This window comes from Cryptomeria japonica, chromosome 1, assembly GCF_030272615.1.
Source record: "Cryptomeria japonica chromosome 1, Sugi_1.0, whole genome shotgun sequence".
Taxonomy (NCBI): Eukaryota; Viridiplantae; Streptophyta; class Pinopsida; order Cupressales; family Cupressaceae; genus Cryptomeria; species Cryptomeria japonica.
Genome location: NC_081405.1, coordinates 467,581,776 through 467,870,133, shown reverse-complemented (window position 1 = coordinate 467,870,133; position 288,358 = coordinate 467,581,776). Strand labels below are relative to the sequence as shown.

Sequence of the window (288,358 nt, the reverse complement as noted above, 5' to 3'; positions counted from 1 at the left end):
CTAGAATCACACAAAGGAGAAGATGAAAACAAAATTTGGGATCCTAGTGCATCTTTAATCGGGAAAGCATTGAGGCCCATTTGGAATAGTATGACAAACCCTAACAATACCATCAATAAATATTCTCCTTTCAATCTACAAAGGGACGAAGTTCAACAAAGGATTCCTTCCTTGGAGCAAAGATCAAGAAAAGAATGTTTGAGTTTTACAGTAAGGAGAAGCTCCCCTTCCACATATATCTTATGCAAAATAGTTATGTCTACCAGTGTGTTCTAATTAAGGTTACAACAATGAAAGGACAATAAAAAACTGTAACATCTCTAAGTTCAAAGTGGTTAATGATTCAAATCACTACTACCATCACAAGGAATAATCATTCATATCATCCTTTCAAGAGGTTATTATACAATTCCACATACCATATCAAGATGAAGGTGACAGATTGGAAGATTTGGTTTTCTTCTTTTAACATCCTGAGAAAAAATACAAGGTCCTTGACCCTATGTTTGATCCTTGTTCCTTTATCATCAATAAGGGATGAAATAAAAGTAGCGCAGAAAAATGTGATTGTGCACAAATAGGGATGATTTTAATGAAGTTTGAAAGGTTAAAAGGCACCCACATAAAGAAAGTAATAAGAGTTGGATCATTCTATATATTCATTTGAAATCTAGGAATCATTATATTAAGAATTCTTGTAGGTAAGCATTTTCAAGAAGGGTAGGTTGTGATGTCCCCATCCTCGACAAAACATTACTAGTATCTCACACTCTCCATCAATTCTGTGAAGTCTCTAAGAAGAGATTAAATTGTAGAAGAGATAGATGATGTAAGTTGATAGTAGCCAAGGTGAATGGGATATTAGACGCATCTTACATAAGGGGCTTGAAACACGGAATAAATAAAAAGACAAAGCACGTTATTAATGAGTATAATTGATCAAGGAAGACAAAAACATTATTGATCTACATGATAAGGATTAAGAGATCAATAAAGAAATCTGAACTAGCATTGACTAATGTTAACAGGAAGACAACGAACTTGTATAATGCTAATCAAGATTGATTTAAGAGAAGAGATGACAATTTAGTTGATAAAGATCATTAAGAAACATGGCAAAAATTACGATATTAACTAATCATTGATTAATCAAGGAAGATTATTATAATCAATTAAGGTGGCAATACTTGACTAATTGATTAATCATAAAGGATTAATAAACAAAGAATGGTTATACCAGCAATCAAATGCTTGCATTAAGAAGACAAAAATGATATTGAGGTGTTGAGGAGATACGATTAAAATTGGTAATGACATCGATTCAGATAAGGAGAGTGATAGTGATTATGTGAGCAATACCAATGGGATTATGTTATGAAGAGGCACAAATTAGAAGACTAATCAATACAAACCGATTGTTATGAATATATAAGGACGTGCCCCTTGATGGCATCACACGCAGTAGCCTTATAGCTTTATAGATATCTTTATGAGGAGGACCATTGCACAATTAACATCAGCGTATCAAGAAGAGCAAGGACCACTTAGCATGTGTAAAGTCATAAGGAGCAGCAGAATCCTGTACATATTTGTATATATTTAAAGTATTAAATCAGACACAACAGTATCTATTTATTACAGATTCATTTGCATATTTACTCATCTTCAAATTTGAGATAGCAATTAATCTTATTGTGCACTTATATATATCACTATATTAGTTATATTTCATAATTTAGATCATTTACAAGGTAACTTCAACATATGGTCAAGATCGTTAACGAAAGATATCAAATGAATTTGATAATTGATATATAATTGTCTTTATTTCTCTAGTAATTAGATAAGGGGACATTACAGTGAGTAGCAAGAGGTTGATCAGTCAACCATTTTTCCTCCTAGAACTGAATTTCTACCATTCCCTATCTACCATTTAAGGCCCATAGGTATTCATTCTACAATAATTAAGAATATTATTCTAGATCCTAGAACCACCTGGATAGCTAGCCTCAGATAAAACCTTGTAAAAAAAATTATGGTTTAGCTACTTAGCACCCATGATAGTATCCCAATAGTTTTTTTCCAAACTAAGATTCTGACCAACCTTAGCCATGAGTGCTTTGTTGAAGTGGATTGTTTTCATTATAAAACCCCTAGAGGAATTTGAGAGATAAATTCTATCCCAGCTAATCAATGCAAGTATTTCTTCTCCTTAGTCCCAATACATAGAAAGTTCCTTTGTATTCTCTCAAAAAAATTTGCCATGTTCAAACAGATTTTGAATAAGGAGAGGAAGTAAACAAGTATGCCTTGAACAAAAGCAACAAGGAGTTGTAACTTATCAACATTACTAAGAAGTTTACCTTTCCAACCAGCTAATTTCTTTTGCAACTTCTCCAGGATAGAGTTACAAAAAGAAAGGGTGACTTCCTTAACAATAAGGGGGAGCCCCAAATAGACTCCTTCTAGGACAACACTTTGGCAGCCCAAGATGTTTTGGATTTTCTTTTTCAAATATTCAGCAGTGTTGAAGAAATAGATGTTTTTCTCATGGTTAATTGATTTTCCATAGACCATAGCATAGTGATGTAAAAATTGCTACCATTTTATTTCCTCCACCATCGAGTCAAAACCAAACAAGATGGTATCATACACAAACTATTGAAGAACCAATGAAGGAATGGTGGAAGCAACTTTGATACCTTTGAGGTTACCATTAGCAACAACACTCAAAAAGTTTCTACCTAACACCTTCCATTATAATAAAAAGGTAAGGGGAGAGTAGATCTCCCTATATAATTCCCCTTTCACTTCTAAAGAAGCCCTAAGGGACTCCATTGATAAGAATATAATATCTAACACTAGTAATACATCTTCCTACTAGCTTGATCAAATGATCTTGCAATCATAATTTCTTGAACACTTTAAACAAAACGTCCCATCTAACCCTATTGTATGCCTTGTTGTTTTCATGCGTAAGGATCATACCTAGAAGGTGGCTCCTATCCATAGAGTGCATGATTTCATGTGTAGTGATTTCCACATCCAAGATTTTTCACCTAGGGACAAAGCTTTCCAGTTGAAAATGATAAGGTTACTAAGCATAGGTTTGATTTTGTTGATAAGGACCTTAGAAAATATCTTGTAGACTATACTGCATAAACTAATAGGCCTGAAGTTAGACATTGTGACAGGGTCAAGAATCCTAGGAATAAGGGATAGAAAAGAAGCATTGATTCTCTTCAAGATTTTACCAGTACAAAAGAAATCTATGGTAGTGTAGTGTAGTGTCCCTCCTATATTTACATTTTGATTCATGATTCGATAGACTTATCTAGACTTATGATAATATTTTGATGGTGATTATGGCTTTATTCCTATGCAATAGACATTTATGATGCTATACGGACATATGATATATTGAGGACTTTTGACATGTTATGATTATTTGATGGATGGAATTTCTTGATGGACTTATATGTATTCAAGATTCTTATGTGATTTATATGATTTCATGATATATTATGATGATAATAACACTACTTCATGATGATGATGATTTTATGAGATGTGTTTGTATTGGGTGACTATCTTTGTGGAAGGGATGATGCCTTATCACTCATCGCGAGAATGATAAGGTGTTGCAATTCTCTTTCACTTGCCTGCTACTATGATGTTGTAAATATATATGTTCTTTTATGTTTATCGATTGATGCAGGATTGCAGGTATCAAGCATCAACTCCACCTGGTCTCACGGGTCTAAGCATGTCCTAATCCCAATGGCAGTTGATGGAGATGACTTGGTTTTCCCTCACCTACTCGTGATCTAGTATGTTCACCTTGTCAGTCTTGTGGGGTGTAAGTGTTGACCATTCTTGAGTCAGTATCTCATTCTATCTTTGTGTGGTTGGTTATGTGTGTGTGTGTGATTTATCATGGATTGGATTAATTATCCTATGGTTGGATAATGTTTATTTATTTAATTAATTAATTAATTAATGGATATTTGATTTATTATTATTGAATTTATTAATGTTTGATTTATTAATTAATTGTTTTATTTTGGATTTAATTGATTTATTGGCTATTGTTTTATTTAATTATTTTTATCCTTTTGATTTATTGTTGATTGATTAATCTTAATTTATTTTAGATATAGTTATAAAGTTGATTTTGATTAATTAATAATTATAAAAGTATAAAGCCTATTTCTATTCTTACACTCCTAAAAAGTAATATTTTTATTATATTGCTTTTACTATGCATCGGAGGCATAAAAATAAATAAAGTTAATTTTACCTACCCTACTAATTGTTTGGACGAATTTAGATTTGTTGGTAGAAAATATAATAAATGGTTTTACCTTGGAACTATACACGGTAGGTAAGAAATATTATTTTTTATGGATTTATTTGATTGGTCGAGAGTTTTTGCTGGAAATCTTTTTATTTGGCTTCCTGTAGTTGCTTGGGGGTTACCAACGGTTACTATTTTGGATTCATGTTTTATGGTTTGGATTGAAGATTTTGGAATGGTTTTGGATTCAACATTCTTCTTCTTTGATTCAACTCTTTTGGATTGCGATTTGAAGGTCAGTGAATTTTTAATTTTTACATTCATGTTTTTAGAGATTGCTTCCTTCCTGAGAAAATATGTTTTTCATGTCTGCAACTCAAATATTGATTAGGGATTAGTCTATTTTGAGTTGATAAGGGAATGGTTAGCTTTGTAGGGAAATATTGATTCTCTTCTGTGAATTGTCATTGCAAATGTTCTCTGTAAAATTCTCTTGAGTGTGTTTTTCGGAAATGTTACATCTCTGAAATATTGTTAAAATGTATAATGGACCTCATGCATATGTATTTTGATGTCTCTTGTATGTTTTAAGTGTATTTCTTGGAGGCATTGGATATATGTTTGTGTATTGTTCTCTTGTGAACTCCTTATTGAGATAGGAGCTATTTTTTTTTTTTGTTTGAATGTGTCGGTAGCATTGTAAGAGCTCCTAAAGCTCACAATGTGTATCCATGTCATGTTCAGACATTTGTAATCTTTTTTGTGGAGAATTGGAGTGTTTGGAAATGTTTTGGTTCAGTTCTTTTAGCCTATGCAGAGATTGGGTTCTCTCCTTTGCTCTTTGAATCTAAAATGTAGTTTTAGCCTTGATGCTTATCCATTGAGTTGCAAACTAATTCGTGTGAGTTTAATTTGATGCATAAACCATATGTACACCCCTTATGATGCTTATCCAACCTCCTGGTCATGCCCATGAGGTCATTTTTGTCTTCTGAGTCAATCTGAGCAGTTACCTTACCTTTAGGACCCTTCAAACTTGAGATATTGCACACTTTACCAAAAACACCACCCAAATTACTAGAAATGCCAGCCTATCTACTAGGAATGCTGCTATGCACACCAAGAATGCCATATTTTAGACCCAGAGAACTAACAAACTGACCAGGAGAGCTAACCTACATAATGAGGAAGTTGACCTATGGACCCAAAACACTAACCAATGGACAATAAAATTTTTGCAATGAACCAGAAGTACTAGGAAATATCCCAAAAATGCCACCCTACAAACTAGGAATGCCATTGTGCATACCAAGAGAGTTGAACTAGTCCGGAATGCCCAAAAAGGTCAATTTTAGTGTTGTAAAGTCCTAGTATGGATTGTCTGATGTTCCCAGAGGCATGTGAAGTCTATTTTGAGAAATTTTAATTGGTTCATGATTTTATATGATGTTTCATGATGTATTGTGTGCTCTATTAAGTGGAATCATGCCCTACCATTGAGGAGTTTCCTTATGCAAAAGTTTGCTCCCGCAAGAGGTTCTTGCCTCGTTGTTTGAGGGTTGTTTCTATGACTTCATTGGGATGTTTTGTACCTCGCTATTCAGGATTTTCAGTAGTTTATGATGTGCTTATGCTTCATGTTCTTTCTTTGGTATTATGTCTTTGAGGCATTTATGAAGCCCCTATGCTTTTAATGGTTCATATGTATGCTATATGTGCAGTATGTGCTCACTGATGTTATGTGTTTTGGAAGGCCTCTTGTGAGCATTTTTTCATGTGTTGTGATGTCATTTTATGTGTTACCCTATGGATTATCATATTATTAGGGGGAGTAGGCTTCCTTGTGATGACTAGGGTCCCATGAGTTAGGTTGTTTGGCACCTAGACCGTTAGGGCACAATAAGAGTTTTCCTTTTTGTAATTCAATGATAACATTTAATAATTGATTGGGTTTGGGTTTCACCTAATAAGATAATTCTATCTGGTTGGGCCTTATGAGATGTCAAGCCAATCTCCCTTGTATTCATATAGGTTGAGATGACTCCACATCTGTTAAGGGATTTTTTTCACCCTTCTTCTGTGAGGGTAGCTTGTATGACTATTAGGAGTATGGATTTCTCTTCTTTGTGAGGATAGAATACATGTCTACTATGGGTCCATACTTACCTTCTTTGTGAGGTTGGCACGTAGGATCATGACTAGTAAGGATGGCTATATTCCCTTCTATATGAGGATAGCATGTGATGACACTCCATTCCTACATGTGACCATGTCCATATGTCATGATTTTATTGTACGCCTCTGGAAGAGACTATTGTTGATTTTAGCCTTGTGTTTTCATGTCATTATTTTTTGTTGAGTTCATTATGTGCTATGTTGAGTCCCATGGTTGTTAGGTGTCATCCTAGGTCTTAAGTGAGTGTTGGAACCCCATGTCATCTCCTAGCAGGGGGGGTGGTTCCTATTTAGTTCCACATGGTCAGGTGGTTTGATGCATTCTCCCATTGGGATATTCTTCATTGGAGTTATGTGCGTGGATGTGGATTCTATTGCTCTTCATTATGTGAGAAGAATTGTAGCTGATTCTATGTATTGTATTACTCATGTATTCATGATGGCATTGTATTAAGGAAAGGATCATGTACCTTGTAAAAGTGAATCTATGTAATGTGACATTGTAAGACTAGAAATCGTATGTAATAAAATGATATTCTTGAATGTGACACGAGTTGTCCTATTGTATGTTTAAAGAAGTTGATGTATGATTCTTAGATGGAATATGTACTCTGTTAGATATCATGGATGTATGTTAATGTAACAATACATGAAAGTAATCCTAAGGTTATGCATAAAATTCCTAGATCTAAGGTAGTCTTAATGGAAGTAATGATTGATTATGGAATTAGTATCATGATGTTAGGAAGGATGTGTGTCAGCTTAATGATGATATAATGGATGCATTATGTGGAATTAGGAACATTTGGTATTGGTGCTTAAATGAACTTAGACCATAGGATGTTACTCTTAAGTAGTGACGTTGAGATACCTTAGAGGAAAAGATGATATAATATGTTATTCCACTTGCGTAAATTATGTTATGATGTGTTATGTAATGTGGTAATTAAGATTAAGATGTAATTTGTAATGATGAATTTAGTAGATGAAGTATTTGATATGCATTAGATGGATGATATAGATGTATATGTTGTTTAGTAGATGCTTTAAAAAAAAATTTATCTCTATTTGTAGTTAGTTTAGGTGTATTTCTCTAGGGTATTTTGGCGGGCATTACATCTGGCATCAGAGCCCATGTTCACACATTGGGTAGTTTTATTTCACATGAGCCCATTGTGCATGTTGGAACTTACCATGGGGTAGCCCAGCGGTTTATCCCTGCTTGTTATGTTATTATTATTTGTTTCTTTAGCATTAGCTTATGGTTCTTTTGTGTCTTGCTTAGACGAGATGCCTGCTAGAGGTAGAGGTCATGGACGTGGTCGTGGAGGTTGCATGGGTACTCGTAGGAACCCTCATCTTGATGTTTCTGAGGAGTCGCACCACAAGGATCATTAGCAGCATGAGGAACTTGGAGGTGATGCGGTTCCATAGTTGGTCACAACATTGCATAATTTTCTTGATTGATTAGGACTAGGTCAGGAGGGGAACCATCAGGAGGAATCTCATAATTCTCATTATTGAGAGAGAGAGCGTTCACATTCACCACCTAAGAGAGTGGAGATGGATCCAGATGCTAATGCAGCTAGCCACATGAGAGATCTCTTGCGAGCTCGTCCTCGTACCTTCGATGGTATTAGCAGTGGCATGGAGGTAGAGAAATGGTTACTAGATTTGAATAAGTGTTTTTCTATGTACCCATATAGTAGTAACACCAAGGCAAGATGTGAAATAATGCATCTTCATAATTTTGCATTGACATGGTGGCAAACAATGGAGCATAAGCTGTGTATTGATATTGCTACTATTTCATGGGAGATATTTTTGGAGCGCTTTTCGTGCTTGTTTTCTATCAAATCATTGGAGGTAGAGGAAGGGAGATGAATTTCATGACTTGAGGTAGCAGGATTTTTCACTTGAGCATTACGAGCAGAGGTTCTTTGAGCTTAAGCAGTATGTCAAGATAGATGATGATGAGCCGATGTTGATTCGGCACTTTGTTAGAGGTCTCAGTGACTTCATCAGTGGTGAGGTTCAGATGCACGAGCCTAAGTCATTGGAGGTAGTTGTAGAGAAGGCATGGTTAGTAGAGGAGAACCTGACTTTAGCATCAGGACATGCATCAAGTGTGCATTCAATTAGTACTCCATTCTTAGTTGCGAGGAGTGCATAGCCGCAATCATCGATCATTGCTAGCGGTCATCCCTCTTCTTTTCGTAGCGATCCACGCTATCAGAAAAAAGTTTCCTCAGAATCAAAATTTTGCACGTGGTTCAAGATATCAGTAGGCTAGAGACTTTGGTAGCAAGCATGATAGATTATCAACTCCTCATCCAACTCATAGTTTTCAACAGTCGAGTAGAGGCAGTGCTCAGTAGTCTAGTGCACCTCCAGAGACTTGGGGATTCACTAGAGGGAGTTGCTTCACTTGTGGACAACTTGGTCATTATGCATCTCATTGTCCTCAGAGATCCACACAGATGTTAGGATAGAGACCAGCAACTTCTTAGCCTACAATAGGTGATGCAAGGAGACCCCATCATGTGTTTGCGGCGGTTGATAATTGGCAGGCCAAGCACCAGGCTATAGTTGTTGAGACTATAGGTGAGATAGGTGGTATCTCTTGCTCTGTGCTATTTGATTTAGGTGCTTATGATTCTTTCATTTATTCTTCAGTAGTAGAGAAATGCGGGCTTGCTATGGCAAAGCAAGGTGATAGGTGGCAAGTTGAGCTTGCTACGAGGTCCAAGGTGGCAATTGATTCCATGGTGCATGGTTGTGAGTTGGATTTGGCAGTTTGTACCACCTTAGTAGATCTTCGTGTTCTTTCTTTGGTTTCTTATGGAGTTGTGTTTGGTATGGATTGGCTTGAGTTGCATCAGGCTAGTATTGATTGTTGTGGCAAGAGAGTGCAGTGTTTGGATGATAGTGGGAACAGTGTGGAGATAGTAGGAGTTCAGAGACCTATTTCCCTTCGCATGATTTCCACCATGTAGCTAAAGAAGTGTGCCCGATGAGGATGTCAGTTGTTTGTAGTTAGAGTGAATAAGTTGGATGAGGAAGTAAATCATGATGATATCCTTCATCAGCATCCCATTCTTTAGGAGTTTTCAGATGTCTTTCCTAGTGATATTCCAGGTTTGTCGCTGAAGCGCGACATCAATTTTCGGATAGACTTGGTTCCAGGTGCAGAGCCCATATCAAAGGCTCCTTATCGGATGACTACTCAAGAGTTGAGTGAGTTGAGGTTGCATCTTGAGGAGTTATTAGCTAAGGGATTCATTCACCCCAATGTCTCACCATGGGGTGTGTCTATATTGTTTGTGATGAAGAAGGATGGATCTCTTAGGCTATGCATTGATTACAGGAAGCTTAATAAGGTGACGGTGAAGAACCGATATCTCTTGCCCAAGATTGATCATTTGTTTGATCAGATTAAGGATGCAAAGGTCTTATCCAAGATAGACCTTAAGTCAGGGTATCACCAGCTGAGGATTCATGAGGAATATATTCATCGCACTTTTTACACTAGATTTGGTCACTATGAGTTCACAGTGGTACCTTTTCATCTCACTAATGCTCCATCAGTTTTTATGAGCTTGATGAATGGGGTTTTTAGGACATATCTTGACATATTTGTGCTTGTATTCTTTAATGACATATTGATTTTCTCAAGGTCGGTAGAGGAACATGAGCAACACATGACACAAGTGTTACAGTGTTTGCGAGATAATCAGTTGTATGCCAATGTGGTGAAGTGTGAGTTCTTCCAGTCAGAAGTGGGATATCTCAGACATGTCATTTCAGGAGAGGGCATTGCAGTGGATCCTTCTAAGATACATGCTATTATGGATTGGCCAGCACCCACTAATATTGGAGAGGTCCACATTTTCATGGGTCTAGCAGTATATTATCACAGATTTGTGTAGGATTTTTTGAGGATTCCTCATCCCATCACTTCTCTTTAGAGGAAAGGGAATAAACTTGTATGGTCAGATCAGTGTGAGACAACTTTCAGGATCCTTAAGGAGAGTCTAACTAGTGCACCTATTCTTGTAGTACCAGATCCTTTAGGTGATTTTGTGGTGTGCACAAATGCATCCTTGGAGGGTCTTAAAGCAGTCCTTATGTAGGACGGCAGAGTGATAGCATATGAGTCACGCAAGCTTAAAGATCATGAGTGTAATTAATCTACTCATGATTTAGACCTTGCGATTTTGGTTCATGCTTTGGTTCATTGGAGGCACTTTCTCCTTGGGCATCTATTCGAGCTACACAGTGATCACCATAGCTTGTAGTACATTTTCACGCAGCCGAATTTGAATGCTAGGCAGTGGTGCTGGATGGAGTTCTTATGTGAGTATGATTTTGAGGTGAAGTACATCTAGGGTAAGGAGAATGTGGTGGCAGATACCTTGAGTCGCAGGAGGCATGAGGTTTCAGTGGTGTTGATTAGTGTTGATTAGAAGAGCAGGATTCTTAGTCCTCTACCTTTAGACAGTTGGTATCAGGAGGTCAGTGCAGAGATTGCATCAGGGAGAGCTTTGGATGGCAGATAGGCAGGTTATTCCTTGGAGTCAGATGGTCTTCTTCGACATTTGGGATGCATATATGTTCCATCTTCAGATGGTCTTAGAGCCTTGATCTTATCTAAGGCCCATTATGCACCTTACTTGGCACATCCAGGTGTCAAGAAGACACACGCAGATTTGTGATAGTTATATCATTGGGCAGGTATGAGGAGAGACGTAGCTGATTATGTGGCATATTTCCTAGAGTGTCAGTGCATGAAGGCAGAGCACCAACATCCAGTAGGTTTGTTGTAGTTGAGCCTAGTTTCAGGGTGGAAATGGGACATTATATCCATAGATTTAATTGCTAGTTTTCTTATGTCTTTGCATTGGCATGATGCTATTATGGTCATTGTTGATAGGTTGACCAAGGTGGCACATTTCTTACCGATCAGATCTTCGTATGCAGTAGTGTGAGTGTCTCATATCTTCATGGAGAGGATTGTGAGGTTGCATGGTATTCCTTGATGGATCATTTCAGATCATGATCTAGTATTAACCTTGGCATTGGGGATGGCTCTTCAGCATGATTTGGGAGCACAACTGAACTTTAGTTCAACACATCATCCAGAGACAGATGGTCAAATAGAGACAGTGAATCAAGCATTGGAGGATATGTTGAGGATGTATGTCATGGATCAACAGTCTAGATGGGAGGAGTATATTCATTTAGTAGAGTTTTCCTATAATAATGGGTATCATAGTTCGATTGGCATGTCTCCTTTCAAGGAATTATATGGTAGGTCTTGCCATACACCCTTGAGTTGGGACAGATTAGAGGATAGAGTACTACTTGGTTCAGAGATGTGTAGGACATGGAGTAACAGGTGATGCATATCAGAGAGCATTTGGCAGTGACACAGGCTAGACAAAAGAAATATGCAGATGCTCACCATGTGTAGAGGTAGTTTATGGTTGGGGATAAAGTATTTTTTATAGTGTGTCTATGAAAGATTCCAATCCCTTATGGTAAAGGCTCTAAGTTGGCACCTCAATTTGTAGGACCTTTTGAGATTTTGGAGAAGATTGGTCCTGTAGCATATCACCTTGCCTTACTGCCCAACTTGTCTTGTATCCATGATGTATTTCATGTATCTTTTTGGAAGCTTTATCATCCTGATATATTGCATGTTTTGGATTGGCATGCATTGCAGGTCGAGGACAAGCAACTTTCTCTGGAGTTCGTGCACATTCTTCAGCATCGAGGTCTGACCCTCAAGCATCTGCTCATGGAGTAGGTAAGGGTCCAATGGGACCCAAGTGATGATTCTTCAGTGACATGGGAGGATGCAGCACGAATGAGAGAGTTGTACTCCTATTTGTTGTCAGGCTTCGAGTAGTAAGCCTAGGCAAAGGGGGGGAGCATGTAGTGTCCCTCCTAGATTTAAATTTTGATTCACGATTCGATAGAATTATCTAGACTTATGATGATATTTTGATGATGATTATGTCTTTATTCCTATGCAGTAGACATTTATGATGCTATATGGACATATGATATATTGAGGACTTTTGATGATTTATGTGATGGATGACATGTTATGATTATTCGATGGATGGTATTACTTGATGGACTTAAATGTATTCGAGATTCTTATGTGATTTATATGATTTCATGATATATGATGATGATACTAACCCTACTTCATGATGATGATTTTATGAGATGTATTTGTATTGGATGATTGTCTTCGTGGAAGGGATGATGCCTTATTACTCATTGTGAGCATGATAACGTGTTGCGATTCTTTTTCACTTGCATGCTACTATGATATTGTGTATATATATATATATATATATATATATATATATATATATATATATATATATATATATATTCTTTTGTGTTTATCGGTGGATGCTGGATTGCAGGTACCAGACATCGACTCCACCTGGTCTCACAGGTCTGAGTGTATCCTAATCCCAATGATAGTTGATGGAGATGACTTGGTTTTCCCTCACCTACTCATGGTCTAGTATGTTCACCTTGTCAATCTTGTCGAGTGTAAGTGTTGACTAGTCTTGAGTCGGTATCTCGTTCTAGCTTTGTCAAGTTGGTTATGTGTGTGTGTGATTTATCATAGATTGAATTAATTATCCTATAGTTGGATGATGTTTATTTAATTAATTAATTAATGTTGAGTAATAGTTAATAAAGTTATAATTAATTAATTAATTAATGGATGTTTGATTGATTATTATTAAATTTATTAATGTTTGATTTATTAATTAATTATTTTATTTTAGATTAATTGATTGTTATTTATTTAATTGATTTATTGGCTATTATTTTATTTTATTATTTTTATCCTTTTGATTTATTATTGATTGATTAATCTTAATTTATTTTAGATATAGTCATAGAGTTAATTTTGATTAATTAATAATTATAAAAGAGTAAAGCCTATTTCTATTCTTACACTCCTAAAAAGTAATAATATTATTATATTGCTTTTACTATGCATGGGAGGTGTAAAAATAAATAAAGTTAATTTTACCTACCCTCCTAATTGATTGGGTGAATTAAAATTTTTTGGTAGAAAATATAATAAATATTTTTACCTTGGAACTATACATGATAGGTAAGAAATATTGTTTTTATGGATTTATTTGATTGGTCGAGAGTTTTTGCTGGAAATCTTTTTATTTGGCTTCCTGTAGTTGTTTGAGGGTTACCAGCGGGCACTATTTTGGATTTTGGATTCATGTTTTTTGGTTTGGATTGAATATTTTGGAGTGGTTTTGGATTCAACATTTCTTCTTCTTCGATTCGACTCTTATGGGTTGCGATTTGAAGGTCGGTGGATTTTTAATTTTTACATTCATATTTTTAGAGAATGCTTCCTTCCTAAGAAAATATGTTTTCCATGTCTACAACTCAAAGATTGATTGGGGACTATTCTATTTTGGGTTGATAAGGGAACGGTTAGCTTTGTAGGGAAAGATTGATTCTCTTTTTTGAAATGTCATTGAGAATGTTCTCTGTGAAATTATCTTAAGTGCATTTTTTGGAAATGTTACATCTCTAAAATATTGTTAAAAATTATAATGGATCCTGTACATATGTCTGTTCATGTCTCTTGTATGTTTTAAGTGCATTTCTTGGAGGCATTGGATATATGTTTGAGTAATGTTCTCTTGTGAACTCCTTGTTGAGATAGGAGTTGTTTTATTGGTTTGAATGTGTCAGTAGCATTGTAAGAGCTCCTGAAGCTTACAATGAGTGTCCATGTCATGTTCAAAACTTTGTAATCATGTTTTTGGAGTATTGGAGTGTTTGAAAATGTTTTGGTTCAGGTCTTTTGGCCTATGCAGAGATTGGGTTCTATCCTTTGCTCTTTGAATCTAAAATGCAGTTTTAGCCTTAATGCTTATCCATTGAGTTGTAAACTCATTATTGTGAGTTTCATTTGATGCATAAACCATATGTACACCCCTTCGTATGTTTATCCAACCTCCTGGTCATGCCCTTGAAGTCATTTTTGTCTTCTGAGTCAATTTGGGCAGTTACCTTACCTTCAGGATCCTTCAAACTTGAGATATTGTACACTTTACCAAAAATGCCACCAAAACTACCATAAATGCCACCCTATCTACCAATAATTTTGCTATGCACATAAGGAATGCCATAGTTCAGACCCAGAGAGGTGACAAACTAACTAGGAGAGCTAACCTACAGATTGAGGAAGCTGACCTGTGGACCCAAAGTGTTGACCAATGGACCATAAATGTTGTGCAATGAACCAAGAACAATAGGAAATGTCCCATAAATGCCACCCTACAAACCAGGAACACCATTGTGCATACCAAGAGAGCTGAACTAGTCTGGAATGCCCAGAAAGGTCAATTTTAGTGTTGTAAAGTCCTTGTATGGATTGTGTGATGTTCCCAAAGGCATGTGAAGTCTATGTTGAGAAATTTTAATTGGTTCATGATGTTAGATGATGTTTCATGATGTATTTTGTGCTCTGATAAGTGGAATCATGCCCTACCATTGAGGAGTTTCCTTATGCAAAAGTTTACTCCAGCAAGAGGTTCTTACCTTGTTGTTTGAGGATTGTTTCTATGAGTCAGGTGGGATGTTTTGTACCTCGGTGTTGAGTATTTGAAGTAGTTTATTATGCACTTATGTTTCATTTTCTTTCTTTGGTATTATGCCTATGAGGCATTTGTGAAGGCCATATGCTTGTAATGGTTCATTTGTATGCTCTATGTACAGTATGTGCTCAGTGATGTTATGTGTTCTTGATGGCCTTTTGTGAGAATTATTTCATGTGTTGTGATGTCATTTCATGTGTTATCCTATGGATTATCATATGATTAGGGGGAGTTGGATTCCTTGTGATGAACGAGGTCACACGAGTTAGGTTGTTTGGCACCTAGACCGCCAGGGCACAATGGGAGTTTTCCTTTTTATAATTTAATGATAACATTTAATAATTGATTGGGTTTGGGTTTCACCTAATAATATAATTATATTTGGCTGCGCCATATGAGATGGAAACCCAATCTCCCTTGTACTCACATAGGTTGAGATGGCTCCACATGTTTGTTAAGGGATTGTTTTCACCCTTCTTTTGTGAGGGTAGCTTGTATGACTATTAGGAGTATGTATTGCTCTTCTTTGTGAGGATAGCATACATGTCTACTATGGGTGCATACTTACCTTCTTTGTGAGGCTATCACATAGGAGCATGACTAGTAAGGATGGCTATATTCCCTTCTATATGAGAACATCATGTGATGACACTCCATTCCTACATGTGACCATGTCCATATGCCATGATTTTATTATATGCCTCTAGAAGAGTCTATTATTTATTTTAGCCTTGTGTTGTCATGTGATTATTGTTTGTTGAGTTCATTATGTTCTATATTGAGTCTCATGGTTGTTAGGTGTCATCCTAGGTCTTGATTTAGTGTTGGAACCCCACATCATCTCCTAGCAGGGGGGGTGGTTCCTATTTGGTTCTACATGGTCGGGTGGTTTGATGCCTTCTCCCATTGGGATATTCTTCATTGGAGTTGTGTGCGTGGATGTGGATTATATTGCTCTTCATTATGTGAGAATAATTGCAACTAATTATATGTATTGTATTACTCATGTTTTCATGATGGCATTGTATTAAGGAAACGATCATGTACCTTGTAAAAGTGAATCTATGTAATGTGACATTGTAAGACTAGAAATTGTATGTAATAAAATGATATTCTTGAATGTGACACAAGTTGTCCTATTGTATGTTTAAAGAAGTTGATGTATGATTCTTAGATGGAATATGTACTTTGATTAGATATCATGGATGTATGTTAATGTAACTGTACATGAAAGTAATCCTAAGGTTATCCATAAGATTCCTAGATATAAGGTAGTTTTAATGGAAGTAATGATTGATTATGGAATTAGTATCATGATGTGAGGAAGGATATGTGTTAGCTTTATGATGATAGAATAGATGCATTATATGGAATTAGGAACATTTGGTATTGGTGCTTAAAATGAACCTAGACCATAGGATGTTACTCTTAAGTAGTGACGTTCAGATACCCTAGGGGAAACTATGATATGATATGTTATTTTGCTTGCGTAAATTATATTATGATGTGTTATGTAATGTGGTAATTAAGATTAAGATGTAATTTGTAATGATGCATTTAGTAGATGAAATATTTGATATGCATTAGATGGATGATATAGATGTATATGTTGTTTAGTAGATGAGCTTTTTTAAAAAAAATTATCTCTATTTGTAGTTAATTTAGGTGTATTTCACTAGGGTATTTTGACAGGCATTATATGTAGCATCGTAAATCATATCTGTATACAATTTCATCCTCTTATACCTCACCTTCGTGCTTCAGCTTCTGATGCCCAATGCCTATTCTGATTCTTCTCATACCACCTAGAATCCTACATTGTCGCCTTCTTCCTTTCCTTTCTTCCAAGCTTGAGTCTTGATTGGCAGGACTGGGGCACTGGGTATCCTAGTCCTTACTCAGTACCAAGGCACCCAACACCTTGGTCCTCTCAATTAGTGCCTATTTTAGGTCCCCACAATGGATATCTCAAACAAGCAAGAAATTTGATCCTGTGTCAACCTACTCCAAAAATTTAACCAATTTTTGGGTAGTCAAGTATAAAAGGAGGTCTACCCCTCTCATATAAAACCTAATTTTTTCAAGAGGAAAAATTATGATCCTAATTCAATTCAAGTGAGCAAGCAATTACTCATTCATCAAGCATTGGAGTAGAAGTGAACTCAAATTATTAATTCGAGATGGCATCCTATCAACCTTCTTTGAAGATATTCTACATGAAACCATAAAACCTTTGCATAGGGATCAAACACAACTTCATCAAGGTTTAGGAGTTGTACTCGGGAATTCCAACAGAATCAACAATGATGAACATCTTTATCTTTTGACAAAGAAAATTTTGGAGGATTAGGGTGAAACTATGCTACCTGATCTTGAAAAATAAGGCCAAACTTCTAGAAATAGGTCTAAACATATTATTTTACCCAAATTTCAGTTTGTGGTTCCATGGGATATTTATAGCAATTCATTTTCAATGTTTTCCTTCAATTATTCATGCTTTTATCTAGAATTCACAATTACCTTCCAAATTCAACTAAGAAAGAGGATAACTATCAACAACCAATGAATCTAATAAGAATTTCAGCTCTTTCCCTATTTGGATTGTGGCTAGATCTATAAGATTCACTCCTGTAATGGGGTGGAAAATGAATGATGGAGAGATCAAGAGGAAAGTTTTTCTTCCCTCTGAGGAGAGATGAAAGTTTCACTACAGATTTCCCTTCAAACACTTTATCCACATTACATTTAAAAGAGGGGGGTAAATTCACTAGATCCAATCTCTTAGGAAAGAGATTGAATACTAAATAAATTTATAATGGTGTGTAGATGACAAGCTAACCCCTCTTTTAGAATAGAAAATGGTTGAATTATATGTTTTGAGAATAAGTGTAAAAGTAGAAAAGAACTAGTTATAACTTGAAATAGAAGAATGGGATGAAGTTGTGCACCTGGATCTAGCTATAATATGTCGAGATGAAGCTACCCTATCAATTTAAGAAAAAGTTGTCAGGACCATGTTGAAAGTGCACACGGTCCTTCGAAAAATCCACGAAATGAAAAGGGTTTTTCTACCTCTATGAATGGAGTCCAAATCTACAAATACAGTTGTGCGCCTGCAACCTACACATAGAAAAGAGAGGAAAAGGGGTTGGGATTAGGGGTTTGCCTCCAGGTCAAACCCCGGTTTTGGAATTAACCAAATGATGAAAGAAATTACTTGCAAGTAAATGTAAATGAAAGACTGAAATGTAATTCGCCTCAAGGGAGGTTGGAGATAGAATTGCTTGTGTGAAATTGAATGTTGAAAGGGATCTCCTCTTCAATTGTTGAATCCTTGACTTGAATGCAACACCTAGCCTTGAAGGGAGACTTGAGAATGCTCAATGCTTGAAAGGAATGCTTGAATTTTCTTGAATGCTTGAATGCGTGATCTCATGTATACGAACTTATGCCAATTTTTACCTTTTCTCCACTTATGCAAATGGGAGGGGAAATACGACATATATCTTCCTTAATTAGGGTTAATAGGTTGATTTTTCATCATAGGCTGACATAGGGAAAGTTTCCCCGCTGAAAATGCAAAGAACAATGCACATTTTGAATGAAGGGGCCCAAAAATAGGACAAGGATAGGGGCACCATGCCTCTATCCTAGGGGGGATAGGGGCGCCACGCCCCTGTCCTACCCTTATCTTAGGACAAGAAGTAGATTCATGTAGTGCGGGGTCAAAAAAAGTGCATTTTTTGAGGATTGAGCAAGTCTCAGGTTTCCGATCAGGTTTGAGGATTCAATTCGCCAACGTGAAGACCCTAACATGGTAGAAAATTGCAAGGATCACAATTTTATGATACTACATTTATCCCCACTTTAGCGGGAATATAAGCATACGCCCATACTACTAGTAAAGTAAAAGGAAACAAGATTGAAAGGCTTCTACCACATCAAGGAGGCAAGATACACCAAGCCCCCAGTGGACTAAGGATCTTACGAATTCGATTGACAAAGTAAATGGGAAGATCAAGAAGAGAAAACCATGACTGCAAGTAGCAAGGTTCCCCTTACTATGAGTCATGAAAAGCAAGGATACCAAAATCACAAAGTGAAGCCAAGTTCACCAAGTACACATTGATTGGTTGAGGGATAATAGGAATACTTATTGAAGACATAGGTAAAGATGGAAGATTAAATGAAGAAGAGAAATTTCCCCCATGACCCATTGTTGTAGGAATGACATTTTGAGTTGAATTAGACATGATGTTTGAGGTAAAAGTAGGAACACTAGTCATAGGAGTAGTCAAAGGAATAGAAGAATTGATTTGTGTCGAAGGTTGTGAATAACGTAGGGTTTCGGCATAACTCTTTATAGGCATGACATTGGAATCAACAGTATGAGTAATGCCACACAATATATCAATTTCATTCTTATCATTTTGAATCATGTGTTTAAGCCCTTCAATTAATGGAAGAGTTTCACTATTAGGGTACTCTTGGGACACCCATTGTTGAAATTTATCAAATTGATTGTCCAATTTTGAAAGTGGATCTATGGAAACTCTAGTCAAAGCTTCTTCTTGTTCATCTTGGGATTCATCAATTGGATAGATAGTGACATGATTAGGATGGGAAGAATTACCATTATCCTCTATGTGTGTGTGTGTGTGTGTATAGAAGTCACCCAAATTATGCTCCATCTCCTCGGTAATTAAACCTTGGGAAGCCTTAATTCTAATACTTCGTCTAATGAGGATAATATAGGTAGGACTAATAGTGGTAAAACTCATGCACTAGAGGTAAAATTTGAAATTTTGGATTTGAATTTTGAATTATAGGAACATAGTTTACAAAAATAGAATAATGCAAAATCTCGGAAAATAATGATTAAACAATTTGAACTTTGTTGAAAGAAGAAAATGACACAATTTCCAACAATAATTTTATGATAAATGACAGAAAATTGGAATTTAAAATTAGGACCAATGGGATACCACTTAATTTTAAAACTAACAAAATCAGAATTTTTTTAAATCAAGGCAGATTATAATTAACCCCTTAATTTCTAAAAAAAATCTTGAAATTTGAAATGTTGAATTTTGAAGGTATTTTTAATTTTAGAAAAATCAAAAGTCGACAAAATCAGTCAATCTTCTGGATTTAAGCTATTAAATATAGTCATAACAGTCTCCCAAAATTTCAGAAAAAAAGTCGGGGACCGTGTTGAAAGTGCACACAGTCCGACCAACTTTTTTCAAAATTTTCAGGGAGGAAAGTTACGATGATTTTAAAGCTAACCCCAAAATATTGGTGGATTTGATGATCTCTAGATAGGTGAAAATAAGGTTTGAATGTGAAAATAGGATCCTATTAGGGTTTTGAAAAAAATGAGGAATTGAATGGCAAATTTCAAAAGGGTCAAACCTAATGGATAGGGACACCTTGAAAAATATTTAGAAAACTGAAATTGATGTAAATTTGCACAAAATCCAATTAAATTTGAAAATTAGGGTTTTAGGACCTAACCACTTAATTTTTAAAATTTTGAATTTTGAAAAAGGAGGGAAATTGAAATTTTAATTTTTAGGAAAGATGGTAAGTCTAAAAATAGTCACAAATCTGAAAATCAAATGGAAATTCAATTTTTGCACAATTTCAAGATGATTTTTGAAAATTAGGGTTTTGACAATTAACCTTTTAATTTTGTGAATTTGATTTGCAAATTGAACAAGATAATGAAGAAATTGAATTTGACAAACAAAGCAATTTTTAGATCTAAGACAATAGCAAGCAATTTTTACAAGACACAAGTTCATTTTCAATTTTAAAAACCGGGGTTTTGAATTAATTAACCACTAATTTTGCAGAAAAATTAAACTTGTAAACTAAAAATATGCAATTATTTGAAATGTCAAGCATGTAAGATGTTGGGCTCACAAAAATGTAATGAGGTGGAATGTGAATGATGCAGAGATCAAGAGGAAAGCTTTTCTTCCCTCTGAGGAGAGATGAAAGTTTCACTGCAGATTTCTCTTCAAACACTTTATCCACATTATATTTAAAAGGGGGGAAATTCACTAGATCCAATCTCTTAGGAAAGAGATTGAATACTAAATGAATTGATAATGGTGTGAAGATGACAAGCTAACCCCTCTTTTAGAATGGAAAATGGTTGAATTGTGTGTTTTGAGACTAAGTGTAAAAGTAGAAAAGAATTGGTTATAACTTTAAATAGAAGCGTGGGATGAAGTTGTGCACCTGGATCTGGCTATAATATGTTGAGATGAAGCTGCCCTACAAATTTGAGGAAAAATTGTCGAGACCGTGTTGAAAGTGCACATAGTCCTCCGAAAAATCTGCAAAATTAAAATGGTTTATTCGCCTCTATGAATGGAGTCTGAATTTGCAAATACAGTTGTGCACCTGCAACCTACACACAGAAAAGAGAGGGAAAGGGGTTAGGATTGGGGGTTTGCCTTCAGGTCAAACCCCAGTTTTGGAATTAACCAAATGATGAAAGAAATTACTTCCAAGTAAATGTAAATGAAAGACTGAAATTTAATTCACCTCAAGGGAGGTTGTAGATAGAATTGCTTGTGTGAAATCTAATGTTGAAAGGGATCTCCTCTTCAATGGTTGAATCCTTGACTTGAATGCAACACCTAGCCTTGAAGGGAGACTTGAGAATGCTCAATGCTTGAAAGGAATCCTTGAATGCTCTTGAATGCTTGAATGAACGATCTCATGTATCCGAACTTATGCCAATTTTCACCTTTTTTGCCACTTATGCAAATGGGAGGGCAAATATGACATATATATTCATCAATTAGGGTTAATAGGCTGATTTTTTGTCATAGGCCGACACAGGGAAAATTTTCCCGCTAAAAATGCAAAGACCAATGCACATTTTGAATGAAGGGACCTGACAATAAGGCAAGGACAGGGGCATGATGCCCCTACCCTGCTCTTATCTCAGGACAAGAAGTAGGTTCAAGTAGTGTGGGGGTAGGAAAAGTGCAGTTTTTAGGGATTGAGCAAGTCTCGGGTCTCTAATCAGGCTTGGGGATTCAATTTGCCGACGTGAAGACCCTAACGTGGTCAAAAAATGCAAGAGTCACAATTTTAGGACACTACATTTAGCCCCCACTTTAGTGGGAGTATAAGCGTACACCCATACAGTCGGTAAAGTACAAGGAAACAAGATTGAAAGACTTCTACCACGTCAAGGAGGCAAGATACACCAAGCCCCCAGTGGAGTAAGGATCTTACAACTTTGATTGACAAAGTAAAAAGGAAGACCAACAAGAGAAAACCATGACTGCAAGTAGCGAGGTTCCCCTAACTACGAATCATGAAAAACAAGGATACCAAAATCACAAAGCAAAGCCAAGTTCACCAAGTACACATTGATTTGTTGAGGGATAATAGGAATAATTATTGAAGACATAGGTAAAGATGGAAGATTAAATGAAGAAGAAAGATTGCCCCCATGACCCATTGTTGTAGGAATGACATTTTGAGTTGAAGTAGCCATGATGTTTGAGGTACAAGTAGGAACACTAGTCATAGGAGTAGTCAAAGGAATAGAAGAATTGATTTGTGTTGAAGGTTGTGAATAACCTAGCATTTAGGTACAACTCTTTATAGGCATGACATTGAAATTTACAATATGAGCAATGACATGCAATATATCAATTCCATTCTTATCATTTTGAATCATGCGTTTAAGATCTTCAATTAATGGAAGAGATTCACTATTAGGGTATTGTTGGGACATCCATTGTTGAAAGTTAACAAATTGATTGTCCAATTTTGAAAGTTGATTTATGGAAACTCTAGTCAAAGCTTCTTCTTGTTCATCATGGGATTCATCAATTGGATAGATAGGGACATAATTAGGATGGGAAGAATTATCATTATCCTCATTAAAGAAGTCACCCAAATTATGCTCCATCTCCTCGGTAATTAAACCTTGGGAAACCTTAATTCTAATACTTCATCTAATGGGGATAGTATAGGTAGGACTAATAGTGGTAAAACTCATGCACTAGAGAGAAAATTTGAAATTTTGGATTTGAATTTTGAATTATTGGAACAAAGTTTACAAAAATAGAATAATGCAGAATTTGGGAAAATAATGATTAAATAATTTGAACTTTGTTGAAAGAAGAAAATGACACAATTTCCAACAATAATTTTATGATAAATGAAAGGAAATTGGAATTTAAAATAAGGGCCAATGGGATACCACTTAATTTTAAAATTGACAAAATCAGAGTTTTTTAAAATCAGGGCAGATTATAATTAACCCCTTAATTTCTAAAAAAAATTCTTGAAATTTGAATTGTTGAATTTTGAAGGTATTTTTTATTTTAGAGAAATCAAAAGTCGACAAAATCAGCCAATCTTCTGGATTTAAGCTATTAAATACAGTCATAACAGTCTCCCAAAATTTTAGAAAAAAATCGGGGACCGTGTTGAAAGTGCACATGTTTCAACCAACTTTTTTTGAAATTTTTCAGGATGGAAAGTTACGATGATTTTAAGGCTAACCCCTAAAAATTGGTGGATTTTATGATCTCTATATAGGTGAAAATAAGGTTTGAATGTGAAAATAGGACCTTATTAGGGTTTTGAAAAAAGAGAGGAATTGAATGGCAAATTTGAAAAAGGGTCAAACCTAATGGATAAGGACACCTTGAAAAATGTTTAGAAAACTGAAATTGATTGAAATTTTCACAAAATCCAATTAAATTTGAAAATTAGGGTTTTAGGACCTAACCACTTAATTTTTGAAATTTTGAATTTTGAAAAAGGAGGGAAATTGAAATTTTGATTTTTAGGAAAGAGGATAAGTCTGAAAACAGTCACAAATCTGAAAATCAAATGGAAATTCCATTTTTCCACAATTTCAAGATGATTTTTGAAAATTAGGGTTTTGACAATTAACCTCTTAATTTTGTGAATTTGATTGGCAAATTGAACAAGATAATGAAGAAATTGAATTTGACAAACAAAACAATTTTTAGATCTAATACAATAGCAAGCAATTTTTACAAGACACAAGCTCAATTTCAATTTTAAAAATTAGGTTTGAATTAATTAACCACTAATTTTGCAAAAAAATTAAACTGGTAAATGAAAAATATGCAATTATTTAAAATGGCAAGCATGTAAGACGTCAGGCTCACCAAAATATAATGGGGTGGAAAGTGAATGATGGAGAGATCAAGAGGAAAGCTTTTCTTCCCTCCGAGGAGAGATGAAAGTTTCACTACGGATTTCCCTTCAAACACTTTATCCACATTAAATTAAAAGAGGGGGGGGGGATTCACTACATCCAATCTCTTAGGAAAGAGATTGAATACTAAATGAATTGATAATGGTGTGAAGATGACAAGCTAACCCCTCTTTTAGAATGGAAAATGGTTGAATTATGTGTTTTAAGACTAAGTGTAAAAGTAGAAAAGAAATGGTTATAACTTGAAATAGAAGCGTGGGATGAAGTTGTGCACCAGGATCTGGCTATAATATGTTGAGACAAAGCTACCCTGCAAATTTGAGAAAAAGTTGTCGAGACCGTGTTGAAAGTGCACACGGTCCTCCAAAAAATCTATGAAATGAAAATGGTTTCTTCGCATATGTGAATGGAGTCCACATATGCAAATACAGCTATGCACCTACAACGTACACACAGAAAAGAGAGGGAAAGGGGTTGGGATTGGGATTGGGGTTTTCCTTTAGGTCAAACCCCAGTTTTAAAAGTAATCAAATGATGAAAGAAAGTACTTGTAAGTAAATGTAAATGAAAGACTGAAATGTAATTCACCTCAAGGGAGGTTGTAGATAGAATTGCTTGTGTGAAATTGAATGTTGAAAGGGATCTCCTCTTCAATGGTTGAATCCTTGACTTGAATGCAACACCTAACATTGAAGGTAGACTTGAGAATGCTCAATGCTTGAAAGGAATGCTTGAATTCTCTTGAATGCTTAAATGTGCGATCTCATGTGTACGAACTTATGCCAATTTTCACCCTTTTTGTGACTTGTGCAAGTGGGAGGGCAAATACGACATATATATTCATCAATTAGGGTTAATAGGCTGATTTTTTGTCATAGGCTGACATAGGGAAAGTTTTCCCGCTGAAAATGAAAAGACCAATGCACATTTTGAATGAAGGGGCCCAGAAATAGGGCAAGGACAAGGGCGCCACACCCCTATCCTACCCTTATCTCAAGACAGGAAGCAAGTTCAAGTAGTGTGGGGGGCAGAAAAAGTGCAGTTTTTGAGGATTGAGAAAGTCTCAAGTCTCTGATCAAGCTTGGGGATTCAATTTGCCAACGTGAAGACCCTAACATGGTCAAAAATTGCAAGGGTCACAATTTTATGACACTATGACTCCTTTTTCAATGTGTTGGTAAATTTGGCTTGTTAGTGGTTTTATTATCTTAATTGAAACCCCAATTCCTAATTTTTGCATGACATGTTTTTGGTACTCAAGTTACTTTGCAAATTGATCCTTTTTCTTTGTAATTTGGTATTTTTTCTTTTTTCACGACTCATAGTAAGTAAATCTTACTAGGTTGGTTCAGTCATGCTCTTTGTTTCTCTTTCATTTGTTGTCCCTTTTATCTTGGTATTAGAGTAGTAAGATCCTAAAGTCCCTGTGGGCTTGGTGTGTCTTGTTTCTTTTATATCTTGGTGAAATTCTATCAATGTGATTTTGTACTTTACCATGAGTATGCTTAGTCTTAGACCTCATAGTGGGGATTCAACTTTCAATGTTTGATGCATGTTTTGATTCTACTCACTCCACTTGGAATCCTTCTTTTTTACCTTATTCCTTGCCTTTCTTCCAAGATTAAGTCATGATTGATAGGACCAGGGCTCCCAATGCCTTGGTCCTCTCAGTTAGGGCCCATTTTGGGTCCCCACAATGATCATCTCAAATGATCAAGAAATTCGATCCCATGTCAGCCTAATCCAAAAATTTAATTAATTTTTCGGGAATTAAAGTATAAAAGGAGGTCTACCCCTCTAATTTGAAACCTCACTTTTTTAAGAGGAAAAAATATAATCCTAATTCAATTCAAGTGAGCAAGCAATCAATCATTCATCAAAGCATTGGAGCAGAAGTGAAATCAAGTTCATGCATTCAAGATGGAATCCATGATCAACCTTCTTTGAAGACATTCTACATGAAACCCTAAAACCTTTGCATGAGGATCAAACACAACTTCATCAAGGTATATTTCATTTACAATAATTTTTACTTCAAATATAGCCTATCCTTCAAAAGGAAAGCATTTAGGAGTAATTTTTATTTCAATTTCAAGGTTAATTCCTAAATCAAGGTTTGACCTAAGGAAAACCCCTATCCCCAACACCCTTCCCTCTCTTTCTATGTGTAGGAAACATGTTCAAGAGTTGTACTCAGAAATTTCAACATATTCAACAATGGTGAACAAGTTTAGATTTCAACAAAGAAAAATTTAGAGGAATGGGGCAAATTTGTACTACTCAATCTTGAAAAATCATGTCGAACTTTTTGGAATAGGTTCTAAACATATTCTTTTACCTAGATCTCAATTTTTGGCTCCATGGGATATCTGTAGCAATCTTTTTTTGACAATTTCCTTCAATTATTCATGGTTTTACCCTAATTTCATTATAATATTCCAAATTCAACTAAGAAAGAGGATAACTATCAACAACCAATGAATCTAATTTAAATTTAGCCCTTCCCTATTTGGATTGTGGCTAGATCTATTAGATTCACTCTTATTTCAATGTATTGGTAAATTTGGCTTGTTAGTGGATTTATTATCTTAATTGAAACCCTAATTCCTAATTTTCACCAATACATTTTCATGTTAGGTTCACCAAAATATATTACGGGGGAACAACTAGGTTTTCACCAATAAGGATAGTAAAACCACTAATCTTTCCTTGGGGACCACTACATTGAAAGAGGGGTGAACCTAATAGATCTAGCCACAATCCAAATATGGAAAGTGCTAAAATTTTAATTAGATTCATTATTTATGTATTTCCCCCTCTTTCTAGTTGAAGATTTGATGATAACTGTGAAATTAAGGTAAAACAAGGAATGATTCAAATAAAATGTCAAAAACAGACTGCTACAAATATCCTACAGAGCCACAAATTGAGATCTAGGTAAATAAGATACTTAGAATATATTCCCAGAAGTTTGTCCTAATTTTTTGGGGCCATGCAGTACAGATTCACCCCGGTCCTCTAAATTTTACTCCATCAAAAGTTGAACTTGTTCATCGTTGTCAACTCTATCAGAATTTCAAAGTACAACTCCCACACTTGTTGACACTAATATTATGCCAATCAAAAGTTGTGTTGAAGACCTTGGTTACTCTCAACCCACTATTCAAGTTAACCAGTCCATTCTTATGCCTACATCCTTACCTAGTGTGTCTATATTTATATCTTCTATTATAGCTACCTCCAAACAAAATGTTAATCTTACACATGTTATTATTGGAGACAGTCCTATTAATCAATATTCTTGCATATCTCCTTATGTGAGTCTTCCATTTGTTTCACAACCATCTCCCATACCAACATACTACAATTTTGTCCCTCCTTATTCTCAAATTCCACCTACATGCAACAATGTTACTCCTCCATAACAATCCAATATGTCCAATTTGAATCCATCCACCAAAACAACCATCAATAACTTAGGCCCAAACTATTACATCCTTACAACATCAATTGGCTTTCATAACTCAATCTAAGTTCAATGTTCCCACATTTGATGTAGTGATCCCACTATCATATGATATTGTTCATGTGGTTCCTCCTAAACATATGGAAGTCCCTCAATTGGATTTGTATAATGGAAAAAGTGACCCCTTGACTCAGATGAAGACATTTCAAACTTTGTGTAGTGATCTTTCTAATGACCAAATACTTATGGCTAAATTGTTTACTATAATCCTTAGAGATAAAGCTTTGCAATGGTATTGTTCTTTGTCTCCTTATTCTATTACTTCATTTCAATAATTGTTTAATTCTTTCATTTAACAATTTCAAAATAACATTGGTCCTAATATTACTTTGACTGATTTGATTCATTGTAAGAACGGAGTTAAAGATAAAGTGACTAATTTTACTGGTAGATACAAACATTTTCAATCTCAAATTGCTTATCAAGTGCCTGATCATGATGTTCAAATAATTTTCATTGCTAATTTATAAAAAATAAATTAGAGATAAGCTTCTATTTTTAGATTTTACTTCCATTACGCAATTGTGTGTAGTGCTTCATAATTATCAGTTTCAAGTGAATCAATTTGAATCATCCTCTTCAATGTCTCTAAATGATAAGAATTAGAGTCCTCAACAATCGTTTATGAAGTTCTAACCCAACAAAGGATTCATTAAGATAAATGACAATATCAACACTCAAGTGGCTGCCACAACATCAGGTGTGGCCCCTTTATCCAAATACTTTAGAAAATAATTAACTCCTCTTTCTGAGTCTTTGCATAGTATAATGTTGAGGTTGATGAATGCTAATGTGTTGCAACTTTCTCCCATCAAGCCAATTGACACTTCCAAACCATTTCCACCTTACCACGATCCTAAAGCTTTTTGTTAATATCACTATCAACCAGACCATGCTACTGAGAAGTGTTAAAAGTTGAGAAATAAAATCCAAGACTTCATTTTATTTTAATATTATATTAATAGTTGGTGTCAATGGCAAAGGTAATAAATCCATAGCTCATCCTAATAAAACCCTTTAAATCTTTACCAGTTCATTGCCTTATCATTCTACCAATGTTGTTGAGTCTAAGTCTCTTGATTTTTCTCCTAATAATCTTGGTATGGAATCTAATATTGTTGTGAACCTTGTTAACAAACCTACACCTCCAAAAGACTAATGTATTACTTTTGATCCTAGTGAAACTATTGTTGCACCTAATGGCCAAATTTATATCACTGCAAAGACCAAAGGCAAACTCTCATGAGGCATTCATCCAATATGTATGGTGAATGTGATTACTAAAGAATATATTTATATTTTACAATTGCATCAAGTTACATATGATAAATCTTATGTTGTGGTCAAGGTGTATGATGGTTTCTCTTGCCCTAAAATTGGTTCTTTTACTCTTATTGTTGAGTTTGGTACTAAGTACTTAGATGTCACCTTTTCTATTACCCTACATCGGATCACTTTCATGTGAAGTTGGGACATCCATGTCTCTCTTCCATGAAAGTTGTCCCTTCTACAATCCATTAATATTTAAAATTCCCTTATAATGGTATATAGTAATTAATCATAGCCTTTACCAACCCACTACAAAGCATGTAAACTTCACACTTGATTACTTTTGGCCAAAACAACCTGAGGCTCTTAAGCCTCAAAATGACATCCTTTTCATATCTTATCAGAAATGGAAAAATTAGATGATCATGTCCTTGAGTAAACCTGAAGACCCTACACCTATAGACATTCCTTCTCCTCACAATAGACTTGGTATTCTTCCTACACCTTCTATTCCTCCTATATATGTCTTAATTACACCTCCTAATTCCTATAAAGGAAAGCACTTGGCATCAAGTCTCTGTCAATCCATTGCGGTTTCATTTGTTTCTCCTCCTATAAGGGAAGAAAAGAATCCTATGTCCACTAATAATCAACCTTCACATTTCTCAACTAAAACTAAATGGAATCATTGTGTGAGAGAAAATCGATGAAGACATCATGCTAAGGGTTGCGAGATTTCTTCCCAAACCATTTCATCCCCGAAGACACCAAAAGTTGACTTGGTCCCATTTGTCCAACCTTTACCTAACCCTAAGGAGGAAGTTCACATCAAATCTCCTAAATTAAAAATGTTAAGAAAAATGATTGTCCAACTTATTTTCATGTTAGAGATCCTATTTTTATTAATCTAGATGAAGATATGGATGATAATAATTTTGTTCATGCGAACAATGTTGATTCTAATGATTTTGATGATATATATGAACTTGTTGAGATAAATCATGAATTATCTTCATGTTTTTCAAAAGCATTAACCCTAGCTCCTAGTGTCAAACAAAGTGACTCATCTTTAGAGCATGGTCCTTGTTTGGAACTTGTAGTAGCTCCATCTGATGTGCTCAAAGTGGCTCCTCTTGCATCTTGTCCACCATCACTAAATTATTTTTAGCAAGATTGGGAGGCATGATTTGTTTGACTAGATTCATTCGTGTTGTAGATTCTGTTTTGTGTGTTTGCTTCTTTGTAATGTGTTTCCCCCATGTTGTGATGCTTGATATGTTTTTTGTGTTATGATAGGTTCTCTTTGTATGCACCTTGTTACTCCATTGGTACAAGGTAATAAAGAGACCGATTCCGTTGTGACATTCCCTATTTGTATCTCATTTTTTCTATATGTTGTGCCTTATGTTGTCTACTTGAGGACGATGCAAAATGTTGAGATCTCTTTTTGGTATCTTCCATGTTGAGATCTCTTTTTGGGGGATGATATAAATTCAATACAAATATTCTTGACATACATTATTTATCATAAGAGCATACTGACCCCAAAGTTAGTGGATCCTTTATGTGCTTTTTCTTTATATTTTGTGACCATTATCCTTTGATTTTTCCTTTCTTGGGGGCATCTCATTGTGGTAATGTGATTGTATTTTGGATGCATACTACCTTAAAGAAATTGCTCCTAATAAGGTGTATAAAATCACTTTAACATGGGAGCATACACTCCCCTCAATGTTACAATTTATGCACAAACCATGGCATGTTTTTAATGATCAAGTTACATTGAAAATTGAGCCTTTTGCTTTGTAATTTGGTATTTTTTATTTTTTCATGACTCATAGTAAATAAATATTACTAGGCCAGTTCATTCATGCTCTCTCTTTCCCTTTCATGTGTTGTCTCTTTTATCTTGGTATTAGAGTAGTAGGATCCTAAAGTCCCTGGGGGCTTGGTGTGTCTTGTCTCTTTGATATCTTGGTGAAGGTTTTGCAATGTGACTTTGTACTTTACCGTGAGTATGCTTAATCTCATGCTTCCACTAAAATGGGGGCTAAATGTAGCATTGTAAATTGTATCTGTATTCAATTTTATGCACACTTAGATCTCGCCTTGGCACTTCAACATCTGATGCCTGATGCATGTTCTAATTTTGATCACACCACCTGGAATATTGTATGTTTACTTTCTTCCTTGTCTTTCTTCCAATCTTGAGTCCTAATTGATAGGACAAGAGCATTAGGCACCCTAGTCATAACTCAGAACCATAGCACCCAGTGCCCTAGTTCTCTGAATTAGGGCCCATTTTGGGTCCCCACAATGATCATCTCAAATGAGCGAGAAATTTGATATCATGTCAGCCAAATCTAAAAATTTAATTAATTTTCAGGTAGTCAATTATAAAAGGAGGTCTATCCCTCTCATTTGAAACCTAACTTTTTCAAGAGGCAAAATTATGATCCTAATTCAATTCAAGTGAGAGAGCAATCAATCATTCATCAAGCATTGGAGCAGAAGTGAAGTCAAATTTATTCATTCAAGATGGAATCGGTGTTCAATATTATTTAAATATATTATGCATGAAACCCTAAAACCCTTACATGAGGATCAAACCAAAGTTCATCAAGGTATATTTCAATTACAAGCATTTTTACTTCAAATTTGGCCTTTCTCTCAAAAGGAGAGCATTTAGTAGTAATTCTATTTCAATTCATATTTCAATTTCAAGGTTAATTCCTAAACCAATGTTTGACCTAAGGAAAACCCTTATCCCCAATATCTTTCCCTCTCTTTTTGTGTGCAGGGATAGGTTCAGGAGTTGTACTAAGGAATTCTAATAGAATCGACAATGACGAACAGGTATAGATTTTGATGGACCAAAATTCGGAGGACCAGGGTGAATCTATACTACTTGGTCTAAAAAAATTAAGTAAAAATTTTGGGAACAAGTTCTAAACAAATTATTTTACCTAGATCTCAGTTTATGGCTCAGTGGGATATTTGTAGCAATCTATTTTTGACAATTTGCTTCAATTATTCATGGTTTTACCCTAATTTCACAATTACCTTCAAAATTCAACTAAGAAAGAGGATAACTATCAATAAATAGTGAATCTAAAAAAAAATTCAACCCTTTCCCTATTTGGATTGTGGCTAGATCTATTAGGTTCACTCCTCTTTCAATGTATTGGTAAATTTGGCTTGTTAGTGGTTTTATTATCTTAATTGAAACCCTAATTCCTGATTTTCACTAAATACATTTTACTATCCCCAACATCTTTCCCTCTCTTTCTATGTACAAGAAATAGGTTTAGGAGTTGTACTCTGGAATTCTGACATAGTCAATAAAAACAAACAGATTTAGCTTTTGACAAAGCAAAATTTGGAGGACTGGGTTGAATCTGTACTACATGGTCCTAAAAAATTAGGTTGAACTTCTAGGAATAGGTTCTCAACGTATTCTTTTACCCAATCTCAATTTGTGGCTTTGTGGGATATCTATAGCAGTTTGCTTTCAACAATTTACTTCAGTTATTCATGGTTTTACCCTAATTTCACAATTACCTTCCAAATTCAACTAAGAAAGAGGATAACTATCAACAACCAATTAATATAATCATAATTTTAGCCCTTTCATTATTTAGATTGTGGCTAGATCTACTAGGTTCACTCCTCTTTGAATGTATTGGTAAATTTGGCTTGTTAGTGGTTTTGTTATCTTAATTGAAACCCTAATTCCTAATTTTCACAAATATCCCAGTATTCTTGGAAGAATGCTATGGGGAAGCCATCTAGTGTTGGGGATTTGTAGGCCCCCATAGAGAAGACAAAACACTTAACTTTATCTTCAGTATTATGTGATAACTTAATGAGGAACAAATAGTACCAAACTGGTACTGAGAGGGGGGGGTGAATCAATACAGGAAAAAATACAGTCCAAAACCGGTTTGACAACAGACACTTCAAATGATTGGCAGACAATGACACCGGTTTGAAACAGAGTGCAACCGGTAAAGCTAAGAATGTCTGAGACAAGCATTAACCGGTTACTCACTTAGCTTTTCACTCAACTCGAGACTAAACTACCATTTCACCCTTATGCATGAATAGGTAATCTATCATCAGATCATAATAACAGCTAGCTCAACATGTTTTATTGACAGGCATAAAACACAGAACCATCATATGCTTGACACATGATAGCAAAGCATCATAGGATAAAAGCATCACACATGACACACATATTTTTCATGTGGAAACCCAACTAGGAAAAACCACAGTGGGGATGAATACCCACAAGCTGTTTTTGAACTCTTTAGAAGTCTACTCTGTTAGAAGCCTTGTCCAGTTAGAGACATTACATAAGGTTCTGCTAGAAACCGATCCTGTTAGAGATCACCCAGTTAAGGGATGGCTACAATACCCGGTTAAGGGTTAAACCATGTTAAAGGTTACCTTGTTAGAGGATTTCAAGAACTCAATAGCTAAAGGATTCCGAACTCAGTAGCTCTGAGTTACCTTGTTAAGAGATTTCCAGCAAGCCAGTTAAGGCTACCCTGTTAAGGGATTTTCCAACTGTTGAGGTGGTTAGAGATCAATAGGTATTACAATGATCTAGTAACAACACTCAATGCTAATGCAGATCCACTTAGGCTCCTCTTTTCATTTTGTACTTACACTCTGCAGGTATCACTTCTCTCCTTTTGGTCTGGCAAGAATCACGTATCCCTTCTCTTGGATACACACACACAACTTTTTCCAACAACCTCAAAAAGAGACACAACATCGACCTTATAGAAAAAATAGTTAGGTCGGTATCATAAACCCTAAACCCTAAACCTGTTAGGTTAAGGAATTCAAACGGTTCAATCTTGATTATTGTGCACACTACATTAAATGCAACAGATCTTGATCCAAACTCAAGACATTCTCCATCATCCATTTCCACCGATTTTATGGCAGATGATAACCCATCACATGTTATCACCATTTTACAGACTTTGCACATTCCCGAGGTAGATAGGAACAATCTCCCTCATGCAAAATCCTTCACGCACACTGGCTTGTGTGGCAACATGATATGTTCTTCTTTACAATGCTAACTCATCACACAATATCATCGGTTGAGCCACACAGGATTGAAGCACATCAACCGGAAACCCTAAAGTTGAGACTACCAACCAATAGTCATACAATGCTTCCATATGCCGGTTCTCATAACGGTATGTCGGTTCATCATGAATCAAGCACACCGCTTCACTTTGGCACAAATACCGGTTCACGGTGTTATACCGGTTCTCACATATGTTGGTTCACACCTCTTCATCATATTGACATCAATGACAACATACAATTTCATTATGTCCTCATATCGGTTCACATAATGCCAACAATCTCCCCCTTTGGCATTGATGGCAATATACAAAGATATCTCTCCGCTTCACATCTTCTCCCCCAATTTCTGCAGATATCTTCTCCGCTTCACATCTTCTCCCCCTTTGTCAACAATGCCAAAGTGGAGGCACAAGCTACCTTGTTCCATTATGCTACTCCCCCTGAAGAGTAGCATCCTTCAACACATCAATCCAAAAGAAATTTGACTATGCAATACCTGACTGATGTGTAGCATATGCTTTTAGTTCACCTCCTGAAGGGGCAGTACCCCTAATTCACCTCTTAAGTATATGAATGTAGTCTTTGGGAGAGGCTTGGTGAATATGTCTACTAACTGATCCTTACTGGAAACATGCTCCAATGCAATCTCTTTGTTCTAAACCTTTTCCCTCAAGAAATGATACTTAAGCTCAAAGTGCTTGGTTCTAGAATGTAAAACCGGATTCTTGGAGACATTAATTGCACTAGTGTTGTCACAAAATATATTTATCAGTTCAGATACAGGAACTTTGAAGCCATTCAATACATGCTTCATCCAAATTGTCTGAGTGCAGTTCATGAAAGCTGCAACATACTCCACTTCTGTTGTAGACTGAGAGATACAACTCTGCTTTTTACTCATCCATGAGACCAATCTACCACCAAGGAAGAATGAACCACCAGTTGTGCTCTTTCGGTCATCTATATTACCAGCCCAATCAGCATCTGTGAACACTTTCAGGTTAAAATCATTATTGTATGGATACCATAACCCATAGTCAATAGTTCCTTTCAGATACCTAAGAATCCACTTGACTGCAACCAAGTGGGATTCTCTTGGACTTTTCTGGAATCTTGCAGTAATACCAACTACATGTGCAATATCTGGTCTGCTATGCACTACATAATATAGTTTACCAATTATTGATCGGTATTCCTTCTCATCAACCAATGCTGAGTTATCCTCTTTGGATAGTTTACAACCGGTAACCATCAGTGTACCAACCAGTTTGCTATCTTCCATGCCAAAGGTCTTCAACACCTTTTTGACATACTTGGACTGATTGATAAAGATTCCCTCTCTCATCTATTGGATCTGCAGTCCAATGAAGAACTTAATCTCCCCTATGAGTGACATCTCAAACTCTTTCTTCATCTCATCTACAAACTCATGACTCATCTTGTCATCTCCACCAAAGATAATGTCATCAACAAATACCTCACAGATCAGGATCTGATCTCCTTCAGACTTTAAGTAGATATTGCTATCTTCACTTGTTCTCTCAAATCCAATCTTCACAAGATGGGAATGCAGGTGTTCATACCGTGCTCTAGGTGCCTATTTTAGACCATATAAGGCTTTATGTAGCCTACACACCATGTCATTGTCTTCAGATAGGGCAAACCTATCTGGTTGCTCTATATACACCTCCTCTTCAAGTACACCACTTAGGAATGCAGATTTTACATCCATTTGATATACTTTGAAGCCTTTAAAAGCTACATATGCAAGAAGCATACGAACTCCTTCCAATCTGGCTACAGGAGCAAAGGTTTCTCCATAGTCTTCTCCTTCTTCTTGGGCATATCCTTTGCACACCAGTCTGGCTTTGTTTCTAATCACTGTGCCATCCTCATTCAACTTATTTCTGAAGACCCATTTGGTACCAATGACATTTTTATGCTCTGGTCTGGGTACGAAAGACCATGTACCATTTTTCTCTATCTGGTCAAGTTCTTCTTCCATTGCCTTGATCCAGTCTTCATCTTTATGTGCCTCTTTAAATGATTTAGGCTCAAATTCAGAGATCATACATGAGTTTTCTCTGACCTTTCTTCTTGTAAGGATTCCTACATCCTTATCTCCTATGATCTGATTAGGATCATGATTCAGCTTGACATATCAAGGAATGGTCTTGATAGATTCCTCTTGCTTTTCTTCTTCATTCTCATCTCCATCAGTATCAACATCTACATCAGCCAATGTAGGAACACAGTTACTGGTACTCGGTTGACTGACAACTGGTTCCTAGAAGGTTGCAACCGGTTCATTTACTGCTTGCTCACTGTTGGTTTCCTCAGTTTTCTCAGAGGTTTCATCAACTCTTACATTGATGCTTTCCATAATTCTCTGAGTCCTATTGTTGAAACACTTGAGAGCTTTGCTCTTGGTGGAATATCCAAGGAATATTCCCTCATCACATCTCGCATCAAATTTGCTCTGGTGTTCACTCCTCTTGATGTAATATTTGCTACCAAACACTCTAAAGTAGCTAACCATAGGTGTCTTACCGGTCCAATACTCATAAGGAGTTTTCTCCTTACCTTTCTTGATGAGTACCTGGTTCATTGTGTAGACTGCAGTGCTCACCGCTTCTCTCCAGAAGGTGTGAGCTACCTTTCCTTGAATCAACATGGTTCTAGCTGCTTCAACCACAGTCCGGTTATTCCTCTCTGCTAGGCCATTCTGCTGTGGAGCCCGAGGGGCAGACAATTGCCTCTTGATGCCATGTTCTTCACAGTACTTGTTGAATTCACCGGAAGTGAATTCCCCTCCTTGATTAGTTCTCAAGCACTTGATCCTTTTACTGGTTTCCTTCTCCACTAATACTCTGAAAGATTTAAACTTTACAAAGGCTTCAGACTTGTCTTTCAAGAATGTGACCCACATCATTCTTGAGCAGTCATCAGTGAGAATCATGAAGTACCTATCAACCTGCACACTCCTAGTTTTCATAGGACCACACAAATCAGTATGCACAAGATCAAGCAAGTTGTCAGCAGTGAAAGATTTACCTTTAAAGGTTGAGGAAGACATTTTCCCCAGTTGACACTCTTTGCACAAGGTGTTATCTGGTTTGCTTAGTACCAGCAACCCTCTAATTGCCTTGATCTTACTGGCTTTCACAATATTATCAAAGTTTACATGGTAGAGTCTCCTATGCCATATCTAGCTATCATCAAACTTTGCCATAAGACATGTACTTATATTTGCATTTAGATGAAATAGGTTACCTTTGGTCTGCACGACGGTGGCCACCAATTCACCATTCTTTCCTTTAATTCTACAAATTCCATTCTTGAATTTTAGAGTGAGGCCACTGTCATTCAGCTGGGCAACACTCAGAAGGTTGTGTCTAAGACCATCAACCCAGTACACATTGTCAGCACTACTCTTTCCATTCAGAGAGATGGACCCTCTGCCTTTGACCATGCATGTTGCATCATTGCCAAAGCAAACCACACCACCATCATACTCCTCCAAGGATAGAAACTTGCACCGGTCACCAGTCATATGGTAAGAACAACCACTATCAATGATCCACTCATTGGAATTATCAAACCGGGAGACAAGAGCCTTCTTGTCTAACACATCTTCCTTGACAACAACAAACGCAATATCTTCATTTTCTTCATCCTTTGATTCTTCATTTGTGACACCTTCATCAACTGCCACAAGATAGTTTCTCTGGTTTCCTCCTTTGAATTTCTTGAACCTTTTCGGTTTGTCCTTGTTGTCACCATTAGGATAGTTTATAGAAATATGTCCTATCCGATTGCAAGAAAAGCATTTCAAAGGTAGCTTACCTTTGTATTTGCTAGTTCCTTTAGGAAGTTTCTTGAAAAGGAGAGCTTAAAATGCCATCAAAATCTCCTCATTATCCATTTCTCTGCTTTGTCTTGGTTCACCACTAGTGCTAGCTTCTTTTCCTCTTCTGGATGGTATAGCAGAAGCTTTAAAAGCTAATTCAGTCTTTTGAACACTACCATCAAAACTATTTAGCTCATAGGCTGTCAACTTTGCTATGATGGAGTCTAAGGATACCTTAGTCTTGTCTATTGATCTTAGCTCCTGAATAACAGCAACCCTTATTGCATAGACCGACAATAGGGATCTTAGGACTTTGCTTACTATAGTGGCATCTTCTATTTTACCACCTGCACTCTTGATATCTCCAACAATGGTTTTAATCCTTATTCCATACTGTTGAATGGTCTCACCTTCAACCGTTCGCATATCTTCAAACTTCCCTCTAAGGCTTTCTTCCTTAGCCTGTTTTACATGCTCATCACTGCCATAGATATTTTCAAGAGTATACCATACCTCTTTGGGATTTACCTTATCCTAAACATCAATAAACTCAATGTCAAATAAACTACTTATTAGGGCTTCCATGACTTGCCCATTCTCCTACATCTCTCTCTTTTGGTCATCGGTAAGGGTACCAGTAGGAGCAACATAGACAGTCTTAGCATAGCTCCAGTGTTGAGCACCCATGCTTTTGATGAATATTTTCATTCTGTCTTTCCATATACTAGTAGTTTCTTTGTTAAACTTTGGACCTTCCCTCTTCATCATTAGACTGGGATCTTTACCTCAAGCGGTTAAGCTTATAGCACAGAGGACCTGGAGAATGCTCTCATACCAATTGATAACTTAATGAGGAATGAATATTACCAAACCGGTACTGAGAGGGGGGTGAATCAGTACAGGCAAAAATACAGTCCAAAACCGGTTTGACAGCAGACACTTCAAATGACTAGCAAACAGTGACACCGGTTTGAAACAGAGTGCAACCGGTAAAGCTAAGAATGTCTGAGACAAGCATTAACCAGTTACTCACTTAGCTTTTCACTCAACTCGAAACTATACTACCATTTCACCCTTATACATGAATAGGTAATCTATCATCATATCATAATAACAACTAGCTCAACATGTTTTATTGACAGGCATAAAACACAGAACCATCATATGCTTTACACACAATAGCAAAGCATCACAGGATAAAAGCATCACACTTGACATGCATATTTTTCACATGGAAACCCAACTGGAAAAAACCACGGTGGGGATGAATACCCACAAGCTATTTTTGAACTCTTTAGAAGTCCACTCTGTTAGGAGCCTTGTCCGGTTAGAGACATTACATAAGGTTCTGCTAGGAACTGATCCTGTTAGAGATCACCTGGTTAAGGGATGGCTACAATACCCAGTTAAGGGTTAAACCCTGTTAAAGGTTACCTTTTTAGAGGATTTCAAGAACTCAATAGCTAAAGGATTCTGAACTCAGTAGCTCTGAGTTACCTTGTTAAAGGATTTTCAGCAAGTCGGTTAAGGCTACCCTGTTAAGGGATTTTCCAACTGTTGAGGTGGTTAGAGATCAACAGGTATTACAATGATTTGGTAACATCACTCAATGCCAATGCAAATCTACTTAGGCTCCTCTTTTCATTTTGTACTTACACTCTGCAGGTATTACTTCTCTCCTTTTGGTTTGGCAAGAATCACGTATCCCTTCTCTTGGATACACACACACAAATTTTGCCAACAACCTTAGAAAGAGACACAACATCGACCTTATAGAAAAAATAGATAGGTTAGTATCATAAACCCTAAACCCTAAACCTGTTAGGTTAAGGAATTCAAACAGTTCAATCCTGACCGTTGAGCACACTGCATTAAATTCAGCAGATCTTGATCTAAACTCAAGACATTCTCCATCGTCCATTTCCACTGATTTTATGGCGGCTGATAACCCATCACATGTTATCACTGTTTTACAGAATTTGCACATTCCCAAGGTAGATAGGAACAATCTCCCTCATGCAAAATCCTTCACACACACAGGCTTGTGTGGCAACATGATTTGTTCTTCTTTACAATGGTAACTCATCACACAATATCATCGATTGAGCCACACAGGCTTGAAGCACATCAACCGGAAACCCTAAAGTTGAGACTACCAACCAGTAGTCATACAATGCTTCCATATGCCAGTTCTCATAACTGTATGTCGGTTCATCATGAATCAAGCACACCGCTTCACTTTGGCACAAATATCGATTCACAGTGTTATACTAGTTCTCACATATGCCGGTTCACACCTCTTCATCATATTGACATCAATGACAACATATAATGTCATTATGTCCTCATACCGGTTCACATAATGCCAACATTATGTACCATGAGTTGGGTATTATCCTCCATTATCAAAGCTGTAGGTAAGTAGTTTAACAATATTTCTTCTAAACCTCAGTCACTAGTTGTGCCATTCTCCAAGTAGGTTCATTGGAAGTAATTAGAGGCCATGGAGATCAATTGGGTATCATCCATGATCAAATTCCCATTTTCATCATTGAGTGATTGGATGGTGTTTCTTTTTTTTTAATGTTGGAGTGCAAATTTATGGAAGAAAGTAGAGTTCTTGTCTCCTTCCTTTAGCCACTAGATTTGTGACTATTGCTTCTAATTAATTTCTTCTTTCTCTAAATCTTATTTCTATTCCCCTCCCAAATTTTCCTCCATATGGGTCACCTCTAACAGGTCTCCATTAGTAATTTGTACCTAGATGTTGGTTAGCTTAGTATTGGGCTCTTTCTTCCTTAACACAATGTCACCAAAGGTTAATTTGTTCCGTCATTTAGCTTTTTCCTTTATAAGGTTCAATTTCTGAGATACCCTGAACATAATAGTTCTTGGAAAGAAGTGTTCCACCTATCCAAAACATAACTGCTGAAGTTAGGGTGAGTGGGCCACATGATTCAATATTATAAAGGAATAGACCCCTACTTAAGTCTATTAGTCCAACAAGAAATAGGGGGTTATGGTCTGAGATAGTCCTTGGCAATGCATGGAGAGTGGAGTTGCAACAAATGTCGCAATTGGAAGAGACCAAAAAATGATCCAACTTAACTTGAAACAAACTAGCACCTTTCTTGTGGTTAGACTGGGTGAAGGGTTGGCCAAGCAAATCAATATCCATTAGGCCTACCTTATTTATGAAGTCTACTAGATCAACCATACTGTTAGTGTAATCAATCAAACCTCTTGATTTTTCAGAAGGAAAGAGAAGAGTGTTAGTCACCAACAATCATCCAATAGGAATCTTCATCAACCAAAATCTACATAGTAATATCCTTCTAGACAACAATGGGGGCACTTCGAGAGTTGGAAGCATAAATATTGACCAAGTTCTAGGAGCATAATGGGTTAGAAAACTTAACAAACAAGTTGGTTGTGAAAACAGAAAGGAGGGTTCCCCAAAAAAATTTAGGGTCCTGCATAGTAGCAATGCCACTTGAGGTGCCATTAGCATCACTGATAAGGAAGCAAGAACCTAACCATAAGTAGTGAGTAATAAACTTAAAAGAATCTTTAATCAATTTGAGTTCTTGCAGTAGTTGTATATCAATCTTCTTCTCAAGGAGAGTATTTTTTAGAGCATGTTGTTTTAGAGGGCTCTTCAGACCTCTCATAATCCAAGAGAGGATCTTCATTTATGAATCTTAGAGAGGATTCCAAGGTTTTTTATTTTCCATTTGCAATGTCTCTAGCAACTTCCTTTTTTCTTATGAGGCATTGTGATGGACATCCAACATTTGTTTCCACTCCCACATCAATTTTATTACCTCTGGTCTTTTCTTCTGAGTTGTCCATCCATCTCCATTGTGATGACTAGTCGAGTTAGGACTAGGGGAAAGAATAGAGCACATAGGGGACTGCAATAGAGGATATGAGCAACTGTACACACCAATATCAATGTGCTATAGAATCCACATCTGTTAGGGTGCTCTTAGGTCTAGGGATTTGGATCGGATTAGTAAGGTAGGGATTTCTCTCTCCTCTAGGGGATCGAGTTGAGTAGTGGGTTTAGCAGTAGCTGTCTACCCCAACTATAATGATAATAATTACTCTAATTGAAATCTCAATCCGAAGTTTACACATTCATATGGTAGAGTTTACTATTTTCATGGCTGGTGTTCATTTAGTTATCAATCCAGGAACGTAAAACTTGAAATGGGTCTGCAATATATATGCACTAAGCTCCTTAAATGGTTATTTTGCATTGCTACAGTAACTAACATTACACAGAAAGGAAAGGCAAGAATAGAAATCATAAAAGGCTACATGAAAGCTTTATAAAACAATGCTAGAATGATCTAATATAAATAACAGAAATAACACTATTCTGTCTTGGCTGCAAGAACAGTCAGTGGATCTATTTCCAGTGGCTGCAGGAACAATCCAGTCATGAACTTCTACTGTAACTAGGTAAAAATGAACTTCAATGAACATAAACACAGGATCACTCACCAAGTGGGCCCCCTTGGATGAGTGATATCAAACTTCCAGCAAAATACTTTTAACAGATTAGAACAACATATCTTTGATTTATTTCATTCTGAAATCGATTACATGTTCTAAAAGAAAACTCTAAAATGCTTTTAAAAACTCTTTGCTCAATTCCTTTCTATCTTGTCTAACATCTAAGAAAAAGGAAGAGCTTATTATAAAGAAAAGATAAACTGCAATGGACAACTCAAATCACGCCCAGAAGAAGAGGCGGATGAATGTCAGATGAAGGAGATAACTACAGCTTGGCTGTAAGAACAGTCAATGGATCTAAACCAAACCACAGTCTTTGCATGCCATAGCGATATTTTGTGAATTCAATACACACTAGAGTTAAACTCCCATAGTGAAGTATAACTACTCTGATTATGCCATATGTTGTGCTTGCTCGGATCCCCTTCAGTTTGATCTCTAGTTATCTATTCACGATTCTCTAGTCCTTAGGCGTGAAAGGAAATCATCCAACGCAGCATCATTTATTATCTGTACTAAAACAAAAACAACATACAAGGACATGCATATGTATCTTACTTAATTAATACATTCATTAACTCACATATGACATTATCCTAAATAATCTGCATATCAACAGGGACAAATCACTTGGCTGCAGGAATAAATTGGTATGGCTGCAGGAATTAACCGACAAAGTTCAAACATGATTTCATAAGTTAAGGTTTAACACATGGATTACATATAGTCAATTCACAATTCTTTACTATCAAAATGCAATCCAAAAGATGCCAATAACCTAAGAGTTTCAATAAAAAACATGTCAAAGTATCAACTTATCATGCCCCCCAACTTTAAGGGTTTGCTACTCCTGCAGCAAAAGGAAATTTTTTTTATTTTTGTTAAAACTCTGAAATCACCAACAGTGTCCTGTCTTGTTCCCTTGGAAGCCAAATTTCAATAAAATCCTTTCATTTTTTTCAACCTAGACCATCTAGTTGTTTCCTCTGCAACTGCATCATAATTCTATTATGTTGGTTGGCATGCCAAAAGTGGCCACATAAGGATCGGAGGTTGAAAGATCAATGGAAGCCAGTTGTTGGCTTTCTCCTTGCCTAACTACATGTATCTGGGGGCTCTTTGTATGGCTGCATGAAAATTCTGAAGTGAGTAAGGTTCTCCCTATTTTAAATGTTCTGGTAGATTATTCTAGCGTTGAGCTAACCCTTTCATTGCAGTTATCCTGTCAGTTTGAACCAAATGCTCATACGCTTGATAGACTTCCTCTCTCATTGGAATTACTATCTTACTAACATAATCTCTTATCAGTAACTTTTGCCAATCATAATAGAGAACCCTTGGTTCTTCTAATTCTCTTCTCAATGGTAATGGACAGTCAAGCTCTAATTTTTCATACTCCCTGGCTTGTGGCCCTATGATAATCTCATTTTGGATCCATGACATTAAAGCTCTGATATGGATGTCCCCAATATACAATAAAGGACTCCATTCAGTGTCTTGGGGTACAACATAGTTATGTAGGTATAATTCACATAACAAATTCTTCACAACAGGAGGAGAGGTTTGATAAGCATAATAGAATTCCTCAAGTGTTTCCAAGGATGGATTAAGGTCCCTAACAATGCGGTTTAGTCTGAGTTTCAGATACCGCTCTTTCAAATGTACTGCATAAACTCTTGGGGGTGCCCTACACTGCATCAACTCAGGAACCATACCATAAATCACTTCTACCTTAGCTTCTAATTCCTCAATTCTATTATCTCTCTTTTCAACCTCTTTTTGTTGCATATTAATTATCCCCTGCAACCTATCCTTCTCTATTTCCCATTGCTTATAAAATGTTAAAGCAATACATAAACTACTTAGGGATGAAGGATGTCTAATAGTTCCTACCTTAGATCATGGGATTTCTTCAATAAACTCCTCATTCTGAGCTGGCATATCTCCCACATTTTCTTCAGGTTGCCGTAGAACATCCTCAATAATCTCTTCACATTTCAATGCCACAAAAGCAAGATTTGCTAGCTTATCCATAACAACTTCTTCTTGGATTTCTTCTTCTGTAGGGTTTTCTTGAATTGCTTCTTCTACTGGGTGTTCTTCTTGAATCTCCTTCTCTGCAGCCTCTTCTTCCTCCACAAGGTTTTCTTGAATCTCTTTTTCTGCAACATCTTCTTCTTCTGAAGTTTCTACTACAATAACCTTTGCAGGATTGCTCACAAGTTGAGTCTTCTGTGTCCTCCTTCTTGTTCTCCTTACATACACTTTTGGAATGACTGCAAGAGTTTTTGTTTTTGTCCTACACCTCTTGGCTGCAGGAGGAATTTGAGTTACCTATGGCTAGACAACAAGTTCTTCATCTGATTCATCCTTTTCTAACTCCTTTCCTTCCCTTTGCAGAACAAGTGAATCTTTTTGAAGAGAAGTAGAGGGTTTCTCTTCAATTGACTCCGCTTCAATATTTTCTTCTATCATAACTACGGCTCCTTCAGCAACAAGCAAACCCTCATCTTCATCAGAAGGATCTTCTACAACATTCTCTTCTTCAACCGGTGGGTTATCTGCAACAGGGGCATCCTCAATTTGAAATTGCAGTATATCCTCAAATACACCCCATTCCATTTGCTAAACATCTCTCAGGGACCGTTGTACAAGTAGCTTAACCAGTCCATGATGGCTAACGGAACGATTTCCATTTTTTCACATCTCCTTAGCACTTGTAGAGATGAGATGATATAAAAAATTAGGTACATTAACTCACCGACCATGCCGCAGATGACTAAGTAACCTAAAATGAGGTGAATGTAGGTTTGAATACCATCCTTCACATGTAATATACTTCATGATATACAAAGCTACCTGAGGCCAATGTTCTGGTAAAGAAACCCTTCTAGTTCCTTGTCTATCCACCATTAAGGGTCCATCTGTAGGAATTGTGAACTCTGCCCTAGCACTCCTTGCGTCTTTTGATTCTGGAAAGAGTTCTCCTTCCTGCAGCAACCCTATTACTTTTGCAATTCACTGTTCTATAGCAACTACCCTCAAACCTTTAATCGTAGCTTCCCCTTCATGAAAGGAATGCATGAATTCTGCAGCAATTTCTTCATTGTAATCCCTAATTTTCAAGAAGTAATCCAACCAGCCACAGTTTCAGAAATACTACTCACAAAGACCATCCTGCAGCAACCCTTCATGGACCGTTGGCTCATGATGAATTAGATCACCGTCCATCTTTTACTCTGATATTTTTCTCTCTGCAGCTAAACTAGAATATTTGACAGTATTGCTAAAAATGAAATCTCTTTACATATCTTAGTTCTGGTGGCAAACTTTATTATTCACTTGCGTGAAATAATAACATAATCAACAATGATGGGAAGCATATCAATTTGGGGTACCAAAAAGGACTGATAATTAATCATATTGGAAAATGAACCATAAAGTACCCCCCCCCAACTTAACCTAGCACGTGTCCACACAAGCTGACAAGATTTCGGGTAGTGGAGTGGATTTAAACAGGATATAATCATAATAAACTAATAAATGCATAATTAAAATAAAATACAATATACACGTACCTGCAATTGCACAAAAATGAAGGCGAAATGAAATGAACTGACAGGTAAGAACGTGGGATGGAATGACGTGGATGGGATTATATGTACGGAGAAGAATATTCCCATATAAAATGGAAATATTTTATTATGAACTAGTAAATATGTCCACTACAGAGGCTGTAGGAACATTACCTTTATTAGCCTGCTTAATTGCAATAGGAAGCTCATGAGTTGTTGCAGAATCTACATCAGTTGCTGCAGGAACCTTTTCAGTGGCTGCAGGAACCTTTATGTCACTTTGTGGAACAAACTGCTGCAGGAACTCCTCTCTAGTAGTTGGCTTGTGATATAGTCGTAGGCGGTGTCCATTCACTAAGAGTTTAAATCGAATAGGATCTATTGTAGACAAATGAACTGCTCCATTCTGAAAAACTTCTTCTATCTCATAAGGACCTAACCACCTTGTTTGAAGTTTTCCCATAGCATCTTTATATCTGGAATCATACAAGAGTGCCCAATCACCAGCTTTGAATTTCTTTTCTCTAATATATTTATCATGCCATTTTGCTCTTTGATTTTGAATCAATTTTGTATGTTGAACAGCTATCTTCCTCCATTCATCAAGAGCATTTAACTGTTGAATGTGTTCTTTATGTGCTTTAGACAATGTCATATTTAGTTGTAAAGGTATTCTCAAGGTTTTATGCTCAAATTCAATAGGCATCATTGTTGTTTTGCCATAAACCATCCCAAAAGGTGTGAAACCAATTGGTGTTTTCCAAGTTGTTCTATATGCCCAAATTGCTTCTAAAAGCCAATGAGACCAATCTTTCCTATGAACAGACACTGTTTTTGTAAGAATAGCCTCAAGCTCTCTATTTGTAACTTCTACTTGTCCATTAGACTGTGGATGATATGGAGTACATTTCATGTGTCTTATATTGTATTCATTGACCAAAGCTTTTATCAAGGTTGGTGTAAATTGAGGTCCCTGATCTGAGACAATCTCCCTTAGTACTCCATATCTTGTAAATATCTCTTCATAGAGAAACTCAGCCACCTTATTATCTCTTGCATGTGTCATGGCTCTAGGTTCTACCCATTTTGTTACATAGTCTGTACATACCAAGATATAAGATTTTCCATTAGAAGGTGGATCAATAGGGCCAACAAAATCTAATCCCACTTGTCAAATGGTGTAACAGATATTTGAGGATATAGTGGCATCTCATCAGATTTTGTAGGTTTTCCCATTCGTTGACATATGTCACATTTCCTTGTATACTGAGTTGCATCCTTGTGTAATGTGGGCCAATAGTATCCTGTATTAAGTATTTTCAGTGATGTTCTTTTGGCAACAAAATGACCTCCACATGGTTCATCATGGCATGCATGCAGGATGTCATATGTTTCATCTTCTCTGACACATCTTTGCATTACTTGGTTAGGTCCAGTATAAAATAGACAATCAACAATCTATGAAAAGTTAAAACTTTTCTCAACCAACAACCTTCTTTCCTTAGGAGAAAAAGAAATTGGCATCTTAGCTACAGCTAAATAGTTGGCAATATCAGCATACCATGGAGTGTGAGCCTGTATGAGAAACAAATGCTCATCTAGACAAGTGTCATCTATCATTGTAGAATCTTCCAGCAATTGAAGACGTGAAAGATAATCTGCAACCACATTAGACTTTATTGGCTTATCAACAACTATGATATCAAAAACTTGCATCAACAATAACCAGCGAGCTAATCTACTGGTGATTGATGGCTTATTCATGAGATATCTAATTGTAGTATGATTTGTATGCACAAATATGGGATACCCTATAATATAGTGTCTAAATTTGTTAAGGGCATATATGACAGCTAGTATTTCCTTTTTCAGTAACTGTATAATTCAATTCAGGTCCCTACAAATTCTTGCTGATATAATATATTGCATTTTCCAACTTGTCAACTTTTTGTCCCAGCACTGCTCCTATTGCATAATCAGATGCATCTGTATAGATTTGGAATGGTACAGACCAATTTGGCCCCTTAAGAACTAGTGCTTGAGTCAAAGCATGCTTAAGCTTTGAGAAAGCTTCATTGCATACTGGGGTCCATTTAAATTCTGTATCTTTGGTAAGTAGTGAATATAAGGGACTTGCAATTTTACTGAAATCTTTGATAAACCTTCTGTAGTATCCAACATGGCCAAGAAAACTTCTCACATCTTTTTGCTTTATAGGGTCATTAATATGCTAAATGACCTCTATCTTTGTTGGATCCACCTTTATACCTTGTACAGATATATGATGACCAAGGACTCTTCCTTCTTCCATCATAATGAAACACTTCTCACTGTTCAAAGACAAATTGTAGTCTTCACATCGCTGCAACACTTTCTTCAAATTATCTAATGCATGATCAAATTCAGAACCATAAGTTGTGAAGTCATCCATGTAAATTTCCATAATATCTTGAGAAATATCAGAAAAAATACTAATCACTGCTCTTTGAAAAGTGGCATTACACAACCCAAAAGGAAGAACAGAATATGCATACGTGCCCCATGGGCAAGTAAATGTTGTCTTCTCTTGATCCTCTTGGGCTATCTGTATCTGATTGTAACCACTAAATCCATCAAGGAATGAAAAATATCTCTTACCAACAAGAGAATCTAATATCTGATCCACAAATAGTAATGGGAAATGATCTTTTCTTGTTGCCAAATTCAGAGCTCTATAATCAACACATACTCTCCATTTGCCTCCCTTTTTAGGCACTATCACTAAAGGTGATACCCATTGACTGTCAAAGATAGGATAGATAAACCCTGCTTTTAACAATTTCTGTAATTCCTCTTTAACTATCTCCTTCAAGGCAGGATTGACTCTTCTTTGAGGTTGTCTAAGTGGGCAACAATCATCCTTTATGTAAATACAGTGAGTAAAAACTGCTGGATCAATCCCACTCATGTCCTTGTAATCCCATGCAAAAGCATTTTTATGGAGTTTCAGCAAGTCTACAAGGCCCTCATTTTGAGTATCTGATAGATCTCTATTGATATTTAAATATTTATTCAATTCCACCTCTATCTTAATAGTAAGATCAATCTGGTTTATATCAAAAAAATGAGAAAAAGATAATTCCTGCGGCAACAGAGTATGCAAAATATCAGTGGCTGCAGGAAAGTCCAGACCTGCAATATTTGGAACCAATTCTTGCAATTCTTGATCTTATATTAATTCATTTATCAAGACCTTATAAAGAATTGATTCCTCATCATATAACTGTTGGAGTGGTCCTCGATTAATCATCATAAGGTGATTAATAGAGTCAATTTCATCAGATTCCTCTCCCAAGATAGGCCAAACAACTTGTTGTTGCTCAAGCTGTGGTTGTGCTGGAGAATACAAGGCTAATGTTTTTGTAGAACTCCCATCTGAAATAGTCATGTCTCTTGATCTACACCCTATATATGCATCAGTTGTGGCAAGCCAAGGTCTACCCAAAATGACCGGATATCCTCCCAATGTTGCTTTTGGAGATAGAATCATAAAGTTTGCAGGATATTCCCAGGAATCTAGAATAACTATGACATCCTCTATGATACCATCAAGTCTCACTGTAGAGCCATCAGCAAGTTGTAGAACTATGGGTGTAGTCCTTAAATTATTGATCTCTAGATGTTTCATTACTTCCCTTGTCATTACATTAATGGCTGCTCCTAAATCAATCAAAACATTCCTTATTTGACTATCATTAATGACTATACTCACAACAAGACTACCTGGATCAACATACTTTAGAATTGCAATTTTACCTAACATGATATCAGCCAATTGACCCATAACATGAACTATTTGTGGATACTTTTTCTTCTTGTCAGGTTTCTTTAGGCATGCCTCTCTTAATGCCTTACCATATATAGGGACATCCTTTATTGCTTGCAATAATGGAATTTTAACACAAATGTGCTTCGGTTGATCAAGAATATCAAAGCTTAGTTGTTGTTCAGTAGAAACTTCTTTTTCTTGCAATCTATGGGGAAATGGTGGTAATATTTGATTCTGAGGTATTGTATCTTTCGAGTCAGAGATTGGCTGCTCTTCCTGTACCTCAGTAATAACTGCATGAGAGGGATTAGGTAGAGTTGTCCCAGATCGAAGGTGAATATCATCTAGTGATAAAGAATAGGGTGGGTATTGATTAGCATCAGCTGAATAAGCTTGTTGTTGTTACTAAGATTTGATATTTGGATTAGGCACTGGTTGAGTAGGTAACTATGTTGGCTTAGGTGGTGCAGTTGTAGCTGCAGGAGGAGGCATTAAAGCAGGAGGTTGTGGCTGTTGAACAGGAGGTTGATATCCAGTAGATTGGGCTGGCCATGATTGGTTTCCCCTCCATTGAGAGCTACGTTTCCAATTCCCTTGAAACTGGTTCCCTTGACCCTGAGATAGATACTAGTTCCCCTGTGGCTGCTGCCACTGTGGAACTTGATTAACAAATTGCTGCCCTTGGCCTTGTGACCCATACAAATGTGGATAGTTACCAAAATTTTGAGAATACTATGGTTGCCATTGGTTGTTTGGTGCATAAGAATTACCACTATAACTAGAAAAAGAAAGTGGATCGAGTGGCATACCTTATCTTTGAAAATTTGGTCTTCTTTGAGCAACATAGAAGACTTGCTCGTCCTCACCTTGAACTGGTTTGAAGTCAGGTACTTCCACATTTGCAACCATCTTACATCTGCAATCTTTCTTTCGTTGTTTACAATGAGGACAGAATTTTGAAAGGAATGCATCAGCTTCCTCATGCTTCTTCTTAGCTGCCAATGTATCCAACTGGGTAGCCATATTGTTTATTATGTCCTCCTTGAAGTCTTTTAACAGATGACTAAGTTCCAATCTAGAAACTCCAGTTCTAGTTGTTGATAATGGTGCCCCTGGTTTAAATCTCATGTTCTTCTTAGATGTAGATCTGGAATACTTTTTGCAAATTTGCCCTATTTCAGCCCAAGTAGATTGTGTAATGTCACCTCCTCCCATCAGATCCAAGGAATCGGTGCATTCATCACTGATACCCCTCAAAAATATCAATTTGAGGGAATCTTCATTCAGAGTACTATGCTTGGACTTCTTGACACTAAACAAAAACCTTTCCAGATAATCCTCAAGACTCTCATCTTCAGTTTGTGTCATTCGAAAGATATCATCCCCATGACGATCAGTGCCTCTACAATAGTCTTTGTATTTTGCAAGAAACAACCATTTCATCTCATCCCATGTATTGATTGTGCTACTACCCAAGCTCATAAACCATCTCAAAGATGACTCCTTCAAATTGGCAGGAAAATTTTTGAGTCTATGGGCATCTGTAGCATAGTCAAAACTCCTACAAAGAACATCAAACTCAAACAGAAATGTATCTCTATCACCAACCCATAGAATTTAGGAAGTGAAGATGCTGGAATGTTCTTGAGGTTAGCATTATCATGCTGGTCAGAGATGGGAAACTCAAACATTGGACCTGGTGGTGGTGGTGGATTATTCCCAACAAGAGGAGGGTTCCCTTGCATTGGACTTGTGGGGGTTGTTACTATAGGAAATTATTCTTCTTGTGGACCAAAAAGGAACTGAAGACTACCTTCTGGAAATTCAGATTCAGGGTGATTCAGATTCTGTGGGACTTGATAAAGTTCAGCAAAAGGATTTATATCTGGGAAATTATCTTTTGCATGATTAGGATGAGTGGGCAGAAATCTACCTCTGGCATCTCTTCTTTTGCTATGCATGCAGATTCATGAAATTTCAAACAATTAACTAGAAACTATAATAACCATAAAAGGTTCTCAATTTGACACCATCCCCGGCAACGGTGCCAAAAATGTCTACCCCAACTATAATGATAATAATTACTCTAATTGAAATCTCAATCTAAAGTTTGGACATTCATATGGTAGAGTTTACTATTTTCATGGCTGGTGTTCATTTAGTTATCAATCCAGGAACATAAAACTTGAAATGGGTCTACAATATATATGCACTAAGCTCCTTAAATGGTTATTCTACATTGCTGCAGTAACTAACATTACGCAGAAAGGAAAGGCAAGAATAGAAATCATAAAAGGCTACATGAAAGCTTTATAAAACAATGCTGGAATGATCTAATATAAATAACAAAAATAACACCGTTCTGTCTTGGCTGTAGGAACAGTCAGTGGATCTATTTCCAGTGGTTGCAGGAACAATCCAGCCATGAACTTCTATTGCAACTAGGTAAAAACAAACTTCAATGAACATAAACATAGGATCACTCACCAAGTGGGCCCCCTTGGATGAGTGATATCAAACTTCCAACAAAATACTTTTAACAGATCAGAACAACATATCTTTGCTTTATTTCATTCTAAAATTGATTACATGTTCTAAAAGAAAACTCTAAAATGCTTTTACAAACTCTTTGCTCAATTCCTTTCTATCTTATCTAACATCTAAGAAAAAGGAAGAGTTTATTATAAAGAAAAGATAAACTACAATAGACAACTCAAATCATGCCCAGAAGAAGAGGCAGATGAATGTCAGATGAAGGAGATAACTAGAGCTTGGCTGCAGGAACAGTCAGTGGATCTCAACCGAACCACAGTCTTTGCACGCCATAGCGATATTTTGTGAATTCAATATGCACTAGAGTTAAACTCCCATAGTGAAGTATGACTACTCCAATTATGCCATACGTTGTGCTTGCTCGGATCCCCTTCAGTTTGATCTCCAGTTATCTGTTCACGATTCTCCAGTCCTTAGGCGTGAAAGGAAATCATCCACCACAATATCATTTATTATCTCCACTAGAACAAAAACAACATACAAGGACATGCATATGTATCTTACTCAATTAATACATTCATTAACTCACATATGACATTATCCTAAATAATCTGCATATCAACAGGGACAAATCACTTGGCTGCAGGAATAAATTGGTATGGCTGCAGGAATTAACCGACATAGTTCAAACATGATTTCATAAGTTCAGGTTTAACACATGGATTACATATAGTCAATTCACAATTCTTTACTATCAAAATGCAACCCAAAAGATGTCAATAACCTAAGAGTTTCAATAAAAAAACATGTCAAAGTATCAACTTATCAGTAGCCATCAGTGAAATAATTGGTTCAACCAAGGAATTAACAACAGTCTATTTGGTTGGGGTTTCCATTATTTTAAGCATCTTCTTAGTGAAAGGATAGTCACTCCCAACCTCCATTTGCTAATGAAATGGGTCTTTTAACCTAGGGCTCTCCTTGTCCATTTGGGTAGATTAATTAAGATTTAGGGGATTTTTTTTTTGGAACTTACAATCAAAGATAAGATGACAAAAATTTTGAGAAAAAATCATATCATTTTCATACAAGATGAATTGTGTCCACTTTCTTAATTTAGACTAGAGAGAGATAAAATTAGGAAGAGTTTTTTTAATATCAACTTTCACATAGAAGTGAGAAAACACTAACTTGGGGTTTAGCCTTGGTCACTCCATCACAAAGTGGCCAAACGAGTTGCCAGTCCACTTAAAAATTTCCTCATCCCAGAACTCAAGTGACAAACCAAGCAAATGAATCCAAACTGGAGCAGTTTTGTTTACATCTACAATTGGATCAAATCCTAGTTTCCAATGACAAAGAGATAAGTGGTGCTTTCCGTAAGACTAGGGTCCGATAGTAAGGACTGCAATGAGGTCTTCCTCAACATTAAACTTAAAAAGGAAGAAGCCACATGACATGGCACTAGTAGTGACGCTTCCTTTGAGTTTCCATATATTAAAAATCCAATTGCAATCCATGTCAATGGTTGGACAAAAGGCAAAAATTTACCAACTAGAGCACTGTTCATGGATGAAAGGATTTGACCCACAACTGAATCAAGCAACTTAATGGAAGTACCTCCCTTAGTATCAAAATATTTTAGGTTAGGGTGAGGAATAATAGGACCTGACCCTCCTAACAAGAGTATTCTTTTAGCCCTTGGAATTCACATTATTCTCTAGACCACCTAAAAGTGTGGTCTTCAAATGCTCTATTGCAATAGAGGATTCAACCTTATCCTCCATAATAAACTCTTCACCCAAAGGGGTATTGACAACACAAATTGCATTGGGAGATATCGTCAAAGAAGCATTGACAAGGGGGACCAATAGGTACTGCAGTGTCCTCAAAACTAAGTCCCTCATGTACAGAAGGAGACAAGGAAGTTTTAATGGGAGTCTTAGGTGGCGCATGAGACAGTGGAACAACTCCCCAAAAAAAACACCATGCAAAGAGTAGATTCAAACTTGAAAGGAGCGGGAACGTTGTAGAGCAATGTTTGATTTTTTTTGGGATCTATTTCACCCAAAATGATTTTTGTTGTCTTCTATGCATGGGAGGAGTTTCAATAAGGGTGATAATGTTATGTTGCCATTGTATACAGTGAAAAATGATGATGATAAGCTATTGTAAAACCACAAAGATCCAACCACAACAAACTCTAGTCCTACAATAAAACATTCACCATACACCAATGAAGATACCTAAGGACATGCAAATCAACAAATGAAGCAATATTACCATTCACATGCCAAGTAGGGTTTCAATCTCCATTGTCTCCTATCTCCATTGATCTTGTTTGATATATTTTCTCTCAGATTTTGTATGTGCACAAGAGCTCAACAAAGAACATATTGTGGTTGTGAAGATGCTTGATCGCAAGAAGGCTTGATAGTCACATTAGGTACTGATTAGGGTTGATAATGATGAGAAAATCCTCTTATATAGAAGATGCTTTAGAAAATGGAGGGATGAGATTAAGAGGTGAAAGAAATAAATGGTCAACTAGGATTAACGGGTAGGTAGAAAAAATAATAAAATAATGAAGGGGGTAAGTAGAGGAGGATTAAGAGATAAATGACATGTGTCATAGAGGAAAAAGCTAATTAATTAATTAAATAAATAAAGATTTATATAATTAATAGAGGAAGTGGGACCAATTAAATAAATAAAATATTTATTTAATTTAGGGAAAGATAATTTAAATAAATAAAAATATTTATTTAAATGAGAAAAGGGCTAGAAAATGTTAAATTAATTAATCAAATAAATAAGAATTTATTTAATTAATAGAAGACTTAGGATTAAATAATTAAATAAATAAAAGTATTTATTTAATTAAATAGGACAATTTTAGGTGTCTACAACCATTATTGTCATAGTAATAGTATATGTAAAAACATCTTAGTAAAATTAATGTTAATACTAAAAGTAGCAATAATAACACTAATATTGTCATTGTATTCCTGTTAAAAGGAGACATATACGCTATACATAATCTTTGCTAAGTATCCCCATTTAAGATCAATCATAAAGATAAATTAGTATTTTAAGTGTGGTATTAATAATTGAAATAATTTTAAGAAAAACAATCTTTTAACATTAATATTATAATAACATATTATTAATATTAGTGTTAAAAGGGTTAATTAGAAGTAGAAGAAATTTTAGAAAAATGGTAATGTTAAAGTAGACTTTAAAATTAGTAGATATTATTGTTATAATTTTTTGTTCTTAGATCCCTTACCAAGGGAGGAGATATTTGTTGTTCAATTGGCATGAATCTTGTTTCAAGGAACCTAGTTCATAAGAGCCACTTATATTGATACAAGGTGTGTGTAATGGATTTTGCATAACCATCTAGGTTTAGTTTCCTCACCCCACTCTTAGGCATTGTGTCGTTAATAACGTTTCATGGGCAACGCTATCCAAGGCATATAAAATTGTACCATGTCAAGCATGGTAGAGTATTGAAGGTAGTTATACACTATTATTCTAAAAAAAATAGTTGTGCTTTTTCCCTTTAATCAAAATTTGGGCTTGACATACCTTCATCCTAGGTTCAATATGACTTGCCAATATTGAGCATGGCAAGAAAAATAAGGCATGCAAATTTGTATCACAAAATTTATCAACATATCTTAAAATTAATCTATAAAAAAATTAAAAAATCAGTAGTGCTTTTTCCCTTTAATCAAAATTTGGACATGACATACCTTCATCCTAGGTTCAATATGACTTGCCATAGTTGAGTGGCAAGAAAAACAAGGCACACAAATTTGTCTCATAAAATTTATCAACATGATATTAAAATGATCTATACAAAAAAAAAAAAAATTAGTTGTGTTTTTTCACTTTAATCAAATTTGGGCATGACATATCTTCATCCTAGGTTCAATATGACTTGCTATAATTGAGTGTGGCAAGAAAAACGAGGCACACAAATTTGTCTCACAAAATTTCTCAACATGATCCTAAAATGATCTATACAAAAATCCATGAGAGAATCAATTTCACCAGAACAAGGCATCTTATTTCACCTTTAAAAATTATAAATTTTGATTTAATTTTTAATGTAAAAACAAAAAAATTAGATGCAAACTTTATAATTAGAGCTTCAATTTTTTACTATTTTTAAAATTCGTAATTTTTTAAAACAAAAAGTGCCCTTTTACATCAAATATGAACAACTCATTCATGTAGTAAAATTCAAATTGCATGCATTTTAAATTTTTTTGGCATTATGAGGGGACAAAATTGCTTTTTTCCAAGAATTGAAATAAATTTAAAAACTAATCTAAAAATCTAGATTGAATCTTACAAGGGAAGTCCTATGCTCTCTTAAGGGTGAGCATGGCATCCAAAACAAGAAAGAGTTCAAGAAAATGTATAGGGAAAGAAAATTACCTTGAAATTAGAAGCACATTAAACACATCAAAACTTGCAACATTTCCAATTTAGAGAGGGGAAGATCACAGACGTAACATCGCTATCCTTTTCCTACCCCAATTGATCCATCTCTCTAGCCCCCATTCAAACTCATCCAATTTCTACGCCCCCCCCCCGCCAAAAAAAAAAAAAAAATTCTCAAAAGAGGATTTTAGAGCATTTTTGTCCACAAAATAATGAATAATGCAAATAAGACTTCTATTTTTCTTTTAACCCTTTTTTGTATTTTCAATTTTCTTAATTTGTAATTTTCTTTATTTTTGAGTTCTCAAATTTTCCACTTGAATAAAATAAACGCACAACACTAATTCCTTTTAAATATTTTTAATCCAACAATTAAATCAAATATACATAAGTATTCCCAACCCAAGGTGTTTCTAAAATTTAAAGATTAACTTTATTTTTATTTTTCCTCCTTTCTTCTTCTTCAAAAAATACATAATTATTTCACTAGACAACATTTGAAATCATTTTAATTCTTAACATTCCATTTATGAAAAAATGAGGAAATTAAACCATTCAATTAAATTGGATATTTACTTGTAATTCACAACATAGATAGACTCTAGAATCACCTTTGATTCAGATCTAGGTTAAATTGGGTCAGACATATAGTGACTTGATTTGAGTATGATCAGTAACACAGTATGGAGACCTAGTATGACATCTCCAAAATTGGGAATAACTTAGAATTGTGTAGCTAGGTGGAGAAATAATCGTGCACTTGTAACCACTCAACTCTCATGTCATACAGACCTACCTAATACATAAAATAGACAAAGAATAACATAGTCATTCAACATGGTACAACATCATATAAAATATAAATCAATGCATGTATATGTCATAAAATCATGATAACATTTAATTACAACATAAATATTATTACACATATCCATGAACTAAAACATAATGATAAACCAAGCATAAGAGCATGACACATGCATCTCAAGAAAAAAGGCAACCACAAAATACATCATTATCACAAGGAATTTGACATGATTGCAAACAAACATCTCAATGAAAACAACACCAACAATCAACATGTTGAGGAATCTCATCTTGAAACATGTAAGTGATCCAAACACACCTTGTATAGAAATAATTGAAGCCATGGCCAAAACTATCAAATAAGAAAATGAAGCTAAACCACTAATAAACACCCAAAGCAACAAGTGCAAGAATGACATGCATCATTTGATACATACTTACAAAACAATGTCAAGATCTAGACACCTCAAGGATGCAAACAAGAAGACCATTACATATTATTTATAAATAATTTGGGGAAATTATTGAATTACAAAGGTTCAAAATTTTCTCAATCAACCTTGTTGAAGTAATCAACTTTATGACCTCGTGCAAGTTTTGTTAGACAATAATCAAACATGCCAATGATTTAAATGTGAATTTTGGTGCAAGTAATATTCTTTTTAGTACTCCAAGTCCACATGTTTATATGAAGGGTCTTTTTTTTTTTTGGTTGATCGGTTAATAAGTTTGTATATTGAAAAAAAAAGTTACATCCAGAGTTCTTCCTCATTCTCAAAACTTAGAAATATACTAAACATTCTTAAGCTACCTATAGGTCGAATCCTAAACATGTAGTAGCTATCTTCTACATTCAACATTTCTATGATCATCAACAAAACAAAACATGACAAAATGGCATCGCTCCTCCTAACTTGCCTCCATTAACGCCTTTCCTTTTCCTTCGATCACCTCAACCTGTACAACTTCCCTCATCATGGTCTTTGGTTCATTCCTCGCCCCAGATGACTCACCTCGTAGGAAATGACTTACCCTTTTTCTCTTCCTTGATCCCACTGGACAACCTCTCTTGCGTTTTGGGGGAGATTCGACCACATTTATAGCTAGGTACTTGAAGAGGGGAAAAAGACCTATGAGTTGGATTAGTTAATAAGCATGCAAGTCAAACATATAATCATATGAAATCAAAGACATAACTCCAAAACACATGAAAACATGAATAAGATGTATATACCTCACAAAACCTTATACCTCTCCCTTGGATTGAGCTTGATGAAGTGAAGGCACCCCTTGGTGATGCTCCACTTGATGTGCTCCTCTTTCTTGCTTGCTTGCTTGATGTGGATGGCTCTCCAATGTTGTGCACAAATGGAATGGATTTGGAAGATGATAAGGATGAGATGATCAAGTGTGGATGAGATATGATTTGAACATGATAAGGTTGCCAAGATGATTTCCTGGGCTCAAAAGGACAGCACAAAATTACTAAACTTGGAGATGAACAATGGAGGGATGGAGTCCTCAATCTATAGGAAGAGGGGATGAAGAATGGATGGCTAGGATGGATTCAAGATGAAGGGCTAGGATTGCTTGTGAGCTCACACAAGGCCCAAGAGAGGGTGTGGAGACCAAGAGATATGCCTTAAAGGCATTTCTTGTCTCCACACTCCTCAAGATACATTGGGAAGACTTCCCAAGGTACCTTGAGAAGAGCAAAGTGCATTGGGAAGACTTCCCAATGTGCCTTAAGAGGAGCAAGGGATGTGACATTCCTTGAAGAATGGGGAGGAGGAATTTAAAATTCTCCAAAAGGGATAATCATGGGGATTGGAGGAATAAGAAGGAATTAAAAATTCCTTGGGAGAGGAGATGTCTAGAGGATTGTGAGATTTTGAAGATCTCACATTCACCTAGGAAAAGAGCATTAAAAGCTACTGGTTGGATGGAAGGGACAAGGAGTTGACTTCATGGCTAATCATGATGATTAGCCATTAGCAACTCATTAGGAGGAGGATTAGAGGAAATGTTAGGTGGGATTAGGATTTGTAGGAGGATTTGACTAGGAGAGAGAATGAGTGGAGGGAATTAAAAATTAGAAGAATAAGGTTAACTGAGTTTAGGGAGTTTCTAGATGACTTTATTAGGTTAATGATGAATTAAGAAGATGGTTTGTAGGAATCATGTGGGTTAACTAATTAATTAAAATTAATTAGCCAAGAGGAAGATTTATGAGGATTTAATTTTTTAGAAGAATAAAGAAAGGGATTGATTTATTAAATAAATCAGTCACATACTATAGTGACAATATCAATTATATTTAATTAATATTGAGGAGAATTTGAATTAACATAATTAATTAATTATGTGAGGAATTAAAAATAATTATTTTTAAGTGTCTACTTTTTGCCCCTCTTTGAAGCGAGGTGTGATGACACATTGATTCAAAGAATAATCTTGTTTTTTGATGATGATATTGATTTGATTGATAAGATCTAGATTCAGTCTAGTTTTAGGAAGGATTCATCCCGTATAAGACAAAGATGATCAAAGCGTCTAGTTTCAGGAAGGATTCATCTTGTATAAGAGATGATTGATCACAATGTCTGGTTTCAGGAAGGATTCATCCTGTATAAGACATGATTGATCACAACGTCTAGTTTCAGGAAGGATTCATCCTGTATAAGACATGATCAGAGCATCTGGTTTCAGGAAGGATTCATCCTGTATAAGACATGATTGATCACAACGTCTGGTTTCAGGAAGGATTCATCCTATATAAGACATGATCAGAGCGTAATGTCTGGTTTCAGGAAAGATTCATCCTATATAAGACATGACTGATCACAACATCTAGTTTTAGGAAGGATTCATCCTGTATAAGACATGATCAAAGTGCAACATCTGGTTTCCGGAAGGATTCATCCTGTATAAGACATGACAGATCACAACGTCTGGTTTCAGGAAGGATTCATCCTGTATAAGACATGATCAGAATCAGAATTAATTATGTGAGGTGTATGGTGATGTGTAGAAGATAGAAGAAGAAAAGGATGCCCCAGCGAAAAAGAATGGGAGGTGTATGCCCCCTCGAGAATTTTTTTGAAAAAAAAAAAAGGACGAAAAATTCTCGAAAAAAAAAGAGAGGAAGAAGAATCAAGGTGGAAGGATAAATGAGGAAGAAATATGAAGCAGTCACGAAGAATTTGGAAGGAAGAATAGGAGAGGCGAGACCGTGGGGGAAGATGGGCCCTCACGGGGGCCCATATATGCCACAACGGACCCAATGAGGGGTCATTGTATCATGACGGACATATTTTCCTCTATATATATATATGTATACATGATTCGATTGGTGACAGATGATGTGTAGCATTTATTGTGATGGATTATTTTGTTTGTCTTATGATGTCATCTATGGATGCAATCATGGATGTGCTATGCTGACCTATTTTGTGATGCAGAGTGGATGCTTATGTATGTATGTTTATGATGTGTTGCTGACATAGTTTTTTTTGGATGCAGGATGAGTGTTTTTTATGCTTTATGTATAAATACACATGTGTGAATGATTTATGATGCAGTCTAAATGTAATGCTATATGGATGAGTGTATCTTTTATTTATGTGATGCAATCTTATATGGTAAATGTTTTATGGAAAAAAATGACTGTCTAAGAAATGCACTCTACATGATGTGAATGAATTAATAAAAAGAGGGAATATGCCAATAATAACACAATGATCTTAGATAGAAGAATATGGAATAGATGGCAAGTGGGGGAAATTGAGAACTCCATGGGATTATTGAGTTTAGGATTTGATGGAATGATGGTGAGATTTTGTGCACAACAAATATGGAGAGCCAACCTAGTTTGATGTTGCCCTGAGTGGCTTGCACCACTGATTATAGAAATCAGGATGCCATGAGAAACCCAGGGCGTGGACTGACTCTATAGACAAACGAAAATTTCTTGCACACAACAATGCAAGTGTTAAGAAACACTAATACAAAGTTGTGGGTTTGTGCAAGGAAACCCTCAAACACGCCGATACCTCTTGTACACGAGAAGGTAAGTGTTGATAAACACTAGTACCAGGTAGCCGGTTTATACAAGAGGGATCCAAAACATGCCATACTATGAAATATGCCCCAGTGTGCGCCTATCATAACGTACCTGGATATGGAAGAACCCAGGCAGTCGTAAATAGTGGCAATCGTAGGGCAAAATGTGCAAGTCTATATGAAAAGATCTAACAAAATCTAACAAGTCACTTCCTTGCGACCAAATGATACCTCTTGCCAAGAGTAAAACTAGGATGAAGGATTAGGTTGCCAGGTGAGGGAAGGGGTCATCCCTAGGGCAAAGTGGGCTTTTGGATTAGGCAAGTGAGTCTATGGTTTTGGAGAGTGACTAGTGGATTTGGGATTGTTTCTCAAGACTTCTTCAAGCTTACACAGAGGCATAAAAGCTCAGTTTTAATGGGACATTCCTTGTTCATGACTCAGGCAAAGACTCATCATCATACGCATGTTTTATTGGGAGGCGGAAAAGAAGGAATGTTGCGCATGGGTGGGCTAGATGGCAGATGATTTGTAGTATCGACATGCTAGACAGTGGATCCAGTTATTTACCTTGGCACTTGCACAAAGGTTTTCACCAAGGTACTTGTCCATAGCACCACAAAGTGATTTTCACTAGTGGACAAATTGTTTTTCTTTCTTTTTCTGATTTTTTTAATTTTTTTGTGTCATAAGGCGCCTGTTTGTCAGGTTTTCACCAAAGTGACGATTTTTTCAGGATCTTTTTCTCATTTTTTTTTTTTTTAAAAAATTTTTCTTGATTTTTTTGATAATTTAAGACTAAGCATAAAATCTTTTGAGGTGCATGATATTCATTGGATCATCTAAAGGATCGCCTTCAGGAGTAGCCAACTGATAAGCTCCCGATCCATATTTTGCTATGATTACATATGGTCCAAGCCAATTAGGCTCGAACTTGCCTTTATTTTCTCTTTCTTGTAGATTTTTTTGGTTCTCCATGAGGACAAGATCACCAACTTGGAATTCTCGGGTTTTGACTCTTTTGTGATAACCCATCCGCAAGCGGTTTTGATATACCCGGAGATGGTTCAAGGCCTTGAGGCGCCTTTCATCTAACAATTCTAGCTCTTGTAAGCAAACAATTCTGTATTCTTCCTCTAGTAGGATGTCTTGCAGCAATACCCTTAGAGAGGGGATCTCGATCTCAAGGGGAAGGATGGATTCGGAGCCAAAGACCAGGGAATAAGGGGTGGCGCTTGTGGGGGTGTGGATGGAGGTGCGATAGGCCCACAAAGCGGGATGGAGTTGGAGGTGCCAATCACAACCAGCTTCATTGACTGTCTTTTTTGAGGATTTTGATTAAGGTTTTATTAGAAGCCTCAGCTTGGTCATTGCCTTGGGGATAATATGGGGTGGAGAAGCGATGTTGGATGTTGAATTTTTGGCAGAGTTCTTTGACATCCTGGTTTTTAAATTGTTTTCCATTATCTGTGATAATAACTTTTGGGATGCCATACTGACAGATTAGATAGTTCAGGATGAATTTGGATATTTGCTTGTCGGTGGTGAAAGTAAGAGGGATAGCCTCTACCCACTTGGTGAAGTATTCGGTGGTGGTGATAATGAATTTATGTCCATTGGAAGATGAAGGGTGGATTTTCCCAATGAGATCGATCCTCCACTGTGAGAAGGGCCATGGTGTTATAAATGGCTGCAATTCTTGTGACGGTGCATGAATTTTGTCGCCATGTTGTTGGCAAGGGATGCATTTCTTCACATAATTATATGCATCTACCTCCATTTTAGGCCAATAGTATCTAGTTCTCAAAAGCTTTTTAGCCAATGTGAGCCCACTTGAGTGTGCCTCACAGATACCCTTGTGTACTTCGCGTAATTCCCAATCCGCCTCTTGTTTATCTAAACACCTTAGGAGGGAACCATCGAAATGCCTTCTGAATAGGGTGTCTCCAAGGATGGTGTAACGAGCACATCGGTGGATGAAGGTTTGTTGTTGGGTTTTTGTGAGATGTGGGGGAATGGTGTTGTCTTTCAGGAAAGCGAAGGTTTCTTGGTACCAAGGGGACTCAGGACCAACGAGAACACACACCATTTCAGACTCTTGTAGGTCATATGCTGGTATAAATAATTGCTTGACCAAGAACTTGCACTTCTGACTGTGTGTTGGCATTTGAAGGAGGAAGCCAATGGTGGCCATTGCATCTGTAGCCCTGTTGTTTGTTCGTGGGATTTGATTAAATGTGATTGTTGTGAAATGTTTCTTAAGATCTTCAACCATGGTACGGTAAGGAAGGAGTTTATCATCTTTTGTCTGGTACTCATCATTTACTTGTTTTATAACGAGCTGAGAATCACCATAAAATTGTAACTCTTTTATTTTCCAGTGGATAGCTAGACGCAAACCTGTGATGAGTGCCTCGTATTCTGCTATGTTAGTGGTACATGCAAAGGCTATCTTGTATGATTTGGGGATGCCATCTCCTTGAGGTGTGACCAATAATATTCCCGCCCCCGATCCATTTTGGGTGCAAGAGCCAACTGATCTACAATGACTTGTCCCTTGATTGCCTTTCTATCCACATATTCGATGTCAAACTCACTTAGGAGCATGACCCATTTGGCGGTTCTACCAGTGAGAGCAGCTTTTGACAAGAGATATTTAAGTGGATCAATTTTAGCAATTAATTTTGTCTTGTTGTTTAGCATATAGTGTCATAGTTTCTGTGTGCTAAATACTAATGCCAAACATGCTCTTTCAATGGGGGTGTAATTGAGTTCATATCCTACCAATGTCCGACTGATGTAGTAAATGGTGTGTTCCTTCCCTTGATCATCTGTTTGTGCCAGTAATGCCCCCAATGCCACTGTAGTAGCATATATGTACAAAATGAGGGGTTTTCCAGGGGTAGGTGGCATCAAAACTAGAGGTGATGCTAGATATTCTTTTAATTTCTCAAAGGCCTTTTGACATAAGCAGTCCCATTTGAATTTTGTGTCCTTGCGCAAGAGGTGTGCAAATGGATGACACTTATCTGCTAGTTGTGAAATAAAACGTATAACAGATTGGAGTTTTCCCTGATGACTGTGCAGTTGTCTGAGAGTTTTTGGTGGAGGCATTTCCATGATAGCTTTTACTTTTGCAGGATCGACCTCGATGCCTCTGCGGGAAACAATGAATCCTAATAATTTTCTCGATGTGACTCCAAACACACACTTTTTGGGATTCAGGCATAGTTTATATTTTTCTAATCTTTCAAAGATCTACTTTAGAATGGGAATGTGTTCTTGTCTTGTCTTAGATTTGCCTAGCAGATCATCCACATAGTTCTCCATAATTTTGTGTATGAGGTCATGAAAAATTATTGGCATGGCACGTTGGTATGTAGCTCCAGCATTTTTGAGACCAAAAGGCATGACCCGATGACATAAAGTACCCCATGGTGTTGTGAATGTGGTTTTATGCTGATCCTCATCTGCTATCCTGATTTGGTTGTATCCGGAAAACCCATCCATTAGCGATCGCATTTCATGTCCTGCTGTAAGGTCCACAATCATGTCTATATTGGGGAGCGAGAAATCATCTTTAGGACAAGCTCTATTTAGATCTCGAAAATCTGTGCAGATGCGGATGCCACCGGCAGGTTTGTCGACAGGTACAATGTTAGAGACCCATTCAGTGTAGTCTACTAGTTTGATAAATTCTGCGTCTAACATCTTTTGGAGTTCTGCCTTGACCAAGAGTGCAATATGTGGGTGCATTTTGCACAATTTTTGTTTTACAGGTTTTGCGTCTGGGCGGAGGGCGAGATTGTGAACCACCAAGGCAGGATCCAACCCTGGCATATCGGAATAAGACCATGCAAAATTGATTTTTACCTCTATAAGGAAGTTGATGAAGTCTTGTTTCTCTATTTTTGTGAGGGATTTGGCAATGAGCACATTTTTCGGAATGACTTCGGTGCCCATGTTGATGAAGTCTGTTTCTTCTATCAACAAATTTGATTTGTCCTATGGAAGGTAACCAATGGTAGGGAGGTCAAGTCCTTCATCGTCAAGTGCCTTTTCCAAGTTTTCACTTTCGGATACGCCCTTTATTTTTATTTTTTGTTCATCCAAAGGTGCCTCAGGGAGGTTTTCACCTAGGGAATCATGTCTTTTCCTTTTATTATCTTTTTTGTGGCTAAGGGCATTGACCTGACTACCAGAGTATCCATTTTTGTGTAGTTGAATACCCTCGATTTTGTTACAATCTTCCAAGTTTCACGCCATCAGGAGAGCAATGAGAGCATTATCGTCGGCGCAAATATCTAAAGTGGGTTTGTCTCATTGGCCACAGTCAATGAGTTCGGGATGGACAAGATGTAGCTCGTGTGAAGTGGGAGGGGTTACGGGGGTGATGGTATTGATGTAAGTGTCAAGGAAGATATCTTTCTCGTATTCATAGGGCATTTCATGGAATTCCTCTTTGTCAGCGCTTTCGATATCCGAAGAAGGACTAGAAGGGGCACCAGCGATAGTAATCTTAGGCACCGGGGTGTACCCCAAGCCTCTGTTGTATCTGTAGGAGATAGGATTTATGGGTGCTTTTCTTCCTTTCTCCTCTAGTCCCAGGCTGTGTCCTTTGTAACCCATTCTTTCAACTATGGCAGATGCTTTTGGGTACATTTTATTGGGTACTTTCACTGGCTCATCATCCTCTTCTCAGTACAACTAGGAAGAGACATCTGCTTCTTCAAGACTCTCCTCATTAAGTGGGCCCCATTGCTGGAAGGTGGTATTTTGGCATTGTATGACTGGTTTCGGGTCCTTTTTGAGCTCCTTTGGTTTGCCAAATGACTTACGAGAGAGAGGGAGGTTGCCTATTAATAAGACGTCCTCCAATTTGTATTCTCCACAACCACTGTCCAAGATCTTGATTTGATTATCTGGTTGGGATGATATGGAGGCAACATTTGATGTGTCAGATGGAGGCGTTGGCAAGGGTCTATTTAATGGGAAATGATATGAATGGTTTTCCTCTAGGAGTTTGCAATATTGGAAGGGTTGTGGATCACTTTTGATAGTTATCTCTCTTCCATTGAAGGGGAATTTGATGCATTGGTGATAGGTGGAGGGTACAACCTTCAAGGAGTGAATCCATGGCTGACCAAGGAGAATGTTGTAGGGGAGATCAAGATCTAGTACTTGGTAAGGGGTTTCAATTGTAATGGGGCCCACTTGAAGAGGTAAGGTGATCATGCCCTTTGAAACTCTTTCCACATCATCATATGCCTTTATTGTGATCCTTCCTGTTGTGTCTATCAGATTCTCAGAAAGTCTCAATTGTTTTATTAATTTGTATGTACACAGATTAAGCCTGGATCCATCATCTATCAGGATACGTTTGACCTTATGCTTGTGGATAAGAGCTTCGATGTGCAAAGTTTTGTTATGGTCTTCATCTACGGGAGCATCTTTGGAGGTAAATACAAGGTGTTGTTGGGCAGCAAGGTTTCCAATGAGGGCTTGGAATTGGGTGGCATTGATGTTATCAGGAACACGTGATTCAAGAAGGGCTTGTTCCAAAATTTCTTTATGGATCGAGGAAGTCTTGAGAAGTTCCAAAATAGAGATCTGCGTGGGTGTCTTCCCAAGTTGGTCAAGGAGGTCATATCGACGGGTGGAAGACATGGGTGGGGGGTTTGGTGGGCGAGGGACTCCTTGGATGGTGACTTTACCTCAGCGTGTAGTTACATTGCAGTCATTCTAGAAATGGGAGGTGGAAGGTGTGGTGCCTTGAATGACTATCCTAGCAGGATTTAGTTTGGTTTGGGAAGGAGTATTAACTCCTTGGATGGTTATGACATTGTCATGAGTGTCTGCAGGATCAATGCGACCTACTAAAAAATCAAAGCAGGTTATGTGATTAGCATAGTCATAACCCATTGCGTTAGATGATGAGCCTTTTTCCTTTATCATGCTTCGGGAAGGGTTCTTGGTACATTTTGAGTTTTTCATTGTTATTACCAGGTTTTGCATTTTTTACTTCAATCTCACCTCTATCAATGAGATCTTGTATGTAGATCTTCAGTTTCATACACTTTCATGTATCATATCCCTTGATACAATGGTATTCACAATACTCATTTTCATTATACCATCTTGGTTTAGGTTGATTGGGGTCAAACGGGCGAGTGATTGGAAAAACCACTACACCTGCTTGGACAAGTTTTTGAAATACCATTTCAATAGGCTCAGCCAGAGGAGTGAAGTCTCTTGGAGTCCGGTTATTCGATCGAGGTGGTCATCCCTAGATTGAGACATTGTTGTGAGGTTTTTGGGATTGATTTTGATTGTTTTGATTATTGAATTAATGATTATTGGTGGTGGATTTTGGGGGAGCGGCCACGGTTTGGACCCGCTTTGCATCAGTTACACCATCATTGACCACGTTTTTGTTCTTAGACTAGAATTTTGGCTTGTTGTTATGATAAGAGGAAGAACTTTGTGTCGATTTCTGGTAATGTTTCAAGGTTCCTTCCTCCAACAAGACATGTTCGAGGGCGAGGTCCTTATCGGTCAATTTTTGGAAGGATTTGATACATTGGGATATTAAGGGTCTCGAAAGTTCAGGCACCAAGTTCTTTTGAAATAGCTCAATTTGATGTTGTTCTAGTATGTCCCACTGGAATTTTTTGATAAGATGTTGCCATCTTTGTAGGAAATTGGCAAAGGTTTCTCCGGGCATTTGTTTTGTATTGCATAGGTCCATCATAGAAACATCATTAACCATGTTGTAAGCATAGTGGGCCACAAATTTTTTTGCCAAGTCTTGAAAGGAGACAATGGAACCTCGTGGTAGAGATGAGAACCATGTGAGGGCGTCTCTCGTGAGACTCTTGGGAAAGAGTCTGCGAAGATAAAGGTCACTATAGGAGACTTCTTGGCATAAGATGTGGAATTCTCAGACATGGTCGCGGGGGTCTCCTTTGCCTTCATACTTGGTGAATTTGGGGATCTCAAATCCTGGGGGATAGGGTGCAACTGACATAGATGGGTCGTAAGGACAAGGGAAAAACTCTTTGAATGAGTAAGTTTTCCTTTTATTAGTCCTTTGTTTCATGTCCTTGATGATATTTTTCATGTCTTGAATTTCCTTGATGAGGTCTTGTTGTGGACTTTGATAATGATGAATTATATTTGCCCCAAGAATTGGGTGAGCCAAAGAAGGTGCACCGCCACCAATGTATTGATATGATGAGGAGGCAGGAACATGGGATGTGAGGACCGATGTCGCAAGGATTTGTGTGATAGTTGGTCGTGGTCCGCAAACTGTTGTGACGAGATTGAGTACGGCCTAGAATGAAATTTGCAACATTGTTGGCAGGGAGGGAAGTTTGTGGAATAGAAATATGTAGTTGAATGGAAGGAGGTGGTATAGAAGTGTGTTGGAGAATATATGAGATTAGATTTGATAGTGGTATAGATGGTAAGGAGGAAGAAGGTGGGATGGAGACCACAGTGGGATGTGCCGCGAGTGGTATTGATTGAGCTTGGATGATTGTTGGGGCTGCAATTGATTGAGTCTGAATAATAGGTGCAACACTTTGTGTGGGAGTGAGGTCTCCTTGTGGTTGTTGGGCGAGAGTGGATCTATTAAATTCAGGTGGAAGTTGAGCTCCATTTTCAAGGAGAGTTTTTAGAAGTGCAGTAGGATTGTGTTGAATAAAATTTTCCATCATCTCTTGGTTATAAGAATCCGCTAGGAAAGTTTGCACTTCCAGAGAAAGTTCATCATGGCTAACCATGTTAGGATTTTGGCTTTGATCTTGATTGCTAGGTTGCCCACTTTGTGTAGGATCTTGCGTGGGATCTTCATATAGGGCACTAATGTCTAGCATTGCCATATTGTTGTTCAACCATCTTTCTCTTTTGGGATCGAGTTGTAACCATACACGAATAACCTTGGAAAAGTTTGGAGGGGGAAATTTGTGATGAAAGGACTTAGTAAGATATTTGTAGAATTTTGGATTTTGTCTTTTATGACAAGGGATTTTGTTGATTGGTATGGTTCTTGGATTAGAGCCCAGATTTGATTAGGATTTGACACCTTAGTCCTTGGATGAGGATTTTAGGTGGTGGATGCAACCACAAGTAAGGTGATGGCCAAGTTGTGTAGAATTTAGACCTTGGATTGATGATTAAAAAGCCTCTCTTATACCAAGGGTTGATTAATGACCCTAAGCAAAGTAAAGACGTGAGTTAAGAGTCTTGATCGACTCAAAAGGATTAGGCAAAAGGTACTTGGAGAGGATTCCCCTTCAAGCACGAGAGCCAATTGATTAATGATGAGGTCTAAATGGAATTTCACAAGGCATGTAACCTTAACGCAAGGTTAAATTGGATTAGAGGATGATTGGATTTGAATTTTGATAATTGATTTGATAACGGTGGGAGATTGATTTAATGTGCTAAGTCCTTAGGAAATTTGAGGATGATTGATGGAGGAGGTATGATAGTGATGACTTAGAAGAAACTTGATGACTAGGTTGTTCTTGGCATGAACATGACTCAATGGAGGATAGATTCGAATGGCAAGTTATATGAAGGGACACGACCACCCTGATTTGGATGATAGTTAGTGTTTCAAAGGACAATCTTGAATGTTGATGGAGAGGATGGACTCTTAGCTTCTCTCTTGGGCTTATGAAACATGGGACGGACGAATTTTTGACACAATTTTGGACTTTGTGTGGGTAATGAATTGGACAATTGTTTGTGTCTTGACAAGTGTTTTTGCAAAGTGTTTGGGGATAGTGATATGTTTTTAGTCTTCTCTTGGAAAGTATGTATCAAACAAAGCAAACACAATGATCAAATGCATATTATCTCAAAGACACTCATGCTCATATACAACATTCTTAAGGCTGGCAAGGACAATAGTCATTGGATCCCAATCGATTTCCCAGCTACGCTTACCCCGAGCGGACACTTAGATGCTTGACCCCACTGGCTCCCCTCCACGACACTCACTTCTTGTGGTAGCCAAGCATCAATTCCCATGAAAACTCCTCATGGTGAACTTTGTGTCTCTACTAAGGGTCATAAAAATATGGGTGGCTTCAGAGATTCGACCTCTTGCACCAATGACTAGAAGGTTTTTGGCCACTATGAACAAGGTGTTTAGTAAGTCTTCCCGTTAGGAGCTACCCTTCGAAGTTGCGCAAGAGCAATTGAGGCCTATAGCCCAACGAAGCACCAAGAACTTAGTAGTCATGCAAGCATGATTGAGATCTCTAGGATCCTACTAAGCACCCAATGTGAGAGTGAACTCTCATATAGCCCCAACCATTGACCCTTTCGTAGTCAATGTACTCACTTGGGTCGTTCCCCTTTTACCTTCTCAAAGAGAAAGTTGGGAGGGCAGGCCTGCTAGAGGTAAACATGCAATCAAACAAGAAAAGGTTGGAGGGTCTAGATTTCTAATCATCTAGCTAGACGAGAGCATACTTTCCTACCTTTACGCTTTTCTTAAAGACACATAAGACAATGATTCATTCCATTTTAATTAATATCTAGGTGCCTAACTTAAATAAATGCACAATGTTTGCTCGGATTTCTTAGGCAACCTGCAAAACAACTTGATTAGTAGTTTGAAAAATGGAGTCTTCAACAAGCGTCTTGCAAAAGACAACAAAATGACAAAAATATTAATTTTTTTGAATTTTTGGGAATAAGTAGAAAAACATGAATAAAAACTTTTTACTAATGACAAATGTGGATTTGGAGGAAAATTTGATGGGTAAATGGTGTTTGACTAGGTTTTTGCTACTTTCCAAGGGATAAACAAGCAAAAATAGGCATTTTGGAGGAGAGATGAAGGAATGGAAAAATTTGTCCAAGAGGGACAAAGAAGAAAAAGTTGGAGATGGACATTATGGGAAAATTTGGAGGTGATTGGATAAAAGGGGAAGGAGTTATGACAAACCCTAAAAATAGAGGAATGTGGGATTTTGGGCTTCAAAAAGTGGATTTTGGGATAAGGCCCCCAAGGAAGGAAATATGCAAAATGGCAATGCGGGGATCTAGTGAAGTTTGGAGGGAAATGGAGTGAAGATAAAGCAGATATGGCAAAAAAACAGAATAAATTTTACTCGATTGTCTAGATAGACGAGCATACTCTCCTACTTTCACACTTTCCTGCGGTCAGACAGATTATAATTAAACATAGCAGATTTCAAATTTGAATTTTTACAAAAAAAATGAGGATCGCGCAGGAACAGAAAAGAAACAGAAATGAGGATCACGCAGAAACATAATTTTTAATTAATTCCTGCTGTCAGACAGATTATTAAAATTAAACAGAAACAGAAAAGAAATAGAAGATAGAAGAAGAAGAATGAGGAGGAGATGGGAGAATGCGCAGAGCGCTCGCTCTGAAATACAGAGCTGCCAAAGATTTTTTTTGTTTTTCTGCAGTCGCGCTATTCCGAAACCTGCGTCTCACAACTCACAAAAACTCATAAAAAAAATTTAGTTCTTAGGGACGTGGGTCCCACCGGACGTGCCAAAATGAAGAGGTGAAAAAGACCTGTGAGTTGGATTAGTTAATAAGCATGCAAGTCAAACATATAATCATATGAAATCAAAGACATAACTCCAAAACACATGAAAACATGAATAAGATGCATATACCTCACAAAACCTTATACCTCTCCCTCGGATTGAGCTTGATGAAGTGAAGGCGCCCCTTGGTGATGCTCCACTTGATGTGCTCCTCTTGCTTGCTTGCTTGATGTGGATGGCTCTCCAATGTTGTGCACAAATGGAATGGATTTGGAAGATGATAAGGATGAGATGATCAAGTGTGGATGAGATATGTTTTGAACATGATAAGGTTACCAAGATGATTTCCTAGGCTCAAAAGGACAACATAAGATTACTAAACTTGGAGATGAAGAATGGAGGGATGGAGTCCTCAATTTATAAGAAGAGGGGATGAAGAATGGATGGCTAGGATGGATTCAAGATGAAAGGCTAGGATTGCTTGTGAGCTCACACAAAGCCCAAGAGAGGGTGTGGAGACCAAGAGATATGCCTTAAAGGCATTTCTTGTCTCCACACTCCTCAAGATACATTGGGAAGACTTCCCAAGGTACCTTGAGAAGAGCAAAGTGCATTGGGAAGACTTCCCAATGTGCCTTGAGAGGAGCAAGGGATGTGACATTCCTTGAAGAATGGGGAGGAGAAATTTAAAATTCTCCAAAAAAGGATAATCATGGGGATTGGAGGAATAAGAAGGAATTAAAAATTCTTTGGGAGAGGAGATGTCTAGAGGATTGTGAGATTTTGAAGATCTCACATTCACCTAGGAAAAGAGCATTAAAAGCTAGTGGTTGGATGGAAGGAACAAGGAGTTGACTTCGTGGCTAATCATGATGATTGGCCATTATCAACTCATTAGGAGGGGGATTAGAAGAAATTTTAGGTGGGATTAGGATTTGTAGGAGGATTTGACTAGGAGAGAGAATGAGTGGAGGGAATTAAAAATTAGAAGAATAAGGTTAAGTGAGTTTAGGGAGTTTCTAGAAGACTTTATTAGGTTAATGATGAATTAAGAAGATAGTTTGTAGGAATCATGTGGGTTAACTAATTAATTGAAATTAATTAGCTAAGAGGAAGATTTGTGAGGATTTAATTTTTTAGAAGAATAAAGAAAGGGATTGATTTATTAAATAAATCAGTCACATACTATAGTGACAATATCAATTATATTTAATTAATATTGAGGAGAATTTGAATTAACATAATTAATTAATTAATTATGTGAGGAATTAAAATAATTATTTTTAAGTGTCTACAGTACTCACTGCATGGTCCCCATTTAACAAGTTTCTCTCAATTTTTTTGAGCCTCTAGAGATTTGATAAAAGTCTTCACCCTGTTCACACCAATCTACGTAAAAGCCTTGTATACTTCCTTATTGCAACTTGCACTCCATAGGAGAAATGACCTCAAAGGTGGGAAAATTCGCTCACATGTATCCAATCTCTACCTAGACAGATGAATCCTTCCCCATCTCATGCCATTCCTAAGAATCTATCTAGGACATGCAACCACTCCTTCCTTACACAACTCTACATTGTCCATTTTATGGTGTCCCTCGACTCCAACTTAAGGAACCAAGTGAGGAACATGGAGACGACATCTGCATTTGTGCGGTATCTAAATTGGGTTGTTATATACTCATTCCCCAAAACTATTTTGGTCTGTGTAAGGAAATCTTAATCGTCAAAGATGAAAATGTTTAACAACCTTCATCAATTATTTGGCCCCAAAAAGCCACCATCGACTTCACATATTATAGAGAAAGATTAGCCTCCATGTCTATCACCTTTAAGGGAGCCCTCATAGCATACCAATTATTTTGGTGAAAAATTAGGTTTTCCACCATAAGAAAGATAAAAACCTCTAATTTTTACTTAGGAACCAATACATTATGGAAAGATAGGAATTAGATAGATCTAATTCTAATAGATCTAGATTTTGATCTAATTCCAAGGGTTTAAAATGTGCATCTTCTTTCCCTTGAGTTGAATTGATTTGTTGAAGATGCTGAAGTTAGGGCAAATGAGATGAAATTGAAGTAATTATGTGTGAACAATGAGCTATAGTTATCAGATTGAGCCACAAACCTGGATCTGAAGATTATAAGAGTATTCAGACCTATTCCCAGAAGGAGCTCCTCCTGATTTGTCAGGACTAAGATGGGGGTCTCTCTGGTCCTCCACACTTTTCACACTCCAAAGGGGGATTGATTTGTCACTGTAAATAAAGCCAATTTTGAAGATCGCAGCTCCGTACCTATTCCTGCACACACTAGAGAAGGGAAATAGGCTGGGAATAGGGGTTTGCCTAAGTCAAACTTCGGTTTAGGAATTAACCTTGAATGAAATATTGCAAATACTAAAATAAATAATGGAAAGATATACCTCATATTTGTAATGATTGATAATGATGCTTTCCTTCATGAATGTAATCACATGTGTTGTATGAGATGGCATGAACATGACAAAACCCTAATCACACACACATGCTTACATATGAATGATGTAATTTGCTCCACAATAGTTGAATGAAGGAAATGTAGCCTTGAAGATCTCTGGAAATGCTTGATGATGGACACTTCAATGCCGGAATGATTGATTGCTTGAATGAAATTGCTAGTTATGAAATTAAGTAGATCAAATACCTTTATATATGATATACTAGGTCAATTTACTGATTAGGCCGACCTCCAATGGTCAAATAGAGCCACCAAATTCATTTCTCGTCAGAGAGATAGGTCACACCAACCTCATAAAAAATGGGTCCCATTAAGGTGGACTAGGGCACTAGCACCATGGTCCTCCTTAATCAAGGACCTTAAATTGGCCCCAAGGAGAAGGGCATATCCCTAGAGAATCACTTGGTAGGTGTATGCGTCATAAAAGTTGGAGTTAAGGCATTGAATGGACCCCAATATGAGATGAGGGAGAGACATGCTAAAGTAGGGGCACAAACATGAGGTGTAAATTGGCCTAGTGACAATTTATGATGGTACATCAATCTTCTCCAAGATGTCAATGACACAAACATGCTTCAGATTGCCTTAAATACAAATTCATTCCAAACAATCTTTCAAGCATCTAATTAATGGCGCACCATAACAATCCACCCTAGCCACACCAACTTGGAGGAATTTTAGAGTTTCGTGTTCAAAATTCAAAGTTAATTGCCTGACATAATTAGTAATTTGGAATGTTGACCCTCTCAACCACTCGTTATACATGCAGAGTGTACCTCTGATCTCCATCGCCGTTTACGCCATTAATGTAGTTTACATTCAATGTGTTGCAGTCGTACATCCTTCCTTCTTCTTGTTGTGATCCGCATGAGCTCCTTTTCATCTCCCATTCTCTCAATCCTTGAAACAATCCTCTCAGATTGCATACCAATAGTTTCCAAGTTCTGAACTTCACCATTCTCTATATGATAATTATTAATTGCTTGTATGATCAACTCAAATGACTTGTCTACCACACCTCTATTTTGGAACAATCTCTTCATCAATACCATTTGATCTCTCCTGGTGGGATATCAACTGCATCTTTGGCTTGAGCATCTACCTCTTGGTTACCCTCTCTTCTTATGTGTGAGACTTTGAATTTCTGAAACACACTTAGCTGACTATTGATGATCTGAATGATCTTGTCTATTTTCCACTGTATTGCTTTCCCTTTCATTATAGCTTGGATTGTAATATTTGAGTCTCCTTCTAAATGCAGGTTCACCACTCCCAACCTTTTTGCCAGTTGGATTGCTAGAAGTGCTGCATTAGCTTCAACATCATTGTTTGTACTCACCCCTAAGCCTTGATTGCATCTAGCCAGAACCACACCTTCATGATTTCTTGCCACACACCCAAAATTAGATTGTCCAGGATTTCCACGTGCTGCCCTATCAAAATGTACCTTAACCCAGTCTCTATCTGGAGGTGTCCACATCAATTTACTCACCAAATCTTCAGAAGGATTAACCCTCTTAGGCCCATTAACAGGCTCCTATGAAAGGTCTTTGATTCTTAAGATATTTGAATGATTATTGGATGATCCTTTGATTGCCTTTTAATGCTCAATGAATGCCACCAATAACTAGGACATAGCAAATTTTCATACAAATACATATCAATTTTCGAGGAACAAGAGGAAGGTTAAGAGTTGAAAATTTAAAGTTTGGGTCAGATTTACAATGCATTGACCCACAATACAGAATGCCCCTTGAGATCATGAATTGGGTGTACATATATATAGACTAAACTAAGTGAGTATATTATAATACAAATAAATTAAATTAAAAATAAATTAAATAAAAATAAAAATCAAGTATATAAAAAAATATGTAAGTAAAAATAAATAAAGACGAATAAAGATTAAAAAAAAACCAGACTTAACCAAACAATATACGCATATCACTATCTCAAAATAAATTTAAAACTAAATAAAAATTAATATAAATATGCTAATTTCACCATGACACCTCTGTACTACAGAAATTTGAAACCAAGATTTTGACATATGGACAAACAAATATCGCAACTACCCACTTCTCTTCCCTTCAACTTCGAAGAAAACTCCTAAAGGTTTTAAGAGCCAATAGGAATGGCAAATAGAAGTTGGTATCTTTGACTCGCTGAATATTTAAATCGTCTTGGAAAGTCTCTAATATATCCAACGGTCGTAATAAACGAGGGTAACGTGTGGAGACTGATAAAAGATTTCCCATTAAATCTTTGACAACTTTTGACAACTTTTGGCAACCCAATACTCGTGTCACCTCTACATTTCATAGGATGGTATTCGAGTCTCCGGTTCCTTGTAGTATAATTTGAATGGATCATGTTGAGGAGTTTTTTCAGATTCTAGTTAGGTGTGGGGTCTTTTCAATTCTTTGTTGGCCATTCACACCCATTACTGATTTAGAAAGCTATATCAACTTCTTTGATTCGTAGGTTTCCTGCACGAGAGAGTCAGGAATGGTAAATTTGTATAAACCATTTGTTTTAGTACTGTAGAATGTGAGGATTGTACAGGCAAACTTTGTGTTCACAAGGTAGTGAGATATGATGGAAAGATGGAGAGCCTTTGCAGATTGGAGTGGCGAGGAGAACAAGATGTTTGAGACTGCATTGGCTATCTATGATAAGGACACTCCTGATCGCTGGCAGAATGTGGCTTCTATGGTAGGAGGAGGGAAGAGCCCCGATGAAGTCAAAAAACATTATGAGATTTTGTTGGAGGATTTGAACTGTATAGAGAATGGGAAAGTGCCCTTGCCAGACTATGCATTTGATGACAAAGTAAAGGGTGTAATTCAAGTTGATGGGGAACGTGAGGAAGGAAAGGGAAAGGCCTCTCCTTGCCAAGACATCCATTGGACAGATGACGAACAGAGGTAATTATTATTTGGCCTTTCTATCTCTGGTTTTGTGTGTTACACAGCATGTCGTTTTGAATTGGAGAGGTTTAAGCGAGAGGAAAAATTATAAATTTTGCCTTCACATCTAATTATTTGAACACGGTCAAGCCCAAATATGATTGCCCTTTAAGGTTGAATGGAACTTTTATTGTGGGGCAATGATTTCATGGGAATTTCGAGCCAACTAGTGATTAATATCCAAGGCTTGTACTCACTGCACACAGAGGCATGTTTACAATTTCGAATGCCCAAATACTTTCTACTTGAGTCGAGTCTCTGGGAAAATGGATGAAGTGCACACTTTCAGAATCATTTCCAAGTTTGACAATGTATGCAATATACATAGCAAACTACTCGTAAGATTTCATAATGGTCCAAGTTTAGTTGTTTGGGTGCCATATATAACTCTCCACCGAGTTATTGGCAAGCTCTTCACCAATTTTCACTTCACTCTTCAATTTGCAGGGCTTTTCCTGCATTGAAACTGTGCAACTTTGCCAACAACATAGGCTCTTTTTGCCAATTGCCGATGTGCTAGGAGACATGCACTCTGGACTTTCATTCTTTTGGTTATAGTCAAGCCGGATGTAAAGACAGTCTTTATACCATACAAATCTATGATATTCTAAGCAAATTGTATAGTTGTTACAGTCCAAACAAAATTGATACGGAGCCTAACCTGTCATTTACTTTTACCCGTATTTCACACAACTAACAAAAAATTGCAAACAAATTCAAACTTGGGCTTTCGAGATCTTGGAGCATGTTTGAAACATACTTTTAAAGAATACATAGCAACTGAGAAATAGCAGACGAAAATAGCAATTCAATGTATTGTAGAATGATCCCTTAATCGTAGAATAAGCTAAAATGCGACCAAAAAATGAATTAGAACCATAAAGACAATAGATCCATATCTTTTCTTCTAGCCATTTTTTTCTCTCCATTTAAGTGCAATATACTGTGGACCTTAAAATAAGCTTTATTTTTTACATGATTGGAAAGATCTATGTAATCAACATGATTGTCATTTCCATTGGCAACAGGAAACTCATGTGAGAAGTGGATCAATTTAGGAGAGAATTTGGGCTAAAAAACCATACGTAACGTATACTAAAAAGCTTTGGTAGTTTACCGATACCAGTACACAAGTTATATGTGTGTCTGTGTTTTCTTTTTTGAAAGTTTGCTCTATCTTGGGACCAAGCCTTGAAGTTCATGGCACCCTGACTTAAATAGCTGGAGAATAGAAGGACAATTGGGAAACCCATTCAAAGCTATATGGTCAAATATAGATCAGGCTCAGATGATCTTAATGATAAATATGATGGTAGATGGTCATTGGTTCCACCTACTTTTGAGTATGTACTCTGATTTTGACAACAAACATATCAATAGAAAAGAATGCTGGAGCTTGATATCAGAGATGAATTGCCACAATTCATTTTGAAAAAAAATCAAATCAAACCTGGAAGACAAAACTAAAATCAATTAGTCATTCCCACGGAAGGAATGAATGCTATGAGTGTTTGCTTTGCTCTGTTTGTAGCCTCTTAGCCCTTCCTAATTACATCCTGTGCATTTTCCTTCCCGAATCTTAGTTTATTCTTCATTGTCATTATAGTCTTCTTTCTTTTATGTTGATTCAAAGTGTTTGAGATACAGGTTTAAAGTTTTTTAAAACACAATTACTTGTCTTTGCAGAGTTCTTCATACAGTTACACTCACATACACCTTCTGGTTTTATTATCTTCTTACTTTTGTATCTTAACTCTTAAATTTTTCATCTTATAATTTTATTCTGTTCTTAGTTTCATTCCCTAAACTTTTCTCGTCTACCATCTCAACATGTTTTTCTCCCTTGAAACTTCACTGCCCCAAAAGTGTAATATAGCAGAAAGGCATTACAGGGTTGTTCTATAACAATTGAAGAGAAAATTCCTGTGAAATGCAAAAATTATTCTTTGTTCAAAGGAAAGAAAAGGCAGTATACTGTATTAAGTTTGGATATATAAATGCCTTGGAACCTGCCAAAAGATCAGACCTTTTTCTGGGCTATTTGCTAAGACTGATTAAAAAGTATGCCCAAGGTTTAAGAGAACAAAAATTATTAATAAAGTTCATTTTATAACTTAATTGCCAAAGGTTGCATCATCCTTTAGATTCTGGCTGATCAATAAGATATTAAAATTCATATGCTGTTTTGTATTTAAGAAAATATAAGACACAACTACTCTGTGTCAAACATTCTCTTTGATTGAGTTGGAGTGTTATTTTTTATTTGATTTGCTATCTAGCTTTCAATAAAATGTTTCTACTATGCATGAACTGGGATTCTCAAATACTATGATTGGATTCTCGTTTACAAGACAAGCTTTATTTGTTGAGAATCCCAAAAGAATAGATAAAAATCTCTTTACTCTCTGCTTTTCTAATTTACAATGGTGACAAATGGCAGATTTAATGAAAATGTCTTAGAAAGTCATCTAGCTCTACACACTATTCATGCATCCAATATATACACAATTAAGCTGCATGCCCAGTCCTATCCATGCATCCAACAAATACACACATATGCACATTCCAAAGCCTAAACACAAAGAGTCACCCACAAGTAAACGAGCATTAACTAGGGTGATGAACCAAAATCACACACTTGTGTAGAAAGGCACTCCACACACATTTAAAGGGTAATAATGTAAATATCTCTTATTCCTTTAATAACAAAATAAAGATTTTACTTTCATTTACAGTTGCTTGGTTAGTTACAAAACATAGGGGTTTACACTTCCTCTATTCCAGGTGCTAGTTCTCCTTGGCTTGCTTAGCTAAGACCACTGCTAAATTCATGGCAGTCCTTGAGAAACTCCAACCTTCGTGCAAGCCTTGTAACATCATCTTTCTTTGGGTGATCACCCTCTTATTGGCTATTCACTTGCATGAACTCCCATGAAGGGACTCTTGGTCCTTTCTACGTCACCATGGCAGATTTCCCTTATATTTGGAATGGTGGGTGGTTTTCCCACCCTCTATTACTTGTCATTCCACACTCATTCACTCATCGTCACTAACACAGCTCTAGAATTTAATTTCTCTCTCTCTCTCTCTCTCTCTCTCTCTCTCTCTCTCTTTGTGTGTGTGTGTGTAAGAACCCTGCTAGTTCTAACTCCCCTGTAATACTATTGCTGTTGTGTTTTTGGATTTTCATGGTTTTTGAACAATTTTAAAGCATAAAATAACACATGTGCTAGGCAAGAATTGCACATAAAATCAAATAGAAATAAAATTGAGAGCAACTGCAACTATATTACGAATAAGATACCTGCTACAATAAATCCTATTTCTAATTGCATACCCGTGGGTCCTTAGCTTATTTTAAATGAAGAAATTTGGTGTTTGCAAGCCAAAACCGGGAAACTGACCAAAATGGTCGTACAATTCCAAAAAGTGATTTCTCTAAGCCAAAAAGTGGATGGAATAGCTTGAAAGGACTAGGCATTGGGAAATGTGCATTCAAAATGCACTTTGGGTAGGCCTTCTAGCCTCCTAGGCAAAACGCCCCTTCTCTAGAGCCCACGTGCCAAGCTGATTGGTACGGCTAGCTAAAAATACTGGTACGACTGCTTATTGAATTGATCTAATGCTGCTAGAAATACTAGAAATACTAGAAATACTAGTACGGTTGCTTATTGAATTGATCTAATGTTGCTAATGAGGCGTCTAACCTATATTGCCTCCTTATTCAAAATCTGCAAATAACTAACATAAATAACCTCTGATGAAGCACATGAATACTTCCGTGTGAAGCCCTCTCAGTTTGCAATAATTCAGCTGATCTTTCACAGCCTCAGAATCACAGATCCATGTAGAATGAACGTTCTTCAATAGCAAGCCCTCTGAAACCCTTGTCTCAGACAATCCACAGAGAAAATATCAAGCAATGTGTAATGTCCCCTTCTTAGTGATGATGCATTTAGTGGTCCATTGGCCTATTCCGGAGACCCGTAGGCTATGTGGAAAGGAGAATTAGGGTTTCCATCTTCTATGGAGTTCTGCTCAAGCTTGTCAGGGTTAGTCAGGAGGGAATTCTTCAGTCCTGCTTGTGGTTTCCTTCTAGGTTTTCCATGAACTCTAGTATGGCATAACATGCAGTTGACTCTTTGATGAAATGTGAACTTACTATTTTTAGTAAGTTAGGGTTTGGCTGTCTGGTTGGTGCAGTCTTACTGAGCTTTCCAAGATCTTTCTCTGGGTGCGAAGATCATGATTTTTGGAGCAGTATTTCATGACTTACTATTTTTAGTAAGTGACAGTTTAGGGCATTTCTATTTTTGGTAGTCTTGGATATGGTCTTGATCCAGCTCAGTCCTGTGGTCTTCATTGCTCAGCTTCATCCTGGATTTTGTTGATAATCAGTATTGGAGTTATCCTAAGTTTGCTAGGCGAATTATTTGTGCCATGAAGGGGGACACCAAAATGAATAAGGAGACTTTATTTTATGTGACAAAGTATATTTTATGCCAAAAATCGTGGTCTCCTTTGCTAGGATTGGGTTTGACTTAGGGGGGGACGCCATACTTGGGTCCACAATTGGAAATGAAATGCAAATTGGAGAGGTGGATTTGGTGGGAATTGAATTTGAATTTCAGACTTGAAAATCTATATATACAGGTGTTTGGCTCCTCATTTGGTTATCCAGAGAAAATATAATGTTATGTTGTTGGATTGATTTCAGAGTTCTTCGAGGGTGAAAACCTCCTAGACTTTTCAATTGCAGTTTTGAGTGTGAGACATCACTCCTAGCTGAGGCTCTTTTGTGTGAATTTTGTGGTGTTCTTGTGGATTGCGTGTGTGGTTTTGAGAGAGTTGGTTTGCTGCTGTAATTTTTCTGTGTTGCTAGTTCTTGTGTGGCTGAAGCGAAGTTTCAATTCTACCTCCCTGCCTATGCGACCTATCATTCTGGGTATTGGCTCGAACAACTTCTATGCTGTAGGCGATGTGATTTGCAAGTTTGCAGCCTTTAATTTGGAGTATTCGAATTTATATTGCAAATCGTACTTTTCAGCTTTGGCGTGGGTTTTTGGGAGTGCATTGGGATGTGTGCTTGGTAATTAGGGATGTTTAGAAGCTCTATTTTAGTTTGTTCTTAGTCGCTTGGTTCTTAGTGTCAGTTTGGGTGAGTTTGGGGGTGTGTTGAGTGAGTTTGGCGAGAGTTGGGAGCATTTTAGTGTGATTTAGTGCTGCTGGTTATGCATTTCCAGCCTGTTGTTATTTATATCAGATTTAAGGAAGTTGGTGTTGAGCTGGTTTGGTAATAATATCTTCTGTGATCAGCATTCTCTTCTATTCTATCTTTCCTATATTTTGTAAGGTTGAATAGTAGTACTATCAACCAATTCTGGACTGTAAGCATACCCGCTGAACAAGTGGAAGAGGCAGGCTTGCCGCCTATTTTTTGGTATTTGTAACTCAGTCCTCTCACTGAATAAGTGGTCGAGTGATAAGTTTTATGTATTGTCCTCCCACTGAAATATGCGGTAGAGTGATAGCTTTATGTAACGTCCTCCCGCTGAAATACGCAATAGAGTGATTGAGTTTAAGTTTCTTGTTGTTTTCCTTGGCTGGTTTACTGCCAAGAAGTTTAGTTTCTATCCTGCTAGATAAGCAGCGGGGGCTGACTTGCTGCCCATGCATTGTAATTTTTCAGTTTGGTTTACGGTGCTAACAATCCTCGGAACATTGTATGCTCTCACCCTCCTAGATTGGGCTCTCGGTGAACAAAAGGTGGAAGGGTTCCCTTTTAGTTGTTTGGATTATTTCTCTAACCTTAACGGGTTATGGTGTTTGCTTTGTAATTCTTATTGCTAAAAACAAAAAAAATTTAAGGGGAATATTACACAATGTCAAATAATCAATATGAGTTTGAATTGCCTTTAATTCCCTTATAACCCCCAAATGACACGATTTTCCACAAGTACACCTAAATGCATTTAAATACATTTAAAATGTATTTAATTACTTTTGCATAGTTTCAATAGTCACTTGGGCGCCATATTTCACTTAAGTGATTTAATTAAAATCACTTTATAATATTAAGTGGCCTTCTAATATAATAAAGTCACTTTATGACTTTATAATAATCATGTAAGTTAAATAAATAACTTAACCACTAGAATATTCATATCTTCTTCATTATTCAGTCTTTTGATGTGCCGTTAGAAGCTGGAGTCAACGTTGAATAACCCCCATGTGTCTAGGTACCCTGACTAAACATAGCACAACTGCCATATTGACTTTCTAAAAATATTGTCCCGCAACTAAGCCCACACACCAACTGCTAAGGCCTTGGAACTGAACCCAAGACTGAACTAAAGAAGTGGTACTGTAACTGAGACTCTCTATCCAGAATGTTAGCCTACGAGAGTCCAAAAATAATAAGCTAACCCATCAGTCACAGAGACTGACTAGGGTGGGGACATCACACCCTTTTACCAGCTTGGTTCATCAAAACTCCAAATGCTATGGGTTGTGGCTTTCTTCCATAGACCCTCTTATTCCAGGGCCTATTGTGTTGTGACATATTTACACATCGCCCTATTGCAAATGGGGACCCCTGCTTTTTGCTTTGTAGGGTTGGTTTTCTTGGCTCTGTCATTTGGGTTTTGTCTATTAATCTTTGCATTGGAGAGTTTCTAGAGAGCTCATTAGGGCAGGATGGTTTGCTTGAGTTGAAATGGGTCAGTAGGTGGTCCAGGTCAGGGTCTTTGTTGAAATTTTCCTCTTAGTTAGGCCTGGGTCTTGCTTCTAGGGTTGAGTCTTGATTGAGTTTGAGGGAGTCTTTGTATCATGCTAGGAGTCTTGCCTTTTGAGACCTATGCCATTGAGTCAAGTCAAGGATGCCTTGGACATTAAATTGAGCAAATTTTTGATCATGGACAATGAGGAATTTGAGTGAGAACCTCTCAATTTCGCTCCTGACCCTCTCAAAGGGACAGGAGCGAAATCTTCCTTAGCTCTCTTTGCCCTCCTATTTTAGATAAAAACTTCACTTTAAGGCATGGATTGGGAGGAAATTAGCTTGAATTCACCCTTGGAGACGTCTTGGACAAACTTAGACTTGGAAATTTGGAGAAAAGGTCAAGAATTTGAGCATTATTGCAAAATTTGCTCCTGACCCTTCCAAAGGGTCCAGAGCGAATTTCCTTAGACTCTTCTCTTGCTGCTAGTTTAGACCTCAAAGCTTGCTCCTACACCTTGACTGAGTGAGGAGTGACCTATCTATGCCTTGTGAGCAAGTTGGAACGAGATGGGATGAGGAAATTGAGCCTTAAACATCAATTTCGCTCCCAACCCTTTCAAAGGGTCCAGAGCGAATTTCTCTAAAAACCTCTCCTGCTTCTAACATGGGTTAAAATCCTTGATTCCACGCCTTGAGTGAATGAAAAATGATCTATCCATGCCTTTGGAAGTGAGTTGCAAGCAAGTGAGATGAAGAAAATTGGAGAATTTGAGCTAAGAAGCAAATTACGCTCCTGACCCTTCCAAAGGGTCCAGAGCGAAATTCCTCTTTGGGTCATGTCCTTCCAAAGGTACCTAAGCTAAATTGTCAGGATGTTCTTTTGATCCAACATTTTGAACTAGGCGCCACCTTAAGGTGATTTGTTAGCATGTCCTAAGGTGAGAACAATGTGAATGAGGGTGAAGTTTGAGTGTTTGGATGATATCTAAGACTAATTCCTCAAATTCGCTCCCGACCCTTCCAAAGGGTCTAGAGCGAATTTCCTTATATCTCCCTTCTTGGTCCTAATTTGCATCACAAACCTTGCTCCCATGGCGTCTTTGAAGAAGATAAATATACTTGGAACATGAAGAAATGGAGAATTTGGGCAAAAACACCAAATTCGCTCCTGACCCTTCCAAAGGGATAGGAGCGAATTTTCTTAAAACACCTATTTGCTCCTTGTTTGGGTTGAACCCTTTGTTCCTATGGTGTGATTAAGGCAATATTAATGACTTAAAGTGATTTGGGACCTAGAAGAATGCTCTTGGATCTTGAGAATGTGAGGGATTTGAGCATAATTGTAAATTTCGCTCCTGACTCTTCCAAAAGGGTCCAGAGCGAATTTCTTCTAAGCTCCTGACCCTTCCAAAGGGTCCAGAGCGAAATTCTCCAAATGACCTAATTCCTCACTAGAAGCATTGGATGGTGGTCATGCATGGCAAGAAAAGGATTCAAAAGTCAAGTCTAAGGTAAAGATGAGTGAAAAGAAGGAAGAAATGGGCCTAGAGGAACAATTTCGCTCCTGACCCTTCCAAATGTACATGAGCGAATTTCTCAAAAACATGTATTTTCCTCCCAATTTTAAAGCAAATTGCCGTCAGGGTCTTTTCCTAAGATGGTTTGAAGCTAAAATAGCATGAACAAGCAAGCTAAGAGGAAATTTTATCAATGCCTAAGCCCTATTTACCAAATTTTGCTCTTGTACCTCTCAGAGGGTCCAGAGCGAATTCTCTTGAAACCTCCTTTTGCTCTCAATTTTGTATCAAGCCTAATGTTGATTGAGGTTGATTGAACTCAGAGGCATCCTTAGGCATGCATTTGAGTGAGTTGTGGTCACAAAGTGTGAAGAATTTGTCCAAAAATGCCAATTTCGCTCCTGTGCCTCTCAGAGGGTCCAGAGCGAAATTCCTAGGAGGTCTTTTGTTTTGCCTAGGCTCTTGAGTGAAACCTATTCTTAAGCATTTTTGGAGGCAAATGATTTGATCTTGGTAAGGTAAGGTTGAAAATGAAGTCTATGTAAGGTAAATTGAGCAACTTTGTCAAATTTCACTCCTGACCCTTTCAGAGGGTCCAGAGCGAATTTCATTATAGGTCACGTCCTTCTAGAGCGAATTTCATTATAGGGCCTGTCCTTCCAGAGGGTCCAGAGCAAATTGATTCTAATGCCTTCTTGTTAATGGTTTGAAGTGAGAAATTCCATGTTAGGATGAATATATCATAAGTGCTTGACACCATCTTTTGTTTGTTTTGTAGATCAATAAAATCAAGTTGGAGGGAGATCAGGCCAAGACAAGGGCGACCTCTTCAAGTTTTATCATCATCAAGGACACTTCAAATGCATGAGAGAGGACTCAAAGTGCTTCCAAGTTGAAGGACTTCGAGTGTTCAAAGAGTTGCAAGCAATGGAGTTAACCATCCTCAAAGACCTCATTCTACCACATGGAGAAATCGCAAGATGGCAGAGAAGAAATATCTTATAAATACTTCAAGCCGTGGTGAGCTACCAGATGAGGAGTGACTTGACCGTGAAGAGGCTTCATCAAACACAAGAGAGCCAAGGAAGGGTACATCGTTCCTCAAGCACATCGAGGACGAAGGAGGATCAACCAAGGTTAGTGCAAGGGTACGTTGAAGAAGCAAATAGTTTCAGAAGAGTTAATCAAAGTTAGCTTCTCATCATCACCACATTGAGTATCAAAAAAGATACGACGTTCCTTGACTAGGCAAGTGTAGGACAAGGTGGCATCCCAGTCACTGTTCCTCCAGTCAGATAGGTCCACATCAGCATGTCCAGATTCAATGTACCTGACTCACTAGTGATGACACAAACTTTGAGGCACCTACCCCAGTTTCCTATTGGTTCACAAGCATTGAATGTAATTTTATCATTGGCTAGAGGAGTTTGTTGTAACAAACCCTAATTAGGGTTTCCATTTTGTAATCCTAGCCATTGATTGTAAATCAATCAGAGCCATTGAATTGTAAAGAGCTCTCTATATAAAGCTCTGGCTCTTCATTTGTAAAGGTTAATAGTTAGTTAATAGTGAATAATAAGAAAATAGCTAATAGTCAAGAGTTAGTAGCTAGAATAGAAGCTTAGATAGCAATTAGAGTAGATTAGGAAGAGAAGGCAAGAAATTGTTGCCTTGATTGTAAATGAACTCCATTTTCATTGAAGTTATGGTGAAGTGTGTTGTTTCTTTGCAATATGCATGGTTTCTTTGTTGAGTCTTCATATTAGATGGTAGATAATTAGATTGAATGAAGGAAGTTACTGAATGCACTCGCGTGGAATCCGCCTAGTCCAAACCACTAGCCTCTTGCTGATTGTAAGGGCACCCTGCATGGTCAACTGGCATTGAATGAGGTTAATCTCGAATTGTTATGCGTCTATTGTTCATGCATTAACTTGAATGGTGATCAGTGCTTGACGGTGATGATTTGAACATCTTCAAAACTACCCTAGAAGATCGCATTGAGCTGGTGTTGAATTGTTCAGTTTGATGGTGAGACCTAGCCCAATAGGACTCCACCTAGTCGTTCATTTATCTTCTTGCATTCTAGGTCTTAGAGTAGACTTTCTGAGCCTTGCACCTTTTGCTATTTCTTTATTCTCCTTGGTGAGTAGATAGGACTTGAGTTCCAGCAAATCAAACGCTCAGGCATTCGAATGTAAGTCCCCTTGTGATTCCAGCATAATCACATCAGACCAAATTGAGCTTATCCACACGTAGAGACCCTACATATAAGAACCTTGGAGTTATTTTGATTGATCCTTAGGCAAATCTTCAGCTTTCGGATAACTTTGTTTAAGAGAGGATAAGATACCTTGGTATTTTATTGTGTTCGCATGTGCATAAAAAACACATCAACATGTTGGTCGCTTTTTAATCTCTTCTTCTTATGGACAACACCTCTCCCTATTCTTCCTCTTCTTTTGCCGTTGCTCACAACCCCTTTCAATTCTCATGCCACATTCTTCTAGAAATTTCACCAAAAATGGGTTTAAAATCCTACCCAAAATTGGTTAAGCGCCCAAATACCTGCACTTAATGCTCGCTCTGTCCTCCATTAGACTCTAAATCATCCTCAAATTTTACAAATCTCCCTTAGGATTGAGTAAATCACCTTCCCATGCATTTGAGCATCATAAATGTGGTAAAAAATGACTTGAACAACTCATTCAGCACCAATTTCCTCCTATCATCTTTGCCAAAATAAATGCATTTTACTTTTAAAATTGATGGTCTTTTTGTCTTGAACGCCAATATTAGCAATTGCTAGCTAAATGTACCAATCTCCTTCCAAATCTGTTTGGGCTCTCAGGAAATCCTTTATACATGCCAATAATTCATTGTTGACAGTAGTTGGCTGGATGGCTCTTTGATTTGGCAGCAGCTTTTAAAATTTAAAATCAAGGCTAGAAAATAGCACCACTCACACCATGCACAGAATGCCCCTGCATCAAACTCCTAAGGTTACAAAATTTCTGAACCCCTGTTCACATGCCAAAATTGACATTGCTGTGCTCATGGATTGTGTTTATTTTTTTAATCGTTAAATATTATATTGTATTAGTAATAGTAAAATATAGAATGTACATAGTATGAAATCTTGGCTAGAGCTTTTGACCCATAAACAGTACCGGACCCCCCTCGCCCTCTCGAAAAAAAAACAAAAAAAAAACTTACATTGTTTGATCTGCAATTGACATCATGCACCATTGATTTACAAAATTTACAACTGCGACCAAAAGAACAACCCTTCACACCCATATTGATAGATTCAACTTTAGCCCATACAAAATTTACAGTGAATTTACACAGTCCACCCAATACCAAAAAATTGATTAGAACGGACAAAATTCATATACACTTTCAAACTAAAACTAAGATGTATCCTGCCACCACACTCAAAAATAAAAAGTGACTACCCCCCGGCTACCCATGGTTGGAAGTTGCCCTAGACTCTACAACTTCCTTCTATTTCTCATGACTTGATGTTGCAATGCACTCCTCCTCACCTTGGTTTTCTTCGATCCACGAGGATGTTCCTGTTTGCGTTTTGGTGCTACTTCCGTCTGCCTCATTCGTTCTAGAATTGGTTCCACTTTACCACAACGAGCCCATGCCTCCTGTGCCCTAAGATAGTCCTTTATGCCACTCATCCCGATTTGGGCAGCTGCTCACCTCACTTCCTTGTCCTCGGAGGCACTGCACAGGAAAAATGGTCTCAAAGGGGGAATGAATTCCTCAACATGAAGTCAATCACCACTCAGGGCGACAAAGCCCTCCCTTGGCCTAGCGATGGCAATAAGGGAAGCAAGGCCCCAACACCATTCTTCATGGATGCATTGGTTCATGATCCAATGAGTGTCCTCCTTTGTTCCTAGCTCTAGGCACCATGCTAGGAACAAGGATGCTATGTCTACGTTTGTCCTGTACCTATACTTCACCTTTATAAATTCATCCCCAAGCACCACTGTCACTTTGTGGAGAAATTCAGTGTCTTTGAATTTGAAGACATACTTGAGGCATTCCTATGAAATTTTGGCCAAAACGCGACCATGGGCTTCAAAGTTTGTAATGAAAAGTTTGCTTGCATCTTCTTCTCCACCCAATTCCAACTTGCCTTGGTGCGGATGCGGAGAAAAGTTTAACGTGGCGTTCAAATAGCCCAAACCCAAATTGCACTATGAGAGATATATGTCTTCTCGAGGATGCTATATTCATCTCCGCACACTTACCACCACCCTACAAGGACACTATTCAATGGAGGGTAATTACTCCTCTCCTTGTCGGCTCAATGTAGTGTCCTCCCCAGCCGCCACTTCATCATCCTTTCTTCCTCGAAGATCTTCCCAAATATAATCATCATTACCCTGCATTAAATCCACTAGCAGCTTGGAGTATATGTCCGCTAGCTCATTAACCTCCCTTTTAATTTGTGTAATTTTGAAATTTTTGAAGGTTGCTAGCCAGCTTCTAATTACCTTCACCAATTTATCTAATTTCCAGCTTTTAGCTTCACCTTTGATCAAAGCGTTGGTGATTATTTGTGAATCACCCTATAGAATAGTTTCCTCGCCATTTTCACCACTAGGAGTGTTGCTTTGGCTTCTGAATCACCCTCTAGATGAAGCATCAGAATAGATAGTTTCCTCGCCATTTTCACCGCTAGGAGTGTTGCTTTGGCTTCTGAATCACCCTCTAGATGAAGCATCAGAATAGATAGTTTCCTCGCCATTTTCACCGCTAGGAGTGTCGCTTTGGCATCTGCTTTATTGTTAGTGACCAATTCGAGTTTTTGCATACCCCATGCCCACATACTTCCTTTCCAATCTTGGACAACACAACTAGCTCTCGATGGCCCAGGGTTTCTTTTAGATGCTCCATCAAAGTTAATTTTGATCCAACCTTCATTTGATGGTGACCACTCTACCACTGTATCTCTATTGTTTATTGGATTAGCCCAATTCAGTCCATTACTAGGCCTGAATTTAATGAGGGGCCAATTAGTCTGGATGAAACTATCCAACATGCTATAAGGATTTTTGCTGAGATTTATTTGCGATGCAACTGTACTTACTAATTCAGAGATGGAGCTTTCAATCCTATTGAAAATTTGTGCCAGGCTTTCCTCCTTTTCCTGAAAGATCCACTGGTTTCTCTCTTTCCAAGTTTCCCAAATTATTGCTGATGGTGCAATCTGCCAAATGGCAGAGAATAAAGATTGCCTCTTAATCTCCCTCTAGCCCTGAAACATTTCCTTGAGCATGGTAGGAAAGGGGATCCGCTAATTCAGTTTGTTGACCACGGAAGACCAACACTCAAGTCACAATGGAGCAAAAGATGGTCGACCGTATCTACATTGCTTCTGCACATCATACATTTGAAAGGGCCTGCAAACCCAATCTTGTTTAAATGCTCTCCTGTTAGGATTCTGCCTCTCAAAACCAATCATGCAAAGGTCCGACCTTATGTAAACAATGCTTACCCTAGCACAAATGATACGGACCAAGTGCTCTATCCCCCACCATAGAGAAGAGAGCTTTCTTCACCTCGTCTATTGTAATCGGACCCAACAACGTTTGATTATGGTGTTTGGAGATGCATTTTAGAATAACCTCTAGAACCTCTGAGTCTTCATTCTCCACTTTCACTCTATCAAAAGCTAATAATTTTTTGAAGAAGCAACTGCTTCTTCATTAATCTCCTCCCTGCTTGATAGGACCTGTTGTGACCATTTCACACATCGCCCCATTTAAAATGGGGACCCCCTCTTTTTGCTCGTTTTTGCTCGCCTTTCGCTTTTTTTTTTAGGGTTTTGGTAGTTTGTCAGTTGTCTGGATTAGGGTCAAGCCTTAGGGTTTCCGTTACTGTCTTTTCAGGCCAGAGTCCAGTCAGTCTTGAGAGCTTTTTAAGCTTCCTTTTGTAGGATGCAATTTTGAATGAAATGAATTTGCCAGAATGGTCTATTTTCAATTGGAATTTTGAGTGCAGAGTCTTAATTTGTCTAAGTATGAATGATGAAATTGCGAATTTTGTCCAATTGAGTGATTTTGACCCAAATTTTGAGTTTTTTTTTTCTGATCCTGGGCATGGGGAATGATTTGTTTTTGCCTTGTGAAGTGATTAAACTTGTGAAATCATGATATTTTGGCCTGTAGGAGCAAAATCGCTCCTGTCCCTCAGTGAAGGACCGGAGCTCGTTTTCAAAAATCTTACTATCTCTGCAGGATCAAGATGATTTTTCGAATGGAAGTGGTAAAGAAAGGCGTGATCTTTCCGTTGAATATAAATTGAAGAATTTCACGAACACAGAAATGCCTCAGGAAGCAAAATCGCTCCTGTCCCTCAGTGAAGGACCGGAGCTCAAAATCAAATATTGCTTTGTCCTTGCAGGATTTTAACAACTTGACGATTTGGAGAGATCCAAGGGAGTGCATTTTACCAGATGAATATAATTTGAAGGTACAAACATGAAGAAAAGTGGACCAAATTGCAAAAATCGCTCCTGTCCCTCAGTCAGGGACCAGGGCGAAATCCATTGTAGCTCCCGTCCCTCTCCCAGGCACCAGAGCGAAATTCTTCATAAGGCATGTTTTAAACAAACATCAAGCAAGTTTTAAGTTTGATGGCAAGAAAGGAGGTGAATTGAACCCGTTGAAGACAAATTGAAGATTACAAAACATCTACAAGGGACCCAAATGCCTAAGTTCGCTCCTGTCCCTCAGTCAGGGACCAGAGCGATTTTTACCTTAGCCAAATTTCTTGCCAAGTAAGAGCAAATTCCAAGGCATGGATGAGTGAAGCGGAGCATAACAAGATCATTGAAGATAATTCTTGAAGTTAGTAAAGTGAGATGAAGCCTACAAGAGCAAGATCGCTCCTGTCCCTCAGTCAGGGACTAGGGCGATATGATGGTTATATTGCCTTTCCTCCAAGTTCAAGACACTCCAAGACGAAGTACAAGGTGGTGAGGACGTTTTAAGGCATCTCAATGAAGAACGAAGTATCCAAGGTCGCCAATGTTGAAGGAATTACACCAAGACACCCAGTTCGCTCCTGTCCCTCAGGCAGGGACCAGAGCGAAAGTATTCAAATGAGGCTAAATTTGGGTTGCTATTCACATTTTGAATATTTGAAAGAGAGTAAAGGATATTGTTTTGCACTTTGAAGATAATTGCAAGTTAGTATGATGAAGATTTTGCACTAATTACCCTAGTTCGCTCCTGTCCCTCAGGCAGGGACCAGAGTGAAATTTTCATGAGGGCTTAGATTTTGAAAGTTGATCGCGTATCAAGTGGCCAAGAAGGACCAAAGGACTTCATTTTACACGATGAAAGCAATAGCAAGTTGATGAAAGCAAGCATGAGCTTAAGACATTGAGGTTCGCTCCTGTCCCTCAGTCAGGGACCAGAGCGATATTTACCATATTGGCCAAATCTCTCAAAAATCACGTTAAGTCAAGGTTGTGCGAGGTGGTAAAAGGTCTAAGGTATCTTAAGAAGGTGATATACAAAGGTTTCAAATGTCAAACGACTATCAATTGAGCCAAGGAAGCTATATCGCTCCTGTCCTTCAGGCAAGGACCAGAGCGATTTTCATTAAATCATTCATTTTCCTTCAAAAGCATGTCGAAGCAAGGTCGCACAAGATCAAAATCGTCGTTTGGAAGGCAATGAACGAGAAGTTAAAGGTTAAGTACGAAGAATGTTGGCTAGAGCACTAAGATCGCTCCTGTCCCTCACCAAGGGACCAGGGCGATAATTTTCTAAACATCGAATATGCCTTGTAGAAGTCAAGCGAAACAAGCGTAGAATGAAGAAGTGATGTTATTTTTCGCCTTATAAGAGGATTGGTGATTAAAGAAGCGAGATCAAGGAGAGAAACACTAGGATCGCTCCTGTCCCTCACCAAGGGACCAGGGCGATATTTGCTAAAACACTTGTTATCCTTCGAAGATCATGTCAAAACAAAGTTGCAAAGGGTTTAAAACGTCGTTTGAAAGGTAATGAACGAGGAGTTAAAATCAAGAACGAAGAATTTCAAGTAAGAACATAGGGATCGCTCCTGTCCCTCTCCAAGGGACCAGAGCGATATCACCTCAAGAGGCACTCATTTGCAAGGTCAAGTCACTCAAGTTCGAAATCCCTTACAAAAATGCCAATTTCAACGTGAAGGTAGAGATGTTGAACGACAAAAGTGCAAGAATCCAGGCTAAATTGAGATTTCGCTCCTGTCCCTCAGTCAGGGACCAGAGCGTGAGGTTTGAATCTTCCCACTTCTTCAAATTTTGGCGCCAAAGCAAACAAGCATTTTTTGAATTTATTTAAATGCTAAAAATCGATAAAGTTTGAAAATTCAATTAAATTAGCATTTAAAATATAGCGCAAAATATTAATTAATTATTTTGGCCTTGTAAAAAATCGAATTTGTTAAATTAAAAAACAAAGGCATTTAATTAATTAATTAAAAATAGAGCGCTTGGATTGAAAGGTCGGCCTTTATTATTTATTTAAAAATCGTTTTAATTACCTTATTTTTACCAAGTCGGCCTAAGGTAATTGTGAGAGGTGAGCGCTTATAAAAAGGTGGTGAAGATTTTCATTTTCACATTATCATTTTATCATCCACATTCAAGTGCGATTTGGAGTATCCAAAGGTGGTGCGAAATTATCATTCAAGAGGAGGTGCGAGTGGTGTTCAAGGTGCAAATTTCATCAAAGGAAGGCGTAAACATCATCTAAGGAGTGCGAACGTGAAGTTTGAATTAAGGCGAAAGACATTGAAGAATACGTCAAAGACATCTCCAAGGGTGGCGAATTTGATAAGAAAGACGTTCACTTGAAGATCACGTGGAAAGGACTATCTAACATTAATTTTGCCTAGGCGAATTCCTCTATTTTGCATTCTAGAGTTAGCTCTCTAGTAAGGTATGGCGATATTGATTTATTGTTTTGATTTGAATTATTGATCGTCATTGCTTCAAGTTTTGAATTTTGAAGTTTTGAATTCCACTAGCTCAATCGTTTTTTAGGAAATGATAACTCAAAGACTTATCATGAGGTTTCCTAAAATTAATCTAATCTATGTTATGCATTGCAAATATCCAGTTACTTATTGTGAAATGTTGTGTAGGTATGGCGACCCCTAAGGCGGGAGCATCCACCAGTCGTCCAGCTCTCATGAAGGAAGATCAAAGGACCGAAGAAGTGGAGACCAAGATCGTGTCGAAGTGGAGCAACATTGGAGATACTAACTTGGGCAACTTCAGCACGAAGAAGTTTCGAGATGTCCCTTACATTGGCAAGCCATCACCTGTCGCCTGGAGGATAATTGAAAGTGGCATCATTAAGGCGGCCGGCTTCCCTCCAGCAGTGCAGTGTCATGAGTTGATGATCGAGTGTGCTCGTCATTATGATCCTCAATCCAGAACGATCGTGTCCAAGGAAGGAAACACTTTAGCTTATCTTTCAGAGGAAGCTATAAGTGAGGCTTTCCATCTTCCAGAGCATAGAGATATGGTCTACAAGAGCATAGAAGGAGCCAGACCAATGTATGAAGATGATCCAGATGCTTGCCTAAGCATCATTAACAAGAACTGGTTACTCAAGAGTCGTCCTCGCCTGAGCAGGGTACCGAACACACCACACAGGATTGATTTCCAGGAGGAGTACAGAGATTTGATTACAATGCTCAACCGAGTCACAGGAGCCCCTCAAGCTTTTTATTTTGAAAAGTGGATGTTCTACTTCATCCAGGTGATAGTTCAGGGTAAAGGAACAATTCATTGGGCTAGAATGATTAGCCATTGCTTGGACGTACAGTTGAGGAGACTCAAGGCTACCAAGTCCTTCCACATGAGTTCATACGTCATCTATGCCTTGATTAGGAGTTTTGAGTACGCAGGACTACCTCACAGAGGAGTGATTGGAGGAGGACCCGACGAGGTCAGGGTTTGTGATTCCTATGTCCACTTGCATCATCCGCCAGGAAGCAACTACAAATTAGTTAATGATACCTTCACTATGAACATCACAAGGACGTTGCAAGGCGGGATTCACAACAGATTATCTCAGGATGCATAGGAACTAGTAAAGAGGTACGGTGCTTGGTTTATCCAATTTCCGAAGTTTACTTATATCAGAGTTCATGGATGTCCTTCACCTCCATACATGTTGCCAAGATATCCGACAGACAGAATTGTGTTACTTGAGGTAACAAGACAGTTGGCAGCTTATGCGAAGGCATTCAGACACAGACATGGAAATGGAGTTCCGGTACCTATCATATTGGGCAATTCAGTTGAGGTATGTCCTAATGCTTTAGCCATGGATGACGCAGAGAAGGAGTTAGCTTTGTATTCTTTTTCATTCTTTGCTTTTAGGGAGAGCTTTGATCCACATGGATATATAGAGGAGACAGTCGGTAGGAAGTTTAAGCATGAGTTTCAGATTGAAGATTTTATGATGAATCTCTTAGACGATCTTGAAGTAAAAAGAAAGATGCATTCTAGATTGCCTTTGGATTTCATCAGGAAATGCAAGATTTACAGAGTGGCCGACCAAGCACAGGACAGTGGCAGACATCTCCAGTCATCCTATGATCGAGAAAGCAAATCAGTAAGGTTAGATTGGAATGAGCCCGAGGTCGTGGATCTAGATGCTTTGATGGCTCCAGTCTTGTCTTGTACTCGCAGATGGGTTGATGTGCAGCATCAGAAGTTGAGAGAGCAGGGCATAGCTATGACTTTCACTTTGGAAGAGAAACCAGCTGAAGGAGGAGCAAGTGTAAGCGAAGGTAATCCTAATCCCATAAATGCAAATGAAGGCAACCTTCGAAGTGCAAGTGAAGGCGATCTCCATCCAAGAGGTTCGAAGAGGAAAGAGAGACCTGGAAAGAGAGAATCTTCCAAGAAGAAACAAGAGACCAGCCGAGATCGTTCATCCGGTACATCTTCTCGACAAGAGAAAAGGACACTTGAAGTGGAAGAGTCTATGGAATCGATGGTTCAGAATGATAAAGAAGGACAGGTACCTCAAGGGTCGCCAAGTGGATCTCTCCAAGATTATGAGCTACATGAAGACAAGAACAATGACGAGGTAACATCTCCTCACAGAGAAGAAGAAATATTGCATAAGGAGATACAGGTCAAAGAGACAAGATCAACCATCCCAGATTGGTTGAAGGAAAGATTAACGAGGGTGATTGTGATCGAGGACGAGGACAATGTGATTGATTTAGAGAGCCTTGTTGGACATTCCCAGGAAGTGACAGAGAAGAGAAAGGCTACCAAGATGTCTAAGATGATTAGAGATGAGACTGGATCCAGAATTTTACAGATAGCTACACCGGCAGTAGACAAGTATGAAGGTGAGATCTTAGCAGAGGAATATGATATAGAGACATTTGAGCTAGGTCCATCCACAGCTGAGCAAACACTAGATGATGCCACAGATTCCTTTGAGGCATTGAAGGACAAGCTTAGAGAAGAAATGGAGAAGAGTAGAAAGCTTGAGAGGGAGGTCGGTGCATGGAGAACATATTTCAGCCATCTCAATCAGCCTTTAGGACGTCAGGATCCAGCAAGATCACCCATACAGGCACTTCCCCTTCAATCAATTGGTGAGGCAGAGAGATTCAGGAGTATGGTCCAGCGTATGAGTACTTGGATGGATAAATCTCATATAGTTGCCGTAGAATTTGCAACAAGGATGATGAAGACTATTCATAGGGCTATTCAGGTTCTTGAGATCATCCACAATTTGATGATAACGGTAGCTGCTTTTGCTCATACCAAGGATGTTATCATTCCTGTCTTGAAAGTAATTAGACAAACATCGAGGAAGGTCTTAACGCAGGAAAAGATTATGGATGGAGGACCTCACAGTTTACTTCAGTGGTCAACCTTACTCCAGATGAAGGAAGTTCTCTTTGAGGACATCAGTACTAGGTGCAGTCATGTTGAGGAGGTGATCAACCCGATCCAGGACAGAGTATTTGAGGTACTACGTACCATTCTTGGCAGGAGGATCGAAGTTGAGACAGATGTGGATTTGCAAGAATTGGAAGATAGAATCAAGGTCATCTTTTGCAAGGACGTCAATATCACAGATGAGCAACAGGACCAGATGTTTGCTACCATGCTCCTGATCGAAAAGACTAAGGAACTTGAACTTACATGGGACGCAGCTCTTCTAGATGCATTTGATCAGGTCATCCACTTGGAAGAAAGAATGAAGAATCTTCCCGAGATTCCAATTGCTGAAATCGAGGGAATCGTATCAAGATTCATTGCATATGCTAAAAAGGAGCATTGGAAAGGGAATAAGATTCTAGATGAGAGGTTGTTATAGATGACATGGCACCTTAATTGTCATTGGTCTATGTCTCCTAGATTTTCGTGCCAAATTTATCATTGGCTATGCATTTAATGTTGTGCAATAAAAGGGGAACTTTTGTAACAAACCCTAATTAGGGTTTAGGTGTCATGATCTTGACCGTTAATCTGCTTTCAATCTGGACCATTCATTGTAATTGAGGATGCTATTTATACCCTCATTTTCATTTCATTTGTAATAGAGATAGTTAAGAGATTAGAGAGAGAGTTTGATGTATTAGAGAGATTAGAGTTAGAAGCAATTTTACTTTTGTAGCAAGATTGAGTTTGAGGAATGGAATTCAAACAATTGTTGTATATGATGACTTTGAAATCAATGAAATATTGAAGTTATGGTGTTTTGTTGCAACTTTCTTGGTTATCTTCATGGTTATTCAATTTACTTGAATCATGCTCAATCAAAGCAGTGTGTTAATTCGAAGGACATAGTGTGAGACTTGATCTTTGGTAGGATTCGTAATCCAAACCACTAGCTTCTTGCTGATTGTAGGAACGCCTTGCGTGGTCGACTGGAGATATTTGAATCACTTAACCTTCAATCATTATTGTATCTTGGATATGTACCTTCGTGGTAGTGTCTTTGATCTTTGATGCATTGAAAATCATTTCGTTACCTTAGAAGATCGCACCAATTTCAATTAAGTTGTTATTTTATGGCGAAATTGAAGTTGGTAGAATCTTGCCAAGTCTTGTCTACATGAAGTCATTCTTAGGGTTAGATTAGATTAGACCTCTTGCAAACCCTATCCTTTTGTTATTTTTTTTGAAAAGCTTCTTTAGTTTAGTAAGACTTTCGGAGTGTAAGGCCCCTTAAGAACACAGCAAATCACATCATACCGCTGGAGCTTATCCACACGTAGAGACCCTACTTACCAGAACATTGGAGTCATCCTAACTAATCCTTCATGCGAATCTTCAGCAGTTAGAGACTTTATTCAAGAGAGGATAAGATGCCTTTAGGTATTTTATTCTGTGTATGATGGTGTACAAAATACACGTCAACAGGACCCTAGCCAAGTTTTGATTTCGAATATTATGTTGCTAGATCTTCTTGCCTTTACTAAACTGTGAAAAAAATTGGTGTTTCGGTCTCCCTCTTGAAGCTGACATTCTCGCGATATCTATCACCAAAATATCTCTTCCCTAGAAAGAATCTTTGAGAGAATGTTTCAATTCTTTTTCCTTAAGATATTCCTATTCTGTCATACCCCTAACAGCTATGTTTGAATTCAACTCTTCAAGCTCCTACTCTATTCTGAGCCATTACTATTTTTAGTAAGTGTCACCCTGTCCCGGTTTGCCCTAATTTGATGTTTAGAATTACTTACTATTTTTAGTAAGTTTATTTTTGACAGGTCTATCTCAGGCAGTTGACAGGACACTAATGACAGAGCATTCCTGAAGATCTAGTTCCAAATCCGAAAAGTTGAAAAAGCAAGTAGATGATCAAAAAAATGGCTAAGTATGGAATTTTTTCCTGAAAAGGAAAAAGCACAAAAAAGTATTCTACGGCATGAGAAATCCACTTCAATCCAAAAATGGCATCCAAATCTAGGTGATGAGCAAAAAATGCATAAGGCAATGAAGAATTTCTAAGTTTGTCAAAATTCCTTCATCATGCCCAAGTGGCGCTCAAGGAGGAAGTAGGGCGCTAAAACCATGAAGAGGAGGAATTTCCTCCCACTTGCAAGATTCCTTCCCTTAGAAATCCGCTCAACAAGAAGTCAAGGTGCCAAAATGGGGTAAGTGAGGAAAATTGTCCCAAGGAAAGAATTCCTTCTTCCTAGTGAAAATCCGCCCAAGGCATGAAGGGGGCACTAAAATGACCTCAAGGAGGAATTTCTCCTTAGACAAAAAATCCTCCTACATATGAAATTTCCGCCCAAGACTATGATAGGGCGCCAAATAGAGGTCATGGTGGAATTTCCAATTCAATTTTGCCGAAAATCCTTTACCATGGCCAAATGGTGACCAAGCAGGAGGTAGAGTGCTAAAGTGGCACTAAGGAGGAATTTCAAAAAGAAGTTTCTTGCTCCACATTGAAATGGCGCTTGTGGAAGGACTTGGGTGCTAAAACGAGGAAGAGGAGGAATTTCCTCCCTCAACGATTTATTGAATTCCTTTATTGCAAATCTAAGGTTATTTATGTTATTTTACAGGAATGGCGGAATCCAGCAAAACTACGAACACATCGCGATAGGCGCAAATAAAAAATGAGCAAAGAGGATTCCTTCCAAAGTCAATGATCATTTCAAAGTGGAAGGAAGTCAACAACACTAACTTGGGAATGCTTAGACTAGGAGAATTCCGAAAGAGAGTTTATGGAACAGTGGGACGTGGTTCGTCAGCCATTGCCACCAGAATTGTCAAGAGCAGGATCGTTGCAACTGTTGGTTTCCCTCTAGCCATCCAATGCCCGGAGCTGATCATAGAGAGTGCAAAACACTACAATCCAGAAAGAGAGGCAATTTTGGCACTGAATGGCAGACTCCTAGCCAACCTTTCAGCTGTAGCAATTGGAGAAACATTTGGAATTCTAGCATACTAGTCCATGACCTATAGGAGCAAGGCAAGCACAACAATGATATATGATGTTGGCTTCGAGAGATGTGCTGGAATAATTAACAAAGTTTGGATGTAGAGGCCAAAGCCACACATTTCCAAGATGCCCAAGCAAATCATCAACATGGACTTTAAGCAAGAGTATGCCGAACTTGTGCTAATGCTGAGCAGAATCATAGGATGTCCACAAGCCTTCATATTTGAACCTTGGATGTTTTTCTTCCTTAGTGAAGTAATGGAAGGTGATGGAATGAAGGATTGGGCAAAGATGATTAGCCACAACTTGGACCAGCAGTTGAAGAATTTAAAGCAATCCCAATCCTTCTATAGGAGTTTATACGTCATCTACTTGCTAGCCAAAATGGGCAAATATGATGGTTTGCCAAGAAAGGGACCCATGGGATGTGGACTAGTACAATTGAAAGTTCATGAGTGCTATCCGTAGTTGCACTTTTACGAAACCACTTTCAAGATGGTAAGCGACACTTTCGCAATGCATATAACTAGATTGTTACAAGGTGGACTTCACACAAGGTTGTTGCAGGAGGCTAGAAAGCTGATAAAGAAGTATGGGGCCTGGTATATCCAATTTCCCAAATTCACTTACATTTGGGTCTAAGGGTTCTCAGATCAGCCGTATAAGTTGCCAAGATATCCAACAGACAAGATGGTGTTGCTGGAGCTTACCAGGCAGTTGATTGCCTATGACTAAATCCAAAAGAAGAAGTTGTCGATTGAATTTCTAGTTGTCGTAGGAGATTATGTGAAAATGTGTCCAACATTGGCAACGGCTGAAAAGTCTGTAGATGAACTGCTATTTTATCATTTGACATTCCATACGACAAGGTCGTTCTTTGATCCATTACAACAAGATCAAGATGGTTGTTGGAGTGAAGAACAAGCACAAGATCCAGCTGGAAGATTACTGGGCCAATGCCAGGGATGACTTCGAAGTTAGGAAGAGGATGTTTTCTAGATTGCCTCTTAATTTGATAAGACTTTTTAAAGTAATACAAGTGCCAGATCAATTTGAGGAAGATGAAAATATGGCTCAACTAGAGTACGAAAATTTGAAGGATAGGCCTATTTAGGTCCAGATTGGCTAGAGCCAAAAGTTGATGATTGAAGTGTCCTAAGTCGGTCAGTCTTGAAATCCACTAGGCATTGGGTTGATCTACATGTCGCAAATGTAAAAGCAAAGAACACTCGCTTGACTTACCAGTTGATGGGAGATCTGGACTCCCATAGTGAAGCAATGGAAGGATCATCATGAGCTTGGGCTAGGGAAGAAGAAATTCCACAGGATAGACTAGAGCGAAGGAAAGAGAAGAACATTCCTCGAAATTCGCAAGCAAGGAAAAGAAAGGAGGTCCAGCAAGAGGAGCTGCAGCAAAAGAGGCCAAGAGTAGAAGAAGCACAATCAAAGGCTAGTTCTTCGAGCATGCACGAGGTTGAGATGTTCACATGAGAAGTTGCAGGGAGCCAATCGCAGGAAAATGATCTTGACATGACACATCCACAAGAAATTCTCAGCATAAGTGCTTCCCATCAACCTGTTCAACAGAGGAGTCAGGAACAAGAACTTCATCCTAATCCCGGACAACAGGATCAAGATTGTTTCATTGAAATGATGAAATGTCCCCCTCAATTTTTTTTCAATTTTTTAACACAAGATCACTACCCATTAGCATTAGCATTAGCAGTAAGAAATATCATGATCAATACAATTGGTGATTAAACCAACCACTTCCACTTTTCAGCGGGTGAAGTAAGAACAGTAGAAAATAACAATTCCTTAGCGGTAAGACCAGCCAATTTACAAGCCAAATAGAGATAGAACAAGATAATCACTCGACCACTTTCCAGCGGGAGGACTATGTATAAAAAAAATCTATCACTCGACCACTTATGCAGCCGAAGGACAGAGAACATCAAATAATCACTTGACCACTTATTCAGCGGGAGGACCAGAGTACAGTAAAATAGAGAAATAGGTGGCTAAGCCAACCTCTTCCACTTATGCAGTGGGTGATACAAGTATATTGCAGAGAGATGGATTGTTCAGTACTATTGAATCAATCTTACAATATTTTATCTTGCAAATACTGTCACTACACTATGATTTCAATCTCTAAATAGAAATGAAAGTACTCCAAGGAATTACAATAAGATATCTCCGAAATAACTAGCCAAATACACACTTAACCAAATCTGAAATGAATTACTAGCAATACCAAAAACGAACCAGCAACACAGAAATGCTCTTAACTCTCTCAAAACTCCACCAAACAACTCCAAATCAGCGGCTAAAGAAGGCTATGGGGATGGTGATCAAACCCCAACCCAAAAAACACATCAAACCTCACTAAAAAATCTGCTTGCGGCCCTAGGGCAAGGCTGAAATGGTACGGCCAGCAATGAAAAATTACACACTCCACCTCATAATACGAGCCTCTAGATGAAAAACCGCTCAGCAGAGGGGCTTCCAACGAGCTATTACCTAGAATGAACGGATACACAGACAGAGAGTTATGAATTAAAATAAGCTACAACCACACCCAAAACCAGCAAGCTGGAAACACACCAAAACACTCAAAATCCTGAAAATAGGCTCACAATCCATTCTATTAGCTCACTCTATCTCTCTGGATGAAAGATAGTCTCATTAGACCAGCTAGGTGCTATCTCTCAAGCACGAAACTGATGGTTGCTAGGAAGCTCTTAACTTCGAAGCTCAACTGGCAATAATCCGACAACATAACAATATCAATAATCAAGCATCCCCAAGATAAGAACCCAACACTCTTATTTATAGCCCCTCTTGAGTCTCCAAATTCAAATTCAAGTTCACTCCAAATGGCACCCAAACCAAATGCAATTTCATTTCATATTAATTTGGCATTGGCATTTCATTTCCCCATTCACTCCAAGTCGACCAACATAGGGGAGCATTAGAACTTAATTAAAATGCCAATAATATTGACATAAATTATAAAATTGAACTTTGGCGTCCAAATGAGGAAGTAAAATATAATGCCAAATTGACTTAAGACTTAAAATATTATTTCATTCCCTTAAGTCGTCCAAGTCAATAATAAAGATATATATATAAATCTCACACCAAGGCATTAAAATATATTAAAAAATACTTTTCCTCAAGTATTGAACAACTGCCATATTGAGCTTGCGGGCCAAAGTGTTGAAATTGCATTGCTAGAAATAAGCAACTGAACTGGACCACATGAACCTGCCAAAATTAGAACTGCTAAAAATAGTATTTACTAAAAATAGCATACTGCTAAAAATAGTAAGTTATTCCAAAGTGATTTTTACCACATTCTGAGCAGCCGTTGCAACTTACTAAAAATAGCAAGTCCAAAAAAAGTCTTCAGATTCATTTGCATGTTACACTATCGCGAAGCTCTCTGAAAACGCAAAAAAACCTAGAGAAATAAGCTGCCCTTGTCTGCACTTACTAAAAATAGTAAGTTTGCCAAACTTTGTTGCTTGCTATGCATGTATCATCATTGCGAAGCTTTCCGAAAACCCAGAAGGAATCCAGAACCAAAACTGACAAACTCCAACATGCAAGCCATCAAAAACACTGAAACATCCTCCCAGAGGTAGGGAACCCTATTTTCTCCTCCCAACTAGGCTAAGGGTCGTTGAGATAGGCTAACGGCCAACTGAACTGATATCTGTTGAGAAGGGGACATTACAAATGAATCTTGGAGACTTAGGAACTTTTGAGGAAGTTTCCCAGGAACATGCACAATTGGAAGTTCAACATCAACTAGTAGCCGCTCCAGATTGGCTAAAGGAAAGGATGAGGAAAGAGCCAGAAGAAGAGATGGATCCAACACAGGAATTAGAAGAACTTCTAAGTAGAATAGACAAGTAGTGGAGAAGAAGGAAGCTAGGAAGTTTTCCAAGATCACAAGAGATGAGTTTGAATCCAGGACATTGCACTTAGCTATGCCAAGAGTGGACAAGGATAGAAGTGAAATCACGCCCAATGAATATGAAATCAGAGAGGTCAACTTGGGGCGTGCTTCCAAGGCACAATTGGTGGAAGACTTTGATGAATCTTCCTTAGCACTAAAAGAACAGATGAAAAGAATGGAAGAAAAGAATAGGAAGCTGAAGAGTGAAAATAGGGCCTCCTGTGAATATCTACGACGCTTGAAGCATCCACTCAGAGAATAAGATCCATCCTTTGTTCCTCCTTCTCTTCCTAGGGAATCTATTGATGGCATTGAAGAAATGAGGAGAAGATCTCAGTGTTCCAAGGAATGGGTGGAGGATGTCTTTGCTTTAGCTAGAAAATTCATTGAAGGCTTGGCTCACTTCCGTTGGAGAATTCTTGCTATCCTAAACATACTTGAAACTGCAGACAGTTCATGGGAAGATGTGCATATCTATCAAGACTTGACGATTCCGCGCCTGAGAGCATTAATGAGAATTCCTAGGCGAACTTTGATTGATTGAAAGGTTGTCCAGGAGAATGAAATTTTTGACTTTCCTCGGTGGTTTTATGTTGTTTGCACTGGGAAGGAACTCTTTGAAAGATTCAGCAAGGAGTCAACATCATTAAAAGAGTCAGTTAGGAAGATAGAGGAACAAGTCCTCAATGCAGTTGAGGCATTGCTTGCAAGAAGGTTGACTGAGGAGGAGCTAACTGTTGACTTCCTAAAGGACAAGTTGCACGAGTTCTTCTTTGTGGAATCCTTCTCCAAGGAACATTTGGAGAATGTTTCCTTGTTTTCCAGCACGATGCGAAGAACTCAAGAGGCGACAACAAGTTGGGAGAAGTTTTTCTCAAAGTATGAAGAGGATATTTTGTTGTTGGAATTCAAAATGGAAATTGTGCCAAGTGTCTCCATAGGAGAGCTGGAGGCCGTCATCGCTAGATTCATTGCATTCGCCATAAATGAACGAGATAATGGTCACCCATTTTTGGACGAGAATCTATTAATTACATGAAGGCATGGTGGCACGGTGCATTTAATGCATAATGGATGCCATTTTTAAGAGCAGGAAGCAATGAGTACATAGTTGGTGTGATTCCTCATTAATGTTGATTCCCACTACTTGGCGTCATACTTGGAATCTTTGGTCAAACCCTATTTAGGGTTTTGCATGTTCAATCTCAGCCATTGATTTGATTGTAATCTGGGTCACCCATTTTTTTCCTCGAGGCCTTTAAAAGGGGGTCACCCCTTCATTTGTAAAGGGAGAGAGTTTTGTATGAGATTGTTGCGATAAGTTTATGAAATAATAATAGTGAAGCATTGGCTTTTGGTGTTCACTTGTGTTGTTTCAAAACTTGCATGGTTTCACCTTCCTCACTTAGTTTAGATTCGTTTCAAGCATTTAGATGAACGAAGTTGATTGTATTGTTTTACGGTGAGATTGCTCTCTGATACCTTTTGTTGATAGATGATTTCTATCCACAGTGCAAGGTTGGACTGAGCTCTTATATGTGTGTGCTTAACTTAAATTGTTGGATGAACATTGTTCTTTGATGGTGTTCATTAATGGTTTAAAATCTTACAAACACAATCTTTGAAGATTGTACCCTCTTTATGTAGTTATCTGCTAGTGGCGAAGTGAAGTGTGGTTGATCTCATCTGAATCATTGTTATCTATTGAGTTCTTAGATTAGAATAGCTTTCCTAAACCCTTTCTCATTTTATTTTCCACATTATTTCATTGAAAAATCCTAAAAAGAGAGCTACATATGGCCAAATGATTCGTGAGAATCTCCTTGAAGTCACAAATCTGTCTAAGTTTTCTTCAAGTGTGCGTAAGTCCCCTTGGATTACTAGCAACATCAACTAAACCAGTCTATATCCACAGTAAAGTTGCTAGTATGCAGTTGGAACCTTGGAGTCAATGTATGATCTTCCTGCAATCTTAGCATACGTCTGGTTTTAATCAAGAGAGGATAAAGTGGCTGTTGGAAAACTTTATTCTATGTTGGTGTGGTCGCAAAACACTTGTCAATAGGTCGGCCAGAAATAGGGACAAGTAGTAGCCCCAACAAGTCAACCACAAAAAAAACATACAGTCCAATCCAAGAGATAGAAAGGATCGAAAGACATCTCGAGAAGTAGTGGGCGGATCCCAAAGCAACCAATCTTTTCAAAACATATTTTCCTACATCTTCACACTTCACCAACCTACAATGATCAAAACATCCTTGTAACATCATTTGTTCACTCAAGAGCACCAAGAGGATGATCCAACATCTTGTAGCATACACAAGATCATCACCATGCTTCTAATCCTCATCTTAATATGATATCATTATGATACCATCTTTGCTGATAACCAACAAGATATGAGATCACCATCATCGTTCTTCAACATACACATCATCATAAGCACCATTGCAACATACCATGTAGACATCAAGCACGAAGAAGGTGGACATCCACAACAAATAACATCTTTATATTTCAGCAACATCTCTACTCATTTGCATATGGAACATCAATGACAACACACATCTGATAGGACAACCATCAGCCATCTGCACTATCTCCAAAGCACTCATCTGCACTCTACATTAATGACAACACACTACTACACAATAGACACTAATGACAACAATCTCTACACTATATCAGCAACATATACTTCCATCATCAGCAACAATCTCCAACAATCATAACACATCAGTAACATATACTTCCATAAAAGCTCATAATCAATGACAACACTCAAATTGAGGTTTGACATCAATGACAACTGCCAATAGAAGGACCCATGAAGTTGGTTGTTGAGTTTGTGAAGTTTGAGGGTTTTGAGAGCCTTCTAGAGGAGGTGATTGTGAAGATGTCCCATTCTTGAGTTCCTCTTGACTTGCTTCCATATTTCTCTTATGTTGTGATATTGTGGTTGCAATGCAAAATAGTGATATCTTGAATAGGATTGGATATTTGGATTAGATAAAAGATACTTGTTGCTTCAAAGCTAAAATTGATCAAAGTCAAACTGAATCTCCAAAATTATAAAGATAAAGATAAAGGTTTACTTGACTAGACTTGTGAGTCCAAGCAAACAGATAAAAAGTGAAATACACCAACTCAAGAGTAGAGAAAGACTCAAAAGCCAATAGATTCACCAATGACAAAAGATGATCAAGCTTTTCAACTTGGAATAGACTTGTGAGATCAAGCAAAAAAAATAAAATGATAATGACAACAAAAAGAGAGGAGATCCAACTTAGACTTTAATGAATTTGAGCAATGATTTGGCAAGCTTCTTAAATCATTATCTCGCTCTCCAAATCTTATCAAGATGTTGAGTTTAAGTTTCAAGTTTTAAGTGTAATTGTATTGGAAGTTTGGTGTTTGAAAGTTTTGGGTTTTGGTAGTTGTTTTGGTTGGATGATTTCTTTTGGCAAGAGATGTAAACAACAAGATAGATAATGATACTTTCAAAGCATGGAAAGACATTGAGCACATTAACACATCTAGATTCACAAAGATAAAAGACTTGCTTGTTTTGAAATTTGTTATTTGATTTGATACAATATGCAAGTACACACAAAATATGAATGAAAAAGATAATTTCCTTATGGCTCAATTTGGATAAGTGTTCCCTTTTGGTTTCAAGCAGGGAGGCTAATCTAAACATTCAAACATGCAAGACACATAAATAAGTCTACTCAAGTGGGTTTATCAATCCTTGTATGAACAAGCCACCAAAAGAAAAAAGATGGCCAAAAAGTTTCAAATAGGCTTCATAAGCTCAACTAAGGGATCCTTTATATACCACAAGGGTACATTGAGGCATAAATCCGTAGATGAAAGAGAATAATACCAAATAGCTGGGAGGAGAGGGTAACCTATTCTTCACTTTCACTTCTTGAAGGTATAAAGTTATTAGAGGCTTAGCCTAGATTGACAAGATTTCTTTTTGAAGAGGCATGTTTTCAATTTACCCCCTGCTCTTTATACTTCGCCGGAACACGAGAGCTGAGGTTGTCCCTAGAGTGATCACTTCTCTAGGCAGGCCTCCTAAAAAAAGAAAGCCAGATCACTTATTTTTGATCCTCAAGTTTGCCCCAGGATACGAGAGGAGAACATATGTAAGTAGACCCTGGGGACTAAAACATCTATAATGCTCTAAGTGTAGACAAAAGCATCTGCATTTGATTAATTTCTCAATCAACAACAGTCATAATAAATATCTTAGGCTTTCTCTGTGTTCTTGTTTTTGATTTCATGCTTTTGGGATAACCAATGGATATTAAAGCCTCTCACACCATTGTCACACAAGCATGAAATATAAAAATGGCTGTAATAATTCAGACCTCAAGACATAAAAAGTTATCCAGGAAGTATCTTGCATATCCAATAATTATATGGAAGAGGAAAGTGCCCCTGCTTACCAATAATAACAAATAATACATGGGAATGCCCATTTACGTATGATAACAAATGACAAGCAGGAGCGCATTGCTTTGCTATAAAAACAAATGAGAAGTGGGAGCTTCCGGCTACCCAATTATAACAACTGACAATCGAGCTAACCTTGCGACCTCTAGACCACCTTCAAACAATGGGAAATGTAGACACTTATTGTTGTTTAGAAATGCAATTTATCTATTGATTGTGACTTAAGTCATGCCTAACTTGTGTATTGTAGACAATCTGTAACAAGAAGTAGATTCATCCTTTGTTCAACATGCAATTTTGTGCTTGGGGCACAACACAATGTACACAGTTATGCAGTTAGACATAATGTAAAATTTTTCCTCTTCTTGATGATGTATCACAAAGTGTGGTCCAGAATGTGAATTCAAAAAACATTTACACAATTATTATCAGAAGCTTTTACATTTGCTCATTTGGATTGTGGAAATATTATGTCTTTAACATAATGTGGTTGGAAAATTCAGCAATGACAATGATGTCAATCCAACTTTAAGGTAGATTTGTGATTAAGTATGTACTTTTCTTAGTAATTTAAAGAAAATAACAAGAACCCTGCCTGCCATAATAACAAATGACGAGTGGGGGAATCTTACCAATAATGAATACAACTTGCGGCACCTTTCTACCCAAGAGAGAAAGTACAAAGTTACAATGCACCCTAGGATTTCAGTTCTCTCGCTCGGTCTCTGCCTCTCTCTCCCCCCTGTGCCCTCCCTTCCTCCAACTGCCCCTCCCCCTTCACCCTCTGCACCCTGCCCCTGTCCTCCTCTCTCTCCCCCTCTCCCTTCCTGCCCTATCCTTTTCTCCAGCCTCTCTTTCTCCCTCCCCACTATTTTCCTCTCTCTATAGAAAGTCGATCGTGTAGGTTCACTTGTGGTGTTTACTCTGGATTCAAACAGAATCAGCTTGATGCATAGATTATGATGCATTACAGTTTGCAATATTCTGAAGGTTGAAAATGTTTGGAATGGCAGGTGAAGCAAAGTCATAAGTGATTCCAGGAGAAAATTTCTGTGATGAATAGGGAAGCAGTGCACTATAAGAAGTGCAAATGGTGAAGCAGAAAGAAGAATACACTAAGGACATAAATGAATGGAAGCAGAAGTCCTTGATTTTGGTGCTCAGCCTAGCAAAACAACACACTAAACTGTAGGAGTGACATTGGAAGTTGGAGAAATTTTCAGGAATGGAAAAGGAAAAGTCATCCTAGGAAACTCAAGTGCTATAGATCCAAAGAGATTATGAATTTGAGTCGGATGTATAAAAGGGGTTACTAGGAAAGCTCTAGAGGTATCATGGTCAGTAACATAAGTGTATCAGATATTGGAATCAGACAATGCAGTTCTTCAGCCCTAAGTGAGGTGTGATGTTGATGAATACTGTATTCTGGCCATGTTGTGCAGTAGTTATTGCATAGTCTGGGTCATTTCTCTGACAAGTCCACACATATTGTTTATGTTGTCAACCAAAGTATTGAAATATTTACCCATTCCATGTTTGAAATCATTAACAACCAGCTTAATTTTTTCCAAATTTTCTTTGAACTGCAATAATGATGGAAAAAATTCAACAGTTCAAATAATTTCAGCTGGTTGTTAATTTATATTGTAAATTTACGATACAATTATTTTCCAACTTCTGTATCATGGTTATACTGTAAATGTTCTTCTATTATCCTTTTGAACTATTTAATAACTAGCTGAATATTTTCCACGTTAAGAGACTGTATTTCTAACTTCAGTATCATGCTTCTATTGTATCTTTGTATATCTGGAGATGTGCATCTCTACATTTGCATCATATCATGAAATTTATCACATTTGCTTATACTTGAAATAATTCTGGTGGTAACATGGTCTTGATGTTGTAGACATTACGCCAATCGTTTTTGGTTGAAAATATGTTCAATTTACTTGAAGATGACTGCTGATGACCTCAACTGCTCTGGTTTATCTTCAATTATTGCTTTGAAATGGGAAAAGTTTTGATTTCACTGGAGGATTTGGTGCCCTCACCATTGATTGAATATAAGGCAGTCCCAGATGCCATAACATCATCTCTTTTGTATTCCATGGTGAAATGCTGTTCACCTCTAGACTCACCTCGTTCGTCTATATTGGCTTCACTGGATTCTTTGTAGGATGCATTCAACATGTTTTCTTGATCATGTCTTATTTGTTCAGCTCTTAACTCATCCCCATTCATATTTTTTAAATTTATCATAGCTTCTGTGGAGGCTTCAAGTCCTATGTCGTCCAAGATGCTCTAAAGCTGTCCACACTAGATTTGAGTACTTTTTGTATGTAGCATCTCAATTTTCAATGCTTTTCAAAAGCATTATAGCCATTTCTTGAATTAGTTGCCTCATATTTAGGCTGCCAATCCTGGTAGGGGATTTGGGGTTAGTATATATATTGTTTTTTATATTTTTTTATAGATTTTTAAATAATTTTTTATAATTTAATATATTAAAATTATTAAAAAACAACGATAGTCATTATTGCCAATAAACAAAATGCTTAAATACTTCATAATTTGCAAAAAAGAGAATACTCAAATTCATAATTTAGTGATTTGTCAAATGTCAATACACAATGAAAGTTACAATCAATATTCAATAATCTTCATATTGCTCTTCATTAAGGGCATCTAGGTTAATTTTTGGATCAATTTCATTTGAACCACAATAAACTACAATGCCACTTCTACTAGCCATGTCATATGTAGAAGCTGGCTCATCTATAGAGATTTCAGCGAAGTGTGGAACAATAGTGTCTAAGTTGGCACACTCAAGAGTTAGATCCCAAATCCTTATCACCACCTTGTTATTCAGGTCTCTTATGTGACAATAGATGCAAGTTGGAGTTCACAAAGACCAAATCCTTAGCTTCTTTTGCATCCAATTGGCTGCACTTAACTGAGTGGGTAAAGGAGTATTTGCTCCAATTCCTCGTAGTTGAACAAGAACTCACAACCTATAGAAATTTTTAAACTTCTGGAAAAATAAGCTATATTCCATTGAGTCTTAGAATGAAGGGATGGGGGAATGTGGGGTTAGGTCTCAAGAATGGGGAGACGAAGGGCCTAGATTTGGGGATGGCAATTAGCAGGGGTCTAGAAGTGGAGACTCCAATGGGGCTGAGGGGTAGTGCCCTTGGGTTGAAGAGAAGAATTCCCACCACAAAGCCCGAATTAAGGCGTTTGAAACCAAACAAACCATCATGGTGCATGCCACTTTCACAATTTTTCACTAAGGGTAAATTAGGTATTTTTGTAATATCCCCAATTAGGGATACTGTATATCTAATTGATTAACTCCACAAGATACTGATTATTAAACCTTATTTCAAATCAGATTTAGTGCAACAGATAATATACTTAACAACATATGCATAAATTAATGATAATCCCTTTCAAAATGAATAATTATCACAACAATTCGCAATAATTGAATAATCATCTTATTAGGACAGCAAATTACACTCACAGTAAATTCAGTTTGCCATATCTTTCAAGAACAACAGCAGCAATATTATAATCAGAAATATAACAATCTTTAACAATAGAATTACAATTCATAGGTGCTATAAGAGCCACTTGAATAACAAATTAGTGAAGATGAAACACAATCCTTGTGTGAGACTGTCAAGACTGCTTAAGGGCTTTCGTTCACTAACCATCTATGGAAATCAAGTGGTTTTCATCCTCCAATCTCTCTTGATGGACGAATAAGATGTCCAATCTATTTCAGTGAAGCCAAATGGATAAACAAGCATGCCTTCTCTTGATCCCTGCCTTGATTAAAAATGTAGTTTTCAAATACACCTGCACACAATCCTTGGCCAACACCATTTAAAAAGTGATCAGCTTATTACATAACACCCACACACAATTCTTGGCCAACATCATTTTTAAAATGATTAGCTTTTTGCATAACACCCACAACCCTATAATTCAAGTGCCCAATTTAAACACTCACATTTACCTTTGTTACTTTCCATAAACCCACAAGAAATGAAAAATGGGCTTACCTGTTGTCGTGCTCTGTGAAGTGTACCTGTACCTGCAAACACAATGCACTCAATAAATCATTACAAGCAATGGTTAGTATATTAAATCAAAGAAAGACAAAACCATAGCTAAGCGATCTATCGCCTCCTAGTAAATGTGAGTATGAATTTTGCTCTCAGATCTTGGTATGCAAACTCCAGTGACTTGACTACACTTAAATGGAGGATTTAAATGATGAAAATGCATGATCTAGCAATGATAGCATGATTAAGCTACATGATTCTATGATATTGCTATGAAATAAGCTAAGATTTAAGCTAAAATTGAACATGATCACATTGCTAAAATGATAAACTAGAAGCTAGATGCCTATAGTAACAATGCTTGAATGCAAATGATATGAATCAATCGGGATGCAAAATGATATGAATTTTGGGACCCTTTGTGCTCCAAAATGAGGTCTATTTATAGGATTTCCCAAGGCTAGGGGTGATGTGGTAGGAATCAATGGTCAAGATTGATCTGAAGATATCAATGGTTAAATTGGAGGAGGTTGGCAAAGGGGTTGGACTAAAGGGAACATCTGTCATCTCTATGGTGACAAGTGTCAAGAGGCTTCTAGAAGGGTTTGGATGAAAGGGAACACTTAGTGACAAGTGTCACAAAGCTTCTAGAAGAGGTTGGATGAAAGGGAACATGTGGGTAGGTAGAATGGGTTAGGTTAGGTGGTTAAAAGTTAGGAGAATTTTAATTTAAAAATTCAAATAATGGGAAAAGGCTAATTAATCTCAACAACTCGTGAATTTGATTTGTTTTAATTAATTAGGGGATCTAGAAGAAATGATTTTGATGGAGGGAATTTAATTAATTTGAATTAATTAATCAAAGGGTTGAAACGAACCTATTAAATAAATGCTTAGATTTATTAATAAGTAGATGAAAGGGGAAATTTAATCAAATTGCTTAGTGAATTCAATTAAATTGGGAAGGGGGATTAATTAAATAATTGCTTATTCAATTAATTATCTTCAGACCATTTTTAGGTGTATACATTTTGCCCCTCTTGGAAGCGAGGTGTGATGACGCATTGATTCAAAGAATAATCTCATTTTGATGCTGATATTGATTTGATAGGATGCCCCGACTCTTGATTGCTAAATTCCAGTATGATGATGCCCCCTCGGGAGATTAATTGAGATAATTGATCTTCGGAGTTTTGCGAAATTGATATCCTGATAGATTTGATTTGATCTCTGCAACTGTGTTTGATGAAAATGCGAGTTCTTCTATTAGCTTGATTGCTTAGATTGATAAGATTGAAAAATCTTGATTGATTAGATTGATAAGATCGAAATTCACTCTAGTTTCAGGAAGGATTCATCCTGTATAAGACAACAATGATCAAAGCGTCTAGTTTCAGGAAGGATTCATCCTGTATAAGACATGATCAGAATGTCTGGTTTCAGGAAGGATACATCTTGTATAAGACATGATTCAGAATCGATTAGGTTTGATGGATTGATTTGATTTGATAAGGTTGATAGATAAAGAACTGACAGTTTGTTGATATCAAGTTGCTGAAATATTTGGATATGTTGATTGTTGATTCTGTTGAGGCAGATGGCATAAGATTTTCGCTGGGTCGACAATATCTGGAGAGATATGAGTCATTCGTCTGATTGTGTATACACTTGTGATGATGCTTTGATGATTCCTGTGATAGATTTAACCTTGGATAAAAGGAGCTTGTAGGATCCCATGCAAGAATGAAATGCAAGCTAAAATGCAATGGAATGACTGGACCCAATCACTGGATTATTGCGTTTTTGTCATCATTGAGCTTTTTGAAATGTGGGAAGTGAGTGCAAACATTGATGATATAATTAAACCATGATGACCCAAGCACTTCTTTCTAGGATTTTGATATAGCAAGTTAGCACAAGCATCGAGGTATAATTGAATTGAGATGACTTGAGTGTTGCTTGCGTAAAACAAACAGTGTTAATCATTTCAATATGCAAATCGGAAATGTCTTCAATGATACTCCGATGATCATGTCCCGAGACAAATTTGCACATATTAATGATTAATTTTCAGACAACAGACAAGAAAATATCATGTTCCTTCCTTGTTCCTCTAGTCAATGACATCCTGGAGTCACTCAAAAATCATGATAGCGAAAATCAATATAGAAAAGTTGAACAATCATGTTAAAATCATTATCCAAAAATATATCATCCACTGAAAAGTATGTGATGTGCTTAGATTGACTTCGTGATAGCTTGATAGTTGATAGTTTGATCTCGTGTTCAATGTTGGATGTGTCTCAGTTTTCGCTTGATAAGAGTTGTTTAACTGTTTGTTCTACCTATTTGATTAAGTTCAAAATGATCAAGAGTTTTGCCCCCAGCTAAGTGCAGGATTTTGCCCCAAGCCCAGAAACAAAGTTGTTATGATATATCCAATAATCCAAACCATGGTGAGAGAGCAGCTGCAATGCCTACGTATGTACAAATGCTTATGATGGATATGGACAGTGCTGATGGAAAATGAATGCAAGCGGAAAGATAAATGAACTAATAGATGGAAGAGCTAGCGGACAGATAGCGCCTGTTTGCCAGGTTTTCACCATTTGTTTTTATTGCACTTTTTCTCATATTTGATTGATTTTCTGCTTTTTTCACTTTTTTGTTTTTGTTTTTGGATTTTTCATTGTTTTTGATTTTTTCTGGTTTTTCACTGTTTTCAATTTTTTTGATTTTTCAGACATAGAGTTTCTTCAGGTGCATGCTATTGATGGGTTGTTCAAGTTGATCTCCGTCCTGTTTGATAGTTGATATGCTCCTGATCCAAATACTGTTGTGACCACAAATGGACCTAACCAGTTTGGTTCAAACTTTCCTTTCTTTTCTCGATCTGCCTGGTTGCTTGGATTTTCTTTTAGCACTAGTTGTCCCACTTGAAAGACTCGTGGTTTAACCTTGTGATTATAGTTCCGGCACATTCTTTGCTGATATACCTTTAAATGATCAAAGGCATTTTGTCTTCGTTCCTGGATAAGTTCTAACTCTTGTAGTCTAGGTACTCGTTCTTCTTCATCTGGGATGAGACCTTTTAGTGATACACGTAGAGAGGGTATCTCTACTTCGATTGGCAATATAACTTCTGATCCATATACAAGAGAGAAAGGTGTGGCACCTATCGGTGTGCGGATACTGGTACGGTAAGCCCATAGAGCAGGATTCAGTTGAATATGCCAATCTCTTCTAGCATCGTTCACTGTCTTTTTGAGGATTTTTAGAATAGTTTTGTTAGATGCTTCTGCCTGCCCATTTCCCTGTGGATAGTATGGTGTGGAGAATCTGTGCTGGATTTTGAACTTCTCGCATAACTCTTGTACGTCTTGATTCTTGAATGGTCGCCCATTATCAGTGACAATGGTCATTGGTATTCCATAGCGACAAATGATGTAATTCAAGATAAATGCAACAATTTGTTTTCCTGTGATGTTGATGAGAGGTACAGCCTCAATCCATTTTGTAAAATATTCTATAGCTACAAGGATGAATTTGTGACCATTAGATGAAGAAGGGTTTATCTTTCCTACCAGATCTAGACCCCATTGGCAAAAAGGCCAAGATGTTGCTAAAGCATGAAGTTCTTGTGCTGGTGCATGGATCAAATTCCCATGGATCTGACATTGTTTGCATGTTCGAGCTATCTGAAAAGAATCTCGTTCCATAGTCGGCCAATAATAGCCCAAGCGTATGAGTTTTTTCGAAAGGGTAAGACCACTTGAATGAGTGCTACAAATGTTGTTATGGACTTCACGTAAGGCCTTTTCAGATTCTTCTTGTTCAAGACATCTTAAGAGAGTACCGTCTAGACCTCGTTTAAACAGGGTATCTGCGATGAGAGTAAAATGGGAGGATTGGCAAATAAAGTTTCTCTTTTGATTCTTTGATAAGTCTGGAGGTAAGATGTTATATTCCAGGTATGTGTAAGTTTGTCCATAGCGGGAGGAATCATGTCCAATAAGTTGACAAATGGTTTAGGAATCAGGACAATTAAAGGCGGGATGAAACAACTCTTCTACAGGAATTCATAACGCTGTTGATTTTCCTGTGTCTGTAAGAGAGAAGCAAGTGTAGCCATGGTGTATGCTACTTTGTTGTCATTTCTTGGAATCTGTTCAAAAGTTATTTCTACAAAGTGTTTCTTGATATCATCAACCATCTTTTTGTAAGGCATGAATTTGTCATCTTTTGTTTGATAGTCATCATTGATTTGATTAATGACAAGCTGAGAGTCTCCAAAGACTTGAAGTTGTGTTATATTCCATTCTACAACCATTTTGATACCTGTAACCAATGCTTCATACTCTGCTATATTGTTTGTGCACAGAAAGCTTAATTTGTATGCTTTTGGGATTGTATGACCTTGTGGTGTGATGAATAGAATGCCTGCTCCTGATCCGTGCTACGTATATGAACCATCAAAGTATAGTTGCCATGCTTTTGTTGTAACTGTTAGGATATTAGCATCAGGAAATTCAATCTGTAAAGGATGGTCATCTTGAAGTGGTGCCTCTGCTAGTTGATCTGCAATGACTTGTCCTTTGATAGCTTTTCTGTCAATATATTCGATATCAAACTCGCTCAGAATCATGATCCATTTTGCTAGCCGTGCTGTCAATGTTGCTTTATTGAGTAAATATTTTAGAGGATCAGTTTTAACTATCAACTTGATGGAGTGAGATAGTAGATAGTGTCGTAGTTTTTGAGAAGCAAAAACTACTGCCAAGCATGCTTTTTTTGTTGATGAATAGTTAACCTCGTATCCCACTAGTGTTCTGCTGATGTAGTAGATGGCTCGTTCTTTTCCTTCCTTATCCTCTTGTGCGAGCAAAACTCCCAATGATGTTTCGGTAGTTGATACATAGAGTAATAATGGTTTTCCTGGAATTGGTGACATTAGAACAGGTGGTTGCATGAGATATGCCTTGATCTTATTGAATGCTTCTTCACATTGATGGTCCCATTTGAAATGAACATGTTTGTGTAATAGATGTGTGAATGGTTGACATTTATCTGCTAGTTGAGCAACAAATCTTCTGATTGACTGGAGTCTTCCTTGTAGTGATCTTAATTGACTAATATTCTTGGGAGATGCCATTTCCATGATTGTTTTAACCTTAGCTAGATCCACTTCGATACCTCTAGCTGAAACAATGTATCCCAATAGCTTTCCTGAAGTTACACCAAAAGCACATTTCTTAGGGTTTAGCCTTAGCTTGTATTGTTCTAACCTGTCAAAGATCTTTTCCAATATCGCTATATGTTCTTCTCTGTTGTATGATTTAGCCAAGATGTCATCTACATGTCTTCCATGAATGTATGCATCATGTCATGAAATATAGTTGTCATAGCTCTTTGATATGTAGCACCTGTGTTCTTTAATCCAAAAAGCATGACGTTTCAGCAGAAAGTACCCCATGGGCATGTGAAAGCTGTCTTTTCTTTATCTTCGGGTGCTATTTTGATCTGATTGTATCCGGAGAAACCATCCATTAGAGAAAACATGGAGTGTCCAGCAGTTAAATCTACAATGATGTCGATGTTAGGCAAAGGAAAGTCATCCTTTGGACATGAGTTATTAAGATCTCTGAAGTCCGTGCATATTCTGATGCTTTTATCTGGTTTTGAAACAGGAACGATGTTGGATACCCATTGAGGACATGCTACAGGTCTGATGAATCCTACATCCAATAATTTCTTTAGTTCTGCCTTGACTTGAAGAGCAATATGTAGATGCATTTTCCTTAACTTTTGTTTGACTGGTTTGGCTCCTGGACTAACATTCAGGTGATGCATAATAAGCTCTCGATCTAACCTTGGCATGGCTGCATATGACCAGGCAAAATTGATTTGCCGTCGTTTGAAGAATTCCACATATTGTTGCATTTCTACCTCTGATGGAGAAGTCGCTGTATGAAGAATCTTTGGTTGCTTTGTTGTGCCAATGTTAACAGCCTCTACTGGTTCGATCAAAATGGATGACCTTTGTTGATAGTGCTTAGGTAAAGTGTCAAATCTCCCATCTTCCGGCGCCTCAAGGAGGTTTTCACCATTAGTTTCGTCCTTTTTTTTTACTTTTTCTTGGTCTAATGTTGCCAAGAAATGGTTTTCAGCATTAGACCTGATACTGTTTTCTTTATTTTCACTTTTGCGACTAGGAGATTTGGCACCCACTTGATTGGAAGATGCGTTGCTGAAATCCCTGGTGAGAGTTGTTACGGGTTCGATTGCGTTAAGATATATAGATATGGCATGGTCATTTTGAAAGGTATCGATGGCGGTATGTCCTTCATTTTCCCAATTAATAAGCTCGGGGTGGATTAGAGGTAAGGGATCTTCAGGTTGGGATGTTTCAAGGGTTTCAAGGGTCATGATGGAGGTATCAAAGTTTTCAATATGTGTGTCGATGTCTAGAATAGTACTCTCATCAGAATGACCTCGCATAAGAAATTCCTGATCGTCCTCGGTTAAGTCCAAGTTAGTCGAATGTGATTCTAATTCAAGTGAACTAGTTCCTAACGTTTTTCCTGCATACGTGTGAACTACATCGACTCCTACATCTTCTTCAAAGCAATTTTCTTCAGCTGATTCTTCAGAGTGATAGGAATCCCATTCTCGTTCATTAGAATCTGTATCACTTGCAGCCTGCAGTCTACAGATTTGGTCATATAACATTTCTTCCGCTTTTCTGGCTATACTTTTTCTTCTTTCATATTCAACCTCTTGAGGATTGAGATTGAGTTTTGTCAACTTTTCTATGAGTTCTCCTGGACTTATATTAGCTTCTTTCTTGTTTTGATTGAGATTTAATGCTGCTTGAGAGATGTTTTTAGTTTGTTTTTCGTGTTGATTTGAAGCTTGCTTCTTTTGCCATTTCGTGTTTGCTTGTGCTTGTTGCTTAGCTGATTTTTCTTCCCTTTCAATTGCCAGTTGTTCTTGTCTGTTTTCATATTTCTCTTGTTGTTGATTAAAAGATGTGTCTTCTGGTAAAGTGACTTGTCCATACCCTAAGCCTGTTTTGTCATTGGTCTGTTGAGTGTAAGGTTGAATAGGTTCTGAGATACCTTCTTTTCTTTTTCCTATACGACCTGTTCCGGTATATCCCATTCTTCTAAGAATGTTAAATCCTTTTCCATACTTTTTTGTAGGTATTCTGACATTGTTGACCTTTTGTTGAACTTCTTCATCCTTGTATAACCATTGTAGCACATCTTTATCTTCTGTTTCCTCTCATAAGGTTCCAACACTAATGAATGCTCCATCAAATATTGGAAGATGTTCTACAATTGGTTGTTGTTTAGAGTTTGATGGTTTTCCCAAGGATTTAGGAGAAAGTGGTAATTGTGATATTGAATATTCTCCGTTCCCTCGATCTCTTAGCTGCATTTTTTTTCCATACTTGATAGAATAGAAGCAAATGATTGTTCCTTGGTTTGTGTGTTTGAAGATGATACCTCCCTGTTATGTGGAACAATGACTTCTTGGGCCATTTTTAGATTGCTACAGTATTGAAATGGATTTGAATCTACAGATATTGTGATTTATTGCCCATTGTAGGGAAATTTTACACTGGTGATATGTTGATAGGACAACTTGTAAGTCATGTATCCATGGTCTCCCCAGGAGTATATTATATGATAAATCCAAGTCTAGAACTTGGCAGGTTGTGTCCTTCTACAAAGGTCCCACTCTGATGGGTAGTATCACAATTCCCTTGGAGGAATGTTCTTCTTCATCATAGGCTTTTATGTTGATCTTTATCCAGACATCAACTGCGTCTTCTGAGTATCCTAAGGCACGAACAAGACTCAATGAGCAAATATTTAGGCCAGCTTCGCCATCTATTAGAACACGCTGTAATGTCCCCTTCTCATTGATGCTCTTTCAGTGGTCCATTAGCCTATTCCTGAGACCCGTAGGCTAGGTGGAATGAAGAATGAGGGTCTGGCATTGATGAAACAAGGACTTACTATTTTTAGTAAGTCAGGAGATGACCATTCTGGTGTTACTGTCCTACTGAGTTCTCCATGTTTTGCCTCTGGACGCAATGATCTTGCTTTTCTGAGCATTAATTCTTGACTTACTATTTTTAGTAAGTGGCAGTTTGGCACAATTCTATTTCTGGCAGTAGACAGGGTTCTGATTCTGCAGTAGTTTGGTGGTTGTCCCAACTCAGTTTCATCCTAGCAGTGTTAATAATTAGTACTAGAGCCATATGCGAAATAATTGAATATTAATTCCTTATTCTAAGGTTAATATTTAATTAATTTGATTATTGACGACTGATTTATTATAAAGGGGGATTAATGCCTATTTTTCCCAAGTTTTTGGCAAATTCATTTTTATTAGAGAGATATCAAAATATTGAGGAAGATGTTATGTTTTCTTTATAACTTATCTCTAATTTCGCCAAAAGTGGTTAACGTGGGTCCAAGTCTTGGGTGTGGGGTTTGACTCTTGCATTAGGCGCTACATTGGGTCCACATGAAGATGAAATGCGATGCAAATGGGAAGTGGAATTTGCATTTGAATTTGAATGGTGAGAAGTTATAAATAAGAGCCTTGGGCTCTCATTTGGGATATCTTGAAAATTTGTAATGTTATGTTGCTGGATTGGCGACAGAACTTGACGCTTCGGAGTGCGTCTCCCTAGTGCTAACCGGTTTCTTACTTGAAATACAGTACCGAGCTGTGCATTGTATTCTTCTACATTCTCAGAGTTTGCCATAGACATTTTGGTGTTGAAGTGATTCTGGAAACTTGCTGGTTTTGCCTGTGGCTGAAGCACATTTTTGCTCACACCTCTCTGCTGGAGCGATTGACAGTTATGGGTATCATTCCTATCTTCCTTCCCAGCACTGGCGATAAACTTTGTAAGTTTATAGCATGTTTGTTTAAGTTTTGAATTTATTATGCCAAATCGAAATTCCTAGGCTAGGCGTGGGTTTTCTGCCTTGCATTGGGATGCGTGCAAATTAAATAAGGGTCTGTTTGGGGTGTTGTTTTGATCGGTTGCCATTGCATATGATGTACGGTGGGTTTGGGACTGGTTTGAGCTGATTTGGATGTAAAATGAGGGAGTTATGAATATTTTGGCATTTCTCTAGGCTGCTGGTCTGTGTTTCCAGCCTACAGATTGGTTGTAACAGAAATTTATATCTTTATTGTAGAAATCTGCATTACTCTCCTTCTATCATTTCTATTATTGTAAGGTTAGGTAGTAGTACTACTAACCAGTTCTATCTTTGTAATTCTCATCCCGCTGAATAAGTGGAAGAGGCTGGCTTGCCGCTTGATATGCAACAAATTTGTAATTTTCAGTCCTCCCGTTGAATAAGTGGTCGAGTGATAAGTAATGCTATGGTCCTCCTGCTGAAATATGCGGTGGAGTGATTGTTTAATGTAATGTCCTCCCGCTGGAATATGTGGTAGAGTGATTGTTTAATGTAATGTCCTCCCGCTGAAATACGCGGTAGAGTGATTGTACTTCAGTTCCTTGTGGTTTCTCCTTGGTCGGTTTACCGCCAAGAGTTTGGTTTCTATCCTGCTGGATAAGCAGAAGGGGCTGGCTTGCTGCCCATGCATTGTAATTTTCAGTTTGATTATTGCTGCTGACGATCCTCGGACACCATATGCTCTCACCCTCCCAGTCTAGGCTCTTGGTGAACAAAAGGTGGAAGGGTTCCCTTTCAGTTGTTTGGGTTTATTTCTCTAACCTTAACGGGTTACTTGTTGTGGATGCATTGTTATTGGCCTAAAAACAAAAAAAAATTAGTGGGATACTATAGTGGTATCAGAGCTGGTTTTCCTGCTAGCCTGTGAGAGTCAGTGGGTTCAGAAGTCTCCATGAGTGACAGAGACGTTAGACACTACAACAGAGAGCAAAAGAGACAGCAGTTTTAGATTCCTATAGTGCTCGAAGAGGACACATTTTCAGAAGTACTGAGAAATAGAGGGAAGGATCTAGATACCTCAGATTCAGTGGATTCAATGGCAGATAAGACTACAGAAACAAATGAGGCACCCGACAAGAAGGCAGAGAGGCAATTCAATGCCATGATGGACATGATGTCTTTACTGCTGGCAATGCTCAACCAGAACGTTGTTGGGGTCCCTAATCAGCCCAACAATGGACTGGAAGCCAGCACTTCTAACACTCTTGTAGGCAATAAAGATGGGAGTAACAACGGGAGTAACAATGGAGGTTCAACCCCAAGGCCTTTACAACCTGTCTTTTTGCCCAAAGAAGTACAACAAGTTGAAACAGAGATACCTACAGCCTAAGTCACCAGGTTCGAATTCGAATTCGAAGTTCTACAGCTTTGAAATTCAAATGAAGTTCGATGTGGAAAAAATTCGAAATGTATAAAATTCGAATTAAATTTGCCATATGTAATTTTTAAAATTTTTTAATAAATATATGTAATATATCTATAAATTTACGTAAATAGTTTAACATTGATAAATAGATTTGAAATCATTACAAAAAGATGACACATTTATAAAATATAAACCGTAGGAAACATATGCTTTCACTATTGCAAAGATGTTCTTTTGTCAATAAGGTACAATAACAGTCAAAAACTTTAGAACTTTAAAATAACTCTAAGTCATCAAGAGCACTTGGCTGGCAAGTGCTGGGATGCCAAATCATCATCATCTGTATCACTACTCAGTTCATCATCTGCAAAGTCAGGCTCATCTGCATCTGGCATTGCTATGCCTTCAAGAGTTTGTTCTAAAGAAGTGTTCTTTGCTGATTTGTTCATCAACAATTTCAAATTGCTGCGAACATAGACAAGATCTCCCAACTTTCCAGTCAGCAATTTGTTCCTCTTTTTGGAATGGATGTGGTCAAAGCAACTCCAGTTCCTCTCACAAGTTGATGAACTTGCTCCCTGACTCAAAATTCGAATAGCAAACTCCTGTAGTTCAAGAGCTGATGATCCATAAGAGATCCACCATCTATATCCAGGCATACGTGGCGAGTCATATTTGGCTTCTGCCCCTCCAAACATCCCTTCTCCTCTCTTTTATTGCCAACTTTGATCTCTGATTAGTGCTGCAATTTCTGGATTTGGTAAATACCTGCTAATGGATTGGTAAAGCTCTGCCATGATTTCATTATCACCCCTTCTATCAATAGAAAACAACTTAGGCTCCAAAAAGCAAGCTGCTGCATGTAAAGGTGTGTGCATCATTTTCCATCTGCAATCAACTGTCTCCCATATCTTCATATATTCTGCTTCTTCATTATTTAGTGCTTTTTGAATAGATTCCTTACACCGGTCCGTGCTTTCATAAAGCATGCCAAAGCAAGGAGTGTCACCATCAACCATATGAAGCACATCAACAATTGGTTCACATACAAGCAAAACTTTTGCTGCACTTTCCAAGAAATTGCTATTTAGGATGATTTGCTCTATGTTCTTCCCCTTGGGCCCTTTAGAAAGCACTGAACTTTTCCACTGATTGGAACAAATAACAGACCTCAAAGCTGCTTTTTCTTCAACCACTCTTTTCAAAGTGATATAATATGAAGCAAATCTTGTTTCACAAGGCCTCAACAATTCCTTTGATGCATGCTGCCTATAAATACTTAATGTGAGATGATGATTCCGTATGAAATTTGCAATTGCTCTCTCTCTATGAATAGCTTCATTTACCCATGGGAATTTAGCCAAGTCATGAAGCAACAAATCGAGACAATGGGCTGCACATGGGCTCCAATATATCTGTGGGTACTTCTCTACAATTAGCCTCCCAGCTCCCACACAATTTGCTACACTATCGGTTACCACTTGAACCACATTTTCCATCCCTACTTCAAGAATGGCTTCCTCTAATATTTGAAAAATATACTCTGTAGTTTTCTTGTGGTTCATGGTGTCAATGACTTTCAAAAACACAACACCTTCAGGACAAGACACCAAAACATTAATCAATGGCCTTTGACACATATCTGACCATCCATCACTCAATATAGTGCAACCTGTTTCCTTCCAAGTGGCTTTGACATCAGCTAATTTTTCAGTCACTCTATCTTTTGACCTCTGCAAAAGAGTTGTCCTGATAGTCTCTGAACCTGGGGGTGTGTACCCTTTGCCAAACTTTGCAATTTTCTGAACTGCATTATGGAAATGAGGATTTCTCGCAACATTGAATGGAATAGCACTTGTGTAAAACAAATCAGCAACTGCATCATCCACCTGTTGTTTCTCTACTGGTTTCCAAAAGTTGTTCAGTGTTCCACTCTGTTTTGGTACACTCACCGCTTCAGATTGCACAGAAGAGGAAGACATGGCAGATGTGAATCTAGATATATCTCCAATTCTCTGTTTCTTTTGTGCCTTCTTCATTTTGCCTACCGTTGAAGCAGCCAACTCTTTCTCTAGAATAGCTTTAAGTTCTGGAGTCGCACCTATGCATGCTTGAACACCTCCACCTGGACCCCCTGTATTAGCAAGGAAGTGGTCCCTAAGCCTTGTTAAAGCTCCAATAATATTTGCCTGACATATGTTACATTTGATGTGAGTTCCATTTCGGGTCACATGCTTCCATGCCTCAGAAGTTGATTTGGGAGGAGCCATTAAATGAAAATCTGCATGTTTGGAAAGAAAAATTAAAAAACACACTACATTTATTTCAACCTTTTAAAAATATATAATATTAAACAATATAATAAAAATCCATTAATATAAAATTATAAATTATATAATAATAATATTAAACAACATTATAAAAAATAAACATTATAAATTTATAAATAAACATTATAAAGTATAAACTATTAATTAACCTAAAAAAATATTAAATAAACAACATTATTAAATAAAAAACCTAAAAAAATATTAAATAAACAACATTATAAATTTATAAACATTTAATAAACAACATTATAAACATTATAAATAAATAATAAACCTAAAAAAATATTAAATAAACAACATTATTAAATAAATAATAATAAAATTTATAATAAACATTATTAAATTGTTTATAAAAATATTAAACCTTAAAAAAATTAAAAAAAATATAAAAATATATAATATAATATTACAAACTATTAATATAAAATCATAAATTTTTAAACATTATAAACATTATAAATAAAAAAAACAAATAATAAACCTAAAAAAAATGGCGGCCTACCTGTGCAGGTCGCGGACTGGTCGCAGACAGGTCGATTCTTGCAGGTGGCGTCGCGGACTGGTGGTGGCGTCGCCGACTGGTGGTGGTCGAGCAACTCCTGCGGCCGAGCAGACTGGGCTCCGTTGGCAACTCGTGTGGCGGGCGGGCAGACTGGGCTCCGTTGGCAACTCGCGTGGGTGTGACTGCAACTCCTGCGGCCGCCCTATTTATAAAATCCGCGACGAAACCCTAAAACGCAAGCCAAAAAAAATTAAAAACACTTTATCACAAACCCTAATTTTTTTTTCGAATTTAATCGAATTTAATCGATTGTTTGCATAGTTTTTCAAGTTCGCCGAATTTTGAACTTCAAGGATCAAATTCGGTCGAACCTGGTGACTTAGCCTATAGCTGATAAGATAAGAAATAGCTACATGGAGTATGCTTCCCTTCTTGGTGAGATCCGAGATATCCTAACTCTGGATCAATTCATGAATCAGAAAATGAAAAGAGGAAGGGCGAATGACTACAAGTCTGCTGCCCCAAGAGATTTCCAGAAAGCTCTTGGAAGAGTGACCTTAGCACACTTTGATGGGAGCGCTAAGAGTACTGCCAGAGCATGGGTACAGAAGTTGGACAATTACTTGTCCTTGAGATCGATGCCGGAGGAGGATGCCATCAAGTTTGCTACCTTGCACTTGGATGGAGTGGCCCACGAATGGTGGTACCATGGGTTGGTCACCCTTGGTCACAACTTAGTCACCACCTAGGCTGATTTCACCAACAAGCTAATTTGACACTAGGGATCCAGAGGTGAAGTTTAGAGAACTTGCACAACTGAGGCAGCAAGGTTCCTTGGACACTTACTTGACTGAATTCCAAAACTTGTCAGTCATGGTGAGTAGCATCTCAGAGAAGCGACTGGTTGTCCTTTTCACTGAAGGACTTGAAGAACCATTGAGAGGATGGGTCAAAGCTTTTGATCCGCCCACATTGGCAGAAGCTATTAAAAAATCTAGAAGTATGGAGTTGACTGCCCCTAAGAGTAAAATTCAGTCCAAGCCTTTCCCTTTCAGAAAGGATAAGAAGAAATTCACTAATCAGACCAAGAGGTTCCCTCCGCGAATGGATGATGGGCTCCGTCAAGAGCTCTGGAGAAAGAATCTATGTTATTCTTGCAGAGAACCTTGGGTTCCCGGGCGTAGGTGCCATGGAAAGGGGAATTTGCATCAAATGGAATGCTATTTAGAAGATGGATCGGATTCTGAAATTTCAGAACAGCAGACTGAAGTTGAGGACAGCGAGTATGAAGAGGCTCCTGAAGGGCCTGAATTTGGGTCAGAAGATAGAGGAGTGGTTGCTCAACTCTTGAGCATTCACAAGAATGAGTCTTTCAGAGTTCGGGGTGTGATTGGAGAGCATCGTGTCATAGCTCTCATTGACACAGGTGCAACACACAACTTCATTGATGAAAGGATTGTTGCAAAAAAGGGACTAGTGGCAAAGGAAGTTGAGGGCTTCAAAGTCATGGTAGCAGATGGCTCCACTATATCCTGTAATAGAATGATTTCCAACATGTCTCTGAAGTTGGGAAATCATGAAATTAGAGATGATTTCTTTGTGGTAAGCATTGGAGGGACTGATGATGCAGTCCTCGGGATTCAATGGCTGAGATCTCTTGGTGAGATCACACTAAACCTACAAACCATGGAGCTGAAATTCATGTCTGAAGGGAAGAAGGTAGTTTTGAGAGGAATGTCGCATGGGGGACTTAAAGTTGTATCCTTGAAAAGAATGGAAAGGCTGATCCGCCATAATCAGGTGGAGTGGGCAGCAGAGTGTTTGATAATGCCTTCCAATCCATTGGTGGATAAGGGCAGCTATTCCTCAGATATTCCAGCAATGGTCAAGGATAGGAGCAAGATCATGGTAATGCCTTCAGAACCACAACAAGAGCACCGAAATTATCCTAAAGACATCCAAGCCTTGATAACTAAGAGAAGCAAGGTGTTCGAAAACCCACCTCCTGGCATACCTCTTGAAAGAGGAGCCGAGCACATTATTGAGCTTGAGGAAGGAGCTAAGCCAATCATGACTACTCCTTACCGATACCCAAAAAAGCAAAAGGATGAGATTGAGAAAGCAATTCAGGGATTGCTTGACATTGGTTACATTCGGCCTAGCAAAAGCCCCTTTGCTTCGGCTGTGGTTTTGCTGAGAAAGAAGGATGGGACCATGCGCATGTGTGTGGATTAGAGAGCCCTGAATCAGAAAACCATCAAGAATCGGTATCCTATTCCGAGGATTGATGAGCTACATGGGGCAATATTTTTCTCCAAGATTGACCTCAGATCGGGTACCATCAGATTAGAATGAGAGCTTCAGATGTGGAGAAGACTGCTTTCAGGTGCCACTTTAGGCACTTTGAGTTCCTAGTCATGCCCTTTGGTTTGACTAATGCTCCTGCTACATTCCAGTCATGCATGAACAGAATCTTCCAAGAACAGTTGAGGAAGTTTGTTTTGATATTTTTTGATGACATCCTAATTTTCAGCAGATCTTGGAAAGAGCATCTTCAGCAGTTGGATGAAGTGTTGGGCATACTAGAATCTGAATCCCTGTTTGCCAAGGAATCCAAATGTGAATTTGGGATGGAAGAGTTGCTCTACCTTGGTCACATCATCAGTGCAGGTGGTGTGAAGGTAGACCTTGAAAAGATTAGAGCTATCATTGATTGGCCTACTCCCGAAAACATAACACATCTGAGAGGATTTTTGGGATTGTGTGGATTCTATCGGAGGTTTGTAAAGGGATACTCTCAGTTGGCTGCCCCCCTTACAGATCTCACCAAAAAAGGGGCTTTTGAATGGTCCGAAAAGGCATAGACAACATTTGAGCAGTTTAAGAGGATCATGAGCTCTTGCCCAGTTTTAGCATTGCCCGATTTCACCAGGCCATTTGAGCTACAATGTGATGCATCTGGAGAAGGTGTTGGTGCGGTCCTCATGCAGGATAAGCACCCTATAGTTTTTGAGAGCAGAAAGTTGAGAGGTCTTGAGAGACTATATTCCATTTATGACAAGGAAATGCTTGCCATAATGCATGCACTTGCAAAATTCAGACAATACCTGGTGGGGAGTAAGTTCATTGTTAAGATTGATCACAACAGTCTTAAACACTTCATGCACCAGAAGGATCTGAATGAGAGACAGCAGAAATGGGTGAGTAAGCTACAAGCTTACGACTTCAATATTGAGTATGTTAAAGGAAAAAACAATGTGGTGGCCGATGCCTTATCCAGGAGACCCCATTTAAGCTCACTCTGCGAGCTTACTACTGGTTGGAGAGAGTTATTGCTTGCTGATTATGCCAAAAATCAGTTTGCAATCAGCCTTATAGAAGGTACTTTTCATGATGAAAGGTACAAATTGGTTGAAGGATTGATACTTGTTGTGACCATTTCACACATCGCCCCATTGCAAATGGGGACCCCTGCTTTTTTTGCTTTCTAGGGTTTGTTTTTAGGTCTTTTAGGGTTTTGTCGGTTAGCCTTTGCATTTTGAGTGTCGCCAAGGGGATCACCTAGATAGCAGGTCCTGCTTGAGTGATGTCCTGATCCTGAAATTTGACTAAGTCTGGAAACTGAAAAACCTCCAAAAACTAGATTTTGCAATATAGCTCCTGGAGGTCTGAAACCACTCTCAAACATCCTGAAAGTATATATGGAATATAACTTAAAGTATAAGAACTTTCTTATACTTAAATGTTATATTCCATAAAATTATCCTGATGGAGAGTTCAAAAGGTCAAATTTTGCTCCTGACCCTTCCTGAGGGTCCAAAGCGAATTTTGCTCTTGACCCTCTCAAGAGGTCCAAAGCGAATCTCGCTCCTGACCCTTGCTGAGGGTCCTGAGCGAAATTCATTATAAACTTCATTTGCCACCTTGTTTGAGCTTGAAACCTTGTTCCTGGCCTTGAAAACGATCTTACCTTGCCCTGTGAAGTGATTTGAAACTTGAAGATTGAGTAGTTTAGCCTAGATTGTGAATTTCGCTCCTGACCCTTGCTGAGGGTCCAGAGCGAAAATCTTATTTGAGCCTATTTGTCGCTAATTTTGGTTAAATATTTATGTGCAGGGTCTCATGGAAGGATGGTTGAACATCATTCAAAGGTTTGGACTCTTGCAAATTGATGAATTTTGGGCAAGGAAGGCAATCTTGCTCCTGACCCTTGCTGAGGGTGCAGAGCAAAATTTCCAATAGCTCTCATCTTGCAATGAAAAAAGTCAAGTTTTAGGTATGAGTGAAACAAGAACAACTTCCTTTTGCCTCTTGAAAGAGTTTTAGCTTGAAATGATGAAGGATTTTGTTGAAATCACCAAAATCGCTCCTGACCCTTGCTGAGGGTCCAGAGCGAAATTCTTTACAAGCACATTTTTTAACCTTTCTTGGGCATGAAATTCTATTCATAGCATGAAACGAGATGACATCTTCCTTAGCAAAGACACTTCAAGATGAAAAGTGATGCATTTTGGTCAAGATAGCAAAAATCGCTCCTGACCCTCTCTGAAGGCCCAAAGTGAAATTTTCAAAATATCCATTTTTCTTGCAAGGTCAAAGTGATTTTGATGATTGGAATGGATGAAGGAAAGCATGTATTATCCGTTGAATATAATTTGGATGATCAACAAAAGAGGAAATCAAGCCAAAATCAAAAAATCGCTCTTGACCCTCTCTGAAGGCCAAGAGCTAAATTCTCCATGAAGGTCATCTTTAGCATTGTTGTGGTCAAGTTGAGGTATCAAAGGTAGGATGAGTAGTGAAATGAACATGATGAAGCCCTCAAACTCGTTTGAAGATCAAGAGATAAAGGATTTTTGCCTAGGAAGGACAAAATCGCTCCTGACCCTCTCTGAGGGTCCAGGGCGAATTTCTTGTGGACACACTATTTTACCCCTTGTTGGACATAAAAACCTATTCATAACACAAAACAAGGTGAAGTCTTCCCTAGCAAAGAAGTTTCAAAGAAAAGGGTGGAGAATTTTGATCTAAATGGCAAAAATCACTCCTGACCCTCTGTGAGGGTCTAGAGCGAAAATTTCAAAGACACATTTTCTTGCGAGGTCAAAATGGTTTTTATGATTGAAATGGATGTGGAAAGGTGTGTTTCACCTATTGAAGATAATTTGGATGGATAGCAAGAGGTAGATAAGCTTGAATTTGAAAAGTCGCTCCTGACCCTTACTGAGGGCCCTGGGCGAAAAATCTAATATTGAGCCTTTCTCTCCAAGTTTGGACAAATCTAAGCCAAGGCATGAGTTTGGAATAATGTTTAAATTGCCTTGAAGTGAAAAAGGATCGTTAAGAGTAAGGATTTTGAAGGCAATTACAAAAATCGCTCCCGACCCTCAGAGAGGGTCCAGAGCGAATTTTCATGATTCTCTCCTTTGTTTATGGAATTGAGACAAAATCTTGTGTGGATAGGAAGAGGATGTGATGTTTTATGCCTTGGAGGCAATTTGGAGTCCAAAAGATGAAGAAGTATGCTTAAAATTGAAAAATCGCTCCTGACCCTTGCTGAGGGTCCAGGGCGGAAATCACAGAAAATGCATGTTGTCTTCAAAATTGTGCTAAGGCAAGGTTAGGCTAAGGCGAAGAGACCTCCAAAAGCATGATGAATAATGTTTTGCCTTTGAAACTTGATGATTTTGGTCACAAAATGAAAAATCGCTCCTGACCCTCAGAGAGGGCCTAGAGCGAAAATGTTGAAAATCCTCATTTTACCTTACAACAACGAAGCAAATTTGGATGGAGTGGTTGAAGCAAGGTCATTGCCTAGTAGCGAATAAAGTTTTAATGAAAAAGGATGAAGAATTAAGCCCAGTTTGCAAAAATCGCTCCTGACCCTTAGAGAGGGCCCAGGGCAAAAATTTTGGAAGGATGATTTTCTTGCTTATTTTGGAGGCTTGAACGTGATCTAGCTTGGTGAAAAAGTGTTTTGATGAGGAAGTGAAGATTTGTAGTCAAAATTAAAAAATCGCTCCTGACCCTTGCAGAGGGTCCAGGGCGAAAAACCTCAAAATCACACCTTTTCTCCAAAATTTGATAAAGCTAAGTTTGCAAGTCAGTGAGAAGGCCTAGTTGAAATGTCTTGAAGAGGTTTTGGACGTTGAAAAATGCTAATCTTGAGCAAAAAATAGAAAATCGCTCTTGACCCTTGCTGAGGGTCTAGGGCGAAATTGCCTTTAAGGACATTATTTCCCCCAAAATTGTTGATGAATTAACTTGGTGGTATAAGGAAATGGATCTTAGAAGTGACATTGTGAGTTCAACAAGCAAGTTAAGGTGGATTCCAGCTAGAAAATGAAAAATCGCTCCTGACCCTTACTGAGGGTCCAGGGCAAAATTGACATTTCCACCTATTTTTTCTCACGCAAAATGTCAAATTTGAAGTGCAACACATTAACTGGATATCAATTTACCCTCCAGGAGATTTTCAAGTCAGGATGTGAAGTATTCGAGGCTAAAATTAGAAAATCGCTCCTGACCCTCAGAGAGGGTCCAGGGCGAAATCATCATGGAGTTTCATCAAGCCTTGTTTTAAAAATTCATACTCTCCAAATTGCATTAGATCGCCAAAATGCTAATTTTGAGGCATTTGGGAAATTTGCATTAAATTAAAGGCATTTTAATTTAATAAATTAATTTTGTACCTTGAAATAATCAAAATAAGCATCTTAGAGGTATTAAAATTAAATTAAAAAATAAAAGATTACAAGTTGAGTGCATAAGGCATTATTTTGCCTTTATTTGACAAGTCGGCCTACTCTTTTGAGGTTTTATTTATTATTTCATCTTTTATTTGGCAAGTCGGCCTAGAGGAAGCAAAGGGGTGAGCGCTCTATATATTGGAGAGGTTTTGTTTCACATTTCAAATCATTCAATCACTTCCTTAAGTGCGAAATTGGAGAGCTAATTGGAGGAGCGAAATCTGGCTTGCTTGGAGCGAATTTCTTGATTTGTGATTATGTAGTTGCATTGAGATGTGTGATGGTATATTGCATCTTTGATGATTAGATTGATGTAGTGATTCAGAACTGTTATGCATAATATGCCGATTTGATTAATGAAAGTGTTGAAGGCTAGAAGGAAGTGGAGTTTATTCTTTTCCAAGCTAGAGGAGGCGCAATTCATTCAAGAGAAGGCTTTGATCTACACTTTGCCTAGCGAAATCTATTTTTTACATCATTTCTTAGAGTTTAATACTCAAGAGGAGGTATGGTGAAATCATCTTAACACACTTGTTCAAGGTTTGATTTTTAGACTTTTTTTTAGAAAAGTCTAAGTATTGCATGGTTAATTAGGAAATGATAACTCTAGATTTATCATGAAGTTTCCTAATTAAAATCTTAAATCTTCCTTTTAAGTCTAGATTTCTACACTTCAAGATATAATGCTTGAGAACTAATTTTGAAATGTTGTGTAGGTATCAAGATGGTGACTCCTAAGGCTGAAGATCTACAGGTCGGCAGGCTCTCATCAAAGAAGATCCGGTCCAGGACAAAGATGATCTCCTCCAGCTCAGTATCATCAAAGAAGATCAAGCAAGGATAAGGGCGACCTCCTCCAGTCTAGCATCAACAAGGACGACCTTCTTTGGTCAAGCATCATCATGACTAACCTCTTCCAATCCAGCATTCCAAGGGGAGGTACATCATCATCCTGCACATCAAAGACAAAGAAGTTAGAGCAAGGGTTCGTTGAAGAAGCAGATAGTTTCAGAAGAGTTAATTAAAGCTAGCTTCTCAGCAACATCAAATTGGCATCAACCAAGTGTCAGACGAGGTGGCATCCCAGTCATCACTTCTCCAGTCGGTGTGGTCCACCTCAGCATGTCCAGATTCAATGTACCTAACTCATGGGAGGTGGCACAAACTTCGATGTACCTACCTTAGCTATCTATTGGTCGAATTTTCTAGAGAAGACATGTGTCCGAAAGATGTAATTTTATCATTGGTCAAGCATTAAATGTTATGTAATGGTTGTAACAAACCCTAATTAGGGTTTTCATTATTGAATCTTGACCATTGATCTCAAATTGATCTTAGCCATCGAATTGTATTAAGGGCACTATATAAGCCCCGACTCTTCATTTTGTAAAGGTAGTTAGAGAGGAGTTAGAGGAGGAATAGTTAGCTAATAGTGAACTAGTTAGTTGATAGAATAGAAATTAGAGTAGAATAGGAGGACAAGGCAAGAAATTGTTGCCATTGATTGTAAACAAACTCCATTTTCATTGAAGTAATGGTGAAGTGTGTCGTGTTTTGCAATATGCATGGTTTCTTGTTGAATCTTCAATTCTAGATGGTAGATGATTAGATCGAATGAAGGAAGTTGTTGAATGCACCTGTGTGGAATCCGTCTAATCCAAACCACTAGCCTCTTGCTGATGGTAAGTGCGCCTTGCGTGGTCAACTGGAACAAATGAGCTTAATCATAAGTCGTTACACGTCTATTGTTTCATGCATTTTCTTGAATGGTGATCATTGTTAGATGGTGTACGATTTAAACATATTAGAAGCATCCCTTAGAAGATCGCATCGAGTTGGTGTCGAATTGTTCAAGCCTGATGGTGAGACCCAGCCCAATAGGAATCCACCTAGTCATTCATCCATCTTCTCGCATTCTAGGTAGTAGAGTAGATTTCCTGAACCTTGCGTCTTTTGCCATTTGTTTGTCGTCCAGTTAGCTAGTAAAATCCTGTGTTCTAGCAATATTCAAAGCAAATCAGAAGTTTAGTCATCAAGTGTAAGTCCCCTTGTGATTCCAGCAAATCACATCATACCACAGAGAGCTTATCCACACGTAGAGATCCTACAACGAAGAACTTTGAAGTCACCCCGATTGATCCTTTTCGCGATATCTTCAGCATTCAGAGGCTTTACTCAAGAGAGGATAAGGTACCCTTGGGTATTTTATTCTATGTTTGATAGTGTACAAAATACACGTCAACAATACTGTACAAGGGAAGAGTCTTCATAGTACCTGAATCTAAGTTAAAAGAGAAGATTTTGAAGACTTTCCATGATATACCCCTTGCTGGTCACCAAGGTTATTTCAAAACATATAGGCAGATCCGGGAGAGATTCTCTTGGAAGGGGCTTAAAAATGATGTTTTGAAGTACATTAAAGAGTGTCATACATGTCAGAAGAACAAAGATGAGCACACTCTACCCGCTGGTTTGTTACAACCCTTGCCTATTCCCGGTCAAAAATGGGAAAGTATTTCCATGGATTTCATCACAAGGTTGCCCCGGGCTCAAGGGAAGGATAGTATCTATGTGGTGGTGGACAGACTCACAAAGTTGGCTCACTTCTTCGCCATCACCAGCTCTTTTACAGCAGCTCAAGTTGCCGAAGTGTTCTTCCGGGAGGTGTTCAGATTGCATGGTTTACCGAAGAACATTGTGAGTGATAGGGACAGCAAGTTCGTAAGCGCTTTTTGGCAGGAGATTTTCAGATTGTGTGGTATTGTGCTCACTCCAAGCACCAGTTATCACCCTCAAACTGATGGGCAGACCGAGATAGTGAATAAGTGGTTGGAGGGTTATCTTAGAAACTATGTCTCGGAGCAGCAGAACACTTGGGTGAGATGGCTTCACCTAGGGGAATATTGTTACAATTCTTCCTATCACATGTCCATTCGGATGTCACCATTCATGGCACTATATGGTTATGAAGCTCCTAGCTTCGCAGACTTGGTATTTGGTGATAGCAGAACCCCTCAGGCAAAGGATATGATGCAGCAAAGTCAAGATATTCTGAGAATTTTGAGGGAAAATCTCCAGCATGCACAAAATCAGTAGAAATTGTATGTTGATCAGCAGCGTATTGAGCGCACCTTTGAGGTGGGCGACATGGTTTATTTGAGGCTCCAGCCCTACAGACAGTCTACTCTCAAGAAGAGTGGGGTTGAGAAATTGAAGCCTCGATTCTATGGGCCTTTCAGAGTCAGCAGAAGGGTTGGAGAAGTGGCTTATGAGTTGGAATTACCAGCAAGCAGCAGGATCCATAATGTATTTCATGTGTCTCGCCTTAAGAAGGCTCTGGGACATAATGTTGTTGCTTCAGCTGAGTTACCTCCACTTGATGAGGAGGGAGAGTTGGTTTTGATTCCAGAAGGTATCCTTGAAATCAGGGAACGAACCTTGAGGAGAAGAGTGATCAGGGAATACTTGATCAAATGGAAGAATCTACCAGCAGAGGATGCTACGTGGGAAAATGAGGAGATTTTATTGCATCCAGCCTTACAGTTGCTTGAGGACAAGCAATTTTGGGGAGGGTGGACTGTAATGTCCCCTTCTCATTGATGCTCTTTCAGTGGTCCATTAGCCTATTCCTGAGACCCGTAGGCTAGGTGGAATGAAGAATGAGGGTCTGACATTGATGAAACAAAGACTTACTATTTTTAGTAAGTCAGGGGATGACCATTCTGGTGTTACTGTCCTACTGAGTTCTCCATGTTTTGCCTCTGGACCTGATGATCTTTCTTTTCTGAGCATTAATTCTTGACTTACTATTTTTAGTAAGTGGCAGTTTGGCACAATTCTATTTCTGGCAGTAGACAGGGTTCTGATTCTGCAGCAGTTTGGTGGTTGTCCCAACTCAGTTTCATCCTAGCAGTGTTAATAATCAGTACCAGAGCCATATGTGAAATAATTGAATATTAATTCCTTATCCTAAGGTTAATATTTAATTAATTTGATTATTGACGACTGATTTATTATAAAGGGGGATTAATGCCTATTTTTCCCAAGTTCTTGGCAAATTCATTTTTATTAGAGAGATATCGAAATATTGAGGAAGATGTTATGTTTTCTTTATAACTTATCTCTAATTTCGCCAAAAGTGGTTAACGTGGGTCCAAGTCTTGGGCGTGGGGTTTGACTCTTGCATTAGGCGCTACATTGGGTCCACATGAAGATGAAATGCGATGCAAATGGGAAGTGGAATTTGCATTTGAATTTGAATGGTGAGAAGTTATAAATAAGAGCCTTGGGCTCTCATTTGGGATATCTTGAAAATTTGTAATGTTATGCTGCCGGATTAGCGACAGAACTTGAGGCTTCGGAGTGCGTCTCCCTAGTGCTAACCGGTTTCGTACTTGAAATACAGTACCTAGCTGTGCATTGTATTCTTCTACATTCTCAGAGTTTGCCATAGACATTTTGGTGTTGAAGTGATTCTGGAAACTTGCTGGTTTCGCCTGTGGCTGAAGCACATTTTTGTTCACACCTCTCTGCTGGAGCGATTGACAGTTATGGGTATCATTCCTATCTTCCTTCCCAGCACTGGCGATAAACTTTGTAAGTTTATAGCATGTTTGTTTAAGTTTTGAATTTATTATGCCAAATCGAAATTCCTAGGCTAGGCGTGGGTTTTCTGCCTTGCATTGGGATGCGTGCAAATTAAATAAGGGTCTATTTGGGGTGTTGTTTTGATCGGTTGCCATTGCATATGATGTACGGTGGGTTTGGGACTGGTTTGAGCTGATTTGGATGTAAAATGAGGGAGTTATGAATATTTTGGCATTTCTCTAGGCTGCTGGTCTGTGTTTCCAGCTTGCAGATTGGTTGTAACAGAAATTTATATTTTTATTGTAGAAATCTGCATTACTCTCCTTCTATCATTTCTATTATTGTAAGGTTAGGTAGTAGTACTACTAACCAGCTCTATCTTTGTAATTCTCATCCCGCTGAATAAGTGGAAGAGGCTGGATTGCCGCCTGATATGCAACAAATTTGTAATTTTCAGTCCTCCCGCTGAATAAGTGGTCGAGTGATAATTAATGCTATGGTCCTCCCGCTGAAATATGCGGTGGAGTGATTGTTTAATGTAATGTCCTCCCGCTAGAATATGCGGTAGAGTGATTGTTTAATGTAATGTCCTCCCGCTGAAATACGCGGTAGAGTGATTGTACTTCAGTTCCTTGTGGTTTCTTCTTGGTCGGTTTACCACCAAGAGTTTGGTTTCTATCCTGTTGGATAAGCAGAAGGGGCTGGCTTGCCGCCCATGCATTGTAATTTTCAGTTTGATTATGTCTGCTGACGATCCCCAGACACCATATGCTCTCACCCTCCCAGTCTGGGCTTTCGGTGAACAAAAGGTGGAAGGGTTCCCTTTCAGTTGTTTGGGTTTATTTCTCTAACCTTAACGGGTTACTTGTTGTGGATGCATTGTTATTGGCCTAAAAACAAAAAAAAATTTAGTGGGATACTACACACGCTTAACTCGCGTTTTGTGAATGAGGACTTCAATATGCAAAGGAGTGTTGTGAGGGTGTTACAAGGACATGTCATCTTCTTTAGTGAATGATAAGTAATGAGGGGTTGTGAGGTGTCCCACCATGGTTTGGAATTTATCAATATCAAGATCTTTGGATACTGTGGTATCTACTAATGCTCGTTCTAGAATTTCTTTGTGTGCAAGTGAAAGTTTTAACAATTCTAAGATGGATATTTGTGCGGGTGTTTTCTGCAATTGTTCCACTAGATTGTATTGTTTTGTTGTAGTGGATGATGTGTTTGTTGTAGGACCCGGCAAAACAACTTTGGCTTTGCTTCTCGTGATAGCCTGAGCATGTTCTTGATTTTGTTTTTCTTTAACTACAATCACATTCACCACATTGTAATATGTATGAGCGTAGTTTTCCTTTGCTTTACCCTTGCCATTATTTGTTGTTGATGATTCACCTTTCTCATAGTTTGGGAGCGGAGTTTTAAAAGCTGTATGAGATTCGTTTGTTGTGTGTCCATACACTGTTATTACTCCATTATCAATCATATCTTGTATGATATGTTTCAACTTCTGACAACTATCTATGTGATGTCCCTTGTTTCGATGGAAATCGCAATACTGATTATCATTCCACCAAGGTGGTTTGATTTGAGGTTCGTAGTTCCTTTCTTCTGGTAAAGTGATCAATTTGTTTGCGAGAAGTGTTTTTAGTGCTGATCCAAGGGGCTCACCAATGTTTGTAAATTGTCTTCGAAAGAAAGTTTTGATAGTTGCTCTTTGGTGATTGTTGTTTTGTTGAGCTGCTACTGAGTGAGTGGATAAATTAAAAATCGGTTGTTTTGGTTTCACATTGTTGTTATCCACTATTCCATCGTTGACGACATTTCGATTTCTATTCCAAAACTTTGGTTTATCATTGTGGTTGTTGTTATTGTTGTTGTTAGGAGGATGGACTCCTTCTTTGTATATTTTCAACTCACCTTTCTTTATCATGGCTTCCTCCATTCTGATTCCGTTATCGATCATATGCGGGTAGACGGATTCAACATAACCAATCCCTACTTGGTCATAATGGCTCACAACCTCGCAGGAACGGTGCAATCTTCAAGGGGACTTGGAAGATTTTTAGACTGCAAATGCATGGCTAAGCAACCAATTTTGGCATAGCTCAGATAGACACCTGCAATTGAACTAAACACAATTAAAGGCTCAGGCTAACCATACACAAGGACACACAATCAGTATATCCTCAATAGTATGAGCCTAAATCCATCAGATACCTGCACACCAAAATATCTATCTAAATTGCTAAAGAAAACCATGCAAACAGACCAATATGATAAACACCAAATCAATGTCCATATATTGATTTCAGCTGCCCTTACAACAATTTTTTGCAGCATTTCTATGCTACTCCTAAAATCTAACCTTCTGCAATCTAACCTATTCTAACTACCTAAAAATCTAACCATCTAACAATAATCTAACTCTCTAACCCTCTACAAAAGAAAGGCCTCTGCCTTTTATAGATTTTACACACTAAATCAGAGGCCAGGATGGGCTGCATCCAACAGCTGCAATAGATCCTTGGCAGCCTTTACCCATGCCTACTCAATTCTCAGTTATCCCCCCAACCATATTACCAACTACTTACAACTGTTTGGCATTAATTCTGTCCTCCTGGTAGTTGGGAATAACTGTCCACAACTGACCTGTGTTCCACTTTGTTTCAAAATATCTTGAGTGGGACCCACAGGCAGCTTTATATAATAAACAATTTCAGTTTTCAAAACTGAATTTTTGGAATTAAATCCAGATGTGTATCCTTCTGAGAATGCACATTCTCGTTGCATTCTGAATGTTCTTCGTCTTTGATCTTGAGGGTGGACTTCAACTTGTTGTCTAGTGGCACGCTTCCCTGTGCTTCGTCTCTTTGATCCTGCGTTGCATCTTCTTCTCCAACTTCTAGCACCTGGCTTTGATCTTGTGTTAAGTCATCACTTTAGCTCCTCCCGATGTCGTTTTCCTGTGAACAATCAATTTCACCTTTAATCAATCAATTTGAAAAACTAATTAAATTAACTTGACAAATATTAAGTTTTATTTAACGTCTGGCTTCGTCCCAATGGAGTTTGGGCTTGAGAAGCTCTTTGTGAAATGTATCTTTTAAATGCCTTTCTTTTTGTCATTAAACTCGGGACTCTGATGCAAAAATGAGTGAACCTTCTTTTACAAAAATCAGCTACTTAACTTAAAAGACGTGACTTTGTTCATAATCTCCCCAAGCCCTATGAAGTTCAACCATTTCCATTTGGATGCGATTTAGACCCTTTTCAGCTTTTTAGGATAAGCTGCGCAAACTTGATGTTTTGACACTTTCGGCCTCTAAGCTGATTTTGCAAGTTTTTCCCAATTTCGGCCTAAATAGACCCTTTGCGCAATTTGAGCTCTTTTTCGGCTAAATGGGGGCTTTTTGCGAACTTGTTATTTTGAACGATTTCATCTCTTGCCTTAAGTTCTTAAAACTTCAGGCACTTTAATCATTTTGAGTGAATTTTGAACTTAGTTGTAACGTCTTTGTGCAAACTTTGGGGCTTTTACCTTATTCGTGCATTTTAGTCTTCATTAACCTTTCGGCATTTTGAATCATTTTTGCGAGGTTTAACTTTTGTTATTTTCGGCTTAAAAGCCTGAAATGCGCGATTTTGACAGTATTAATCTTTGGCCCAAATTGTTATTTTGTGAGTTTTGAGGACCTTTCCTCATTTCGGTTTGAAAGTTACTTTCGCGAAATTGAACTTCTTAAAGTTTTTCGGGCTAAATGCTTATAAGTTGTGCGATTTGGAAAACCTTAAGTTTTCGGGCCAAATAATGATATTGCGAGATCTGAACTTTTTGAAGTTTTTTCGACTTGAAAGACATTTTGCAAATTTGTTATTTATCTCCCTTTCGGCATTTTGGACTATGTTGCGAGCTTTCGTGATTTTCTTATGTTTTGCTATTTTCGGCTTCAATCATCATTTTGGGGAGATTTTGAACTTAACGTCTTTTCGAGTCTCGAGGAGAGACTCGGCGATTTTCAAACTTTGGCCTTGGAGGCCGATTTTAATTTCTTCCTATTATTCCAACCCTTTAAACCTATTTTAGGAGTTTTATGACTTTGCAACTTTGCTTTGTAGGCCGATTCTGCCTTCAATGTTGAAATTTCGGCCTTTGGGGCCGATTTTTGAGGGATTTAGCTCGCACTTTGGGCTACTTGGATGATTTGCACAAAGCCTAGGGTTTGGTTTTCTCTGCAACTTTAGGGTATTCTTGGCCTTGGCAAGGGGATTAGAAAGGCAGTTTAAATTTCCTTTGGGCCCTCTCTCATTTATTGGGCAGACTTTAAAAACGATGGGGGTACCCTGAATCAGGGGTGAGGTGTGCATAACGCACAATAGTATCCATGATAGCTTTTGGTATCAGAATGAGTCTTGTTTCATTATCCAAGGGTGGCAAGTCTTTGGACAGTACAACATGCTGGGCCAATGCCTTTTTAAGGCAAGAAACATTGAAAATGTTGTGGATTTTGTTTTTCTTAGGCAACTCTAGTTCATAGACCTACTTCCCTCAACTTTCTTGGAATCTTGTCGGAACCATAGAATTTGGGTTTCAACTTTTGTGCTCCTGTCTTGTTCAATGAAGATTGCTCATAGGGTTGCAGCCTAGGATAAACCATGTCTCCAAGTTCAAAAATTCTTTTGGTATTCCTTCAGTTTGCATAGAGCTTCCATTGGTTTTGGCTTTGCTGAAGGTGGTCCTTGAGGGATTTCAATACCTCGACTTTGCTTGATCATAATTGTTGCTCCAAGCACTATTTATTGTGATTGCAAGATCCAAAAAGGTAAGAGCATTATATCCATACAAAGCCATGAAAGGTGACATACCTATGAACATATGGTAGGAAGTGTTATAACAATGTTCTCTCAAATGTAACCACTCGATCCAAGTTTTTTTCTGCCCATAAATGTGAATTTTGAGGTACTCTTCAATCCATTTGTTGACAATTTCATAAACTGACTATTTGTGTGGGGGTCATAACTCATGATAGGGATGAGCTCTGTTTCTACCAAGTGAAACAATTCTTGCCAAAAGTGACTGAAAAAGATGTTGTCTATGTTACTAACACTGTTCCTAGGTAATCCATGAAATCTGAAAAACCTCTTTGAAGAATAAATCAACAAATCGGGAAGCCTTGAAATAAGAGGATATGGCATAAAAATGTACATACTTGGTGAGTCTATCCACCATAACAAAGATGCAGTCTTTTCCATTTATCTTGGATGACCAAGTGGTAAAAAGTCCATGTATATACTTTCCCATTTTTTCTTAGGAATGGGTAATGACTAAAGTAGGCCTACGAGATTGTTGATGTGTTTTTTATACACGACCAAACACAGAATAAAATACCTAAAGGTACCTTATCCTCTCTTGAATAAAGCTCCCGAATGCTGAAGATATCGCAAAAGGATCAATTAGAGAAGCTTCAAGGTTCTATTATGTAGGATCTCTACTCGTGGATAAGCTCTTCGTGGTACGATGTGATTTTGCTGGAATCACAAGGGGACTTACACTTGATGACCTGAACGTCTGATTTGCTGGAATCACAAGTCCTATTTACTAACTGGAGGACAAACAAATGGTAAAAGATGCAGGGTTCAGGAAGTCTACTCTACTACCTAGAATGCGAGAAGATGGATGGATGACTAGGTGGAGTCCTACTGGGCTGGGTCTCACCATCAGGCTTGAACGATCCGACACCAACTCAGTGCGATCTTCTAAGGGATGCTTCCAATACGTTCAAATCGTACACCATCAGACACTGATCACCATTCAAGATAATGCATGAACAATAGACGTGTAACGACCTAAGATTAAGCTCATTTTATGCTAGTTGACCACGCAAGGCGCACTTACAATCAATAAGAGGCTAGTGGTATGGACTAGACGGATTCCACACAGGTGCATTCAACAATTTTCTTCATTCAATCTAATCATTTACCATCTACAATGAAGGTTCAACAAGAGACCATGCGTATTGTAAAGAAACGACACATCTCACCATATCTTCAATGAAAAAAGGGTTCATTTACAATCAAGGCAACAATTTCTTGTCTCCTCTTCCTACTTTACTCTAATTTCTATTCTATTAGTTGGCTATTCACTATTAGCTAACTATTCCCCACTATCAACTATTGATTAACTATTATCCTTTACAATTGAGGAGCCAGGGTTTATATAGTGTTCTCAATACAATTCAATGGCTTAGATCAATTTGAGATCAATGGCCGAGTTTTTACAATGAAAACCCTAATTAGGGTTTGTTACAACAAACTTAATTCTGGCCAATGAAATAATTGCATTATTTGGACACATGTCTTCTCTGGAATATTCGACCAATGGATAACCGGGGTAGGTACATCAAAGTTTGTGTCATCTTTGATGAGTCAGGTACATTGAATTTGGACACGCTGAGGTGGACCAATCCAACTGGAGGAATGATGACTAGGACGCCACCTTGTCTGACACTTGTAACTTGGTAGATGTTCAATTTGATGATGCTGAGAAGCTAACTTTAATTAACTCTTCTGAAACTATTTGCTTCTTCAACGGACCCTTGTTTTAACCTCCTTTGTCTTTGATGTGCAGGATGGATGGTGTACCTTTCCTTCAAATGCTGGACTGGAAGAGGTCGTCCTTGATGATGCTAGACCGGAAAAGGTTGTTCCTGATGATGCTGGACTGAAGAAGGTCGTCCCTGTCCTAGCCTGATCTTCCTTCATCTGCAAAACAAACCAAAAGATGATTAAGGACACATAATAAATTCATTTTGACATAGTATTTTACACCTTAAATCATCAACAAAAGATATTAAAATGAAGCTTACTCAATATTCTCCCCAGGGACAGGCCCTATAAGAATTTCGCCCTGGACCCTCTAGAAGGGTCAGGAGCAAAATTTGCATTCTTGGCCAAATTAGACCTCTTTTCAACATTACTTCACAACCAGCTCCTTGCCTGGCCCAAACAAGGTGAAAAATAGTAGTTTCAAAGGATTTCGCCTTGGACCCTCCGGAAGGGTCAGCAGCAAATTTTCTTGGTTAAGCCTCAATTACTCCATTTTTGACTCCAATATCCTCCGGAAGGTGAGCATATGCTTGTTTTAGTCCAACAAAGTCTAGGGATCCATCCTTCTAGTTTCTCACATGGGCAAATTAGGGGATAATGGGAATTTCGCCCTGGACCCTCTGGAAGGGTCAGGAGCGAAATTCCTTCTTTGGGCTTCATTTTACACTTCCTTTACCTCAATTCACCCTACAAGGCTTAAATAACCTCCCTCTAGTCTTTTCATGCCTTAGGAATCAAAATCTTGTCTTGACATAAAGGGGAAATAGTGATTTTGATGAATTTCGCTCTGGACCCTCTGGAAGGGTCATGAGCGAAATTCACTTTTTGCTTGTCTATTCACACTAAACTTCACTTTCTTCACTTCACTTCATCTGGACTCCCTCATATTGAATCCACTTCTCAACTTGGCAACATTTGTTTGATCTTCACAAGGCCTAAAATGTCAAATTTGCTCAAAAACCTAGCCAGGGATAGGACCTATCCAAAATTTCGCTCTGGACCCTTTGGAAGGGTCAGGAGCGAAATTCCAATTTTAGCTCAAAATTTGCATCTTTGGTGGATAAACATCTTTCCAAGGCATTCCAAATAGCTTGTCTCACCCTAGTCTAGGCCTGACTTGGCACAAATGTGAAAGGAATAGGTGGATTTTAGGATTTTCACTCTGGACCCTTTGGAAGAGTTAGGAGCGAAAATCTTGTTTTAAGCTCAATTCCTTCAATTTCAATGATTCTTAGCAACTTGAAGTTACTCCTAAGGACCTCTTCCATACCAATTCACTTTAGTTTGCAATTGTCTTGACACAAAATTGGAAAAAAGGTGGTTTTGGTGAAATTTCGCCCTGGACCCTCTGGAAGGGTGAGGAGCGAATTTCACATTCTAGGCTTGATATTTCATCTTTTATTACTTTCCATCATTCCTCAAGGCAAGAATATGTCTATCCTTCCTCCAACATGCCTTGGACACTAAGAACTTGGCCTAACAAGGAAGACAATGAGGTCCATGAAGATTTTCGCTCTGGACCCTTTGGAAGGGTCAAGAGCGAAAATCATGATTTGAGCTTGATTTTTCATTTCTCCAACTCCAAACCACCTCAAGAGGCAAAGACATACTATCCCACTTCCATTCATGCCACAAAAAACCAAGGACTTGACCTCCTCCAATGGAAAAATAGGTGTTTTTAGGAATTTCGCTCTGGACCCTTTGGAAGGGTTAGGAGCGAAATTCACTATTTGGCTCAAAATACTTCACTTTTTAATGCTTTCAAACATTTCCAATGGCAAAAGATGTCCATCCTTCCTTTCAAGATGCCTTGCAAATCAAAATTTGGTCAAACTAGGGAGGAAATGAGCCTTAGGAGGATTTTCGCTCTAGACCCTTTGGAAGGGTCAGGAGCGAAAATCTTAGTTTAGGCTTGATCACTCACTTTTCAAACTTCAAACCACCTCAAGAAGCAAACTTAGATCATTTTCCACCTAAGGAACAAGGATTGATGCCCAAATCAAGTAGCAAATGAGGTTTATAGTAAATTTTGCTCTGGACCCTTTGGAAGGGTCAGGAGCGAAATTCTCTTTTAGGCTAAAATCTTGATCTTCCAAAGCATCCCACTCCCTCTTAGGGCAAGAACATACTAATTCCATCTCCATCATGCCAAAGCTTAGCCAAAATAAGGAAGAAGATAAGAGCTTCAAAGATTTTCGCTCTGGACCCTTTGGAAGGGTTAGGAGCGAAAATCATGTTTTGGGTTTGATCCTTGACTTTTCCAACTCTCATCCTCTTTGGGAGGCAAACATAGATCCCTCTCCTTTCATTTCCACCTTGGTCCTGACTCTAGCTAAAGGAAAAATGAGTGTTTTCAAAAATTTCGCTCTGGATCCTTTGGAAGGGTCAGGAGCGAAATTCACCCTTTTGGCTAGAATCCTTCATTCTTTTCACCTTTACTCATCTCCTAAGGCTAGAACATGTCAAAACACCTCAAACATGGCTTGAAAACTAGGAATTTGGTCTTGACAAGCGATAAAATTGAGGTGTATAAGGATTTTCGCTCTGGACCCTTTGGAAGGGTCAGGAGCGAAATTCCTAATCTTGGCCAAAATCTTTCACATTTCTACATTCCATCACCTCAAAAGGTAAAGACATGTTATTTCCTTTCCAAATATGCCCATGGAACAAGATTGGTAGCCAAAACAAGGGAGCAAATGAGGTTTATGAAGAATTTCGCTCTGGACCCTCTCGAAGGGTCAAAAGCGAAATTCACAATTTGGACAAGATCCTCACTTTACAAGCTTTTCAATAATTCCCTAAAGCAAGGACATATCAAACTACCCCCACAATGCCCAAAGAAAAAGACCTTCAATGCAAACAAGGAAAAAAAAAGGGGACCTCTAAGAATTTCGCTCTGGACCCTCTAGAAGGGTCAGGAGCGAAATTCCAATTTTAGCTCAATTCCTTCACTTTTGGTGATCATAAGCAACTCAGAGCCATGCCTAAGGACTACCTCAATCTCGATCTACACTTGGCTAGACACAAAATTGAGAGGAAAAGATGGATTTTAGGAATTTCGCTCTGGACCCTTTGGAAGGGTCAAGAGCGAAATTCCTACTTTAGGCTAATTTCCATCATTTTGTCACCTCAAATCTCCTCTCAAAGACAAATGTGCATCAAAACCTTCCCATCACGCCCCAGAAGTCAACAAACTTGGTCACGTCAAAGAGCAAAGTGGAGAAAAATGAATTTCGCTCTGGACCCTTTGGAAGGGTCAGGAGCGAAAATCATCCTTGGGCTCAAATCCTGACTTCATTTTCACATTTCCTCATTCAAACAAGCGTTTTTACCTTCCTTCAAGCCTAGGAATGCGTTAGTTCTAGGTTTTGGTCAAAGTAGAATGTCTTATGGAGAATTTCGCTCTGGACCCTTTGGAAGGGTCAGGAGCGAAATTCGCTTTGGACCCTTTGGAAGGGTCAAGAGCGAAATTTGACATTTTGGTCTCTCCGTCAGGATCATTTTATGGAATATAACATTTAAGTATAAGTGACATTTCCTTATATCTTTCTTCTTTCTTATACTTTAAGTTATATTCCATCTATAGTGTCAGGATGTTTGAGAGTGGTTTCGGACCTCCAGGAGTTATAATGCAAAATCTAGTTTTTGGAGGATTCTTTAGTTTTCCAGACTTAGTCAAATTTCAAGATTAGGAAGACATTCCAGACTTAGCCAAATTTCAGAGCTTTTGAAGATCGGGATGACATTCTAGACTTCATCATTCACCAACTTGACCTAGCTCAGACCTTCAAGGATGATACTCACTTACCAAGCAAGACACAATTAGCAACAAGAGCAAAACGAGGCCCTAAGGAAGACTCTCAAAGAAACCCTAATTTTGGGGCCCCGTGGACAAACCTTGGCTCAAGTGGAGCCTGCCATCCTAGTGATCCCTTCGGCAACACTCAACATGCAAAGGCTAATAGACAAAACCCTAAAAGACCTAGAAAGCAAAACCCCACAAAGCGAAAAAAGTAGGGGTCTCCATTTGCAATGGGGCGATGTATGAATACGTCACAACAGAGATAGACTTGTTCTGCCTTGTTCTGTTGGCAAGATCAACATTCTTCTAATGTGCTTGAGCACATCCCCTTTCATTCCTTTCTAGGAGAATCTTTTTGTGATCTGCTTGTATGTCTTGAAATACCTTGGATCCCAACCAATGGAGTATCATGCATGGCTCTTAAAATCTTTTCCTTCATCTTTGACTTTGGGATCAAATATATCCTCTCTTTACGAAGAATTAGGTCTCCCACCTATTTGAACTTGTCATCTTGTACTCTTCCATCTAACAACTTAGTAGCAAAATCATTCTTGGTATATTTAGATATGATGGTGGTGACCCAATCAACAAAGATATTAGAAATGGACCATAAAGTGGGTCTTAGAGATATGTATCAACAACTACATTATGCCTACCCTTCACATATTCAACATCGAATTTGTGTGCTTGCAATTGTTGTAATGTCCCTTCTCTAGCCTAGATAGTTGGCGACTGTTAGCCTATTCTTTGGTTCCTTGTGGGCTAATGTGTTTGGTTAGAGGGACTCTTGGGTTGTGGGTGTTGTTGCAGTTCTTTTCCTTTAACTTTTTTATGGTTGGTTTTGAAATTGAGCTTTAGTGTGTTTCATGGTGACATTTTTTTATGTGTTCTTGGACACCCAGTTTGAGCTCCACATTTCTTGGAGCTCATGTCTATTTATTATAAGTCGCCATTTCTTGCTCGGTTAGGTCTCCTCATTTTTAGTAGCACCTCGACACCTTTAGTTTCGCTATTTGATGATCCATTGATGTTTCCACATTTTTAATGGGGTGATTTAAATTTATGGCATGTTACTTTAGCATTTAATTATTTAATAAAACTTGGCCTTGGAATGTGCACCTAAGTGTTATAATGAAATATTTTAATAATTATAAAGTGAAAGCTTTTGTGGGCACGGAGTTTGTGGGGAGACATAAGGAGTTAACAATAAATTAATATTTCATTCTCCCTCTTTGTGTGTTGAAGTTTGGGAAATAAAAGGACTTTTTTGGATCTCATTGTTATATGTGAAGATTTTGGAAGAAGGAAATGCTACAGGATTTTCTACAAGAACTCTTGGAAGACAAAATCCTATCCTAAGAATATCATCTTTGAAGGTGAATGACCCTTCCAGGGTTGTTGGAGATAGTCTCACTCAAAGGCTATGCTTGGTTTTTCTATTGTGGAGATTTCATGACTTTGGGGTTTGAAGGAAAATGATGATTTTTGTGTTTTTTAATTGCAATAATCTCACTCTTGTTAAAAAGGGATTACAAAAGGATTTAGATTTTTCTTCTTTAAAAATGGCATGAACGTTGGTGCTATTTGATTTCCATATAGCTTGTGGAAGTGCAAAAATCTCTTTTTTGAATCGATTAGGGCATTGGAGGCTAAGATCAATTTATGGATATTGATTTAAATTATTTCCATGTACTGGGGGCGCCTGATTTGGAACAAGTTGCAGAATTTTTTGATTGAGAATTTGAATTTTGAATTTTGGGAGCTGATCACCCCTCTTCATCTAGTGCCAAGCTTGGGAAATGAGTTGACTTTCTCTTTTTTCTATTTAAGGTTGATTCTGGTGATTTTATCTGCCTTAGATGGGACGTCCATGTCTGCAACAATTGCTGGAAGGTGTTGGGTCCGATTGGAAGCATTTTTAAGTGATGGATTGACTTTGGAGCTTATTGCCCCTGCCTAGAATTGCACAGTTTGTGCAACAACAACTATTAGGACAGATTTATTTGCCAAATGATTATGTTTGTAGATAGTTCTTGACTGCAAAAACAAGTTCTAGGCAAAACCTCGAGGGTTTTAATGCTGGGAAAGACATGGAGTTTGTTGTGTGAGTGATTAATCATCTTGGGTGCTGGTGTAATTGCTACAGTAGAGTCTTTGGAAGGTATTTTTGCCATGCTGGTGACTGTCCCAGAGATTTAACAGCCATAAACCTGATCTGAGTTCATTGGTGGTGGTTCACTGCCCTTAGAGGAGTTTTTATGCCTTATTGATGCCTTGGAGGAGGACGATTTCAAGCTAAAGGAGGACTTCTTCACTGCTGTCCTTACTCTGTTCACAGAATTTGTCAAAGTCGGCAATATCAAAAAGACTGCCCAATAAGGTATTTTAGATTTCTTGAAAATCATTGTTTGGTTGCCAAGTCATTTCACATTTGCAATCTTCAAGTTTTGTAATGAATTTTTCTGCAAAGCATTGCAAATGATATCATGAATAACTGCAAAATTCTGTTCAAGAAACATCAGCAATTAACTTAACCAATTTGATCATGAGCACTTTCTATTTGGCAAACATTTTCAAAAAAGTATTGGGGGTTCGACACCACACCTGCATACCCACTTCTGTTGTTTGTTGTTCAGGTCTTTCTGATTGAGAAAGTATTTTAAAGTATTGTGATCAAGCTTAGCCACAAACTTGCCACATACGAAGTATTGTTTAAACTTCATTAAGGCATGCATGATTGCTAGTATTTCCTTATCATAAATAGGAGATTTCTTTTCTGCCTTTGTTAGTTTTCTACTTTCAAAAGCAATGGGATGATTTTGTTGCATCAAGACTGCTCAAATGCTTTCACTGGAAGCATCACATTGTAACACAAAAGGAAGTGAAAAATTTGCAACAGCAAGCACTAGACATAAACACATTACTTTTTTAGTTTGTTTAAAGTGTTGCCCAGTAGTATCTGTCCACTTAAATGCTTCCTTTTAAGTCAGATTTGTGAGTAGTACTGTCAATCGAGAGAATCATTTTACAAACCTTCTGTAGTAGTTGCATAATTGCAAGAATCGTCTTAATTGTGACACATTTTGATGGCGTACCCAATCCCTACTAGCTTGAGTCTTCCGCTGATCCATTTGGACCCCTTGTTCATTGATGACCTAACCCAAATACATGTTGGATATTGTTGGTCATTGCTGCTGCTAAGATATGTTGTCATTGATGCCAACATATTCCTATGTATTGCTCCGGTGATTGCAGATTGAGAAGATCTTATGATCCGGTTTGCAGTGTTGTTTTGCTGATCATTGTTTTGCAGAGCTCGATATATCCTTCGGTATATTCCAGTGTGATCAGATCTTGTGCTGAGATTTTGGGATATTGTTTGGGATGGTCTTGTGTATCTTCATTTCAGATGGATCGTGATTTGGTGCTCCGCAAGTTATCTTTCTTTGTGACTGTTGCTAATTGGTTATGTTCTTGAGATTTCAGACATTGACAGATGAAGATTTGATAAGTGGTGTTGGTGCAGCTGTTCCTGATGATTCTAACATGCTTGTTGGTGTTTCCTAGTTGTTTCCTATTTGTTTTGGTGATCCGCATTGATCGTTGTGCGAGTTTTTGATGATTTTGATGAACCGGTGATGATTTTCGTGTTATGCGGTTGATCTTGGCGTGATTTCCGATGGAGTTGTGTGTTTGGGAATTTGATTTAGGTCCATGCTATGCTATGTAAATCATTATTTTGGTCCGATGGTCGATCTTTGTATTGTGTGATGTAATTTTGTAATTGAGGGTTGAAGATTTAGTCGACCTTGTTATCAAGGTTGATGAATTGTATATATAGGTGATATATTCATGTAATTTAGGGGTCGATGTTGTGTCTGCATTATCAGAGAGTGGTATATGTGCGAACAAGATATTTATCCTTTGGTGTTGATATTGAGGAGAGATTAGTGTTGCAGAGCAGACATCAATGCTTAATCGGAACTATAATCAAGCATTTAGAGATGCTATTCTTTCAATTCATTTCTTCCGGATTGTAGTCCGAATCTTGTGTTAAGTCAGTGAGACTTCCTTGAGGGTTGTAGCCTTCGGGGCCATTATCTTTTGAGCAGTGAGCTCTAGGCAATGTGCCTAAATGCATGTGCATTCCCCATTGTAATATTTTCACATACTACTATAGAGTATCATCTTACTGTGGGTAGGTTCCCACTGTGGTTTTTCCCTTAATCGGGTTTTCCACATCAAAATCTTGGTGTTGTGTGTTGTGCTCTCAATCTGCTTATCTGTCTTATTGATGCAGTTTATCAGATTTGTTTTTGTAATTAAATTTGCTGATCCAGTGAAGACTAATTCACCCCCCTCTCTCAGTCTTCCTTTTTTGTTGCTGCTAACAATTGGTATCAAAGCTAGATCCTCCGGTAGAAGCTTGATTGCTTGAAGAGATCCGAGATGGAAGCTCAAGGTGTTATCTTTAAGAAGGAGAGTCCGAGATTTGATGGGAGTAATTATGCTATATGGAAGAACTGGATGGAAGTCAACTTGAAATGTCTTGGAGAAAATTATTGGAAGATTACAAAGAATGCCTATACTGTTCCTCCGAATGGATCAACTACTCCTGATGAGATCAAGGAAGCTGAACATAATATTAGAGTGAAGGAAGCATTGCTTAGTGCCCTGACTGATTCTGAGATGACAAATGTAATGGGACTTCAGACTGCACATGAGATTTGGGAGAAGCTTGAGATCCTGTATGAAGATGATAAACAAGTGAAAGTTGCTAAGTTGCAAAGTTTAAAAGGAATGTATGAGATGCTGAAGATGGGAGATGATGAGAACATACACTCTTTCATGGCTAAGGTGAATGATCTTGTCCTAGGTATCAGATGTGTCGCTGGAACCATTGAGGAAGATGAAATTGTTGCTAAGGTGCTGAGATCTTTGCCTCCTGCTTATAAACATAAGGTTGTTGCCATTGATGAGATCCAGAGTGTGACTGCAGTGACAAGAGATATGCTAATTGGAAAGATTGCTGCATTTGAGCTGAGCGAATTTGGAGAATCACATGGAAAATCTGAGGCAACATTTAGAGCATCAACATCTGTATCCAGTAAGCAGAAGTATGATCCCGATGAGTGCAAAATATCCGGTTATGAAAGAGAGAGAAGAGAGATGGAAGAGCAAGAGAGAGAGTTAGATGAGCTTGAAGCATTGATTGCCTAAAGGAGCCGATAAGTATGATAGAAAATTGCCTTTAAAATGTTTCTCTTGTAATAAGATAGGACATTTTGCTTCTAGATGTCCGAAGAGAATGGCTAAGTCTGATAGGCATGATAAGTTTGATAAGCATGATAGGAATGGTAGATATGAAAAGCATGAGAAGTATGATAAGCCTTACAAGCCTAACCGGAAGTTTAGGAATCAGAAGAACTGTTATTATGCTGCTGATGAAGTTGCCATTAAAAAAGATAGGCCTATACCTGCTGATTCCACAAGCTGCACCATTGAGGAGAACGATTTAGCTGCTAAGGTTGAAGAGAAAGATGAATGGGTAATTGACAGTGGTTGTTCACATCATATGACCGGTGATAAAAACAAATTTGTGAGCATGGAAAGGTATGATGGTGGAATAGTTAGATTTGGAGATGACAAAGCCTGTGTGATCCGTGGGAGAGGTTCTATTTCTTTTAATGGTAAGCATAACATTGATGATGTCTTGTATGTTGAAGGTTTGAAGCATAATATTTTGAGTGTTGGACAAATGGTTGATAAAGGTTATGATCTACAATTCAAGGATGGAAAATGCAAGATCCTAAATGCCTTAGGTATAGAAATTGCATCTGGAACTAAGACTGAAGGTAACATATTTCATTTGAATGCTGGTGAGAAAAGCTATCTGATTGCTCAGATTGATGAGAGTTGGTTGTGGCATAAGAGAATGTGTCATGTTAATTTTGATTCAATGATCAAGATCTGTTCTACACAAGCTATTAGAGATCTGCCTAAGATTGTTAAGCTTGCTAATTCGTTATGTAAGGAATGTCAGTTGGGTAAACAAACAAGAATTTCTTTCAAAAGCAAACAGTATACATCAGATGGACTGCTAGATCTTGTGCATACTGACCTATGTGGACCTACAAATATTAGGAGTGTGCAGGGTGATAGATATTTTATGCTGCTAATTGATGATTATTCTGGGATGATGTGGGTTGTCTTTTTGAAGGAGAAATCAGAAGCATTGGACAAATTCAAGATATTCAAAGCTAAGGTAGAGATTGATTGAAGGTGAAATGTCTGAGATCTGATAGAGGTGGAGAATTCTATTCTGGTGAGTTCAATTCATTCTGTGAGAAGCATGGGATTAGAAGACAATAATCTACTCCTAGAACCCCTCAACAGAATGGAGTTGTTGAAGGGAAGAACAAAATTGTCTTGGATGCTGCAAGGACTATGCTGATTGAGGGAAATGTTCCGAAGATCTACTGGAGAGAAGCTATTAGCAGCTCTGTTTACACATTCAGTAGAGTTCACATTAAAGGTGATACTAGTAAGACTCCTTATGAGCTATGGTTTGGTCATGTTCCTACTGTGAGATATTTTAGAGTAATTGGTAGTAAATGTTATATCAAGAGAGATGAGGATATAGGAAAGTTTGATGCTAAAAGTGATGAAGGATTTTCTTGGGATATTCTACAAAGAGTAAAGCCTATCGGTGCTACAATAAGAGACTGAGAAAGATAGTGGAAAGTGAAAATGTGAAGGTGGATGAGAACCTTGGGAAAGAGATCAGAGCATGTGGGTATGATGATGGACAACATGTTATTTTAACTCCTATTTAGACTGAAGAGCCTAAGCAGAATGATTCGGTAGAAACAGTTAATCCGGATGTTGCTGCTGCCGGTGAAGAGGTGCAAGAACCTAATAATTAGAACAATCAGAAGACTTTGAGGTATGTAAGACTGAATCATTTTGAAAATCAGATTATTGGTGATAAGAATAAAGGTGTGATGACTAGAAGAAGGTTAGCTACTGAAGAAGTATGTTTGATTTTTAAAGATGAACTTAAAGATGTTGCTGAAGCTTGTAAAGATGAAAGTTGGATGAGAGCTATGGAAGAAGAATTGGATCAGATTGAAAAGAATAACACATGGGAACTTGTGCCTAGACCTAAGGATAAGAATGTTATTGGCACTAAATGGGTATTCAGAAACAAATTGAATGAAATTGGTGAAGTTGTCAGAAATAAAGCTAGACTGGTTTGCAAAGGATATTCTTAGAAGTAAGGAATTGATTATGAGGAGACTTTTGTTCCAGTGGTCAGACTTGAAGTTGTTAGACTGTTGCTTGCATATGTTGCTTATAAAGATTTCAAGGTCTCAAATGGATGTCAAATATGCCTTTTTGAATGGTGATCTAGAGGAAGAAGTCTACATTGAGCAACCTGGTGGATTTTCATTATCAGATGATGGGGACATGGTGTGTAATTTGAAGAGAGCTCTTTATGGATTGAAGCAAGCCCCTAGAGCCTAGTATGCTAGATTAGATAAGTAGTTGTTGAAATTGGGATTTACTAAAGGTGCTGCTGACAATAATCTGTATTTTAAGATAGAGAATGATAACATCCTGATTGTTGAAGTCTTTGTTGATGATATTATCTTTGGTGGTGATGATGACTTGAGCATGAAGTTTGCCGGTGATATGCAAAAAGAATTTGAGATGTCTATGATTGGTGAGATGAAATTTTTCTTAGGTTTGCAAATTTCACAGACTAGAAAAGGTATATTTATATCTCAAACTAAGTATGTGAAGGAATTGCTAAAGAAGTTTGGGTTAGATGACTCCAAACCGGTTGGGACTCCTATGGTGACTGGTTGTAAATTGTCTAAGAATGATGAATCTCCGAAAGCTAATTAGAGTTTGTATTTATCTATGGTTGGTGGACTGCTATATCTTACTCAAACTAGACCGAACATTATGCATATTGTGTGCATGGCTTCTAGATATCAAGCTGATCCAAAAGAGAGTCATGTCACTGCTGTGAAGAGGATATTCAGATACCTCAAAGGAACTGTGGATTATGGTTTGTGGTATCTGAGGAATGATGATTTCATGCTATGTGCTTACACTGATGTTGATTGGGCTGGTGATGTAAATGACCAGAAGAGAACTACTGGTGGAGCATTCTTTTTGGTAAAGAAATTGGATTCATGGGCTAGTAAGAAACAAGATTTAGTGTCCTTATCTATTGCTGAAGCTGAGTACATTGTTGTTGCTAGTAATTGCACTCAGGTAGTTTGGATGAAGCAAATGTTGAAGGATATCAGAGTTATTTATGATGAGCCTACTATTATTTATTGTGATAATTCCAGTACTATCAACATGTCGAAGAATCCAATGCAACATTCAAAGACTAAGCATGTGTCAATCAAATATCATTACTTGAGAGAGCAAGTCAGTGAAGAGAAGGTGAAGCTGGAGTATGTATCTACAAAGGAACAAATAGCTGATATTTTCACTAAGCCTTTGCCTACAGATACATTTGTCTATTTGAGAGACAAGTTAGGGGTATCCACCCCTCCTATTGAGAATTAGATGCATTGAGTTGTATCAATCCGGTGGACTTCACACTCTTATCCCTTTATCTGGATTGATGAGTTGGTGCTACTCCTCTGGTGGAGTAGTCTGTGTTTAAGAGGGAGAGATTCTTGTGATTCATGTTTTTGTTTTGAGGAGAGAAAGTTTGGTTTTCTGTTTTGAGATCTTTGGCATTGTTGTCAAAGGGGGAGAGAGATCATGTGAAAAACTACTTTATATGTCTTGATTTTAGGGGGAGTTTGTTGGAGATGTCTTCTTGCTTTGCATTGATTGTTTTTCACATTCATATGTTGCCATCGATGCCAAAGGGGGAGATTGTTGGGTATTGTTGGTCATTGCTGCTGCTAAGATATGTTGTTGTCATTGATGTCAACATATTCCGGTGATTGCAAATTGGGAAGATCTTATGATCCAGTTTGCAGTGTTGTTTTGCTAATCATTGTTTTGCAGAGCTCGGTATATCCTCCGATATATTCCGGTGTGATCAGATCTTGTGCTAAGATTTTGGGATTGTTTGGGATGGTCTTGTGTATCTTCATTTTAGATGGATCATGATTTGGTGCTCCACAAGTTATCTTTCTTCGTGATAGTTGTTGACTGGTTATGTTCTTGAGCTTTCAGACGTTGACAAATAAAGATTTGATAAGTGGTGTTGGTGCAACTGTTCTTGATGATTTTAACGTGCTTGCTAGTGTTTCCTAGTCGCGCCCTATTTGTTTTGGTGATCCGCATTGATCGTTGTGCGATTTTTTGGTGATTTTGATGAACCGGTGATGATTTTTGTGTTATGTGGTTTTTTTGGTGATGTAGCGTGTTGCGGTTGATCTTGGCGTGATTTCTGGTGGAGTTGTGCATTTGGGAATTTGATTTAGGTCCATGCTATGCTATGTAAATCATTATATTGGTCTGGTGGTCGATCTTTGTATCGTGTGATGTAATTTTGTAATTGAGGGTTGAGGGTTTAGCCGACCTTGTTATCAAGGTTGATGAATTGTATATATAGGTGATATATTCATGTAATTTAGGGGTCAATGTTGTGTCTGCATTATTAGAAAGGTGTATGTGCGAATTGTAAATGTTATTGCAATTTCCAATTCAATGAACAAGTTATATGCTAGATTGTGTATTTTTCAATTTTGGTGTTATTACTATGACAATAATATTATTGTATTTCTTTTCTGCAGGTCTGAAGGATAAACATTTTTCGATTTCAATGTCATTCCTTTTCTTTTGAATGATGTATATGTAGCAAGGTAGCCACGATCAAGTGGCACCTTGATCGGGCATGTCTTTTAGACATGTCCGACCAAGATGTCACTTGGTCGTGACTGTCCACATAATTGCTTCGGTGTTTATGATGACTAATCGGTGCCATGTTAACAGATCAACATAAACACACCCGATAATGAATCGGTGTCAAAGCAAATGGTAATGGATCGATATGAACACACCCGATAATGAATCGGTGTCAATGCAAATGATAATTGATCAATATAAACACACCGATAATGGATCGGTTTAAAGTAAACAATAACAATAACTGTTAGCATTATATGCTATCGGGTTAATACCCCGATAGTATATTAATGCTGATTCATATATGAATCGACATTAATATGCTATCGGGTTACTAGCCCGATAGCATTTAGATTGACGCTTAACATAGTTAAGTAGGTCGTCAATCTAATCCATCATTATCCAATATCAATATCATAATCAAGATCAAAGTTACATTCTGATAAACATATTCAATTCTGAAAGCATAAATTAGATAATCTAACAGAATGGAGGAGATTAACGGGTTAGGAAAATCTTATCTTTGCAGAGGCTACTAATGCATTAACACTCCCTCTTAGCTTTGAAAGATAGATAAAGTAACCAACATCACATTTCTTTTTCCATAATGTCAATCTCCAAGAATACATATCACCTATACATATGATATGAAGTATCATCAGGACGTAATATACAAAGATAATATATCACTCTAAGCATGTGATATAGAATATCACCTAACCATGTGATATAAAAGATTCATCATTTCATTATGACAAGATATCACCTCAACACATGATATCAGTATTGCCTAAACACGCAATACTAAGGATAAACATATGAGGATGGTTAGATCCCCATCTTATCCAGGTTGTGATATGTGCACAAACATTCTATACAAATATTTTATCACAACACCATCATGGCACATCCATGACATACTAGAGATCCAACATGATACTGGTTTAGAGAATCATAAGATCGTCGCCTTATGATGTCTGCATACAAGTGTTCATAATCTGAGAGATCGTCACCTCTTAGATATAAACACAGTGGGTCAAACCCAGAATGTCCCAACATGACAAAAGAAGTTTACACATTAAACATCTTATTAAAGCAGATTACCTTTCTATCATACCTAAACCTTTTCTGAAGTGATCAACCTTCACTCTGGAAAGTGGTTTGGTCAGAATATCTGCAGTCTGATCTCCTGTGCTAACTTATTCCAATTTGATCACATTTTTGTCTACCATGTCTCGCACATAATGGTATGGAATCTCAATATGCTTGGATCTGTCATGAAATATTGGATTCTGTAATGCCCCGCCAGGAAACCCCTAAAGGGTTTAAGTTAAAAACACTCAATAGAGTGTAAATATTTTTTTTTTTTAAAATAATAATTAAGAGCGTTAATGAAAAGTTACAACATTAAGGTAGTTTGGAGTTATCTAAAACTAGATAACACAGCGGAAGGCTAAACAATCCTAAGGAGTTTCCCAACGCGATTACATAACCTTACACCTAGCTCAACTTGCGTCAATTGATCCAATAAACTGGATGACTTAATTACGAGATAATGCTTAAGACTTGATTATACATATGTTCAATGATTTGACATCTTATAATAGATAGGAAGCGTTCATTTACTTTGGGTGGTTAGGAGGCCATCGTGAGGTTATTTACTCAATGCACATTAACACCTATTTAATTTAAGAGGCCTCCCTTAAGGTTCAATGTGATAACTATAACAAAGTTTATTCATTTGGGTTTTAAGATAACCACCCACATTTGATGTTTTTCTTAAATATTAAAAGCATGGTTAATAAGATGAGATACATTCATTAAGGATTAAACTACAATTAATAGAGTGAGGTCCCTTCATTTGATTTCATGCATAGCCAACTAATGAGTTGTAGTTCTTTTATGAAAGATAAAATGTGAGTAGCCATAGAATTCATTGAAGTCTTAATAAAGATAATAGATGGCTAAATTCATTAAGGTGACAATATATTAGGACCACATGAGTTCATCCTTTGAATTAAAATATAGTTAGCAAGATGATATTCATCATTACAGGATTAAAAATATAAGTTCATAGTGACGTTCTTACATTAGGATCAAAATACAATTATCTTATTGCATATCACTCTTTTTGGTTATATGAAGTTAATATGAAAAGGTACATTTACTAAGATTTAGATATAAACAACTATACAATTACTTCCCATTTTAGTTCAATTTTAACAATCATAAGGAATTCTTTTTATAAGGGTTATAATATGGATATCTAGTTGAGTTCACCCAATTATCAAATTAATCTGGTAAGGATTATTTGTTAAGATTAAAACATAAATAACTAAACAAATTTGTCCAATGTAGTGAAGCATAATTTAACATGGCGTTACTCATTTACTAAGGTAAGAAGGTAAATATCTATATGAGGTTCATCCTTTAAATTTCAACTTAGAATTTTAAAACATTAATTCAAACTTTGTATTCCCATTCACATTCGATCAATTTACATGGTTAATAACAAGTTAATCCAATGATGTAACCCTGCAAGATTCTATTCACTAATACTACTTTTAATTCACATTTTCAAAATACTTTTCCATAATCTCATTTACAATCTTTCATGAACCTAATTACTACATTTGTCAAGATGAATAATCTGATGCACTAGATTTAAATTCATTAAATTCACACCATGCACTTATACAAGAGATCTACCATACATGATAACTTAAAGCATGAAACAAAGGAAGCTAAGACATCGCGTAACACAGATATGATCTCGGAGTTCACCCCTAAAGGGCTACATCTCCGGGTCTGCTCAACTGCAAGACCCCTCTGGCATTTAATATAGTTAGGAATACATAATTAATATGTCTTTTACATTTTTTTGCCACTTAGGCGAACACAACCAATATACAAATGGCCACTTGACCCACAAATCCTAATTGATTTCCACGTAGAGGCAGAACCAACTGAGCATACTAGAGAGGAAATATAAGGTTCATTGCCCAACAGTACTCTATTTAGAGGCCTAAGACTTAACCGGTGCCCCATTTTCCACAACAACAGGTTCCAAAACTAATACATCAAGGATTGCCATCACTTTAGCAAAGCAAATACATAACTTAAACTTACAAACTTTCCAATTCGAAACGTTACCAAACTTCCATCCATTCTTCTAGCATATCAAGGAAGTAATAACAAAATATACGAGGATAATTTAGATTCATATTTTCATACTCTCCTATACTTTAGTTTTCATATCTAAAATTTTCCGAAAGATCTTAATTATTCAAATCGAAAGACAATTCTTATTTAAAAAAAAAACATCTTATTAAAATATTTTTCATAGCGTTAACAATAGTGTTATATTCCAAAGGTCATCAAATAAAGACAATAGTTGATCTCTCTTCCAAGGATTACCTTTCCTATTACAAGAAGTTCCATATTTAAACGATTGTTAACATAAATTTAATAATCCAAGATCAATAAATTTTAATTAATCTACCATAAAGAAAGAAAATATGCAATCTCCATTATTTAATATATATATATATAGCAACTAAAATCTATATTATCAAAACAAAATAGTTTTTTTTTCTACAAATTTATTTCATCTCTTTTATACTTTCCATAACATTTGTTTCTTTCATTTTATACTTGTCAATACCATATATATATATTTTTTTTATCAACAAAAAAAAAACATATATAAAAAAAAATAGAATTAAAACAAACTGTGTGTTTCTTTTTTTTTTAAAACCCTAATCCTTAACGCAGGACCCTGCGGCCCACACTGTGGACGCAGCCTGCGGCCCACATTGTGGTCGCAGTCCCTGCGGCCCACATTGTGGTCGCGGGGAGGCTGCAAAATACGGCGGCGCCGCAGGGAAGAAATGGGGGAGGGGGCGGCGGCACGAGCCGAGCTTCGGCTCCTCCGCTCGCCAAACCCTAGCCCCAAACACATACAAATTTTTTTTTGTTTATTATTATTATTTTTTTTTAATAGTTTTCAGGCATATACAATTTGGTAATAATAAAAAAAATACATAGCCAATCCCTAAATACACGTCCCACAGTCTTATAGACAGGGATTTTAAGCATATTCCAGCAACTTCTCCTATTTTGAAAGGAAAACACAGTCCATTTAATTTCCAGCTTGCTCATAATAAACAACCAACTGGGAGACCATTTTTTTTTGACATAAACATGAACAAAACAATCCAAAACAAAACATAAAACCCCAATCCAAAACAATGTTTGCATTCCATTTTCCACACAAGATCCAACAAATAAACAAGAGGGTGGGTTGGAATCCTACTTCCAAACGCATTCCGGGAAGAGATTTTGACGAAGAGCTCCACCTGCAACTCCAAGCAAATTCCCCCATTTTTTTCTAAAAAACCAAGCTCCCAAGAAAAGAACCCCCAAAACATTTTAAAACTAGGTTAAATGAGAAACCCTATTTTTGCCCTAATTTTCAATTTCGAATTTAGGCATTTATTTTTAAAATAAAATAAATGAAAATGAAAATGGAAGTCATTCATTTCCATTATTTATTACATCTTATTCGCTTTCCTTACGAAAATTAAAATGCTTCTATTTCTTATTGAGTTTTAAATTTTAATTTCTCAATATAAATTTTAGGCCTACTTCAAATTTCGAAACTATTGACCGGGTAAGGCGTTTTGATTAATTTAATTTTCTAAAAATCAATCTTTTTATACTATATCAACTATACAAGTAAAAAGGAAATAATTTCTTTTTAAGTAATAAAATTTACCCTTTCTCTTCCAACATGCGAAAATGATTAGTTTATTTCTATTTCTCAAATGACTTTAAACCTTTCCTTTCTAAAACGCATAGCTCATTAAATTCGTTATTATTAAATTTAACTATTAAATTGACTCGCTATAACATAATAAAGCGACCTTTTTAAATGAATGACTAATCTAATGCAAGAGTCTTATTTATTCTAATTCTCAACTACAAATGCGTAAATGAGCACACTAATCCAAGTTAAATACCTTAAGCTTGCTACATTAATAATTAAAGCAATCTCTTTTTTTTAAATTAACGATTATTCATATAAAAGAACTTCCTATTTTAAATTTCCAAAATACTAGTGCGTACTTCTACTCATTAAATTGAATTGAATATTTAGGATAACAAACTCCACTTACCCCGCGCTAGGCACGCAAATCGAGGAAGTCCACCAAATCACCCGACATGCAACCCAACGAAAAGAAAGCCCCACGAGCCACACATGCGATGCTCACCTGACCATGGCTAAGACAAGACAAGAGTTTTATAACCACCAAATCCGAATTCTAAGGATGAAGGAGGCATACTCAACCTTGCAAATCCCAAAGGAGATGAACCTCGCCCTAGGCGGTGTTGTACCTGCAATCTCTTGCACCCATGAATTCATGCAAGCATACATATACATATACATATTCAATGAAGGCGTTAGCTCAAGATTTATCACCAGGGTTAGGAGACAATTACATATACACAAGAATCGATGCAAATGCACAATAATAGGTGTGCACGATTATTTATATTATCTAAACTACACCTTGCATCACGGTTAACCTACCATTCAAGAAAGCACATAGGAAGTCAATTAAGGTCAAACGGGTTTGTACAAGTTTGACTAGGGTATGGGCATTACAGATTCATAGAAAGCTTTATGCAGCTCTGGTTGTCACAATGGATGACAGTGGGTTTCATAGGTTCACCAAATAGTCCCACAAGCAACTTTCTAAGCCACACTGCTTCTCGGGCAGCCATGGAAGCTGCAATGTATTCGGCCTCGGTAGAACTTTGTGCTACAAAAGATTGCTTTCTGCTGATCCAGAATATCATGGCTGATCCCAAATTGAAGCAGCACCCAGAGGTACTTTTTCGGTCAGTCACACTTCCAGCCCAATCTGAATCTGTGAATCCATGTAGATCAAGATCAACTTTCTCATACTTGAGACCAAGACTTAAGGTGCCTTGTAAATATCTCATAATGTGTTTTACTACAACCAGGTGTATCTCCTTTGGCTCACACATAAACTGACTCAAAGCATTTACTGCATAGCAGATATCTGGCCTTGTATTTACTAGGTACATAAGAGACCCAATCATCTGCCTGTATAGAGTGGGGTCAGTAGAAGGTGATTCTGCTGCTGCTTCTTTAAGTTTATGAAGATTGGTTTCCATGGGAGCGGTCATGGGTCTGCAGTTTAGCATTCCAAATCTCTTCAGGATGTCCAAGGTATACTTGCCTTGGTTTAGAACAATGTTATCAGAATTTTGCCATACTTCCAACCCTAGGAAATAATGAAGGAATCCCAAGTCCTTCATATCAAATTCTTTGGATAGCTCTTTCTTGCATTGATCTATAAGGTGATCTTCTCCAGTGATTAATAAGTCATCAACATATAAAGTCAATATAAGCATATCACCTTTATTCTGTTTGTAGTAGAGATTAGGATTTGCATCATTTTTAGAGAAACCCAGTTCTGATAGATATGTGTCAATTCTTTCATACCAGGCCCCGGGGGCCTATTTAAGCCCATATAGAGCTTTCTTGAGTCTACACACACGAGACTTTGCATGATGAATCTCAAACCCTTTAGGTTGCTCTAGGTATACTTCTTCAGATATCTCTCCATTAAGAAATGCTGTCTTTACATCCATTTGATGTACCTTCCATCCCTTTGCTGTTGCAATGGCTAGCACAGTCCTTACTGAGGTATATCTGGCTACTGGAGCAAATGTTTCTTCATAGTCTATTCCTTCCTTTTGAGAGAACCCTCTGGCTACAAATTTTGCCTTATGTTTTTCAATACTGCCATCTGCAGCATGTATGATCTTAAAAAGCCATCTAGAAGAAACAACAGATTTCTTAGTTGGCCTAGGAACAATCTCTCATACATCATTTTTCATTATGGATTGATACTCTTCAGACATAGCATCCTTCCATACTTGATGTTTAAGGGCATTTGTTACATTGTTAGGTTCGTTTTTAAATAGATCATTCATAAGAGCAACATAGCTAGTGAATTTATTAGGTCTTTTGCTTTCACTGAAGGTTCCTAAAGGAGTAGCAAACCTCTGAGCTTCTTCTGCTGTTTTGGTGGCCCATAGTGGTCTTTTCTTGAGATTTCTAGGTGAGTGTTCATTTTCATTTTCAGTTTCATCTAGATTCTCCCGCTAAAACTCAGGAGTAGGATCTTCATCTAAGTTAGAAGTAGGGACATAGCTTTCAGGTTCTATGAAGCTCTGAGCTCTTTTGAAGGCTAAGTCCTCCTCAAAGATTACATCCCTACTTAGTTCAATATTTCTTTGACCAGGTACATAGATTCTGTAGGCTTTGGAGGTTTCACTATATCCTACAAGCAATCCTCTTTTTCCAGAAGGCTCTAGTTTTAGTCTTTTTTCTTTAGGTACATGGATATAGACAGGACACCCAAATATCTTAAGGTGGCTAATATCTGGCTTAATTTTAGTGAATACTTCCTCAGGAGTTTTGTCTTCAAGATGGGAGTGAGACAATCTGTTTTGTATATATAGCGGTGCTGGATGCTTCTGCCCAGATATTTGAGTTAAGGTTTTGATCTAGAATCATGGCCTTGGCAGCTTCGACTATAGTCCTATTTTTCCTTTCGGCTACCCCATTTTGTTGGGGGTTATAAGGTATAGTAAGCTCCCTCTTAATCCCATTATCTCTACAAAATTCTTTAAACGAATCTAATGTGTATTCTCCCCCATTGTCAGTTCTTAGGGTTTTAACTTTGTTTCCTGAGTGGTTTTCAGTTAGTGATTTAAATTCTTTTAACCTAGAGAGGATCTCTTTTGATTCTTTACTTTTCAGAAAGTAGATCCAAGTCTTCCTAGAGTAGTCATTAACAAATATTACATAATACAAGAATCCCCCTAGAGAGGATATGGACATAGGTCCGCATACATCAGAATGAACTAACTCTAGAATTTTACTAGTTTTCCTAGTACTATTTTGGAATGTACCCTTGGTATTTTTACCTAGGGCACATCCTTTGCATGCCCCTGAATGATCTTGCTTTAACTTGGGTAGACCTATGACAAGGTTTCCCATTGAAGATAAAGCCCTAAAATTCAGATGGCCTAATCTTCTATGCCAAACTTCATTTGCATTAGTGGCTTCATAGAATAGAGCTAGGTTGGGTTCTGTGCACAGCTCATACAAATAACCCTGTCTCTATCCAATGGTCTTTGCCTTCTTGATGGAAGAGTTCTTTGGCCAAGCCAATACTCTGTTGTCCATGAATGTCACTCTGTACCCGTTATCTTCCAGTGCCGATATAGAGACTAGATTCCTTTTGATGCCGAGGACATATAGTACTCCTTCGAGCCGCAAGGATATGCCTGTCTTCAATTTGATGGTGCAGGTTCCCATTCCTTTGACTGGATGTGTGGAGTCATCTCCGATGGTTACTTCCTCATTACTCTCCTCTGTCATGGAGTCAAGTACTTCTCTAAACCCTGTGATGTGCTTGGATGAGCCACTGTCAATCACCCATGAGTTGACCTTGTTGGAAGCTTGGCTTGTGAGTGCTGAGTAGAATACATATTTTCAGGAGTCATCTTCCCCTTTAGTCTTTCTTGCTTTGGCAAATGTAGCATGTTTCTTGGTTCTTTCTGGGCACTTTGCAACATAGTGTCTGAACTGATCACATCTGTAACATTGGATGTGGGATAAGTCCTTTGAAGTATTCTTGCCTTGACGACCTTTTCTCTTTCTAAACTGCCTTTTCTTGTTTTGCTTGATGGAGTTAGTGTTTAGGACTTGTAGGTCTTCATCTATATTCTTATGTTTCATTCCTATTTTGTTCAATCTTGATTCTTCTTGGAGACAATCATCCCTTAATCTTTCAAATTTAGGATATCTGGACCTTGTACTGATGCCTTGGACGAATGTACTCCATCCACTAGGTAACCCATCTAGAGCAATGAGTGTTAACTCTTTGCTTTTGATCTCGTAATCCAGAGTAGCTAGTTCATCTCTTAGAGTTGACATCCGCATAAAGTAGGCGTTGATTGTCTCCCCCTTGTTCATGGTGATATGATTTATTTCTCGTTTTAATGCCAGAGTTCGACTTGCATTCGAAATCTCAAATGTGCTTTCAAGTGCTTTGAACATTTTATAGGTTGTCTGATGTTTTCTTATGATGGGCATTATTTTGTTTCTCACCCCATCAACTATTATTTTGATGGCTTTTCATTTCCTACAATCCATGCCGTTTTGTCAGGTTCATTTTCAGGTTGGTCATTTTTAGTTTGAACAAATGAATCCACTTTGTTCTCCTTTAAGATCATGTGGATTCTGAACTTCTAGGCTGAAAAATCATCGCCACCTCCGAGTCTATCTTCGAATCTGATAGCACTGGCCATTGGAGAAATGTGATGTAGTATATAACCTTGTGTCTTAAATTGTTCACGAAATTGAATAGCCTCAAGTTTGATCAACTTGGCTCTGATACCATGTAAATGTTATTGCAATTTCCAATTCAATGAACAAGTTATATGCTAGATTGTGTATTTTTCAATTTTGGTGTTATTACTATGACAATAATATTATTGTATTTCTTTTCTGCAGGTCTGAAGGATGAACATTTTTTGATTTCAATGTCATTCCTTTTCTTTTGATTGATGTATATGTAGCAAGGTAGCCATGATCAAGTGGCACCTTGATCGGGCATGTCTTTTAGACATGTCTGACCAAGATGTCACTTGGTCGTGACTGTCCACATAATTGCTTCGGTGTTTATGATGACTAATCGGTGCCATGTTAACAGATCGACATAAACACACCCGATAATGAATCAGTGTCAAAGCAAATGGTAATGGATTGATATGAACACACCTGATAATGAATCAGTGTCAAAGCAAATGATAATGGATCAATATAAACACAACCGATAATGAATCGGTTTAAAGTAAACAATAACAATAACAATAACTGTTAGCATTATATGCTATCGGGTTAATACCCTGATAGTATATTAATGCCGATTCATATATGAATCGACATTAATATGCTATCAGGTTACTAGCCCGATAGCATTTAGATTGACGCTAAACATAGTTAAGTAGGTCGTCAATCTAATCCATCATTATCCAATATCAATATCATAATCAAGATCAAAGTTACAGTCTGATAAACATATTCAGTTCTGAAAGCATAAATCAGATAATCTAACAGAATGGAGGAGATTAACGGGTTAGGAAAATCTTATCTTTGCAGAGGCTACTAATGCATTAACACGAACAAGAGATTTATCCTTCGGTGTTGAGATTGAGGAGAGATTGGTGTTGCAGAGCAGATATTAGTGCTTAATCAGAATTGTAACCAGGCATTTGGAGATGCTATTCTTTCAGTTCATTTCTTCCACTATACTACACGAACCACATCAGTATTGTTGGAATCATTTGCTGTTGCGCCAAAAGCTCGAACTATCAATTCCCAATACAAACTCTAGATTTAACCCGACCCATGAGAGGCGGTTAAGCCATGTCATGAGTCCCCAAGGAGGTGTTGACCACCAAGTCAACAAGTATCTCCCAATACAACCACATAGAAATCCTTACATATCAAATAATCTTCAAGAGTCACTTTCAACTGCCAAATTCTTTTTGCACATAGTATGGTAAGCCCATCAGCCATAGTCGCATTGAGTCCTTTGAAATTTTCAGCTAGTAGGCCCTTTCTAGCCACTGGATCCTCATCCATAAAAACTTTTGGTTTGCTCCCTTGTTGATTAAGATAGTGATCCTTTGTCTTGCTTGTTCTTCATGAATCTTGAATGGATTGTACCTTCGAGTTCTAGAGAGAGTTGCAAGAGTTCCTTCACCTAGGTCTTCTCCTTCATTAGATTCTTCATTTGTCTCCTCAACCTCAACTTCTTTTGTTTCCTCTTTTGAAATGACTTCAATATAGTTCACCTAACCTATGCCAAGGTACCCGTGTCCTTGCTCCTAGGGTTCTTGGTAGTGGAAATAAAGTTTCTTCCTCTTGAATTCATTTTTGTTGTCTTCATTTCTTTTCAATTGTGGTAGAATCTTCTATTGCTTGATTTTTTGTTTTGGAGCTTTGTTGTGACCTTTTTCACACATCGCCCCATTGCAAATGGGGACCCTCTCTTTTCCTGCTTTCTAGGGGTTTTGTTAGTGTCCTATGACCTTTTGCTACAGTTTCACCAAGCCTTGTCTAGTTCAGAGCATTTTAGGCCCTAACGATTGAAAGTTAGATTTTGCAAGTTATGTGATTCCGGAATGCGAACACCACCAAAGTGCTTAGAAAGCCCAAAGGACGAAGATCGCAATTGATTTGGACGAATTTGGACAACTTTCTATTTTTAGAAAGTTTGCTTTTTTGCTTTTTCCTATTTTTTAGGAAGTTTCGTTTTTGGCATTTTTAGCCCAATTTTTGGTATGGCTATTTTTAGAAAGTTTTCCCTATTTTTTAGGGATGTTTGCTTTTTGCTTTTTCGGAATGGGAACCTAGGGTTTGCACTTGCACCACTGACCAGCTTCGACTGAGACTCAAAAATTCCAAGTTTTGACCTAAAAAGCTAAATCCCTAGATTCTAGGCTTTTTGCTTTTTCGGGATGCAAACCTAGGGTTTACACTTGCACGACTGACTAGCTTCGACCGGAACTCGAAAATTCCAAGTTTTGACCTAAGAAGCTAAATCCCTAGATTCTAGGCTTTTTGCTTTTTTGGGATGCAAACCTAGGGTTTACACTTGCACCACTGACCAGCTTCGACCGGAACTCGAAAATTCCAAGTTTTGACCTAAAAAGCCAAATCCCTAGATTTTAGGGGGTGTGATGCCTTAGATGATCCACTTAGGCATGGATTTCAAATTTCAAGTTAATCCGGTTAAATTTGATTAAGCTGTGAAATTTTGAATTTTTTCTAAGAAATTTGGCTAAGTCTGGAATGTCATCCTGATCCTGAAATTTGACTAAGTCTGGAAAATTGGAGAATCCTCCAAAAACTAGATTTTGCATTATAAGTCCTAGAGACCTGAAACCACTCTCAAACATCCTGACAATATATATGAAATATAACTTAAAGTATAAGATACTTAAATGTTATATTTCATATATAGTCCGCCCTCTTGAGAGCCTCCAAAAGTCCGCCTTGAAGAGCAAAGGTCTGGAAGTCCACTCATGTTGGAGACGTCTAAAAGTCCGCCATGTTGAGAGGTGTCTAAAGTCTGCCATGCATGTTGGAGAGGCTATGAAGAGGGAGCATAGAACTCCGCCCTCAAGGAGACCTTCCTAAAGCCCGCCTTGAGAGGCTTCAAAACTCCGCCATGTCTTGTAGACTCTCCAAAGTCCGCCCAAACTTGTTGGTGAAGATGGTAAGGACATCAAAACTCCGCCCAAGCATGTCAATTGGTGGTCATGCCTCTTAAACTCCGCCCTATGCCTTGTGGAGTGAGAAAAGAAGATGTGGGAGCCTTGTCCAAACTCCGCCCTCCAAGCATTGAGAGTCCTTAGAAGTCTGCCCTACCCTAGCAACATGATGGAGAGGTCTAGAAGTCTGCCTATGAGGAGCAACCTCCAAGTCCTCCATAGGTTGGGAAGATTTTTGAAGAGCAACCTCCAAAGTCCGCCCAAGGTCTTCAAAGTGGTGGGAGCCTAGCCTAAAGTCCGCCACACATGTTAGGGAGAACCATGAGGAGAGGCCTCCAAAGTCCGCCATGTCTTAGGACTCTCTAAACTCCGCCATGTGGGAACCAAGTCCAAAGTCCGCCCAAGGTAAGGAGACTCATCCAAAACTCTGCCCAAGGTGCTGCCGAGTGAATGGTCTTGAAACTCCGCCCTATCCTACCATGTTGGTGGCCAACCCTTCAAAGTCCGCCATGTTTTGGAAGAGGCCATGATGGCCAACACTCTAAAGTCTGCCATGTGTGTGGGGTGCCCAAGGGAGAAGTCCAAAGTCCGCCCTACCCTAGCAAAATGATGCAAAGGTCTAGAAGTCCGCCCATGTTGATGTCGTCTTAGAAGTCCGCCTAGGGGGTGTGTTCCAAAGTCCGCCCTATGCCTTAGCTAAAAATTCGCCTTGATTGAGCTTTGTTCAAAGTCCGCCCTCCATGTTGAAGGGACCCTTCAAAACTCCGCCCAAGGAAGTAGATGCTAAGTATGATGTTGAAGAGCCTTCTCAAACTCCGCCATGCCTTGGAGAGGTAAGGAAAGTCTGCCCAAGTTTGAGGAAGATGAAGGTAAGCCTCCAAAAGTCCACCTACACATAAAAGTCAAACAAAATCAACGAAAATACAAAGTGATGTCATGAAAATCCTTCAAGATTTCGAACTTAAATCCAAAATAGAAAGTTTTCAAAAGGAGAATATTGGAAGATTGATAAGGATTTCGAACTTAAATCCAAAATGGAAAGTTTTTTAAAAGAGAATATTGGAAGATTAATAAATATTTCAAACTTATAGCCAAATTGGAAACTTTTGGAAGATATTTTCTTCGAATTTGGAAACATGACAACACTTTCCAAAAGAATGAAGTTAAAATTGGAAACATGATTTGGAAGATTTTAAGGGTTTCTGATTGAGGATTTAACTTTATTTACAAATACTTCATTGTAAACTTCATTTCTACACCAAGAAGTTCGAAAATATTAAGGAGAGCATAGTAAAATACTTTTAGTTTGGAGTTCATCTAGAGAAAGTTTTGGATATTGCTGGAAGATGGATAAACTTTTTTGACAAAAGTTTCACAGATTTTTGGAGAAAGACAACCAGTATAAGGACTCTCCTGAATTTTTGAGTATTTTTGAAGGTGAAATTAAATTCATGATGCAGATTTATGTATTTTCTGAGTTTTTCTAGAGTTTGAGAAATGATTTTTAGTGAATTTGTTCGAATTTCTAAGGGAGGAAAATCATTTTTTTGGCTAAGTATAAGAAATTTTCGGAGTTATAGCACTTGGTGTTGGATTGTGATCACAGTTATCTTGAAGGTTGGAGAATTTACATGTGAAAATCCCATTCTCATGGCTAAGTATGAAAATGAAGTGAAATTTTCCAAACACTTAGCCGTTCGTAGCCTTGATTTTCTTTAATCCAAGATAGATTTCTAACTTTTTTTCCTTTGGTTTTACAAGTCTCAGGAGGAAATAGAAGCGGGATCATCATAGAGATCGCAGTTGGAGTTTCAAGCCAAATGAAAGATTGAGGACAAGTTCACAGGCAAGGTTCATCTGGGCGTGAAGATAGCCAAAATTTGGCTAAGTATGGGAAATGTTTCACAAAGAAAATTCCAATTTCCTCAATTATGATGAAGGCATGTCAGGGTATCGAGAAGAAGGACATGATCACAACAAATGCCTGAACAACTTGATCCCATCATTTCATATTTGCAAGGGGTTACCCAGAGCTTTTTAACCCTCCTCCCACGCAACATAAATTGGCAGCTGAAGGCAGGATCATCACAGAAAACACAAATGGAGTTTCGAGCCAAATTCAGAATTGAAGACGAGACCACGAGCAAGGTTCGTCCGAGTATAGAGAGGGCCAAAATTTGGCTAAGTATGAGAAAAACTTCACGAGGGGATTTCTTCTCCAAATTCGAGGCACTTGAAAGAATCTCAAGGCATCAAGAAAGAAAAGTTCTCAGACTTGGTGAAAATATGGAAAAGCTAGATAAACTTCCAACTTCTTGAAGGATTTCATCTCCTGAAGGAATTAAAAAAGACAAGCTCCCAAGCAGAATCAAATGGTGACAAGAAGGAATCAAATTTCCATACTTAGACAATTTCTTGACACAAATTGGAGAATTCAAGGAAGACATCCAACACGTTGAGGTGGCGCCTCGTCATTTTCCAACCAATCAGATCGCTCCAAGTCAGCATGTCCAGGTTCGATGAACCTGACTTATCTAGAAGCTTCTAGAAGGGCATACTTCACAATGCAACAACCTTCTATTTTCATTGATGGTTCATATTTAGCAAGAAGGACAAGTGTCCCAAATGTAATTGGTCGAGGGTAGTTAGTTTTGGGAAACCCTAATTAGGGTTTATAGCTTTCAATCTGGGCCCTTGATCACTGTTTGATCTCGGCCGTTCATTTATTCTTGAAAACTATATAAGGCTACCTCCTCTCATTTGGAGAGTGAGGTTTTTTGATGTATTGTTGCTTAAGGTCATTTCCAGATAATATATTGCATGTGCGCTGCTTTGTAATCTCTATTATTTGAATGATTTGCATGGTTTCAATTGCCTCAACACTTAGTTAAAATTAATCTAGATTTGCTTTCATTGTTGTTAATTTGAATGAAGGATTTGATAAGTATCAATTGATGGTGTATCTCTGCTCATACTTTTGGTAAATGGATGATTTCCATTCTACCGTGCAAAGTTAGTCTGAGCCCATCCCCTGTGCATCCCAACATCTCGATCATAAGCACAACCCATTGAAGATTGCACCGGCCTTGTGTAGTTGTCCCTAGTGTGGCGAAGCAAGGTTTGGTTTCTCGAGAGCACCCAATTGATACCGTCTCCGAAATTCGTAGGATTAGATTAGCCTTCCTAAACCCTATCTCTTTTTCCCTTTCTTTTGAAAGTCTAAATCCCAAAAAATCCCCAAAAAGAAGAGCCTAAAATTGCTAAATCCATCTAAGTCCAGCAGTTCATGATACTTGTCAAACGTAAGTCCCCCTTGAAATTTCAGCATACACTATCCAAGAAGCTATTCCACTAAAGTCGCTTGTTCGCACATATAGACCTTGGAATCAGTAGTGATTTTTCAAGAGAGGATAGAATACCTTCGGGTATCCTATCCTAATGTTTGGTAGATGATAAAACAGACACCAACAAGCTTCTAGTTTATAGAAGCATTGGCATAGGATTTACTCTAAGGTAAGGAAGATTCCAAAGCATGGGTCCTTTTGATTGCCACTTGAAGAGTTAAAGGCTCCAATGCCTTAACCAACCCCTTCAATGGCTTTGCCAATCCTTTTACAAATAGCTTTGTGATCCCTTTTTTATATACATCAAGAAATTTGACAGCTATCCTTTGAAACTCACCTATGTAGTGTTCCAACTATGCAATTCTCGAAGGTGAATTTTTGGATCAACCCTATCAATTTTTATAAAAGTTGAAATATCCACCCTTGATTTGTTTTGAAGTATGTTGGAAAGTTTATGGAACCAATGAAAGTAGTTTGTTGTTTGATACTTTCAGATTTCATTCAAGATAAAGAATTATGTTTCATTATCCCAATGGCTTCTCGTAGTGAATGGAACTTTGCTACGGAAAGGCCACTATCACCATGCTCATCTGACATAGGAGTACCCCAACCAAACGTGGCCAACATTTGACGAGCAACATCAAAGTGCTCTAAGGCTGTGGCAATCATGCCATCATTAACCTTAAGTTGCCCAACCAAATGATGAGGACCCTGAAACTTATAACTCCCATGCAAGTGTTCTGACCCAAAATCTGTATTGTGATATGAGGCTATATCAACATCACTCATCTCATGATAAGTAACATCATGTGTGCTAACATCAGTGCACACATCAAAAACTAAGGTACTGCTGCTATGTACCTCAAAAGATGGCTCAACTGGTAAGGTAGAAGCTGCTGATATGACAATATCTTTGTCATATTCCCGTGTAGACAGCGGAAATGACTAGAAACATAAACTATGCATGTACATGAACATATATTTTCTTCCAATGCATAAATTATTTTACCGCTTAAATGCGTTTTATCTTAACTAGTATGAGTGATGAAAGGACGTGTCCATTCCCAAGTCACCTCCAAAATAGACGCCATGTTTCAAAGGGAATCACGTGGTTTCAAGAGGTATAAACCCCGCACCCCAAGGGAAGCACGAGAGAAGGGCAAGGAGAAGCGTCTAATAGGTAACTTTGTTACTTAGCAATAATATTTATTTCAGTTTCATATTTTATGATGCCTGGACAGCCATAAGGATTAGCCAGTGAGTGCATCAGGCAGTGGACAATGTGGAGGGCTAGTCGTTGGTTCTTCCTAGCGATGAAGAACCAGCGCCTAGTAAGCATCTCTCTCCATTGCCAACAATGTGGTACGTTCTCAGGCCAGTCCATCTGGGTGTCGAAATGTGCCCATGGGTTTATCGCCAATGAAGTATTTCCCTGTGCAGGTCGTATTCAATCTGCTTTCCTTTAATTCATCCTTCATATAACAGTAATGAATATAATCTAACTAGTGGCCCAGATTAATTGCTAAATCGGTTCCATGCATAATATTTCTTGCCAATGAACTAAACACATCTGTAACGAGCAAAAAGGGTAAAATGAACTTATCTTTCACGCCAAATAGGTAACCTGCAATATCAAGTTTAGTATGACTCATTAAAATGAACTTTAGTATCAGACAGGAGAATAAACATAATTCATTCATTCACAAACGCAACAAATAAGCAAAGAAAAGGAATACTAATTAATGATAGTCATATTCCTGCAACTAGGCACAAACGTAATGAATCAACCCCTACAAATTAACAAAATGGATAAATGTTAATCAAGTAATGCTAATTCTATAATTATGAATCTATATTTCTGTAGGCATTTATTATCTTCTTGTTATCTTTTGTTTGTTAGTACATTTGAGATAATGAGGGTAGTCCAGGGGTATGTTGGGCTCATCCTCAGGTGGCCCTATTAGCCCTAAGAGACGGGATGGGTTTGGATGGGTAGCCCAGCCAACCTAGAGAGTCCTCAAAGTCTAGAATGGGTTGTGTATGTATTTTGTACTGCAATAATTATGCCACTGATTTAATATTACTGCTAATATATAAAATGAAATATCTATAATGTTGCAGGAAACCATAAATCCGTTTATTTGGCCCTAAATAAAACCTTCTGTGAACAGATCAGGCCCCTAATTATCAAGAAGGCGAGGCAGGTACAACAAGGGTTCATTACAATCTTCACACACTTCCACTCCTAATATAACTGCATGTCCATCCAACTCACGATCCTGGGATCCCATATCAACATATGAACCTTCTAGCTTGTTTTCTAAGGTCTGATCTGAAAAATCAGACCCATCATGACATGAATCCACATTACACATTGCACCATTAGTACCCAAATCTCGAGTACCTTCATGTGACAACTTAATAGAAGCATCTTGCACATGTGAAGTCACTGTTGTGTCATGCTGATTCAAAATTTCGTCACTGTTGTCATATAGATCAAAACTGTTAGGGGTCAATATTTCCATGCAATCTTCATTTTTGACACTGGTATCATGAGTGCCAAAACTCAAGGTCACTACCACAACACTTTCTGAACTTGCCATGACTTTCAAATCATCATTAGGCTCAAGTGGAAGACTGCTGTCATAAAGATCAGACTTGTTGTCATGACTGATAACAACTTCTTGAGTGCTAATAATGTCAACATTCTCTTCAAAACTCACCTTCTTTTCCATTATTTCCTTTGTACTGATAAGATTATTTGAATTAGTGTTTGTTTTCTTTTTCTTTGCAAACAAGGGATCCAAAATTTCCGGATGTTGTAAAAACCTTGTTAAATTCCTATCATAGTTTTGAAAGGCCTGCATGAGCTCAGGCATGATCTCGTGTATAGACTTCATTTTACCCATGACTGAAACAATGCAAGAGTGCGGGTCACTCAAATGACAATCGTGTGAGCTCAGTGATTCCAAATGATATCTCTTCAAATTGATCCTGGTTTCCTTGTAAACCAAGCCTCTTGCGTGTGTAAAACCTGTGAGGCCCAAACTGATGCTGATGCATAAAGAACCTCTAACCCTCCAGGAAGGGAGGATTAGAGCTTTGCTACCACTGTAGGAACTTGCTGGTTCTAACTCTCCTGAAATACTATTGCTGATTTGTTTTTGGATTTTCAAGGGTTTTGGACAATTTTGAATTAAAAAATAACAAGTGCACAGACAAGAATTGCTCATAAAACTGAATAGATACCAAATATAGGGTAATTGAATCTATATTATGAATTAGATAACTGCTACAAATTAAACTAATACATAAAACATACCCCTAGGTCCTCAGCTTATTTTAAATAAAGAATTCTGGAGTTTGCCAGCCAGAATTGGGAAACTGACCAAAATAGGTGTACAAGTCTAGGAAAATATTTCTTCAAGCCAGAAAAGTGATGGAATACCCTGTATGTGCTAGGCGTTGGAAATTGTGCAACCAAAATGCAAGAAGGAAGGCGTTTCAGCCCTCCAGGACGTCCCTTTCCTGGACCTCACGTTCCAAGCCTGAATTGTACGACCAACAACTAGAAATGGTACAGCTGCTTATTGAAATGAAGTATGCTGCTAAAAGGGGCATCTAACCTGATTTTCCCTTTCCTTATTGAAAAATCTGCAATATCTGGATAAAAGAATCTCTGTTGAAGCAAAATAAGACTCTTGAATGAAGCCTTCACAATTGCAATAATTTAGCTGATCTTCCACAATCTCACAGTCACAGATCCACGAAGAATTTTTCGTTTTTCAATGGCCAAACCTTTGAAACCCTTGTCAAAGAATTCCACAGAGCAAAATAACAAGCAATGTCAAATAATCAATAATCAATAATATGAGTGTGAATTGCCTTCAATTCCCTTATAACCCCCAAATGGCCAATTCTCAAATTGTACGCCCAAATGCAAATTTAAATACATTAAATGTATTTAAATCAATTTTCAATAGTTCAAATTCATCTTGAACGTACCTTTTCATTTAAGTGATTTAAAATCACTTTTAATATTTAAAGCGACCTTTTAATTTTCTATAAAGTCACTTTGTAATATTTAAGTGGCTTATAATTTTAATAAAGTCACTTTATGACTTAATAAAATCCATATAAGTTAATTAAATAACTTAACCACTAAAATATTAATATCTCCCTCAATATTCAATCTTTTGACGTGCCGTCAGAAGATGGGATCAACACTGAATAACCCCCATGTGTCTAGGTGCCCTGACTAAAAATAACACAACTGCTAGATTAACTTACTATAAATAGTAAGTCCCTCAACTAAGCCCATACTCTGACTGCAAACGCCCTGGAATTGAAACCAAGACTGAACTGAAGAAGTGGAACTACCACTGAGACTCTCTATCCAAACATGTTAGCGTACAAGAGTCAAAATAATAGGCTAATCCCTCGAACTTTGATGCTCACGAAAACGGGAACATTACATTTTCAAAACCCGATTACAAGTAACTGTGGTAATGTTGACCTTCCCCTTTTTGTAAAAAGAGTTAATCTTCTTTTTACAAAATTTACAAATGTTGAAGAATTGCCATGAGACTCATTCATTTGATTTCGGGTTTTACAAATCTGATTACAAGTTGAATTTTTTCCCTTTTTCCAAGTTTTCAAGCTGAAAATATTTTTTCCCATACATGTACATTGTCATTCCTTCCATCTTCTCCTTCATGTCAAAATCCCATTCTCACCATTTCATCCATTCATTTCACTTTCATCCATTTTTCCCATTTAAAGTCTACTTGCAGTCAAAATTTTAAAACTAAATCACAGGTATGTCTTCACTTGCAGTCAGCCTTCCAGAACCCGAAATTGGTCCAAAATGCACTCAAAAACATGTGAAAATGTGTCTTAAAGGCCCAAAATTACAAGTGCAAACTTGTAGTTAGCCATTGCATGTATGAAGTTGCATGTTCTCCACAATTGCAAGTCAATGCTCTTGTTTTTCCACACATGTAATGCAGTCCTTAAAACCTGAAATTCACTTGTGAGCCCATTTTTGCAGTCCCTTTGTCTCACCCATGTCAATCCTGTTTGCACACACGACGTACCAAATCAATAAATTAAGGCATGGGCCTTATTTTGCAAGCAAATTCCAAGATTGGAGAAAGAACAATATGACGGAGCCACACAAGGAGATGGATAAGTGATATGAATTCTTTCAAGACAGAGATAGGCTTCTTACTTCAGGCTTGCAAATAACTTCTCTCTAGAAAAGCCAGTACTACCCTAAGCAAGAAGATAAGATTCAAGTTCATTGGCGAAAGACACAAAGATCATTAAGGATGCAAATTCCCGTTCCGGTTCGAGATGTCTTCACCAATCTTGAATACTTCAAGTTCTAGCATCCTGAAGCAGCATGAAGATTTTCAAAACAGAAGATGTAGTTAATATTGTGTCTTGGGACACATAGAATAGTTTCAGATATGTATTTTGACAAGTTTACTTGTAAAAAAAACAATTTTGTAATTTCAAGTTTATCACTTGCACTTTTTTATTTACAAGTAAGCTGATTACAAGTCGATTTAGAATATGACTTGTAATTTTGAATAAGTCTTAGTTAGTAGTTGGAATAAGTCATGGTGGTTGAGAGAATTTCTCAATTTAGTTGGGATCCTCCCACAATTTTCTCAAGGCCCCTCTCCTATAAATACTTGAGGGGGTCTAGTGTAATTGATATCTTTTGTCAATGCAACAAAACTCTGCCAGTTTGTATGTACACTCTAAGACTTTGAGCTTAGTTGTAAATTAGATTGCAGTCAATTAAAAGAGGCAAATTGCTTTCAAACTGTGTTGATTCAAGGTGTTATGTGACAACATTTTTTGGAGATTGATTGTGATTTTTGAGGTGTTATTCAAGAGGGATATAAATTCAATCTAGCAGACTTTGAGCTGCTAATTGTATTTAGAGTTATATGTTTGGTTTTTCGATTTGGTCTTGCAGACTTTGAGCTGCTTATCATATTTGAAGCTAGCGTGGAAAGCTCAAGTGGGAAGATAGCTTGTAGACTTTGTGCTACTTCTATTTTTAAGACTTGTGTATGTAAGGTGTAGTGCATCATGTAGTTAGACTTTGAGTTGTACATATTGTGCTTGGTTACCAGAAAATCATTTAAAAAGGTTGATAGGAGAATAGAAAGTTGTAGACTTTGAGCTTTCTTTCTGTTTTCCCATCTCGGGGAAGTGATGAAGGTCTTTGTACTTTCATGGAATCTTTGCTTCCCATTATGTTCCAATTCCTACAAAAAGTCTCATTTTTGTATTTGCTGTTATTTATTTCCAATTGCTATTACATTTCTATGAAGAGAAAAGAGTATATTTTTACTTGAAATAAGAAGAAAGACTATTGTCCCACCCATATTAGATTAGTTTAGTTTGTAGATAGGGGGAGCCTTCCCTAAATTAAGAGAGTATCATACTCACACACTGTGGCTGAAACCACAATTTTGCACATACCCCAAGTGTATAAAATTTTCAACCAATAGAGTTATTCATCCACTAACTAGCTATGGAAATAAGGGGGTTTTTGTCCTTCAATCTCCAATGATAGATGAACAAGATTTCCAATCTGTTTGAGTGCAATAAATGGATAAACAAGCTTACCTTCTCTTGATCCCTATCTTGATTAAATATGCAATTTTCAAATTCTTTTCCTTTCCCTCCAAAATATGCATACAATCCTTGGCTAACACCATTTTTGAAATGATCAACTTATTACATGACACTCATGGCCCCATAATTAGGGTGCCAATTTAAACACCCACATTTCTCTATGTTACTTTCTCTAAGCCCATGAGAAATGAAAAATGGGCTTATGAGTAATTCAAAATCTCATGGGAAAAGGGAGCATGACAATTTTGGCATTTTTTTGTTAATAAAAATCTTATAAGGCATGATATTTTTTCTTTTTCTTTTGGGTGGTCCATGGGCCCACCTTGGTTTGCTCAAGTTTTCCTAGGGTTCGCCTTGTGCACCTCTAGTTCCCTATGGGTTTACAAAAGGATCCATAGGGAACCCAAGGTGCTTGAGGTGGACCTTGGACGAACCCCAAGCCATCTTGGCCTCGAACTTAACCCTTATGGATATGGGGTAGGAAATTGAGGTGCTTGGGGCAGGCCTTGGACGAATCCCAAGCCATCTCGGCCCTAACGCAGATCTTTATGAGTATGGGGTCTTTTATAGAACCTTGCAACATAGTCTAATATGATAGCCTTTTCTTGAATTTGTCACCTCATGAATAAGTTGAGCATATATAATTTCATATTATTTATGAACCTTTTCCATTGAAACTTGTTCATCTATATTATTTTCACTAGTGCATCTGTCTTTCCATATTTGCCTAGAATGTCTCTAGAAATGGGGATAACCTCTGGTTCATTTGCTTCAATTGTCTTATGGTGACATTTATGGACCTTTGGTATTTCCTTTTGTACTATGGGTGTGAATATCCTTATCAAGCTGAAGTTCATTTATTTTGTTTCCCTTTTTGTTAGGTTTGTTGGCTAGCAATTCTTCCATTATAAGTGGATGTCCTTTGGTAATACTTGATCTCTTGTTGGTGTCCTTTCTTGAAATCCAATTTTGTACCACTATGTGTTTATGACAACCATTGATTAAACCTCCTTTTGATCCTTGGCGTTATATTTAGTTGTTTAACCTTCTTCATTATCCTTTGGTTTTGTCATTTTTGTTAAAATCATCTTGATCATCTTTTGAGACTAATGAAACGATGTTATCTATTTCATCCTTTCCATTTTCTTCTTTTTTCACCCCTTCTCATCTTTTGAATTTTGAGGACTATCCTTCTTAGGCCTTTTGTGTTTTGGGATTCACCTTAGGGTTCCTTTTTCTATTAAGATTGTTAGGGAAAGCCAAATTCACAGTCTTGGACAGAGCCATTCAATTAGATCTCAATGGAATGTGATAGGTGTCCTGATTAGTTTGCTGTACCTCTATATTCCCTTTCTTGATTTTCAATCTGAGCTGAAAGAGCAAACTGATACTGACTGTTATATTAATTATTGGGTTGAATCCTGTAGCTTGCAATGACTGCTCATGTCCTCAAAATTTGGGTTTTATTCATTTTAACTCACTATTTGCTTCAGGGCTTCTGTCTTCTACCAGTTGTTTTAGCTGGAAAGACATTTGTCCTGTACTATTTTGCACTTCTAGAGTATCATATTTTTGTTTATAGCTGGGTTAGCTAGATGATCTGCCACACTGTTGTGACTCCTTGTCTTGTACAGCTATTGCATATACTTAATTGGAGATATTTGGTAAATTATGCGTTAAATGGAACTACACTGTTTCCAATTTATCTTTCTCTGCTTATGCCATTTCATGCTAATTAAGCTGCACCATATATTATTCTGAACTTGTGTGGACAGCCGAATATTCTTGGTGTCTCACTCTATTTGCCTCAGTGTGATTTTGTGACAGTTGCTAACTAAAGTCCCAAGTATAGTCGTTAGGATAACATTTCAACATAGTTGTTAGTCTGCTCTACCATGCATGGACAATATGTAATGCCCCCAAGTATATAACCTGTTGGAGACATTACTAATTTCATTTCTTTCTCAAGCAACTAGGGAAAAAATGAATTAATATCGTAGTTTAATGTTTAAGTGAGGTTCAGTTTATAGTGTGGTTATATTGATCTTATTACCAATGCAAACTTGGGAAAGAGTATGGATTTGAACAGGTCGCTTTGATACCTCAGCGGGACATCTTTCCTCAGGGTTTTTGGATCCAAGCCCATGCCTAATTTTGGGATGACACCCTCAAGGACTTTCTATGGGTTGCTGATCTCTACCCATCATAGATGCCCGATGGTTTTACACAGGCCTTTCCCTGTTCATTCACATATCCTTCCTTGACTGCATCAATATTAAGAACTTGTAGTTTATTCATTATTCTCATATTGCATTGAACTGTAAATCGGATGAACTGCTTATGTACTAGCTTACGTATAATTGTTTGAATAATAAAATCAAATAGTTATTTGTATATTTTAATCCATGTGTAATATACAAGAAATTAATTAATGATTTACTGTCAGTTTATAATGCACAGATATAATTGATATCCTACTCTGTTCATTCCAGTGGTTACAGATTATAGTCAGACTTATAGTTTCTGACTTATAAATTACTAGTGTGAATATTATGCTGTATTTGTGAGAAACTTAATTTAAATTGGTATCCTTGTTGTAGGATGTACGTACCTGGGCAAGCCTGTTGCAGAGTTTGTGTAGACTGATCTCCCATATATTTTCCGCCGCCCCTCTTCCTTTTTCCCCTTGCTTATTATATATGTTTCCTCTTTCCCATCAAACTTAATCGCTATGTACAATAAGCGTTGCATCTCTTTACGAATGGTGGGACACAACTCTTCAGCGTCATCTTAACAAATTTATTAGTTTTAACATAAACATTGCCTATTTAACGAATCATCTTTTTTAATTAACCTTTGTCATGATCGTGAATTCTATGATCCGCGATGCTTAATATTAATTTGCCTTCAATCGATTCCTCTTTCCTTGTTTATCTATTTATTAGTTGCTGTAGCACTTGATTAATCGCTGTTCTGACTTATTGCTCCTTATATTATTTGTCATAGCTACATCTCTTGAATCCGTTGAATAGCCGCAATAGACTCCAGTCCGCAATCATCGCAACTCCAGTATGAATGGTGGGCACTGGATGTGTTTGTATGGGGTTTAAGACAATTCTTAGTCTTCCCGTGTGTTGATGTGTTTTTTATGCACATGCGAAAACAAAATAAAATACCAAGGTATCTTATCTTCTCTTGAACAAAGTTTCCTCGACTGCTGAAGATCTCGTCGAAGGATCAATCGGAGCAACTCCAAGGTTCTGATATGTAGGGTCTCTACATGTGGATAAGCTCTTTTGGTATGATGTGATTATGCTGGAATCACAAGGGGACTTACATTTGATGACCTGAGCATCTGATTTACTTTGGATATCATTGGAACATGGGTTTTTACTGATCCTTGATTTTTAAAAAAGGGAAAAAAGATAAGGGTTGGAGAGGAATCTAATTCTAACACTAAGAATGTAGGAGCAATGGATGACCTTTGATGAAACTCTAACTAAGTCTTGCTTTGACATGCTATGATCATCTCCACAAGGTTAGTGCGATCTTCTAAGGATAGCTTTATGATGTTCAGATCACCGCTACAAGCATAGACACCGTCAGGTTGATGCATATCAATGAAGAAGCGATAATTGAAGTTAAGCTTAAGTTGAATGATTCCAGTTGACTACGCAAGGCAAGTTTGCAATCAACAAACCGCTAGTAGTATGGATATACAAATTTCACCATTGATCATACAAATTCCTTCCATTCATCTAATAACATGTAATTAAATTTGAGAAGTATAGAGACCATGCAAATTGTTGAATCAACACATAGAATTCACCATTTCTTCAATGAAGTTTACATGTCTTTTGCAACAATGTCTTGACAACAATCTTTGCCTTCTCTTTCTACTCTACCCTAAAAACTAATTGCTCTTGAATACCACTACTGACTATTGACTATCTCTAACTATTCACTGACTATTAACCTTTTCAAATGAAGAGCCAGAGCTTTATATAAGGAGCTCTTTACAATTCAATGGTTCTGATTGATTTAGAATGAATGGTTAGGATTACAAGATAGAAACCCTAATTAGGGTTTGTTATAATAAACTTCCTTAGCCAATGAGAAAATTACATTCAATGAGTGTGGACCAATAGGAAGTAGGGGTAGGTACACCGAAGTTTGTGCCATCCTTGATAAATTAGGTACATTGAATCTAGACATGTTGAGGTGGACCAATACGACTGGAGGAAAAGTGACTGGGATGCCACCTTGTCTGACGTTTGTATCTTGGTTGATCCTCCTCTGTCCTTGATGCGATGAATGATGCACTCCTTGATTCTCTATGTGCTTGATGAGGCTTCCTTACTGTCAAGTTCTTCTTTCTCTGGTAGCATACCTTGCCTTGAAGTGTTGGTATGGTCATTCTTCTCTGTCATCATGTGGTTTTTTCATGTGGTAGAATGAGGTCTTGAGGCTAGTTTGCAACTCCTCGAACACTTGAAGTCTCCCAACGCTTCAAAACACCTAGAGTCCTCCTTTATGCATTTGGAATGTCCTTGATGATGATGAGACTGGAATAGGTTGTCCTTGTCTTGGCCTGATCTTCTCCATCTGCAAAACAAACCAAAAGATGATTAAGTACACATGATATATTCATCTTAACATAGCATTCCTTACCTTAAATCATCAACAAGAAGACATTAAAATGAAGTTCGCTCAAGATCCTCCCGAGGGACAGACCCTATAAGAATTTCGCTTTGGACCCTTTGGAAGGGTCAAGAGCGAAATTTGCTATTTTGCTCAATTTAGACCTCATTTCATCATTTCATCATTTCATAATCTTAGGCCTAGCCTTTCACCTCCAAAACTGTCTAGGAATAGGTTTTGCTCAAAGACCTAGGCAAAATATTAGACCTCCTAGGAATTGCGCTCTGGACCCTTTGGAAGGGTCAGGAGCGAAATTTGCATTTTAGCTCAATTTCCTCTTCAAACACAAAATTGGGAGAAAAAGGAGATTTTGGGAATTTCGCTCTGGACCCTTTGGAAGGGTCAGGAGCGAAATTCATGTCTTGAACTCATTTCTTCATTTTTTTCAACTCCAAACTACCTCAAAAGGCAAGGACACATCACTTCACTTCCATCCACGCCATAAAAACCAAGGATTTGACCTCCTCCAAAGGGAAAATAGGTGTTTTCAAGAATTTCGCTCTGGACCCTTTGGAAGGGTCAGGAGCGAAATTCATGATTTAGGACAAAATCCTTCACTCCTTCACTTCTTCACTTACTAAGGCAAAAACATGTCAATCCACTTCCAAATATGCCCAAGGAACTAAGATGTTGGTCCAAACAAGGAAGGAAATGAGGTTTATGGAGAATTTCGCTCTGGACCCTTTGGAAGGGTCAAGAGCGAAATTCCCAATCTTGGACAAAATCCTCACTTTTCAATGCATTCATTCACTTCCTAAGGCAAGAACATGTCCATTTACCCCCAATATGTCCAAGGAACAAGGCTTTCAGTCTAAACAAGGAAGAAAATAGTGTTTTCTAGGAATTTCGCTCTAGACCCTTTGGAAGGGTCAAGAACAAAATTCACACTTTGGGTTGATTTCACACCTCTTCTCTCCTCAATTCACTTCAAACTTGATTTATCCAACCTCCTTTCACCATAATCTAGGCAATTCACCACCAAATTAGCTCAAAACAAGGTCCTTCTAGTTCTTAAGGCAAAATAGAGGGTCAAAATGAGGATTTCGCTCTGGACCCTTTGGAAGGGTCAGGAGTGAAATTCCTACTTTAGGTTGGTTTTCACCATTTCATCGCCTCAAACCTCCTTTCAAAGGCAAACATGCATCAAAGCCCTTCCAACACGCCTTAGAAGTCAACAAATTTGGCATAACAAGGAGCAAAATAGAGGAAATGTGAATTTCACTCTGGACCCTTTGGAAGGGTCAAGAGCGAAATTTTCATTTTAGGCTCATTTCTCACTCCCTTTCTCCTTTCCTTGGCTTGGATACAACTTATTAGGCCTCCTTCCATCATCATCCAGTTCAAATTGGCATTCTCTTCAAGATTTTGTGAAAAAATAGGGTCTTATATGAATTTCGCTCTGGACCCTTTGGAAGGGTCAGGAGCGAAATTCACCCTTTGGCTCAAATCCTGACTTCATTTTCACATTTCTTCATCCAAACAAGTGAATTGCCTTCAATAATACCTGGGACATGGATTAGTTCATAGTTTTGATCAATGTAGAGTGTCCTATAGAGGAATTCGCTTTGGACCCTTTAGAAGGGTCAGTAGCGAAATTCTATTCTAGACTCAATTCACCTTGGAACTGACTTGACTTTGCCTTAGACTTGATCCTAGATCCATTTCCTTCCATATCCTTGCAAATTTGCTCAACCATTCAATGATTTAGGTGAAGAATTAGGTCCTTTTGGGAAATTTCGCTCTGGACGCTTTGGAAGGGTCAGGAGCAAAATTTGACATTTTAGCCTCTTTGTCAGTTATATTCCATATATATTGTCAGGATGTTTGAGAGTGGTTTCGGACCTCCAGGAGTTATAATGCAAAATCTAATTTTTGGAGGATTCTTCAATTTTCTAGACTTAGTCAAATTTTAAGATCAAGATGACATTCTAGACAGCCAAATTTCAGGACATTTGAAGATCAGGATGACATTCCAGACTTCTCAAGGCGAATTCACTCTGCCCTTGATGTAAGGGATGGGACCTAGGAGGACATTATGCATTCAACCAAGGTTTGATTTAGCAACTTCAAGTGTGACCAAATAGTACACAAAAAGCATTCTAGGAATGATCTAAATTACCCCTAATCACTCAATTGACCTGACCTCTTGAGTAGATCCACCTGACTCAAGCAAAGCTTGCTATCCTAATGAGCCCCCTGGCAACCCTCCAAATGCAAAAGGTCAATAGACAAGAACCAGGCAACCAAGCAAACTAAACTAACCCTAGAAAGCAAAAAGTAGGGGTCCCCATTTGCAATGGGGCGATGTGTGAATACGTCATAACACTGTGTACTAGAAGGCTGCATTCTCGAGTTCCTTTGATTATCGGGATGAAGACCTGTATCAGCTGGCTTCTAATTCCTTGTCATCAAGTATATTGCTTGCTATGTATGGTGTCTTTCTTCATAAAGGATTGTTGCTTCCGGTTGTGACTGCTGCATACTTGGAGCTTATAACATGGTTTATAATTGATTTATAATATAATTACATCGTGATTCCAGTATTGCTTATATTGTTTTATTCATTTATGAAAGACGCATATTATATATATATATATATATATATATATAATTACGATAATTATTATTTTAAGGATTATAGGATGATAATTTGTATTATCTAAATAAATCTTTAGGAATGAGTTTCTTGAGTAGAATTATAATATGATTAGTTCGTAGATTACATATGGGGTTATCACAGTCCACCCCTCCTAAATTTGCTTGTCCTCAAGCAACTTAAGGTTTGGGTGTTCGAAAATATCTGCTTCTTCCCATGATGTGTCTTCTTCTGGTAGGCCCTTCCACTTGATCAAATATTTCGGAATGGTCTTGTTTCTTAGTTGCTTTTCCCTCATGCTAAGAACTCTCTCAGGTTCTAAGATGAGTTTTCCCTCGTCATCTAGTGGCGGCAGTTCCTTGCATGGTTCAATTTGTTGACGAGGACCTTTTTAAGTCTGGATACATGAAAGACATTATGAATCCTACTATGTTCGGGTAGTTCTAATTCATAAGCCACTTTTCCAATCTTCCCTAGGACTTTGTACGACCTGTAGAATCGTGGTTTCAATTTTTTCTGCTCCACTGGTTTTAATAGATCCTTGTTTATAGGGTTGTAACCTCAAAAATACCCAATCTTCGACTTCAAAAACTCAATCAGTCCTGTTTCGGTCAGCGTACATCTTTTGTTGGCTTTGTGCATGGTGAAGGTTATCTTTGAGTACTCTCATAATATCCATATTTTGTTGCACAGAATCCTTGGCTCTTAGTACCCTTCTTTCTAGAAGGATCAAACCTCCAAAGGAAGAGGCTTCATAACTGTATAGTGCCTTGAACGAACTCATCCCAATGGATAGATGATGTGTGGTATTGTAACAATACTCACCCAGGTGTAGCCATTTTACCCATGCATTTTGTTGTCCCGTGACATAGTTCCTCAAATAACCTTCTACCCATTTATTTACAATTTCTGTCTGTCCATCAGTTTGAGGGTGGTAACTTGTGCTAGGTGTCAATTTTGTCCCTGTCAAATGGAATAGCTCTTGCCAAAACATACTAAAAAATCTGCTATCTCTGTCACTAACAATATTCCTTGGCAGCCCATGTAGTCTAAATACTTCTTTGAAGAATACGTCTGCAACTTGAGGTGCTCGGTATTTTGTAGATATAGCCATAAAGTGAGTATTTACTCAAACAATCCACTACCACATATATGCAATCTTTCCCTTGAACCTTGGGAAGGCCAACTATAAAATCCATGGAGATACTTTCCCACTTCTGATCGGGTATTGGTAGTGGTTGCAGCAATCTGGCGGGATGTACTTGTTCTGCTTTATTCCTCTAGCAGGGCATGCACTCTTGAACATGCTTGAGTATGTCCTTTTTAAGTCCCTTCCATGAATAACTTTCCCTTGTTTGTATGTTTTGTAGTACCCTTGATGACCCGAAAGGGGGCTGTCATGAAATTCTTTAATGATGGTTGTCTTCATTTTTTATCCCGGAGTAAGATATATTCTGTTTTTGTATAAGATCACTCCTTCTACCACCTTATAATCCTCTGATGGTATGCTTCACTCCATGATTTCATTGGCATGGGGATCTTTGGTGTATTCTGCCATGATGGCGTATTTCCAATCTGGTGTGACATTTGTCAGTGTACATAAGTACGGCCTTCTAGAGAGTGCATCAGCTACAACATTATTCTTCCCCTTTACATATTCTATGTCAAAATTGTAAGCTTGTAGTTTGCTCACCCATTTCTGTTGACGATTGTTCAGATCCTTTTGTCTAAGGAAGAACTACAAACTGTTATGGCCCGTTTTTACCAAGAATTTACCACAAACTAGGTATTGCCTAAATTTTGCCAAGGCATGCATGATTGCCAACATCTCTTTATCGTAGATGGAATAGGATCTTTCCGAAGGGTGGAGTTTCCTTCTCTCAAAAGAAATGGGATGTTTGTTCTGCATTAGTACTGCACCGATGCCTTCCCCTGATGCATCACATTGTAATTCAAATGGTAGAGAGAAATCAAGGACAGCCAAAATTGGGCATGAACTCATGGCCTTCTTGAGTTCTTCAAAAGCTTGTTGTGCTTGCTCATTCCATCCAAATACTCCCTTTTTGGTTAAGTCTGTAAGGGGTGCTGCTATTTTTGAGAATCCCTTTACAAATTATTTGTAATAACTGCAAAGTCCAATAAATCCTCTGAGTTGGGTCAATGTTTTAGGTTTAGGCCATTCCTTGATAGCCTTGATTTTGTCTTCATCAACACTTACTCTTTGCTCACTGATTTTGTGGCCTAAGTACAAGATCTCCTTTAGTCCAAAGTCACATTTTGATGTTTTAGCATAGAGTGACTCTTGTTCAAGAATTCCCAATACTTCATCAATGTGTTTAAGGTGATCCTCCCAAGTCCTGCTATATATGAGGATATCATCAAAGAATATTATCAAAAATTTTCTGAGTTGCTTCCTGAAGGTATGATTCATGCAAGATTGAAATGTTGCTAGGGCATTGGTTAAGCCAAAGGGTAGGACGAGGAATTCAAAGTGCCCATAGTGGCACCTAAATGCTGTTTTGGGAATGTCTTCCGTTCTCATCCTGATTTGGTGATACCCTGACCTTAAGTCAATTTTTGAAAAGTATTTGGCTCGATGTAGTTCATCTATGGGTTCATCCACTCTAGGAATAGGGTATCGATTCTTTATGGTTTTCTTGTTCAAAGCCCTATAGTCAATACACATCCTCATTGTTCCAACTTTTTCTTAACTAATACCACTGATGATGCAAACGAGCTAGAACTGGGCTGAATGTGACCCATTTCTAGTAATTCATTTATAGTTTTCTCTATCTCCTCCTTAAACTTTTGTGGGTGTCAGTATGGTGTGGTGATTACTAGTTGAGCTCCTTTTTCCAATTCTATAATATGTTCAAATCCCCTTTTTGGTGGTAATCCGGGAGGAATGTCATCAAAAACTTTTTTGTGCTTCCTTAGGATGGGTTCTACTTATATATGTATTGTTTTCCCTTGAGGTGTGGTTTGGTCAAGGATTAGACATTGTGCTGCCCATTCTCCTTGATCTTTCCTAAACATTTTTTCCATTTTTTTACAAGAGACTATCTTTGGAGATCCGTTGGGTAACCCTTTTAGTATTACTTCCTCCCCTTTGTGTAGGAAGCGGATTGTGAGATTTGGTAGATCAAACAAGAAGCATCCCAATGAGTAGATCCATGGAGTGCCCAATATTAAGTCAGAATCTGATGGAACCACATAAAAGTTTGCTTTAAGAGGGTATGTCCCTACTAGCACTTCTAATTGGGGAACTGTTGATGTGTCTTTTGTACAGGACCAAACACAGAATAAAATACCTAAAGGTACCTTATCCTCTCTTGAACAAAGTTTCCCGACTGCTGAAGATCTCGCTAAAGGATCAGTCGGAGTAACTCCAAGGTTCTAATATGTAGGTTCTCTATGTGTGGATAAGCTCTTTGCGGTACGATGTGATTTTGTTGGAATCACAAGGGGACTTACATTCGATGACCAGAACGTCTGATTTGTTGGAATCACAAGTCCTATTTACTATCTGGAAGATAAAGGAATGACAAAAGATATAGGGTTCAGGAAGTCTACTCTAAGACCTAGAATGTGAGAAGATGGATGAGTGACTAGGTGGAGTCCTACTGGGCTGGGTCTCACCATCAGTTTGAACAATTTAACACCAACTCAGTGCGATCTTCTAAGGGATGTTTCAAATATGTTCAAATCGTACACCATCAGATACTGATCACCATTCAAGATAATGCATGAACAACAGAGGTGTTATGACTCGGGATTAAGCTCGTTCTATGCCAGTTGACCACGCAAGGCGCATTTACAGTAAGCAAAAGGCTAGTGGTTTGGACTAGGTGGATTCCACGCGAGTGCATTCAATAACTTCTTTCATTCAATTTAATTAACTATCATCTAAAATGAAGATTCAACAAGAGACCATGCATATTGCAAAGAAACGACACATTTCACCTTATCTTCAATGAAAAGGGGGTTCATTTACAATCAAGGCAACAATTTCTTGCCTTCTCTTCCTAATCTACTCTAATTGCTATTCTATTTGCTATTCTACTATCTATTCTCTATTAATCAATCTCTGACTATTATCTATTAACCAACTATTAACCTTTACAAATGAGGAGCCATGGCTTTGTATAGAGAACCCTTTATAGATTGATGGCTCTGATTGACTTAGAACCAATGGCTAGGATTACAAGATAGAAACCCTAATTAGGGTTTTTTTACAACAAACTTCCTTAGCCAATGAGAAAATTACATTCCAAGAGTGAGGACCAATAGGAAGCAGGGGTAGGTGCCTCGAAGTTTGTGCCGTCCCCGATGAGTTAGGTACATTGAATCTGGACACGCTGAGGTGGACCAATCCAACCGGAGGAATGATGACTGGGATGCCACCTTGTCTGATGTCTGTGTCTCCTTTCATCTGCAAAACAAACCATAAGATGATTAAGGACACATAATAAATTCATTCTAACATAGCATTTTCTACCTTAAATCATCAATAAGAGTTATCAAAATGAAGTTCGCTTGAAATCCTTCCCAGGGACAGGCCCCATAAAATTTCACCCTGGACCCTCTAGAAGGGTCAGGAGTGAAATTCTTGTTTAAGCTAAAATTTCGTCATTTTATTGGTTCAAAATGCCTCCAAGACAATCATATGCTATCTTTCTCTTGTCCAAAGCCTAGGAATCCATGTCTTGACCTTCATCATGAGCAAGTTAGGTAAAATTGAGAATTTCACCCTGGACCCTTAGGAAGGGTCAGGATCGAAATTCATGATTTGCTTGTTTTCCCTCACTCAACTCCATTCCTCACACTTTGCCTCTCACCTCTGGATCTATCTCTCAACTTGCTTGACAACATTCACTTGGCCTCAAAAATGGCTAAAAGGAGAATTTTGCTAAAAAAACATGGCCAGGGACAGGACCTATAAGGGATTTTGCCCTGGACCCTGTGGAAGGGTTAGGAGCGAAATCCTTGTCCAAGCTTAGAATATTCATTTTTGGAGGCAACAATCCATTCAAGGGCAATCCTAGGGGCATCCCCCAACTTCTCCCACCTTGGTCTAGGCTTAGCTTGGCATAAAAATGAAAGGAAAAGGTAGTTTAAAGGAATTTTGCTTTGGACCCTTTGGAAGGGTCAGGAGCAAAATTCATATTTTGAGCTTATTCTTTCATTCCTCTCACTTCAATTCATCTTCGAAGGCAAGGTCACGCCACCTCACACCCATCCAAGCCAAAACAACCAAAGACCTGACTTGCTTTGAAGGGAAAATAGGTGATTTTAAGAATTTCGCTCTGGACCCTTCGGAAGGGTCAGGAGCGAAATTCATGTTTTTGCTCAATTCCTTCAAGTTTGAAGATCACCAACAAGTCAAAGTCATGCCTAAAGACATCTCCCATCTTAATTTACCCTAGCCCATACTTGACTTAGCATAAAATTGAGAGAAAAGAGTGGTTTTGTGAAATTTCGCCCTGGACCCTCTGGAAGGGTCAGGAGCGAAATTTGAACTCTAGGCTTGACTCTTCATCTTTTCAACTCCAATCTTCTTTGCAAGGTAAAAATACACCACTCTTCGCCCAAGGAACAAGGTTTGGGGCCTAAACATGGAAGTAAAAGAGGTTTATCAAGAATTTCGCTCTGGACCCTTTGGAAGGGTTAGGAGCGAAATTCTTGTTCTAGGAAAAATCTTCATCTTTCAATGCGTACAACTACCTGTCAAGGCAAGAACATACCAATCTACCCTCCAACATGCCTTGGACACTAAGAACTTGGTCTAGTCAAGGAAGAAGTGGGTGTCTTCTAAGAATTTCACTCTGGACCCTTTGGAAGGGTCAGGAGCGAAAATCATGTTCTAGGCTTGATTCTTCATTTCTTCAACTCCAAACCACCTCAAAAGGCAAAGACATGTTATCTTACTTCCATCCACGCCATAGAAACCAAAGACTTGACCTCCCCTAAGGGAAAAATAGGTGTTTCCAAGAATTTCGCCCTAGACCCTTTGGAAGGGTCAGGAGCGAAATTCTTGATCTTGGACAAAATCTACACATTTTGATGCTTCCATTCACTTCCTAAGGCAAGAACATGTCAAAACCTTCTCAATATGCTTAAGAAACTAAAATCTTGGTCTAGTCAAGGAAGAAGTGGGTGTCTTCTAAGAACTTCAATCTGGACCCTTTGGAAGGGTCAGGAGCGAAATTCAAGTTTTGGGTTGATTTCACACCTCTTTCCTCCTCAACTCACTCAAACTTGATTTAACCAATTTCTTCTCACCACAATCAAGTCCACTTACCACCAAAATAGCTTGAAAACTTCGCCCTTCAATGCTTTGGGCAAAATAGGGGGTCAAATGAGGATTTCGCTCTGGACCAAGGCCAAGGACATGACCTATAGGGAATTTCGCTCTGGACCCTTTTGAAGGGTCAAGAGAGAAATTCCCATTCTAGGTTGATTTTTACCATTTCATCGCATCAAACCTCCTTTCAAAGGCTAGAACACCTCAAGGTCACTCCAACCATGCTTAGAAGTCCAAAACTTGGCCATATCAAGGAAGATAATGAAGGCTATGTGAATTTCGCTGTAGACCCTTTGGAAGGGTCAGGAGCGAAATTCCTACTTGGGCTCATTTCTCACCTTTTTCCTCCCTTTCTTGGCTTGAATATGACTTCTTAGGCCTCCTCCTACCATCATCAAGTAAAATTGCTCTCAAAGTGGCATTTATTTCAAGGTCTAAGTGAGAAAATAAGGTCATTCAAGAATTTCGCTTTGGACCCTTTGGAAGGGTTAGGAGTAAAATTCATATTTAGGCTCAAATCTTGACTTCATTTCTCACATTTCTTCATCCAAACAAGTGTTTTGCCCTCAATAATGCCTGGGAATGAGTTAGTTCTAAGTTTGGGTCAAAGTAGAATGTCTTATGGAGAATTTCGCTCTGGACCCTTTGGAAGGGTCAGGAGCGAAATTTGACATTTTGGTCTCTCGGTCAGGATTCATGTATGGAATATAACATATATACTGTCAGGATGTTTGAGAGTGGTTTCAAACCTCCAGGACTTATAATGCAAAATATAGTTTTTGGAGGATTCTTCAATTTTCCAGACAGTCAAATTTCAGGATCAGGATGACATTCCAGACAGCCAAATTTCAGGCCATTTGAAGATCCGGATGACATTCCAGACTTCATCACTCACCAACTTGACCTAACTCAAACCTCCAAAGAGGATATTCACTCACCAAGCAAGACACAATTAGCAACAAGAGCAAAACCAGGCCCTAAGGAAGACTTTTAAAGAAACCCTAACCCGGAGCATCCACTGACTCACCTTTAGCTAAAAGAGAGCCTGCTATCTTAGTGATCCCTCTGGCAACACTCAACATGCAAAGGCTAATAGACAAAACCCTAAAAGACCTAGAAAAACAAACCCCAGAAAGCAAAAAGAGTAGGGGTCCCCATTTGCAATGGAGCGATGTGTGAATACGTCACAACATGAACCTTTCTTGTACATTTTACCAAAGCCCTTGTTGATGTTGCTACAGAAAAACCTTTAAATTCTTTAGTTGCTAGTTTCCTTTTTGCCACCAAGGATTCACTTATGAAATTGTGGGAGGCTCCACTATCCACCAAGGTAATGACCTTCTGTCCCTTAAGGGTTCCTTTCATCCGGAAAGGGCGGTGCTTGGGCTTCCTAGAAGTAATAGTGGCTATAGTCACTTTTCCTTCCCCATCGTCCTCATACTTAGCTTTCTTTTGGGGTCTTTCCCCTTCATCATCTTCGGAAGTTGCTTCATATTGATGGATTTGGTTTTTACATTTATGGTCAAGTTCCCATTCTTCATTACATCTTCGGCATGGATTCAACCTTCTTTTTGGGCATTGATGTCCTTGCCCCCATGGTTGTTTGCATCTAAAACATAAGCCCTTCTTTTTCAATTCCTATATGGTGGGACTGTTTTTCTGAAATTGCTCTTTCTTTGGGAATGGCTTAGTGGAAACATATGAGCTTTTATTCCTTGGTGTTGATGTTTCTATGTGTAAGGCTGTTTCTATGGCATCATCTAGAGTAGTGGGTTTGAATGCAGCCACTAATCCCTTTATTGAGTCTTTCAACCCTTCTACGAAAAGATAGGCTAACTTTTCTTCATCAATTCCTGTAACCCCCGTAGACAATGTTTGGAATCTATTGATGTACTCATCTACTGATCCTGTTTGCTTTTGCTGAGTGAGTTCTTTAAAATCCTTTTGAGGATGTTTCCGGTCAAATCATTTTATCAGCTTTTGTGAGAAATCTTCATAGGATTTTATATTTTCATATCCTTGTGTACGAACACCATGATACCACCAATCGTGGGCTGCGTCCTCCAAGTGCAAGATGGCAAATTGAATTGCATCTTCTTCCATCATGGGATTAAGGTTCAATAATGTATTCAGTTTTTGGAGCCATCCATGGGCAGAAATTTTGCTTGACCCATCAAAGTTTGGTATCGTGACCTTTTTTACCTTGTGTTTCAGATTCTTATTTTGTGGTTCTCTTTCCCTTCTAGGGCCTTCTAGTTTTTTTGCTTCACAATACAACCTAAAAGATATAACTCCTCTTATTTCCGGGCTTAATCTAGTGTAGGCCTCTGCTAATTCTTCTATGCTGTTAGGAGGCTGATTATTCCCTTCTTCCCTTCTGGGTGTGTTTGTACCAGGTAGGAAGGATCGATTATTCCTTTTGGGCATGGATGACCTACTATTATTTTCTGATTGATTTGTATTTAAATCTCTCCCATTAGGGTTGGATCTTAGATAAGGCCTTTATGTTTTTCAAGGTTTCCATGAGCATTTGGGTTTTCTCATTTTGTTCCATCAAAGTTTTAGTTGTAATTTCCATGAATGATCTCATATCCTCCTGATTTAGTTCTGCCATTGAATGATATGATTCTGAGTTGGATTCGGCTTCTAACCTCCTCCTTTCTCTTTCCAATGCCCTTTGGGCTCTTTGATTGTTTTGCATGAACTGTTTTCCCCACGGAGTGGCAGGATACAAGCTCTGATACCAATTGTAATGTCGCCAAGTATATAACCTGTTGGAGACATTATTAATTTCATTTCTTTCTCAAGCAACTAGGAAAAAAATGAATCAATATCGTAGTTTAATGTTTAAGTGAGGTTCAGTTTATAGTGTGGTTGTATTGATCCTATTACCAATGCAAACTTGGGAAAGAGTATGGATTTGAACAGGTCGCTTTGATACCTCAGCGGGACATCTTTCCTCAGGGTTTTTGGATCCAAGCCCATGCCTAATTTTGGGATGACACCCTCAAGGACTTTCTATGGGTTGCTGATCTCTACCCATCTTGGAATAGATGCCCGATGGTTTTTCACAGGCCTTTCCCTGTTCATTCACATATCCTTCCTTGACTGCATCAATATTAAGAACTTGTAGTTTATTCATTATTCTCATATTGCATTGAACTGTAAATCGGATGAATTGCTTATGTGCTAGCTTACGTATGATTGTTTGAATAATAAAATCAAATAGTTATTTGCATATTTTAATCCATGTGTAATATACAAGAAATTAATTAATGATTTACTGTCAGTTTATAATGCACAGATATAATTGATATCCTACTCTGGTTCATTCCAGTGGTATAAATTACTAGTGTGAATATTATGCTGTATTTGTGAGAATCTTAATTTAAATCGGTATCCCTGTTGTAGGATGTACGTACCTGGGCAAGCCTGTTGCAGAGTTTGTGTAGACTGATCTCCCGTATATTTTCCGCCGCCCCTCTTCCTTTTTCCCCTTGCTTATCATATATGTTTCCTCTTTCCCATCAAACTTAATCGCTATGTACAATAAGCGTTGCATCTCTTTACGGATGGTGGGACACAACTCTTCAGTGTCATCTTAACAAATTGATTAGTTTTAACATAAACATTGCCTATTTAACGAATCATCTTTTTTAATTAACCTTTGTCATGATCGTGAATTCTATGATCCACGATGCTTAATATTACTTTGCCTTCAATCGATTCCTCTTTCCTTGTTTATTGATTTATTAGCTGCTGTAGCACTTGATTAATCGCTGTTCTGACTCATTGCTCCTTATATTATTTGTCATAGCTACATCTCCTGAATCCATTGAATAGCCGCAATAGACTCCTGTCCGCAATCATCGCAACTCCACTATGAATGGTGGGCACTGGACCTGTTTGTATGGGGTTTAAGACAATTCTCAGTCTTCCCGTGTACTGAAGGCTACATTCTCAGGTTCCTTTGATTATCGGGATGAAGACCTGTATCAGCTGGCTTCTAATTCCTTGCCATCAAGTATATTGCTTGCTATGTATGGCGTCTTTCTTCATAAAGGATCGCTGCTTCCAGTTGTGACTGCTGCATACCTGGAGCTTATAATACGGTTTATAATTGGTTTATAATATAATTACATCGTGATTCCAGTATTGCTTATATTGTTTTATTCATTTATGAAAGACGCATATAATATATATATATATATATAATTACGATAATTATTATTTTAAGGATTATAGGATGATAATTTGTATTATCTAAATAAATCTTTAGGAATGAGTTTCCTGAGTAGAATTATAATATGATTAGTTCGTAGATTACATATGGGGTTATCACACTATACATTAGAATTGGATCATCCACAGAGTTCCTTATGATTCTCCTAGTGCCTGTTCTGCCCAGATTGTTTTTGATGATCCATCAAAGTTCAGCTCGTAGGTATTTACGGAAGGAGTCCAGAGGTAAGTTAGGTTGACAGTGAAAAGTAAGAATCTATATTTGAAAAGGATACTCTACATATAACTAATATGGCAAACTTACATATTGGTAGTCATATCTACCTTAGGGTCAAGAGTGATAGATCATTGTCGTGCTTCAAGTTCAGACAAAAATTTGACATTTTGCACAATTTGAGCATTGAGCTGAGAGTTTCTACTAAAATTTCTGAAGCTATGCCTTTCCATATTTGCCATATTATAAATCCTGTTGTCATCTTATGCATATATTGTAGAGTTTTCATATCTGTTTGCAAACCAGGCCGCGTTATTATTTGTATTGACATTGTATAAATTGATGAGGGTCGAGTATTAGAATTTCTGAGCCATCTGCTGCCATACACTCTGAGCCAAGGGGCTGTAAGAAAGGGTGCTTGATCACTTCCCTTGCTATTCCATATTTGGGGCACCCTATCTTCTCTGCCTTTTTTAAATTATCTGCTTTCAGTGTAGTTGCCAAAGAAAGATTCTGATCTAGAGCAAATTCTAATGTTTTATAAATGAGACCAATTTTTTTTGTTTGTTTGTTGAAGCCAATGGTTTCTATGTATATATCTAATTAATGTTTCTCCCATCATAATATTTACACAATTATCCAGGTATATTTGTGTCTTTTGTAGTCCAAAATGTTAAGAAGATTTTGTCTCTTATTTGTTTGTGTATTCCTTCTTATTGACGTGTTGTGATTTATGACAATCATTTCAATATTTTGCCAATGTATACTTTCTGGTTTCTTTTATTCTATATTTTAGATGATTTTGTTTCTATCTTTCTATGAGTGTTAAGATTTAAAATAGAATCTTGAAGCATTTTTTTCATTGTCTTGGTTTACAATTTCATGAACAAGGTTATAATTGCAAATCAGTGTATATACATTTATATAATCTACGACTTAGAAGGAAGTTTGTTTATCTTCTATTTCTTGTTACACATCTTACATATTCTTTTTTCCCATTGTGTTTTAGTAAAGTCCATCTACTACAGTCATACGATGGAGCTCATGTGAGCTTTGGTTCTTATTTATGCAGTCATCATTTTCTCTCCTGTCTCTTGGATTTTGAGGGAAGGAAAATGTTCCTTTTGCTTTGAATGGATTTTCAGCTTTTCAAACTTCTTCTAGAAGGAGCATCACATTATTTTGTCTTACCTAGGCCTACTTCATAGCTTTATGAATCTATGTTCAGTCAATTTTTTTATTCCCAACTCCTGGGCCCTATGACCATTTGGCATCTTTAATTTTCGTGCACACTTCAATTTACATATATTAAATGAGGGTCTAGGGAAGCTACCTATTAACTTGTTAAGGCTGAAAATAGGGTTGAACAGTTGATCATTATTCTGAGTTGTGTTAAATTTGTCAGGAAATAGAGTTTCTATGTTAGTTTTGCAATTAATTGGACTAGCTTCTGAGTGCTAAAATAGTATTCAAAAGCCAAGGCTGCAAAATAGACCCTAATTTCATTGAATAATTTTGACGCTGTTGATAAATTATTTGTGCTACAAAATGACATTCTAGAAGCTTTTAGACAAACAGTTATTGTCAAGTCTATAATGAAACAAGAAGTATTTCGTTAGACTTCCTCATCTACAAAAGTCGTTGGTATGTAGGAAGTCATAAAACCTTAAGTTCGCGAATTGATAATCTCAAAGAACCCTAAGGATTTAGCAGAAGCTATATATCCTAATATTTTTATTATAGAAATCTCTTAAGAAATTTTATAAATCTCAAATATGACAAAGAATGTAAGCAACAGAAGAAAATCCCACTATTAATCCCACAACAAAGAAAGCAGAGTAATGACAACACTACCTTGGTAATGAAGATATTTAACTCGAGGAAATCAGTTGGAAATCCTCAAAAAATTTCGACTAACCAAATTTTTCTGTCTTCAAGTAAATGGCACAGGAGTTCAAATCTAAGGGATAAATTTACTCTAGAAATCCTACATTGAGTTGTATTCTGTTACCACCTATTTTACTTTGAGGAATTTGGCATAGGCATTTGATATTAGAAAACTTATTACCTCTATCTCCTTATTCATTGTATGAAATCTACTTGGCATTTGCCTTGGGTGACTGCTAGTCCCTTCCAAGATGTATGGAACTTGTACTGTAGTCATGCTTTTTCCTTTCTTTTCTTTCTTTGTATATGGTCATTCACAGACATTAGTACAAGTTCTTTCGTTTTTCTTTCAAATCAAACTAAGAATAAAATTTATTTCATGCTGACCAATAATTATTTTTGGGTGAGGTTATGGCTTAAGATTAAGCACTCACAATGTTGTCAATAGACAAGTAGTAATACAATGGTTTTAGTAATATATCTGCTATGGTTACAATTTAAATCAAACAAACTTAGTAGTCAATAATAATGGAATGAGATGATAGCTAATTTTTTGAAAATAAACACAGGATTCATTCCAGCAGAGCACTGGGATAAAAAGGAAACACAACCTTTCATTCACTGGTTTCTTAGGAGAACTTGAGACTGTAAATGCCACAATGACTACATAAATAAAATGTTGTTGCCACTGATAATTAAAACCAGCTCTAGTAATCCATCATACATATATGGCACGGAAATGGAATCCCTTAGCCTTTGGTATTTATCAAACCTTTACGGGTAAAGGTAAGCAGACTTATACAAACCATATGTATGTTAGGAGTTCTGTTTAGTGCACTTGAATACCATAGCATTATTCCAATTGATATTACATATACATCCACATACACATACAAATGCATACACCTGCACTTGCACATGCGCAAACCCCCACATGTATATGCAGTTGTGCACATGAGCACACACGTGTATATTTGAAGCTGTTGAGAAAGCTTTTATATAGTGTTAGTACAAATTTCATGAATAACATTGTATTTCTCATCTTTGTGTTTCTCTTGCCAGTGTAAGATATGAGCCAAGAGAAAAAAAATATTGAAATTTAAAAAACTGATTGTGAGAGTTTTCTGCAGGCTTTTAACACACTTGAAGATACAATGATCAGGAATTAATAATCTTGTGATTCTCATTCTTCCCATATGTTGAAGATACAAAAATCTCAATCTGCTGAAGAAGAAAATAGTAAAAAGTAAATATTAAGAAAAACTTTCGATTGAAAAATAGAGAAATGATGACAAAAATCTTGTGACCAATTTATGTGCTTAAGTTATTAGCAATTGTTCATTTTGTTAGATTTTTATATTGCATTTGATATATACATATGCAAATGAATTTTATTACGAAATTCTGTGTCTGCAGCATGTCATTCATACACTAGAAACTGAAGCTTTATTGGTTTTTGGATTAAAGTGAAAGCTACTTTTCAAGGGGACATTTAGAATTTTATGCTATTATTCAAGTCACTCTATTTTCGACGAATATGTTGTCAAATTGAATTTGCAAATTAACGTTATGTTGGAATATGCTTGGTATGAAGTAATCCTCTTAATTCAAGGTTGCGTACACATCTGTCACGGGGAAGTTGGTGTGTCAAATTGTCACATTTGTCTGAGACTGGCATTTTCTATATGTTGTGCCAGGCATGCCAGTTTTTGAGATTAGGAATTTGGGCTTACCTTTTTTTTTGTCTGAAATGTTTGCATGGCAACAGTAATCAATGAAGGAAACTGCAATGTGAACTAAAGGGGAACGCACCTTTTAAAGCTGCATTCATCTAATATGTGCTCCAAAATTTTATGAATTCGTAACAAATCAGAATCTATGCTGCTTTAGAATCACCCCATCTGTTTTTCAAACTCTGACAAAAAATAAATCAAAGATGCAAATTCCACATTTTATATATTTCATTGATAACCAAAGTGCATTACAATGGATGCTAGGGCGAAGAGCAATGCTGGTCTTATGCATCTGAGGAATAGTTCATCCATGTTTTCTAGGATATGGTGAGCTAGTTAAAATTATAATAACAAAAATGATGAAATGAAGAAAACCACTTGTGTTTCCTTGGTTTGCTCCTAGTTTTTATTTAGCCAGATTTTCTAATTGAAGCCCTTTACCATGAATTTCAAAATTTTGCAAAAAGACCAGTGTTAAGTATGAAAAGCATCAAAAGAAACATCAAGTATTTCATCGATGTCAAGGTTTTAATAACGGTTGAGTTTGCATTTGTAGGAGGAAAACCCAAAAGGTTCAAACAAGATATTCATACCTCCTAGATATTGGTTATAGAAAACTAAGCAAGTGGGATTGAATACCATTGAGATCAATATATCAACCTATCATGAATAGCACCCCCAATTTCAATGTGGAGTTCCTTGGACCATCCACTATTGTACATAGACTAAAAGCACCGAAAACCAAATTATACCAATCTATGGAGTTGTGGAAGTAGGTTGACTCATCATAAGGGAAAGTGGTTCACTTGGTACTAAAGAAAGGAAAATTCACAATATGGTTTGAGAACTTGATACCATGACCATTGCTTTCAAGTTTAATCTGATCCATTTGGTTGAGTGATATAGTGCCAAACATGTAAATTAGCTTGTCTGGGTCACCACTTTGCGATGATATCTTGAAATGAAGTCGTTGAAAAGCATTAGAAAGCTTAGGACGTATAAAACATGGGAAAGAACGTAGAACTCTGACAATGTTTAACCTCAAAACTACTATTGATTGTCTGGAAATTGCAAAATACAATTCTGACTTAAATTCCGATATCATCATGCATTTAATTTTTCACCTTCTGTTCACTCGATTAATCATTATAATGAATAATGGATATGTTTTTGGATTCCCAAGGCATAATACTTTATCTTCTCTTTAGAGTCTCCATTTCTTGAGATACTCGGTTGTAAATATTGAGTGTTCGCATGAAAGGATACAAGACTAATTACATAGTAAGACATTGCTTCGCATAAAATTACCACCTTTTTGTAATTCACTCTAAAAATTCTCTCAATTACATTTAAGTATACATCGTATATGTTTATTGGATTCATTTATACCTTTACTTCGATTCATTACTTTTAACATACATTTAAGTACATGTATTGCCAATCAAACTTGAATCAACATGGATGGCATGAAGTTTTCTTTTGCATAATTTTTGGTTTCTGGAAATTTTCTCATATCTGAATAATCGACATGAATTTTAATTTAGCAAATGGTTGACTACCAAAAATCTTTATATGTATTGTTGGCTATATTCTTTTATTTGACAATACTATCTATCTAATTCATGATCTTGGAAGTACCATGGACCTTTGGAAGTGGTTCTTCAGTTTAAGGCAATAAACCATTAGTTGGTGTTACCACATTCTGTGAGAATGCACATTAGTTGGTGTTACCACATTCTGTGAGAATGCACTTGGTAGTGTTATTGAAATTGAAAGTGTACCTTGAGAATCCAAGAGAATCAATATAGACAACTTGTTTATTGAAAAAATACACGCATGATGACCATAACCAGGTTAAGAAAATTAAGTAGCTCCCTTCTTATTTGTAACCTTGCAAATATTAAAGGACAAGAAACTTATTTATAAGCCAACACTAAACACAAAGGGAACTTTTTCTCTTAAAAAACATGACCTTGACTAGTTAGATGACTATCATTTTTTGAAAAGTTAAATGCTCTCTCTCATTGTAGCTTTCCAACACTTACGAATAGAAGAAACATGGATTCTTGATTTGTGCGGGACCCCTCAACAAATTGTCATGCCGAATTCAAAAATTTCAAAGTTATAATATGCATGAATTGCAAGAGGTCAAATTCTACAAGTATAAATCATATGGTAAATATATGTACAATTATGTAAAGAGGTACCTAAGACTATGGACACCAATGTTAACACCATTAGTGTGTATGTTAACACCATTAGTGTGTCTTTTAGTAGAGGGATAAATTAAGCAAGACACTAGTGTTATTGTGGATACCTAAAAAAAAATGATATTAATAAATCATACACATGAAATATTATATGAAATTGCGAAAAATACATATACTTACTTTGAGGTTGTGAGGCCCTTTCAAAACTCTCTTTATTTTGAATAAAAAAAACAAATTGCCATTAAACTTTATAAGCAAGCGTAACATAAGTTGTGATACATTATATGATAAATATTACATGTTATTTACCCATGTTATACTATTGTTAATCTTTATAAGGCGGGCTTGATTGATAATCATGATAACATAATAGTAGTTAACAAAGTAAGTCTTAAGCAAAGGTAACATGTGCAAAAATTGGGGTTGATATATTTTTTAATTCCCCTTAGAGGAGATGTGCAACAAAGGTTTAATTATTCCACGTTGACTTATGCATGTGTATATTATTAAAAGGCCAAGGATGACCCATTTCACAATTATTAGGATATCCCTTAGATGAACCATGAAAGAAAAGAGTAGATGTTACAAGGTAAGGTTTTTATTGAATATTGATCTAGCTAACTCATACCAATATAGAAATCCTAAATCTCATCTTCTAGTTTTTAGCTTTGAGATGTCTCACTATTTAAATTCAATATCGAGCTAATTTCAAGGTTCAACCTAATCCACCTTAATCGTTTCAATTTCTCTATTACATATTACTTAGTTTGTTAGTTGTGTGATGGATGAAAATGGGATCGGGTAGGCTCAAGACCTAATCCCATTCTCATTCATAAATTGGAATACGAAAGAGTCTAAGGAAGTGATTCATTTTGACAACTTGTAAAAGAGTGTCAAGGAATACTTTTAGGGTTTCTATTCCTTTCCTGATATGAAGGGGAAATGAATCAAATGTAGGATGCAAACAAACTAAGCTAGTGAAAGTTTAAAAACAACTAGGATAAGAGTAAATAATAGATTGATACAGAAGTGAAATTGAGACATAGAGTATAGATATGAAAGGGGAATTTTGATGTGCACCTAATATTGAAATTTGAGTTTGAACTGGCAGGACCAGGGTGCTGGGTGCTTTGGTCCCAATGACTGGATTGAGTTGGAAACTTGGAATTTGCAACTTGAAGCCCTCAAAATCTAAACTACCAAAATTTGCACTTGACTGGGGAGGACTAGGGTGTTGGGTGCTTCGATCCCAGGGGTCTGAGGCCAAATTCTGCAAAACGACCTGACCCTGCTCACCGAGATCTCCTAGAAATTGCCTGCTCTGACGAAAACCTATAACTGTACCCGCAAGATGGAAATGGTGTGTTTGTGGCTACATAGGGTTTTGCCTTAGTCAAACCCCTTGTTTTGGTGATTTCCACCTCCATAAATAGGCAATAAAGTATTGAAAAGTGTGTGCCCTAGAATCTCATGTGTTTGTAAGATTCCTATGAGCTAAAATGCAAAACTAAAGTTCTACCCTATGTTTGGAGTAAAAACCCTAAATGAATGTAATGTAAGTGCTTCAAATCACAAATCCAATATGGATCTAAAGCAATAATGTAAATTTGAAAATGAATGATGTCTAGATCTGAAAACTCGCATAGAGATATGAAAATAATATGAAACCATACCAAACCCTAAGGGAGAGATACAAGCCAATCAACAATCGATGATCTTGTTATTCTTCGATATCTCCTAAGCTTCCGTAATTGATGAAAAAGGTTGATGAAGGCTTGATTGATGATCAATTTGTTGATTGTAGACTTCACATAAACCTGCGCTTTCACTTCATAAGAGTCTCCTTCAATTGCTAGTGAATGGATCCTTCAAATGAGGAAAGAAAAGGTTATATAAGTTTAATTTTGATCATAGGCTTACTTAGAATTGATCAAATTTTGCTTCCATAATTGATGAAAAAGGTTGATGGAGACTTGATTGATGATGAATTTGTTGATTGTAGACTTCACATAAACCTGCACTTTCATTTCATAAGAGTCTCCTTCAATTGCTAGTGAATGGATCCTTCAAATGAGGAAAGAAAAGGTTATATATATGAGACCCTAAGTTTAATGTTGATCATAGGTCGACCTAGAATTGATAAAATTTCGCACATAGCAAGATTTGAACATTATAATACTGCTAAATTAAGCTCTTGAAATTTGGGGAGAAAAAGTTGGGTTTGATGTGGTGGTCGCTTTGGTCTGGCGGACTTTTTTCCAAATTTTTAAGGATGCAAGATATCGTGATTACAAAGTCAAATCCAGCTCAGTGTTCCAATCCAAGGTGTTTAGATGTGTGACAATGCGCTTTGAAGCTCGAAATTAGGACTTCATCAAGATTAATTGAAATAAAATAAAAAGGGACACACATATGTACACACAAATATGATTAATAGGGCATGGAATTTAAGTGTATGTACTTCAAGATGGGGAAACAAAAACTGGCCAAACATACAATTTAAAGCATATTTCATTTATGATCCTTAAAGGATACACGAGTCTTAATGTGATCAATGTATGTCTTGTATGTGATATTTAGAGAGCACATCCACATTACCTTCTAATCAATCAAATCCCTCTATTAGGCTTGGAGCAAATTTGAATTTTAACTCTTGGAATTGGACTAATAATTTAGGTGCCCAAATACATGTTTGAAAAAAACAAAACAATGTTGGACTTTTAATATGTGAATTGTTGAGAGAGGACTTTAAATTTAATTAAATTAATAACGAAATGCTTAAAGGAACCTTGATAATGCAAAATGCTATGGGACACACAAAGGCAGGTGCTAACCTAAGCGTGAAACTGGACAACCCTAATTAAGGGTGTACAATTTACAAAGCTACTAATTGTTCCAAGTTGAGTTCTTCAAATTAATTCAAGTATGAATTGCATCGTTTGCTTATTGTCCCAATTAAACATCTAAATTAATTGTAGAGTTACTTATTACCCTATATGACCACTCATTTTATTTCTAATTTATATGTAGCTATCACAAGTTAATGTACCTCCAATTGTATGTTTGGCTTAATGGATGCTCATTGCATGATAAACACAAAGGGGCGACACACGTGTTCCAATGGATCAAATTTCTAGTTTCTACAAAATCCACATTCTTAAAAAATAAATTATTGTTTGTTGATTTCCACTTTGGCATAGTTGCTCATTTAAATTTGCATGCACAATAACATGGAGAAACAAAGTAGAGGAGAATGTGTATATTTTACACTTTTACCTCTGTTTTAGGCCACCTTGTGTGGATGTTATAAATGGATAGTTTTGACACTCATTTTGGCTCACTTATTGAACCCAAACCAAAACCTTATATTAAGTTGTATTCTTTAGTTTAGAACACACCTATCCCAATTCCTAAAACTTATTCCTTCTTGGATTAGATCTCTCCTATGATTTTATCCCCTAGATAGACAAATTTTCATTCTAAAGATGTGACTATTAACCATTGACTTGCATGCCAAAAGTTTTGAAATGTGTCTTGTTTTTGCATATTTAAGGACACCATCTTAGGACAATTTCATTGTTGACTAAGAGTATCTTGCATTCCTAGAATTACACACATCATAGGATTGAATTCACAACTTAATCACAGTTTGCATTAGATACACCGATCAATAATTAGCAACTCAACATCCATTCTCAAATTTCCTATATTTTAACTTTGTCACATTAAATGTAAATGTAGATAGTTCCATGAATATCTATATCATTAATTAACGTAAATTCAATCTTAGTTAGACTTGGAGTAGCCATAGTTCACTAAGCAATCATCTTTGCATGTCTTATTCGCATAGTTGAGTTCACAATGTTTAACTATGTTAGTCGTTTATATTTTAGGAGTTAAGTATTTGTGACTCGTAGTCACACCTCAATTCCACATTTGTCTCTTCATCCTATGAAGAGAGGATGGTTATTGCATGTCTTATCCACGTAGTTGAGTTCACAAAGTTTAACTATGTTAGTCATTTCTATTTTAGGAGTTAAGTATTTGTGACTCTTAGTCACACCTCAATTTCCACATTTGTCCCTCCATTCTATGAAGAAAGGATGGCTATTCACTTTATTTGTGTTGTGGTGGATATTTCACAATATCTGAAAAAAATAGTAGTATCTTATTATTCTATGTTATTTTTTTCCTTGTATGAATCATTTGAGTGTAGTAGGTTGTTTTTAGAATGGGTGAACTTGGTTAATCTAAGAAGTTTATGTTAGATTCCAACAATAACATAGTTGAAAATATGCTTATTGTGAAGTGTAAACATTCAACTTTCAAGGTTCTAGACCTCATCTTGTTACCCCTCAATTTCCTTGCCTTTAACTTCTAGATTGTGCTTAATTTAAAATGATATGTCATGATTTGAGAAAGTATTAGTGTAAATTAGAGTTATTTGGATGTTTTCAAATGATTAATGAGATACAAACAAGTTATTAAGATATGATTTATACTCATTTGTATTATTCTTCCATTCCTTATATTTAATAATAATGATGTTATCGTTGAACCTTGTGGGATCTTGCTTACATAAATTGAAAAATAGTCTTTGGCTTTTAATTGCTATTGATGTTGTATGGCGTTCACATTTAATGATTAATTATATTTCATGGTTGATTATATTTGTGTGTACATATATAATCATTAATGGTTGTTTATATATGTACACACAAATATGATTAATAGGACATGAAATTTAAGTGTATGTACTTCAAGATGGGGAAACAAAAAATGGCCAAACATACAATTTAAAGCATATTTCATATATGATCCTTAAAGGATACAAGAGTCATAATGTGATCAATGTATGTCTTGTATGTGATATTTAGAGCACATCCACATTACCTTTTAACCAATCAAATCCCTCTATTAGGCTTGGATCAAATTTGAATTTCCACTCTTGGAATTGGACTAATAATTTAGGTGCCCAAATACATGTTTAAAAAAAAAACAATGTTGGACTTTCTCCTTGCTATTTATGATCAAAATTAAATAAAACCACCACCAAAATGCCATCAACTTCTTAACTTTCTAATCACCATTTTTTTCTTCTTCTATATATTGAAGAAATTAAGATATTTATTTTTATTTACTTTAGTGATGAACTCATATTCCTCAAATACACATGTTGGTTTTTTATCATATTTTTATATTCATTTATCTATTTTATTATTATTTAAGATTGTTCTACACTTCCTTATATACACGATTTTTTTGTGGAAGTTATGTGATGAACATGTTTAATGCTATGGTTTTCAAGACGCGTTAGCTTAAAAAAATGACAAGAAATTGTTTAATGAAAAATGTATATAGTTTGTTGTACTAGCTCTTAGCTATATTTCAACCAATTAGCTTAAAAAAGAGTTAACACAATAGATAAATGATGATGTGCACATTAGATGCTATGTCATATTGTAGTGATAAAAACTAGAAAACGTTTGTGTGCACTTGGTGTTTGAGCTTTTAAATCTTAACCATTTTTAAAAAAATACTTAATATTGTAGAAACTAGATTTAGAGTACTACAATTCTTGTTCTTACCACATCTTCAAATTTTAAGTGTAAGCATTTTGAATTTTTTGCTAAAGTTCAGGTTAGTTAATTTTAAGAAAGAAGTTATCACTTTTGACCTATTTTTTGTCTTCCATTTTCATGCACACTATGAGATTTGGCTATGGAGATAATCACCCAACATACACATAAGATCAAGAAGACCAAAATAAGTTGTATTCCTATCAAAGAATGTAAATTGAGTGAATGTAGGATGTAAGAGAGACCTTTGGTTATATATAGGCCAAGGTGAGCATAAGACAACATAAAATTATGACAAATGTTTAAATCTTATGATATATGACATAAACTGATAAGTATCCTATGTGTACCCTAAGTAATCTTAAGTGATTAGATGTTGGAAGGAACCTAATAATAAAACTAGTTAGGTACTACTATTATTCACACCAACACTCCCCTTAAGTGCAACTTAGGGTAAACAAAAAATATACAAAAAAGCAAAGATTGGTCATGGCTACTAGATTTGATGAGGTGTCATGTACAAAGAAATATCTTACAAATAGAGAAATGGAGAAAAACTAGTGGAACAAAACTCATCCCCTAAAGGGAGAAACAAGAAAAAATACTCTATAGAAGATAAGAAGGACAAACCTCATGTGAGGAAAAATTCCTTCCATAAGAGAGAAAAAAGAGATATTTACTCTCAATGAAGGGTTTGGTGAAGATATGTACAACTTGCTTTGTTGTAGGATAATACTGCAAATCAATCAACTCCTCTTGTATCGGCTCCTTGATGTAGTGCATATGGATCTTGATGTGTTTGGTTTGTTGATGTTGAACCAAAGATCGGGATCACACTCTAATTGTCACAAAGGAGGATAGTTGGTTGTGGAATGGTGAAGCCAAACTTAGTCAATATATTTTGAAGCCAAATAGCGTCAATATATTTTGAATCCAAATAGCATCAATGGTGGCATTAACAGTTCCTCGATATAAAACCTTAGTCAAAGAAAGAGCATAGCATGTTGTTTCTTACTCTACCAACAAATGGGGCCTAAACCAAGATGAAATTTGTATTCAGATGTGGACTTACAATCATCATGATTGCCAACTCAATCAAACTTTGTATATCTAACCAAGTTATGTCTCATAGGCATTGTGTAGTGAATCCCATATGATGAGTACCCTATATTTTAAGATGTGCTTGGTAGTTTCCAATGAAGCTCATGTGGTTCTTACATAAAGCATAAAACCGTGCCAACCACAAAAGAAATGTTAGGGTGAGTGTGAGTTAGATCTTGATGTGTTTGGTTTGTTGATGTTGAAGCGGGTTCTTTGAGATTTGGATCACGCTCTAATTGTCACATGAGGATAGTTTGTTGTGGAATGGTGAATATAAACTTAGTCAATATATTTTGAAGCCAAATAACCTTAGTGGTGGCATTGATGGTTCCTTGATACTCATCCTTAGTGAAAAATTGAGAAATAGAATGCTTCTTCTTAATTTGCCAACAAATGGGACCTAACCAAGATGAAAATTGTAGCCAAATGTGGACTTACAATCATCAAGATTGTCAATTCAATTAGAATTTTATATCCAACCAAGTTAAGTCATATACTTGTTGCATAGTGAATCCCACAATTATGAGTACCATATATATAATGCAATATGTGTTTGGTAGTTTTCCAATGAAGCTCATGCGGTTTCTACATAAATCATGAAACCATGCCAATCGCAAAAGAAATGTTAGAGTGGGTGTGATTTAGATAGATGAGGAATCCAACAAGATGATGATACAAAGTGACATCAAATAGTGGAGTAGGACACTTGGCCTCAAGCTTGAATCTATATTGAAAGGGAGTTGGTACAATTTTACAATAATCCACGTGGAATCAAGCTAGTAGATTAAGAGCATGCCTGGTGTAAGAAAGAGTGATCCTAGAAGAATACTATGTGATCTCAATCTTGAGAATGTAGTGCAAAGGGTTCAATTCAATCATCACATATCTATCATGCAAAGAGGACTTGACTTTGCCAATGATGGATGATGAGCTCCTTGTAATGATCAAGTCATCCACATAGAGAACAAAAAGAAAATGAGAATCATCCTATCACCAAATATAGACACTCAGATCTAAGCAACATCTAGAGAATCTGGTCAAGAGAAGAAATAAATGTATCTCAAGGCATACAAAGCCTTGGAGGCCTTCTTGATGCCATAGATAGATTTCCTCAACCTGCAAATCAAAGAAGAATTTTGAACATATCCATGTGGCTACTCCATGTGAATCTCCTCTTGAAGATCCTTGTGAAGATATGCACTCTTTACATCCATCTAATGTACAACCTATCTATGAGCTATAACAATGGTAAGAGTCAAGTAAATGGAGTTCATCTTAGCAATGGGGGCAAAGGTCTCTAAATAATGAACACTAAGAACTTGTGAGAAACATTTGGCCACAAGTTTTGATTTCAACTTGTCAACAGTTGCATCCTACAGATTTGGTCTGATAGATCCACTTACATCAAACCATTTTTATTCCCTTGGGAAGAGGGACTAATTACCATGTGCAATTACTAATCAAGGCACTGTACTTTTCCTTCATTGTTGAATCCCACTCAACGATTCTTGATGCTTTCTTAAATGACCATGATTTGAAGTAGAGGCAATGGAGACATGTGGAAGATGTTGATGTTGTGATCAAGTCTTATGAGTGTCTAAAGGATCCCTAATAAATGTGTTTGTTGATTGTAGGGTCTATCGAGCCTGATGAGGCCTTGAAAAAGATGGGGATGAAGGATGAAAATCCTCAACCTTAGAATGTGAACCCTATGGAGGTGAAATTGAGATACAATCATCTAAGTCACTATCATCTGAGTCAACTATGGAGGAAAGATGAGGAGGATTAGAGGCCAATCTAGGAGAGTTTTCCTCAAAGTGAACACTCCTCTCAATTAGCAATTCACATGTCTCTATTCCAAGACCCGATACCCCTTAACACCATATAGATATCCCACAAAGATGCAATGCCTACTTTGAGGTTCCAAAGCCTTGTATTTCTTTAGAGGAATGCATGCCCAAGCACAACTTGGACATACACCATTTGATAAGTTGATTTGATGAAGTCCTATGACCAAACCCTATGAGCTGAGATGTTCAAGATAGTAGTTGTTAAGATGTCCATATCACTCACATCTTAAGTTACTAATTGAATTTGAATGCATGAGTAATTTGTAGAATGAGATCTTGGCACAAATTGGGATAATGCATTTAATCAAGTCTCGCGATCAAATTTTCCCACTTCAACCAAGGCATCATCCTTAATATCTTTGATCAAAACAATATTTGGAGAAAACTCATCTTTCTTACCATTCCCAAGATGAGTGATTTTGTAGATTGAAATAAGGTTGGGACATAAGTCAAGAACACAACAAACATTCTCAAATGATCCATCATTTATGTCAACCAAACATTTTCCTACAACTGCCACCTATGTATCATCACATGTAATAATGTGTGGTACCATTAATGGATCCAACAAAGAAAACTCTTTTCTATCAGAACCCATGTGATGTGTAGCACCTAAGTCAAGTATCCATTGTTGTGAAGATTTTATGGCTGCAAAAAATGTCTTTTGTTTCCCTTTACTTGATTTTGAATAATCGAAAGAAGATGATTCCTATTTGTACCAAGATAAAATTTTGATGTGATTTTTCATGATAATATTTTTGAACTCATCAGTTTTCTTAATTTGGAAATGATGCTCATTATGACCAATTTTCTTGCAATATGAACAAGTCAATCCTTCCCTCTTTTGTGAATTCTCCTTCTTGACAGAGTATGAAGAGTCTCCTTAGGTAGGAGAAGAAGATTGTGCTCTATCTTTATGTGGATTGTTCTTTATTTGCTCCTATTTCTTACTAGATTTTGTCCCATGACCTAGCATCAAAGCTTGTGACTTGGATAACTTGAGAATACACATGGATATCAACTTCTTTTTTTGAGCATCAACATCTTTGTAAATGAATCAAATGATGATTTTTTATAGGCATTCTCCATAGCCAACCTATAAATTTAGAAAATAGAACAAACACTCCATAGTTTGAAGGAAGCTTGTATAAGAAATTGAAGACCAACTTAGCATCCTTCTTATCAATACCACAATCTTTGAGTTGTGCTCTTAATTCGTTATCCTTAATTATATAGTCTTGGATAATGTAGAAAAAATTGGATCTAGATTAGCGAGATCATCATGAAGTTTGTGTCCTCTAATCTCATTAGTTTGACCATATGATTGAGAAAAAATATACCAAACATCCTTAGCTCCTTTGCACTCATCAATATGAAAGATAAGGTCAAAATAAAATAAAAATTCATAGATTTTCAAGAGTCATGGCACTTTTAATGTTCCCATCCACTTTTCAATTGGGATATTTTGGTTGTGGAATGGATCCATCAATGTATTGAATTAATCATTTTCCCATTAGTGCTCTCCAAGAATTTGTTTTCCACGTTGCATAGTTGTGTGGAGTTAAAATAGGAAACTTAAGATGATTCATGGCTAATATTTGAGAGAAAAAAGAGAACTCAAAACATAATCACACAACAACGCCCGCCCCCCCACCCCCAATTACTCAATGAAAGAACCCACCTAGAAAACATGTTTTACAATTTTATACTTAGTGCAACTGCAATTGCCACTTGCATGAAAAAACTTAGTGGTCTTTGATCTCAATGAATTACAATTATCAACATAAGGTTATATGTTGAAAGTATATTTTTTTATCACAATTTGACTATAAATTGATAGCACCAATGTGAAGTTCACAAAAAATATGCACTTTTTAAAAAACTGCAGAAAAAAAGAGTATATAAGTTTGAATGAGCCTCAAAAGTTCTTAAAATGTGACAGTTCAACAACACATGACAAATTGAAATTTAAAAAAAAAATCTTGCATGAAATAAAAAATCATTTGTGCCCCTACATGGAGCATGAAAAATTAGCCCGAATAAAAAACTTACTTGAAAATTGGAGGCCCTTAGCTCGAGTTATGAGTCTTCAAATTTTGATTGCAAAAGCAAATACTTTATCCATGAAGGGGTGCAGAAATTCCTTAGGCACTTGCTGACGTAGTGCTAGTGTTACTAACGAATATTCTTTGTCACCAAAAAATTCCCTCTTCAAAATATGCTCTTATGATATTCGTTGGGAGAAAATCGTAAGGAACATCTTTTGAAAGATTATTTTAAAAAATATTATGGTTGGCTGGCTAATAGGGAATTTTTGGTGGAATATGCTTTTTGGATGGAATATTCCAAAAATATTCTTTTGGATGGTGTATTGATGCCTTGGTCAAGCATGGTGGGTGGGATTGCACATTGGGTGAATCAAATGCTAACATGTGGTAGTTCTTGGCAAGCAATATTGTCATACCTAACATTTGCATAGGTACTATATAGGTCAATTTTATTTTTTATTATTTAACAAAAAAATTAAATTTTTTTAAAAATAGAATAAACGAGTACCCTTAAATATTTTTGACAATTGCTTGCATTAACAATCGTATGGACAACTCGAGCGGTAAATTTGTTTTGAGATCTTGGTTGAAGTGCTCCAATTTTGACAGTTTGACAATCGATATAGGTTCTTAGGCCTTTTAGTTGTGATGGTAGGTTTTTTTAATCTAAAATGCTCCAAAAAATCTCTACTTTATGGATTTAACGATCAAATCCTAACTCCAAAACCTTGTCGATTTGGCTTCCAATGTCCAATTAGGACAACAAGCAAATCTGGCTTTCTTGGGCACTTTGGACATAATGGTAAGCTCATATTTTCTCCACCAATCTCTTAAAATTCACCTACAATATAAGATCATAATATAAAAACCCTAGAATTTGATATTTCTATCATACCTTTCTAATTGTCTAGATTATCCAAAGATGCAAGAGAAGAGCATACTCAATGCTTCAAGAAATAAAATATTTTCATTCAAGATCTCCTAAAATATTAACCAAAGGCACTCAATTTTCTCTAATACCATGTAAGATTTGGTAATGGAGATATCCAACCAAGATCTAGAGGCCTAATGGAAAGCACAACATACTCAAAAGATCAATATGACAAGAATAAACTATATTCCTATCAAAGAATGCAAATAGAATGAATGTGCAATGTAAGAGAAACCCTTGGTTATATAGGTCATGATGAGACATAGGAAACATAATATTATGACAAGTATCTTAATCTTATAATATGAGACATAAAGTGATAAGTATCCCATGTGTACCCTAAGTATGCTTAACCGATAATTTGTGAAAGAGACCCAATAGTGAAACTAGTTAGATAATACTCGTATTCACACCAACACCTACATCTAATAATTATTTTTATCCTATATCATGTGATTTATTGTGAGCAGGAGAATATTTATTGCAAAAAATTATATTTTTATGGGTTGATGTGTTTGTGCCAATAAGGTTATCTAATGAATTGTTTATCCTCACTTTAATAGCTTGAAACATGATATGAGAAATGAAGCTTCAAATGATAATAATTTCTTACTCATTAAATATTTGATAGTTGTAATGTTCAAGCTTTACTAAAAACATTAGAGGGATAAAATGGGTTGAACTTTTTCTTTCACAAATATGACACAATCAATGTTGCAATGTGCACATACACACATGTTGTTAGTTTAATGATAACACTAACTCAAGCACCCAAATATACACATAATAAATGTGTATGTTGTAAGGAAAAATAATAATATAATTCTCAACAAAATAAACACCAAATGGTCTTATGGTTAATTCCTTAGATTGATTAAACATGGTAAAATATGCTTCCTATACTGAAATTTGAGGGGAGTGATGTAGATGTTGGCATATGCACACTCCAATGAGACATTGTAGGTGATTAAAGGTTTTGTCATTGATGGAAACCTTACAATCCTATGACACCGACAAGGCATTCCACCGGCACTAGCAAGATCAGACTCTACACCGACACACAAGTCACCGGCACCGGCAGTGAAAGGTAGCATACCAGCACAGAGGCCGACAGGCTTTTTGTTGTAATATATTTTGTTTATTATTTGTAAAATCATTGTAAGCCGACTTGGCAAGTTGTAAAATGACTCTTATATAAGAGAGATCATTGTAGAACATTTGTAAGTAAGGAAGAGGAATATATTAGGCGAAATAAGGCAGACCTATTATGCGAATTATAGGTTAAGGGTTTATGTAAGAAGCAGAGTAGAAACCGGTACTGGATCTGGCATTATAAATGCTATTTTGAAGCAGTACAAGACACTGGATTTATACAATCCATTTTGTAAGTCAGTGAGACTTCCTATTTTGTATTTGAGCAATGAGCTCTAGGTAGTTGGCCTTCCTGCATGTGCATGCCCCTCTTGTAGCAGTAATATTCTCTTATTAGCTAGTAAGTGAATATTGTGGGTCACAAATCCCACCGAGGTTTTTCCCACACCGGGTTTCCTCGTTAAATCCTTGTGTTATGGTGTGTTTTTCATGTGGTTGTTTTTATCTTTGTTTATTGCATTACTTTTTGCTTACCGGTACACAGTATTAATATTCTCTACATGTTTTAAGTTAAGAAAATCTATTAACCGGTTAGATACCGATTCACCCCCCCCCCCCCCCCCCCCTCTCAGTATCTGTGGGAATCCTAACAATTGGTATCAGAGCTTGGTCCTCTATTTTCATAAGCCTGACAGCTTGAGGAAGATCTTGACACTGGTAGAGATGGAAAATTTGATGAAGCAACTTGAAGGAGCTCTCTTAGACTATGATGCAGAAAAATTGAAAAATATCAAACTTGAAGATGATCTAAAGGCTACTCAACATATTATTCAAGCACTTCAAGAAAATCTTACTATTTCAAGAAACAAGAGAAGAGAATTTTGTGAAAAGATGCAAAATGAGAATGATGAAAAAGAAACTCTTAATGATATGATAAACAAGCTGAAACAAGAGAACATGACAACAAAGAATGAGATGCAGGATATGACTATGAGATTTTGTAAAGAAAGTGAAGATAGAAAGAAGAATGAAGAAGATTTAACTAGAAGACTAAGTGATGCTGCAAATGAAAACACAAGACTCAGTTATGAAAATGATTTATTGAAGACAGATCTGATGCACACTCAGAATGACTCCAATGAACTAATGAGGCAGAAAGAAGTCTTAGAAAGAGAACTAGATACTGCAAATCAACATAAAGAGAAATTCAAGAAAAGCTCAGAGGAACTTGGTAACTTGCTGAAGAATCAAAAACCTAAAGGTGACACTTCTGGAATTGGCTTTGAAGTTGGTGAAAGCTCTGGTACTGCAAACACACAGGATCATAGCAAACCGGTAAGACAACCTACTGCTTATAAATTTAATGGAAAATGCTTTAACTGTAACAAGTATGGTCATAGAGCAAATAAATGTAGATCTAGAAATTATCAGAGTATCAACACCCCCACCGGTCAATGTTTAAAATGCAACAAAGTTGGTCATAATTCAGAGAATTGCAGAATGAATGTGAGATGTTATGTTTGTGGAAGATTTGGACACCTATCTAATCAATGCAGAACACAAACCGGCATAGGTTATGGAAAGGCTATTCAGAAGAATAATGTGACTTGCTATGCATGTAACAAGATTGGGCATATTGCTAAATTTTGTAGAAATAAAGGATCACCGACAGACAACAAAGGTCCTAGTTTGAAAGGAAAAGAAAAAGTTGAAGAAGATAAGAAAGAATTTTCAAAACAATGGATCAGGAAATCAGAAATGAATGTGGATAGGAATACTCCTCCATCGGTAGAACCAAGCAACACTCCACCGGCAGAAGAGAGTAGCACTCCACCGACAGGAGTCTCTTCATCAAATTGAAGAAATTTTCTTGAGGGTTTGGCAATCAATGAGACATATGCTATTATTCCCTCGGTTGATGGTAAGAAGTTGAAATTACTTCTATACCGACAGACAAAGTTAAGTGACTACTTAACCGGCAAGCATTAAATGTGGTAGTTGGAAAAATTGACATTATAAATTAATGTTTTTGGCTCCATTTCACTTCATCGAGCATTCAAACATTCGAAGAGCACAAAATCTCTAGAGCTAAGGCATTTCGAGCAAAGAGACGAAGCACTTCAACAATCAATCCTTCCTAAGGCAGAAAAAGGTATTTATAATCATGGCATCCTCCTCTGCACCTGAATTCATAGAAAACCCTGCTGGAGTCAAGGTAATCAAACGCCCTAGGCTCGTATTTCAGCTAGTTCCCGAGATAGCTAAAAAGGATGACAATGTAGGTGCTTTTTTCCAAATTCCCAAAGGAGTTGTTTATGCAGAAGACCCTAGAATCTATATCCATTGCCATATAGAAGAATTGGGAGATGAAGAAATCGAGGACATGTACAAATCTGTTATCTATGATGATTCCGGTAGAGTAAAACCTGAACATCAAATTATTGAAACCCTAGGATTCATAGAAATTCTCAGCATTCCAGATTTCCCCAAGGAAGTTATTAGGATAGTATTGAGCATAGTACATGGTGCATTCTTTTGGTTAGATTCAATCCATAAAATTACCAAAGAAGCGGTAAAAGCTATAGCAGGGTTACCCTCCACCGGTAGCGGACCAGACAAAACAAAGAAGGTCTCAAATGACCCGGTAATGAACTTAACTGGTGCAACATCTGACAGAAGGTCTCTAAGGGTTAATGATGTGACCGATATAAATGTTAGATTTGTTAGTATGATTTTAGGATACAAAGCAACACATGCAAACAGACTTAACTCAGTTTCAAGTTTATGCATAAAAAGTGCACATGATATGGTAAAAGAAAATGTGAAAATTCATGTATGTGAATGGCTAAAGGATGAATTGATTGACAATTTAGGGAAGATCAAGAAGGATAAGAAAGGAAATTTTAGATTTGGTAATTTACTTGTATGCTTAATGCTACATATAACCAAACATGTGCCTGGTATAGGTAACAAGAACCTTGGATTTGACATACCAGTAGGAAAACTATTGTCAGACTTATTCAACAACATGGGTGAAAACAAGGAAAAGAATATCAATGAGTATTTTCAAGCACTAAAGGCTAGAATGAACAAAAGAATCAGACTATCATAGGAAATTGTTAACAAATATAAGGATGATATATGTTTTGTAATTAAAAAGGATGAGATCTGGATGGAAGCAGTTATCCCAAGAACAATTTGGGTTACTGAGATGGGCTATGAGACTGATGACCACATCATTGAAACATATGCAAAAGCTCTTCTGGAAGCACCAAATGAACCTAAGGAAGAAGTATTTGGTAGTGCTAAGACCATTGAAAGCCAAATTCAATCTAAGAAGAGAGTAAAGAAAGTAGAAGCAACTGTGAGAAAAGGTTCAAGGCAGGCTAAGGCTATAAAAGAAGATGTACTGAAACAAACCGGTATCACTGAAGATGAGTTACAGGCACAACAACAAGAAACTCACCTATCACCGATAGCAACTTCTTCAGAGAGTGACAAGCCAGCCGAATTTAAAAGAGTTGTAAGGAAAAGACAACCTTCACCAGTATCCACACCCTCGCCTAGAAGAAATAGACAAAAACAATAGGCAGTGAGGTCTCCGGTAAAGAAGACAACCCCAAAGAAAAAGCTAACACCTAATAAGAAAAGGACTAAACAAAGCATTGCTCCGATTGACAGACTGTAGGATGAAATCACAGAAGAAGGAAAACTCAAGAACATAGAAAAATTATATGATACACTATCAGCAGATGAGAAAGAGCAAGTTGAAAACAATGTTATTTTACACCTGGATATCTATAAGAAGTTTTTGATGGAAGTTGTAGATGAACTACTAGATGAATTATTCAAAAGACTAGAAGCAAGAAGACAATCTGTTGTAGAACTTGACAAGAAGATCAAAATTGAAAAATTACTTGTTGTCTACCCAATCAATTCTCCAAAAGAAATAGATGATCTGATTGCAAAAGCCAACCGGTCAGTATTCTCTACTGCACGCCAGCATATTGCACTAATGGTAGGAAGAGTAAAAGAGGTAACATAAGAAACAAAAAATGGATGGGATATATTCCTTGTGGAGAAGGAAAAGCAAGAAGAATACAAGAAATCCAAGCCTATCAAAGTCTATCAGAAGGACAAAGATAAGGGTAAAGGAAAGGTTGGTGGACCTCCTAGTATCAAAATAAAAGATAACTTATCCCCACCGCCTCAGATTACTCCACCGGTAACAACAACAGAAGACCAACCAACAAATGAAAGTATGGATGTATCACAAGAGGATACTAATCCTAATCCTGAGGTACTATACACAGTGGATGTTGATACTCAAAAGGTCAACATTGTGATAGACAAGGATACAACTGGTAAAACTGACATGGCTAGTGAGCCACTGGTAGCTGACAACATTATGAACACTGAAGGTAAACCAACAGATGATAGCACAGGGAAACAAACAGAGACACAGACAGAGAAACAAGCAGAGCAACAGGCTCCGGAACAGGAACAAGTTCATGTGGAAACAGTGCCATCGGCAACAGGAGAGAAACAGAAACCCTTGCTTAAGGAAATGGAAACACAGACTGACCTACCAGAGGTCACTACAAGCATGGTTACTTCCTCCACCGATGGAATTCAGAATGTTGGTTCCTCCCCAGCAAGATACAAATCAACCAATGTAATTGAAGTTCTTTTAGATTCTTTGAAGAAAATAACTGATTGTAGTTCACAAGCTTATAAAGCTATAGATGACACAATCCCAATTTTGAGGATGATAGCTCCAAAATGCAACATAGATAATAAGGATTCTTTGAATCAACTTGACACTTTGTTGAAATACATTACTGACAACAGAGTGATAGTTGAACAAATAAAGGAACATGCATTCAAAGACAGATTGGAAATTGAAAAACAAAAATTCTTTGAGGATCAAATAAAGAAGTGTACTAGGGAATTTGACACACTTCTACCAGAACTATGTAACATGTTGAAGGAATTTAAAACTTTGTACAAAGATACTTGCAAGACAAACTTTTTGATAGTGGACATAGATAAGAAAATGAGCAAGATACAAGAAGAAATAAATAAACTTGCAGACAATTTTGTTAATTCACCTGATACATTATCAGTTTTTGAGCAAAAGGTAACTAGTTTTGAGGCAGATCTACTGAAGCTAGAGAGAGAAAAGGAGAGGATAATAAACAAGGCTAAGAATTTGAGACTAAGACTGAGTCCAAGACTGGACTATCTAGCATCCTTGAGGAAGGAAATATCTGAGGCATTAGTACAAGGACAGAAAACACTGGCAGAACATATGCAGCACCTCACCGGTACAGTTCAAAGAACAAAGGCAACAATAAAAGACAATAAGAAGTTTATGGAAAGCATAAATTTTGTTTTGGCAGATCTCTTTCAAATTGTAACCACCCAGCTACAAGGTTGAGATAGAAAACTACAACTCTATTGACACCTTGACAACCTTTGTCATTGATGCCAAAGGGGGAGTAGTAGTATGAGAAAATAATCAACAAAAGATTTATCTGCTCAGGGGGAGCTCATATATTTTTGGTACAAATTTTTGGATTACAAGTTTTGGATACACTTTTGAAATTTTCTCATGAGTGTTGCCATCAATGCCAAAGGGGGAGATTGTTGGCATATGCAGACTCCAATGAGACATTGTAGGTGATTGAAGGTTTTGTCATTGATCGCAACCTTACAATCCTATGACACCGGCAAGGCATTCCACCGGCACTAGCAAGGTTAGACTCTACACCTGCACACAAGTCATCGATACTGGCAATGAAAGGTAGCATACCGACACAGAGGCCGACAGGATTTTTGTGGTAATATATTTTGTTTATTATTTGTAAAATCATTGTAAGTCGACTTGGCAAGTTGTAAAATGACTCTTATATAAGAGAGATCATTGTAGAACATTTGTAAGTAAGGAAGAGGAATATATTAGGCGAAATAAGGCAGACCTATTATGTGAATTATAGGTTAAGGGTTTATGTAAGAAGCAGAGCAGAAATCGGTACTGGATTTGGCATTATAGATGCTATTTTGAAGCAGTACAAGACACTGGATTTATACAATCCATTTTGTAAGTTAGTGAGACTTCCTATTTTGTATTTGAGTAGTGAGCTCTAGGCAGTTGGCCTTCCTGCATGTGCAGGCCCCTCTTGTAGCAATAATATTCTCTTATTGGCCAGTAAGTGAATATTGTGGGTCACAAATCCCATTGAGGTTTTTACCACACCGGGTTTCCTCATTAAATCCTTGTGTTATGGTGTGTTTTTATCTCTATTTATTGCATTACTTTCTACTTACCGATACACAATATTAATATGCTCTACATGTTTTAAGTTAAGAAAATCTATTAACCGATTAGATACTGATTCACCTCCCCCTCTCAGTATATGTGGGAATCCTAACAGCAGAGGTCTCGGTACCGATATAGGATAGGTTCCCCTAATCGAAGAACATACCAAGGGCCCTACAAATCACACAACACTCTCAGGGGTTAAGGAATATCAGTTTGACAAGTCCCACATCCCTTTCTTCCAAACAAAAGACTACCAGTACAAGGTCTCTTTATTTACTGGTACAAAGACCCTACGGTCAACAACGGTTTGGTCCCTTCTCCAATGCAAAAATGGATATTTAAGGTTTGATTTGAAGTCCCCTAAGTCAGGGAGACCTTCTTTAATCATTGAATTTAGGTATTCTCTACCGGTTTGGGTAATTGTTGCAACAAGGTCTACAAAACCTAGTAGCCCTGCTAGACCGCTTTTCTACACTTAACTCTTTATTTATCCAAAAGACCAGACAAAAAACTCCGGATTTCGATACCCTTTTGGGAGTTACAAAACATATCCTAAGGGTTCTTACTAGTAGGGAACACAAGAATCCAAACCCTGCTTTGGTTAGGAGACCGGTAAAACCCAATTAGGCCTATTTTCCAAAGGAGTGTGTAGACACAAACCTTAACTCACCAAAACAACTCAAGGAATACTCTTAAGCCATTGCAAATACACAAATTCCTAAGTCTTAGGCCATGATTAGACCTTTAATCCCTAATGTGAGACATGTTAGCTTACACTTGCACGGTGGCCACATGGAGTTGCCCACCTTAATGCATCAAACCCTTGCCTCCAACTGGTCCTAACCTGCAAAAGGCCTTCAAAATATTAAAATACATTTTCCATACTTGCATCCCCTCCAAATATGTGAACCACCAATGAAGGATCAACAAGGTAAGGCCATTTCTTTGCATAACCCTAGACAAAACTGTCAAATCTAGAACACTTCCAAAGATTTGTCGATTTCTTCCTTGTCTTGGTGAAATAGGACCTCAGACTTGATGCATCTGAAATTTGATTTGAAACTCTAACACATCCCACTAGTTTCCTAATTCCAAAACGATCGTACAGTACGATACACTGTGTAGAATAACGGAATTGCAGGAAATTCTCAAAAATATATTACTTCAATGATGCCAAAACTTTACAAAGTCATTCTCTCCTCCCAATGATGATTGCAGGTGAAATTTTATATCCTCCTCAACAGTTATCAACCACCTTTTGAACCGAGGTGACCATTGGAAGGAAGTTGCTATTTGCAACCAAAAGTTGTCATTAAAAGTTGTCAAGTTTGAACAACTTTTGACATATGTTAAATCCGCCTACCTAGAGGTGCTTCAACATGTTCTAAACCTTCCTAAGACATCTCCAACACATAAACACCTAGAAAAATACTCAACCAAGTACCCCTAGGCCCATATGCCCATGGTGGCTTATCGATTTGCAAAATCCATGTCATTGGGTAACAAGGTGGGGTTTACTGCAAATGAATCAAACATCAAACAAACAAGACTACCCTATTACATAGATTGAAAGGTCACATTCTCATGTGTTTCATTTATCCTTTATTGCTCTTATTATCTAAGTCATGAGGTGCTCCTGCACCATACTCCCGATGTGAATGAATCTCAAGTCCACTTGAGATGAGGTCATGTAATGTAGTGCCATGCTTCTTCATCTAATCTTCATTCAACCAAATGGCTTTACAGTCTGGATTTCCTTTCCATTTGACCAAGTATTGTTTGTACTCATTGTTCATTGTCTTCTTACAATCTTGGTGTCCACTTTTTTTCAAGTTTAGGTGGCTCATGTTTGGGAAAATCTATATTTGTTGCTTCTTCTAGGACTTATAGTGAGTTACCTTTGCATGAGCTTAGTGTGTTTTCTCTTGGGTAACCTTTCCTTCTTTAAATTTTCCTAAACCAAATCTCCAACTTGAAATTGTACCTCTTTCCTTTTCAGATCTGCATGTTCTTTGTATTTTTCTAATGACTTTTGAAGTTGTATTTTGACCTACTCATGAACTTCTTTTATGGCTTCAACAAACCTCTCACCATCTACACTTATGGGATTCGTATGGGGTAGTTTTCTCAACTCGAATACACCTCTTGGATGCAACCCATACACAATATGAAATGGTGACTTCCCAATGCTTCTGTTTATAGTGTCATTGTAGGAAAACTCAACTTGAGGTAAGATTGAATCCCACTTTTCACCATGCTGTCTTGTAAGACATCTCAACAAATTCCCTAATGACCGGTTTACTACTTCTATCTACCCATCCGTTTGTAGATGATAGGCTGATGAGAAGGACAAATTGGTGCCAAGTTTCCTCCATAGATTTTTCAAAAAATAGCCAACAAATTTGACATCCCTGTCAGACACTATGTTCAATGGAAGTCCATGAATCCTTGCTACTTCTTTGAAAAACAAATCTGCTATATAAGATGCATCACTAGTGGACTTACATGGCAAGAAGTCTACCATTTTACTAAACCTATCCACTATCACAAATACACTATCAAACCTCTTTTGGGTCCTAGGTAAACCCATTACAAAGTCCATTGACACACTTTCCCAAGGTCTTGAGGGAATGGGTAAGGGTTGATAGAGACCAGCATTGGTACTTCTTCCTTTTTCCTTTTGGCAAATGGTGCATCTATCTACAAACTTTCTTACATCAACCTGCACTTTGGGCCAAAAGTAGTGTCTTCTTACCAATTCAAGTGTCTTGTCCAAACCAAAATGACCTGCCATAGCTCCACTGTGCTTTTCCTTGATGATATTAGTCCTCATTGAGCACTTTGGTATGAACAATTACCCACCTTTGAAAAGAAGTCCATCTTGGATAAGAAAATCAGAAAACTCCACATGATACCTTTCACCAAATTCAGTACATGCCTTGTAAATCTCCTTAAAGTCCTCATTTGCAACATACATATCTTTCATTGCATCAATCCCAATGCTTTCTAATTGGATTTCAGATATGGTTAGCACTCTCCTACTCAGTGCATCAACCACTTTGTTGGCTACTCCTTTCTTGTGTTTTATGGAAAAGGTATAGGCTTGTAGGGATTCTACCCACTTCATATGCCTATGGCTTAACTTTTCCTGGCTATTAATGAAACTCAAGGCTTGGTTGTCAGTATAAACCACAAATTCATTTGGTAGCAGATTGTGTCTCCATTTTTTCAATGTCTGAACTAGTGCATACATTTCTAGGTCATAAGAAGAATGTTTTCTCTTTGCCTCATTGAGTTTTTCACTAAAGAATGCTATAGGTCTTCCTTCTTGGCTTATGACTGCTCCTATGGCCACATGAATAGCATCACATTCAATCTGAAATACTTTGTTAAAATCAGGTAAAGCAAGTACCGGTTGTTGAGCTACCTTTTTCTTGAGAGTTTCAAATGCTTCATTCGCCTCCTTTGTCCAAGAAAACCTACACTTTTGACCACCTTTTATGGTTTCCAACATTGGAGCACATATCTGACTGAAACCTCTTATGAACTTTCTATAAAATGTAGCTAATCCATGGAAACTTCTAACTTCACCAATAGTCTTAGGAGTAGGCAAAGAAAGAATTGTATTTACCTTATCCTGATCCATCTCCAAGTGACCTTTGGAGATCACAAATCCTAGGTAGATGAGCTCTTCCTGCATGAACAAACACTTATCCATATTGATCATCAATTCTGCTTCACTCAACCTTTTTAAAACTATGTCTAGATGCCTCAAGTGTTCTTCCTTTGTCCTGCTAAATACTAGGATGTCATCCAAATACACTATTACAAACTTCCTTGTGAATTCTTTCAAAACGTCATTCATGAGTCTCATGAATGTACCTGGGGCGTTAGACAAACCAAATGGCATAACCTTCCATTCATACAACCCTTCATTTGTTTTGAAGGTTGTTTTCCACTCATCACCAGGCCTAATTCTAATTTGGTGGTATCCACTCTTTAAATCAATTTTAGAAAAATATTTTGCACCCCCCAAACAATCAAGAAAATCATCTATCCTAGGCATTGGAAATCTATACCTTATGGTGATCTTGTTGAGAGTTCTTGAGTCAGTACAAAGCCTCCATGTTCCATCCTTTTTGGGTGCCAAAACTGTAAGTACTGCACATGGGCTAAGGCTCTTTCCAATCAGGTCAAAATCTAGCAACTCCTAAATTTGCCTTGCCATCTCCTCATTTTATTGTGGTGTGAGTTTGTATGAAGCCTTGTTAGGTAATGTGGCCCCTGGTATCAAGTCAATACAGTGATTGATCTCTCTCATCGGCGGAAAAGTCCTTGGTACTCCATCTGCAACTATTCCTTGGTATCTGCCAATGATCTCCTTCACTTTCAGACTAAGATCCTTGTCCTTTCCTTCTACCCTATCATTTGTAGCAGGTTTCCCTTTTGAGGTTGGTATTGGAAGCAATGCAAAGCATATTCCTTCTTCCATCTTTATCTCCTTGAGGAATGGTTTTCCCTCCATCATCATCACTTTGGACTCAATTTCTTTCTTCTCTTCATTGTTTTCAGTCAGGGGCAGTAGCTCTATGACCTTTCCATTCTTTGTGATGGAATATGTATTCCTAAAGCCATCATGGTGTGCTTTGAGGTCATACTGCCATGGTCTTCCAAAAAAGAAGTGACAAGCATCCATGTTAACAACATCAAACAAAATCTTATCTTTATATGCTCCTATCTGGAATTCTACCCATGATTGCTCTTCTACAAGAGTTTGTTGCCCTTCTGTGAGCCAAGACACCTTATAGGGGTATGGATCGGTTATCCTCCTCAATTTCAACTTCTCTACCATTTCTATTGACATAAAATTCTCAGTAGACCCTGAGCCAACCAGAACTTTACATACCTTTCCTCCTGATTGACAAGTGATGTAGAAGATAGACTTCCTCTAAGGTGGATCCATAGGTGTTGGTACCTTCAAGAGGGTTCTTCTCAACATTAGTGCCTCTCCAGTCTCTGGATAATCATATGAATCAGGTTTACTACTGCCTTGGTAATCTGATTCTTGGGTTAGATTGGTTGTCCTTTCTCCTTCGGAACTAGACCCCATCTTCTTCGGGCATCTACTGGCAATGTGTCCCTCATAGTTGTAGTTAAAACATTTTATTGGTCCTACTCCTCTTCCTGATGATCTTCCTCTAAAATTTGGCCTTCTACCTCTGAAGTTGCCTTTTTTGTTGTTGTCATTCCTTGAGGAATCTTGACTGCTCTCTCCTTGAAATTCAAAATTTGATCCTCTTCCTCTGAAGTTGCTCCTTCCTCTTGGTTGCTTACCCCTTCCTCTACTGCTCTGCTCTTGTCTTCTTTTGAGATTCTCCTCTACCTTTAATTCTAATTGATAGCATCTATGAACTGTATCAGGGTACAAGAGGTTCAACTCTTCTTGTATGTTCCACCTTAGGCCATTTAGATACCTTGCCACTCTTTCAGTTTCATCTTCAACCTTCTTAGACTTTATACTCAAATTTTGAAATTCTTTAGTATAGACACACACATCCATCTCTTACTGTGTAGTGTCCACCCTCAACTTTACTTGTTTTGACTAGAGTTGACTTTTAGTTTATGCGTGATAGACATTATTGGGCATAGGCTATTTCAGATGATTTATATGATGTTGATACTATCATTATTGATCGAGTGATTTATTAGTCACTATATACTTATTATGTGATTAATTATCAAAAGATTATATTGATCATGTGTTTTGATGAGCATAAGTGTCGATGAATTTTACATGCCTTATTATAATCATGAACTATACTAATCATGCACTTGATGATGTTTTTATGTACTGACCACATTTAATGATTATCTATGATGAATTGATCGTATGTTGTGTTTGATTGTTGTCTGACTGCCTTTGGGATAGAGACAATTCCACATCACTCATTGCGAGTGGGATGTGTCATTGCGACTCTCTAACCCCTGTCTGTTATAATATATATATATATATATATGTTGTATCGTTGCTTTGTGGATGTAGGATTTACAGTTACCAGACATCGACTCCACCTGGCTCCACAGGTCTGAGCGTGTCTTTAAATCCCAATGGTATGTGGTTCGGAGTTGTCACAATTTCCCCTCACATACTCTAGATCTAAGTTGTTCACTGTGAGTCGTCAGTGTCTTGGCGCAAGTCATCATGATAGTTAGTAAGCTGGGTTTCTTCTGTGTTGTGAGTATGTTAGTATTGGTTGATTATTCCTTTTATGTTGAGATTGACTATTTGATTATTGATGCGAGATTAAATAATTAATGATGTTTATTTTAATTATTTTGATTAATAACGATTTGATTATTTGGTTATCTAATGTTTAATTTAATTTATTGGATTCTTGCCTTTTTGGTTATTTGGTTATTTGATATTTAAATGTTTATTTATTTTAATGATGATTCAATATTTATTTAATTTTTATTGTTTAGCTTATGATGTGTTTTATATTTATTTGTGATTTGACCTTTATTGGTATTTATTTATTTATTTAATCGCCTATGTTTTAATATTTATTTGGCTTTTAATGTTTATCTAGTTCATTAATTCATTTATGAGCCTTTGGTTTATTTAATTTAATTTCCCCATTTAATTTATTTAATTGTGGCTCATGTTTTATTTATTAGTTTGACTTTTATATTAAGTGGGTTTTATAAATAATAAAATGATAAAACATTCCCACCAAATTGTAAAAGCATGATTTATATATACCATACCTACCCTCTTCTCTTATTGGTTGAATTTTAAAAGGGAGATAAAATTATATTATATGATAGGGTTGGTAAAATATATTATAGATTGGAATATTTTGATTGGCTGAGATTGAGGCTAGGGTTTTTGGTTAATGTTTGTCTTTTTATTTTCTTTCCCGTGAAGTTTTCGGGGGTTGGTTCCTCTCTAGAAAATTTTCTCCAGCAAGTTTTCTTCTTGGTTTTGGCTTTCTTCTCTCTTGGACTTTGGCTGGAGCTTGGGTTGGATTTGGTTTGGCTGGTGGAATCTCTTCTTCAGCTTCTTCCATAACACGGGTTGTAGGTTGGAGATGTATTCTACCTTTTTATATTTTATTTTACAGTTTTCCTGTATGCTCCATGTCTGCAGATTGAATGTGTGAGCTTGGGGAAATGAATCTAAAATTTGTATAGTGAGGAAGGAAATATATGAAGGCATAAATTTTTTTTAAGGTTTTATTCTATAGTTTGTGGGAAATATTTGTATTTCTGGGTTTGCTAAAAAACCTTATGTGTCTTTCTGAGTCTGTGTTGTGCATGGAGTTTTGATTTAATATTGGCCTTCAAGTGTTTATTATTTATTTAATGTTGAAGTGAATTTTATTTATTGGGTAATATTATTTTACCCATTAAGTAATTTAAAAGGGGGTAATTTGTATTCTTTTATTTAAAAGTCATTTTCACCCCCGGTCAATGGTTTAATTTATTTTACCTACCCTTGGAATTGATTGGCTGGAAGTTTATGGTAGCTAGAAAATATATTTTATTTTCTTGAACTTTGGGAAGGTAGGTATGGAATATAATTTTTTTTGAAATATTTTGATTGGAAGATGGTTTTGCTTGTTTTTGTTTTGTTTTTTTTTATTTTTGATAAATAGGCCTTCCTATACATTCATGGGGGTTGGCATCTTTGGTGAATGAATTTATGAGATTGATTTGGAGATTGTTGGTGGTTGGATTTGAATTGGTTTAAAGGCTTGGATTATTTTTTTGGATTCTACATCAGATTTTCTTCCAATTTCTGCATTTTTCCAGTTTTTCCTGTAGGTTAATTTGCTAGTTGCTTGCTTGTGTGGAACTTTCCGGATTAATTTTTGTACCAGAAGCTTTATTTGAGGGCTGTCATATTTTCCAGATTTGGCTTTTATCAGTTTCGATGTATTTGGATGGCCTTATGTATATTTGCTCCTCTGCACCATTGTGGACATTATAGACTCTCTTCCATGTGAATAGGCCATGCATGATTGAGGTGAATATATATGCTATTTTGGACCAGCAAGTGAGTAGGCCTTGTTGTGATGTTATCTTCTATTTGATGGCAGCATTTGATGGCTTGATATGCCTTCGTTTATGCTAGCCAAGAGGCTCATTTTGTTATATTGATGTTATTGTAGACTTGCATATGTTGTGAAAGTATGTGTGGAAGTTATTGGCTGCATTGAGTATTATTTTAATGTATTTATGTTGGTAGAGCCTCTTGTGATTTATTGTTGGGCCATGTTAGGAGGAGTGGGCTTCCTTGTGATGACCGAGGTCATGAGAGATAGACTGGCATGAGGTTCCTTGTAAGGATGCATGAAGTCTAGACCACCAGGGTACATTGGAGTTTTCCATGATTTGTAAGCAAGTGATAACATTGATAATGAATTAATTGGGATGGGAAAATTATAACTCATTTAAAAAAGATAATGAATAGTTTTTAGCCTCATGGCATAGTCCTAGGGAGGATGTTTTAGCATAAGCATGAGAAGGCCATGAAGACGGTAAGCTAATCTCCCTTGGTCTCTCATAGGTTGAGATGGTTCCACATGTCCATCAGGCTAGTGCCTTGTGTTATTATGTTATTGTGTTATGAGGATGACATGTAATGACACTCCACTCCTACATGTGTTCCCCCTTTATGATTTATGATTATGCTTATTGGGTGCATTTATGTCCTAATGAGTTTTACACCTCTAGGAGTTTATTCTTGTGGCTCTGTGTGAGTTCTTTCTTGAGAGTCCTTGTTGGTTAGTCTCTTTGGTTTTGAGTGTCAGCCTAGATGTAGAGTGTGTGTTGGGACCTTGTGTCATCTCCTAGCATGGGGGGTGGTTCCTTTGGTTCCACATGGTCGGGTGGTTGGTGCTTTTAAACCATTGGGATGTTCCAGTCTTGCATGGATGAGGATGCTTCTTTATATTATTCATGGATAATAATTGCAGCAAGAATGTAAATGATGATGTGATTTATGTAATGAAATTCTTATGTAACGGTTGTAAAAGAAGTCGTGTATATGAGAAATGATTATGTTGTTCTAGTTATAGTGATAGCTTTTGATTATGGTAGATGATTGTAATGATGAACCTTGAGTTGTATTGTAACATATTTATATTAAATCAAATGGATGCATGAGATGTGGATAAGTATTGTTGTTTAAAACGAAATGATGTATTTTGTATTCTTGATGAGCCATGAACCTTAATTTGTGTTGAGATAAATTCATGTAGTTACTTAATTTGTAATGAGATGATTGTTGGTTAGTTGATATAGTGTAAGAGATTTTATGAGAATTAAATGGGCTATGGATTAAATGTTTAGGAGAACTTTGTGATTATTGAATTATGTGCTTTTGGAATCATGATGAAGTAATAAGTATGCTAGGAGCATAGAATTATAAATGACTATGTAGAAGTTAATTGTATATGGAAATCATGTTAATGCAATGTAAGGGATTAATCTTGGTATGTGTATGGTGATGTTTATAGTCAGAGGTTGGTTAATGGTAATAGGAACATTTGGACTTGGTGTATAAAATGAATCTAAGTGAAAAAGGAAATAGTGGTGCATTGAAAGATAGAATCTCATATTAAATGAAAGATTAAGAAGGTTGCATATCATGAGTGTTAGGTATTGCTATGTTGCACCTATGTGTGTATAATGATTAAGATTATGAGGTATTGAACTGGAAGAAAGTAAATGCTTATTTCTTATGTAGGTAGATTAAGTAATGTTGTTGAGATACCCTAGGTAGGCAGTAGTAATGATTTATTGTATTCCGCTTGCGTAATTGTTTGAATAGCTTGAGTGAATTATTTTATATTCATAACACTTAAATGTTGTTGTGTGCTTGCTGCATTTCTTAAGTGATTTTATGTGTTGTATTGTTTAAAAAAAAAATTAAATTAGCGTGTCTTAGCTATATTTCTCTGGGGTATTTTGGCGGGCATTACATACTATTTGAGATTCTACCTTCTCTTGTGTAATTGGACTTCATATTCCTCAGGTACATATACTCCCTTGATCTCTGTAATCATCTTCTTCCAAGAGGTGATCATTCCTCTTCCCTCTTTCACTCTTTCTCCTTGCACAAAATTCCACCATGTTAGGGCTACTCCCTGCATTTTTGACTTGGCAATCTTCATCTTTTGGTTGTCACCAATGTCTTCACATTCAAAGAAGTTGTTTAAGGACTCTATCTAGTCCATCACTCCATCAACATCCATATTCCCATTGAAAAATAGGAAGGTTTGATTTCTGGTCCATGGTTCTCCTCTCCATAGACTTCAAGGCATTGACCAGGTACCTATGCTCCACAGGAACTTCTTCTTCTTCCTACCCTTGTGGGTTCTCCTCTTCTTCTCCCACTTCCTCCGAGCCATCAAGTCCTCTCTCTAGCCTACCTTCCAATTTCACAATCAACTTCCTAAGACGATCATTCTCTTCTTTGTTCTCTTGCACCATCCTGGAAAATTACACATTTGTCATCTTTAGAGGCATTCTTATAGCCTCACCCTCTGATTCTTCTGCTGACATGTACTATTCTTCTTTCCCAAAAGGATTCCTCCTTCGCTATGATACCAATCTGATGCAAAGGTCTCGGTACCGGTATAGGATAGGTTCCCCTAATCCAAGAACACACCAAGGACCCTAGCAATCACACAACACTCTCAAGGGTTAAGGAATATCATTTTGACAAGTCCCACGTCCCTTTCTTCCAAACAAAAGACTACTGGTACAAGGGCTCTTTCATTTACCAGTACAAAGACCCTATGGTCAACAATGGTTTGGTCCCTTCTCCAATGCAAAAATGGCTAATTAAGGTTTTATTTGAAGTCCCTTAGGTCAGGGAGACCTCCTTCAATCATTGAATTCAGGTTCCCTCTACCGGTTTGGGTAACTGCTGTAACAAGGTCTACAAAACCTAATAGCCTTGCCAGGGCGGTTTTCTACACTTAACTCTTTATTTCTGCAAAAGACCAAACAAAAAATCCTGGATTTGGATACCCTTTTGGGATTTACAAAACATATCCTAAAGGTTCTTACCGGTAGGGAACACAAGAATCCAAACCCTACTTTGGTTAGGAGACCGGTATAGCCTAATTAGGCCTATTTTACAGAGTGTGTAGACATAGACCTTAAATCACCAAAACAAATCAAGGAATACTCTTAAGCCATTGCAAATACACCAATTCCTAAGTCTTAGGCCATGATCATACCTTTCATCCCTAATGTGAGACCTGTTTGCTTACACTTGCACGGTGGCCACATGGAGTTGCCCACCTTAATGCATCAAACCCTCGCCTCCAACTAGTCCTAACCTACAAAAGGCCTTCAAAATACCAAAATAAATTGTGCATACTTACATCCCCTCCAAATCTGTGAACCACCATTGAAGGATCAGCAAGGTAAGGCCATTTCTTTGCAAAACTCTAGACAAAACTATCAAATCTAGAACACTTCCAGAGATTTGCCGATTTCTTTCTTGTCTTGGAAAAATCGGACCTCAAAATTGATGCATATGAAAGGTGATTGGCTACTCTAACACATCTCATTGGTTTCCTAATTCCAAAATGATCGTACGGTACGATAAACCATGTAGAATAACGGAATTGCAACCAAAAGTTGTCAAGTTTGAGCAACTTTTGACATATGTTAAATCTGCCTACCTAGAGGTGCTTCAACATGTCCTAAACCTTCCTAAGACATCTCCAACACATAAACACCTAGAAAAATACTCAACCAAGTACCCCTAGGCCCATATGCTCATGGTGACTTATCAATTTGCCAAATCCATGTCATTGGCTAACAAGGTGGGGTTTATTACAAACAAATCAAACATCAAACAAACAAGACTATTCTATTACATAGATTGAAAGGTCACATTCTCATGTGTGTTCTTTAGCCTTTATTGCTCTTATTATCTAAGTCATGAGGTGCTCCTGCACCAGCGAGGTGTATGCAAAAAAAATTAATTTTGCGTTTACAATAATTAATACACAAGAAAATTATACCATAACACATAGGTTTGTTGAGCACACAAATATTGAGGCGGGGGGGAGTAAATTAGTAATTTAATATTTTTAACTTAAATCACCGCTTCCAAAATAACATCATAAATATTATAAATGATATAGAAAATGACTATGAAATAAATGAACACATCCAAACAACTGAACACCATATTTATGTGGAAATCCATTAGAAAAAACACAATAAGAATAGACTGCTTGGATCTACTACCCAAATCTAACTTCACAAAATAATATCGAACTTACAATAATTTTATCGATATCAAATTTCCATAATCCATAGTAAATTAACATAGAGATTCTGGATTCAATTGTGTTAGTGAGTTTTTACCATCAACATTTTGAGTCACACTCTATGATCCATCATCAAGATGTAAAAGAGCTCAAGGAGAAACCTTCGTGGCAAGTTTGATCCTCAGTAACTCAAACTGTTTAGAATTAAAGAACGATTTCCTCCCATGAAGGGTATCTATTAATGATATCAAATTTCCACAATCCATAGTAAGTAAATGTAGAGCTTCTAGATTCAATTGTGTTAGTGATTTTTTACTATCAATATTTTGGATCACACTTTGTGATCCATCATTAGTATGTAAGAGAGCTCAAGGATATTGGATCATAAAGAATGATCTAAAACGTTGATGGTAAATACTCGCTAACGCAATTGAATCCAGAAGCTCTACATTAATATAATAATTTTGTTGGCACCAACTCACAATGAGACACCAATCCTCTTGAAATCTAATTTGCAGGCACCAACCTATAAGAGACACTAATACCCTAAAATAATTTGTAGGCACCAATCCATAGGAAAATCCAATCCTCTTTACAAGATAATTTGCAAGGACCAACCTATAACAGACTCCAATCCCCTCAAACCGAGCTTCAACTCTATCACTAAGAACCATCTTAGATTAAGAGGCACCAACCTCACTTAAAAATGAGTGATATAGAGGTAGCAAATGAATATGTCATGTGGACCCAAATGTGATCAAAATTGTAAGGGAGTACAATTTAAGACACTACATTTAGCCCCCATTTTAGTAGGAGTATGAGGCTAGGCATACTCTCAGTAAAGTACAAAGGTTCACATTGAAAGGCTTTCATCAAGATGCTAAGGAGGCAAGACACACCAAGCCCTCAATAGACTTTAGGTATCTTATAAATTCTAGATCAAGATAAAAGGGACATCATAAGAGAGAGAACCATGACTACAAGCCCAATAAGGTTCACTTACCATGAGTCATGAAAAGAAAAATACCAAAATTACAAAGCAAAAGGTCAAGTTCGCTAAGTAACTTGAGTATCAAGATGCACAAAGAGAGAAACATTGAGTGTAGTGTATTCCCCCACATTAAAGCGATTGTGTACATCATAATGGTAGAAATTACTTTAAGGTAGGATACACCCCAAGAAGACAAGCACGCTATCACAACGATATGCCCCCAAGAAAAATAAATCAAAGGATAATGATCACAAAACATGAAACACTTAAGGGTTATACTTAACTATGGGTTCAGTATTCTTTAATGATAAATAATGTATATCATGTATGTATATGCATTGAATTGTCCTCATCCCCCAAAGAAATTAGAACCACTATGGAAGAGGGCATATGTATCTTTTGAGTCAACATGGGAGAGACCAAAAGAGATATCAATGATTTGTATCATCCTCAAGTAGACTACACTAGGGACAACAAATAGAATAATTGAGAAACAAATAGAATAAGGTTACGAACAAGCAAGAGAGAGAGAAAGATAAGATCTAGGGCACAAATGAAGCTAATCAAGTAGGTCATCTACCTCCCCATCTCACTGAACATTGTTTTGGGAAGGTGAAAAATATGCAAGAGGAGAAACTTCGAGCACAATATATGGAGCTATCACAAGTTCCAAACAAGGGCCATTCTCTAATGATGGATCGCTTTGTTTGTTACTAGGAGCTAGAATTAATGCTTGTGAAAATTGTTTAGATAAATCATTGTCAACATCAACATATTCATATTCATTACTTGAATCACCATTGTTAGCATTAACATCATTTTCATCCATCTCTTCATCAAGATCAATAAAAATAGGATCTTTAATTGGAATAGAACATGAATAGTGATTTTTATTAAACATTTTATGTCTTGGAGATTTAGGTTGAACTTCCTCCCTAGGGTTAGGAAAAGGCTAGACAAATGGGATCATGTCAACATTTGGAGTCTTCAAGGAGGAAATGGGTTGAGAAGCAAGTTCAAGATATCTAGCATGACATCTACATTTTAGTTGAAGGTTGTGAAGGTTTGGGATCAACAGGCATAGGCTTCTTCTCTTCTTTAAAAGAAGGATGCAAAGGAGAAGATTTATTAGGTTGAAATATGGGAGATGTCGGGTGCTTTCCTTTGTAAGATGAAGGAGGTTGAACCACGACATATAAAAAAGGAGTAGAAGGTGTAGGAAGAAAACTAGGTCCATCATGAGGAGGGATAGGTCTTTTATGAAGAAGAGGAATGGGATTAGGATCTTTGGGCTTACTCAAGGATAGGATCATCTCATTCTTCCATCTTTGATAAGATTGAAAAAGAGCATCACTTTTAGGCTTAAGAGGTTCGAACTGTTTAGACCAAAAGTAATGAAGATTAACATCCCCTTGCCTTATCGTGGGTTGGTACATGATATGGTAATTGTTACAATTTTATCATCAAGAGGGAATTTCAAGTACTTATGAACAGCAAAAGGGATCACTTTCCTAGAAGAGAGCTAAGGATGTCCCAACTTCACATGAAATTGTTTTTATGTAGGAATAGTAGCAAAATTAACATCTAAAGATTTAGTACCAACCTCAACGGGAAGGGTAATAGAACCAATAGCAAGATAAGAAAAACCATCAAAGATCTTAATGACCATATCAGATATATCATATGTCACTTGATGCAATTGTAAGGTATAAAGATATTCTTCGGTTGTCACATTTACCATGCACGCATGATCAATTAGCACACCTCGTGAAATCATGTTTTTGATCCTCCTAGTGATGTATAATGGGCCATCAGGTTCTTCAATAGTCTCACTAGGATCAAAGGTAATGCATAGGTCCTTAGGAGGTTTAGGTTTATCAATAAGATTCACCATATTATTAGACTCAAGGCCAAGATCACTAGGGGAAAAGGCAAGATGCTCAAACTCAACCACATTAGCAGAATGGGAAGGTAAAAGATTGGTAAATATTTGGAGATTTTGATTTGGAGCTATGGATTTGTTTCATTTGTCATTCACACCAACTACATAAATGGTATTGTTATCAGTGAGATCTTAGATCTTACTCTTTAGGGAATAACACTTTTTAAATGTCATGATCGGGTTGATAATGATATTGGAAAAAGGATTTGGCATCATAATGAGGTGGCAAAGGTTTGGTTGTGTCAATTGGTTTCATGGGAGGAAGTTTCAACACATCCTTTTGCATCAATTGCATCATAATGTTGTGCAAAGATTCTTTAAGAGGCTCATAAATTCTTTCCTAAAATACTTGGATAAAGGAGGCACACCTATTGTTGCAACTGCTACCTAGGTATTGTTGTTGTCATTGAACTTGATGTATCCCTTGTTTAATTTAAAATTTGCAAAAGGTTGTTGAGCACTTTTGTTCTTGTTAGTCGGAGCCATTGAAGGAGATGATTCAAATTGATTGACTTGAACTTGATAATTATGAAGTACTGCGCACAACTACATAAAGGAAGTAAATCAAAAAAGAGAAGCTTATCCCTAATGTATTTTTGCAAATTACAAAATAAAAATTCTTTTAACATCTTGATTAGGCATAGGATAAGATACTTATATCTACCAATAAAATCAGTTACTTTTTCTTTAACACCTTGCTTACAATGCATTAAATTAGTCAAAGTAATTTTAGGACCAATATTCTTGTGAAATTGTTGAATGAAAGCATTAGCCAATTTTTGAAATGATGTGATAGAATAAGGAGGTAAAGAACAATACCATTGCAAAGCCTTATATCTAAACATTCTAGTAAACAATTTAGCCAAAAGTCTTTGATCATGGCCAAAATCACTACACAAAGTCTGAAATGTTTTCACATGAGTCATAGGGTCACCTTTTCCATTGTAAAGATCCAATTGAGGGACTTCCACATTTTTAGGGGGGACAAAAAGAACAATGTCATTAGATAATGGGATCACTACATCAAATGTGAGCACATTATAATTTGATTGGTTTATGGAAGCTATTTTTTGTTGCAAGGATGACACTATTTGAGCTAGGCTATTAATGGTTGCTTCAATAGATGAATTGAAATTGGACACGTGGGATTGAGTTTGAGGAGTAACATTGTTATAAGAAGGAGCTTGAGAATATGGAGGTGGGACACTATGATAAGTAGGTATAGGAGATGATTGGGTAACAAATGGACGACTTGTGGCAGGAGGGATAAAAGAGTTCATTATTAATGTTGCCCCCTTGACTAACATGTGTAGGAATAACATTTTGTGTGGAAGTGGCCATGATATTGGATGTGAATGTAAGCACACTAGGCATAGAAGTAGGCATGGGAATAAAATGATTAAATTCAACAAGAGGTTGAGTGTAACCATGGGCTTCAACACAAATTTTCAAAGGCATGATATTACTTCAATGATATGAGCAAGGCCACACAAAAAATCAATGTCAATTTTATCACTTTGAACCATTCTTTTTAATCCTTCAATCAATGGGATACCCTCACTTTTCGGGTATTGTTGACTCATCAATTGTTGAAGATTTTCAAATCCATTGTCAATCTTCTCCAATTGGTTAATGGAAACCCTGGTTAGTGATACACCCTCATCATGAGAATTATGTAAAGAATAGGGATAAACAACATCAATTGCTGGCATAGAAGAACCACCCACATTCTCATGAAATAAGTTATCCAAATTAGGTTCCATATCCTTAATAATTAAACCTGGGGAAGCCTTATTCTACAACTTCTTCTCATGGGAATATTATAGGTAGGAGTAATAGTAGTGAAACTCATGCACAAAGGAGGGAAAGTTGAATTTGAATTTGAAAACTATGATTAAGCAATACAAAATTTTGTGAAAATGATTGATTAACCAATTAACTAAGAAATTTGATTTGTGAATTTGAAAGAGACATGCATTCATAAAAATCATATCTAAAAATTAAATTGAAATTAATGCAACCCTCATGGTAAATTTTAGAATTATAAATTAGGGTTTTTTTAAATTCAACCACTAAATTTATATAATTCAATTTGAAAATGAGATCAAGGAGGGAAAATTTGAATTTTAACTTAAATGACTAATCAGATCTGAAATTATAAATCCAAATTAGACAACCCACAAGCTCAATTTTAGAATTAAAAATTAGGGTTTTTGTGAATTCAACCACTAAATTTATGTAATTCAATGAAAGCTTAAACTTGCAAATATAAATTTGAATTTGAAATGGCATAAACACTCAGATTTGACAAAAATCAAAATTGCATGTGTAAGGTGTCGAGTTCACCAAAAATGTAAATGTTAAAAAATAGGATTTCCACCATGAGGAGTAGTGAAAACCACTAATTTTATGACTTAAGACCATTACATTCAAAAGAGGGTTCCAATCCAATAGATCTAGTCACAAACCAAGAAGGATCGGGACTGAGAATTTTGATTGGATTGGAGAGGTTTATGGATAATCCTTTTTTGTAAGTTGAATTACTGAAATTAGGGTAAAAGTGCTAAAAATGAAGGTAAAAATGCAAAAACAGTGAGCTACAATCACAGGATTGAGCCACAAACCTAGATTTGAGCAATGTAAGCCGATTCAGACCTGCTCCCAAAAAAAATCCTAAAAAGCCAAGACCATATTGCACTCTAATGGGGGATCAATTCATTACTGTAGATAATGCTTATTCTGAATATCATAGCTTTGTACATGTTTCCTGCACACAAAAAGAAAGGGAAATAGGTTCGGAATAGGGGTTTGCCTAATTCAAACACTAGTTTAGGAATTAACCTTGAAATAGAAATGAAAGATAATTAAATTGCAGTAATGGAAATGTTCTCCTTTTGAGGGAGATGCTGAATAATGACTGAAAACACAAATGATATACCTCCTTGTGAATTTTTGTTTGTCCTCACAAAGAATTAGGGTTTCATGAAGTCTTCAATAATATGGAACATGAATGTCAACCCCAATGCTTGAATCTTGACCTTATTGCTTCTCCTATGCTTGAAGGAAGACAAATTGCTTGCTCACTTAATTTGGATGCTTGATTTGCTTGATGTTAGATTCAATCTCATGTGTGTGGATTATTATGTGTGAATTGTTATGTGTGGATGTCCAAATGAGAGGGGACAACCTCCTTTTATACTTGCCAGTCAAAAAACATATTAATTTTCTGACATGAGTCAATAGAGGGATAGGTTTCCCACTCAAATTTTGAAAAGGCCAAGGGGTCTAAAGTTAGGTCCTAATTGGGAGGACCAAGGCATGGCACCCCGGTCCTATTAGGGACCAACACACCAAGCCCTGGTCCTACCCAATTTTGGGGCTAGTACAAAGGGCCAGGATGGTGCATAATGTCAAAATAAAGTCAAATTTGCATAATATGAGAAGAATCAGGTCCTCAACAGGCTTAGGGATGCAAAACTAAGGCGGGGACCTAAATACGATCAAAATTGTAAGGGAGTACAATTTAGGATGCTACAGTATATATGTACATATATACATATAGATATATACATATACATATACATATACATATACATACACATACACATACACATACACATATACGTATACATACACATATACATACACACACACACACACAAACACACACACACACACATATATATATACACATACACATACATACACGCACACGCACACACACACACACACATATGTGTGTGTGTGTGTGTGTGTTAACTTGATGTCTGACAATGTGTGTTGTCGTTGATGAGTATTGATGTTGATGTGATCATTGATGTTGTGGAGATTTTTGGAAACATGTGGAGATTATGTTGTGGTCTTTGATGTTGTGGAGATTGTTTTGTTGTTGAGGTTGATGTTGTCATAATTGAGGAAGATGGTTACGGTTGCTTTGGATTGTGGATGTCCACCTTCTTAGTGTATGATGTCTACAATATGTATTAAGTGTTGATGATAATATGTTGTGGATTTGTGGCATGATGATGGTGGTGAAGATTTTCTTTCCTTGGTCTTGACATTCTTGTTCAAGTTAGCATTGTTTATGGATGTTATTCAGTATGAGATGTCATATGCAAGAAAGAGTATTTGAATTCTGGCTAGAAACATTCTTTGTATTCCTTTGCATTTGATAATTTTGTCTTGTTAATTTGGACATAATGTTTATGATATATGGGCATTGCACCTCTATCTTCTTAAGTTTGTGTTGTTGCAATTGATTTGGTTAGTGATTGTTGTTTGTTGACAATCTAGTTGTTAGTCAAAAGTGGATTTTATTGGTCCAAAAAATGCTCTACATTTCTCCACATTGATATTTTGGATGTTGCGACTTGGAAGACATGCTTTTGATGTTTGTGCATTGTCTCGGTTCTAGTTCCAGGTGTTGAAGTGTTCTGTAGGAACTTTTATGGATGTTAAGTTTAAGATCATGTTCTTTGCATTCTAGCAATGGAGTGTTCTATGTTTATTTATGTTGTGTCAGCATGTCTAGATGTGAAAGTGAGAAATAATTATTTGGGAATGATGTTGTATGTTATGGGAATGTCCTTATGTGTTTTGCATGGTGTTGAATGTTCTAGTTGGTGCTACATTGAGTTTGACATTGTGCTTTGGGTAATTGTTATTGTTTGGCTAATAGAGTTTTGGTTCTTAGTTTTTGCTATGATCTTAATGATATTTGTAAACTTTGGATAATGTGTTAAGGTGTATTTGGGTCCTACACTTGGTGTGTGAGGATACACATTGAGTTTACTCATTTGGATGCTATATTTTTTGTCTGACTAGTTATGTGCTACATTGTTTATATGCACATTACCTAGTTGTCATTCTTGGATGATGTGTTCCAGTGTGTGTATCATTTGGAGCTACCTAGAGAAGTGCAATATGATGTTTTAGGTCTACTCTATCTCTTATATTGAACCACATCCACAAAATTATGTTTGGTTTCTGACTTAATAGGTCCTATGCTTATCCTTTATTTTGGTTGATCTAATTGATGTTTGTAATGAAGAAGATGGTATATATAGAAGATCATTTTGTACTTGTGAAGTGTGGGTGTTGTGATGTGACCGACTAAATCAGAATAGGTGTGAATGTGCTTTCATAATCATATCACTTACGAAATTGTGTGATGTAAAGACAGTGATATTGTGGTGGTGATTGTTGTTGGAGTTGGCTACTTGTGACAATGGTTCAAGTGCAACTTCATTTTGGAGAAGACTTTATCCTACTGGTGTAGTTGTTTTGATATTCTATCTTGTCCTGGAGAAGTGATCTTCAACCTACAAGTCCTTTTGTATATTTCCCTAGAGAAATGAGCTTCACCCTTCAAGTCCTTTTGTATTTTGCCCTAGAGCAGTGAGCTTAAACCTACAAGTCCTTGTGTATCTTACCCTAGGATAGTGTATCTCAACCTACAAGCCTTTTAGGTGGTAGTACACTTCCTTGGTTGTGAGCCTAAATTAGATTGAAGATCACTTCTCCAGGGCAAGATAGAATATCAAAACAACTACACCAGTAGGATAAAGTCTTCTCCAAAATGAAGTTGCATTTTAGTGAAAAGGGCATGTTCATGACTGTAAAATTTGATGATGATGACGAGGAAACTAATTTCTTGTAGTCTAGTGAGAACAATGAAAGATCATTAATTGTGGGGTCTGCTCTACATGCAAAAGAGGATTCGAATACATGGGTGATAGAATAAAATTTATCGGTTTTGAAAATTCAAATGGTAGATTAGTTAAGTGTGGTGGTGTAGAATATGCTTAGATCTATAGCAAAGGGACAATATCCATTGATGGGAAGATTAAGACAAAGAATGTTCTCTATGTTAATGGTTCAAGGCACAATATTATTAGTGTTAATTTGATGTGTAGTAAAGGATATAGAATTACATTTAACAACAAGGGTTGTGAAATTAGGAAAGGTGAATCTAGAAAATTGATTGTGAAAGGAACAATAATTGATGGAAATATGTACTAATTGAAGAAAGATATTGATGGCAGTTGCTTGATTGCTCAGAGCACTATGTTGGGACTCATTAATTTTGAGTCTAGTTTTGAGGCTCAATTCAAATTTTTGTTTTGCATTTCCAAATAAGTCAGTTTGAATGGCCTAGTTTGCAAGAGGGTAAAATGGAACCGGTTGATTTTCAGAGGGTAAGGCTCAGGATTCATGTTACACACCTTTAATTTGGCCTATGCAATGATGTGCAACTTTCAGAATTCAGTTTGGATAAGTTTATGAGGTACCCATTTTGAGGGGTGAGCTGAAAGTGCATTTTAGGCACAAATGCATATTTTATTGAGTAGCCTACTTTGAGCAAGTATATCTTTTGCCCTGTTGATCATCATGGAGAATTTCAAAATGGATTCAATTTTATGCATAAATGTGAGTTATCTTGTAAAATTTCAAGTCTTGATGAATCCATTCGCTCAGTTTTCAAAGCCAAATCCGTTTATAGTTTGTGTGGTTTGACTAGTCCCTGTTTCAACAGTTAGTCGGAGCCCTGTTTCGCACAAGTGTAAAAGTTGCCTCAGTGAGTGTCATGCCATAATGTTTATTCAGGGCTAATGTTGGTATAAATGGTGAGCTACGTTTCAATTTTCAAGCCTCTGCCAATCCGTTTGATTGGTTTTCAAAAGGGTTCATTGAGTCATTGTTTTCAGTGATCCATACTTTCAGTGCTATGTCAGTTAAAGTAGCCATTTTCATGAATGCACCATTTGCACCCAGTCAGGATTTTAGTCAAACTGAGATTTCTAAGTTTTAATATGTACTTCAAGGTACCTATGTTTCAAATTTGAGGGCCTACGGAGGTCATTTGATATTTTTGAGAAAGGCATCATGTGTTGCTAGAACATTGACTTCATCAGGTCCGCAGTGTCGACAAAGCCAGTTGGTCATTTTCGGCGATTAATATCTCTTCGCTCGGGACTCATCTTGAGAAACCGTTTGGTAGAGTTCATCCTTGTATATCAAAGTACATGCTTGTTAGATGGCGAGGTCCAGAAAGGTGTTTTGACCACTTTGAAAATTACGTCTTCGCGATTAAATGCGAAAATGTGGCGTAAGTGCCTAAAGGTTGTAAAATTCAATTTTATGATCCGAAAATGGTGCCGATCGTTTCTAGAGGTATGTTTGAGTTCCATAAGGCAGTTCTAAGGTCAGTTGAATGAAAACAAAAAAAATTTTAGTCGGACCCACTTTGGGGCCCGACCTGGCTCATGTCTGTGCAGTGTTATTTTATTGGCGACTTGGCCCTATGAGCACTTCCAAAATAATGTTGACATCCACAGTTGGAGTTGAATACTTGTATGTTTCCCACCAAAGGATAATGCAAAATGAAAATGCCTCTTGTGGTCAAAACAACCAAGGCATTTTACATGCCAGATATGAGCAATGGAGGAGAAGATGTACTGTCAACATGGAGTTCAAAAGTAGAGGGATTGGTTATATGAAAACTAGATCTTCTTGTGATGACATTAAGTTAGCAAATGAATTCAAACTGGATGGTGTTAGTCCTCACATGCCAAGTGAATCTTATGCCTCATGGATGGAAGACCATTCTTCAGCACTGAGAATTTTTTAGTAGATGATGAGTGCATAAAAAAAAAATGAGCAAATTACAGTCTTCTTGATTATGATGGGACCCTTTCTCCAAGTGTTAATGATCCTGAGTGATCTTTTATGTCTATTGAGATGCGTTCAACAATGGAAGAACTTGCAAAGTATTGTTTGACTGCAAATTATTAGTGGACGGTCTGTAGATAAGGTGTTCCATTTTGTACAACTAGCAGAATTATATTATGTTGGCAGCCACCGAATGCACATTATGTTACCAGCCCGAGTTTTCAATGGCACAAAGAATGGCTGTGTAAGAAATAGAGACCAAAAGGGAAATGATGTTGCTCTCTTCCAGCCAGCCAGAGAGTTTTTGCCCATGATAGATGAGTGATCTGACTCGGAACTATCTTAACGCTTCATTACCTGTAGAGCTGGGATCTTTGGTCCATTTGAAAAATTTGTCACTTGGCATAAACTGTTTGTTGGGCTATACTCCTAAGGAATTTGGAAACCTTAGTAGCTCGATTTCATTGGTTCTTCTTTCAAACAATCTATCTAAAAGACTGCCATGACAACTTGCAAAATTGAGTGCTCTTGAGAAATTGCATATTGGAAGTAATCAATTTAGTGGACGCATACTGAAAAGCTTTTCCAGCTTCAAGGTTTTGAATGATTTTCGAGCATCAAGCAACAACTTTGAGGGCGAAATACTAGATTTTATTGCCAAATGGAAGAAGATTTCAGTCCAAGGCGTCAGGGCGTTGAGGTTTATGAAATATGCAAATGAAGATGTGAAAAGGGTGTTGAAACCCTCAAGCAAATGCAGTGTGGTAGGGCCTTAAAGCCTTTGAAGTATAGCGTGGGAAGGGCTAGCTAAGTTTTCCAGCGAATGCAACCTTTGTTAGTTCTTTTTCTCATGTGAAAGGCAAATGGCATAAGGCGTGATAATGCAGAATGTCCCCATGTGAAGCCTCTGGTAATAGTTGCAGCAGCTCAGGAAACCTTCAATGCAAATGCAATCAAACACTAACTACGCTCCCTCCTCCCACGTTGGACACAATAGCAAGCAACATGATGTGTTCCTCTGTGATCCAATGACATGAGATATGAGAAGAAAATGAAGACATTCAGGCAAAACTTCAAAAAAAATGCATTCTCAGGAAAAGGCTTTAATCCCACATTCACTGTGGAGGGAAACTTTTTGGTGTTGATAAGCAAGGCCTTACACATCTAATATGTCAAAGCCCCTTGGCTTTTGACGGACAGTGTCCATTGGGTGCCCAAGCAGACCCCTTGTGCATGGGCATGGATCCTAATGCGACCAAGGTGGCGACACGTGATGATAGGTGGACCCCATGCAGGCACGGATCCCCGAGGTAGGTAGGCGAGTTTTGTAGGAAACAAACGCGTTAAAGATCAACAGCAACTTTGCAAGAAATGGATGCGTTAAAGATCAATAGAAATGCGAAGGGAAGATGATCAAAAAATACCCTTTGCGAAATAGTGAAATCCATGTGCACGGAAACCGAGGTAAAGATCGAGCAGGGTCCGAGCAGATCAACAGCTCGCGTGATTTCAGAGCCTGAAGATGCATGAAGGTTACTATCTGCGAAATGGTGAAAGCCAGGTGGCATAAAGGTGGCAGTGTGACATGGTGGTCCAGCAGGTGGGTCCCATCCCAGTGGCACATAGGTGGCGGTGACGTGGCGCACGGGTGGCGTACATGTGGACAGACAAGTGGCGGTGATGTAGCAGACACATGGCGGTGATGAGGTGTCAGTTGAGGTGGTGCCCAGTGGACCCCATCAACCAATTAGAGGTCGCCATGTGGCAAAGCGTTAGAGCACAACAAGAGCCAAAAATCAAAGTTAAATGCAGAGTATTATATAGTTGAAACTATATTAAAAATTCAAAAATTTAAATGATTGTGCACACTTGAAGAATTAATTCGCTCAGGGCTCAATTTTTGGCCAAAATATGAAGTATTATATGTTTCCGGAAAGCTCTCGGAGTGAGGAATCCTATTATGCAGTCAATTTTGACAAAGATCAGATATTTTGGGAGAAGTTTGGTCAGGAGTGAAATTCAGTTGGAGAAAGGGGACACTTGGCTTATTTTGATGAAACCTAATTTGTTCCCTCTTCTTTCTTATTCCAATTTTCTTCTCATTGTAAGGGTTCCAGAATTCTGTGAGGAAGGCTCCAGTTTTCATGGCTTCCATTTTTTGAAATTTCTTGACCCAGATGTGTAAAGTTCTATGGTTTGTTTCAGGGTATAGAGGTTGCAGTGCAGTGCTGTAAATGTGGTTTTAGTTGTAGGTCTTACTTGTGTGAGGCATGAGTAAATTCCACACGGTATTGTCTCTAGGTATGTATTTCATTATCATAAATCTAATCCTCAAGGAGGATGAAATTAGTCAATTTCAAGGAGATTGTTGTGGCTGTTGATAGGTATCCTTCAGTGAAGGTTTTAAATTATGTAGGCAGTCATAAATGATGAAATATGTATCCAGATTTGATGAATTTGTGAATGAATCAAATAGTGCATTGATATAAGGTATTGATGCATGAGTATCTTGATTAAGGAAAACAAACTTGCATCTATGATTTATATTTGTAGTTCTGTGTGTGACTCTGCTGCCCAATGAAACAAGGCACTGGTCTTTGACAGATTTGGGGATGGTTTCAGATATACATTTTAAAAGATAAATCTATTTCCCTTTATGTTTAGGGGTTTGTGTTCCATTCTTTCCAAGCTCTATTTCATCTTATTGTTTGTACAGATCTAGCCAATCTGTAGTGTTTCCTAACCTGTTGAGCTTGTGAAATGATCTATCTGCTTATTGTTGATGCAGTTGTGTGTTTGTAATTGTTGTATTCAAAGAATCAAAGGGTGTCCCCCCCTAGGTCTAGCAGAACCTAAAGTGCAGGAAGATCAATTAGGGTCCTATGTTATGTTGTCCAAGCCCTGATGTGTTTTGTAGACTGAAATTGGCCATTTCATAGAAGGATTGCAGGTGTTCTTGGGTTATCATTTTTGGTGAACAACACACTGAATGTTGGCTTTGGCATAAGAGGATGAGACACATAAAGTTTGATAATTTGGTGAATCTTAGTTCCACACATGCTATTAGAGATCTATCGAAGAGTGCCAAGTCTACACACACTATATGTAAGGAATGTCAAATGGGAAAATAGATAGAGATTAGATTCAAGAGAAAGGATTTTAGCACTTCAAAACCTTTGAAAATGATACAAACTGATCTATGCAGACCTACTAAAATAAAAAAACTTAATGGTGAAAGGTACTTTATGATACTTGTTTATGATTATTCTAGAATGACATGGGTTACCTTTTTAAACAAGGAATTAGAAGCTTTAGATAGATTTGGGGTTTTCAAATCTATGATTGAAAATGAAATGTATGCTAAGATCAAATGCTTAAGGTCTAATAGAGGAGGTGAATTTACATCAAATGAGTTTGAAATATTTTGTGAAGAGCGTGTATTAGGAGACATTTATCTACTCCTAAGACACCACAACCAAATGAGATAGCTGAAAGGAAAAATAGGACTACTCAAAAGATGGCTAGAACTATGTTGAAAGATGCTAATCTTTTAGATGTTTTTGGGAAGGAAACTATGCATATTCTAGTGTATATTCTTACCAGAGTGAACGTGAGAGTTAATCATTCAAAGACACCTTATGAACATTGGTATAAGAGACCTGTTATTATCAAGAATTTCAAAATATTTAGAGGAAAGTGTTATATTAGAAGAGATGAAGATGATCTTAGAAAGATTGATTCAAGAGCTGATGAAGGAATATTTCTTAGTTACTCAACAAGAAGCAAGCCCTACAAATGCTTCAACAAAAGACTCTAAAAGATAGATGAAAGTGCAAATATCAGAGTAGATGAAGATTGGGATCATATTACACTTGTACTCGAGGATTGAAAACTTGATGTTGTTCCTTGCACTAAAGAGGAAGAAGAAGAGAAGGAAGAAGAAGAAAATAAGAGGGAAAGGAATTAGAAAAGACCCCCAAGACTCTAGAAAGATATGTTCAAAAGAATAACTTTGAAGATCAAATTATTGGTAACAAGAATGAAGGTGTGCATATACTCAAAGGATACTTTCCAAGACAAGTGAACAAGTAAATATTTGTTTTATTTCAAAAGTTAAGCCTAAATTTTTTTTTGATGCATGCAAGGAGGAAGGATAGATGGAAGTTGTGAAAAAAGAACTTGATTAGATTAAGAAGAATCGAAAATGGTAACTTTTCCCCAGACCTATTGATAAGAATGTTATTGGAATTAAGTGGGTATTTTGAAACAAATTTAATGAAAAAGGAAAAGTGATAAGGAACATGGCTAGATTGGTATGTAAGGGATATTCTCAAGTCGAATTCATTGATTTTGAGGAGACCTTTTCTCTAGTGGCTAGAATGGAGACAATCAGAATGTTCTTAGCTTTTTCTACTCACAAAAACTTCAAGGTATATCAAATGGATGTCAAGTCAGCTTTTCTAAATGGCGAACTAGAAGAATAAGTCTACATGAGCAACCTGATGGATTTAAATAGGCAAAAGATCTAGACATGGTATGTAGATTGAAAAAGGAACTATATGGTCTCAGGCAAACCCATAGGGATTGGTATACTAGGTTGGACAAGTAGCTACTACTACAAGGCTTCAAGAAAGGTACAAACGATAGAAATATTTATTTCACAATTGAAGATAAAATTTTGTTTATAGTAGTTGTATATGTTGATGATATCATCTTTGGAGGAAAATATAAGACATGCAAAAGATTCTATATAAGACATGGAAAATATAAGATATCATCTTTGGTACAAAAAGGACAATGATTTCTCTCTTGGATTTCATAGATGCTAATTGGGTTGCATGTATTGATAGTATAAAAAGTACCAGTGGTAGTGCATTTTTATTAGGAGGCAAATTGATCTCCTAGTTTAGCAAGAAGCAAGATTTAGTTTCCCTATCCACTACAGAAGCAAAAATTATTGCTACATCTTGTTGCACTCGAGTATTGTGGATGAATCATACTTTGAAAGATATCAAGGTGATTTATGACGAGCCCATTCCTATTATGTGTGACAATACTAGTGCAATAAATATTTCTAAGAATCATGTGATGCATTCCAAAACCAAGCACATTTCTATCTAGCATCACTTCTTAAGGGAGAAATTTGTAGAGAAATAAGATTAGAGTATGTACCCACAAAGGATAAGATTGCAGATATATTTACTAAGGCATTCCCAAATGATACCTTTGAGTATCTCCAATAGAAACTAGGGGTTATTTCCCCTCCTTCCAACTAAGATGCATATAGTATTGCATCTGTCTACGGGGAGAATTTCAAGATATATCCTTAGTCCTAGATTGATGTTGAGTGTTTCTCTTAGGGGGAGAAGGTGGTTGATTCATTGTTGTTGTAGAGGTAAAAGTATGCAAAGTTATAAAGTGAAGAGATATCTATGCTATACCAATGATGAAATGTATTTATGAGCCCTTTGTCCTTGATGTCAAAGGGGGAGAGAGAAAACCATTGGGGAGAATATTTACTATTGATAAGGGAAGATTATGCAATGTTATATATGGTGTTACCATCAATGAAAAAGGTGGTAATTATTGGCAATATGTGTTGCCATTAATGTTGATCGGATGTTTGAAAATACGTGTTGTCCTTAGAGAGTATCGATGTTGATGTGTTCATTGATGTTGTGGAGTTTTTTGGCAATATATGAAGATTGTGTTGTGGTCTTTGATGTTGTGGAGATTTTGTTGCTATGGTTTGTTGAGGCTGATGTCATCATGATTGAGGAAAATGTTATATAGTACAAATGGTTACAATGGCTTTGGATTGTGGATTTCCACCTTCTTGGTGTCTAATGAATACCTTCTAAATGAAGTGTTGATGATAATATGTTATGTATTTTTGGCATGATGATGGTGGTGAAGATGTGCTTTCTTTGGTCCTGACACTCTTGTTCAAGTTAATATTGTTTCTAGATGTTTTTTCAATGTGAGGAGATGTGATATGGAGGAAAGAGTATTTAAAGTCTAGCTAGAAGAATACTCCACATTCCTCTACATTTAAGAATTTGGTCTTGCATATTTAGGAATAATGTTTATGATCCATGTACACTACACTTCTATATTTCTAGGTTTGTGTTGTTGCAGCTAATGTGGCTAGTGAGTGTTCTTTATTGGCAGTCTAGTTGTCTATCAAAAGTGGATTTGACTGGTCCAAAAAATTCTTAACATTTCTCCACATTGATCTTTTGGGTGGTTCAACTTGGAGGACATGATTTTTATGTTTGTGCATTGTCTCAGATCTAGTTTTAAGTGTTGAAGTGTTCTACAAGAACTTTTATGGATGTTCTGTTCAGGACTATATTCTTGGCATTCTAACAATGAAGTGTTCTATATATGTTTATGTTGTACTAAAATGTATATATGTGAAAGTGAGAAAGAAGCATTTGGGAATGATGTTGGATGTTCTATGAATGTCCTTATGTTCTCTACATGGTGTTGAATGTTCTATTTGGTGCTTCTTTTTATCTGATATTGTCTTCTGGGTAACTATTGTGGTTTGGCTGACAAAGTTTTGGTTCTCAGCTTGTGATATGATGTTAATGATATTTTCTAACTTTGGATAATGTATGAAGGTGTATTGGGTCCTACCCTTGGCATGTGAGGATCAACATTGAATTTATTCATTTGTATGCTATGTTTTTGGGTCGAGTGGTTATATGTTGCATTATTTATCTACATGTTACCTAGTTGTCATTATTAGATGATGTGTGTTGGTATGTGTATTATTTGGAGATACTTATAGAAGTTTAATATGATGTTTTAGTTCCTCTCTATATCTTGGATTGGACTGCATTCACCACAATAGAAGTTTAATATGATTGGACTGCATTCACCACAATAGAAGTGTTGGTATGTGTATTATTTGGAGATACTTATAGAAGTTTAATATGATGTTTTAGTTCCTCTCTATATCTTGGATTGGACTGCATTCACCACAATTATGTTTGGTGGTCAACTTAATATGTCTTATGCTTATTGTTTGTTTTGGTCAACCTAATTGATGTTTGTAATGAAGATGATGGTATATATAGAAGATAATTCTAGAGTTGTGAACTATGGATGTTGTGATGTAAGTGAATAAATTAGAATAGGTGCAGGTGTGCTTTCATGATCATATCACTTGCTGAGTGTGATGTGAAGACAATGCAAGTGTGGTAGTGATTATTGTTGGAGTTGGCTACTTGTGATAGTGGGTCAAGTGTAGCTTCATTTTGAAGAAGACTTTATACTACTCATTCATTTGTTGTGGCATTGTATCTTTCCCTGGAGAAATGATCTTCAACCTACAAGTCATTTTGTATCTTTCCCTGGAGTAGTGAGCTTCAGTCTACAAGTCATTTTGTATCTTACCCTAGAGTAATGAGCTTTAGCTTGCAACTCCTTTTGTATCTTGCCTTGGAGAAATAACCTTCAATCTGTAAGTCATTGTGTATCTTGCCCTAGAATGGTGCATCTCAACATGGAAGTCTTTTAGGTGGCAGTGTGCTTCCTTGGTAGTGAGCCTAAAACAAAGTTGTAACCATTTAATATATTGTGAGTTGACTCTCACTTTTCTTTTTACCTCATTGGATTTTCCACATAAATATGGTGGTTTGTTGTGCATTATGTTTCTTTGTTCTATTCTTCATTGTTGTTTTGGATTAAGCCAAAAATAGGTTTTGAAGGGACCCATAAACCCTTTGCAAAATGATTCTAAGAGGAATAGAATCAGAGATTAACATCCAAAACAAAATGGGTTGCATGGATAAACATTAGAAACAATAGCCAAAGAGACAACAAAATCCCAGCCAGGCACAAAAAGACAGCAAGGAAACCTAGCCCAAACACAGACATAACCAAGAAACTTTATCATTATTGTTGATAAAGTGATGGATAAGCTTATTATAAATTTTAAGATTAAATTTTTTAAGGTTTTAATTGATATGCCTCCTATCAGTGCTAAGGTGTGTTCAACAATTGGTATCAGAGTTGAGTTCCTCTAGAAGAAAATTAATAGCGATTCTTTGACATCATATGAAAATATTGGGATGATTGACCATTTCCTTCAACTATAGCATTTCAAGGATGTGAGGATAATGCTTTGATTAGTTTCCCATGAACTTATACTTCTTCTTTTAGAACTTGAGATAAGAAGGAGATTTGACTCTCAGCTTCTACATGAGATACTCAAATGTTTCCTTTGGAAGAGGTCTTGTAAAAATGTCCATAATATACACGTTTGTATTAACATGCTCTAGTTTAACTTTGTGATCTACAACATTTTCTCTCAAAAAATGATACTTGATAGACATATTCTTTATCATTGAATTCTTTGAAATGTTTATTGTACTTGTATTATCACATAGAATTTAAATAGATTCATAATATTCAAATTTCAAGTCTTTTGAGGTATGCTTCATACAAATAACTTGAGTGCAACATGAGGTCATTGAAATATATTTTGCTTTTGTATTAGATAAGGAAATAGAGTCCTACTTGCTTAACCATGACATGAGACTATATCCAAGAAAGAATGCACCACCACTAGTATTCTTCCTATCTTCTATACTTCCAGCCCAATTTGCATTTGTGTATGTTGTTTATAATTTGGTGGTATAGGTGTTCACAAGATTAGGCATGTAAACTAGGAACTAGACCTATTTCCTAAACATTATTTTAAGGAGGGGTGAATCCACTAGGGTCAATTGCAAATCTGATTGAAAAGGACTAAGCATGATATGGATTCAGGTTCTCCTTATTATAGTTGAAATGGACTATACAAAGATGTAAATTGAGTGTTAAAACTAGCGCTAAAGGTAGAAAATTAACCTAAATTAACATGAATGGATAGTTTCACATTTGATATGTAGACAAAAACATATATTTGGAATGAGGAAGATGATTAGAACCTATGTATGGAGTCTAAGTCTAAAAATGCAGGACAATGGTGCTTTGGGTAACCCTCTCCTCAAAATGTTGGATGCTAATAATAGAAACCTTTTTTGGATTAGAATGTTACTCAAAATATATCCTATAAGTTTTGTTAAAAAAATTTCAAACATAGGTGTGTGGGGTGACCTTCTCCTCCACTTTTCACTCCTACAAAAGCTAGATCTAATTGACTACTGTGACTAATTATGTAATTATAGCTTTTGAACCTATAACCTAGACACAAAAGAAGGGAAATCATGTTGGGAATAGGGGTTTTCCTAATTGAAACCCTAGGTTTGGAATTAACCCTATAATTGAGACTAAAATTTAAATGAAATGAAAGTGCAAAGTGTGTCCTTTGAGGTCTAAGGCTAGATATGAATTAGAATGTTGCAATTGCAATGTAATACCTTGACTAGTCTTTCTTTTAAGTCTTCAAGCAAAGTTTTATGTTGTCATGTAGGAATGTAGGATGTCTCCATAAATTATTGATCATGCATGCCATCTTGAATTCTCGAAACTTGAATATTTGACCTCTCCTTCAATGTCTTGAAAATGCTTGATTGCTTGCTCACTTAAATTAAATTGAATCATGTGGAGAGCTAATTAAAAGATGTAAGATGAATGGGATGTTGTCACGAAGGATTGTGTCATTTTGCTAAGGTGGGAGCTCAACAATCCTGTGAAACATGGAAACGCCTTCGAGCCTGTGGGTTGCTAAAATTGAAGGTGAATCTCCAGAGTGAGTTGGATCTCTTTGATGAAACACATGAAACAATTTTTTTTGGAAAAAGGATAGAAGGATAACATGAATTGAAACCTATCTTAGGAGGTGATGCACCAAACATTCTATCTAAGATCTACAACTTAATTCACAAAATCTTTCAATAAGTAGCCTTGAATGTTTCACAACTTAACTAAAAATGTGATGCATAAATATTTCTTAGAAAGGGTCGATTCTAATACTTTCTTGAAGGAAAACAACTTGTTTCACAACTACAAGCTATCAAAACCAACTAACACAATCTAAAACCTGCAACCACCATGTATCTCCTTACACCAAATTTTTATTGAATGAGACAAAATAGAGGATTTCATACATCAATCATAGAGAATCATCACACAATACAAGAAGTGCTAAGAAGGAATCTGCTACTATTTTATTGAAAAATGAAGGACTATTGTTGTTACAAACTCAGAATGATGAGCTACAATGTTATCCTTGAGCATGAAAGAGACAAAATTCAGTCTACAATAATGTTGAGGAAAGAAAAGAACTAATTAAGAATGAAGAAAAGAGGAAGACTTATAGATGAAAAAGCTAGTTCTCTAACTAGAAGGTGAACTGATTGTGCCTTCATTGATCTTAGCTTGAACTGTTGATGCTAACTTGGTCTTCTTTCTTGAATCTACCTCCAATTTTAATGCATGCTTTTCCTGTCTTGTTTCAACCTAAAGCTTCCCTTTTTCATGAAAAATTTAGATTACCAAAAACATTCCATGTATTTTTATTCAAAAACATTAACATCTCTTGGATAATGATTGATTTTTATACAAACAAATGCTTATTTTCTTACAAGCCTCCTAGACATAAGGATTTAAAAGAGATTTTGATGTAAGTTTATCAATAATTTCCTTTTTGACCATATGCAAACTTTGAAACATTATCTATTTTTGACCACATCCTTGCATTACAAGGTCATTTAAGTGAAATTTTAAATATCACTTAAAATTTGCTTAGTAATAAGAAAATTTTGGTCTATGAGTAGAAAATTGGTAGAATGGGATATTCAAATGAGGGCGTAAGGCTTTCTTTTATACCTCACTTCATCAAACATGTGTGAAATTTTGAGATAGGCCAACATAGGAAGGGATTTCTCACTCAAATTGTATGATAGTTGTTGGGTCTGAATTTGGACCACTTTTAGTGGGATGAGGGCACCTAGGATGTCCTTGTCCAATGAAAAGGGTTCCTAGGGTATTTTTATCTAAGTACAGGGGCATTTGGAGCACCCTAGTTCAACCTATCAGGGCTGAGATCAGGATCACTAAGATAGATACACATGAATACTTGAATTTAAGTTGGTGTGAGCAAAATCAAACATGGTCAAAACACGGAAGGCCAAAACACCAAAGTGGGGCCTAAGTAAGGATGAAAATTATATAAGAATACAATTTAAGATGCTACATTATCAAATTATTTTTTTTGCTTAGATAGCCCATAGTAGCTTTTAAATACTTAAAAATTCTTTTTATTTTCTTTATATGTATCTCCTTAGGTGCAACTTGAAATCTTGCAACCATATAGACTACTTGCATGATGTCAAGTCTAGATATAGTCACATATAAAAGGCTTCCAATTATTGATATGAACAAAAAAAAGCATCTTTGGAATATCATAATCCTTACTTGATTTACACCCACTAACATTAGATGTATTATCTGATTTGCAATCTTTCATCTTGGACTTCTTCAACATATCCTTGACATACTTTGTTTGTGATGTGAATATACATTTGTCTGACTAAGAAATTTTTAAACCAAGAAAAAATGATAACTCATCAAGCATGAACATCTCAAACTCTTCTTGCATCTCTTCAACAAAATCCTTACACATTTTGTCACTACTGCTGCCAAAAATGATATCATCAACATAGACAACAACAATCAAGTAATGACAACTTTCAGTTTTGATCTAGATATTTTTATAAAAAATACTTTTCTTGAATCTTTTTTACTATATATACTTGTCTAGCCTTGAATTACAAGCCTTGGGGGCTTGCTTGAGTCCATATAGTATTTTCTTCAATTTACAGAAAAAGTTTTGATTCTTAGACAATTGAAATAATTTTGGTTATTCAATTATACTTCTTCCAAATCACCATTCACAAATGTTGACTTGTCATTCATCTGATACTGTGGAATTCTTAAATTTAAAAAATGCCAAGAACACCTTGCTTCTAGTCTAGCTAGAAGAGAAAAAGTTTCTTCAAAATCAATACCTTCCACTTGAGCATAACCTTTGCAGACTAGTCTTGCCTAATTTCTGATCACTTTTTTCCCATTACATTCTTATCTATAGGCATTCTTGTTCCCAAGTATCATTCTATTCAATCTAGTTTCTTTCATCTTCCATTGCATCAAACTTGGATAGTAAAGAAAACTGTACTTGTTCATTCATTTTGGCTAACCTTCTTATAGATACAAATCCATTATCCTTATCTCTAATATTTTGACTCTAGGAATGATCTCTTTGAACATACCTTGCTAAATTTTTTGAATATGTTCTTTTAGGTTCACTTTTAGTAACTTCTTCACTATGTAGTCTAATCCATCTATGTCACTATCTTCTTCATTTGATGCCAACTCATAGAAGAGTTTCTAATCAACTTTTACATTATCGCTTTCAACAATCTTCTTCAATCTTTTATCGTCGCATCTATATCCTTACATATTAATGAATAATGGAAAAATATACCTTCAACAATTCTTGAGTCAAAATTAGCCAAGTTATCTTCTTCTCTTCTAATGTAACATTTGTTGCTAAATATTCTAAAATATTTAACTAATGTCAGTCTACCTTTCCATAGATCATATGGTATCCTACTGTCATTCACTCTTATTTATCCTCTATTTAGAATGTAGAGTATGGTATCAACTGCTTCTCTCTAATATATGTCAAGAAACTTAGCTCAATTTAGCATTGTTCTAGCCCTCTCTTGAACTCCTTTATTCTTTCTTTTAACTAGTACATTTTCTACATAGTCCTTGTGGTAGAGTACTATCTCCTAATTCCATGTTCCCCACAAAATTCTTCAAACTCATTAGAAGTAAACTCACCATGTTTACACTAAAAATTGGCCTTGAGAGAATTAATTAAATATGAGTTATTTAATTAATCAACCCTTAATTCTTCTACTTATAAATAAATTGAATAATTTATTTATATAGTTCATTTTCTAAATTCTTCTTATCATAAATCATTTTCTCCATTTTCCTAATTAAATGAGAAAATTTAAATAATTTGTCTTATTTAATTATTCCCCCCACTTAATTTGAATTTATAATTTAAAATTGATCACATGTCTCCTAATTCTAAACTACCCAACCTAACCCACCTCTAATCTGACCTACCATCTAACATTGGGTTAAACTAACCTTATCCCTTCAAACTTCCTCTATCCTAACCTCTCATGGAGTATCTCTCTCCTCATAAGGACACATGGCATCTTTTCCACAAGTTATTCTCTTCCATGCCACTTGCCCTCTTGTAGGACATGTGTGGCATTTGCTAGAGATTCCCTTGCCACTTGATCTTCCAAGAATGACAAGTGTCATATCTCCTCAAGCCTATCCTAACTTCTTCATCTCTCACCATCCATCTCTCCAGGCTGAATCTAGGCCGTTGAATCCTACCACCTAGACTCATATCTTGGAAAACTCATAAATACCCCCAATTTTCATTCATGAAGTCTCCTTAATCTTTAATCTTGCATCCTTAATCTTTTGCATTATGATACTTTGCATACATATAGAGCATAGCTGCCTTCATAATATTTAGCATTGTGTTTAATTAATCATAGCATGGAAATCATGTTAATTTAGAATCATTGATCATCCTCAATCATTTACATCTAGATCATAAGTTCAATAGTATAGCTACTCATTCTTCAGGTTGTCATCTTGGACGCCCATGCTACTGAGAGCCAATCAACAGACCAACAAGGTCCTTGGAGATAGAGGATAATGGAACACCATTAGGGAGTTCTCTTTTGATTTATTTATTTGATTCATTCCTTAATATAATATCTCATTGGTGTGTTAGGTGTTTTATTGATTGATTCACATTCCTAGCATACATTTTCTAGCACCCACCGTGGGTCCCTGCCACACATTTAATATCTTTTGTACGTTAAATTGACAAGTTAGCTCAGAGAGACAATTCAACGCATCTACTGCAAATATTAGCGCATAGGTCTTAAATATTAGCACATCAGAGTTATGTTTTAGTGCATCCACTATCCAGATCAGCGCATCCACCTGACGTTTTTGCGCATCCACAAGATTTGATTGCATTTCTGGTTTCTCATATTTTAGCACATTTAATTGACAGAGTAGCACATAGGAGATTTCTTTTAGCGCATAGACTAGTTTTATTAGTGCATACAATAAAAAATTTAGCGTGGTCTCTGTTTTAGAGCATTCACTTCTGTTTGTGAAAATTTAAATTTTCGAGTCTGATTTGTATCTTTCATTTTTGTAGGTACATTTCACATTGTCAAAGACTAAAATCTAAAACTACTAACAGTGTCTACAGGGGCTAGAGTTATTTCATTTTGTTAAATTAGGCAACTAGTTTAATTAGAAGGTTAAAGAACACCATGTTTTCCATGTTTGAGATGATAGGTGAGTATGCTCTCTCGTTCATTGGGTGATCACAAGACCAAATTCATTGCCTTTTTATTTCTATTAGTGCAATCCCTTTAGAAGTTCTTCCCTCCTGAGAACCCCATAAGCCTGGGTGAGAGGGAATGACCTAAGTGTGGATGACTAAATCCAAGTTCTTCGAATCCACTATAAAATAAATGTGGTTTCGATAAAAATTGAGATCAACAAAAGTGCTCAAGAATAGCTCTCATCTATACCTTCGGGTATATAAAACCTTGGTTCTCAAGGCTAAGAGACCTCTTAGTAGAGTTTATATCCCGATGCTTTGAACAAATGCCCATAATAAAGCTGTTAGAATATAATCCACCCTTTTAAGCCTTGGTGTGATAATTATCAATGCAAGGGGATAGAAGGTTTTCCCCCTAAGACACTCACCATCAGGCTCCTGAGAGGAAAGGCAAAAATCCTAGGCTTTTCATAGGCTACTTGTAGCCTTCCGAGGAGAGGGTGATTGGGTCATCCTTTCAATCCTGGAGGCCCCTACCCACCACCTCTCAACAATGACAATAGTGGATACCCCCTCTTAGGGTTCTTACACTTGCATCACAGAGATTCAAAGTTGTGGGTTGATTTATCGCATTGCATATAATCCTTTAAGCTAGAACTGTTTGAATTATCTTCTATGTACTACACTTGTGGAAATTTGGGCTTTCTTTGAGCCTCGAACATACACTCAATGTTTAGAACATAGGGTAAAGCATTTGTTTGACTACTTTCTTCAATGTTTGCAATCCTTATTTAGAAAATCATCCATTGAAACACATAGAACTTTCAATTTGAAACAAGATCAAACTATAAAAAATATTGAACATTAGGGCATATTAGCGTGTATATATAGTAGAATAGCAAATAAACCAAACACATTAGCACATCAAGGTCACATAATAGTGCATCAAGGTCACAGAATAGCCCATAGATGACACGGATTAGCGCATCAAGGTCACAAATTAGCGCATAGACCCAACAAATTAGCGCATAGACCAAACAGTTTATCACATACACAGTTTGATTTAGCACATATACCTATTCATATTGTTGGAGATTTATGTTTGTATGTTGCAAATATGTTCTTTGATGATATTTGAGAGATGTGTTGTCACTGATGTCAACATATTTCCTTATCTGTGGCAGTGTTGTAGTGTTCAATGAGTTGATTTGTTATGCTCGGTAATGATCAAAGTTTGTGGATTAAAGGGTTTGTAAAAGATTGTGTATATATGATTCAGTGTGATTAGCAGAGGTCCACATGAAGATTTGAGTGAGATGAGTATCTGTTTTGTGGTTGATTTTTCTGTTGTTCAGTGATGGCAGTGTTTAGTATTTTGATTTGTATTGCTCTACATTGTAATATCTTGTTTCATGGATTTGGAGGAATGTTTGGGACATTGATGTGTGTCCTCAATTCAAGTGGTTTGTGATTTGGATCTCCACAAGTTATTTTTCTAGGTTGACAATCATTCATGTTAGTGTTCTTGAAGCTCGCTATAATGATGCGATTCTAGTCATTTGAGTTTTGTGGATGTTGTGGTGGTGATTCATGATGCTTGTGGATGTTTTTTGATTGTGTGCATTTTGTGTTGGTGGTCTGCATTGATTGTTGTGCACATGATTGATGATTTTCTTCGGTGTGATAGTGTTCTTCATATTTGGGGCTGACCAGATGCTTGTAGCATGTTGCGGATATTTTATGCATAATTCTTGGAGGTGTTTCTTATTTGAGGCATGTGATATGGGTTCGTGCTATGTCTTGGCCGACATTGCTTGGTTCGCATTTTATTGTGTAGTGTGTGTGTTTATATTTATGTTATTAGGTAAAGTGTGTTGAGTCAACCTCATCAAGATTTGATGTTATGTATAAATAAATGTAATATATTTGTAATTGAGTGTGTGTATGGATGAGAATCAAAATGTATGTGCATTGAATGTATACATCTTTCAGAGGAAGAGAAGAAGTGTGAGAAGAAGTAAGTTGTTATGTTCTTAACCGAAATTGTAACCAAGCATTAGGAGATGTTATTTTCTTAGTTCATGATGTTCCAGGTGTAATATGAATCTATTTTTTAGATAGTGAGTCTTCCCCATGGTTGTAGCTCTTATTATTTTTGAGCAGTGAGCTCTAGGTAGTGTGTCTGAATGCATGTGCATTCCCCATTGTAATATTTCATATACTTCTAATAGACTATCATCATATTGTGGGTAGGTTCCCACCATGGTTTTTCACTTGACCAGGTTTTCCATGTCAAAAATCATACTGCTTGAGGTGATTTGGGATGGCGACTTACAAAAAGGACAGTCCGAGATTTGACAGAAATAATTACTCTCTTTGGAAGAGTTGCATGGAGTGTCATCTGAGATGCATTAGCGAATCTTACTGGACTATTACAAAGAATAAGTATATTGCTCTTACTAATGGACCTACAACTCCAGGTGAGATTAAGGAAGTTGAATGTAATATTTGAGCTAAGGAAGCATTGTTGAGTGCCTTGACAAATTTTGAGATGACAAATGTTATGGAATTGCCGACTGCTCATGAGATTTGGAAGAAGTTGGAAACCCTATATGAAGGAGACAGGTATGTGAAGATTGCTAAATTGCAAAGCTTAAAAGGAAAGTATGAAATGTTGAAGATGGGAAAAGATGAGAACATTACTTCATTTATGTAGAAGGTGAATAAACTAGTGTGCAATATTAGATGTGCTGGTGGAAAGTTGGAAGAATCATATATTGTTGCTAAAGTGCTCAAATCCTTACCTACATCCTACAAACATAAAGTTGCTGCTATTGAGGAGATTTGAACCATGACTAGTGTGACCAAAGACATGTTGATTGCGAAGCTATTATCCTTTGATTTAAGCGAGTTTGGTGATTCCCTTCCTAAGACAGAATCTCCAACACATTCAAATCCATCGTTTCTAGAAAGGACAAGCAGAGATATGATCTGGGAGAAATTTCTTCAAGGAGGATATGAAGATATGAGAAAGAGATGAAGGAAATGGAAGAATAAGAGTGAGATCTTGAGGATCTTGAAGCATTGATTGTCAGGAGATTACCTAAAGGAGCCAGTAAGTATGAAGGAAAGTTGCCTCTTAAATATTTTTCATGTAATAAGATAGGACATTTTTCCTCAAGGTGTCCAGAAAGAGTTCCTAGAAAGAATCACAAGACTTAATTTCAGAAGAGATGTTATTATGTTGTTGTCAAAGGTGTGTCAGATGATGAATCAGATAAAGGAAATAAAAATGATAATGAATGGGTGTTTATTACTATCAAGGAAGATGATCCAATACCTGTTGATTCTGCTAGCTGCATGAATGTGGAAAGAGATTTGGCTACTCAAGTTGAAGAGAAAGATGAATGGGTAATAGATAGTAGACGCTCTCATCATATGAGTGGTGATAAGAGTAAGTTTGTGATCTTGGAAAAGTATGAAGGTGGATTGGTGAAGTTTGGATATAATAAAGTTGGTATAATCTGTGGTAGAGGTTCTATTTCTCTTGATGGTATGCATAATATTGGTGGTGTCTTGTATGTAGAAGCCCTAAAGCATAATCTTTTGAGTGTTGGATATATGGTTGACAAGGGATATGATCTTCAATTAAAGAATGCAAAGTGTAGAATATTGGGTAGCTCTGGAATAGAGATTGCATCAGGTACAAAGACTAAAGGTAATATCTTTCATTTGAATAGCTTTGGTAAAAGATGTTTGATTTCTCAAGTTGATGAAATTTGGTTATGGCATAGGAGGATGTGTCATGTGAATTTTGATAATATTATTAAGATAAATTCTATTCAGGTTGTGAGAGATCTTCCTAAGTTGATGAAACCTGCTAACCCTATATGCAAGGAATGTTAGTTAGGGAAACAAACCAAAATATCTTTCAAGAGTAAGAAGAATTTTGAAAATGGATTATTAGATATTTGTGCATACTGATTTGTATGGACCTTATAGAGTTAGAATCTTGCAAGGAGACAGATATTTCATGTTGTTGATTGATGACTATTCAAGGATGATGTGGGTTACTTTTCTGAGGGAGAATTCTAAAGCTTTAGAGAAGTTCAAGATTTTCAAAGTTATGGTTGAGATTGAGACAAGTTTAAAGTTAAATTTTGTGAGATCTGACAGAGGTGGAGAATTCATTTCCAGTGAGCTTAATGCATTTTTTGAAGAGAATGGGATAAGAAGACAAGTGTCTTCTCTGAGAACCCCTCAGCAAAATGGAGTCATGTAAAGGAAGAACATAACCATTCAAGAAGCTACCAGGATAGTGATGATTGAAGGAAATGTTCTTCATGTTTATTGGAGAGAAGTTATGAGTACTGCCATTTACACTCTTAACCGAGTGCATATCAAATGTGATACCGGTAAGACCCTTTATGAATTATAGTTTGTTCATGTTCCTACTATTAAATATTTCAGAATTTTTTGAAGTAAATGTTATATCAAAAGAGATGAAGATTTAGGAAAGTTTGATGCTAGATGTGATGAAAGAATATTTCTTGGTTACTCTAATAAAAGCAAGGCCTGCTGATATTATAACAAGAGATTCAAAAAGGTAATTGAGAGTGCAAATGTCAAGGTTGATGATAGCAATGACAGTCAGCACAGATCTTGCAGATATGATTCAAATGATCAGAATCACAGTGCAAACAAAGGGAAGCAACCGCAAACCAAGAATCAAGTTTAGATAGTTCCAGTGAATCTAGTGGATCAAGAGGAAGGAACAAGTGCAAGAGCAGAAGAAAGAAATAAAGAGTCTGAAATTCAAGAAAATCATAAGACTCCCAGGTATGTAAGATTGAATCATTTAGAAAATAATATCATAGGAGATATAAATAAACATGTTCAAACTAGAAGAAGAATAGTTGTGGATTAGGTTAAGTATTGTTTGATTTCTAAGATTGAACCTAAGGATGTGAATGAAGCATGTAAAGATGAACATTGGGTAAAAGAAATGGAAGAGGAATTGAATCAGATTGAAAAGAACAATACATGGATTCTTATTCCCAGACCTAAAAATAAAAATGTAATTGGAACTAAATGGGTCTTTCGGAACAAGTTGAATGAGAAAGGTGAAGTTGTTTGTTTGTAAAGGATATACTCAAATAAAAGGAATTGATTTTGAGGAGACTTTTACTTCGGTAGCAAAAATTGAAGTTGTTAGATTGTTTCTTTCTTATACTCCTTACAAAGATTTCAAAGTCTATCAGATGGATGTCAAGTCAGCATTCCTAAATGGCGAATTGGAGGAAGAGGTGTAAGTAGAGCAACCAGATGGATTTCAACTGACTGATCAGAGTGATATGGTGTGTCAGTTGAAGAAAGCAGTGTATAGATTGAAGAAAGCACCTAGAGCATGGTATGCCAAATTGGATAAGTATATGTTGAAGCTTGGATTTGACAAAGATACTGTTGATAGTGATTTTTAATTCATATATTCTGATTGTTGAATTTTTTGTTGATGACATTATTTTTTGGAGGAAATGATAGCTTGTGCAAAGAGTTTGCTAATGAAATACAGAATAAATTTGAGATGACTATGATTGGAGAAATGAAATTCTTTCTGGGATTGCAAATTAAACAATCACAAAAAGGGATTTATATCACATTCCAAGTATGTGAAAGAGTTATTAAAGAAGTTTGGTTTGGATGATACAAAGCCATTTGGAAACCTATGGTGACTGGATGTAAGTGTTGGGAAATATGCTGGATTTGGGTAAGTGTTGTCATTGATGTCAACACAGTATCCAGGTTGGAGACTATCCCGGTTAGTCTTGATGATCATTTTGGTTTTGGTTGTGATTCTGATCTGGTATGATCAGACCTCCAAAACTGACTTATGATGCTTATTATGATGGTTATATGCTTTCTATATTTTGGTGGTTTCATCATTTGGTTATCACTTTTGGTATTTCCAGTTACCAGCTTGTTCTTGGCTTTATTGGCTAGCTTTTGCCTTAACTGGCTTCTGACATTCCCCGTTAGCTTTACTAGTATGTTGTTTCGGTGACTTGGTCAGTGGATTTTGGGTTTGTCTTATGGATTCAATTTCTTTCATGTTGTTGGTGCTTCTTGATCATATCACGAGCATTTGGCGAGTTTTCTTTGGATGGTGTGCTATTATGGTGGTCCTATTTGGATCCGGTTAGAGTTTCACTGAGGGTTTCTACTGGCAAGTGAAGCATGTTGGATTTTGGTCTTAGCAGAATCCCTAGTGGATATAATCATTTGGTTACTTGATTTAGGTCCATGCTATGTAATGTAAATCATAATATTGGTCTGGTGGTATCATATGATGTAATTTTGTATTTATGGGTTTATGGGTTTAGGGTTTAGCTGACCCTATCAATAAGGTTGATGATCTATATTTATAGGTGACTTGTTCATGTAATTCCTATAGATGGGATATCGATGGTTGGTTAAGTCTGCATTATCAAAGATGGATTAAGTGTGAATAAAGTCATATCATTCAACTGAATATTGGAAAGGCTTTGTATTGCAGAGCAGACATCAGTGCTTGTAGTTCAAGCATTAGTAGATGCTACTCTCATAGTTCATTGCTTTTCGGATTGTATTCCGATGATTTTGTAAGTTCGTGAGACTTCCCTTGTGATGAGCAGTGCGCTCTAGGTTGTTGGCCTTTCTACATGTGCAGACCCCATTGTAATTATTCATAATACTACTGCAAAGTATTCATCTGATTGTGGGTAGGGTTTCCCACTGTGGTTTTTCCCTTTCTAGGTTTTCCACGTCAAAATATTGGTGTTATGTGTGTTGTGCTTTCATGTTATATTCTTCATTGGGTTGTGCTCCGATTTAAGGTTTATAATTGAATTGATTGTTGTTATTGTTAGTAAACTGATTCACCCCCCCTCCCCCCCCCTCTTAGTTTACTGTTGGTATCAGTGCATTCCAATAGTTGGTATCAGAGTGAGGTCCTCTCTATTGAAGCTTAATGTAATGTCCCCTATTAAGAGGGCTACCAATTACTAATAACTAACATATATTATTATACATTCTTATGCTTTGATTCATATTTTCTTAAATTATTACATGAATTAGTATTATAACTCATTTAACTTTCATTACATTAAGTTCTATCTTAGCTTATTCCCTAATCCTAATGAGGGAAGGGGAATTTACTCTCATAGGATGCTGACACCAATTACTGATCTGCAGTAACAGTAGTTGACTGCCAATGGTGTAATTTGAACTTCTTTGATAGTATTCGTCCCCTTACGGAACATCTAACTATATTTATATTCCTTATATTATTAACACTATATGAGTTTACAGTATTACAACAATTTATACAAACTGAATTTGATTACCTTTGATTCATTAACTGATATATATATATATATATATATAAACTTTTATACCATATTAATGCCACTAATTTTATTAAATTCATATAAGATTTAATATATAGAATTATTGGCTGTTATATTCCATAAAATCAGAAATCCTTTCCCCACGTACCTGTCACTGAGCTTTTCCTATCCTTGCTGGCTGCATTGTCAGGCTTCATATATTAGCCATACGTATTAAGCACATCCCTTATGCATACCCCGGAGCACAAACTATATATAATCATTTCCCCCCCATCTATTTTTCCTTCTTTTTCCTGATTTTATATTCTCATAATTTTACTCGACACTCAACGCACTTACAGCTCAAGGATCTTCTGTTTTTTTTTTTTCCGATACCCTACCCCCCTTCTTGGTGAGTTTGTGATTCTCCCTTAATATGCATCGAATGGCCATAATGTGAGAAGTTGTATCTCAACAGCCATGTCCCTTGCAAACAGACTTAATTAGTCTAAATGGACCTCTTCCATGTTTACTAACCATATCATTCATCAATTAATTAACTCTTGATCGAAATGTTTGCTTCTTCTTGGACAGCGATAGTCTTAACTACTGAATGTATGAAACATCCTAGGAATGCCTTTGGAGTTGGATGATGCCATTTTCTTTTAGGTGGTTTGTTCTAGTGAATGGTTATTTCAGAGAGAATGTTAGTGTTGATATAACGAAAAAGATCTTTGCAATGTCCCGTAATTATATTGACTTATGTTCACTAAGTATGTATTGACCATCCTTTCACGTAACTGCGTAGTGAATCATTTGGTCTTAGGCATAGTATTGCTGCGTCATTTATTTATTCTTTGAGATAGCAGAAGTATGTATACGTTGAAGACATGTTGTTACATTCCAATCGCTGGGATCATCTTCCTTATTCTCTTTTTGACTGGTTCGCAATAGACATTAATCTACAGGATTGCCCATTTGGAGATAGTTGATATAATGATCATAAAGATCGTTTGATCTCTCTTCGAATCTGATTTACAAATTCGTCTCCATGGGAGACTTCTCGAATTTGAATGATCTTAGAGGGTAATGCTTATGGTAACTATCCTTAGTTCGGGAATGGGACATTACAAAATAGATGAAGATTGGATTGCATAAAGACCACATCCTTATCGTTCTCTGCATCCATAACTAAGTGGATGAATTATGTACTCCAATTTTACTTAGTTGAATCACTGTAATATTATAAGATAAAACTATAAAGTTTAATAATAAATGTTAATAAATATATTAATTAAAAAATAATAATATTTAATCATTACAAATAATCTTTGGTTTCATAATTATCATATTAATTACTAATAATCACTTTATTTAAGATATATATACATATAACGATCAAGGAGGGGATATGACAGTCTTATTATAATATTAATATTATTTTTATATTAATGAATGATTAATATTACTATTAATATTATTAATTACATAATAAATGATAATTTATTATTATGATGAAGAATCACAAAATCTATTATTGATTACATCACCAGGATGTGGGGTTATGACAACCCTCTCACTTTAGAGGAAAATTGTGAAGTCTCATAAATGAGACGATTTCCCCATATTATTAAATGTTAATTAATAAATGTTTTAATTATCGTATTTATTTAATCACAATAATCTAATGTCCAAAGAGGGGTTATGACACTTAACCTCTTGAGGAGATCCGATGGCAACTACATCTAGTTCTACATTCAATCCTTACCGAAAGGAGAGTCCTAGATTTGATGGTACAAATTACAAGATGTGGAAGGACTGAATGAAGATTCATCTCAGATTTCTTGGAGCTGAATTTTGGGAGATAGTGGAGAAAGGGTATATACCTCATGATCCTAATTCTAGAACATCGGCACTTGTTGATGAATAGAAGAGAGCTGAAAATGATGTGAGAGAAAAAGAAGCATTGTTGAGCACCCTTTCTGATGAAAAGCTATTAAATGTCATAGAGTTGGAGAATGCTAAGTTGATCTGGACAAAGCTTGAAACTCTTTATGAAGTTGACCAGGATATGAAGATTGCTAAACTTGAAGGTTTTTGGGTAAGATATGAAACTTTGAAGATGGAAGAAGATGAGAAGATAAGTTCTTTTATGAATAGAGTCAATGAGATTGTCATGGGTATCGAGTGTTGTGGTGGATCCGTTAGTGAGGATGAGATAATGTCAAAAGTTCTAAGAGTTCTACCTTCAGATTACAAGATGAAGGCTATTGTTATCAATGAACTCCAGACAATGTCAAGTACCCATGTGACCAGAGATACACTACTTGGGAAATTGACTATTTTTGAACTTGGAGAACTTGGAGATCAGAGTGCTGCTAAAACTAAGACTGAATTTAGAGCATCCGCATCTAGTAAACAAAAGATAGATTGGAAAGATATGTATGCTAAGGATATGGAGGAAATTGAGAAAGAAGAAAGAGAGCTTGAAGAGAAGGAAGTCCTAATTGCTAGAAGAATTCCTAAAGGACCAGCTGGAAGTAAGTATGAAGGAAAAGTCCCTTTTAAATGTTTTTTCATGCAATAAGATTGGTCATTTTGCATCTAGATGTCCTAGCTGCTAGGAATAATGAAAGATTTATGAGGAATTATAAGCCTAATCATGAATATCAGAGCAGACCTAGATTCACAAGAAATAAGGATAAATCATGTTATTATGTTGGTGATGATGATGGTATTTCTGACGATGATGATGATGATGAACCTATGAGTGGATTCGATAATGGTGCTTCATCCAGAAAAGATTGGGTCTTTATTGCTATCAAGGATGATTCTCTGGAATCTGTCATTGAACCAACACATACTGAGGAAAAGGCCTTGGCTGCTAAAATTGAAGAAAAGGATGAATGGGTTATAAATAGTGGTTGCTCACATCACATGACTAGTGACAAAAGAAAGTTCTTATCATTGCAAGAATTTGATGGCAGATTGGTTATATTTGGAGACAACAAGGCATGTAGGATCAAAGGCAAAGGAACAATATCATTGGATTGTAAGACTAATACTGATAATGTTTATTATGTTGAAGCTTTAAAGCATAATATTTTAAGTGTAGGTCAGATGGTCGATAGAGGATTTCATTTACAATTCAAGGATGGAAAATGCAAGATCATTAATAAAACTGGATTGGAGATTGCTTTCGGAACTCAGACTAATGGTAATATCTTTCATCTGAACTCCGGTGAGAAGGCTTTCTTGATTGCTCAAATTGATGAGATTTGGTTATGGCATAAGAGGATATGTCATGTTAATTTTCATTGCATAGTAAAGATCAGTTAAATACCAGTTTTCAGAGATTTTCCCAAGATTGTTAAACCTCATAATCTGGTATGTAGAGAATGTCAAATGGTTAAGCAAGTTAGAACTTATTTCATAAGTGTACATGATAAATCTAATGAAATTCTTGATCTTATTCATACTGATTTGTGTGGACCAGAAAGAACTAAAAGTTCTCAAGGTGATAGATATCTTATGTTACTTATTGATTACTATTCTAGAATGATGTGGGTAGCATTTTTGAAAGACAAATCTGAAGCTTTTGAGAAAATCAAAATCTTTAAGGCTATGGTTGAGACTGAAATAGGAATAAAGATAAAGTGCTTAAGATCATATCATGGCGGTAAGTTTACATCCAGTGAGTTCAACAACTTTTTTGAAAGGAATGATATTAGGAAACAACTTTCTACACCTAGAGCCCCACAACAAAACGGATTGGTGGAAAGAAAGAACTGAACAATTTTTTATGTTGTAAGGACTATGATGGCTGAAGCTAAATTACCTGATATCTATTGGAGATAGGTTACCAATACCACTATATACAATTTCAATAGAGTACACAATAAAGGCAATACCGGTAAGACTCCTTATGAACTATGGTTTGGTCATACTCCTACTGTCAAATATTTCACATTTTTTTAAAGTAAATGTTACATTAGAAGAGATGATACATTAGGAAAGTTTGATCCTAGAAGTGATGAAGGAATATTTTTGGGTTATTATACTAAGAGAAAAGCATAAAGATGTTATAACAAAAGATTGAATAGGATATTGGAAAGCATAAATCTCAAGGTGGATGAGGATGGCAGTAATCAGATCAGAGCATATGATTATGGACCAGAAGATGATTTTATCAGACCTGAACCGATAATGCAAGAATCGATTCAGAACAATGAACCAGTGACACCGGTAGCATCTAGAAAATTCAACAATGACAAAGGTATAGCAAAATGAGTCAACAAATCAACAAAAACTCAAAGACTCCCAAGTATGTAAAGCTAAATCATTTTGAAGATCAAATTATTGGTGACAAAAGGAAAGGTGTGATGACTAGGAGCAGGTTAGTTGTTGAAGAGGTATGTTTAATTTCTCAAATTGAACCGAAATCTTTCATTGAAGCAAGGATGAAAATTGGTTAAAAGCAATGGAAGAGGAATTAGATCAGATTGAAAAGAATAAGACATGGGAACTTGTACCTAAACCTAAAAACAAGAACATTATTGGAACTAAATGGGTTTTCAGGAAAAAATTGAATGACGAAGGTTAAGTGGTGAGGAACAAGGCTAAATTGGTTTGCAAAGGTTATCCATAGGAAGAAGGAATTGAGTATGAGGAAACTTATGCCCTGGTTACTAGAATTGAAGCGGTAAGACTTTTTCTTGCTTATGTTGCACACAAGAACTACAAAGTATATCAGATGGATGTTAAATGTGCTTTTCTAAATGGAGATATTGAAGAGGAAGTTTACATTGAACAACCTAATGGATTTTCTTTATCTGAAGACAAGGACATGGTTTGCAGATTGAAGAAAGCTTTAAATGGACTAAAACGGGCCCCTAGAACATGGTATGCTAGATTGGATAAGTATCTTTCAAAATTTGTTTTCAGTAAATATAATGATGATAATAACTTATATTACAAGATTGAGCATGATGACATATTGATTATTGAATTATTTGTAGATGATATCATTTTTGGAGGGGAAGAAGGTTTATGCATGAAATTTTCTAATGATATGAAGAATGAATTTGAAATGTGTATGATTGGTGAGATGAAATTTTTCTTAGGTTTGCAAATTACTCAGACTGATAAAGGTATTTTCATGTATCAAACTAAGTATGTGAAGGAGTTACTTAAGAAATTTGGACTTGAGAATTCTAAACCTGTCAGTACTCCTATGATAACCAGTTACAAATTCTCAAAGGATGATGAATCACCTGAGGTGAAATCGAGAAGAATTAAATCAATGATTGGAGGTTTTTTGTACCTAACTCAGACTAGACCTAATATAATATATGTTGTTTGTATTGTTTCTAGATTTCAGTCAGATCCTAGAGAAACTCATGATATTGTTGTCAAGAGGATATTAAGATATTTGGTAGGTACAACAGACTCTGGGTTATGGTATCCAAAGAATGATGACTTCACATTATATGCATATACAAATTTTGATTGGGAAGGAGATGTGGATGACCGGAAGAGCACTACTAGCGGTGCATTCTTTCTTGGGAAGAAGTTGGTTTCATGGCTTAGTAAGAAACAATCATGCACTTCATTGTCTATAGTTGAAGTAGAATATGTTGCGGTTGCTACCATCTATACTCAGAGTTTATGGACAAAACAAATGTTAAAGGATATAAGGGTAAGTTATGATGAGCCTATTGTTATTCACTATGATAATACTGTTGTTATTGATATGTCAAAGAAGAGAAGCTAGGGGTGATAACCCCTCTTGATCAGAACTAAGGTGCATTGATATGCATCAGTCCGATGCATTTCACAACTATATCTTGTGATCCAGATTGATGAGTGGAGGCTTCTACTCAGGGGGAGTAGTCAGTGAGTCAGTTTTGTGCTTTGTGGTGGAAATATGTGCCTTTTCCATTGATATCAAAGGGGGAGATATTCATGTGAAAAATTGAGTAATAATTTAAGGGGGAAAGAATATCTGTAAGAGGGAGAGAGTTGTTGATTTCTTTGTCATTGATTGTTTTTACATCATATGTTGTCATCAATTCCAAAGGGGGAGATTGTTGGAGATTTTTATTAGTATGCTACAAATATTTGCTTTGATGATATCTGAGAGACGTGTGGTCATTGATGTCAACATATTATTGGATATTGTTGCTGCTAGGATATGTTGTTGTCATTGATGTCAACATATTCCTGTGATTTATTTCTCTAGTGATTGCAAATTGGTTTATTGGGATCATGGTTTGGTGTATGGAGTATTTCTAGTGTTATTACATCTTTCTATATTGGTTTCAATGATATGGTAATTTTAATTGATCATATCATATGATCCAATTTGCAATTTGGTTTTTTTAATTAGTCCTTTGTAGAGCTCAGTATTTCCTCCAATATATTTCAGTGTGATCAAATCTTGAGCTATGATTTTGGGAGATTGTTTGGGATTTTCTTGTGTATCTTCATTTTAGATGGTTCATGATTTGGTTCTATCCAGGTTACCTTTCTTTGTGACGGTTGTTGTTGTTTGAGTATTCTTGAGGTTCAAATATTCATCGATGAAGATTTGATGAATGGTGTTGGTACAGCTATTACTAATGATTCTAACGTACTTGCTAGTGTTTCTTAATTTATGTCCTATTTGTTTTGATGATCTGCATTGATCGTTGTGAGAGTTTTTGGTGATTTTCATGATCTGGTGACGTTCTTCATGTTATGCGGTATTCTTAGTGGTGTAGCGTGTTGCGGTTCATCTTGGAAAGATTTTTGGTGTTGTTGCATGTTTGGAGTTTTGATTTAGGTCCATGTTACATCATTTTATTGGTTCGGTGGTCGATCTTTGTATCATGTAATGTAATTTCATAATTAGGTGTTGAGGGTTTGGCCAACCTTGTAGTCAAGGTTGATGAAATTGTATAAATAGGTGATAAAGTCATGTAATTTAGGTGTCAAGGGTATGTCTGCATTATTAGAGAGTGGTGTATGGGAGAATAAAGGATTTCATCCTTCAGTAGTGTGTTTGAGAAGAGTTTTGGAAGGTTGCAAAGCATACATATGTGCTTAACCGGAATTGTCATCAGGCATTAGTAGATGTTATCATTGCAGTTCATTCCTTTTGGATTGTAGTCTGAATCTTGTTGTAAGTCAGTGAGACTTCCCTGAGGGTTGTAGCCTTCTAGGTTATTATACTTTGAGCACTGATCTCTAGGCAGTGAGCATGAACGCAAGTGCATTCCCCATTGTAATATTTTCACATACTATTGCAGAGTATCATCTTATTGTGGGTAGGTTCCCACCGTGGTTTTTTGCTTAACTAAGTTTTCCATGTCAAAATATTGGTGTTGTGTGTTGTGCTATCAATTTTTTTATCTTTTCTATTGTTGGAGTTTATCAGATTTGCATTTGTTTGCTTATTCTATATAATTTTTCAAACCTATGATCACTTCTTTTGATTCTTTGAGATTTAATTTTTGTTTTTTATTTTCCTTTCTCAATGTCTTCATGTCATCCAAGGAAAAGATGATTTCACCTTCTAGATCAACTTTAGCTTCTTCTTCTTCTTCCACTCTAGAGTTCACATTTTTTGCATCTTCATATAGGTTTTCCATTTCCATGAATAGAACTTATTCTTTTTCACTTTCAAAAGTGAATTGATCACATTAATCAGATGAATTAATATCCTCCTTATAATATAGGCTCTTCTTGCATTTATTATAAATTTTATTCTTATGCTTAGACTCCTTATAGCTCTTATTGAATTGACAAGATTTATGACATTTTTATTCATCACTTTTTACTTTCTCCAAAAGGACTCTTAGAAGAATAGTGAACTATTTTACCACAATTAAAGTATTTGAAAGATAACTTCCCTTTGTACTTCCTGGAGCCTTCAAATTTATTACAAAATTGGATTTTAGCATTAGATTCATTACTAGGATTAATTTTATTTTTTTATGCCTTGAAGGTCACCTCTCTCTTTGAATTCTTATAATTCACAATTCTTGTCTCACATACAATAAGTATTTTGTGCATTCATCCATTGTCAAAGTGATCAAATATTTATTTTCTTCAACATCAAGAACTTTTGAATCAAACCTAGGGGGAAGAGATCTAAGTACATTTTTTACAATCACCAATTATTGCACTTCTTCACCAAGCCCTCTAATGGTATTAACTTCATTTGCATGTAGAAGATATGTGGCAATATTTTCTTTATTCATCTTTAGACTATTAAACTATCCTTGGTAGGTTTGGTTCTTAGAGTGCTTAACCTTGTCATCTCTTCATATATATTATGAAGTTTATCCCAAACCTCGTTTGCAATCTTGGAATGCATTATCTCGACAAACTTAAAGTTTGATAAACCACACAAGATAGCATTATTAGCTCTTAAATTATTTTCACTGGATCTCTTTCTAGCTTGATTTATTAGAATGTTTTTAGGAGTTACACAACCATCTACAACAAATTTTTGAACATTAAATTCATATGCCATCAAGTAGGTCTTTAGCATAACACTCCAAAAAGCATAGTTAGATCTATCAAATAGTGGCACCTTGTTTGAAGAAAAACATTTGTGTCCTAGCTTATGTGCCAACCAATATCTACCCCAAGCTATTAGGTTGTATGAAGGAACTTGTCTCTAATACCAATTATTGGGCATACAAATATTGAGAGGGAGGGTGAATCAGTATTTTAATATTTTTAACTTAAATTACAGCATATACAATAACATAAAAACATTATCAATGATATAAAAATGACTATGTGAGAAATTAACACATCCACACAAGAGAATACTAGATTTATGTGGAAACATGAAAGGGAAAAACCATGATGAGAATAGATGCTTGTATCTACCACCCAAATTCAGTCACAAAAAATACTATTAAACTTTCAATAATTTTACAAGCACCAACCCACAGGAATTTCATCCCAAAAGGAGACACCAATCCCCTTGAAATCTAATTTGTTGGCACTAACCTATAGGAGACACCAATGTCCTAAAATAATTTCCATGCACCAACCCATAGGAAAATCCAATTTGTTGGTGATTTTTCTTGCAACCCTCAGTCCTAAGGATAAATAAACTTCTAGGTTATGGGATTAGAGACCTAGAACATTCGATTTGCACTATCAATAGACTAAGGACAAGAAAATGCAACATAACAAGGCTTTCATAGCCTTCTTCACTTCAAGCTCCATCACACTCAGGAGGGTATTCCTATTTGTTTGGCCTGCATTTGACAATAACCTCATAACAACAAATACCTATAGGCCTAATGAAGATGGATTATTCTCACATATAATATCCCATATGCTTTGTAAACAACTGGGAACAAAAAAAAATTTGAGAAGTAACTTATAAAATAAGAAAGGGAAAAGAAAAGAAAAATGAATTTGACTTGAATTTTTTTCTGAAACAAGTTCTGAAAGGTAGTAGACTAGTGTTTATCCATAGGCATTGAGTCAATTCCTAAATCATATATGCAAAACTAAACAATAAAATACTTTAGATTAGTGGTCTTTCAAAACACTAATGCCTTACATTAATGCAACTCCTTTTTCTATCACATAAACCATTCTTGTTAATCCATAACATATCTCTCAGATTTACTGTAATTCAAACATAGACATTAATTCCTTCCTTGAAGGAAACCCATATGCACAATCACACATTAACAAAAAATGTCACGACAAATCAAAACATCCTGAATATTTTGATTTATATGAAATTTGGAGATACAATATGGAGACAGTTTTTGCAACAATTTTATAGTATGCTCATGAACTAATTGAGACTACTAAGAAAATTTTACATTCGTTCCTCTAAGGAATTTTTTACAAGCGTTAGACTATACTCAACCCTATTCTACCTTCCTAGAAAATGAGAAAATTCAGAACCCCTAATACAGCCTTGGTATTCCTTTTATAGATAATAAGGAATGCACAAGCTACAGGTTGTCTACACCTGGCCATCTTCTCTTTTGACACATCATTTAACCCAACATAAAAAAGAGAAATTCTACCGGTAAAAACAAGACAAAGGAAAATCAAGTGCATCCAAAATCATTCTAGTGAAGAGCATTGTTGTTGTAACCTAACTATTTTTTGAGTCGTGCCACCATCGCATTGCAGATGACTCAGTAGAGGCATGCTTTTCACCTTTCCAACTAGCAAAGGAACTCTACAACCTTGAATAGGAACCCCATGACAAATAGAGTGGAGAATCCCTAAAAATAGAGGAGGAGCTCATACTTCTAGAATGGAATCCATTCGAGTGGAAAGAGGAACTCAAAGAGTATTATTCTAATGAGAGGGGCAGTTGCAACTTCAATAATCTATCAGAATCAACAAAATGTTGCGCCTGAACCAACCACCTCATTCTCTTATCACTTATGTCCCCTCCTCTGCTGCCTCATTGCCATTTAGTGGTGAAAGGGAAAAATTGGATAACCCTTGAAAGCTCCCTTGCCACTAAACAATCCTTTTAAGACCCCTTCGGTTATCCATTGCATTTTCAAGGCCCCTTCGACTATAAAACAATTAGTCTAAATATTCTCCATCCTATCACATAATTTACAAGTGATGAATGCACAATCCTGCTTTATGGATGACTTCCCCATCTCTGAAACTATTTTCAAACAATCCTAGAAAATTTCAAATCTCCACTGGTTGAAAAATAGACTTGCTGAATTTATAAGAAAACTTGAGAACTCTAAAAATTGTCTATCTTGAGTTATCCGCACATGCAGACTATCTTTAAGGCTTTAAGTTTTTAAAACTCTCTTCATACTTCTCGTCCGTCAATTCAGAAAATTCCAACCATATGTACTTAATGTGATTCATCGTCTCTTTGAATTCCCTATTCCTAAGGTTAAATAGACTTTTCAATCACTTATTTCAATGTTTATCCTCAACAAGTGATTTTGTTGTGATCTTTATGTCTCAAATCTACTCTCCTTCTAATTTGCTCGTGCCAACCTTCCCCTTTTAATTATCAGGTTTGTAATTGATTGAACACTAGCCTTTATATTTGTCTTTTAGATGATGACTATTCAACTCGCAAGGCGATGTCCCTTTACTCGGGACTCACTAAAACTCCATCATCTATGTTTCCAAGTGTCGAGTGGGCATCTTTGTCTTCCTAATGGTCTCTCCACGGTAATCTCCATTGTCTGAATTATAACTTATCCTGCTAATGACCGAGATAACAAGTCAACAAAGTAAAAAAAGATATACCCGCCAAATTTGACTTAAATTTTTTATTAGAGTTTTGATGTTCTTTTAACGAAATCCAAATTGGGGCTAACACAATCCTCTTTACAAGATAATTTGTAGGCACCAGCCTATAAGAGACTCCAATCCCCTAAGTTTGAGCTTGAACTCTGTCATTAAGAATCAGCTCATATTAAGATGCACCAACCTCACTTTACAAAAAATGAATGATATAGAGGTAAAAATGAATTTGTCATGTGGACCTTCACTATTTCATTTGTCATACATCTAGTTCTATCTAAATCATATAGTGGATGTTTCACTACATTATCCACTTCTCAATTATCATGTTCTACAACTGAGAATGAATCAATATGCTCATGCAAACACAAATATACACAAAATTTCCAAGTGTGGACTAAATATTACATTTTGCAGAAATCATGCACACACACCTATATTCTCTCACGTATATATAATATATATCAATCAGATCATGGTACACACATCTTAATGTTAGCTTATAAACATTAACACCATCACAACTCTATATTTCAATCATAGATCAATCCTTGATTCAAAATAATATGTAATGTGTAGTCATCTGGACTTAAAATCAAATGTGAAACACATGAATGAAGAAATGATATGCATTTTGTATCATACACTTAATTGGTCCTAATTTATAATCACATGCTTCCTCTAGCTGGAATACAATTCTTTTGATTGAAAAACCATCCCAACATCTTTCACAAGTACCAAGTGAACACAACATTCAATCTAATACCTCTAGTTATCTCTTCAATAACTCATTTTTTTAAAAACTTGAATCAGAAATACTTCCTGACTAGCTCCATCTATTCATTAAACTATAAGACAAAATGACTAAATATGGTATAATATTTTACCCAAAACAATTTCAATCTAACATAGTGAAAATGCAAAATTTGAGCAACAATCCTCATAAATCTAGTGTAGATAATTTCATGCTTCAACAACCTTGCTAGTGTAGTGTTGCAAATTGCACCTTGTGCTATTTTTACACTTTTAAATTGCACCCAATGTATTTATGACAAAACCTATGAACATTATTTTATGATTTTGACTTCATAAGCAGTAAAGACAAAGTGTTAGCAACTAGTGGTTTGAGTTTTGGAAAAATCAGTTAGACAAGAGTGTGATGCACTGATGTCTGCACAACATACAAATGTCTTGATTGATTATGAGATCCAAACAAAGAATATTTTGCATGATTTTTTGTTTACATGTGTCCTAGCATCCAATCATTCTTGTAACAAATATTCCTGCCCATTCCAAACAACAAAACTCTCATTATTTCTCATTTTGTCATTCTAAAAGATTTTTCTCAACTTGTCTTCATCTTTTTATTTTTCATAGCCAAGCTCTGCCAAAATACTTTCAACTCAAGTGGATTCCCAAAATATCTAGCAATCCTCTTGTATCATGTCTATCACATTTATCATCTCAAGAGGGGAGTCACAAATACTAGTATCTCTCTCTTGTATATCATATTTTAAATTTGACTATTTAATCTTCTCTATTATTTATTATCATGATAGGGGATTTCCTCCATAATGAGGTTTATTTCTATTTCACATATTCTTTATTTTATGTCTTCCAATCTTGGTTGTTTTTTTCTGGAGGTGGAAACACCAAAGCGAGGGTTTGACTAAGGCAAACCCCTATATATCCCCAACATTTTTCCATGTCTCCATCTATGTAGGTAAATAGGTTAGATAGATCAAATACTTCATTCTAGTAGATTCTATGTTATTTCCATGTAGACAACAACATATTCACATAGACATCCTTGTGATGCACTAGCATTTAAGGCCAAAGCTTAACCCCTCTAGCATTGCAACCCGTGTTTTATGTATTTTCTCCATAGACTAAACATTTTTAATGTACTATATTTTTGAGCAATTAAGAATCTTTAGTTTATATTCTCTATCAAGCGTAGTTTAAAGTTTGATTTAAGCATTCTCTTTTCTATTTCACTTGAGTAGTATTCATTGAGTTAAATAAGGGTTATTTTCTCTTTAAGACCCCATCGTCTTGAGAGTAACGAATCTCATCCTCTACATTTTGGTGAACCTAATGTGAATATCTCACGTCAGATATATTTGTTCAAAATTTAAATGTATTTGACAATGTATTCTCAAAATAAGATTTTGATATGTTAGAAGATGCACTAGATGACTTCCTAGAGGCATCTTCTTCTACTAAAAAATCTACTATACAAACTCCACCCTTACATATCCTTCCTTACAAGATGAGAACTATGCAAATGTGATTGTAGTCTATGGTGCCCCTATTCAAACTGAGAGACCAATCATTTATATGAATCTAGATAGTTCTTCTCTAAAGAGAGTTCATTTTATTCGCAATTCCATTCACAAATAATTCACAAAATCTCTTTACAAAGTATACACAATATAAAGTTCCTTCTTATCAAGTGATATCTTTTAAAATAGTTGAAGGAATAAACAAAATGTTGATCAACCTACTTCTATACTACCTTTTCAACCCGACCTTCCTCAAGTACCTAAACCTTCAGCCAAGAAACACAATGAGTATGATCTTATCAAGAAAATTTGTGTTATTCCCATTAAGATCTCACTTTGAGATTTGCTTAAAACTTCTTTAGTTTATCAAGGTATGCTTCAAGAAAATCTTCAAAATATTCTCTTGCCCTCTTCTACTATGTCGACATATAAGAATGCATTGATAGATAATATCATGTAGATTCACCAAATATTGCTTTCTATCCACCTAAACACCTACCTCCAAAAGTGCAAAGTCAAGAAGATATGTTGATGATAATTATTTCCATGAATAACATCAATATTAGAAAAGCTCTCATTGATAGTGGTTCAATATTCAATATTTGTAGTTCATATTTATTACCTAAAATTAAAGTTGATTCAAGCTCCCTTAATACATACTCTTTGGTCATTCATGGTTTGATAACAATGGTCAACAAGCTTTGGAGATTGCAATTTTTCTTTTAATGTTGGGACCTATTACCATGCCTACCTTGGTTTATGTTATGCGAGGATATTTACCTTACAATATTCTCTTGGGTATGTAATACCCTAAAAATGGGCATCTAAATCATGAGCCCCTAATCTCGACAACGTCACCAAGGTCCTAACCAAAGGCAATTAAATAAATCTTGAGCACACAATTAATTTCTAAAATCATCAATGTCACATGGCAAAATTAATCACTCAATATTAATTAAATATTTATTTAATTAATTGATCATTCCAAGTAAATCATTTTAAATAATTATCTTATTTGTTTTATTAAATATCCTAGCATATTTAATTAAATAAATCAATTCACAATTAAATCATCAAAAAGAGGAATTAATTTGAAAAATAAATAAAAATTGCCATAAATCTTCAAAAAGGGAAACAAATCAAGAAAGATGAATTGGAAATTATGAGCACAAATCTTCAAAAAAAGAATTAATTCACAAAAAAAAAATTAAAATTTGAGAAAAGAAATCAATTGGAGATAATCTTGAAAACACAAATTAAAAATTGATAGACAATCTCAAAGAAAGCAATTAAAACAATTAAATATTAAAATTGAATGAAATGGAGAATAAATCAGGTTTTTCTTGATTTTATCTTAATTTTAGTTCAATTTCCTTTAAAACTGAGAAAAGAATCCAATCACATCAATTAACCTGGATTGTGCTTCCTCTTGGAAAATCTTGACCGCTCATCATCATTTCATCTCAGCCTTTAGTTTCTTTCTGAATTTTCTATAAATTCAGGCTCTCATCTCTCATTCAAAAATCCTGGAGAATATATGATTATTATGTTGTTTTTGCTCTAGGTTCATTGAGAATTTGCATTGAGATATTGCATATTACTTATTTCATATTGCTTAAATCATTTAGCTTAAATATTCATATATTGTTTGAATCGTGTTAGATTAATCTTGCATATCTAGCTTAAATCTTACATCCATCTAGCTCATATTCATGCTCATATAGATTAAAAATCCTTCGTTCAGGTGTTGTCTAGTCACTGGATAGATTAGCAATTTGAGAGCAATCTAAACTCGCATCTACTAGAAGGCAATGGGTCACTTTGTAATGGTTTATTATTCATTGATTATTGATTTACTAATCATGTATCTAATGACTTAATTGAAGTGTTGTGTATTTCAAATACAGATACAGGTCCACTTTTCACACACACCATTTTTGGCGCCCACCGTGGGGCTCAAACCCACGACTACAATATTTCTAATGTTTCTTGAACAAATTTAATGTTTGGTTTTTATAACTAATAAACATGTGTTAAATTTGCAAATAAAAATCTTTCTTTTTGCTTGTTCTTCTGTGACAGTCAAAAATGGTCTCTTTTTGGAGGGCATAACTTTTTATTGAATTGTTGGATCTAAACCAATTTTGATATGTTTTTGACAACCAAGTCTTCTACAGTTTCACCGAAGCGGTTTTCCTAAGAATTTTTGGTTTGAAAGTTAGGAATGACAGAGTGCAGTACTATCATTCTACTTATTCTTCTATGACAGTCAAAAATGGTCTCTATTCGGAGGGCATAAATTTTTATTGAACCGTTGGATCTAAACAAAATTTTAATATGTTCTGTAAGACCAAGTTGTCCACATTTCCACTGAAGCTATTTTCTGAATTAGCTCTGGTTGAAAAGTTATAAATGATAGAGTGTAGTACTATCAAAACTGTCATAACTAGGATAGTCATTAAAAATGGAAATTCTTGTTAGATTAGTTTAATTTACAGTTTGCATGCTAGAATTTTCTTTTGATGATTTTTTTAATGTTATTTTGGCAACTAATTTTGGGCTTTTAATGTTTGTAGGTCCTCTTGACAAAGAATTTATCAATCAAACATATGCCTGTCAAAGAATAAAAAATCAACATGACTACTGATGCATTGGTTTTGTAGGTTGCCTAAAGAGAATCGACCAAACATCATGTATTCTTTAAATTAATTTAAAGGCACTTAAATTCTATCTAGTTAAAGAACAAATTTGTTTTTTGTGTTTTTAGAAAAATCTAAGAGGTAGGAGAGTATGCTCTTGTCTTTTACAGACAATCAAAAATCTAGACCCTCGAAGCTTTTTTCTAAGTTTTGAGATTTGTGTACCTTTAGTGGGCCTGTCATAGTGGGAAAAAGTAATTACCCTATGAGAATGACCCAAGTGAGTACAGTTGGACCTGAGCATTCCAAATCACTATAATAAATAGGCCTCTGGTGATTAAAGTCTTAGAGAATGGGATTATTTGAGTTTTCTCTTTGAGATCTCTCATATCGAGCATTTTGTAGGGCCTCTCGGTCTCAATCATGTTTACGTGACTACAACTTGTTTCGGTACCTTGTTGGGCTATAGGCCTCAATCATGCTTGCGTGACTTCAAGGGGTAATTTCAAATGAAATTCCTAACTAAGAACTATAAGATTAGAAGCTACCTGGTTCACCTCTGAAAGGTTGATAATCTTTGTGCAAGAGAGATAGTAACTCTCCCAAGACACTTGCCATATCGTGCCCCCATTAGCATTTGGAGTCGGTTAATATGACATTGAGAATCCATTGTGTGAGACTCAGCGACCATATTCATTGGGTGTGTTCCTAAGTCAGCAAGCAAAGATTTTCTTCTCTAAGCCAACTTATGTAGGGTAAGCGTGTTGTGATTGAATTATTATATATCTTGCATGTTTTCTATGTTTTCATCCTTGAAACTGAAACTGAAATACTAAAACTAGAGAAAACAAATCAACAACTTAGTGATAAACTGTCCGTGTCCAAAATTGGTCTATGTGAAATATCAAAAACTGGTCATATTCAGTCATCAAAAACTCAGCATTTAATCTTTGTCCAGACACAGTCGTACGAGCCTTATTTTTTATCATTTTGCTTCATATTTTGTGTTGTACGATATTCCATTAGTCCTAATAGTCTGTCGTTTTAGCCTCCATCATGTGTTGTACGAGTCCTGATTGTCTGTCGTCCGGATCTGAGAACTGTCATTTTATCCTGAATCCTGTGTTGTATGATAACCCTTGCATTTATCAGTTTGTCATTTCAGACATACCCATCTATCGTACGGTATTAGGCAGCAACTCATACGAAACATAACTGTCATTTTCCTGAAGCTATCATATTATCGTTCGGTCTTGGAAATCATGTCGTATGAATCTTTGATTTTGTTAGTCCAGAACAGTCAAACTTTCCTAAAACAGTCTACAACAAGCCTCAAACTGGTTACCATCCTCCTGAGCATAAACAACCTTGATAGTGTACCCCTGCGGTTGTGTTGCACAATTTTGTCGATCATCTTTCAGCTAGTTCAAACAAATAAGTTAACTTAGATAACGTCTTACACAAGATAGATCATTCCTAAAACCAAACCAGATATTAGTTACTTCACTCAATCACTACGTTAAATGAACAACTAGCTCTAAATTTGATCTTGACTTCTGCAACACATCTAGCTCTCAATCATGTCGGTTGTAAATGCCTGTTCAAACTAGAAGCTCTTCTAAAAATTCTAACAAAAGTAAGAAGCCCAGGGCTACCTTGGCCCAACAAATTCAAGATCTCAAGAAAGAAATATATGACATTCAAGCCCAACAAAAATATTCAATGACTCCTCTTGAGATGAAAATTCATGATATTAAGAACACTAGACTTCAAGAAATGCTAAAACAATTACATAAGATGGAACAATAAATAATTGACAATCAAAGACCAAATCTCATACAAGATCACAAAACACCTTCACCAAGAAAAAAATACATCTATTCCCTAGATAGACAGTTTACACCTTTGGGGCAATCTATTGAGTCAGCTTTGGAAGAGCTTCTTAGGAACAATCTTATCATATCGCCTAAAAAGACCACATGGGGATGTGAATTTTTGAGTAATTACTATGCATATCATAGGCATAACAAACATAAGACTTCAATATGTATGGAATTAAAACATAAGATTCAAGATCTCATTGATAATGGTGTCATTGAAATTGAAGATCCTAATGACTCACCTAAAGAAAAAGAAGGAACTACTTCTAACCATGATCAAAATCATGAACCTATTTCTAGCAAGGCTCCATATGTGGCCTTCATCCCTTCCATGATGCCTTCATCTCCTAAGACTTTTCAGCAACAATCCATACCATCTCCTTCAAACAATAAAACTTCTCATGTTTACCTTCAAGGGCTATCTCCTATGGAAATCCAAGTTAATGCCAATATTGATACAAGTTCCTCACATGATTTAAAAATCCCAGATCCTATGCCATCGTGCACTTCGATTCCAATCATACCCACTCCAAAAGGCCCTTTCCAAAATGCTTCCCCATCATGTCAAAATATGGAGATATTCCAAGAATCCCCTACGCCTATGAAAAATCTTATCCCTTCCTTAGAAGTGACTCCATGTCAAGAGGATAACCTGAAAAATGAAGAAACAAGTCCTATCATAAATCAAGATTAAGACACCAAAACTCCTCAATCCCATCTAATGATTGAAAAAGATCCTATTTCACTAGAATCCCATGATGATCCCCTTATACCTTTCCATTTCTTCCAAGATGACCCCCTTCCATCTCAAGAGAAAACCATCCTTCCAAATCTCATTCCTAGTCTACTTCCTAAGTAAGATCATGATGCCTCTTCCACCTTTTCAAATGATCCTATTCAAAATGAAGAGTCAAACACCCTTCCTACTGTATCCAATGGTCCCCTTCCATGTCAAGATCAAAGTATCCCTTCATCTCCTTGTCATAATCCTCCATGTTCACCTCAAGAGTCCATCATGCCCATAAATCCCTCTCACGATCCTATCATTCCTTGCAAGACACCTCCACCTCAAAATGGACTTGCCTCTAGCATCAAAAGTACGAAGAAACCCTTTGTTAAAAAGATCTTTCAAAGCATGCATTATCAAAGAAAAGGGTTAGACATTCATGGACAAGGTATATTAGAACCCCTTGCTATAAAAGAAAATCTTAATTATAATGGCTACATTTCTCACTCTCAAGATGTTGGTATCCCTCATAAATCCTACATTTCTCCAGTTAAATCAAAATATACGCTTTCCTCGTCATCGCTTCCATCCATTCTAGGTCCCTATATCCCTCCATCCCTTATGTGGGATCAACAAAGGCACATGTCTTTGAGTACCTTCCATCCATCTAAAATACCTCCATATCATTCCTATCCATTCATACATTCTTTTCCTTTTCCAAGCAATTTGGATGCCAAGCATAAAAGTCATAAGTCAAGTAATCCACATCTCTTCAAGGATCAACATGTCCCATCTAATCGACATGTCAAAACAAAGAAAAATGTGATCCAAAAAGAAAAAGAAAAATATAAAATGCCACAAAGGCCCACAAAGAAAGAAGCAAAGTCAAAAGTTATATGGGTTTCTAAGGAACTTGTACAAGAAATGCGCTCAAAGAAACTACAAAAGCATGAAAAATCAAAAACCATGTGGATCCCTAAGCAGCTTCTTGAAGCATAACAGTCTAAAGAAAAATCAAAATTGGCATCCAAAATTGTCCTTCCTCCATCCAAACCTTCTGAGTCTATTCCTCCATCACCTCCTTCATCCATTTTTGGTTCTTATGCTCCAAAATCTGTAACCTTTCCTCCATCCAAATCTCAAAATATGAGATTCGCTTCTCCTCCATATGTCCACCATCCCTCAAGGTGTGTGCCAATGTTGGTCTTTCTAGCATTTCCATCTAGCCATACACAATTCTTCCAACACCCCATCCATTATCCAACACCTCTTTTTCACCCTTCCATCCCTCTTATCCAATCCTTTGCATAAATCCTTGTCC

At 36.8% G+C, this 288,358-nt stretch overlaps 1 protein-coding gene across 3 annotated transcripts; it reads left to right on the top strand.

Moving 5' to 3' along the window:
- Positions 1-77,191: 77,191 nt before the first annotated feature.
- LOC131071448 (transcription factor RADIALIS) lies at positions 77,192-198,519 on the top strand. Of its 3 annotated transcripts, none has more exons than XM_058007289.2 (2): positions 77,192-77,820; positions 111,410-111,542. In XM_058007289.2, the coding sequence occupies exons 1-2, from the start codon at positions 77,489-77,491 to the stop codon at positions 111,525-111,527; spliced, it is 450 nt and encodes a 149-aa protein (XP_057863272.1). In that variant the 5' UTR covers positions 77,192-77,488; the 3' UTR covers positions 111,528-111,542. The 3 variants fall into 3 exon arrangements, with proteins under 3 accessions (XP_057863272.1, XP_057863280.1, XP_057863286.1); XM_058007297.2 differs by lacking the exon at positions 111,410-111,542 and adding an exon at positions 198,221-198,519 and having other exon boundaries at positions 77,200-77,820; XM_058007303.2 differs by lacking the exon at positions 111,410-111,542 and adding an exon at positions 110,514-111,048 and having other exon boundaries at positions 77,201-77,820.
- Positions 198,520-288,358: the final 89,839 nt, after the last annotated feature.

Excerpts from the sequence above, each read along its gene's own strand:
- LOC131071448 (XM_058007289.2), top strand. The coding sequence starts at position 77,489 with ATGATGGAAAGATGGAGAGCCTTTGCAGATTGGAGTGGCGAGGAGAAC. Across the intron at positions 77,821-111,409 it reads TGGACAGATGACGAACAGAG|ACATTACGCCAATCGTTTTT; the intron begins GTAATTATTATT and ends TTGATGTTGTAG.